The 247,040-nt window shown below is 39.0% G+C and overlaps 8 protein-coding genes and 2 long non-coding RNA genes across 10 annotated transcripts; all 10 read right to left on the reverse strand.

The window, feature by feature from the left end:
- Positions 1-13,791: 13,791 nt before the first annotated feature.
- Positions 13,792-28,030, reverse strand: LOC115821687 (tumor necrosis factor receptor superfamily member 14-like). Its single transcript, XM_030785491.1, has 5 exons — positions 27,886-28,030; positions 16,192-16,317; positions 15,939-16,094; positions 15,684-15,771; positions 13,792-13,846 (listed from the first exon to the last, which is right to left on the reverse strand). The coding sequence occupies exons 1-5, from the start codon at positions 28,028-28,030 to the stop codon at positions 13,792-13,794; spliced, it is 570 nt and encodes a 189-aa protein (XP_030641351.1).
- A 6,707-nt stretch (positions 28,031-34,737) lies between these two features.
- On the reverse strand, positions 34,738-41,646 carry LOC115820029 (tumor necrosis factor receptor superfamily member 14-like). The gene is made up of 8 exons (XM_030783467.1): positions 41,584-41,646; positions 41,063-41,284; positions 39,795-40,015; positions 39,231-39,356; positions 38,978-39,133; positions 38,650-38,737; positions 36,017-36,204; positions 34,738-35,493 (listed from the first exon to the last, which is right to left on the reverse strand). The coding sequence occupies exons 3-8, from the start codon at positions 39,931-39,933 to the stop codon at positions 35,423-35,425; spliced, it is 768 nt and encodes a 255-aa protein (XP_030639327.1). The 5' UTR covers positions 39,934-40,015; positions 41,063-41,284; positions 41,584-41,646; the 3' UTR covers positions 34,738-35,422.
- Positions 41,647-61,427: 19,781 nt separating this feature from the next.
- LOC115821688 (tumor necrosis factor receptor superfamily member 14-like) lies at positions 61,428-65,230 on the reverse strand. The gene is made up of 6 exons (XM_030785492.1): positions 65,104-65,230; positions 64,582-64,707; positions 64,330-64,485; positions 63,973-64,060; positions 63,794-63,861; positions 61,428-61,483 (listed from the first exon to the last, which is right to left on the reverse strand). The coding sequence occupies exons 1-6, from the start codon at positions 65,228-65,230 to the stop codon at positions 61,428-61,430; spliced, it is 621 nt and encodes a 206-aa protein (XP_030641352.1).
- Positions 65,231-69,607: 4,377 nt separating this feature from the next.
- On the reverse strand, positions 69,608-95,855 carry LOC115821689 (tumor necrosis factor receptor superfamily member 14-like). The gene is made up of 6 exons (XM_030785493.1): positions 95,761-95,855; positions 83,273-83,331; positions 79,154-79,279; positions 78,901-79,056; positions 78,544-78,631; positions 69,608-69,656 (listed from the first exon to the last, which is right to left on the reverse strand). The coding sequence occupies exons 1-6, from the start codon at positions 95,853-95,855 to the stop codon at positions 69,608-69,610; spliced, it is 573 nt and encodes a 190-aa protein (XP_030641353.1).
- A 13,689-nt stretch (positions 95,856-109,544) lies between these two features.
- Positions 109,545-111,165, reverse strand: LOC115821690 (tumor necrosis factor receptor superfamily member 14-like). The gene is made up of 6 exons (XM_030785494.1): positions 111,075-111,165; positions 110,737-110,862; positions 110,485-110,640; positions 110,146-110,233; positions 109,964-110,036; positions 109,545-109,559 (listed from the first exon to the last, which is right to left on the reverse strand). Exons 1-6 carry the CDS (start codon positions 111,163-111,165, stop codon positions 109,545-109,547), a joined length of 549 nt encoding a protein of 182 aa, XP_030641354.1.
- An 8,147-nt stretch (positions 111,166-119,312) lies between these two features.
- On the reverse strand, positions 119,313-219,299 carry LOC115821691 (tumor necrosis factor receptor superfamily member 14-like). Its single transcript, XM_030785495.1, has 10 exons — positions 219,206-219,299; positions 217,899-218,024; positions 217,650-217,805; positions 216,175-216,262; positions 121,643-121,833; positions 121,406-121,463; positions 120,928-121,126; positions 120,627-120,730; positions 120,441-120,537; positions 119,313-119,853 (listed from the first exon to the last, which is right to left on the reverse strand). Exons 1-7 carry the CDS (start codon positions 219,297-219,299, stop codon positions 121,114-121,116), a joined length of 726 nt encoding a protein of 241 aa, XP_030641355.1. The 3' UTR covers positions 119,313-119,853; positions 120,441-120,537; positions 120,627-120,730; positions 120,928-121,113.
- Positions 127,553-128,298, reverse strand: LOC115820031 (uncharacterized). The gene is made up of 3 exons (XR_004025563.1): positions 128,217-128,298; positions 127,830-127,965; positions 127,553-127,733 (listed from the first exon to the last, which is right to left on the reverse strand). It is a non-coding gene; the product is annotated as an uncharacterized LOC115820031 (long non-coding RNA).
- On the reverse strand, positions 139,174-139,887 carry LOC115820030 (uncharacterized). Its single transcript, XR_004025562.1, has 3 exons — positions 139,826-139,887; positions 139,479-139,604; positions 139,174-139,382 (listed from the first exon to the last, which is right to left on the reverse strand). It is a non-coding gene; the product is annotated as an uncharacterized LOC115820030 (long non-coding RNA).
- An 11,628-nt stretch (positions 219,300-230,927) lies between the features above and the next one.
- Positions 230,928-233,380, reverse strand: LOC115821692 (tumor necrosis factor receptor superfamily member 14-like). The gene is made up of 6 exons (XM_030785496.1): positions 233,287-233,380; positions 232,952-233,077; positions 232,699-232,854; positions 232,258-232,345; positions 231,436-231,565; positions 230,928-231,041 (listed from the first exon to the last, which is right to left on the reverse strand). The coding sequence occupies exons 1-6, from the start codon at positions 233,378-233,380 to the stop codon at positions 230,928-230,930; spliced, it is 708 nt and encodes a 235-aa protein (XP_030641356.1).
- Positions 233,381-238,437: 5,057 nt separating this feature from the next.
- On the reverse strand, positions 238,438-241,378 carry LOC115821693 (tumor necrosis factor receptor superfamily member 14-like). The gene is made up of 6 exons (XM_030785497.1): positions 241,285-241,378; positions 240,963-241,088; positions 240,710-240,865; positions 239,098-239,185; positions 238,871-239,000; positions 238,438-238,539 (listed from the first exon to the last, which is right to left on the reverse strand). Exons 1-6 carry the CDS (start codon positions 241,376-241,378, stop codon positions 238,438-238,440), a joined length of 696 nt encoding a protein of 231 aa, XP_030641357.1.
- Between the last annotated feature and the right edge of the window lie 5,662 nt (positions 241,379-247,040).

A 247,040-nucleotide genomic window follows, 5' to 3' on the forward strand; every position in this document is an offset into this window, starting at 1 on the left:
AGGGACAGTGCCTGCTAATCGAGTCTACATGTGTTTTGTGGATCTGGAGAAGGCTTATGATCATGTTCCCCGGGGTGTCCTGTGGGGGGTACTGTGGGAGTATGGGGTTCCAGGTTTGCCACTGCGGGCCATTTGGTCCCTGTATAACCACAGTGAGAGCTGTGTCCGCATTCTTGGCACAAAGTCAAACTTGTTCCCAGTGAATGTTGGACTCCATCAGATCTGTACCTTGTCTCCAATCTTGTTCTTGATTTTCATGGACAGGATTTCAAGGTGCAGTCGGGGTGAGGAGGGTGTCCAGTACGGTGGCCTTAGGATTGTGTCTCTGCTCTCTTGGCCTCATCAAACTGTGTGCTCCAGTGCGCATTGGGACAGTTTGCAGCCGAGTGTGAAGCGGTCAGGATGAGGATCAGCACCATGGTCCATGGTCCTATGCCGGAAAAAGGTGGCTTGCTCCCTCCGAGTTGGGACTGAGTTACAGCCTCAAACACTGGATACCAATATTGACCTCCCAGACAAACTGAATGAGTTCTACGGGAGGTTTGAACAGTTTCCAGCCCCATCCCTCCTCCACCCCCTCCATTCTACATTCAGGAGGAGGAGGTGAGGGCCACGTTCAGGAATATGAACAAAAGAAAAGCAGCAGCATCAGGACAGGACAGGATAGGCCCAGCTGTACTCAGCCACTGTGCAGCTCAACCGGCCCCGATATTTACAAATATTTTCAACACCTCCCTCCGCCAGTGTACAGTTCCACGGTGCTTCAAGGACTCAACCATAATCCCTGTGATAACCCACCGCAGCTCAGTCACCATTCTTAAGTATGCAGACGACACAACCATAATTGGATTTGTAACTAACAGCAATGAAGACCGATACCGTGAACAGGTGGCCCAAAGCAGTCACTAGATGCGTTGACAACAACCTCCCAGCTCAACACATCTTAAACACAAGAACTCATCATAGACTGCAGCACATAGTCAATAAATCATTCAAGATTATTGGCACCCCCCTCCAATCAGTTCAATCACTTTATCACAAATGCGCAATCAAAAGAGCACAAAATATAATCTCTGACCCCTCTCACCCTGCTCACCACCTCTTTGAGTTGATGCCCTCTAGGAGACACTAAAGGTCCCTGCCTGCCAAAACATCCTGTTTTGAAAACATTTTTTCCCCACTGTGATAAGAACTCTGAATACTTCTGTCAAACCCTGGCAGAGGACCTCGCACTTAAATCTCCTGAGCCCATCCAGTAAATATTGTCTGTGAATTATTGTGTTGTGACATCTGTAAATTCTCCAGTGGTAGTTTGCAAATATTGCTTGTGAATATTGTCAGTGAATTTTGTCTTGTAGCAGCTGTGAATATTGTCTGCTGTGCTGGTCATTGTTTCTAATGTACATACGTACATATACACACATATATATATATATATATATATATATATTTATATATTTATATACTAAATGAATTGATCATCAGGTTCATCGAAAATAATGCATCTGTGCAATTTTTAAGTTTTCATCATATTAAATACACTTTAAGAGAATTTATAGAGCAACTCAAGGCACAAAAATTAGGACTTTTTTTTTTCTTCTGAGAAGCATTGACCGTTACATAATCTCAGTGCTGTAGGACTCATACTAAAATTACAATGAAAAAAACAGTCTAAATGATGTGCGAGAATACCTTACCGTCTCCTTATGTGGCTTTCCAGGGAGATAATTAGTATGAATAGTCTGCGTGGCAACCGGATATTTTTTTAATGAATGAATGAAGCACTTTATGGCGACCACCTCGGTGACCACTGCAATGGCATTACTTGCTCACATTCACACGGCAACTGTTGGAGATTGAGAGAAAATTCACTCTTACTTTTGTGATAGAAAAACGCGAAGTCTTCTGTATTTTCCTCAGTGTCCGCGGTCTGTGTACAGTTTTCTGTTTCGTTTCTGGGGTTGACTGACTGGTCTTACAAGTGGTAGAGAGGCAGTCACGAAGAGTTGGTAGGCATACAGCTAATGTAGCGGACGCTATACCTAGTCATACATCTAATGCGTGACCTTATTCAGTACCTTCATGTTGGTCAGTTAAGATAAGATAAGATAAGATAATCCTTTATTAGTCCCACTGAGGGGGAACTTTGCATTGTAACAGCAGCAGAGGAGATAGCTCAAGTAGCAAAATATGACAAAGATGAATAAAAAAGTAAAAAATAAGAAAATACAAGTAAATAAAAACAAATAAATAACTAAATAAAAAGCTGCACGTAAGCGTGAGATGAGAGATCTTTTTTTTTATTTTTCAAGTGCAAGACTTTTTTCCACGTCTTGTCCTTTAGCAATAAGGGCTTGTGTGTTAAATATCATTATAAACATGTGCTTGTTTACTGAAAACATGGTGATTATCCGCAGTTGTTTTAGAATAGCTGAACCAAACTCTTGAGGAGTTGTGTGCGACACAGAGTAATTGGTGTATGTCAGCAACTAATGTTTTCACTGAAAAATCGTACATTGTGATGTATGATCATCTATGCCAATAACGTACATCTTCAGAAATAATGTACTCATTTAAAAAAAACCTCAACTTTATCCTTATGAGAACGCTGATACTGTAGGATGTACAACAAATTAGCTTTCATTAAAATGTGTTTAAACAGAAACATTTCAGTAGAATAACACTGAAGACTTTATCCATCCCATAATAATGTGATTTTTAAAAACAACAATAACAACAAGAATAACAACAGAAAAACATGTCTTGTATTACCGCTATATATGGGTTTTAGGATTCCTTTTTTTAATTCAAGGTTAACAGGATAAGGGTTGACCACCAATAGAGGGAAAGCATATAATATAACATTCCATCCTCAATATGTATAATGGTTGTTTTAATTTATACCAGTCTGTCGTTCTGTTTTCATTCACTGTGTTTGGGGAAATCAGCTGGCCGTCAAACCGGTCAGCTGACCCACCTGTCAGCTGACGCGCCAACCCGGGAACTTTTGAAATACTTCTAAAAGGAAACGCGGGTGTGGCAGGAAGAGAGGCGAAAAGAAAGTCAGGGAGTCTGCGGGGGACCTGAACGCTGAGACAAAAAGTGCACTTGAAATAAATGAAACTGAAAAAGTAATTGCGTGAAAGTTTCCTTAAAACTTAGAATCACCGAAGTTTCAGGGCTGAGCGCGGGGTAATGTCTACAGATCCCTGGTCTGCCAAAGCGGTGAGATTGTTCTTTTTTTCTTTTCCTTTTTTGCTGGTCCCATGGTGGATTATCTTTTTTTGCTGTTTGTTGATTTTTTGGGGACTCATTTTGCTGGTGTAAATTTTTCGTTGCCTTTTTCGTATTGCGTTGGATTACTGTTTTTGAATGACTTTCTACACTGGTTGCGCGAGGAGCACGGAGACGAATGGAACTATAAGACTGGCATGTGGTTTGTGTGTGTGTGTGAATGATAGGTGTTGGGTGTATGTTTGTGTTTAATTGTGGGTTCAGGACAATACATTTAAATAACGGCCTCTTCTGCGTTGCCTATTTATTTTATTTAACGAATCGAATTTGCCGCAATTAATAAAAAAGGAAACGTCGGTCTTATCTTAAAAAGAATCAATTTTAACGCGTGTGCTTGTTGGTAATAATCGCTGTTTGATAGCTGATCGTTACAGTCCGTTGAAATCTCTCATTTGATGATACAGGTTTGGCTGCAGTCTCATCTGCTGCTGTTCTCTCGAAATTAATAACGCCTCGACAGACTGAAGGGGATGGAGGGCTAAACAGTGACACCTCTTGGTGTTCAGAGTTTAAAAGGTACATCAACAAACACAGATATTGCAGAGAGGACTCATGCATATGCATGGATAACTGCATGGACATGCAAACCGAAGTTGTTTATGTACAGGTCTCAGTTAGATAATGTACACAGTTATGTTGAACTCAGGCAAGACAGGTTTCCAGAAACACAGGACCAGGTTGAAAAGGTACACTCACATTCAGGCATGGATTGCAAATCACAAGACTAACACTCAGCAATGGACTCAAAAAGTGCAAGACTTTGACAAAGCTAAGGACGAAAAATGGGTTTTTATTTAAAAAAATACAGTTTCATTCAAATAGAGAACAATGCTTCATGAACAAACAGGTGGAACAATTGATTGAATGATTAATTGACTGAGCCAATAAAACAGAACACTGATTAATCAATGAAACCAAGGAAAACAGAATACTAAAATATTACCAGAGCGGAAAGTGGGAATGGAGTCATCATGACAATATAACCATATTAACATGCTATTAATGCAAATTAATGAAACTACAAAGTGCAGAGTAAACAGTACATTTACATGAACAATATGTTTATGTGTTTATTTAGATTGTCAAATTACACAATATTTTTTCAAAGAGAAATAGCATTAAAGTGCTGGCAAAAAAGATAAAAGAACTAGGATTAAGCAAAAGAGAGTAAGAACAAGACAACCTCCTAAAACAAATTAACCATAAAAAAGAATATAGATACTCCAGTTATGAAAATAAAATAAATAGATAAAACAGAGTAAAATAACTGTAAATAAGAATGTACATACAAGAATATCTGTACAGGTTTAGTACTAGTGTATGCTACATATGCTGCATATTGCACAGTCCTGGCAGGACGGCGGGTCCATATTAGGAGGTTGCACTGTCCCGTATAATGTGGGGTGGGTGGAGGGGCTGGTGGTCCTAGTCCTGATGGAACAGAACCTGCAGGTGGATGGAAGTTTGGCTGGGTGTGACGGGTCCTCCGCTGTCCTACTAGCTTCCTGGCTCTGGTAACCTGCAGAACACTCAGAGACACCTGTTCCTGACCTATGAGCCAGCTGGCTGTTCGCACGATGTGTTCCAGTCTGTGTTTGGTGTGGGCAGAGGATGAGGGGTACCACGCAGTGATGGAGGAGGTGAGGACACTCTCAATGGTGGCTCTGTCGAACTGGGCGCGGATTTTCGTAACAGTCTGAGGAAGAACATTCTCGGGTGGGCTCGTTTGATGACCTTAGATGACTGTGTCTCCCATTTAGGGACACTGATGATGGTGGTACCCAGAAAAACAACAGACTCCACCACCTTTACGGCCACGTTGTTGATGAGTAGTGGGGGACGTGAAGGTGGGTGTTTCCAGAAATCCATGACCATCTCCACTGTCTTGTTGACATTGAGCTCCAGGTTGTTATCTGTACACCATGCTGCAGCGGTGATACAGTGTCCCTGTCATTGCGGTCATTGGTGTACAGAGAACAAGACCAAGAACAACAACAACAACAACAAACACAGACATCTATCAAACCAAAACCAATACTGACCTTGAACAGAATGAAAAATATGGGGGGATAGACAATGACACCTCTGGGCGTTCAAAGTTTACGAGGTACATAAACAAACACAGATATCACTGATATTGATTATTAGAGATGACTCTGGTTAACTGCAAATGTGTTGATCAGATGTAAGATTTCTTGGTTTACATATAACATTCTTGAAGTCATGGATATTCTTTTTTCTCTTCCTTTTATGTATCAACAGCAACAAAGAAATGTAATGCCACTGTAATAAGTACAACACCAAACACAACACCAAGTATGATGGGAGTTGTATATAATTGATCACATTCAGCATCTGATGATTGTGTTCCTGCCCTTTTTTTCCATCTTAAAACTCCAAAGGAACTCTCACACCTGTCAGATTAAATAAAATCACATCATTATTGTGTAACATTGAAGAATCTGACTGTAATGGTGTTACAGACAGTGCTAATGTACAGTAAACTCACTGTGTATGTGGCAGACAGGATGAGAATGAACCGTCTGAGTAAGTTTTACCAACACAGTCACCACACACAGTGTCATTATCTGTTGTTCCTACAAAAACAAACAGAAAGATTACAGTCAGTCATTAACAGTGGCCAAATACAGCTGATAGAATTACATGTGTTATACTCTGAAGTTTAGTTCTGCAACAGAAAGGGGGAGGAGTCTTTGCCCTCAGATTAAAATGCTGTAGTTTCGATTGATTTATTTATATGCCCCCCCCCCCCTCTTTCTTTCTTTCTTTCTTTCTTTCTTTCTTTCTTTACTTTTTTACTATTTGTCAAATAGGACATGAATATTTTGCTCAATCCCCAAACATTTTTAGCTGACAGACAGACCATTCTGTTTGATGCATTGTCCAGGGTTACATTTTGAATGTTCAACAGCTGTTCTACAACTGTGTTTGTGTTGGTTGATACAGTAAAATCCTTCACGTGGTTCACAGATGGTGTCTGCAGTCAATGTACACTCTGTCTTTGTTCTTAACCCTTGACCTACAAAGGAAACAGGAATTGTTTAAATATAACAGTGAGCTGGTCTGGCACTTATGTCAGAGAAACTCATATCATGAAATCATAGGACATACTCACTGGAATCACAGACTGTACATGGGAAACAGTGACTTAGTACATTGAGTAAATCAGTGTAAGTAGATGGAGAGCAGGGTACATATGATGTATTTGTGTACTCAGAACAATGTTTGGACACACGATATCCTGGTGGAAAACAAAAATCTATATTATGTCCTCCTTTCATCAGTATCGTTGTAATTCTTTACCAACAATCTTTGTTTTAATAACAAGTCTTATCTGTGAAACTTTAAGTCACATATTTGAAATCGTTTAGTTAGACTGCATTCTGTGATGACTCTTAATTGGATTCCTTGTGATCATGTGAATGAACAGTGATAGTTTGACTCACCAGGACCACACATAGAACATGCACTGATGCAGAGCTGAAAGTTGTGAAATAGAGCCATTGCACACAAAAAATAGATGGGCAATACTAACATAATTATCTTCTTTTTAAGATATTATGTCCCCAAGAACTTAGGCTCTTAATTCTAAAATGAGGCCACAGTTAATGTCTGAAGAATTATCTGAAAGAAAGAGATGAGAATTTTCAAAAATAAATATTATACATTGTCAGGAAAAGTGCAGACCTGAAAAGTATTAACAACAAGGAAAAGACAACAAGTGAGCAGTAAAACCAACAAATCTTAAGATTCCTTGACTTCACAACAGAAACGAATCTGATACTTCTTTTCAATTAAAAAAATCTTACTACTGTAGTACAGAAAAAAGACAAATTCAGGAAATTTTTACACTTGTCTGTTTGGCAGTGAGGTGGAGATAGTTTGTTATTATTGGATGACCTCTGTAACACAACATTCTTGAACTCTGCAATATGTAAGAACTTTGACTTATCAATGACTTCAGTATGCTCACAGTTTGAGGCTGAGATGAACAAATGAATTGTATGGCTGTGACTATTCAACTTAGGCTACACCAGTTTCACATTAAAAATGATTCAGTTGTCGCTTACAGTTTTCAAATCTGCACTATTTGCAGAAATGAAGCAACAACGTCTGTATATCCCGTCTTGTGAAACAGATAAAAATAATATTTGTGAGAGATTATTAAACTCTCTTCACTTTGTTTTGAACAAATAAAAAACAAAACAGAACAAAACACATAGGCTAGTTTCTCTTTACTTTGCCCAAAACGAAACTAAACAAACTTACTGGAGGAGGCTGTCGTGATCCCTAAATCTGCAATACGACAACATGGAATATTTCAGTTGTAGCCTATTCCTGAACACAGTTCAACACATTTAAGGTGCGTGGGATAATTTTGAGAAACACTGTAATGCGTGATGATTTTGGTTCCAACACTCAAGACAGAGCTGGTACTTCCGCATTTATATTAGCTCATTGCTAAGTTTAAAACTATCTGCGACACAGACTTTCGCGCTTTGTTCGACCGCACAAATACACTGTATTCGTCACTCCTTGACGAATAAAACAAAAAACTGGACATGATATGAATGTTTTAATCGAGAACAATTTAGTTTCATTTTTTGTGTAGAACTGCGTCAAACTAACGCATAAAGCCTGTCTGGGTAACAACAAATCGATGGACACGACGGTTTTGTCCTCTGAACAGATATTATTCGTTTATATGTAGTTGATAACAAGAAAAGAAGAGTTCACTGAAAAGTCATATAAATTATCCTTACTTTTGATGTTTTGTAGAGTGCGAGTCCGAGGGAATTTTAAAAGACGACGGCTGCGCAGGGCACATCTGGCGCAACCTCCTGCTAAACTACTGCTGCCGCATCTATAGTTTTGTTGTGAAATCTTTTGGTAATGATGTGGACTCGTGAGTCCACATCGAATGCAATTTGTAAATAGGTGCTAATAGTGGTTTCTTTTGTGTTCTCTTTTCTTAGTCAGCACTCGTAGGGGGTGGGTGCAGTTTCAGTTTGAACCTATTTTCTCCTGTTTATGTTAGTTAGGGAATGAAGTTGATTTGTCTTTATTTTGGTACTCTTTTGGATAGGTTATTCCCTTTAACCTTTAGTTAGATGCGTTGTTTGTTATTTTGGCCTGGCTCACCCCCGAAGTCTTTTGTGTTTTTGTAAATAATTATAGCAATAAAAAGCTGACTACTTTATATCGTGTGTCGGTATTGATGTTTTCGGGTTCACTCGGGTGGCAGGAGAGGGAGGTTTCTCCCACGCATTTATGTTCACCCCCACCCTAGACGGGGTCGTAACAATACTCACGTGAACACTACCACCTTCTTCTACCTCAAGGTAGGACCTGAGTTCCGGGTATGGCTTGGAAAATCCCTCCTTGTTTTCCTTGGTTCATTCAATTGATTATTCGGTCGTTGCGCACAATTGCTTTTGTTAAGCAATACTGGTTTACTACTAGTATAAATACCATTGTGATGTGATGTATGATTATCTATGCCAATAACTTACATCTTCAGAAATAATGTATTCTTATTTAAAAAACCCTCAACTTTATCCTTATGAGAACGCTGACACTGTAGGTTGTACAACAAATTAGCTATCATTAAAATGTGTTTAAACAGAATCATTTCAGTAGAATAACACTGAAGACTTTATCCATTCCATAATAATGTGATTTTTAACAACAATAACAACAGAAAAACATGTCTGTTGAAATCTCTCATTTGATGATACAGGTTTGGCTGCAGTCTCATCTGCTGCTGTTCTCTCGAAATTAATAACGCCTCAACAGACTGAAGGGGATGGAGGGCTAAACAGTGACACCTCTTGGTGTTTAAAGTTTAAGAGGTACATCAACAAACACAGATATTGCCTATGAGAGAGGACTCTGGCTAACTGCATGCATATGCAAAGCAAAGTTGTTTATGTACAGGTCTCAGTTGGATAATGCACACAGTCATGTTGAACTCAGGCAAGACAGGTTTCCAGAAACACAGGAACAGGTTGAAAAGGTACACTCACAAACAGGCATGGATTGCAAATCACAAGACTAACATTCAGCAATGGACTCAAAAAACGCAAGACTTTGCACAAAGCTAAGGAAAAAATTGGATTTTTATTTAAAAAAATACAGATTAATTCAAATAGAAAACAATGCTTCAAGAACAAACAGGTGGAACAAATGATTGAATGATTAATTGACTGAGCCAATAAAACAAGACACCGATTAATTAATGAAAGCAAGGAAAACAGAATACTTAAATACTAGCAGAGCGGAAAGTGAGAATGGAGCCATCATGACAATATAATCATATCAAACATTAACAACAATAGACAAAGGACAGGTCAAACACAAGGGCTTAAATACAGAGGAGAACTAAACAGGGGAAACATGATTGGTTGAAATTAACAAGGGGAAAACGAGGTTAATAAATGGGACAAACAGGATCAGGTGAGGGGCGGAGACAGACACAGAGCAAGAGCACAAGACATATCAAAACAAGAGTCCAACAATGAGGTGCAGGCTGTGACACATATTAACATGCCTAATAATGCAAATTAATGAAACTACAAAGTGCAGAGTAAACAGTACATTTACAAGAACAATATGTTTATGTGCTTATTTAGATTGTCAAATTACACAATGTTTTTTCAAAGAGAAATAGCATTAAAGTGCAAAAAAGATAAAAGAACACTAGGATTACGCAAAAGAGAGTAAGAACAAGAGAACCTCCTAAAACAAAATAACCATAAAAAAAAAAATATATATATATATATATACTCCAGCTATGAAAATAAAATAAATAGATAAAACAGAGTAAAATAACTGTAAATAAGAATGTACATACGAGAATATCTGCACAGGTTTAGTACTAGTGTATGCTACATATGCTGCATATTGCACAGTCCTGGCAGGATGGCGGGTCCATATTAGGAGGTTGCACTGTCCCATACAATGTGGGGTGGGGTGGGGTGGGGGGGGGGGGTGGGCTGGTGGTCCTAGTCCTGATGGAACAGAACCTGCAGGTGGATGGAAGTTTGGCTGGGTGAGCTGGGTGTGACGGGTCCTCCACTGTCCTACTAGCTTCCTGGCTCTGGTAACCTGCAGAACACTCAGAGGCACCTGTTCCTGACCTATGAGCCAGCTGGCTGTTCGCACGATGTGTTCCAGTCTGTGTTTGGTGTGGGCAGGGGATGAGGGGTACCACGCAGTGATGGAGGAGGTGAGGACACTCTCAATGGTGGCTCTGTCGAACTGGGCGCGGATTTTCGTAACAGTCTGAGGAAGAACATTCTCAGGTGGGCTCGTTTGATGACCTTTGATGAGTGCGTCTCCCATTTAGGGACACTGATGATGGTGGTACCCAGAAAAACAACAGACTCCACCACCTTTACGGCCACGTTGTTGATGAGTAGTGGGGGATGTGCAGATGGGTGTTTCCAGAAATCCATGACCATCTCCACTGTCTTGTTGACATTGAGCTCCAGGTTGTTATCTGTACACCATGCTGCAGCGGTGATACAGTGTCCCTGTCATTGCGATCATTGGTGTACAGAGAACAAGACCAAGAACAACAACAACAACAACAACAAACACAGACATCTATCAAACCAAAACCAATACTGACCTTGAACAGAATGAAAAATATGGGGGGATAGACAATGACACCTCTGGGCGTTCAAAGTTTACGAGGTACATAAACAAACACAGATATCACTGATATTGATTATTAGAGATGACTCTGGTTAACTGCAAATGTGTTGATCAGATGTAAGATTTCTTGGTTTACATATAACATTCTTGAAGTCATGGATATTCTTTTTTCTCTTCCTTTTATGTATCAACAGCAACAAAGAAATGTAATGCCACTGTAATAAGTACAACACCAAACACAACACCAAGTATGATGGGAGTTGTATATAATTGATCACATTCAGCATCTGATGATTGTGTTCCTGCCCTTTTTTTCCATCTTAAAACTCCAAAGGAACTCTCACACCTGTCAGATTAAATTAAATGCATCTAATGCATCTAATATAGCGTGAATGGAATACAAAATAAAAGTTGCTGAGCCCATTTATGCAGGATTTAACATTCAATATCCGAGCTGATTAAACCTGTTACACATATACTAGGTCTTCAAAGTGCTGAGAATAACACAACATCAAGTAAAATCAAACCAGTTATACGAGCGGAGTGGGGAAGTTAAATTTCAGTGGTGAGCTACAGACCAACAAGCTCTGCATGCTGTGTGAGATTGCACGTCAGTCTTGTTGCCATTACACCTAACTCAGTGGTTGCCTTCAGTTAAAAACAGGACCCTCAGTCACTTTTTTTTCTGATTATCATTTTAATGATGTCTGCAAGTCCGCCCGTGAAACGTAAGAAGAGGCTGTCGAGATATAGGGCTGAATAGAAGACGAAATATCGGTGGGTCAGCCCTTTCTCTGGCGACGATTAAAAGGCATATTGTACAGCTTTTTCGGTCGCCCATGGAGGGATGTCTGACCTTAAGCACCACGCTGCAGATGCTACCCATGTCCGAGCAGCTAAAGAGCAGACTACACAGAGTGGAATCGCTCGATTCCTTATACCCCAGACATCCCCCGAGGCCGACATCGTATTGTTTAATTAATTGCATATTCCCAAAGAAGAGAGTCACTGAAAGAATTTTGTGAGTTCTGTGACGTAGACTTTCTAGAACTCCTGCAGCATGTCACAACAAGATGGCTCTCCCTCGGGAAGCATCCCTTATTTCCCCATATAGAAGGTGGCAACCCTTGTTATGACAATGGATGCAAATTCCCTTGGGAGGTAGAAGGGTCTGCACGTAATAGTTAGGAACTCAAGGTCTGGGGAGGAGGACTGTTGTACTATAGTGGAGTTGGTATACCAGTGTTATGCCTATGCCATTAGATTTCAAAGACAGTTTAGCTGACCTGTGGGCTCAGTGGATAGTAAAACCTAGGGGTGATACAGCCACATCAGGGTGCGTTGATCCAGCCAGGTCTTGGTAAGACAGATGGCAGAGCATTCCTTGTAATTCCAGTTAGTTTGGATAAAAAGTAGGAGTTTTATTCCGGAGCGATCTAACATTGGAGAGCAGCAAAGCTGGCAAGGTTGGTCAGTAGGGCTACTTTCTGAATCTGTGCCGGTACGTTGTCATCCGGTTTTCCTCGGGAGTATATGCTCAGGTTGCCCAGGTATACCGTTAGTCCGTAATTCATCAGGGCTGGAAGAATGTTGTGAGGTGAATAATCCATATGATTTCTCCCACCTATTTAATAGATCCAGTCTGTTGTATTGATGTATACATGTTAAGCCCCACACAAATGACACCAGTAAAAGTGGGAGACACAGAAACCGAGCTTGTACCTGGACAAGCCTGACGGCTTCTACACTTTACTACACTTCTGATCCTCATTGCACTCTCCATTTGGCTTTTGTCCTTTTGGCAGATTGGATTGTAAACATGGTGACTCTCCTTTCTTCAACAGGCCTGTAGACCGGGACTCCACATCCTCACTGTTTGCCTTCACATCTTCTCCTCCTGCAAAAACTTCAAGAAGATTGTATGAGTCAATTGTTAATGCCACGGCCTTCAAAAAAAAAAAAAAATCGGGAAAAGAAATAGAAACAACAATCAAGCAGGCTTTTGAGAAAACTTTTAATTCTGAACAGTATGTTTAGATATTTGATAAATGCCTGACAGATACGACTAATAAACCAAAACCAATACTGAACTCTGTAAAAAAAAAAAGTGATTCTTATTCAGAGGCTTATGGCAAATATGCTAATCCTACAATTTCTGTTTTTACAAATAACCAACCTGAAGTCAGGGATCTTCTTCTTTTGTACAAAGGATAACAAAGTCCTGATCCCACCGCAATAATTATAACAAATAAAACACCAACGATGATGGGAACTGTATGTAATTCACCACATTCAATATCTGATGAATGAGTTCCTTGCCTTTTTTCCCATCTCACAACTCCAATGGAATTCTCACACCTGTCAGATTAAATAAAATCACATCATCATTTATGTTAACATGTTATATTGTAAAATCTATTTGTAATAGCATTAAAGACAGTGCTAATATACAGTAAACTCACTGTGTATGTGGCAGACAGGATGAGAATGAACCGTCTGAGTAAGTTTCACCAACACAGTCACCACACACAGTGTCTGTATCTGCTGTTCCTACAAAAACAAATAAAGAAATTACAGTTGGTCATCGACAGAGGATGATATCTCAACAATGAACAACAGAGAACAGTTTATTTATACTGTTGGGCTATTTGAGAATTATGACATGTAGGACCACGCTGATGAGTGACCCAAACAGTTTCATTCTATAAACACAGACCTTTTCGTATGATGTATTGTCCAGGTTTACATGCTGAATGTTCAACAGCTGCTCTACAACTGTGTTTGTGTTGGTCAATACAGTAAAATCCTTCACGTGGTTCACAGATGCTGTCTGCAGTAGGTGTGCACTCTGTCTTTGTTCTTAACCCTCGTCCTACAAAGGAAACAGAAACTGTGTAAATGTCACAGTGAACTGGTTCAGCACTTATGTCAGAGAAACTCAATGTGATTAAATCAAAGGACAGACTCACTGGAATCACAGACTGTACATGGGAAACAGTGACTCAGTCCATTGGGTAAATCAGTGAAAGTAGATGGAGAGCAGGGTATACATACTCTAGATGTATACTCAGAACAATGTCTGTGGACACAATATCCTGGAGAAAACAAAATTCAACATTATGTTCTCTTTTCATCAAACAAGACATTATAATTCTTTACCAAACACTGTATTTTGTTTCAGTAACAAGCCTGAGCTGTCATGTATTTGTCTTGGCTTTGCCATAGCATGACTGGCTTCACTATGACATGAAGACTCTTAAACATTTAAAACAGATTTTCCCAATACAATATCAGTATATTTCGAACATTTGATCAATGCACAAAATTGACTAAATGCAAATACTTCTATAAATTACTGTTCCATGTATGAGCCTTTTCTATGAACGTTGTTTTTCACTCTTGGTTAACTGAAGATGGAGTGCTGACACAATCCTTTCAGTTATGTTCATCAGACTTTGATTTGGTACAGTATTCTACGATAGCTTTTAACTGGATCCCTTGTGATGTCTTTGAATGAACAGTAATAGTTTGACTCACCAGGACCACACATAGGACAACATCTTCCATCCACTGCATATTTCGCTTTACCACATGCACTGATGCAGAGATGAAAGTTATGAAATAGAGCCACTGTGCATAAAAAATAGATGTGCACTATTGACATAATTTTTCAGATGCAGGGTCCCCAAGAACTCTGAACAACTTTCTCCTCAAATGAGGTCTCTGGACAACCTCAGTGATTCTCCAGCATCATCATCATTTCTCTTCCTACAAAATCATCAAGAAGAATGAATGCATGAATCAGTATGTTTCCTGGGTGGTCAAACAATTCTTGTAACAACAACAACAACAACAACAACAGCACAACAACAGCAGCAACAACAACAGCAATAATAATAATAATAATAATAATAATGATAATAATAATAATAATAATAATAATAATAATAATAATGATGATAATAATAATAATAATAATAATAATAATAATAATAATAATAATAATAATAAATAATAATGCCTGACACATACAGGCATAAGACCAAAACCAAAACCTAAACCAATACTGAACTTCAATAGAATGAAAAAGATCGAGGACTAGACAGTGCCACAGCTGGGTGTGTAAAGTTCAAGAGATACATCAACAAACACAGATATCATAGATACTGCCTGTCAGAGAGGACTCTGCTTAACTGTAAATATGTTGATCGGGGGGTGTTCCAGCAAGCAGGCTTAGTGAAAACCAGAGTTAGTTAACTCAGAGTAAATAGTGAGACTCCTAATAGAAGAGCGCTCTTCTGTTAGGAGGTTTACTACTTGTTCTGAGTTAAGTCAGAGTTTTCACTAAATCTGCTCTCTGGAATACTCCCCTGATGTACAATTTCTGTATTTTACAAATAACGTACCTGAAGTCTTGGATTTCCTTTTTCTGTACCAACAAGAATAAAGAAGTACTACTCCCACTGGAATAATCACAACAAATAAAGAATGGATAACAAGGATGATGGGAACTGTATATATTCCATCACATTCAATATCTGATGAATGAGTTCCTGGCCTTTTTTCCCATCTCAGGACTCCATTAGAATTCTCACACCTGTCAGATTAAATAAAATCACATCATTATTTGTGTTAAATGGTTAATATGTTACACTGAAATATCTAATTGTAACAGTGTTACAGACAGCGTTAATGTATGGTAATCTCACTTTGTATGTGGTCGACAGGATGAGAATGAACCATCTGAGTAAGTTTCACCAACACAGTCACCACACACAGTGTCTGTATCTGCTGTTCCTACAAAAACAAACAGAACAACTACACTCAAGAGCAGGGGACAATTTCTCAACAGAGAACAACAGAGAACAGTATAGTTATTTTATACTGCTTGGCTACTTTGGAATTATGATATGTAGCGCCATGTTGATGAGATACCAAATCAAGTTTATTCTACAAACACAGACCTTTGTGTACAATGTATTGTCCAGGTTTACACTTTGAATGTTCAACAGCTGCTCTGCAACTGTGTTTGTGTTGGTCAATACCGTAAAATCCTTCACGTGGTTCACAGATGGTGTCTGCAGTCAATGTGCACTCTGTCTTTATTCTTAACCCTCGTCCTACAAAGGAAACAGAAATTGTATAAATATAACAGTGAACTGGTCTAGCACTTATGTCAGGGAAACTCAATGTGATTAAATCAAGAGACACACTCACTGGAATCACAGACTGCACATTGAATACACTTTACTAAACCACTGGGTAGATCACTGAAAGTGGATGGAGCGCAGGGTACACATAGCGTAGTTGGGTACTCAGTACAATGTTTGTACACCCGAAATCCTGAAAGAAAACAAAAACCAATATTACATACTCTTTTCACAAAACACGATGTTATAATTCTTCACCAAATATCTAATGAGCCAGACACACCAAACCAATCATATACTTGGATGGGCTTTCCAATAACATGAAGGGCTTCTAAGACCCAGGGATTCACTATTGCATGAAAACTCTTACGAATTCATAAAAACACTTTTCCCAAAGACAGTATTTCTTTAATATTTGATCAAATGACTGAATGTAAATGTATCTGTCTGTTACTGGGTGACAAACTCTTCCTGTAAATTCTGTTCTTTTCACTCTTGTTTAACTGAAGACAGAGAAAATGACACAATCCTTTCACTTATGTTGATCAGACATCGATTGGGACTCTATTCTATGACAGCTCTTAGTCGAATCCCTTGTGATCATGTGAATGAACAGTGATAGTTTGACTCAATTGTGGAGTGATTGTGGATAAAAAATAGACATTTAATATTAACATGATAATCCTCTTTTTCCAGATCTGATGTCACCAAGACCTCTGATACCCTTCATTCTTAAATGAGGCTGGTTTTAACTTCTGGAAGGAGCATTCACTGAAAGAGAAGAGTTTAGAATTTTCCAAATAACATATTTTGTATTGACAGGGAAAAGAGTGAAACTGAACTGAAAAGTATGAGCACCAAGGAAAATAACAAAAATGGATAGTAAAAGCAACAAATTTCACTATTGCCTGAGAAAAACATTATAAGTGTATTAAAGGAAGAAAAAACAAGTTTTAATGCTACATTAACACAATATCCTTGAAATGTGAAATATGTAAGCTTTGACCTGTCAGTGTACAGAGATCAAGCTTTACTGTATTGCTGCGACTATTTGATTTCGAGTATATGTTCCACGTTCAAAAGTCGCTTTAAATATGCAGCGATTGCAGGAATAAAGTAATAATGTCTGTATATTTTGTCTGGTAAGAGATGTCTTAAAGAACAAATATTTGTGAGGGAGTATATTATTAACCTCCGTTGATTTAAAAAAAAACAACTTTGGGTGTGACTACACAGACTAACGAACCGAAACCAAAACCTTTACAGCAAGATAACATCACGTGATAACTAAAAACTATACTAGGCCTACAACTACCTGTAACACTGCAGATGTATTCGTTAATACAACTAAACATATTTACCGCACATGGGATAGGCTGATTTTGTTAAACATTATAATGTATGATGATTTTGGCCCTAACACAAAAGACGTAGGATTTGTACTTCCTCGGTTGTATTAGCTCATTGTTCAAAACAAAATTAAAAACATTCTCGACACAGACCTTCACACTTTGTTCGACCCTCTGCTAGGATCACTCTTTGATAAATAAAGCAAGAAACTCGACATAATACCTTTCAGTCGAGAACAATTTGGTGTCGAGTTATTGAGTGTCATGTTCCAGGTAAGAGTACTGCGCAAATTACACGACGAAGCCCGTCTGGACATCCACAGATCAAATGACACGACCGTTTGTCCTCCGAAAACCGACATTAGGCTATTCGATTACATATTGTTGATGCCTTAAAAAAGAAATGGTTATAACATTAATGTAACGTATCCTTACCTTCGATGTGTTGTAGATTGCGCTAACGTATATTTTAACGAGGCGTTGCTTTCGATTTGTTATAGATCAACTTTCAGATCTTCGTTAGACACGTAACCACTCTTAAAGTGGTAAGACTTTAAAATATTCCTCCACACCAGGTATGGCTTAGAGGGGTTTAAACTGCTGCAGTAAGATACACCAACACTCTTGTCGCTCCATTTCGAATTGCAAGAACATTTTGTCCACGCAATTTCATAAATCTGCATTTTATATGTTTCTGTCATACGAACATTTTCGTGTCCTACCTGTTCATCTCGTTTAATGATGACGTGTGGTTTGTCCATGGTTATTTTAGTACAAACTAAAATCATGAAGTCTCTTGTTATCTTGACAAAGAATCAGTGTGTATTTTTAATTAATATACTATGTAAATTAAAACTCATATGCTTTTAGGAGCACAGTCTTGTTTCTGTTGATGTTGGATTAGAAACGTTCGTAGGAACAGCAGTTGCAGATGCTATGTGTAGCGACTGCGTTGGTGAAAAATGGTCAAATGGTCACCCACATACATAGTGAGTTTACTATTCTTTGGGTCTAGCTCGTGGGAAATTTGCGAGTACTGATGATTTTCATGATAAGCATGTGTGTCATCATGAAAATAATATGTCGGAGAAATCAGACGTTTTTGAGTTTTCATTTAATTTGTCCGGTTTTCTTAATACAATTGTAGGATACCTCCACTCATAACAAATATACTCCAACTAAGTTATAAGTCAGTTTTTGAGAATGCAAATATAGATCAGATTGCATAGACAGATTGACGACAAGACTTTCTTAGTGAGATCCCCAGGGTTTTTAACGCCCTTCATTCTTATTATGTTCTTCTTCTTATTATTCTTATTATTATATGCAGGCTGGCTTCGCTATAATGGTTACAAGTAAAGTTAAAAAAAAAAGAAAAAGATTGCTGGACTTTTTGCTGAATTTGTTTAATAAGAACCTGTTGCTCTTATGAGTGCAGGCGAAACCAGCATGTTTCCTCTAATGTGATCAACAGACATAAAGATATACAACCGAAAAGTGTGTAGTGAACAGAATAATAAACTGATGTTAAATCATAAATACATTTATTACTTCTTAAAGGAATTAACAATAAGTTTCAAGTTTAAGTTTATTTAGAGCCCAATATCACTGTTTACAGTCTCAAAGGGCTTTACATGCCCACAGGATTACAACAAAACAGAGCAGGGTGGCACCCCCTGACTTGATCCTCATAGCGGGCAAGAAAAAACTCCTCAAAAAACCCAGACGTTAGGGAAAAATAGGAGAAATCTTGAGAAGGACCACAAAGAGAGGAGACCCCTTCTAGGCCAGCCAGGCGTGCAGTAGGTGCCAGCCCAGAGGGCAAATTACAAAACAACACAGTGAAATAAAATGAAAACACAACTAGTAGGTAGTATGAAGAATGACAAGACAGCATGGGGCTCAGTTGGGGTGGACGGCACAGCTGAAGCAGCGCAGGAGGACACGAAGCCGCAGCAGCCATCGGGATGACGGTGAGGAGAGATGACATAGAGGGTGAGGGGGGGGGCACACCTAAGAGAAGTAACCACATTCAAACCAGACACTCATGCTCAAACAGATGAGCCACAGCCATGCAGGAGATAAGGGAGGGAAGGAGAGAATTATTGGAGTAGCGGGACTTAATAGATGAAATAAGAAAAATAATTTTGTAGATAATTTTGTATTGAAAGTTGCAAGAGTAGTAGCTGAGGAGGGCGCAGGAGGAGCAGGGCCACGCGGGGGGAGCAGGGCCAGGGACAGCAGGGCACAAAGTCATTCAGCCGGTCAGGGGAAGGTGCCACATCCAGGAAGGAGGCGCAGACATCGGCCACTCACACAAAGAGGAGAGAGCAGGTTAATGTCAGAAACTGACCAGGTTAAGATAAGAGCAGAGGAGAGGGAGGGGAGAGAGAAGATGAGAGGTATCTAAGCTGGCAGCTACTAAGCTAAACTATGCCAGGAGAGACTACAGCAGAGACTGAGCTTTACCGGAAGATTAGTTTGAGATTATGCTATCATACGACACAGAGAATAAATGAGTCTTAAGTTTGGTTTTAAAGGTAGCAAGAGAGTTTGCCTCTTTAATATCTATAGGTAGGCTGTTCCAGAGAAAGGGTGCGCGGTAGGCAAAGGCGCGATGGCCAGCAGACTTCTTTTTAACTTTTGGAACAACTAATAATTTAGCAGCCTGGAAGCGCAGGGTGCGGGGGGGGGTCGTAGAGTGTAATTAAATCAGAAAGATAGGCCGGTGCAAGCCCATGAAGAATTTTAAATGTTAATAGGAGGACTCTAAAATCAGCCCTCATGTGAATTGGGAGCCAGTGAAGGGAAACCAGGACGGGAGTGATGTGATCGAACTTCCTAGTTCGGGTCAGGATTCTGGCAGCAGCATTCTGGACGAGTTGAAGACTTCTGGTGCTAGAGGCGGGCAAACCAGAGTACAGAACGTTATAGTAGTCGAGGGACACCACAGTTAAGCTCTCGAAACTCAGATGTCACATTATTTTAGTGGACACACTGCTTTCTCTCTGAGAGATAAGATTTTAACCAGGAGAGCGCCAGGCCACGGATGCCAATTTGATTTTCCAGGCGCTTAAACAGTATGGTGTGATCAACTGTGTCGAATGCTGCACTCAGATCGAGAAGAATAAGTATTGAGGTATCACCAGCATCCATGGCTAGTAATACATCATTAGTCACTTTAGTTAATGCGGTTTCTGTGGAATGAAAACGCCTAAAGCCTGACTGAAACACTTCAAAGAGGCTGTTGGAGGACATATATGCGATGAGTTGCGCAGCGACAATTTTTTCGAGTATTTTAGAAAGAAACGGGAGATTAGAGATTGGTCTATAATTATTCAAGCTTTCTGGGTCGACGTTAGGTCTTTTAAGTAGGGGCTAATCACGGCTGTTTTAAAAGCAGAGGGTAGAACGCCCGACTTAATTGACAAATTTAAAAGGTTGAGGATTGTAGGGCCGAGGATCGAGAAAAGTTCTATGTAAAGTTTAGGAGGTAGGGGATCGAGCAGGGAAGAGGCTGGTTTAGCGGAGTGCACCAGTTTGGAGAGCGCGTCTAGGGAGATAGGCTCAAATTGGGTTAAAGTGTGCACATCCTGATTAGGCTCTGGGGCAGCGATGGGGAAAATACTGGCGCATTGATTTTGTTGACTGTTTTGAATATCACAATGGATTAAGTCTATTTTTTGTGAGAAAAAGTTGACAAAGTCGCATGCGGTAATAGAACTGGATCGAGGGGAGTGATTCTGGGTCAATTTTGATACTGTATCAAATAAAAATCTCGGGTTGTTTTTATTGAGATTAATTATTCTTGAGTAATAGGCGGATTTGGCTGTGGAGAGGGCACATTTATAGGCTATCAAGCTATCATGCCAGGCGAGGCGGAAGACCTCCAGTTTAGTGGCACGCCAGTTTCGTTCAAATCTTCTGCCCCCTTGCTTCAATACACATGTATCGTTGTTAAACCAGGGTGTTATATGTTTACGCCTATTTTTTAGCGTTAATGGTGCTACCGTATCTAGAGCATTGCGGAGGGTACAGTTTATACTATCTGTCAGATCGTTCAAAGACCCTTGTTGATCATCGAGAGAGGTAAGGGCAGCAGGAAGTAAGTTAGCGAGTGCGGCAGTGGTGGAAGCATTAATGCGGCGGCAGCGTCGAACCACGGTAGAGACTACAGGGGGAGAGGGGAGCGTGACCTGGAAGGTAACAAGAAAATGGTCAGATAATGCAGTGGAATAGGGAGAAACAACCACGTGAGAGACGGTTAGGCCGAGAGCTAGAATAAGATCTAAGGTGTTGCCATTGGAATGAGTGGGCTCGCAGACGTATTGGTTGAAGCCAAAAGTGTCTAAAATAAATGTAAATGCTTTATTAAGAGAATCAGAGCTGTCATTGATGTGGATATTAAAATCCCCCATTATAAGGATTTTATCCACCGTAGTTATAATGCTAGAGATCAATTCAGCGAAATCATCGAGAAATTGACTATAGGGCCCAGGGGGCCGATAGATCACTACTATGAGGAAGGGTGAGGTAGAGCAGGATTGTTTCAGAGAGAGAAGCTCAAAGGAGGCAAAATTTGGTGCATTAAAGATGCTAGGCGAGAATTCAGTGTTATAAATTAAGGCTACACCCCCACCTTTCTTTGCTGCTCGAGCAGCATGTGAAAAGGAATAATTGGGGGGTGAGGCTTCATTTAAAGAAAAATAAACATCTGGCTTCAACCAAGTTTCACACAAACCCATCATGTCAAGGCTAAGATCAGTAATAAGATCGCTGACCAGCAAGGCCATGTGGGAGAGTGATCTAATATTAATAAAACCAAACTTCAGGTTTATCAGGCTTACAACGATCGAGTCGGAAGAGGGGGTCAGTTGAATTGGAAGTTATTGTGGGAAATAGGCTGTCTAAATCTAGGCCGAAGTGGTCTGCGAGGGCGTGAGAGTACGCTAATAGCAAAAGCCAAATTGCTGCTGACAGAGGGATGACCATTGAGCGAGTTATGTTGAGCAACTAAGGCAGAATGAGGACCAGGCTTACAGCGGGAGCTAGTCTCTGCTGAAGCCCCTCCCCTAAATGAATAACTAGTCAAATTAATCTTTGCCTTATGTTGGAGGAGAGGGGTCATTAATTCATGGAACTAAGCAGCCTCTGAGGGGATTTCATTCGCAGGTTCTGTAATCACCTGCGACCTGGCCCGCTCTAGTGGAAGATGTCATAGCTGACTCAAACATCTATCTATGTTACCTGATAAAACAGCGGCGCCATGCCCATTAGGGTGCAGGCCGTCCGCTTTTAGCAAGCCAGGTCGACCCCAGAAAGAGGGCCAGTTATCTACAAAATCAAATCCCTGATCTAAACAAAACTGCGCCAGCCAGCGATTCAGTTGCAATAATCTACTATATCTTTCATCATTACCCCTAGCTGGTAGAGGGCCAGAGACAATTAATCGATGCCGACACATCTTTCTGGCGAAGTCACAAGTCCTAGCTATGTTGACCTTTGTGACTTCAGATTGCCTCATTCTGATATCGTTGGTGCCGACATGAATAACGATATTGTCATAGCTAGTGTCTATGTGGTGTGCCTTATCGATACGGCTATTCCTGTTTGCCAGCACCCTAAGGTTAGCTTCTATGTCGGGAGCTCTGGCCCCGGAGAGACAGGTAACAGTCGCTGGCGTTGCTAATCTAATCCCTCGGGTCACTGAGTCCCCTGTAACTAAGGTACGGGGCTTGGGGCGGTCGTGGGAGGTAGAGGACCCGGGCCGGCAAGCAGGAGAAACAAGAATAGCAAAGCGATTCACCACCGGCAGCGGCTGTGAGTCGGGCCGTACGGATGACGGCTGGTGTCGGCGTCGGCGAGACCTCCTGCCACTCACGACCGTAACAAACTCCTTTTCTGCCGGCGAAACTGCACTAAAGGGGGAGACTGAGCCGCTAATCGGCTCAGAGGCTAAACTAATGCTATCTGGGGTGCCCGTCGAATCTAAAGTAATAAAACTAGAACTAGAGCTACCTTGCTCTAGCTGACGGACACGTCTCTCTAGGAGAGACAACTTCTCTACGAGAGCGAGGCAGAGAGAGCAAGACATAGTGGCAGATAAACAGAGGTACCGTAAACGTGAACTATCAACACACTATTGCTGTGTAAATAAGGTTAGCAAGAAGGCTAAGCTGGTGTTAGCACGCTAGCAGCCAAACAGTAGAAGCAATGTGTTGATGGGTAACGTTAACGAAGCAGACACAGAGCGAGATTAAAACAAGCACACAAGATTATAAATGCAGCACAACGTGAATGTTAGAGACAGACCGTAGAGCAGTGATGAATAATCAGCACAAACGCGGCAGCAGACTTCCACAGGTACGAACCGGAACCGCAATACATTTTGTCTAAGTGACACAAGATAAAAAGTGAATAAAATCATTTTAATAATCTGAGACAATGTAGCGGTCTTCATTTACTTTTTATTTATATGTTTATGTATGTATTTTGTGAAGAGTAAGATTTTAAGTGGAACATCACGAACATCAGCCCCTTGCAGGAACTCTTCTCATCATAGTTTGTGGATTAAGGAACAAGGCACTTTTTGACTTTTGCCAAAAAAAAGGGAACCTTTTTTTTGCAAGTATGATGACTAAGTCACAGAGTTCATAAATGAATCACATCTTCACCTTTTTTTTTATCTTGTCACAATTTGTTGAAAAAGCTGGATGCATGTGCAGGTTAGTCACAGTTTTATTGAAACAGAACATGGTATACAAGACCTCTTGGAACTTACAGGAGTGAGGATTGAGGCTTAGAGACAGCTGATGTTACGTCCCAGCTCTAGGGGTATTGGGGCGCAACACAAAAGTGACAGAGGCCATATAATTACACAAAAGATATTTACAAATTTATTTGCACCAAAATAAATATATAAAAAAAGAGAGGGGAGAATTGCGTCGGGGGTTGCCAAGGCCAAAATAATAACCAAACGAAAACTAACTATTTTGGAAAAAAAATCTACCTATCCTACCAGAAAAGAAAAGACAAAATAAAGACAAGCACTACACTAACTCCCGATCTAACCAAAAACAGGAGAAAACGATAAGGCAAACAAAAACGGCAGCTCACCCCTACAGCTCCCAGGGCGGAAATAGAACAGATGTTAACCGCGCACACAAAATGACGAACACTCTTATACACAAACTTAAACAGCAGAAACTAACACAACGCCTACAACAACTCACACAATCAACGACCGATTTCTTTTTTAGACAAAGGAGGAACACTTTACAAAAAACCCCCAAAAAACATATAACACCACTAATCACTCAAATACAACAAATCTCTCTCTGTTTGTTTCTCACTCTCCGTTGGTCATTTAAAAGCTTCCCCTGCAGCCTACATCGTTACTCTGATCTCTGATACTCAATTATTTAAAGCAACAATATTTCACTATTACCACAGTCATAATGTAACACATATTTACAACAGTCATACTGTAACACATATTTACCACAGTAATAGTCTAACACATATTTACCACAGTAATACTGTAACACATATTTACCACAATTATACCGTAACACACATTTACCATAGTAATACTGTAATGCACATTTACCACAGTGATATTTAGTGTCACAGCCTGCACCTCATCTTGGACTTTTAGTTTGATATGTCTTTGTGCTCCTGTGTTCTGTGTTTGTCTCCGCCCCTCACCTGTTCCTGTTTGTCTCATTATTAACCTCGTTAATTTGTACCAATCCTGATTTGCCCTGTTTAGTTCTCGCTCTGTATTTAAGCCCTTGTGTTTGCCTTGTCCTTGGTCTATCGTTGTTTGTGTTTTGAACACACTGTTTTGCTGCACTGGGTTGGGCTCCTGTATTTTGATCTTCATTTTGTAAGTAAAGTCCTCCTTTTGTCACCTTCATCATCGTGTCTTGCACTTGGGTCTTGCGCCACTCCACTAGCGTGACTTCTGTCTCCAGGGCAGAGACAACTCTGGCTCTGGACTTGGGGGCGGCGGGGCTCCCTCTCTTGGAAGGTTCTCCAGCCCCTAACCGGGGGTTTGGGGGGGGCTCCCAGCCCTAGGTCCTGGCACCACAAGGACTGTGGTGCTGGGTCTAACCATCTCTGGGGCTGTGTCTGCTCCTGGGTCTCCGGGTTCTGTCTCTGGCCCCCTGTATCCCGAAGAAGCACCTTCAAACAGTGGCTCCGAAGGCGCCATGGAGGTTGCGCTGCCCAGCACCCTAGCTGATGCCCTGCCTGTTCCCAAGGCCGCTTCCCCAGCCCAGGTCAGATCCCTAGCCGACGTCGAGGCTGTTTGGAGGGTGTGCTCTGCTCCTGTTTGGAAAGGCTGTTCCAGCCAACCCCCCCACCTGCTCGGCCGCAGAGGGGACCCGTCTGCAGCAGCACTGGTCATCCCTCTGTGCGTGTCCCTTAAGGGGGGGGGGGCTCTGTCACAGCCTGCCCCTCATTTTAGACTTTTAGTTTGATATGTCTTTGTGCTCCTGTTCTGTCTCTGGCCCTCACCTGTTTGGTACAAATTAACAAGGTTAATAAATGAGACAATCCTGTTTTAGTTCTCACTCTGTATTTAAACCCTTGTGTTTGCCTTGTCCTTTGTCTATTGTTTGTGTTTTGAACACACTGTTGCTGCACTTTCTCTTTTCTCTTTTTTTTTTTTTTTTTGTGTTCCAGTTTGCACGTGTATTTTGATCTTCAGTTTGTAAGTAAAACCTCCTTTTGCACCATCATAGTGTCTTGCACTTGGGTCCTGCACCATTCCACCGGAGTGACAGATTGTGTTACGTGTCATTTCTGTTGAAGGAAGCATGTTCATTTCATGTTTTACTCAATCTGGGTGCCAAAAAAAAATGTTGGGGCTCATGAAGGCATTAAATTTTGCCACTAAAATGACTGATAATTTTTAATATGTTCTCAACAGAGAATTCACCTTACACGTGATTTTGGTTTTTTTTTTTTTTTTTTTTTCGCCCTCAGGATCATTTTACGCCTAAAGGACATTGTGTGTACTGCACCAGAGCATGAAAAGCTACAGCTGACCTTATGAAGACAACTAATACTGTCAACTCAAACTGTGCTAGGCTGCTGATCATTGCACTCTCCATTTGGCCTTTGTCCCATTGGCAGATTGGACTGTAAACACACTGGCTCTACTTTCAAGTCTGATGACTGGGAATCCCACTCCTTACTGTTTATCATAATCTGCTTTTCCAACAAAAACAAAGATTGCATGAATCAATTGAGAACGCCATGACAAACAAATCAAGAACAGAAATGTGAATAACAAATGTTCTGTGGTTTTCAGTAAAACTGAAGTTTGTCATTCGTAAGGTTCTGAATGCTGGACAGTATGTTAAGATATTTGATAAATACCTGAACTTAAACACAAAATGCTGAACTCTGTAAAAAATGTGATTCTTATTCAAAGGCTTATGGTGAATTTTTTTTTTTTTAATCAAATGTATGGTTTCTCTATTTACAAACAACATACCTGAAGTCAATTATTTTCCTTCTCTGTACTAATGATAACGATGCCTTAATCCCGAAAGAATAACTTTGATAAGACTCTGGGCATGATGTTTGTATTTCACCGCAACTAGCATCTGATGTATGAGTTCCTGGCCTTTTTTCCCATCTCACTGCTTCAATGGAACTCTCACACCTGTCAGATTAAATAAAATCATATTGTTTGTGTTAAATGACTAATGTTACATTGAAGAATCTAATTGTAATAGTGTTACAGACAATGCTACAGGTCAGTAAACTCACTGTGTACGTGGCAGACAAGATGAGAATGAACCGTCTGAGTAAGTTTCACCGACACAGTCACCACACACAGTGTCTGTATCTGCTGTTCCTACAAAAACAAAAAAAAATTACAGTCTGTCATTAACAGAGGACAAATACAGCTGATAAAAGTTTGACAGATGTTGATCAAAGTTTAACACCTCTGTTACAAAGAGAGAATGACTGTTTACAAATGAGACCACAGAGGATAATAATAATATTTATTTAGAGCCCAATATCACTATAGTCTCAAAGGGCTTTTATATCATGAATATCTCTGTTACTGAGTGACAAACTCTTCCTGTAAACTCTGTTCTTTTCACTCTTAACTGACTTACTTACTCACTTAATCCTCTTCGTTCCCTGTGGAACATAAGGGTGCGACTATCTGTCTCCACCTAGTCCTATCCTGTGCAGCATGTTGTGCCTCGCCCCAAGTTAAGTTAGCCGTTTTCAGTTCTAAAGCCTTCAACTTGTTTAACTGAAGACAGAGAAACTGACACAATCCTTTCATTTATGTTGATTAGACATCGGTTTGGACTCTATTCTATGAAAGCTCTTAATTGGATCCTATATGATGTGTTTGAATGAACAGCGATAATTTGACTCACCAGGTCCACACATGGGACAGCATTCTCCATTCACTTCATACTCATCTTTACCACACGCAGCGATGCAGAGATGAAAATTATGAAACAGAGTGATTGCGGATAAAAACCCAGAACTGAAGTTGCCAAGGTCTCTGGTGCTCTCCATATCGAAATGAGACTGGTTTTCAAACTCTGGAGGGAGCACTTACTGACAGAAAAGAGTTGAGAATTTTTCCATCAATACAAATCACCAGGGGTGGACAGTAACGAAGTGCATTTACTTGAGTACTGTACTTAAGTACATTTTTCGAGTATCTGTACTTTACTTGAGTGTTATTTTTTTGGAAACTTATGACTTTTACTCCACTACATTTGAAATACAAATATTGTACTTTTCACTCCACTACATTTCTATGAAGGTTCTCGTTACACGTTACTTTAACACTAGAAGCGCCGAGCGCCGGTCATTTGACCGCTGTGACGTCTTACTAGAAGCGCCGTGCTGGTTTGACCCACTTATACCTTGGAGCGCCGAGCAGCGGTCATTTGACCGCAGTGACCCAAAAAAAATTAAATCTTTGCACTTGGTCAAATTTCAGGACCCTCCTTTCATGACTTTTCCTAGATTTGTGCGTTTTATCGCCCAGCATCCTTAAATTTTCAAAATCACCCCGGTACAAGCTAATTTAAAGCTATTTTGCTTCTATTACTGTGAAATTGCCGTCGGCCTCGCGTTCGGCCATGTTGTTTCCTGCCTTTCAAGGCTGCGATTCTCTTTTCTCTCAGCAGATGTCGCAAGAGTTCGCACGTATTAGTTTTCTGTCTTATAGGCTATGGGCTATATATATATATATATATATATATATATATATATATATATATATATATATATATATCAGGGATCAGGTTTTTATATATATGTGTGTGTGTGTGTGTGTGTGTATAGATAGATAGATAGACAGATAGATATATCGAGAGTTATAACAGTTATAAGTTGATATTACATAATGCGCAAAAATGAAGACAATAATTTAATAACTATCAGGCGCATTTTTGTTTCATGTAGGCCTACATATGACTGATAGTTCGTCTGTAGACTATGGTAAGCTTTATTCTCATGTCACGACATTACATTATTTTAGAGCTCCAACAATAATTTACAATATTGAAATGCAAATGTTTTGTAAAGCGGATAAACGTATAATAAACGCATTTTGTTTCACGTACAGGGGCGTAACTAATTATTCTATGACTTAGATAGTTGGCCGGAATTTTGCGAGTGCTAATTCATTCAATATAATAACGCCCTACGCAAGAGACGGCACGGTATGAGTTGAATAAACTGTTGGCAACACTCGGGGTAGAGCGCGAGAGTGCAATATCATGAGAGAAACCCCAGGGCCCACATGTTCTGCCAAGGACAATATTACAAGTACATTGAGCAGTTTACTGTGTTTGACCGGCGCGGCGCTTCTAGTGTTAAATCAACCATCTTTATTTTCCATTGTAGTAGCCACCAATAAAACCGCCAAGTTCAGTTGTTTAAAAAAATGCAGCACGCACTTGACTGACAGCATTGGTGCAGTTTACTGTGATTGGTTTTTCTGCTGTGAGAACACAACATGGCGTATCGCATTTTAGAAAAGAAAATTCGTCTGCTGACGTCAAAGCTATGCGTTAAAAAATCTCAGACATGGACTTAAAGATAAAGTTTCCTCACCAGAGCAGCCATGGCCATATCTTAAGTCCATGTCTGAGATTTTTGAAATCAACTGGTTTCCAAGCTAACTGCTTCCCGTATGCGTTCGCATGCTGTGTTCGCCTAACACGTACAATCATTTGCCACAGTAGATATGAGATGTGTCTTGAAAATTGCGATTTATATGTTTGTGAATGTATGGCGAATCTGGTGACAGAGGCAGACCACAACTTCTACTGTTAACACAGTGTATGAACACATACGGAAACCAGTTGGCTTGAAAACCACTTGGGGCATAACACCGGGTCCTGTGTGAATCCACTGCTGACGCATACTAATAGTTCGATAGCGAAAAATTACAATTTACAATTTAGCATTTGGCAGACGTTTTTATCCAAAGCGACTTAAAATCGGTGCATTAGTCGGATTCCTGCCGAGTTACTGACAAAAATCCTTTCAGAAATATATGTTTAATCTTGTCAGGTAAACACAGTAATATTTGTAAGGTCAGCGGATTCACGTACGACCCGGTCCCAATAAGACGAGGGGGGCGGGAATCAAGCGGTGACGATGGTCATCCCGCTGTTTCACATTTCAGACAATGCTATGTAGTAGAAGTAAAATTAACCAAGCCTACAACATTATGACGTGTTTATCCTTTTAAGGCCAATCTGAGTTAACCTAGTGCCTGTTTAACTGAAGCTATACACTGTCTTTTATAGAGGAGGCATTTGGTTCAACTGTGTTTCTATAGGCTTTGTAGGATATTCCACGAGCTTTTTATTCTACAGGTTCTACAAGCAAGTCAGTGCATTCAGTAGGTTGTTTCAGAGTCATTAGACTCTGTAAATACATTGATGCAACAATACAACAATGCGATGGCATTAAAAAGAAAATTTACTTTTGAATATTTAAGTATTTTTAAAAGCAAGTACTCCAGTACTTTAACTCAGGTAAAAATTGAACTGAACAACTTTTACTTATATTGGAGTAATATTTGACCAGGAGTATCTATACTTTTACTCAAGTAATGGAGTTGTTTACTTTGTCCACCTCTGCAAATCACATATTTTGTATTAACAGGGAAAAGAGTGAAACTGAACTGAAAAGTATAAGCACCAAGGAAAAGAACAAAAATGAAAAGTAAATGCAACAAATTTCATGATCGCTTGAGAAAAACATTATCAGTGTATCAAAGAAAGAAAAAAAACCCCCAAGTTTTAATGCTACATTAACACATCCTTGAAATGTGAGATATGTAAGCTTTGACCCATCTATGGACAGAGGTAAAGGTTTTAAGTGAACAACTTCACTGTGTTGCTGCGACTATTTGAGTTAGAGCATATGTTTCAAGTTCAAAATGCACGAGTCATCACCAAATCGCTTTAAATATGCAAGCTAAGCAGGAATAAAGTAATAATGTCGGTATATCTTGCCTTGTAAGAGATGTCTTACAGAGACATATTTAAGAGAGATTATTAACCTCCTTTCACTTCGTTTGAAAACCAAACCAAACCAAACCATACCCTCAGGCCAATTTCTCCTTATTTGGATTTGGGGCATGACTACGTAGGCTAACATAACAAATCGAACAAACTTTCAAATGTATCCGTTAAAACAACCGAATATATTTACAGTGCATGGGATATTTTGTGAAAATTGTAAAGTATGATGACTTTGACCCCAACTCGGAGGCACTTCCTAGCTGTTATTAGATCATTGTTGAATACAACTGAAAAATATACTCAACAAAGACGCTCGCACTTTGTTCGACCTCTCAAATACACTGTTTCAGAGTCATTCTTTGGTTAATAAAACAGGAAACTCGACCAAATACGCACCATTTAATCGAGAAGAATTTAGTATCACACTCTTGAGTGTTAGCTAATATTCGTTACAAAGGACAACTTCGTCAAACTACAATGAAGACAGTCTGGCAACAACAGATCCATAGACACGACAGTTTATCCTCTGAAATCCGACATTATTCGTTTACACATAGCTGATATATTTTAAAAGAAATTGGTAAAATTTAATATAAGTTATCCATACTTTCGATGGTTTGTAGAGTGCGATGTCGCCTGTTTTTTTCAAGTCTCTGCCTTCGGTTTCGTTTATACTGTACATTGTACATTGTGCATTGCAATTGCAGTCTTTAATGTTAGTCACATGTCTAAAGGGTTAACACTCAGCAGGTCATTCACCCCCAAGTAAGGATGTGGTCACAGGTGACACACGTTAACACTCTGGCCACTCCATTTCGAATTGCAAAAACAGTTTAACAGTGCCCTGAGATGGAAAGGCAACCTGTCAAGGGTGTTTCTCCGCCTTTCGCTGGGATAAGATCCAGCAGAATCTGGCAAAATCATATAGGAAAACCCTCCTGCTGACCTCCATTCCTAAGAAATATACTCAGACTAAATTAATTATGAGTCCGTTTTTGAGAATACAGATACAGTGTCATCAATACAATTTCTGCTCTAGTCACGCGGACTGTCTTCTTCGATGGGATGTCTAGGATTGTACAGAGGACTTCTAAAATAGATGATGTCTAAAATATGACTAAAATAAAGACATATTTGTAGAGTTCTTGAACAGTTCTTAAAGATTCACAATTTTCCTGAGAGCTGCTCAAGGATACGTCTGAGTTTGCGTCTAATTTAATTCTTTTGGATGTGGGAAGAAGATATTACCTGTTATGATCAAGTAGTGAGTCGGTTCAGGAGAAAATGTCATTCCATCTTTCACAACTGAAAAATAGCGCCCAGAATCCTTTACCGTAACATCCCCAAGAATTTCATTGCTGATAATGATGTCCACATTGTTATCTAGTAAATGACAATAAAACATGAAACTTGAAACAGAAATGGACAGAAATGTCTCACCCGAAGCGTCAGGTAATTTTCCAGCAAAGTGTTAGCATGTGATTAAAAATGAAGTGAAGAAATACAATGATGTGATTTTTTCAGATGCACTGTTGGTAACAAGCAACAGCCTGTCCAAAGCCTCTAAAATTCTGTCCACTTTACTGTTCAGGGTCACATTTCCCCTAACTTCTAAAACATGACAGCGTCTCTATTAAACAAACCATATGAAAAGGAGGGTGACTGACAGTGCAGTGTTGGGTGCGCTGCTCTCCGTGTCGCTGTGCCTTTGCGCTGATTTAGATATTGCCATCACGGTGGGGTGTCGGTCAGAACACAATCCAAGCATCCAGTTTGGTTTTTCATATTTATTAAAACACACAACACGACATGAGCACACTTGAACTTGGACAGACAGAGGCTGAGGTTTGGTAAGGTATCGAGAGGGATGTGAGTGTCTTATATGCTGATCTGTGTCCTTAACCCTATTGGTCGTAAGGTCGGAGGGCAGCCTTGTTAGACCGTTCTTCATGATAACGATGACGCCCACAATTTTTGAACTCGATTTGTCGTTGCAGTTAAACAGTTTGGTGGTCAGTTAATTCTGTATGGCACTCCTCTGACAGTCATATTTAAACGTTTATGTTTGAAAGTATTTAAGGATATTTTAAAATTATGATTAAAATCAGTGTCATAAAAGGAAACGACAATAAATAACAATAAAACAACAGTAAAACAACTTTCAGTCAGACTATTTCTACTGTCATGCTTTAATCTGTCGAAACAAACTAGAAATGATTCGTTTCAGTAAGGCGAACAGCGTTTTGAAACAACTACAGCCGACTATACAATATTTGAGCGCATGAGAAATGCGGAAATATATATTATACTCGCAATGACAAGCAGGTTCCGCTCAGGTGAAGTTTCTTGTTCCTAAAGTTTGTAGGCTCTTGAAAAAACAATCATTTCTTAAACGCATCTCCTTATGATTTATCAAAACTGTTCTTAATACGGAACCTGTCTACAACCAGCAACAACTTTTTCCTGTAGGTGGCAACCCTTATGGGAGACCGGTTCCTTGTGTATATTAATATTTCCTTGTAGTGTGTTTTCATGTACTTGATTAAATTAATTTCTGATGGCTCTAATCTTTATACCACTGAACTTAAATCGGTTTGGAACACTAGAATGATTTAATCTGAAGAATGTTCTATTTGTTTTCATATTCTCCCCAAACCCCCACCTCTCTGTCACCTATTAAACATCCCTCCCATTTTGTCTTTTTGGGAAGTATAAGAAAATATCCACATTACCAAAGGAGTCATGATATGCTGAGAGAAACAGATAAACATATACCATTGACTAATGATAAAAGTTAAAAATATCATGGCTCTCTGTGTATGATTATCTGTGCAGTGAACTCAAATCTTCACATGTAATGTGGTCCTATGAAATGAACTGATAAAGTCTGACTGAGACAAACTGCTTACAGAAACACAGAGTACGCAAGCCACTTCTAAAAATGTTCAGGGGTGCAGAAGGATAATACTGAAGCTCATAACAATGTGATTTCTGATAGTGAAAAATAGAGTTTTTAATGATTCTGTGACTGACTGATTTTAAAATGCTTGATGAGACCAGTTTGGCTTTAATTTCACAGCGTTACTTTAACTCACAGTGCTTCCGTAATGAAAAAGATGAACAACAGGTGTGCAACTTTAAAAGGTACTACACACACACGCATGCACACACACACACACACACACACACACACACACAGATAATTGCCATAAATCATATCTCTGTCAAGAATTCATTTAATTTTGGTTAACATTGCAAAAGAAACACAATTAAAAGGTATGTAGCAAACAGAACAAATATGCTCATGTTAAAAATCATTTACAGTCACACAAATAAATTTACAATGATGACAATGTTCTAGTTAATCAATGAATTAATGATATAGTACAGAAGAAACATTAGAAACATCAAACACATCTCAGTCAAGAAAATATAAATGAGTGAACTGAAGTGTTGGTCAGAGAGTCTTTATAACAAGTGGACTTGGAGGAAAGCGTAGCTGCTTCCTCTGCTGTCTTGGGCTCATGCTCTGTCATCCACACTTTCATGTCAGGGCCCACCATTCTCATAAACCGCTCCAGGATGATGGCCTCTGAAACCTGCTGGACTGTGTGTTTCTCTGGTTGGACCCATTTGATAAAGAGTTCCTTGAGTCTCACATACAGGTCACGAGGTGTCTCATCTGGATGGTTCTCGTTTGAGTGGAATCCTTGTCTATAGGTCTCGGCGTTGATTTCATATTTCTTCAAAATGCACTCTTTGACTGTACTGTAGTCAGCCCTGTCCTCATTGGTCCATGGCCACTAGGCGCTTTGGGCTTTCCCTGTAAAGAGGGGTATGAGTCTATAGCCCATGTCACCTCTGGCCGCTGGCATGCTGCTGCCACTCTTTCAAAAGCAGTTAGAAAGTGCTCAGTGTCACTGTGCTTTGTTCATGGGTGAAGTTTGGGCTCTCCAGAGCCTACCCTTGGTCCTCCCTTTGCAGGTGCGTCAGGAGTCCTGGTCTGGGCTCCTCTGTGCCTTCCCAGACAGTAATACACATGTCAGCAACTTGGCCCTGGAGTTGCTGAAATTGGTGTTGCATGCTCCGCCAGCGCTGGTCTTACTGAATCAATCATAAGTGCAGAAACGTCATGGCGAACCATACTCCCTATTTCTCCTGAGATATGTTTTATCTTTTGTTTTTTGAGTATCTGCCACACCAGCTGATCCAGACCAGATATTCCCCTTGTCAGGCAGCACAACTGTTTTTGTTATGTGTCTTTTTTGCATAATACATTTTTTACAGTTTATTTCTCGCAGTCTATTCATAATTATTAGGGAATGTGAAAAATAGTTATGTGTTACACATAAACATGAAGATCTACATCTGACATTATAGAGACAGCTGTTAGACTGCACTGTGCTGCTGATCTTCAGTGTTCTCCCTCTGAATTTGTTGTCAGTAATTCCCCTGCACCACCATCTGTCCTTGTATCTTCTCTTCCTACAAAAACATCAAGAAGATTGGATGAATCAGTATACGTTTCCTGGGCAGCCAAACAATCCCAGTAACAACAACAACAACAACAATAATAATGCCTGACACATACAGGCATAAGACCAAAACCAAAACCCAAACCAATACTGAACTTCAATAGAATGAAAAAGATGAACACCCAGTGCCACAGCTGGGTGTTCAAAGTTGGAGAAATACATCAACAAACACAGATATCATAGATATTGCCTGTCAGAGAGGACTATGGTTGACTGCAAATGTGCTGATTGGGGGGGGGGGGTAATTCCAGAAAGTGTGTTCAGTGAAAACCCAGAGTTAGTTAACTCAGAGTAAATAGTAAGGCTCTTAATAGAAAAGCCCTATGGCTTCATTCTCCTAGTGAAACAAAGTCATAGGGATCTTCTATTAGGAGGTTTACTACTTGCTCTGATTGAACTAACTCAGAGTTTTCACTGAACCTGCTCTCTGCAATACCCCCAATGTACAATTTCTGTATTTACAAATAACATACCTGGAGTCTTGGGTTTCCTTTTTCTGTACCAACAAAAATAAAGAGGTACTAATACCACGGCTGAACCAATTATTAAAAATAAAACAGGAACGATGATGGGAACTACGTGTGTTTCTTCACATTCAGTATCTGATGAATGAGTTCCTGGTCTTTTTACCCTTCTCACAACTCCATCAGAACTCTCACACCTGTCACATTAAAGAAACTCACAAAATTATTTTTGTTAGAGGATTCATATGTTATGCTGAAGAATCTATTCGTAATAGTGTTCCAGACAGTGCTAATGTACAGTAAACTCACTGTGTATGTGACAGACAGGATGTAAATGAACCGTCTGAGTAAGTTTCACCTACACAGTCACCACACACAGTGTCTGTATCTGCTGTTCCTACAAAAACAAAACAGAAAAATTACAGCCTATCACTGACAGACGACGATATCTCAACAACGAACAACAGTGAACAGTTTATTTATACTGTTGGGCTATTTGTGAATTATGATATTTAGGACCACACTGATGAGTGACCCAGACAGTTTCATTCCACAAACACAGACCTTTTTGTTTGATGTATTGTCCAGGGTTACATTTTGAATGTTCAACAGCTGATCTACAACTGTGTTTGTGTTGGTCAATACAGTAAAATCCTTCACGTGGTTCACAGATGCTGTCTGCAGTCAATGTGCACTCTGTCTTTGTTCTTAACCCTTGACCTACAAAGGAAACAGGAATTATATGAATATAAGAGTGAGCTGGTCTGGCACTTATGTCAGAGAAACTCAATGTGATTAAATCAAAGGACATACTCACTGGAATCACAGACTGTACATGGGAAACAGTGATTTAGTCCATTGGGTAAATCAGTGAAAGTGGATGGGGAACAGGGTTTACATGATGTGGATGTATACTCAGTACAATGTCTGTAGACATGATATCCTATAGGAAACAAAAATTAATATTATGTTCTTGTTTCATCACTATTGTTGTAATTCTCTGTCAAAAATCTACTGTTTAATAAATAAGTACTATCTGTGAAAATTTAAGTCATTTATTTGTAACAGTTTGGTTTAAACTGCATTCTGTAATGACTCCTAATTGAATCTCTTGTGATCATTTTAATGAACAGTGATAGACTCACCAGGACCACACATAGGACAACATTCTCCATTCACTTCATATTCAGCTTTACCACATGGATTGGTGCAGAGTTGAAAGTTGTGAAAAAGAACCACTGCCCATAAAAAATAGATGTGAAATTTTAACATAATTATCTTCATTTTCAGATCTCATGCCCCACAGTGCTCTTCGGCTCTTCATTCTCATATGGGTCCGCTCTTTATCTCTGGCGAATTATCTAAAAGGAAAGAGATGAGAATTTTCTTAATGAAATATCATGCTTTGACCGAAAAAGAGTGAATCTGAAAAGTATAAATAACAAGGAAAAGACTACAAGTAAGCAATAAAAGCAAAAAAATTCATGATTCCTTGACTTCACAGCATAAACAAATCTAATACTTTCCCAACAAGAAAAATCTTATCATTGTAGTACAGAAAAAAGACAAGGAAAATTTTACACTCGTCTGTTTGGCAGTGAGGAGGTGATAGTTTGTTATTACTGGATGTGTGCAGTAACACAACATTCTCTAAACCTGAAACATGTAAGAACTTTGACTTATCAATGACTAAAGTTCATGGAAGAAGGCTGAGATGAACAACTTAGTTGTATGACTATTCAGTTTATACAAGTTTCACATTAAAAATGCTTGAGTTGTCACTTAGTGTCACATAAGCCAGTTTCTCTTTACTTTGGCCCTTTTTTTAACTTTCAATTTTGTATGAAATATATTTAAAGTCCCCCATCGAAATTGTTGTTATATTTTAAGGTTATGGGACTTTGCCTTATGTGGGTTGAGGAGTGTGTTACACATAAACATGAAGATCTACTCATTATAAAGACAGCAGTTACACTGCACCATGGTGCTGATCTTCACTGTGTTCTGCACTTTGTGTTTTGGAAAGTTTTCAATTCTGGGAGGCATGCTAAAATCTTTCAGACATAACACAACCAATAAACCAAGACCAACAATGAAACCTAAAAAAAAAAAATTGATTCTTTTTTGAAGACTTATGGTAAATATGCTGATCCCATGATTTCTGTGTTTCAAAATAAGCATCCTGAAGTCATGCTCTTTTTTTGTGTACCAATGAAAAATAAGTCCCAATCCCACCGGAATAATTATAACAAATAAAACACCAAGCACGATGGGAACTGTATGCATTTCATCTTGTTCAATCTGGCAAATGTGCTGATTATTATTTACAAATAACTCACCTGAGGTCAACCTACCTTTTGTTCTGGGAGTAACGATGGTTTTTATCTTCTTTTTATAAATAAAAACACATCCTACTCCCACTGTAACAATTACAACAAATAAAACATCAAGTATGATGGAAACTGTGTGTACTTCTTTACACTCAGTATCTGATGAATGAGTTCCTGGCCGTTTTTCCCATCTCACAACTCCATTGGAGCTCTCACACCTGTCAGATTAAATAAAATCACATCATCATTATGTTACACTGAAGAATCTAATTGTAATAGTTTTACAGGTAGTCCTAAATACAGTAAACTCACTGTGTATGCGGCAGACAAGATGAGAATGAACCGTCTGAGTAAGTTTCACCAACACAGTCACCACACACAGTGTCTGTATCTGCTGTTCCTATATAAACAATTACAGTCTTTCATCAACAGAGGACAAATACAGCTGACAGAACTATATCTGTTAAAGACCGAAGTTTACAGACTCCTCCACAGAAAAAGGGAACGATGCTTTGTTCACATATTAAAATGATGTTTTATTGATTTATTTACATTCTGTTTTCCTTTTTTGACTATTTGTGACATATGACATGAACATTTCATTTGGCCCCTAAAACATGTTTGATTAACATGCACAGACCTTTCTGTACGATGTATTGTCCAGGTTTACACTTTGAGTGTTCAAAAGCTTCTTTACAACTGTGTTTGTGTCGGTCAATACAGTAAAATCCTTCACGTGGTTCACAGATGGTGTCTGCAGTCAATGTGCACTCTGTCTTTGTTCTTAACCCTTGTCCTACAAAGGAAACAGAAATTGTGTAAATATAACAGTGAGCTGGTCTAGCACTTGTGTCAGAGAAACTCAATGTGATTAAATCAAGGGACACACTCACTGGAATCACAGACTGTACATTGAATACACTTTACTAAACCACTGGGTAAATCAGTGAAAGTGGATGGAGTGCAGGGTATACATAACGTAGATGTGTATTCAGTACAATGTTTGTAGACACGAAATCCTGAAAGAAAACAAAAACCAATATTACATACTCTTTTCACCAAACATGATGTTATAATTCTTCACCAAATATCTAACAAGTCGGACACGCCAAACCAGTCATATATTTGGATGCGCTTTCCAATAACATGAAAGGCTTCTCAGATCCAGGGCTTCACTATTGCATGAAAACTCTTACTAATTTATAAAACACTTTTCCCAAGGACAGTCTCAGTATATCTTTAACATTCTATCAAATGGCTAAATGTTTATATATCTCTCTGTTACTGGGTGACAAACTCTTCCTGTAAATTCATATTTTTCACTCTTTTTTGACTGAAGATCTAATAACGACAAAATCCTTTCAGTTGATCCAGTTTTGCTTTAGACAGTATTCTATGACAGCTCTTAATTGGATCCTGTGTGATGTGTTTGAATGAACAGTGATAGTTTGACTCACCAGGACCACACATAGGACAACATTCTCCGTTCACTTCGTATTTAGCTTTACCACATGTACTGATGCAGAGTTGAAAGTTATGAAATAGAGCCAATGTGCATAAAAAATAGATGTGCACTATTAACATAATTATCCTCATTTTCCAGATCTGAAGTCCTGAATATCTCTGATGCTCTCCATATTGAAATGAGGCTGGTTTTCAACTCTGGATGGAGCACTTACTGAGAGAAAAGAGTTGAGAATTTTTTCAAATCACATATTTTGTATTGACAGGGAAAAGAGTGAAACTGAACTGAAATGTATGAGCACCAAGGAAAAGAACAAAAATGGATAACAAAAGCAACAGATTTCACTATTGCCTGAGAAAAACATTATCAGTGTATTAAAGGAAGAAAAAACAAGTTTTAATGCTACATTCACGCAATATCCTTGAAATGTGAAATATGTAAGTTTTGACCTATCTATGTACAGAGATTAAGGTTTACTGTATTACTTTGACTATTTGATTTCGAGTATATGTTCCACATTCAAAATGCATAAGTCACTTTAAATATGCAGGGTTTGCAGGAATAAAGTAATAATGTCTGTATATTTTGTCTGGTAAGAGATGTCTTAAAGAAAAAATATCTGTGAGGGAGTATATTATTAACCTCCATTGACTTACAAAAAATTAACTTTGGGTGTGACTACACAGACTAACGAATCGAAACTAACACATTTACAGCAAGATAACATCACGTGATAACTAAAAACTATACTAGGCCTACAACTACCTGCAACACTGCAGATGTATTCGTTAATACAACTTAACATATTTACCGCACATGGGATAGGCCTATTTTGTAAAACATTATAATGTATGATAATGTATGACAAAAACCAATATTACATACTCTTTTCACCAAACATGATGTTATAATTCTTCACCAAATATCTAACAGGCCTGACACGCCAAACCAATCGTATATTTGGATGGGCTTTCCAATAACATGAAAGGCTTCTCAGATCCAGGGCTTCACTATTTCATGAAAACTCTTACTGACTTATAAAAACACTTTCCCAAAGACAGTCTCAGTAATGTTTAACATTTGATCAAATGACTAAATGTAAATGTATCTCTCTGTTACTGGGTGACAAACTCTTCCTGTAAATTCATATTTTTCACTCTTTTTTGACTGAAGATCGAATAATGACACAATCCTTTCACTTACATTGATCTGGTTTTGGTTTAGACCATATTCTATGACAGCGGTGATAGTTTGACTCACCAGGTCCACACATAGGACAACATTCCCCGTACACTTCGTATTCAGCTTTACCACATGCACCGATGCAGAGATGAAAGTGATGAAACAGAGTGATTGCGGATAAAAAAATAGACGTTTAATATAAACATGATTATCCTCATTTTCCAGAACAGAAGTCGTGAAGATCTCTGATGCTCTCCATTTGGAAATGAGGCTGGTTTTCAACTCTGGAGGGAGCACTTACTGAAAGAAAAGAGTTGAGAATTTTCCAAATCACATACTTTGTGTTGGCAGGGAAAAGAGTGAAACTGAACTGAAAAGTATGAGCACCAAGGAACAGAATAGAAATGAATACACTTCATTTCTTGAGTTTAATATTCGTTACAAAGAACAACTGCGTAAAACTAGACAACGAAGCCAGTCTGACAACAACAGATAAATGGACAAGACAGTTTGTCCTCTGAAAACCGACATTATTCGTTTACATATAGCTGATATCTTTATAAAACACACGGGCACCGTTTAATATAAGTTATCCATACCTTCGATGGTTTGTAGAGTGCCATGTCGTCTGTTTTTTCCAAGTCTCTGCCTTTGGTTTCGGTATACCGTGCATTGTACGTTGTACATTGTACTTGCAGACTTCTGTTAGTCAGATTTCTGTTAATCATTAACACTCAGCAAGTCATTCACGCGCAGGTGACGCATCCGATTCAAGTCTTTCGTGTCCGCCTCTGAGGGTGAGAAGTGCCCAACTACATTGCTACATTGCTTGAGACGTTGCAGGTACTTAATCTGCAGTCACTGTTCCCCAGTGTTTTCGTGGCACTTTGGATTTTTGTTTTTTTAACTTTGCCAGGGACTAACTGCCAAGGTGAACGGACATTTTCCCTTTTGACCAGAATAAAAAAATGAGCTGTGGAGTAGCATGTGCCAGACACGCTCATTGTCACTTATGAGTCAGACCCTGTCAGCTAGATTTTGACGAACTAGTGGATGATTTTGCGAGGAGGAAGGCAAGAGAGTCACCAGTATAGGAAAGCGAGGGTGCCCAGGGGCCTCACGGGACCGTGATCCGGCCCCACTTGTGTGACGGGAGTGCTTTCTCTTTCTATCTCTCTGCGTTGTGTTGTGTACTGATGAATGACGTAACACCACAAGTGGACTGGGTCTAGTGTGCTTATATTGCTGACAACGAAAACATATCATAAACACAGATCAGGCACGGAGTGAACAAGGCACGTCACAGTTCAACACCGCTGCCCTCCACAATAGCGGCCGCTCGCCATTTGGAAATATATATATATATATATGTATATATATATATATATATATATATATATATAATACACATTACAATGAGTAAATCAGTCCATCCATAAACATAACACATAAAACATAAAACTCGTGACATACCTGATAGAGAAAATATATCATAAACACAGATCAAGCCACGGAGCGAGCCAGGTGCATCACAGCTCCTGGCAAACAAACCAGGTAAACCACACTTAAAATGAAAAAAAAAAAAAAGTTGATGCACGTAAAAATGACGCCGATTACTTTAATTTAGTTAACGCATTGGCACTGTAGACTGCATTCTCAGATGCTAGCTAATTAGCCTCCAATTACACCTGCTATATTTCTGGTGTGTAAGTGCGGGAAGCTACCAGTCTACATTCAATATTGAAAGAATTAAAGCGATATGACAAACTGTTGCATACTATGCATAATTCAATAAATACAAGACGCAAGAAGGTGATATTAGAAATATATGTAAAACAAATATTGAATAGAGAGACAGACGAAATAGACATTTCTTTAAATTGGACATAACACACCTTTGCCACCCCAGACCCTGCCATGCCCACCTCTGTTCTTTAGATCCACGGAGGTGTGGGGGGGTAATATGAGCTCACATACAGAGAAATTCGGGGAAACACTCTTAGCCCTGTTACATTTGCACCACCTCTACATCCCCCATTATAATGGAAGGAGGGATTCAGGGATATTTCTGTCTCCCACTGTCCACTTAGTGATGCTAAACTACTAGTGGTTCTGCCCACACCACTCAGCCAAGCTGTCCACATCGCTTCTGTATTCACCTTCCTGTCCCCTGCTACTATAGCCCACAATAACAGAGTCACCTGAGAGGTTCTTCAGGTACCAGAGTTCAGAGCTACACCTGAAGTCTGAGACAGGACAGTCCCCTGTGGTGCCTCCATGCTACTCACCACAGTGTCTGACACACAATTCTGTGATCTAACACTGTGGCCGACCAATCATATAGTGTGTAATCCAGTCCACCAGTGGAGTGTCCTCCAGCATTTCCATAAGCTTACTCTCCAGCAGAGTGGGCTGTATGGTATGGAATGCACAGGAGAAATAGTAATAATAAAAAAGACATGATTCACAGTGCAGTCTGGGTTGTCCAGATGAGTACAGGCACAGTGATGCACAAAAGGCAATGACACCTTCTAATCCTACCTGTGGCCGGTACACAAATTGCAGGGGGCCCGTTTTTTGTTTGTTTGTTTGTTTGTTTTGTTTTGTTTTTTACAGTGAGAAAGTAAGGTAAAAGTGAAAAAAGAGAGAATTTTATCAAGATGTGTGATGATTTACACACACACACACACACACACACACACACACACACACACCAACATGCAGACACACACAAACATGCAGACAAACACATATGATGCTGTGACAATCAACTAAGGAAACCCAAACGCAGAACACAACTCTGGTTAGAATGAAGGAGGGTTTATTGACAGATTGTAGAATGGAGATGGAAACAGGCAGAGGAAATGCAGGTGGCTGGCAAGGATGCAGACGATGAGCGAGGTTGTAGAGTGGCGTGGTGAGCGAGGCGGAGTGAGGGACTAAAGAGACGGAGCTGGAGGTTGACAGGCAGGCGAAGGGCACACTGGACGTGCGGAGTGGCTCGGAGGTAATCCTTTCGAGAGCGAAATGGGCAGATAAACACTGATATACAAACTACAAAACCAATAGAATACAAAGAGAGACCAAGAAGCGAGTTCTACCACACAGGCTGAAACAACGATCTGGCGACGAGTGGATGAAACACCAGGGTTTAAATACTATGATGTGATGAGACTGCTCGCAGGTGTGTAGGCAATCTGGAAGTGAAGAGAGACCACGCCCACAAAACACACACGCACAACAGAGAAGACAAACCAACAGGGGGAGCACAGGGAAAAGGCAACACTAGAAACATAAGGAACAGATCGACAAAATAGCCTTAACCACGACAGATGCAGAATGTGCAAAAAAATATCGCTTTGCAACCATCCTTTATTTCTCTTTGTACTACTGCACATTTAGAATAACACTGATAACAGACTTGGGAAACATGCAAATGAGTATGTCTTCCAACAAACTACCTGGAGAGCAGACTCAAAGGAAGGGCTGTATACACAGAAGCATGTGTCAGGTATTACTTTTTCAGAGCTCTGTGCATTTTAATGCAATAATATAGCAGTATGTTTTCTAGCAGCAGTGCATATTGACTCTGGAAAAGGCGCCGAGGTTTTTGTCCTCTCTTACATATATTTCGTTATTTACGTGTTGGTGCCTTGTTTCTTGCTTTTCTATTGCACTCTGTGTCTGTCAATCACATGGTTCCCCCTCCCCCGTGTGGCCAATTACTGTTTACGTGCCTTTGGTTCAGTGGTACTTACGGAGATTCTGAGTGTTAGCCAGGCAGAAGCAGACTTCGTTTATTTCATAATCCTAGACTAGCTAAAATTTATATCTGTTTTGATTAATTACCTTGTCGTTTGGAGTGCGTGGAATGTTATCTGCAAGTACCTTCGAATGGTGTGTTGTTAGGGAAATACTGTTGGATGTTGCTAACTTGCTAATTACTCCAGTCATTGTATGTTTACTTATTCGTGTGCTAGCGCTAGCATACTAGCATATACGCTGAAATCGCTAATGTTAGAAATTCGTTATAGTCCTTTGAGAGTGCTAGACTAACCCGATAAAGTAACTGTTCGTTCATGGATATATTGGTTACAAGAGCTTTAAGCAGAGGTTATCTATCATTGTTGACACAGTAGTAAAGAATCAGTACACTTCATGCTACTGTACCCAATGTATGTTGCATTTTAACCCAGTGTAAGATTATATTATTAATTCAGTATCTTAGTTATGTCTCTTTTTCTTCTCTTGTATTGTCATTGTATTTGGCTTTGTCAGAAGCCACATCTATAAACAACAATAAGTCAACGGAATGTGTGGTTGGTGTATTGGAATTGATAAGAGGCAGTTCGTAACTTCATCCCTGACCGGATGCCCTGTGGCGAGTCCAAACTTCCCCGAAACTGCAACCTAGCGCGTGAATCAAGTTTTTAGGATTAACTACTTTACACTGACTCTTAACTCAGTAGGTCATCAGTCTGCAGCAATCCTGTCAGGACTTGGTATGTTGCAGGACTAGTCATGTTAGCAGTTAAAGGAACAAAAGACATCAGCAGATCCTGCAACAGCTGGTTCAGCAACTCCATTCTGAACATTTCAGTTCACTGGCATTTGTGCAGCTCAGCAATAAATGAAGCTATATGTTAAACAATATTGCTAACTACAGCAACATGTCTTGTTAGATTAGCATTGACTAGAAAAGTTTTCCTTAATTAGTCTATTCTACTGATCAGACATCTCTGTTTGGCCCCCTGGGGGCACTCCCACTCTAACGGTTTACAATTGATTTCCACTCTGGATGACCCCTAAATAGCAAATGAAGAAACAAACAACAAGAAAATAAAAGTCCTGTATGCATGTGTGATTCAACTGACTGCCACTGTTAGAAGTTAAAGAAAGTAGCACAACCAAAATGATTCCTTTGGGATGCAGAGGTAACAGTGCATTTGCCATTAGATCACTGAATGCAAGGACATTGCACAATAAGGAGGCAGTTGAGACTGCAGTCAGCCGTGAAAGTCTCCTAAAAAATAACCACAGGACTGATGGAGTGTGGGTGAGGTCGTGGGTGTTGTGTTGGGGACAATAACAGAACCTGGAAAATTAAAAAGAGCTGACAGTATGACTTTACCACCAACATATTAGGCAGTCAAACACAAGAAAATCAAACTATAGATTTAAATATTCCAAATCTGCGACTGTGTCGCAGATAAAGACCTTCAGTCACGCAGTGCCATTTACACAATCCGCCACAATGCATTCAGTTGCTTTGAGTCATCTATTTTCGTAGCGCTTGTCTCAACATCTTGACTGCAGTATTACCGGGTGAAAACAAACTCAGAGTGTATTTCAAACAGGCTTTGTTTGAAACAAGCTTTGACGTTTTCAAATGAGAAATACAACATTTTAGAAACCCAAATCAAAACACAAGGCCAGATGCGCACAGACCACTGTAAACACTCCGTTTTTACTTATAGTTAATGTACATTTAGGAATGCTGAATGCAGTCCACTTGAAGAAAAAATGTCCGATTTTGTAGTGGAGTCTCTTAGAATAGACTCACTTTCCGTTTCTAAGTAACAGAAAAGAAGAAATGTTTTTTGTTCCCAACAACAGTAACAGCAGCAATCAGCATACAAGGCCTGCTGAGATAAGACATAAGACAACAGAAGATCAGATGACCAGACTGGAACACAGAAGTATTTCCACACTGTTCCCCACAGTGGTAAAACCAGAATGTAGGCTGATAAAATATTTCAGTGTCATGCTCTGTAAAAGACTGTAGGCGTGTTTAACGTTCGCCCTTAACTTGGGCCAACACATTTCAAACAAACAGTTCTAGAGACACATTCTTACAAAATAAGCATGAAATTAATTATTCTCAGTTGATTAGCAACAACCAGTGTTTCTTACAGTTGCTGAAAAAACATTTTGTTCTCTTTCATGACTTCTTTAGAATGACGTCTTTGACTTGTGTGCAGTAGTTGCTGTCACTAAGAAGGCAGAGTGCAGCACACATAGAAAGATCACAGAACACATGAAGAATACTTTTAGAGCAGCACCATAGAGCAATGCCGCTGCTAAGAATACTGCTGTCATAAGACTTTTTGTGTTTGAGTCAGCAATGTGAAACCCTGAAGAAGTGCTTTCGCTTGGGTCTTACAAGGTCATATGTATAAATGTGTACACTATCGGATTTGAACACCCCTCCCCCCGCCCAGAGAACTGCAGACCATTCTGTGACTGTAGTTCTATTTTCGCTTTTGAGACCACACACAGATGGGTGGAGTGCAGAGCAGATAGGTGATAAACAAAGCAGGTCTGTGCTGTGACATGTTTTGCATACTTCACTCTCAGGGCCCTGCACAGACATTTCGGTGGGCAGGTGCTCAAGTGGAAAAGAAAGGGCTCCCCCCCTTATAATTATTGATAAAGTTATATACAGTAGCACATCTTTTGCTTACTTACATATTTATTTATTTCAATACCCATATACTCATGCAGATGTTTAATACTCGACACATTTCTACAAAATTATCAGTCCACACAGAGAGAATGGTCTTTAACATTCACTATTTCTACATTTATCACAAGGACAGATAACAGCAAAGAAAACAATGCCACATTGTGCATACTTAAGTGGTAAAGACTGCATTACAACACTGCATTATGACTGCATCATAAGAGTCGATAGATTACAACAGCCTCACCACACAACTGTCAGTGGCCCAACTTTAAGTACTCTGTCATATAGCTGCTTTTTATGCAGATAAATCTTAATGGGCTATTTGTTATTTGGCAATGTTTTTAATAAAATTTAATGTAATAAATGATACAGATTACCTCAAGTGTTGTAATGTAGACCTAACTTATATATGGATAGTTCAACTGTAATGCTGACAAAATACTAATATTCAGCTAAAGTAGGTTGGCGGGAGGGGGGGGGGGGGGCAGCCTTAGTCCATCAGAACTGGTGTTTTATTGTCTCTGGTTTAGCAGTCCGGAAACTGTGTAACAGGGGGCAAAATCATTGCAGAGGTTGCAGAGTTAAAATCCCCAGGGAGCTTCTGGATGTAGCATCTGGAGCAAGTGGGTGAATGACCTTTATATTTACTTTAGACAAGATTATTTGAGGACTTTGCCCTAATGCAGATTCCAGTCGTCCTGCCACGACTCTGTTTCTCTCGTGCTGCTTGCAGTGCGGTTCCATTCAGCAGTGTCGCCGTCTTGGGTTCTGATCCGCGCAAAAACCCACTGTGATGCAAGTTCTCTGCCACTAAAGTTGTCAGGTTGCCTTGTGTTGTTTTCCAATTTCTAGCAAGGTCTGGCTGTAGAAGACATGTGCATGGGTGTTTCTGATGCACATTTGTGATGATCGAATTACAAAATTTTGATGAGAAACAATATTTGGAGGCTTTTTTTTCTCTAGTGTTGTAATCTAGCACTGAGCGAACATGCTCCTGCCTTGTGTCACTGTGTATTAGCTAAATTATGTGTCCACTAGTTTACTTCTCAGATGTCTTACCAAAAACAGTGTGCATACTGAAGTGATACTGTCACTGTGTGTCTTACCACTGCTAAATACAGGCATGTCACTGCATTCTGCATAATCTGAAACAATCATATCTGTTGTACCAAGTAAGAACCTACAAAATGACTTTTTGACAAGGTTTTATTACAAAAATAGAGAGCACATATGCACAATGATCACAGAACATAATATGCTGCATTTAAAAATCTTACATTTAAAAATATCACCTGCAAGATGCATTTTACAATTATTGTAGAATTGCATTTGCAATGTATGCTTTTCAAACAAGACTGTAAAAACTCATGTAAATTCCTGTACATTTTACAATAGTTTGCTGGAAATAGTAAAGTAAGATAAAGTAAGTTACAGTAAACATATATATATATATATATATACACATTGAGAAAGTAAGATAAACAATGGAAAAAAGAATTTTATCAAGAAGATGTGTGATGATCTACATTTTTGTAAAAGAAGGAAGTTTCAGTATGGTTCAGTCATTAGTTATTATGGAATAGGGAACCGGAGAATGATACTGCTGAGTACACATGATGTTTGCATTTATGGAAAATTTGCACAGTATGTCGGTGTCCTTCACTGATGTATTTAATTAGTCAGTTGAACAATTCAGCTCATTAATAGACGAATGAGTTTCATAAACTTTTAAGAAGATTTGTTTTCACACAGACACAATAATATACCTAACCACTGTCTTTAGCACATTCCTCTGGTCAAACCACAGCTCTGTTTACCTGTGTATGTACTAACTACCAAAACATCATAGTCATCATGTTCACCTTTGTCCCCTGTTCTCTCTCTTATTCAGTTAATGGAATGTACACTCATTTGACTGCTTTGTTTTCATTGGTCTGGTACAAAGTCTCTCACTGAGCTGTGTACATCCTGTTGAAAATATCTGTTCCTGTTTTTTTGTTTCCCTGTTCCTGATGGTCTGGAAGCTTTCGTGAGGCCTATAAGCCTCCTTATTTTTCATTAGTGACTAAGTTCTTGTTTAGTTTTCTGTAGTTTCACTATTATGTCCCAGATTTGGCCTGATACTGTGAGTAGGATTTTGGATTATGTTTTGGATTATAATAACCTTGACCTGCCCTTGCATCCTACATCTCAGATCATGATCATCAGCCACTGGTATCTGATCATCATCTCATTCTCCACTCGAGCCAGCATTGGAGGAATCCACACAACTCCAATCTTTCCCTAAATCATTCTCTCTTTCTGTATATGTCAGTTTGTCTGTTCAGTGATCTCAACACTTAAAATGAAGTCTGGTATCTCACTAAAGATGAGCAAATGGATCCCAGCTGCCCTCTCCCTGCACAGCAGTTTACATTTAACCATGATTGGAAGCAGCAAATAAATACATTACTAACATATCAGATACACTCTGAACATTGCTGATAGCTACATTATGTTAATCAGAGCTTCCATACTCTCAATCCATCACAACTACAAAAGTCCACGACACTCTGCAATCATTACAATCCAGCTGATTGGACAGATTTGACAACCTAACATTCTACAATTTCTGCAACAAAATCGCACACAAAAAGAACAACTTATAATACTGGAATCACAATGTACTCTGGCATTCCTGCATTTGTAGTTGTTATTTATCTCTTTTGGCACCTTAACAAATGAAGAGCTCTCAAAGAGATGAAAGAATACATGCCTAAGTTGAAACAGTGACTAGAGTTCAACAGCAGTGCACAACATACAAGGCATTTCATCACTGCCAACATGAATCATCAGGCTACTTTTTAGCACCCTAACTTGTTAAAGCTTGGGTTTAAAGGCTATAGCTATGCCATTATTTTGGAGGTTGCATTATCTGCCAAATATAGGCCTAAACCTATATTACACCTCTACTTTTTGGGGCTCAACTTATAAGCCAGCATATACGGTACACTTAGTTGGATTTGGAGTCGGTACAGTTTTACCAATGCCGACTCCAGTAACCCTTCTGACTCCGACTCCACGACTCCGACTCCACAGCACTGGTAATAACTCTCTGAAGAAACAAGAGTAGCTGTGGCATGAAAGCACAGATATTATCCTGTTCTGCTTGTTGTGGGCATGTCAAGCCCTTCAAGACTTTCAACAGTGATACCGGGCTCTAAATAAACTTGAAAATTGTAACTTGATACTTGAAACTATTCATGAGGGCGATGGCATGAGGAAAGAAACTGCTCCAGTATGTGGTAGTTTTGGTATACAGGGTTCTGTAGCGCCTGCTGAAGGGGAGGAGTTGAAGAAGGTTGTGTCCAGGGTACAAGGAATCTGTAATTGTTTTTCCCTGCCTGTTTCCTGGTTCTTGAAAAGTACATTTCCTGGAGAATGGCCAGGGGAACACCAATGATTTTGTTCTGCTGTCCTTACTGTTTGCTGCGGTCCGTTCCTCTCCTGATGATGAAAGAAAACATGCATGTATTGAAACAGTGACTAGAGTTCATCAGCAGTACGTACCAGAGAGTGTATGCTCAACAAAGCAGACAAGATATAAGCCAGTATCAGAATGTAATGGGTGACAGAGCGGCTATAATAAGAACAACAAAGTATGTCTGTATAGTTTCACTTTTCAATGCATCAAAAAAAGAAAGAAACAAACCAGGCCTGTCTGATAACTTATGAACACATCTTGTCAGGATTTAGTCTGTTTTTCTGCTTCTCTTGAAAATAAAATTAGCCTCTTCATCAGCCCACACTTGTCCCCTGCTCATCTCAGTTCAGTCTGTGTGAGTGTGTTGTTTACCCATGTCAGCATCTGCTCTGTACCTTCAAAATCTCACACCTCTCAAAATCTGACATGCACTACGTTCATGCTACAAACAAAAGGTGTCTTGGAGGTGGACCGAAAAGGCCTCAGTTGGTCTGGGAGCATTTATTTGGCGCGCACAAGGTACTGGTTGTCTTGGAACAAACAGATCCGAAAGCGCCCAAAAAAGACCGCGCATGACACCCATAAGGCGGTGGGAGAATGTTTTGCTCATTAACATGTTGTGCAGTAGCTGACAGTGTTAAGACAACTGTTAAATTACATTAAACTCCTGAACTTCAGTGGCCCCTCCCTCTGGCACCTGTCTTCTCATCATATGAGACTGTGGACATGCCGTCTGTACTTCAGTCAATGTGTTTAAAGGCTGTGATTCCAGATTAACACCCTCAGTCCTTTGACTTGGTTGTTCTGCAAAACCATCAACAACATTGCATAAATCAATTAAACACTGCGTAGTCGTCAAAGGATACCAAGAAAAAAAAAGAGAAAGAAAACAACAACAACAAACAAAAACAGAAAACAGGAATGACAAGCAAATAATGTGTACTTTTGAGAGAGTCTATTCTTTTTGTTTAGCAAGTTTTTTAATTCTGGGAGGGTAAGTTAAGGTGTATGATAGATGCCTGATATATACAAAAATAAACCAAATCTAGCATTTAACTCTGTTAAAACATATAATTCTCATTCAAACGCTTATGGAGAATGTGCTAATCAGAGCAGTAGTCCAGAAAGTGGGTTTAGTGAAAACTCAGAGTTAGTTAACTCAGAGCGAGTAGTAAACCTCCTAATAGAAGAGCCCTATGGCCTCATTCTCCTAGCAAAACAAAGCCATAGGGCTCTTATATTAGGAAGTTTTCAACTTATTCTAAGTTAACTAACTCTGAGTTTTCACTAAACCCGCTTTCCGGAATACCCCCCAGATGTGTGATTTCTTTATTTATAAATAACATAAATAACATACCTGGAATCATGGGTTTTCTTTTTTTGCGCCAACAAAAATAAAGTCCTAATCCCAGTGAAATAATTATAACAACTGAAACAACGGAGCTGATAATGATGGGAGCTACACGTCTTTCTTCACATTCAGTATCTGATGAATGTGTCCCTGGTCTTTTTACCCATCTCATGACACCATCAGAACTCTCACACCTGTCAGATTAAATAAAATCACATGATTATCATACTACACTGAAGAATCTATCTGCAATAATTTTATATTATTTTATATTACACTCACTGCGTATGTGGCTGACAGGATGTGAATGAACCATCTGAGTAAGTTTCACCAACACAGTCACCACACTCAGTGTCTGTATCTGCTGTTCCTATAAAAACAAATTCAAAAGTTACAATTTATCATCAACAGAGGACAAATACAGCTGATAGAACTATATCTCATAAACTGCTACAAAAAGGGAAATGAATTTTTGCTCTCAGATTAAAAGGCTGTAGTTTGATTGACAAATAGTCAGAAAAGGAGGGAACATAAATAAAGCAAAGAGGAAAGGAACATTTTATTCAGAACATTTTTAGCCGACAGACCTTTTTGTATGATGTATTGTCCAGGTTTACATGTTGAATGTTCAGTAGCTGCCCTACAACTGTGTTTGTCTTGGTCAATACAGTAAAGTCCTTCACGTGGTTCACAGACAGTGTCCGCAGTGTATGTGCACTCTGTCTTTATTCTTAACCCTTGTTCTGCAAAAGAAACAAGGATTGCGCAAATATAACAGTGAGCGGATCTAGTTAAGTTAAGTTTCAGTGATTGCACACACACACAGTGAACAGTGAACAGTGAATTTGTCCTCTGCATTTAACCCATCCAATACACCAGTAGTGAACACACACCAGATGCAAGAGCATTCCTTGGGGTGCCTTGCTCAAGGGCACACAGCCATGGATGTTGGGCCTGGGGATTGAATTGGCAACCCTCCAGTCACAAGCCTGGTTCTCTAACCTTTAGACCACAGCTACCCAAACACCTAACCCTTATGTCAGAGAAACTCAATGTGATTAAAATAAAGGACACACTCACTGGAATCACAGACTCTACATTGTAAACAGTTACTGAATCCATTGGGTAAATCAGTGAAAGTGGATGGAGAGCAGGGTATACATGATGTAGAAGTATACTCTGAACAATGCCTGTAGACATGATATCCTGAAAGAAAACAAAAATCAATGTTATGTTCTTGTTTCATCAATATTGTTCCAATTCTTTTCCAAAAATCTGTGTTTTAGTAACTATTCCTATCCATGAAAATTGTAGTCATATATTTGTGATACTTTGCTTTATACTGTATTTTGTGACAAATCTTAATTGGATCCTGTGTGTTGTGTTTGAATGAACAGTGATAGTTTGACTCACCAGGTCCACACATAGGGCAACATTCTCCATTCACTTCATATTCAGCTTTACCACATGAACCAAGGCAGAGATGAAAGTTATGAAATAGAGCCATTGTGCATAAAAAATAGATGTGCATTATGATCATGATTATCCACTTTTCAAGATCTGATGTCCTCAATCACTCTTGGGCTCTTCCTTCTCAAATGAGGCCACTCTTAATTTCTGGAGAATTATCTGAAAGAAAAGAGATGAGAATTTTCCAAATGAATTATTATGCACTGGCAGGAAAAGGGTGAACCTGAAAAGTATAAACAACAAGGACAAGATGACAAGTGAACAGTAAAAGCAAACAAATTCCATGATCACTTGACTTCACAGCATACATGAACTTGACATTTCTTTTCCAACAAGAAAAATCTTATCACTGTAGTACAGGAAAAAGACAAATTAAGGAAAATTTTGAGCTTATCTGTTTGGCAGTGAGGTGGAGCTAGTTTGTTATTACTGGATGACTGGAGGAAAACAACATTCTTGAAATCTGAAATATGTAAGGACGTTGACTTATCAATGACTTCAGTATGTTCACAGTAGAAGCCTGAAATCAACAACTGAACTGTTTGGCTGTTACTCACTGCGTGAAAAGTGGTGTATTCGGAAATATCCGGACAAAGTAAACTTCCGCTAAACCTGCTGTTTTCTGGAGGTATTCGGATGCCCGCAGAACTTTGTCCTGCGGACCTGAAAACTCCCGCAAATGTCTGAATACAGCTGTTAGACGGCAGTTTTCGGGCATCCGCATGACCACAGTCGTTAGCTGATGGCTTGGCCTTTCAAATGCTAATAACAGTCAGTGGTCTAGGTGAGACTGGGTATAGAAACCTGCCCCCCTTCCTCACTGTAACTTTCTATCAGTTAGCCTATATGCAATATTTAGGCTATATTTTGATGACCACACAAACTTGTTAGGTGTTGCATGGTGTATAATACAGCAGTGGTAGGCCCATGTAGCCTTTAATGTCATTGCTCTGTCGTGCAGCTAAATCACAACGGACACTTCAGATGGAGCATACAAAAACACACTGAAAACATAATTTAAAAAAAAAAGTCTAAATGAGAGGTTCATTAATTACATATTTGATGGTTATGCAACTGTCCTTTACTTGGGGTCAAAGGTACAGGGTGACCAGATGCAAACAGACCAAATGGGGGACAAGTGGTAAGTTTGTGTGGGACATGTTAATAATGCTGAGAGATGATGTAAAACTTAGATGTAATGTCAGTCTAACTGAATAAGAAACACATGTATACACTTGTATTGATAAACATCCAACATGCATTGGCCATTACAGGCCCATCAAAGGCAACTGTACTTAAGCAAAGCAGCAGGCATCATACAGCTCAAGTCTTTCAAGTTCAACCCCTGACCAAATCCAACTATAAGAATAAATAAGGCTCAAAATAAAATATTACATAAAATAAAACAATTTCAATGCAAATCTTTATATCAAGCCAAAATCTCTACTGGATGAGTAGCATGGTCAGAAGGGATAAAATAACTTTTTCCTTTCTTTTTGACCATGATGTCGGCTGACAGCGTTTACCTTCATATCTGTAAAGTTTTACTAAGTTTGGTTTTTGTGACGTAGCATATAAATTCGTTGGCCCCACAGCTGCACAGTTTGATTGACGGCCGCCACAGCCTCTTGATGACCACCCTCAGTGCTCTCCTCTCAGCCATTTGGTGAAAGCATGGCTTTTAAAAAAACTCGGCTATGTTGCATTTTTACTGCTTTTGACATAGCGCTATTAAATAGATTAGAAATTATGCCGCAACGGCATAAGCGGCTCATGTGCGGGCGGGTAAAATAATGGATCCATATATTTCTATTTCTGACAGTTAAAAACCAAACGACCAGCGAAAATGCGGGACATTTTCTCAGTATGAGGGATGCGGGACAAAGGATACAGGAGTTTTTTTTTTTTTTTTAAAAGAAAGTTTACAGGGCATAGGGGTTTTTGTTGTTGTTCCTCGCTTGTTTGATTGGAATGTTTCTCCTCAGTACGAGGACGCGCCCCGTTTTCAAACCACCCACTTAGAATCTAAGGTTAAGTCCTGTCCAATCAGTTTTCTGTGCGTGCAAGGCGTAGAGTGACAGTAACCAATAGCATTGTGTGCAACTGCAGCGCGAAATTTGCTTTGGGGAAGGGGTTACCTGTACGTAGGAAAAGCAAGTTACTGAAGGATTACAGAAGTTGTACTCCGTATTCTGTCGATAGTGTGCATTTTGAAGATGGCTTGCAAAAGAACACCTGAGTTTTCGAACGGACAGCGGAGTGGAGAGGCTACTCGTGCGCCGGGAATATCCAATTTTTCCAACGCCGAGTCCGAACGAAAACAAACAACTGGTGTCCCCGTTAAATGCATTTTGAAGAAAATGTCTGAACAGCAGTAAACGTTCATGGAGAATGATATTCGGCGGTTGGACAGGATGGAGTCCCATCAAAGAGGCGCAAGAGGAGTCTGCCCAAAAAAAGAAGACGAGCGGGGAATAACTCTGTTTCGGTAAGTTTATTTCTGTAGCCTTCTGGCTTTCGTCTTTGACTGCCGCACATTCTGATACGTTCACATTTCGTTATCTGCTTTATCCCTTAATGTGGTTGAATTTAACTCTTGTACAAATTTTGCTTCTACAGGAAGCGGCGCGGATAATGCATAATGCTGAAAACGGACAAGGTAAGACAACGTGTTTTGTTGGTAGACTATATTGTCGCGATTGTTTCATAGCAGTGCTTGGAATTCTAAACAAACTTTTAATCAATCTTCCTTTCTTCTCCGCTTTTTTTCTCTCTAGCATCCTGCAAGACCTATTGAGACTATTTGAAAGAGTTACCGGGTGAATCCAGAGAACAAAGAGGGGGGCAGGATCGCCACTTGGACGAGGCAAAGGAGGAGAAGAGTAAGTCAAAACATCATTTCCCCAGTAGTTCTTAGACTTTTTCTCCATTTGCTATGTTCAGTGATCTAATTTCTGTTTTCACTGTGTTTTGTATCTGCACAAGGCCAGAGCTAGTGTTCTTTAAACTGAGGAAGAGGCTGCCATATGGAGGACCGCATCAGTAGATATAATTTCTGAAGGGGACGCCGCCATCTTGGATGGAAGGCCAGCGTGGGTCCTCCCGCCTAGCACAGAGTTGTCTGCACTGTGTTGGGTGCTACAGAATAGAGACCACGGAAGCTGGGTTGTTCTTGGGAATGCTCAACATTTAGAGTTTCATTTATGCTCCCAAAAAGCATTTGTATTATATACTATGATATTACAGTATATTCTGTTCTAATGTATTCTATTCTGTTATATATTGTACATTGATATATATAATTGTCAATTTATATGCCTTATAATCTATATTATACTGTATTTTCTTTATTTATAATAAAATTTGTGTAATTCATTTTTGTTTGCCAGACTATCTATACAATCTACCTATGAACATAAAACACCACCACCACCAATAATAATAATAATAGTAATAATAATAATAATAATATAAACCATATGAATTCATGTCTGGGGACCCACAATGGACCAATGGGGAAGGGTTTTAGAGGAGGGGCAAGACATTGCTCCACCAATCCAGAGAAAGACTTTTGACCAATTGCAGGATACCTGGTGGCCCAAGGTGTGAAGTGCAAATGTTCCCTTGCAAGCACCCCCAAGGGATTATTCACCATGGTAACTAAGGGCTCTAGGCAGACCCCCAAACACGGTACATATTCAGGAGTATTCCATGCCGCGTAACAGAGCTGCAAACTGTCGGATACAGCCGGTTATCTGTGGAGTATCCGGGAATATACAGGCATATTCCAGTCCGGATACACCTCTTTTCACGCAGTGTAAGGATTCAACTCAGACCACTTTCACATTAAAAATGCTAAGGTTGTCGCGAAGTGTTTTCAACTATGCACTGCTGAAACGAAGCAACAACACTTACATATCACGGGTTCGTTTAAAAAATCCCCACACTTTACTTTCACTTTACTTAGGCCCTCAATACATAAGTTATTATGACAAAATGAAACTGAACAAACTTACTGGAGGACACTAACATTTAATCCATAAAACTACAATACAAGAACATATAATATTTAAAATGTACTCATTAACACAGATCAACACATTTAAGCTACGTGGCATACTTCGTGAAACACTGTAATGTGATACGATTTTGGCTCCAACACAAAAGAAAGCGCTGGTGCTTTCCGCCATATTTGCCCACTGTTAAATGCAGTTTAAAACTGTTTACGACACAGATCTCTGCACTTTGCTCGACGGCACAGATACACTGTTTTATGATTACCCTTTGGTGAAACAAGAAACTCGAAATGACATGTACGTTTTAATAGAGAATAATTTCGTCTCACTCTTTGCCTTACGTTCGTTAGAGTGGACGACTGCATCGAACTAAACCATAAAGCTTTGCGACAAATCGACGGACACGTTTTGTCCTCTGAAACAGACACGATTCGTTTACATGCTGCTGATAACGCAGATAACAAGAGAAGAAATAGCGACAAAACAATATAAATTATCCTTACCTCATTTGACGTTTTGCGGAGTGCGATGTGATGTTTTCCTTTCTGTTCTTTTGAGAGCGTCGGTTCCTGCTTCTTCTTTTTTTTTTTTTTACGGCCATGTGACCTAGTCTAACTTATCCTGTCACCTGTGTTGATTATTCGCGCTCATTACATTTGCTGAACTCACAGGTTGCCTAGGGTATTTATGCGTCCAGTTCACCTAACCTGGGAGGAAACCGGAGCTCCACACAGAAAGGGTGGAGGAATCGAACTCGAGACCCTCTTGCTGTGAGGCGACAGCACTACCCACTGCTCCACCATGCCGCGACGCAGCGCCCTCCCATTCGCACTCAGCACTTAAGTCTGAGTTATTTTGTGTCCTTCTCTGTTTCTGTTCTCTGTTCCTGTTCTCTGCTCCTGTGTCTCTGTTTCCTGGCCTGTCTTTTGTTAAAGACAATTTGGTCAACTACACATGCACCCAGTCTCTTCAGCCAACTCATCACAACTACGCTAATGTTAGATCATATTTACTATTATCGCAATATAAAGGAATTTACAATAAATTTTGTTTTAATAGCAAGATAAACAATAAATCCTTTTAATCACTCAAGGCGATAAGACACACTGTAGTGTTCAAATACATTTATTTATGTATTCATGTGTGTATGTATTTATATATTGAGAGAAATAGTTTAGTTGGAACATCGCAAACATCGACCACTTACAGGAACTCTCATCTCATCATAGTTTATATGGAACAGGGAATTCAATAATAATACCTTTTGACTTTTACCAAGACAAGAGAAAATGAAACAAACAACCAAAAAAAAAAATCAACTAATTCACAAAGATGCAGTTTCAGGTTTGTGTAGTCGCTCTGTGTCTTTCACAAAAAGGTAAGATGATGGAGTTAAAGAGTTCAACTAATTCATAAATAAAATAGCTCCACATCCTTTAAAAAACAGCTCTTTTTGAAAATATCGAAATAATTTGTTTTGCCAAGAAAGTTCCAGGTTGAAGACGAAACTGTCATGGCCAGAGTTTACACTGATGCATTCTACACTGTAGGAAATAACATTACATGATTAATTATTGTTTATATCCTACCTGCTACACTATCCCAGTATTACTGCTCATGTTCTACTACTGCCATGTAAAAACTGACATATCTCCCATCCCGTGCAGTAAGGTACTCTTTCATTGCTCCTGTGGATACTGTAGTATTAGTAACACTGAGAAATGAGAGCAGTGTGTGATAGAGTGTGTATCGGTGAAACAGTATTGCACATAACACCACTGTAGCTTTTTGTTTTCTAAAGACAGCTGTTAAACAATATTGAACAGTTGGTCTTTACTGTGCTTTTATTTCACTGTACAAAAACGTATGGTATGGTTGCACATGTGAGTGCAGGGTGTGTGAGAGTGTGTATAGGTGAGACAGTATTGTGTATAATATAAATATAGCAGATATTTTAGGCTGTTAAAAATACTGAACAGCTGGTTTTCATAATGTTCCTCCCACTGGCACTTCATTTGAAAACAAAACAAAACAAAAAGAACCTTGGCTAGTTTCTCCTCACTTTGGAGCATGACTAAATAGACTAACAACAAATCGAAACATAACAAACTTTGACAGCAGGATACCACCATGTGATCACTAAAAGTGCAATACAACAACCTGTAATATTGCAAATATATTCCTTAACACAACTGAGCGTATTTGCTGCATATGGGATATTATGTGAAATGTTTTAATGTAATATCTTGAACTCCTAGGGAGTCATCTCATATGTTCTCAGTTCGGAATCTGTCAACAACCACCTCCAATTTCTCCACTAGGGGGCAACATAAACTTCATAATACACTTGGATTCATTCAGAATGTTCAGCTGTTCAAAGTTCAGTTCTGTAAGCAGTTTTGTTCTACACTTTATGGGAGACCAGTCCCTTATGTACATTAATATTTCCTTGTAGTGTTTTTTATGTACTTGATTAAATTACTTTCTGACTGGTTTAAACTTTACACCACTAAATTTAAGCCAATTAGGAATAACCTAATCTGAAGTATTTTACACTCATTTTCATTCTCTCTCTTTCTTGGTCTGTGCTGTCCATCAGTTTTTTCTTTTACGAAAATATAACCAAACACCCATATTACCAAAAGAGAGATGTTAGAAATGGTAGATGTTAGATATTAGGTAGGTTATGTGTCCAGTTTGTTTCTCAGATGTGTTAAAACAGCTTGCATGTCAAAGTGATACTGTGATAGTGTCTTACCACTGGTAAATACAGGCGTGTCACTGCAGTCTGTATAATTCTGAAATAATCATGTCTGTTGTGCAGGGTAAGAAACTACAAAGTCACTACCAGTGCTAACACCGTTTACTGAGTCCAAAGAGAACCATGATAAAACGTAGACATTTGAAGAAACAACAAATGCTGACACCTCTACTAAGGAAGACCACACATCGTTAATATTGACCAGGAATTTGAAGAAACTAGAAACGCTATTCCGTCTGCTGAGGCAGGCGAAGTGTCCATAACACTGGAGAATTGAAAGAAACCAGAAATATTATCATACTCTGACCCAAGCAAGCGGCGCTAGCACCAAAAACTTTTTTTTAATAAAAACAAACTACAAAATTGTCCACACACAATACAATTAACCCCACAAGAACTTAACAGGCTACAACACAGGTGGGAGAAACAGTGTACTAACGCCGTCGTTGCCGTAATCCTTCATGTAGGACAAATCCGATATTCAAATCTGAACTCCGGGAAAAGCCAGAGGATTCAGGATAAAACGTCTACCAGCTCACCAACCAGCGCGCCAACCAAACAGGAAGCCGAAACCCACAGGTGTGTTCAGAATCTGGCGCTGAACTGACCTATAATAACCTATAATAACCTACGATAGGACACCCACGTGGGCACACCAAACAAGGTCCTAGCGTCGTACCGGCTACAACTGTACTCTGTGATTGCTCTTCTTTAGATCCTTTATGATCAATTGAATAAATAGTGATAGTTTGACTCACCAGGTCTACACATAGAACAACATCTTCCAATAACGTCATATTCAGCTTTACCACATTCACAGCTGCAGGGTTTAAAGTTAAGTAACAGAGCGATTGTGCATAAAAACAGATGTGCAATATTAACATAATTATCCTCTTTTTTATCAGAGGCGATGTCCTCACAAGCTCTTAGGCTCCTCATCCTCAAATGAGGCCACAATCTCTTGAGAATTAGCTGAAAGAAAAGAGTTGAGAATTTTCCAAATGAAAAATGTTACATTGGCAGGAAAAGAGTGAATCTGAAAAGCAAGGAAAAGATTAAGTGAAAAGTAAAAGTAACAGATGTATCATGATTTTTTTGGATCTCACAGCCTCAATTAATCTGAGACGTTTTGTCTAGCAAGCAAAATCTGATTATTGTAGTACAGAGAAAAGAAAGAAAGAAAGAAAGAAAGAAAGAAAGAAAGAAAGAAAGAAAAAAACAAGTCAAGAATTTTTTACACTAGTCTGTTTGGCTGTGTGGTGGAGCTGGTTTGTTATTTCTGGTTGGCTGCAGTGATGCAGTATTTTTGAATTCGAATATCTGAAAAGCTTTGACTTATCCATGACTATTCTCTGTTCCGACGTTAAGGCAGACAGAAACCACTGCACTGTACGGTTGTGACTATTCACCTCAGAAGATGTCAGTTCCACATTCAGAATGCGTACGTCACCGCAAATCGTTTCGAACATACAGTGTGAGTGTTGTGACCAAGTCAGCATCTCCTGCCTTGTCAGAGTTACTTTATGAAAGAAAGAAAAAAAAAATAGTCACCCCCCCCCCCAGATGTTATGGGGCTCCTTTCACTTTTAAAGAAAAAAAAGATTGACCAGTTCCTCTTTAGTGTAGGCGTCACTAGCACTGACATTAACTGAAAGCGAACCAAAAACGAAACTCAAAACTAAGATTCGCAAAAGGACACCCGTGACCTCCAGAATCTGTAACATGACAACACATGACATCGTAAATGTATTTGTTAGCACAATTCAACATATTTACACTGTGTGTAAATGCAAAACATTGTAATAATGAAAATGACTTTGGCCTCGACACGAAGAACATACCACTGGTACTTCCTTGTTATTTAGTTCGTACTCGCGCATTGTTCAGTACAATATAAAGCTCTTTGCCCTTTGCCCTTTGATGGATGTCATTTAAGGATCACTCTTTTATAAGTAAAACTCGAAAAGAGTTACATCATAGAAAAAAATATTTAAGAGGTTTTAACAATCTCCTCTTGCTTTGTTGTTAGATACCGTTTCACTTTTGCTTTGATACAGACCCTCTGACCTTCTCCTGTTTACCTCCACTCCTAACTAATACACTCAGACTAAGTCAGGTATGAGCGAGCTTTTGAGAATACAAATACAGTGTCATCGATACAGTTTGTGCTCTGGTCACACAGATTGCCTTGTTTAATGGGCTGTCTCGGGTTATGTTGAGGATTTCTAAAACTGATGATGTCTGAAATATGACTGAAATAAGGACATATTTGGAATCTTCTTTTTAAGACACAGACTCTTCGAGAGCTCTCGACTGTTCATTTTATGATGACATATTTAGTCACTGGAGGATTCCGTGAGATGACACAGTTCAGATTTTTCATGTTAACAGTATTACAGAAACAGTGAACAAAGTTTATACAAATGATATCTGTTGTACGGAGTGAATAAACGGGGAGTGAACTATTTGTTATGATTTTATTACACAAATTTAGAGCATGTGAACAATGATCATAAGGCATAATCTTAAGATAGCCTACTAATTGTAATCTAAATCTTAAATTTACCAGAAATTTGCTACATAGCAGAGTTTGCATTAAAAGCATGTAACCTGCTCACAGGACTGTGAAATGGAGTAGAGCACAATACAGTAACAGTTATAGTAATTTACTGTTCATAAAGTTTTACGATTTGACAAAGATTTTCCATAACTTCTGTAAATTTACAACACCGTACTCGCAACTCTGCTCTCGGTAAATATCTGATAAATTTACAGGTTTTTTTACAGTAATAAGTAAGAGAAAATAAACACTGACTAAAACAATTTAATCATTCAGAAGACAACATGTAACGCGTTTAATTACCTTTAAAGTGTCTCATTTTCGACTCTTTCCTGTCCTAGAGAAATCGATACAGTCCCATCACATGCCATTCACATGAAGAGGGGAATGAGTGAAGAGCAACTGCTTTATTGCCCTAGTTACAAAATCTAGTTACAAACCCCTCAAATAATCAATAATTTAGTAAGGATTTTAATTCTGAGAGGTATGTTCAGATCTTTGATGGACGACTGCTATATACAACTAATAAACAAAAACAAAAACTGAAGTTTGTATAAAAAAAAAAAAAGTTGATCCTATGATCACTGTATTTACAAATTATATACCTGTGTTCATGGAGTTTCTTTTTTTGTACAAATGACAAAAAAGTCCTAATCCCACTGCAATTACTAAAACCCCAGATAAAACACCAAGTATGATGGGAACTGTATGTTTTTCTTCACATTCAGTATCTGATGAATGAGTTCCTGGCCTTTTTACCTGTCTCACAACACCATTGGAACTCTCACACCTGTCAGATTAAATCAAATCACATGATTTTTGTGTTAAATGATTAACATGTTACATTTAATAATCTAATTGTAATAGTGTTATAGATGATGCTAATATACAGTAAACTCACTGTGTATGTGGCCGACAGGATGAGAATGAACCGTCTGAGTAAGTTTCACCAACACAGTCATCACACACAGTGTCTGTATCTGCTGTTCCTACAAAAACAAACAGAAGAACTTACAATCTGTCATTAATAGAGGACAGATAGTTGATAAAAGTTTAACAGATGCTGATCTAAGCTTAACACTTCCATTACTGTGGGAATGACCATTCACAAATAAAACACAGAGTGTATACAGCACTGATCAGCCTGTTACATTGTTTGTTTTTTTGTTTATTTTCTACTTTTTAGCTCTTTGTGAATCATGATATGTTGGACCACATTGGTGAGTGACCAAAACAGGTTTGTTCTACAAACACAGACCTTTCTGTATGATGTATTGTCCAGGTTTACATTTTGAATGTTCAACAGCTGCTCTACAACTGTGTTTGTTTTGGTCAATACAGTAAAATCCTTCACGTGGTTCACAGATGGTGTCTGCAATAGATGTGCACTCTGTCTTTGTTCTTAACCATTGACCTATGGAGGAAACATGAATTGTGTAAATATAACATTGAACTGGTCTAGCACATATGTCAGAGAAACTCATGTGGTTTAATCAAAGGACACACTCACTGGAATCACAGACTGTACATGGGAAACAGTGATTTAGTCCATTGGGTAAATCAGTGAAAGTGGATCGCAAGCAGGGTATACATGATGTAGATGTATACTCAGAACAATGTCTGTACACATGAAAACCTAAAAGAAAACAAAAATTAAATATTACATTCTCTTTTCATCATGCAAAATATTGTAATTCTTTACAAACTATTTGGTTTCATTGACACAACTGGGCTGTCAAACATGACATGAAGACACTTATAAATTAAAAAAGAATTTTTTTTCCCAAGGTAGTACCAGTATATCTCTAACATTTGATAAATTGAATAAATGCAAATATCTATATTAGTTTTTGTTCCACAAATAAACTCTTTAAATGAACCTTGTTTTTCACTCTTGGTTAATTGAAGATGGAGCACTGACACAATCCTCTCAGTTACGTGTGTGTTGAGCAGGTTTTGGTTTGGACTGTATTCTATGACAGCCTTTAATTGAATCCCTTGTGATCATGTAAATGAACAGTGATAGACTCACCAGGTCCACACATAGGACAACATTCTCCATTAAATTCATATTCAGCTTTACCACATGCACTGATGCAGAGATGAAAGTTATGTAATAGAGCCGCTGTGTGTAAAGAAATGATGTGCACTATTGACATAATTATCCTCTTTTTCAGCCACGACGTCTCCAAGTGCCCAAAGGAACTTTCTTCTCAAATGAGGCCACGGTCTCTGGACAGAGCATTCACTGAAGAAGAGCTGAGAATTTTCCAAATAGCATTGTGTGCATTTGCACGGAAAAGAGTAAAGCTGAAAAGTAAAACAAACAAATTTAATGATTGTTTGATTTCACAGCATTATATTAATTTGATACTTCTTTTCCAGCAACAAAAATATTGTCATTGTCCTACAGGATGAAAAAGAAGTTAAGGAGGTTTTAATGCTGTATTAACACAATATTCTTGCAATGTGAAATATGTCAAAGCTTTCACATATCGATGTGCAGAGGTTACGGTTGAAATGAACAGCTTCATTGTATTGCAATTCGACTTAGAATATATCAGTTTGACATTTTTATATGTACAAGCCATTACTAAATCGTTTTAATGACGCAAGGTTTGCAGTGATAAAGTAATAATGTCGGTATGTCCCGTCTTGTAAGAGATGTCATACAGAAAACAAAGATTTGTGAGAGAGTACTAAACTTCTTTCACTGCGTTTGAATAATAAAAAAAGAGTCCAGTTTCTCTTCATTTTGGGGCACGACTACACTTTTACACCAGGATACCATTATCTGATAAGCAAAACTTTGAATACAACAACCTGTAATATTAAAAAATGTTCTCGTTAACGCAATTCAATGTATTTAAGGTACGCAGGATATTTCGGAACGAACGATGATTTTGGACCTGACACTAATGACATGATGCTTGACATTGTACTTGACATTGGTACTTCCTTGTTTGTTTATTTCAGCTCACTGTTAAATACAATCTAAAATTATCCTCGATACAGACCTTCACACTTTTTCGACCAGACGAACGCACTGTATGATAAATAAAATAAGAACCTCAACCTAGCATGTAACTTTCAACCGAAACACTTTAGTTTCATGTTTTTGCTTGTAATCTCAATTAGATGAGATGACCGCGTCAAACAAAACCATAAAAGCAGACTGGTTTGTTCTCTGAGAGCAGACATTATTCGTTTACATATAGTTGATGATTAGAAAAATAGAGATTGCTACAAATCTAAATTATTCTTACCTGTTTTCTTGGGTGAGACGTTTCTATTCCCCAAAGCACTGTTTCTTTTCCTATTTGGGCAGTTAACCACGTTTTGTTACGCAACCATTCGCTCAAGTCCAGTTAAGACATGTATGACCACAAGTGTGGCTTGTAAATACGTTTTTAACCTCTTTAGCTACTCTTGCCATTCAGTTTCATGTTGGAAAAAAATACAATGCAACTGAATAGAGTCGCATTTATCGTGTTTCTTGCATACTCATAGGGGTGTGCGACATGTATCGTTTACTATAATATCTTTTTTATCGCAGTAGTGGACAGTAACTAAGTAGATTTACTTGAGTACTGTACGTAAGTACATTTTTCGAATATCTGTACTTTACTTGAGTGTTTTTTTTCTTGGAAACTTGTGACTTTTTCTCCACTACATTTGAAAGACAAATATTGTACTTTTCACTCCACTACTTTTCTATGAGTGTTCTCGTTGCTCTTTACTTTGAAGCATAGCTTTGAAGCCAGCGGACGAATTTTCTGCCTCCCGTACGCGTCTGCGCGCTGTGTTCACCTACATTCTTTCGTTGGTAGCTGTGATGTAGTGCTCTCCTAGTAGATATGAGATGTGACTTGAAAATCGCAATTAATATGTTTGTGAATGTGTGACGAATCTGGTGACGGAGGCAGACCACAACTGCTACTGTTAACACAGCGCGTGAACACGTACGGAAACCAGTTAGCTTGGAAACCATTTGGGACATAACACCGGGTCTTTTGGGAATCTACTGCTTACGCATACTAAAAGTTGCTAGCGAAAATGCCAAGTTAATGTTACTGACCAAAGGCCTCTCCGAAAATATATGTTTTAATCTTGCCAGATAAACCCAGTACTAATAATAAGGTCACGCAAAAGAAGTGGATTCATGTCGGAGCCGGTCCCAATAAGACGAGTGGAGGGTCGGGGCAGGGAATCAAGCGGTGACGACAGGCATCCAGCTGTTTCACATTTCAGGCAATGCTATATAGAAGAAGTAAAATTAACCTAGCCTACAACATTATGACGTGTTTATACTTTTAAGGCCAATCTGAGTTAATCTACTTAACTGAAGCTATACACTGTCTTTTATAGAGGAGGAATTTGATTCAACTGTGTGTCTCTAAGCTTTGTAGCATATTCCACAAGTTTGGACCCGTATCTGTATCTGCACTGGATCCGTGGTACAATGCTGCTGGGATGCAAGCTGGGGTCTGATCAACCCTGGCTGGGCCGCCTGGGCGAGAGTATCTGATGTTGAAAGACCTGAAACACCCAATGACCCCAGGTTACATCACTGATGATGCGTCCCAGTGCATCTGTAAGATGTATCTTCTATCTTTAAAGCTGGCCTAGCCAGTGACGGCCAGGAACAGACTGGGTGGCAACCAAGAACAGGTTGGTGACGACTGGAGAGGCAGTTGACAGCTCGGAAAGACGGCATCTGGGACAGGAAGGGCTCGCACCGCTGTCTGTGTCTCCCTTGAGGGAGAAACCAAAAAACGCTACAGAAAAGCCCTCTGAAAGATCCCCCCAGGGGAGTCCGAGAAGCAGGGGGGGGGGGGCATAAGAACCCCGACAGGACGGACACAAGGTTATTGACCCACGCAAATGGAAATTCGACGATGAACGCAAGATGCATATGCGGAAAAGTATGCAAGAATCTGTGGGGCCTCAAGGTACATCAAGCCAGGATGGAGCGCAGGGAGCAGGGGGAATGAACTGCAGCACGCAGGATCTGTTCCCGGTAAGACGCAGGAGGAGCCCGGTCAGGAATCATCCCACAGAGCCCAGTCCCTCCAGGCAGTAGAGCTTTCCGATCCCTGCAGAGCAGTCCCACAGAAGCGGATCAAGTGGCCTCCAGCTAACAGCCAGACCACGTGGCTGCAGTTTGATGAAGATGTGAACAAGATCGTTGAAACTACATCCAAGGGGGAGGTGGACCGCCGGCTCGAGGCTCTGGCAGCTAGATCTTTATCGCGATTTGATTGGATGATTCATTAAGATAAGATATTGTTACCCATTGCCACCGTATCGTGTTTACGGAGTGCAGTGATACGTGAAGGGTTGGTGTGACCTTCATGGATGCCCCATTCAATTTCTTTGAAGTATATAGATAAACATGACTCTGGAGGAAAAACTCATAGTACGCTTCCTAGAGGTTTTGCCACGTTCAGAGAGGCAACACCAGGCCGACCTATTCAATGAACCGTAGGGCCACCAAGATACACCAGCTGCGGCAAGAGCTCCGAACCCTAAAATGACAGCACAAGGTGTGGCGAGTGAGGAGGAAAGGCAACCACTTGCTGAACTCTGTGACATCCTAAGGAAGAAGCTCATGACCCTGCGCAGGGCAGAGTGGCACCGGAGGCGGGGGAAGAAAGAGCAAGGAAGCGTGCTGTTTTCATCTCTAACCCTTCTGCCTTCACTAAGACGCCGCTAGTGGACAAGCACAGTTCTTTGTTTTCTTGTGAAGGCTTCAGCTAACGTGACTCTACCTGATGTAAGTTCTTGCATTCTATAAATGTAAGTTATTTTGTATTAGTTATTTCCTGGCCTACCCTGTATTAAATAAAACTCAGTCAACTACACGTGCATTCAGTTTTTTCAACCACTCACTCCTCACTCACTCTCACTCACTCATTATCTAAGCTGCTTATCCTAATTAGGGTTGGGGGGGGCGGGGGGTTGATGGAGCCTGGAATAACACAAAATAAACAATAAATCCTTTTAACTACTAAAAGATGATAAGACAGTGTAGTGTTCAAATACTGTTATTTACTTATTTATATGTTTAAGCATGCTGTATTTGTTTATTAAGATGAATAGTTCAGCTGGAACATCACAAATATCAAGCATTTGCAGGGACTCTCATCTCATCACAAATTAAAGGGAATATGGAATATGATGGTGATACCTTTTGACTTCTGCCAAGATGAGAGAAAACGAAACAAAAAAAATCAGCTACTTCACAGATGACGACCGCACTATTCCAGTATTACTGCTCATATTCTACATTTACCATACTGTAAAAACTGACACATCTCCCATCCTGCTCAGTAAGGTCCCTTCCACACATCTGACAAACCACTTACAATGAATCCTTTCCCTTGATTAAAAACGAACCAATCTACCCCAGTCTCTGTCTATCTGTGCACTAATCTAAATTCATCTATAAGTGCAGACATCAGATGAATGTGTTTCTAAAATGCAGGAGTTTAGCAGGAGCTTCTGCCTGATGTGCGCTGCGCAGGTGTAGTCTTTTAAAAATTCCCTCGCACGTTCTCCAGCCAATCGTGACCCACCAGCAGTCTGCAAGGAAACAATGGGATGGGGCGAGCGAGAGTGAGAGAAACACCCGAGCAGGAACAAAAATACGTCCAAGGGCGTAACAGCTACCTAACTCAGAGTTTTCGCTAAACCCACTTTCTGTAATACCCCACTGGCCACTACTTAAGCCTGGTACGGCAGAGCACGACTATTACTAAATTTTGCGAGTAGGAGTCACAACAAAACAGTAAATAATCATATAACAAAGTGAGAAGTCATTTTGCAGGATGTTTCTCTCATTCACCGAGCAGTGCAGCATATTTAGAAGTGCATTAATGCAGAGATATATTGTTATGTATCGCAATGTAAACTAAATATTATCAGATATTGGGTACTCACTGGGGGCAGCTCAGCACCCTATCTTACTGATACCAGATGTGTAAATAATCCAACATAGTGAAAAAAAAGGCTTTATTAAAAAATGTTTGGAAGAACAAAAAACGTAAATTGTTTAAGGTTTATGATTTGGAGTAGAAATATGCATCTCAGCAAGATCACAGTCAAAAGAAGTTCACATTATATCATGTGGGATTTTTGCTCGAAAAATAAAGAAAGACAGAAAAAATGAACACTGTTACAACAGGCTAAGAAAACATGTGAAGTTCAGTGTGTTCTATGGGGAAAAACACATGTAGAGTGCATCAAGTCACAATTTGTATTTTATTTCCACTAGGCCTTTGAAATGAGTTGTGATTGTGTGACTCAAAAGTTTGAGACAGTACTCACTTCACTTCTGTTCAAACCACAGCATGTACCCACATCTGCAAAGGTACACACACACACACACCCCTCACACACTCAAATACACACACAAATCATAATTCCAGAGAACTCTGAAGTGTCTTACCCGGCATTGAGGAGACCCTCTGTCTCCCCCATTGGTTTTCTGACCTATTATAAAACAGGTAACAACAGTTTTATACAACATGAAAACTTTAGAGGCATTCTGCATCTACTGTATTATAGGCACCTGAATGCAACCATCCATTTTAAACATCAGTCTTTCACACATAATGTCAAGAAATACTCTCTTAAAGCAGACATGTCTCACAGGTTTCCTCCATATCAAAGACAAAACACTGTCCTAAAGATTTGCATAGTTCTGTAGCAGTGTAACACACCTGTGTGCAGGTAACATAGACAATGACCAGTGAGGATGAGGAGGAGAATCACACACACTGTTACTATATCACCAGGAAGCCGGACGCAAGTGCAGAGTTGGTTGAATTTTAATGAAACCAGGCGAGTACACAAATTCCAAAACAGGACGGACAACAAACAGGAAGCAACACAGAACGTATCCAAAACAGTTTCAAGGCGCTCAGAATACACATAGGGTAGACTTCGCAACGAAAGAGAGAAACAGTGACCTTAATAAAGAGGAGGGAATCAGGGAAAACAAAAGTGAACACAGGTGTGGGTGATAAAGGGACAGGCCGATGATTAGTAAACCGGCGACGCCAATTGCTGAATGGCTGGAGTTGGTGTGGGAGGAGACGAGGTCGTTACACACACTGTACTGAGAGTTATAACTCTGTTCAGTGGAGCAGTACACCACTCTGAAATTACATAAAACACATTACAGACTTTATAAATAAACAGGTCATTACTTAAAATGACATTATAAATGACTGAATAAATATCAACATTCCATTCTTAAACCACATGTAGCCCAACAGTGCTAGCATGCTATTTACTGAGGAATGCAGAACCTAATTCTAGTTAATATGATGTTATACAATAGGCCTATGTCTCACGCAGTGAATTTGATTCGTCTGTTTTACTTGTAGCCACTGTATTGACCGTCTAATCGTTATAGACTCGGTAACCATCTCTCCAAGTCCTTCCCTCTTCAGAGGGAAAGGGAATCAGTAGGATTATTCTCTGAAATTTAAAAGTGATAACAACGGAATAAGAAAAATGGAAGTCAGTGCTTTTAAACGCTGCCGACACGTTAAGCATAGGTTGAGATCTTAAGTTTTCATTTACCCATCGCTTGCCGCCATCCACTCAATAATTTGACCCCGTTGCGACCTTCCTAACGATGACCTCCAACTTATATCCGTTACTGGCGCGCTCAGACCGGTCACTAAGCAGCGGAGCTCAGTGGGTGTCATTTGTGACTGTTCGGGTGTCTCGCTAAAGGACTTTCAAACAACAGAACAGATGATCTCTTCTGAAAATACAATACATTGCTATCAATGTAATATTCGGAGGACCTTTTACAGGGAAACCAGTGAACAGTTTGTCGAAAGATGTTTAATGCTTTGGAGCATTCAAAGTCATGGACTTATAATTATGTTCCGTTTTGTTAAACGAGAAATTTTACAATTAAAATGTTCATAAACAACATGAAACACAGTGTAGCCTATACAACTGTATGACTTTATGACTTACAAAATGTACGGTGACATGTTTCTTTTACTTTCCCTGATTTGGCAACCATATTTGACGAATTAATAGCCTACTGCGTATGTGATATACCTCCAACATGCTGTAGGTTTCCTCCGTCTGTTGCTTGTGCTCCTCTTCGGTCCGCAGAAATAGCGCCCCCCGTCGAGCTTGTCCACAGACAACACAGTCAACTGGACCTCGGCATCACTTAAAATTTTGCTAGAAAACCGACAGTAATTTTTTGTTTCCCTGACAGTCTGTGTTGATCACCACATTTCAGTCCGTTTTGTTCGAGTCCGTTTTATTCGAGTCCGTCGCTTAAAGTTAACAAGCCGCCCTTGATTAACATGCAAGAGCAGGCTAATGAGATTTCACAACCCGGTTTGGCCACGATTAGTCTGCTTGCATCTGAAAAAAAGTTGGTAGAAAAGATTTGCATTAATTTATGTAATGTATTTATGCATTTTGCACTTATTTATGTATATACCCTACGATTTAGTCAAACAGAACTTTTGTTTTATGAGCAATATCCATATCCATTCCAAGTTCTTGCTGTGAGGTGACAGCGCTACCCATTGCGCCACCGTGCCGCGCATATTTAAATCAGGTTATACAAAAAGGTAAATGGAGCTCTAAAATGAAAAGGACTTAAGCACGGGGAAGACTGAAAGAGGCAGAATAACAAACCAAGCCATGTCTCTCGCTTAGCTTATGTCTCCTCTGATGTAAGGACTAAATGTCAGTGTTTTGATACAGTTTTGCACTGAGTGTGCATGCGCTACCTGCCCTAGTGCGCTTTTGCGCACGATATCCGTAATGACACTTTCTCACCTGAATGGAACCTGTTTCACCACACCACTCAAATTAACCGATGGTAGCCTCGTATGTTACAAAACGAATCCACAAACAACAACTTTTCTCATGTACTGACGTGGTCGTCGACCCTCTACTCTTACCAAATGGTCTTAACACTTAAACCACAATGTTTTTCCGTCGTTTTTTCTCCCACTTAAAGGGGTGGTGGTGGTGGTAGGGCTCACAAAGTTCATAAAACTTAATTTAGTTAAAAATGAAAATAGAAAAGAGGGAGAGAGAGAGAAAGAGAGAGAGAGGTGAAGAGTACAGTGTGAGGATGTGGACATATATTTCATAATTAATTATATGCCAATATCAAATCAATGTGATGCTTTGAAGGCAAAAATTGCATTGCCAATGGATTAGTTTAGGAAATACAACATTTGCCCTATTTAACGTGACTTTTGGTACAAATCATGCCCACTTCCGGTCAGAACATTTCATTTACCATTAGTCATGATAATGATGATGCTTGTATCTCTGTGTTGGTATTATGATGATGAAGAAGAAAGTAATTGCATTTAACGCGTAAATTTAGTTTTCACAATGGAATGTTTACTTGCCAGTGTTGATTGACCTAAAGCACTTTCATAGCGAAATAATTTTACAACAATATGTCACTTAACAAGAGGAGTTGGCCTTCCTGTGTTGAGCCATGCATCTTTCTAGAGTTTTTTTGGTTTCCCTGATATATAAGTCTGAGCATTCTTCACTGCATTGGACTGCATATACTAGATTGCTTTTCTTGTGTTTGGGTGTGCGGTCTTTTGGATGGACCAGTTTATGCCTTAGTGTGTTGCTGGGTTTGAAAATCACAGAGATGTGGTGCTTGTTGAAGATCCTCCTGAGTTTCTCAGACACTCCAGACACGTGCGGGATGACAACATTGTTACGTTTTGTCCTCTTTTCTTCACTAGCCGCAGTGCTGTTGTTCTTCCTGGATCTTGTGGCTGTGTTCACAAAGGTCCAGTTGGGGTATCCACAGGCTTTAAGTGCATCCCTCAGGTGTTGAATCTGTAGCCAGGCTATAGATTCTCGTATAGATTCTCGCACAAACATAAAACATATTCTGTTGTCTTAAGTCAAAGGTAGTGTCCGTGATTGTAATCCTGCACACTTTTTGTCAAATTCAGCTAATCTCATCATGGCTTTCCACATGACCGATCAGTGTGTGCGTTCAAAAAAAGTGTAACAACCTTGCCTCCTCCCTCGCCAGTCTCAACCATTCCGTGCTCATTCCGTGCTTTAGTAATCACCGGTCTGATCACTCCCCTCCTGCACACCTGCCCTCACTTTAGTTTCCCATTACACATCTCCCTATTTAAACCCTGTCGGATCAGTCAGTGCGAAGTCTACACTATCCCCAGTGTCTCCTTTCGAGGAACATAGAGCAATGCCGCTGCTAAGAATATTACTGTAATAAGACTTTATGTGTTTGAGTCATCAGTGTGAAATCCGTAAGAAGTGCTTTCGCTGGTGTCTTGTAAGGTCATATGTATAAATGTGCGTAACCCACGGTGATGCAAGTTCTCTGCCACTAAAGTTGTCAGGTTGCCTTGTGTTGTCTTGCAATTTCAAGGAAGGTCTGGCTGTGGAACACATGTGCACAGATGTTTCTGATGCACATTTGTGATGAGCTAATTGAGAAATTTTGAGGAGAAACAATATTTGCAGGCATTTTTTTTCTCTAGAGTTGTAATCCAGCACTGAATGAACAGGCTCCTGTCTTGTGTCACTATGTATCAGCTAAATTATGTGTCCACTAGTTTACTTCTCAGATGTCTTACCAAAAACAGTGAGCATATCGAAGTGATACTGTCACTGTGTGTCTTACCACTGCTAAATACAGGCATGTCACTGCATTCTGCATAATTCTGAAACAATCATGTCTGTTGTACCGAGTAAGAACCTACAAAGTGACTTTTCTGACAGGGATTTATTACAAAAATAGAGAGCACATGTGCACAATGATCACAGAACATAATATGTTGCATTTAAAATCTTACATTTAATATCACCTGTAAGAAATTTTACAATTATTGTAGAATTGCATTTGCAATGTATACTTTTCAAATAAGACTGTAAAAACTCATGTAAATTCCTGTACATTTAACTTTGCTGGAAACAGTAAGGTAAGAAAGTAAGGTACAGTAAAATGTATATTTATATACATTGAGAAAGCAAGATAAACAATGGAAAAAAGAATTTCATCAAGAAGATGATGATTTGCATTTTTCTTAAAAGAAGGAAGTTTCAGTCATTAGTTATTATGGAATGGGGAACTGGAGAATGATACTGCTGAGTATATATGATGTTGGAATTTATGAAAAATTTGAACAGTATGTCAGTGTCCTTCAGCGATGTATTTAATTAGTCAATTGAACAATTCTGCTCATTAATAAATGAATGAGTTCATAAACTTTTAAAAAGATTTGTTTTCATACAGACACAATAACATACCTCACCACTGTCTTTAGCACATTCTTCTGGTCAAACCATAACTCTGTTTACCTGTGCATGTACTAACTCATTCATTACCAAAACATCATAGTCATCATGTTCACCTTTGTCTCCTGTTCTCTGTCTAATTCAGTTACTGAGATGTACACTCATTTGACTGTACAAGACTGATGAAAACAAAGCAAAGTCTCTCACTGAGCCGTGTACTTCCTGTTGAAAATCTCTGTTCCTGTTTTGTTTCCCTGTTCCTGTTGGTTCCCTTGTTTCTGTAAGCTTTTGTGAGGCCTATTAGCCGCCTTATTCCTCATTAGTATTGAAGCTCCTGTTTAGTTTTCTGTAGTTTCACTGTCCCAGATTTTGCCTGATACTGTGAGTTGGATTTGGATTTTAATGACCTTGACCTGCCCTTGCATCGTACATCTCACAGCATTTGTGCCACCATTATAAATATTATACAGAAAGTTCTGATTTGAAGAGGAAATCATGATCATCAGCCACTGGTATCTGACCATCATCTCATTCGCCACTTGAGCCAGTTTTGTAGGAATCCATTCAACTCTACTCCTATCATAAATCATTCTCTCTTTACTGTCCATGTCGGTTTGCCTGTTTAGCAATCTCAGCACTTTAAACAAAGCCTTGTATCTAATTAAACATGATCAAGATGAACAAATGGATCCCAGCTGCCCTCTCTCTGCATACCAGTTTAAATTTAGCTATGACTGGAAGAAGCAAATAAATATGTTACTAACATATCAGATCCACTCTGAACATTGCTGATAGCTACATTACCTTAATCAGAGCCTAAACATCCATCACAACTACAAAAGTCCACTACATTCTGCAATCATTACAATTCAACTGATTGGACAGATTTGAAAACCTAACATTCTGCAATTTCTGCAACAAAATCGTGCACAAAAAGAACAACTTATGATATTGGAATCACAATGTACTCTGGCATTCCTGCATTTGTGGTTATTTGTCTCTTTTGGCACCTTAACAAATGAAGAGCTCTCAAAGAGATGAAAAAAATACATGCCTAAGTTGACACAGTGATTGGAGTTTACCAGCGGTACACAACATACAAGGCATTTCATCACTGCCAACGTGAATCATCAGGCTACTTTTTAGCACCCTAACCTGTTACAGTTTGGGTTTAAAGGCTATAGCGATGCCATTATTGGAGGATGCATTATCTGCCAAATATAGGCCTAAACCTATATTACACCTCTACTTTTTGGGGGTCAACTTTTGGTTTACAGAATTCTGGAGGAGTTGAAGAAGGTTGTGTCCAGGGTGCAAGGAATCTGTAGTGGTTTTCCCTGCCTATTTCCTGGTTCTTGAAAAGCACATTTCCTGGAGGGTGGGCAGGGGAACACCAATGCTTTTGTTCTGCTGTCCTTACTGTTCGCTGCAGTCTGTTCCTATTCTGGTGGTCTGTTCCTCTCCTGATGATGAAAGAAAACATGCATGTATTGAAACAGTGACTAGAGTTCATCAGCAGTAAGTACCAGAGATTGTATGCTCAACAAAGCAGACAAGATATAAGCTAGTATCAGAATGTAATGGGTGACAGAGCGGCTATAATAAGAACAACAAAGTATGTCTGTATAGTTTCACTTTTCAATGCATCAAAAAAAGAAACAAACCAGGCCTGTCTGATAACTTATGAACACATCCCATCAGGATTTAGGCTGTTCTTCTGCTGTTACTGAAAATGAAATTAACCTCTTCATCAGTTGTCCTCTACTCATCTCAGTTCAGTTTGCGTGAGTGTTGTTTGCCCATGTCAACATCTGCTCTGTCCCCTCAAAATCTGACACATGTTGATTTGGGTTGGGCTGTAGGACAGAGCCTAGTTAGTCTTTAAATTAGGCTACATTAGAGGTTCTGTTTGGAGAAGTTGTGTGTAAAATCACAACATCTCTTTGAAAGTCTCTCTCTCTCTCTCTCTTTTTCTCTCTCTCTCACTCTCTTTCTCTCTCATGCTGCGTGCAGACTGGTGCAAGGACAACAATCTGTCTCTTGATGTTGAGAGGGCCAAAGAGATGATTGTTACCACAAACAAAACATACCCGAGCTCTCTTGGAGGTGAACCAAAACTGTCTCAGTTGGTCTGGGAGCAGTTATTTGGTATGCACCAGGGCTTGGTTAACTTGGACCATACAGACCAAGTCCCTGAAGGACTGCATGACACCCATAATGCAGGGGGAGAATGTTTTCCTCATTAACATGTTGTGCAACAGCTGACAGTGTTAAGACAACTGTTAAATTACGTTAAACTCCTGAACTTCAGTGGCTTCTCCCTCTGTCACCCATGTTATAGTCATATGAGACTGTGGACATGAATGCTTTACTTCATTCAATATGTTTATAGATGGTGATTCCGGATCATCAGTGTCTGTCTCTGGGCTTGATCCTCCTACAAAATCAGAGAGAGACTGGATGAATCAATTAAACATTGCTTCATTGCTTCGTGGTCAAACAATGCTAAGAAAAAAAAAGAAGAAGAAAAATAAAACAATAACAAACAAACAAATTAAAAATAGGAATGACAAGCAAATAATGTGTACTTTTCAGACAGTTTTTTTTGTCAGTTTTTTAGTTCTGGGGTAAGTTAATGTGTTTGGTTCATGCCTGATGGATACAACTAATAAACCAAAACTAGCACTGAACTCTGTAAAAATATGTGATTCCCACTCAAAAGCTTAAAGCAAATGTGCTGATAAGGTGTATGATTTCTACATTTAGAAATAACATACCTGAAGGCACCGATTTTCTTTTTTTGTACCAACAAAAATATAAAGGTCCTGATCCCACAGCAAAAACAATGATTAAAAATACAAGTGAAACAGGAACGATGATGAGAACTATATATGTTTCTTCACATTCAGTATCTGATGAATCAGTTCCTGGTATTTTTACCCGTCTCATAACATCCATGGAATTCTCACACCTGTCAGATTAAATAAAATCATATAATTATTTGTGTTAAATTATTAATACATTAAATTGAGGAATCTAACTGAAATAGTGTTACAGGCAATGCTAATGTACAGTGAACACAGGATTCTCACATCTGTCAGATGAAATAAAACCACAATATTATCAGGTTACACTGAAGAGTCTATCTGGAATTACTTTACAGGAAACTCACTGTGTATGTGACAGACAGGATGAGAATGAACCGTCTGAGTAAGTTTCACCAACACAGTCACCACACACAGTGTCTGTATCTGCTGTCCCTACAAAAACAAACAGAAAAATTACAATTTGTCATTAACAGAGGACAAATACCACTGACAGAAGTTTAACAGATGTTGATCGAAGTTTAATGCCTCTGTTACAAAGCAGGAATGACTGTTCACAAATTAAAAAGCAGAAGATACATAACACTGATCAGTCTGTTGGATTATTCATCTATTTATTTTATACAGTTTGGCTGTTTGTGAATTATGACATGTAGTGGCATGTTGATGAGTGACCAAAACAAGTTCAGTCTACAGGTACAGACCTTTCTGTTTGATGTATTGTCCAGGTTTACATTTTGAATGTTCAACAACTGCTCTACAACTGTGTTTGTGTTGGTCAATACAGTAAAATCCTTCACGTGGTTCACAGATGGTGTCTGCAGTAGATGTGCACTCTGTCTTTGTTCTTAACCCTTGACCTACAAAAGAAACAGAAATTGTGTAAATATAACAGTGAACTGGTCTGGCTCTTATGTCGGAGAAACTTGATATGATCGAATCAAAACACAAACTCACTGGAATCACAGACAGTACATGGGAAACAGTGTCTTTGTCTATTGGGTAAATCAGTGAAAGTAGATGTAGAGCAGGGTTTACATGACGTAGCTGCATCCTCAGAACAATGTCTGTACACATGATATCCTAAAAGAAGACAAAAATCAATATTATGTTTATTTTCTTTTTTTTTCAAAAACACTGTTGTAATTTTTTCTACCATAAATGATTGCTTTAATAAATAAATCTTATCTGTGAAAATTGAAGTAATATATTTGTAACAGTTTGGTTTAGACTGTATTCAGTGATGACTCTTAATTGAATCCCTTGTGATCATGTGAATGAACAGTGATAGCTTGACTCACCAGGTCCACACATAGGACAACATCTTCCATCCACTTCATATTGAGCCAAACCACATGCACTGATACAGAGATGAAAGTTATTAAATAGAACCACTGCATGTAAAAAATAGATGTGCAATATTAACATAATTATCTTCTTTTTATGATCTGATGTCCCCAAAAACTTTTAGGCTCTTCCTTCTCATATGGGTCTAATCTCTGGAGAATTATCTAAAAGAAAAGAGAGGAGAATTTTCTTAATGAAATGTTATGCTTTGACAGAAAAAGAGTGAATCTGAAAAGTATCATCAACAATGAAAAAGACTACAAGTAAGCAGTAAAAGCAACAAATTTCATGATAGCTTGATCTCACAGCATAGACAAATCTAATACTGCTTTTCCAACAAGAAGAATATTATCACTGTAGTACAGAAAAAAGACAAATTAAGGAAATTAAGGAAACTTGTCAGTTTGGCAGTGAGGTGGAGATAGTTTGTTATTACTGGATGACAGCAGTAACACAACATTCTTGAAACCTGAAATATGTAAGGACTTTGACTTACCACTGACTTCAGTATGTTCATAGTAGAAGACTGAAATCAACAGCTAAACTGTATGGCTTAAGTTGTCCCCAAGTGTTTTCAAATATGCACTGTCTGCAGAAATGAAGCAATAGCGTCTGCATATCACGAGTTAGTTTGAGGAAAAAAAAAAACCCCACACAGGCCAGTTCCCCTTTACTCTGGCCCTCTATAGGCCTACATAATCTACAACGACAAATTGAAACTAAACAAACCTTTACGAGAGGACACTCAGGTGATTCCTAAAACTGCGATGCAACAACATGTAATAGTTCATTCTTTATTCTTTAGCAAGGTTCTACACATTTAAGGTGCGTGGGATTTTTTTATTTGAATCACAACAATATATGATGATTTTGGCTCCAACACAAAAAAACCCAAAAACAAATCGATGGACACGACGGATTGACCTGTGAAACCACAGAGGTCTACATGTAGTTGATAACAAGAAGAAATAGATGGCTTAATAGTAATATAAATTATCCTTACTTTTGATGTTTTGCGGAGTGTGGCGTTTTTCTTTTCTTTCTTTTTTTTATAGTCACGTGATCAGCTGTCACGCATTCCTCCAGCACCAGGTATCGCTACGGGTATGGTGTGGAAGATCCCCCTCTACTGGCTGTATTCTGTTTAGTCACTTGTTTTCCTTGGTTCATTCAGTTCAGTATTCGGCCATTGCGCACTTGTTTTTGTTCATCAGTACGTATTTACTGTCACTATAAATACTCCTGCCATTTCTCTGTCTCCTTGTGAAGTCTTAACCTAACGTGGATCTACCTGGTGTATTGTGGGTGAATCTTCAGCCAAGGCAAGATATAGCCGAGACTCCAAACCACACTGTTCCCTTGTTTCCAAAATAAACAGTTCAAGCGCACAGAATCTGATGCAATATAAGCTTATTGCATGCATTTAAAGCAACATATAACAAACTGAGCTGTTCCCAGGAGCAACTAACAACCCTCTGGATGCATCAAGTTTTATAACAAGTTTCAAATCTCAACCTGCTGGCCACAGCTGCAGATTTTTCATCCATTCAGGTCCACAACATTATTTTCATTGCGCTCTCTTTTTAATTAAAAATGACCCCAGTTTTGTCACCAATATTTACTACTCGACTCTTTTGAATGTTTGCCCGCCTGACACTCAGATGGAGTATCTCCCCTTCTTCCCCAGTTATTTTTCACAAATCTCGTCCTAATTAAAAATGATTAATACACATAAAACTGGCTGCATAATTAAAATGATTTAACTCACAATGATTACACAGAAACATTTTATTTTCTCCAACAGTATGTTCCTGCATCCTTTGAATCTGAGTTCTTTTGTATCCTGCACTGTCCCTGTTCTGTTTTCTTGTGTCTCTGTTTCCTAGACTATTGTTGAATAAAATTTGGTCAAATACTCACTTTCAAAGCCGCCTATCCTAATTAGCCTATCCCAGCGCTCACAGGGTGAAAGACAGGGAAAAACCCTGGTCCACATTTGCCCTCCAGTCATCTGAGTTCAGTTTGTGTCAGGAGGACTTGGGTGAGGAGGTGAATAGAAACAAGACATGCATATGAAAGTGAGATAGGGACATCAATGGTTGGGTTCATACACAGTGGCATTTAGATGTAACATGACTCCTATGAGCATTATAAAAAAGAACATGCACTGATGGGCAAATGATAATTATATATATATATATAAAAAAATACCAAACAGAGGTGGAACAGAACAGAGGGGTACACAGAAAGAAAAAACAAAAGTACATCTGTACTTCTGTGAATCAGTGACAGACTGAGGGCAGTGAAAAGATTGATGGAAGTCATGTATGTTCTTTCAAATCTATGTCACAACTGGGCCTTCAATTGCAGAGCCTAAGGGAAAATGGCCTAACCTGTATATTTCAGAAGAATAGATCTAAAAAGGACTTCCGCACACTGACAGATATTCCAGTTTCGTCTCAATCGGAGCAGTCCTTCCAAGAAAAGGGAAGAACGATTCTCCAGCATTTTCAAGATCAAAACAGGAAATAAAGTTGTCCTCTTCATGGGTTATGATACTGCTGAGGGTCCATGGGTCACTCAGGTCCTCCTGGCATATTTCAAGGAGAGGATTTCCCATCCATTTCCTATCCTGATGCAAGTTATAACATTCATCCTATTGCAGTCACTCAGACGTACACAAACTGTGTTATGAATGTGAAAAACGGCCATATACAGAAATATGATGATCTACAGGTGGCATTAAAAAGACAGCTGCTCCACTATATTGCTGATCTTCAGTGTGTTCTCCCTCTCAGTTTAGTGTTAGTGATTTTCCATTGTCACCATCTGTCCTTTTATCTGCTTTTCCGACAAAAACATCGAGAAGATTGGATGAAACAACATACGATTCCGGTGAGCTAAATAAACAAACACAGATATCGCCTGTCAGGGAGGACAGGCAAACCACAGAAGTGCTGATCAAATGTATGGTTTCTTTATTTACAAATAACAAAACTGAAGTTTTCATTTTCTTTTTTTCCCAGTCTCACATGCTAATCCCACTAAAATAACTACATCTCCACATAAAACACCAAGTACGATGGGAACTGTATACATTTTTATCACATTCAGTATCTGATTGTGTAATTGTAACAGTGAACTGGTCTAGCACTTATGTCAGAGAAATGTCCCAATGTGATCAAATCATAGGACAGACTCACTGGAATCACAGACTGTACATGGGAAACAGTGACTTAGTCTGTTGGGTAAGTCACTGAAAATGGATGGAGAGCAGGGTATACATGATGTAGATGTATACTCAGAACAATACCTGTACACATAACATCCTAAAGGAAAATGTGGTAATTCTTTACCAAACGTTTTGTTTCAGTGACAAGCCTGAGCTGTCATGTGTTCATCGTGGCTTTGCCGCAACATGACTGGCTTCACTATGACATGAAGACTCTTCAAAATTTAAAACAGCTTTTCTCAAGGCAATATCAGGGTATTTCTAGCATTTGATTAATGCATAAAATTGACTAAATACAAATTCTTCTCTTAGTTATTGTTCCACATATGAACTTTTCTATAAACCTTGTTTTTCACTCTTGGTTGGCTGAAGATGGAGTACTGACACAATCCTTTCAGTTATATTCATCAGACTTTTTGTTTGGTACGGTATTCTATGACAGCTCTCAGTTGAATCCTGTGTGTTGTGTTTGAATGAACAGTGATAGTTTGACTCACCAGGACCACACATAGGACAACATTCTCCATTCACTTCATATTCAGCTTTACCACATGCACTGATGCAGAGATGAATATTATGAAATAGTGTGATTGTGGATATAAAATAGCCGTGCAGTATTCACATAATAATCCTCTTTTGAGTTATGATGTCCCCAAGACCTCTGATGCTCTTCATTCTTAAATGAGGCTGGTTTTCATCTCTGGAGGGGGCATTCACTCTGAGAGAACAAATTTTTTTAAATCACATTTTTTTTATTAACAGGGAACAGAGAAAAGCTTCAAAGTATAAACAACAAGGAATAGACAAGGTGTGAAAAATAAACACAACACATTTCATGATTGCTTGACTTCACAGCAGAAGTTAATTTGATACTTCTTTTCCAGCAACAAAAATATTGTCATTGTACCACAGGAAGAAAAATGAGTTAAGGAAGTTTTAATGCTGTATTAACGCAATGTTCCTGAAATGTGAAATATGTAAAAGTTTTGACTTATCCATGTACGAAGGCAAATGTGTAAGTGAACAACTTCATTGCATTTCTGTGACTGTTTGACTTAGAATATATTAGTTTGACATTTAAAATGCACAAATCATCACTAAGGTGTTATAAATATGCAGGGTTTACAGGAATAAAGGAATCATGTTCGTGTATCCCTCCTTGTAAGAGATGTCTTACAGCAAAATATTTGTGAAAGATTATTTATCTCCTTTCACTTCATTTGAAAACAAAACAAAAAGAGCCTGGGCTAGTTTCTCCTCACTTTGGGGCATGACTAAATAGGCTAACAACAAATCGAAACTTAACAAACTTTTACAGCAGGATACCACCATGTGATAACTAAAAGTGCAATACAACAACCTGTAATATTGCAAATATATTCCTTAACACAACTGAGCATATTTGCTGCATATGGGATATTATGTGAAATGTTTTGATACAATATCTTGAACTCCTAAGGAGTCATCTCTTATGTTCTCAGTTCGGAATCTGTCAACAACCACCTCCAATTTCTCCACTAGGGGGCAACATAAACTTCATAATACACTTTGAGTCGTTCGAAATGTTCAGTTATTCAAAGATCAGATCTATAAGAAGTTTTGTTCTACACCTTACAGGAGACAAGTTCCTTGTGTATATTAATATTTCCTTGTAGTACTGTTTATGCATTTGATTAAATTAATTTCTGATTGGTTTAATCTTTACACCACTGAATTTAAGCCAATTAGGAATAACTTAATCTAAAGTATTTTACACTCATTTTCTGCTCTAACATTTATATCAGAGAAACTCAATGTGATTAAATCATAGGACACACTCACTTGTATCACAGACTGTACATGGGAAACAGTGACTTAGCCCATTGGGTAAATCAGTGAAAGTAGATGGAGAACAGGGTGTACATGATGTAGCTGAATACTCAGAACCATGCATGTGGACAAGATAGAATCAGCATTATGTTCTCTTTTCATCAAAGAAAATGTTATAATTCAATAACAAGCCTTAGCTGTGATATATTTGTCTTTGCTGTAACGTGACTGGACTGGCTTCACTATGACATGAAGACTCTTCAAAATTTAAAACAGCTTTTCCCATGGCAATTTCAGTATGTTTCATTTAATTAATGCATAAAATTGACTAAATACAAATTCTTCTCTTAGTTACTGTTCCACAGATGAACTCATTCTATAAACCTTGTTTTTCACTCTTGGTTAACTGAAGATGGAGAGACAGACACAATTCTTTCAGTTATGCTCATCAGACTATGGTTTGGTACGGTATTCTGTGACACCTCTTAATTGGATCCCTTGCGATGTCTTTGAATGAGCAGTAATAGTTTCTGTGATTTAACTGACTGCAATCGTTGGAAGTGTCAGAAAGTACCAAGACCAAAATGATTCCTTTGGGATGCAGAGGTAAAAGTGTATTTGCCATTAGATGACTGAATGTAAGGACACTGGACAATGAGGATGCAGTTGAGACTGCAGTTAGCTGTGAAAGTCTCCTAAAAAATAACCACAGGACTGATGGAGTGTGGGTGAGGTTGTGGGTGTCGTGTTGGGGACAATAACAGAACCTGGAAAATGAAAAAGAGCAGACAGTATGACTTTACCACCGACATATTAGACAGTCAAATGACCCAACACAAAATCAAACTATGGATTTAAATATTCCAAATCTGCACTGCTTTATAAAGTCTTATGAGATAAATAACTATTTATTAAACTGCACTTTGTGATAAGCTGTGTCTGGAATCATATGAAAACAATGCCTGCTGCTGTCAAAGGAACAAGGTGTGTCCTTCAGTCACGCAGTGCCATTTACACAATGTGCCACAATGCATTCAGTTGCTTTGAGTCAACTTCTCTTGCCTCAAAATCTTGTCTGTGGTATTACTGGGTGAAAACAAACTCAGAGTGTATTTTAAACAGGCTTTGTTTGAAACAAGCTTTGACGTTTTCAAATGAGAAATACAACATTTTAGAAACCCAAATCAAAACACAAGGATAGATACACATAGACCACTGTAAACATTCCGTTTTTACATATAGTTAATGTACATTTAGGAATGCTGAATACAGTCCACTTAAAGAAAAAAATGTCCAATTTTGTAGTAGAATCTGATTGAATAGGCTCACATTCCGTTTCTAAGTAACCGAAAACAGGAAGTGTTTTTTGTTCCCAGCAACAGTAACAGCATCAATCAGCATATAAGGCCAGCTGACATATGACATAAGAGAACAGAAGATCAGATGACCAGACTGGACCACAGATGTATTTCCACGCTGTTCTCCACAGTGGTAAAACCAGAATGTAGGCTGATAAAATACTTCAGTGTCATGCTCTGTAAAGGACTGTAGATGTGTTATGCAAGGTTTAACGTCCGCCCTTAACTTGGGCCAACACATTTCAGACAAACAGCTCTAGAGACACATTCTTACAAAATAAGCATGAATTGAATTATTCTCAGTCGATTAGCGATAAACAGTGTTTCTTACAGTCGCTAAAAAAACATTTTGTTCTCTTTCATGACTTCTTTAGGGCGACTTCTCTAACTTGTGTGCAGTAGTTGCTGTCACTAAGAAGGCAGAGTGCAGCACACATAGAAAGATCACAGAACACATAAAGAATACTTTTAGAGCAGCAACATAGAGCAATGCCGCTGCTAAGAATACTGCTGTCATAAGACAGTGTGAAACCCTTAAGAAGTGCTTTCACTGGTGTCTTACAAGGCCATATGTATAAATGTGTGTAACCCAACATGAGTTCTCCACCACTAAAGTTGTCAGGTTGCCTTGCGTCATCCTGCAATTTCTAGCAAGGTCTGGCTGTGGAAGACATGTGATGGGTGTCTCTGATGCAATATTTGGAGGCATTTTTTTTTCTCTAGAGTTGTAATGTAGCACCAAGTGAAAAGGCTCTTGTCTTGTGTCACTATGTATTAGCTTAATTATGTGTCCACTAGTTTACTTCTCAGATGTCTTACCAAAAACAGTGAGCATATCGAAGTGATACTGTCACTGTGTGTCTTACCACTGCTAAATACAGGCATGTCACTGCAGTCTGCATAATTCTTAAACAATCATGTCTGTTGTACCAAGTAAGAACCTACAAAATGACTTTTCTGACAAGGTTTTATTACAAAAACAGAGAGCACATATGCACAGTGATCACAGAACATAATATGTTGCATTTAAAATCTTACATTTAAAAATATCACCTGTAAGATAAATTTTTCAATTATTGTAGAATTGCATTTGCAATGTATGCTTTTCAAACAAGACTGTAAATTACAGTAAAATGTATAATTTTTTTATACATTGGGAAAGTAAGATAAACAATGGAAAAAAGAATTTTATCAAGAAGATGTGTGATGATTTACATTTTTTTTTAAAAAGAAGGAAGTTTCAGTATGGTTCAGTCACTAGTTATTATGGAATAGGGAACCGGAGAATGATACTGCTGAGTATATATGATGTTTGAATTTATGAAAAATTTGTACAGTATGTCAGCGTCCTTCACTGATGTATCAATTAGTCAATTGAACAATTCAGCTCATTAACAAATGAATGAGTTTCATAAACTTTTAAGAAGATTTGTTTTCACACAGACACAATAACATACCTAACTACTGTCTTTAGCACATTCTTCCGGTCAAACCATAACTCTGTTTACCTGTGCATGTACTAACTCATTCATTACCAAAACATCATAGTCATCATGTTCACCTTTGTCCCCTGTTCTCTGTCTAATTCAGTTACTGGGATGTACACTCATTTGACTGCTGTGTTTTCATCAGTCTGGTACAAAGTCTCTCACTGAGCCATGTACTTTCTGTTGAAGATATTTGTTCCTGTTTTGTTTCCCTGTTCCTGTTGGTCTGCTTGTTTCTGTAAGCTTTCGTGAGGCCTATCAGCCACCTTATTCTTCATTAGTATCTAAGTCCCTGTTTAGTTTTCTGTAGTTTCACTATTATGCACCAGATTTGGCCTGATACTGTGAGTTGGATTTTGGATTACGTTTTGGATTATAATAGCCAGGTTCTGCCCTTGCATCCTACATCTCAGAGCATTTGTGACACCATTATGAATATCAAAAAGAAAGTTCTGATTGGAGGGGAAACCATGATCATCAGCCACTGGTATCTGACCATCATCTCATTCTCCACTCGAGCCAGTTTTGTAGGAATCCACGCATCTCTAATCCTATCATAAATCATTCTCTCTTTACTGTAGGTACAATTGCAATCCTAACATAGGGAAACCAAAAGATGTAGGTGTGATTGATCTATTAATCCTGTCTCATAAAATCAGTCTCATATAATTTATTAACCATTAATTTGGGTGTTCAATATTTTATTAATTAACAACTAAGATCAATGGGATAAGCTAGCTGTAACACTGTGCTACAGTCTTAGAGAGTATTGCAGTACTAATGTATTACAATTACACTACCAAACCCATAACACTCATGAACAACCAGGCTGATGAAGGTAATTGGGAGTGCTTTGATGGCAGAGGTTGGCATTCAGTGAATAATGTGGCAGAAACAGACAGGACAACAGTTTATTTCAAAGATACTATTTATTAACATAATCAGTACTACTTGGCAAACTAATACTGATATGGTACAATCAATAATCAGCAGCAAATAGAATGATCAAAGGGTAAATGGTAATGTAACGGTGATGAGTCTATGTACAGGTATTCAGTGTAGGACTGAATGAGTGTTAGACCAGAGATGAGAGAGCGCGTGCGTGTATGTGGGCGTGTGCCCAGCTGCACACTGAAGAGAGAGGGAGGAGTTCTTTGGAGAGAGGCTGTGCGCAGGCGCACAGAAAAGAGGAGGAGGAGCGAGGGAGAGAGGCTGTGCGCAGGCGCAGAGGCAAGAGGTATGCGTGGTATGAGGATTTAGTGTGCAAGCGTGTGTGCTAGACACCAACTAGAGTGGGGGTGGCAACGAGAAGCGCATGTGTGCGAGAGACCAAAGAATGTCTAACTTGAGAGCTAGTCTCAAGTAAGTAGGCCCCAAACTCAACAACTCTACCCAACCCTTAAGTCACGCTGCAATCCCAATGTAGGAGGTGTGCAATCAGGAAAAGGGAGTTAGAGAGAGAGAGAACGCATGCCAGATCTATCCTTCATATCCTTCATTAGTTGTGACCAAAAGAAAATAGCAAACAGCTAAAAACCGCATTGAACCTGAAATACAGTGTGTACATTTAAATCATAAAAGAATTCAAATAACAACACTTCCTTCCTTAACTGCATATAATCTTAATACTAAAGTATGCCCAGATGCCAGCCTTACTTTGAATAGCTTATTGCGTGGCGACCGAAGGTGCGTCTTTGGTGGTCTGATGAGCAGTGCGATTCGCAGGTCCAGGGAGAGGTTCTTTCCCTTGTCACTTGAAGATCTTCGGGGCTCGGTGACTCGTACAATGATCTTGAAGGGTCTTGATTTAGTTAATCGACGTTTAAAGAAATAAAAAGGGATACGGTCGCCTTTTCTTCGGTCGAAAACTGTGTGCGTTACAGTGTAACTAGCCGGATGAAGTTAAAGTCGCAACTGCGCGAGAGAAAGTACATTAGACTTAGGCTGTACAAATATCTCGCTTCGTTGTTTCCTTGTCCTTTTCTTCGGCAGAGAAAAGAGACACCTGCTGCTAGCGAGCTGCTGCTAGAGCGAGCCGCTGCCAGGGAGTTGTAGAATTGAAGAACCGGAAAGAGAGAGAGTTTGGAATTTTCCGCGGTTTTATGGCGAAAATTGCATCATCACTGTATCTGGTATCTGGCTCCATTGCTGTATCCAATACCGTTACAGTGAAATCTGAGAAGATGGGTACGGATTACCCATGCGGTCAAGCAGGGAGTTATGGGTAATATGGTCTACGGGCCTGACAACCCCTACATTACTGTCCATGTCGGTTTGCCTGTTTAGCAATCTCAGCACTTTAAACAAAGCCTTGTATCTAATTAAAGGGTCGCGGGGGGTGCTGGAGCCTATCCCAGTGCTCATAGGGCGAAAGGCAGGGCAGACACATAGACAAACACACTCACACCTAAGGGCAATTTAGTGTCTCCAGTTCACCTAACCTGCATGTCTTTGGACTGTGGGAGGAAACTGGAGCTCCCGGAGGAAACCCACGCAGACACGGGGAGAACATGCAAACTGCACACAGAAAGGACCCTTGCCACCCGGCCGGGAACCGAACCCGAGACCTTCTTGCTTCAAATGAAGAAAAAAAGGAGAAAGAAAAAGAAAACAACAACAACAGCAAACAAAACAGAAAACAGGAATGACAAGCAAATAATTTGTACAGAGTAAAAAACTGTTGTACAGAGTAAGAAACTACAAAATGACTTCTCTGTTAAGGTTTTATTACAAAAATAGAGAGGATATATATATATATATATACATACATACAGTGTTCATAGAACACATGTTACATTTAATAAATAGAACAATTCAACTCATTAAAAAATGAATGAGTTTTATGAATCCTTAAATTTTCTTTAACACAGTCACAGTACACACAGTATACAGGATTCTGTAGTGCCTGCCGAAGGGGAGGAGTTGAAAAAGGTTGTGTCCAGGGTGCAAGGAATCTGTAATGGTTTTTCCCTGCCAGTCTTCTGGTTCTTGAAGAGTACATTTCCTGGAGGGTGGCCAGGGGAACACCAATGAATTTGTTCTGCTGTCCTTACTGTTCGCTGCAGTCTGTTCCTCTCCTGATGATGAAAGAAAACATGCATGAGTTGAAACAGTGACTATAGTTCATCAGCAGTAAGTACCAGAGATTGTATGCTCAACAAAGCAGACAAGATATAAGCTAGTATCAGAATGTAATGGGTGACAGAGCGGCTATAATAAGAACAACAAAGTATGTCTGTATAGTTTCACTTTTCAATGCATAAAAGGAAGAAACAAACCAGGCCTGTCTGATAACTTATGAGCCCATCCCATCAGGATTTAGTCTGGTTTTCTGCTGTTACTGAAAATGAAATTAACCTCTTCATCACTTGTCCTCTACTCATCTTAGTTCAGTTTGCGTGAGTGTTGTTTGGCCATGTCAGCATCTGCTCTGTACCCTCAAAATCTGACACATGTTGATTTGGGTTGGGCTGTAGGACAGAGCCTAGTTAGTCTTTAAATTAGGCTACATTAGAGGTTCTGTTGTGTGTAAAACCACAACATCTCTTTGAAAGCCTCTCTCTCTTTCTCTCTCTCTCATGTTGCGTGCAGACTGGTGCAAGGACAACAATCTGTCTCTTAATGTTGAGAGAACCACAAAGATGATTGTTACCACAAACAAAACCCACCAGAGTTCTCTTGGAGGTGGACTGAAACTGTCTCAGGTGGTCTGAGAGCAGTTATTTGGTGTGCATCAGGGCCTGGTTAACTTCGGTCATACAGACCAAAAGCCTGAAGGACTGCATGACACCCATAAGGCAGGGTGAGAATGTTTTGCTCATTAACATGTTGTTCAGTATTTGACACTGTTAAGACAACTGTTAAATTACATTTAACTCCTGAACTTCAGTGGCTTCTCCCTCCGTCACCTGTCTTGTCATATGAGACTGTGGACATGCCGTCTGTACTTCAGTCAACGTGTTTAAAGATGGTGATTCCACATCATCACTGTCTGTCTCTGGGCTTGATCCTCCTACAAAATCAGAGAGAAGACTGGATGAATCAATTAAACACTGCTTCACTCCTTCGTGGTCAAACTATCCTAAGAAAAAAATAGAACAATAACAAAAAAACCACACAAATTAAAAATAGGAACGACAAGCAAATAATGTGCACTTTTCAGACAGTTTTTTTGTCAGTTTTTTACTTTTGGGGGTAAATTAATGTGTTTGGTTCATGCCTGATGAATGCAACTAGTAAACCAAAACTAGCACTGAACTCTGTACAAATATGTGATACTCAAAGGCTTAAAGTAAATGTGCTGATAAGATGTATAATTTCTTTATTTAAAAAAATAACATACCTGAAAGCACCGATTTTCTTTTTTTGGACCAACAAAAATAAAAAAGTCCTGATCCCACTGCAATAATTATAACTAACAAAACCGGAATGATGATGGGAACTATATGTTTTTCTTCACATTCAGTATCTGATGAATGAGTTCCTGGTCTTTTTTCCCATCTCGCAACTCCATCAGAACTCTTACACCTGTCAGATTAAATAAAATCACATCATTATGTGTGTTTGAAGATTCATGTGTTACACTGAAAAATCCATTTGGAATAGTCTTACAGACAGTGCTAATGTACAATGAACACAGAATTCTCACATCCGTCAGATGAAATAAAACCACAATATTATCATGTTACACTGAAGAATCTATCTGGAATTACTTTGCAGTAAACTCACTGTGTATGTGGCAGACAGGATGAGAATGAACCGTCTGAGTAAGTTTCACCAACACAGTCACCACACACAGTGTCTGTATCTGCTGTTCCTACAAAAACAAACATGAAAATTTGTCATTAACAGAGTAGAAATACCACTGACAGAATTTTAACAGATGTTGATCAAAGTTCAATGCCTCTGTTACAAAGCAGGAATGACTGCCAACAAATTAAAACACAGAAGATACACAACACTGATCGGATTATTCATTTATTTGTTTTATACAGTTTGGCTATTTGTGAATTATGACATGTAGTGGCATGTTGATGAGTGACCAAAACAAGTTCACTCTACAGGTACAGACCATTTTGTTTGATGTATTGTCCAGGTTTACATTTTGAATATTCAGCAGCTGCTCTACAACTGGGTTTGTGTTGGTCAATACAGTAAAATCCTTCACGTGGTTCACAGATGGTGTCTGCAGTGTATGTGCACTCTGTCTTTGTTCTTAACCCTTTTTCTACAAAGGAAACAGGAATTGTGTAAATGTAACAGTGAACTGGTCTGGCACTTATGTCAGAGAAACTCAATATGATTAAATCAAAGGACACACTCACTGGAATCACAGACTGTACATGAGATACAGTGACTTAGCCCATTGGGTGAATCAGTGAAAGTAGATTTAGAGCAGGGTGCACATGACGTGGATGTAGACTCAGAACAATGTCTGTGGACAAGATGTCCTAAAAGAAAACAAAAATCAATATCATGTTCTGTTTTCATCAATATTGTTGTGATTGTCAAAAATCTATTGTTTAATAAATATGTACTATCTGTGAAAATTTAAGCCATATACTTTTAACAGTTTTCTGTAGACTGTATTCTGTGATGAATCTTAACTGAATCTCTTGTGATCACTTGACTGAACAGTGATAGTTTGACTCACCAGGACCACACATAGGACAACATCCTCCATTCACTGCATATTTAGCTTCACCACATGCACTGATGCAGAGTTGAAAGTTGTGAAAAAGTACCATTGCACATGAAAAATAGATGCACAATATTAACATGATTATCTCTCAGATCTGATGTCCCCAAGATCTTGTAGGCCCCTAATTCCCAAATGAGGCCACTCTGAATCTCAAGAATTACCTGAAAGAAAAGAGAGAGGAGAATGTCTCACATGATGTAGTCTATTATGCATTGACAGGGAACGAGTGAACCTAGAAAGTATAAACAAGGACAAGACTACAAGTGAACAGTAAAGACAACAAATTTCATGACTGCTTGACTTCAAAGCATACATGAATTTCACAGTTCTTTTCCAACATGAAAAATTTATCACTATAGTACAGAAAGCAAAACAAATTAAGGAAGTTTTTGCACTAGTCTCTTCAGTAGTGAGATGGAGATAATTTGTTATTACTGGATGACTGCAGTAACACAATATTCTCGAAACCTGAAATATGTAAGAACCTATCAATGACTTCACTATGTTAAAAGTTAAAGGCTGAGATGAACAACTAATTGGAATGGTTGTTACTATTCAACTTAGAATATACCAGTTTCACATTCAAAAGCTGTTGCTTACGTTGTTGCTAAGAGTTTTCAAATATGCACCATTTGCAGCAATGAAGCAACAATGTCTGCACACTGTAAATAAAACCTGAGTCTGCTCTACTAAAAAAAAAAAAAAAAAAAAAAATTGAGGAAACTATTTGCATCAGCTTTATAAGTATTTCTAACTTTTTTTTTTTTGCTTGTGATACTCAAATTCTGTTCAACATTTAACCAAATCAGTAGAGAAACTTGATTAAATCTCTTATCGGTAGCCATATTGGAGTTGAAACCACTTGATTTTCCTACTCCAGATATTTAGTTAAATGTGATTAACTAAATTCTAATCAGCAGTGATGTATTCTATACAAGTTTACTCTAAGCATAGCATTTAAGGTTTAAAAATTATTTATTTAGTTAAAGCCTGCTTAAATAGCTGTTTCAGTTGCATTTAGTACACATTAGCCTACTCAATACATGTACATCATTTATTAAAAAGTACACAGTATGTAATCCACAAATTTTCACTTTGTTCTCTACCCACATTGTTTTACATTAGCAAAAGATGGTGCAACAGAAAACATTCAAACTTCACGGAGTACTTTTTGCTTTCAATAAAGACACTTCATCAACAAAAATCTATATTCTGCCTTGTATATTTTTACAGCAAAGAAACTAAAACAAATGTATTTCGCAAATAATGCTGAAGATTTAAAATAAATTATGCAAATTAGACTAAAGAGGTTGGTTGGTTCAGTGGAAGCAACACACAAATTATTCTGCTGTGAGGGTATTTCATTCTCTGCAGCTTGTAATTTATTTAATGTTAGCCAGCATTAGCTTGCTACCCAAACGTTTAGGTTTATGACAGAGCATAGCATTATTTTAAGAAGCACTAAACTAATATTGCAATGATGGATGAACAGTTAAACCTATGTTCTAACATTAACGTTATATTAAAAAACACGATCACCACACCTGTATCATCTTTACAAGTGGAGTTCAACTACAGGTTACCTATCCAATTGTACTGGCCAGCAAGCATGGCAATATAAAACTTAGCTGTCGCTAAAACGAAGTGTGCAAGGCATATTGATTACAAAACACAGAAACATTGCATTGGATTATGTTCACAGGTAACTACAAACAATAAAACAAAATGGTTTAGCAAACAGTTGCAAAATTTAGGCTATCAGCGAGACAGAAAAGTAGGCTACATGTGCCACCGAATGCACTGATAATTAAACTTCAGTCCTCCTCAAAATGGTGGCTGTTCTGGTGAGTGCTCTGAACTGCACAGTTATGTTTAAGTAAATCTAACATAATGGATAGCAGTGGAAGAATGCAGTAATGTAATTATGTTGAAATTATGCAGTTTCGTTTGTTCAGAAAAACATCATGTACCGTTAACAAATGAAATTCACCCTTACAGTATAATAATGTAAAGTAGAAAACAGATTTTTTGGTCAAATCATGAATTTCATTTGTTCTTTACTGAATTGTTTTTTTTTTTTTATTGACTTTACTAACCCCCTGGATTATTTGTAAATCAGTGGCCCATCTTTTAAGAGTTATCTTACAGAAAAAAACGAATATTTCTGAAAGATTATTAATCTGCTTCACTTCATTTGAAAAAGAAACACACAGGCCAGTATCTCTTTACTTTAGCCTGGACTACATTAGCTATCACGACAAAACTAAACTAAAACTTATTAGGACACCATAATGCGATCCCTAAAACTGCAATAAGACAACATCTAGTAGGCCCATTTCAAGTGTATTCGTTAACAGTTCAACACATTTAAAGTACATGGGATTATGTTGTGAAACATTGTAATATAATTTCGGCTCCAACGCAAAAAGACAGCGCTCGTAGGCCTACTTCCGCATTTATATTAGTTTTAAGCTGCATTAACAGCTAGCTATCGTTGACACAGATCTCCACACTTCGTTCAACCGCACAAATGCAATGTACAATAAATAGCTAAAAAAGGAACTCGACATAATGTATCTTTCAATTGAGAACAATTTAGCTTAATATTTTTGCACATAGGTGTGACTGACTCTGCGTTGTGTATGACACTGGACTCAAACCGGCGACCCTCGGGATGGGAGGCGGGCGTGCTAGCAAGGAGGCTAAAACCCTTAGTCACTAGCATCGGTCGCTAACACGTGTCTTCAGGTGTCGGGGGAGTGAGGTATACTCACTGCGCAGCCCTCTACTCGCTGGCTACCGTTACACTCACCCCCCCTAAACCTCACTCCCGTCTGGGTCACGGCACCAATGTTTTATGATTGATTTATGTATCCTCATTCATTGCACTGAATGTCTGCTGGTAGCACAGTTATAGTCGAGCCAAGTGAAGCACACACAATGCCGAGAACTGTATTGATAGGGAGAATTGTGACGCCATTATGGGGAGATGGCTGGGTCCCAGTAAAGGTCATTAATCCCTCATCCAAGCCAGTTACACTGAGACGCAACTGCAAGCTTGTGGACGTCTATCCCTGTGTTGCTCTAGAAGATTTTGACTCTGACTATTCCTGCCTTACTGAGAGACAAACAGCAGACATTCAGTGCAATGTAGCCAAGACTGACAATCAGTCCATCTGTAGTGGTCTGGAGAGTTTGACTGTAGGCAGTGGCTGTACTCCTTACAGACCTAGTAGTTCTGTATTGCAAGACTTGGGACTGCAGGATATCGACGTTGATTCTAGCCATTTGTCTCCGTATTGGAAAGGAAAATTAGTTGATCTATTAGCCAGATATGAGTCGGTTTTCTCACGTCATAGGCTGGACTGTGGCAAAGCCAAAGACTTCGTACACCGCATTCACCTCAGTGACAAAGCCCTTCAGACTTCCATACCGTAGGCTCTCTCCTTCACATTATGAGAGGCTACGTGAGGCTTTGGATGAAATGGAGGAGCGTGAAATAATCAAAGTCAACGAGTGAATATGCATCTCCCCTTGTTACAGTGTGGAAGAAAAATGGCGACTTGCGGCTGTGATCTGACTTCCGTTGGTTAAATGCACGCACTGTCAAAGATGCACATCCACTCCCTCATCAGGCAGATGCTCTGGCGGCTCTTGGAGGCAATGCGTTTTTTTCTACAATGGACCTGACTTTGGGATATTACAATGTGGAGGTTCATGACCAAGACAGGAGGTTCACTGCATTCACGTCACCTTTTGGACTGTATGAATATAACAGGCTTCCACAAGGATTATGCAACAGTCCCGTGACCTTCATGAGGATGATGATGGCCATCTTCGGAGACCAAAACTTCCTGAGCCTTCTCTGTTATCTCGACGATGTCCTTGTCTTTGCACCTAACGAACAGCTTGGCTTACAGCGGCTTGAGATGGTCTTCGAGAGACTCAAGGCCCACAATTTGAAATTGTCCCAGAAGAAGTGCCATTTCATGAGGTGGTCTGTGAAGTTCCTGGGGCACATTGTGAGTAAAGATGGCGACTCTACAGATCCGGAGAAGGTCCGGGCCATAGTTGACATCACTGAGCAAGATCTCATGGAGCATGGCACAGATGTCCCTTCCCCATCGAAAATCAAATCATTCCTTGGGATGGTAGTCTTCTATCAGCAGTTCATCGAGGGCTGTTCTCCCATCAGTAAACCCCTGTTCAACCTTACTTCAGGCATGAAGAAGTCATGGCACCAATGTAACCGGCTCTGCGTTGTATATGACACTGGACTCGAACCGGCGACCCTCGGGATGGGAGGCGGGCGTGCTAGCAAGGAGGCTAAAACCCTTAGTCACTAGCATCGGTCGCTAGCACGCCTCTTCAGGTGTCGGGGGAGTGAGGTATACTCACCGCGCAGCACTCTACTCGCTGGCTACCGTTACATAGGCCTAATGTTCGTTAGATGAGACTACAGCATAAACTTGACTAAAACATCATTGGGCAACATCAATGGACATTACTCGTTAACATGCAGTTGATAGCTAAAAGATATCGGCACAAATCAATAAAAATTGTGCTTACTTTTGAAGTTGAGTACAATGCTCTTTTCTTTTCAGTGTCGTTTTGATTCTACCTGATATAGGCTAGTCACGTGAACACGCGCCCCTCCTCCGCTAGGTCACTATCGCTATGTCCGAAATCGCTCCCACTCACTACCCCTTACTCACTATAGTGCCCCTTACTCACTATAGTGAGTAGTGAGCGCTTTCAGACACAGCGATAGTGAGTAGGGAGCGATTTCGGACACAGCGTATGCATAACCTGCTAGAGGTAGCACTCTTTTTGGCCACCGTAGTTCATAAGCGCAGTTTCCCCCTTCCCACAGGTGTCTCTGTTCCCAGAATTAACTCGGTGTTTGCAAGGTTTCAAAACCAGGAAGATTCGGCTCATTCGAGAGACGCTCATTTCACATCGTGGACAGTGAACACGGCATTTCAAGTCTTTTCATTGTTTGAATGATGTGTTAACTATCTCTGCTGTTTTTGGTTTTTTTTTTACAAAACACACACAACCCCCCCCCCCCCAAAAAAACAAAACAAAACACACACCAAACAAAAAAACAAAACTATAGATTGCTTTTATAGACCGATGCCGTGTACGAGGGCGACAGGTTAGCGCGTGCCTACTTATGCGCTGGAACGCAGGTGTGATGCGTCGGCCATTAACTCCTGGTAACATTGAGGATATGGCATTGTGAGTCCGTGTGCGGCATGACTGTGGTTATTGTGTTAACGGTGTGTTTATAATTTGCAGGAGTCTGCAATTGCCGTTTTGCCTGAACTTTTGTTTACCTTTTCCCTTTTATTCGTATTTTTCTGTGTTTCTCGTTTAGTTGTTTTTTTTTTTTTTGCTGTTGTGTGGCCACTCGGCGCCTCCGCATGCTTTTTCGCATCCGGTGGATACGACTCTTGTTTCCCTTTGAATTTCTGGAGTATGTGTGTTTTTTTTTGTTAATGTCCAGGTGGTTTGTTGTCGGAGGTTCCGATTGGGCAATGCTTTAGCTGCTGTATTGTCCTCCTGGCTTTAAGCCCCCGGGTACTGGCTCGTCACCTTGTTCAAACATTGGGTGCGTATACTAATCATACCTCCCAATTCTCCCGTTTCTCCCAGCAGGACTCGGTGTAACGGCGCCGGTGTTTGGGTTACTGGATGGTGGTTCCCTTCTCCCACACTGCATGAGGTAAATTAATATTAGCGAGCACCCCCACGTTGTACAATGGCTTGCTCTGTGTGTGTTTGTGATGTAAAATTCTAGATATTGGGACACACTTGGAGAGAGTTTGATGAGCTGGCTTCCACCCCTCCAGGTAGCTGCACTAATCGGCCCGTACTTACAGTTTGGCGCATTGGCTTTGCTTTTTTTTTTTTGACGGCCAGTATCCCTGCCTTGTGATTTTCATTCTTTACCCTGTCCTCGGATAAAGTGTTATATCTACATAGTCTATTTAAGATAACGCTGTGTTATTGAGGACTTATTCCTCTTTAGGACTCATTTAATAAAATTGCCCAGTCGACTGGAATGCACGTCTGTCCTATTCTTATACAGTTTCTGTGCTTTGAGGAACCTGTCAGCTTGAATTGGTTGTTACGAACCTTAAGGTGCAAGTCATTAGATGGCCTCTGCTCTCGTCTCTCCCCAAAATATCCCACATTCTGGCCACGATTAGTCGGAAAAAGACTTAGGAAGCTGGGGTGCTAAAAGACGCTGAATGACAAACCAGGTTTTGTCTCTTATTTAGCTCATGTTTTGTCTACAGATTTTTGCAGAAAAAAAGTATAATAAACAGATCAATACTGTCACGCCCTCGTTCTCACTTTCCCCTCTGACTGTTCTCTGTCAGAGAGAACAGTTTTCTGTTTAGACACTTCCTTGTTTTCTTTGGTTCATTCAGTCATTCCGCACATCTGTTTAAGTAATCAACTGATCAAATGACTGACTATAAGTAAAAGCTACTGTTGTCCTGGCTCTTTACAACACTTAAGTGAGCGTTCTTTTGACCACTCTAATATTATGTATTTCTGTGTATGACAGAGTTAATGATTTCTATGAAGCCTTCGACGACATCGTACAGGTCGGCACAAGGTAACTTCTTCGCAGTTCGCATACGAACGCAGCGAATTCCGATTTACGCTTGTGACATGTAAATGCGGCAAACTACCCGATCGCTTTCATGTAAAGAGTACGTTCGGAATCATCAGTCGGAAAGATTTCATTCCGTATGAAAAGTGTGCATGTAACCGTAGCTAATAGTTCACTCCACTCACTGTTTGCCGTTATTCATATCCTTCGCGGGAGTCGCGTTTGATTCACTTTTTCAGAATAATAACATGGGGGCACAAGCTGCCGTTCGAGAACTCAGTCTAATGTAAATGCTTCATAATGAATTTGCCGTCAACAACCCCAGTTCCAATTTCAAAACATGCTGCAGTCTCCTCTCTCACTCTCACTCTCTCTCTCACACTCACACACACACACACACACACAGCACAAAATACAGCCTACGTACAAGCCACGTTTGTCTCTCTCTCTCACACACACTGCACTGTGCGCGTCATTTGAAACAGACGATATACTCTTCTCTTACTGAATAAATGCAGACAGACCCAAAAATCATCCAATATTTTGCGTAATCATGAAAGCCAAGGCTGGCATCATAAAGTGAATAACACGCATGGCTTACCTTTAAGTTACAGGCGGCGAGCTTACGTCTCAGCAGCAGTCTACAAGTTTCAACAGACTTCAATGCTACGTCTTGCAGCTTTATCCTTTTCCAAAGATATAATAGCGATAGAATACAGCCAATCACAGGCTGGCTGTAGCCTTCCTTTTCGTAATGTCACGCGTACTCTACGCTCATTGGAGTACTGAAGAATCTAATAATAATCGGTGCGTCCAATGAGGAATTTTGGGTCTGACCTCATTCCAGTACTCAGAATCCAAGATAGGGATGGGCGAACAAAGCTTGTGAAACTTTTGAACCTGAGTTCCGGTTGGATGGCTTGCGGAGCAGACTCGCACCTCGTGAGCTCTGCAAACGGAGACCCGATGTAATAGCTACTGAAGATAAAAAAAAAAAAATCCACTTTTACGACATCCCCCACAGAACTTAGCTTAATACATAATAAAAAACAACAGCTTTCAGCACACAAAACCCTCCCGTTCAAACGCACTGAAAACACGGAAGAGCATAGTTATGCTACACCCATGGAAATTTCTAGCTCCAGCAAACGGAATAGAGGTAACGCGACACCATTAAACACTCCATAAAAAGTCCACATGGGGAAGAAAGCAAAAGGTACGTCCTCAGAGGAAGCTACAAACACATAATTGGAAAGTATAACGAAAGCTATCGACTCAGTGGGAAAACGTTTGGACGACTGTGGGTGAAATTCTCAGCCTGGGCCAAATGAGACTGAGTCCCAATGCCACACGATACCTGTTCTGAGACAAAACAATAGGAGTCTAACAATGAGTCAGATGCAGTGTAAGTTTATTGTATAGTTCAAAAGGCATACAACAAACTGAGTCAGGTCCCGGGGAGTGACTGACAAAGCTCTCACAAAGCACCGGCCTTTATACACGTTTTCTCAAAAAAGATACACATTACTTTGTCTCTTTGTATGTGGGACACCTCTGCCAGCCCATCTTCACAGGCCCCTCTCATCGCTGGTTTAGATTACGTCATTATTGTCTAGCCCCTTTACGTTTACCATACGTCGTCACCAATATTTACTGCCCTGCTAAGCGGTGGAGCAAGATATATCACAAATCAGGAATATTTCACCTTCTCCATAGATTATAACTGACCACAACACTCTGGCAGAGGCGCGGTTCTTTTCCAATATATTATGACTGACCTCAACACTCTGGCAGAGGCGCCGACCTTATCTCTCATGCTGTCTTCTATAGGGCCACACAGGCCTTTTCTTTCTGAACAAAGAGAACTTGATGTTTCTTACAATACAAAGGATTGTATAGTTATATAGCTGTTAATATAAACGATTACATTGATTCACCCCTATAATAATGAATACATTATTGTTACATTGTTTATCATGGTTACTACAGTGGTTATCTTAAAGGAGAGTAATATTTTTCCAACACGACCGCATAGAGAAAATGAGCAGTCAGATGAGCACCATAGCACCCTGCTAGGCGCGATAGCTAAAATGGTGCAGTTAAACTTAGAGGAACTAAAAGAATGTAAGATGAAAGTCAAAGTCGGAAACGCCCAGAAAGGAAAACGATGACATGAAGGATCGCATATTGAACCAAGAAAGATACAAAAGAAACTGGTGTCTTCGTATAAAAGGTAAAAAAGAAAAAGTCAACCAATATGTCAGAGCGGAGGTTGTGGAGCTCCTCTGTAAAATCGCACCTGACCTGGCGGCAAAGATGGAAGACACGGTTGATTTTTGTACACAATCCTAAGGGTGATAAAAAAAAAAAACAGGCATGGGCAAATTATAATTCTTTTTGCTAAACGAGTGGCAAGGGATAATACCTGGAAGCGAACGAAAACTTCGCCAGTCTGTAAAAAAGTTGTTCGCTTTGCAGAAGATCTGACGGAAAAGGACTGGCTGTCCAGACAGGCGCTGTGGCCAAAGATCGAGCAGGCAAGAAAAGAAGGCAAGGCAGCGGGCTTTGGGGGACCATACGGCTTCATCGACAGCCAGCGCATCCTCGAAGTGTCTGCGGGTTTGGGCTAAACATTAAACTTGAACTGAGCACACACAGTGGAAAATTTCTAATTATGGGACTTTCTACTCCACTTCCTTAAAACATTTCTTAAAAAGGTTTTCTTATTTCAGTGTTTTCTTATTTCTTTTTATCCAGTTCTCAGTGTTCTTTGTGTGTTCTGTGTTTCAGCTGAGAACTGATTTCTTTCTCTTCTTTTAATACAAGGGGACTCAAAAACTCTAAAAGTAAAGGGCAAAACTATTGGGTGTTTTTTAATAGATTGATAGATATATGGAGATCTTTAAACAGGGACTAGAGGCAGTTTACTTGGTTTAAACCTAAAGGAAAAGCCAAATTGAGGATTGATTACTGGTTAGCATCAAGTTCAGTCTTAAAGCGTGTCACAGAAACCAATATTTCAAATAACCCCTTAAGTGACCACTGTGCAATGAATTTATAACTAACAAAAAATCATAAAGAAATGGGAATAGTTAAAATTCACTATCAGTAAATATTCAATAACCTTTAGCAAAAAATGCGATTTGTAGTCTCATCATAAATGGGAAAGAATCCACAGAATCAAAACACATAACAAAGAAGTTCTGGATTTTTATGGCTACCTGTTTACATCATCATATTCTGTAGAAAATGTTATTTTTTGGAAAAATTCACCATATGATATCTGTAATTGATAAAACTGTCAGGGAGATTTGAGAATTGATAAATTTGATTGCACTGTCAAAAAGATTGCGTCTGACTACTCACCGGATCCTGATGGAATAACAGCTAACTTTTACAAACATGTTTGGGATGAAGTCAGAATATTACTACTCCAGGGGGGTATTTCAGAAAGCGGGTTTAACAAAGTCTGAGTTTAATCCTGAACTCTGAGCTGATGAACCCTGAGATGGGAAACCCTGAGTTTTTGGTTCCAGAAAAGCTGATCTGAGTTAGTCCAGTCAACTCTGAGTATGTTAACACTGAGTTAAGCGCATGCATGACAATTATAAAAAGCCATCATCAATGGAGCGCTGATACTACGATTCACCATGGCAACCGGCGAAAACGAAAGTCGTTTTACTTCACCCCGCTGCAGTTAGAAATTCTTATACGTGTTTATGGCGAGTATGAGCACATTTTCCAAAAAACAAAAGGGGGGGGGGGGGGGGCAACACAATTGGGGAGAATTGACATGGGAGAGAATTGCTGCCCGAGTCAATGCATAAGTTTGAATGCAGTAATCTATTCATTTAGCATTTAACCACACTTTTATGGGTGGAAGTGGTGGAATATAATTGAATAAAATTCTATTTTCTCTTAAGAGCAATCCCACGGGCACAAAGCACACTTGGCAGCCGCTGAAAATGAAATGTAAAAACATAGTTCAAACAGGTGAGGCACATCTTACTTAGGCCTATAGGCTCACGATTGTACCTCATTTTGCTTTTAATCATATTTGACATATTAAACAAAGTAAATATCATTCAATGGCTATTTCAACTTGGAGTAGCTTTAACCCCCAACAGAATACTGTTTTTAGACACACAAATGTCCTCTCACCTAATATCCTGCTTAGCAGATCAACATTTGAGTTCTATTCAGCTAACAAAAAGAGGAGAAGAGGCCCGCAAAACAGACTATCTATCTATCTATCTATCTATCTATCTATCTATCTATCTATCTATCTATCTATCTATCTATCTATCTATCTATCTATCTATATTCCTTTTTTGGGTTTTTAATTTCTCCCAACAGCCATTGATGGTCTCATCAGCCTTGTTGAGCCTCCTGCCACAACAGGTCTCCCTGCAGTTGAAAGTACTCAATACTCCAGAGATTTTGCCAAATATAGTAGTTTAAAGTATACTGAAACAGAATGCTCTTCATCACGGGATGATGATGAAGACACGTTGTCTGCTGCCACAGAGAGGGATTCAGAAAGGCCTACAGAGGTTTCCATCTTAGTATTATGTATGGTAGCTACTGCTATTTCTCTCCCTATTAAAATATTTTTACATTCTTGTGTGGAATTTTGAGTTTAAAATGCACATTGAAGGGATGACACGTTCTTATCCTTTTTAACAGAGCATGACTGGGCATTACCAGGAGGGGAGTCCATCAACCTCCACAGCACAGACTGACACAGTGAGATGTTCAATAAATGCCAGGTTAATTCTGCATGTAGATCTGTAGAATTTAATGTCATCTTTATGTTTTCTCAGTAACAGATAAAGGAATTGTATAAAATGCATTTCCTGAAGAAAATGGCTAAAACTGACTTAGAAATTGTGTACTTGGAGTGACAGATTAGAAAGGCCTATCTTGAAATTGAAGTACTGGAACACCAGTTAGAGGTGGGTGCATGGTCACAGGTGAATTGTTAATTGTTCGAACAATCTAAATATAGTAATTGTTGCATTTGTTGTAAATAAAGAAGACCAAATGAAATGTGACTGATTTTACTGTATTTGACTGCTGGGGGTGGTGGTATCTTAATCTGTGAAATGATTTTGGCAAATTATGTCTCGGACAGCTCCTCCATCCAGGACATCTGCAGGGTGGATGGGACTGTCTTCCTCAGGGTCATTCATTTATGCGGCAGGGTGCTGCTCTCCTCTAATTGTGGCAATATTATTATGGAGAACAACACATGGGAAAATAATGTCACACGCCGTCTCTGGGGTTACCCTGAGTTTACGCAGACACTGGAGCCGGGCTTTGAGCATGCCTATTGTCATCTCAACCCAGGCTCTAGTCCTGCAGTGGGCCACACTGGAACGTTGTTGGGGGCCCAGCTCAGGGTCAGGGTAAGGGCTCAACAGAGAGGGCTGGCGTGGGTACTCTCTGTCACCAAGCAGGTGGCCATCAAACTCTCTTAAAAGAGAGAGACAAGGGAATGATATTTGTGAAAAGCTTTACTTACCATGTGCAAATATGTTGCTCAGGGTACACTAATGATACATTCGTACATCATGCACAGAGCTGGGCCACTGGCTTCAACATTTGTTATAAAGTGCACTGCATCACATATGATCTTGACAGAGCAGAGATTGAGATATATTAGTTGCAGTATATTGTGATGTATAGTCTTTGTTATTGTAAGACAATAGTCAGTGTACCTGCACATTAATTACAATTTACAATTTAGTTATTTGGCAGACGCTTTTTACCAAAGCGACTTACAATCAGTGCATCAGTCAGACTCAGATTTCTAATCCCTTGTGAGCAGAGATCACGATAAGACCGAGCGTAAAATTGCCCCTTCGTATTGCGTCCCTGGAATACTTGACAAACACAGATACAAGACAAAGTTTTTTTTTTTGTTTTTTTTTTAGGAAAGGGAGGTTAGGCATTGGGGGACAGGTGGGTTCTAAAGAGGTGGGTTTTCAGTTTCCTGTGGAAGATGGTAAGAGATTCCGCGGTCTTGACTGCATGGGGGAGGTCGTTCCACCATCTCGGGGTAATGGCGGAGAAGAGGCGTGGTCGGGAGGAGCGGCTGCCGGGTTCCCGAAGTGAGGGGACCGTCAGTTGCCCAGACGTCATGGAGCGGAGGGTCCTAGTTGGGGTGTATGGAGTAATAAGAGCCTGAAGGTATGATGGGGCGGAGCCTCTTGTGGCCTGGTAGGCCAGCACCAGTGTCTTGAACTGGATGCGGGCTGCTACCGGAAGCCAGTGGAGTGCAGTAAGCAGTGGAGTGACATGAGAGTGTTTAGGGAGGTTGAATACCAGGCGTGCAGCGGCGTTCTGCACGAGCTGGAGCGGCCTGATGGCGCAGGCCGGCAAGCCAGCCAGAATCATTAATGCTGTGGAAAGACTTCCTATTCACATAGTCTACTTCATTAACTGAAGGAGCAGTGATAGGGATCTGTGTGCCATCGATGCAGCCCATGACACTGGGAAACGCTGCAACATAAAAACTAACGACTGATCCCAGTCTGAGGTCGCAGCAGAATGTCATGAACACGATATAATTTAAGATATCATTACCTTTAACTGAATGATTCTACATCAGTCACCTGCAATCCTGTGTAATTGCTCTTTGATGGTCCTTAGAGGTCTGACACTAGGAAAATGTGCAGTAGCTGTTTAAGTGCAAGGGACACTTTTTTACATCTCTACAAACAGTTGCTTTCCCGATATACTCGGCGTCGCTAGTGTTATAAAAGAAAATTCCGTCCGGAAAAAAAATGAAGAGCAAAGAATTTGCTCCGATCTGAGGGCAAGAAGTCCACGGTGTCTAATATTAGAGATGTAGGCCGGAGTTGTTCAGATAAATGATAGATTGTGATGAAAAACAGTAACGCTCGATTGCGTAGACATCAGGGAATGATAATACATCTAATCTGGGTCTCAAAAACCTCTCCCGACATAAGGCTATGCAAATTAATTTGTCTTCAACACCGATCAGGTCAGTGACGAAAGGAGACGCCATGTTTGACAGATGCTTCAGGTTCAGCCGGAGGAAGGAGTTAGGGAGAAACTCAGGGTTTGTTAAAGAAAACCTGCCAGCGAGCAGGTTAGGTTCACAGAGTCAGTTACCACGGTAACTGAGCCAGAGTTTGAGTTACCTCGCTTTCTGAAACCCAGAGTTTCCTTCATCTCAGAGTTTTCACTAAACCCGCTTCCTGAAATACACCCCCAGGACAACACACAGGATCAAGTCCCTCTCCAGTTTTACATGCACTGATCCACATTGAAATGAATGAAGCAGCATTATTGTGAAAAAAAAAATTGATCTGTAATCTCTCCATATTCAGACATGTTCTAAAGGTTAGTGAACTGAGCTTGTGACTGAAGGGTTGCTGGTTTGATTCCCAGGGCCTACATCAACAGCTGTGTGCCCTTGAGTAAGGCACTTAACCCCAGTGCTCCCTGGGTGCAAGGAATGCTGTCCACGGCTCCTGCACTACTGGTGTGTTAAATGCAGAGAACAAATTCAGTGTGTGTGTGTAAATTGTGGACATTTATTTATTAATAAATTCCTAATCCCTCATTTTATTATGTCATGATTACTCTCTGGAGGGTATGAAATGTTTTTGGATGAACAGTAAGCAGTATTAAACAGACATGTGTAAGCGACAGTTGTCAGATTTATTCCTCTTTTAGAGAAATCGCTCTGTAACTGGGTCTGTATGACAGATTGTTAATGTTGGATTACTACAGTGTCATAATGTCACTGAAATGTGTGACTTGCATAGTCCTGTGCCAGTATCTGCTTTCTGTAGAGACTGATCAAAGAGTCTGTGTTTTGTTTGTAATGCTCGTGAGACTGTCACATGAAACGACTGTTTCAAATTAGACCAAATAGACTGTTTGGGAACAAGACATTTCCTCATCATTTCATAAATCTTTTTTTCTTTCTGAGGCTAGCAGAAAGTAAAATAGCATGTGTTTCACAACTGTTGCTTGTTTGGATAGAGCAAATTTTATGGAAACATGATAATTGTTTGTTGTGTGTGATGTGTGAGCCTATGACCAAAAGAGCTGGTACAAACATTCAGACATTACACCAGAATCAGAATCACTTTATTTGCCAAATGCACAATGTACACAGGGATTTGACTTGGTGATACAGCTCAGTGAAACAAAAGATATCAGAAGACTAAGATTAAGTAAAAGTGGGAGTAAAAAGAAAACATCCTAAAATAAAATAACCGTAAAAAAGAATATATATATATATATATACACACACAAGAATAACAGAATAAAAGAAAGTAAAATAAAATAAAATACAATAAAATAAAATAACCATAAATAAGAATATATACAAGAATACACGAACATCTGTACAGGTTAAGTACTAACGTACACTACATTTTGTAACATATTGCACTGTCCTGGCAGGATGGTTGGGTCCATAGTAGGGGGTTGCACTGTCCCATACAATGTGTGTGTGAAGTGCGTGTGTTTGTCAGGGGGGAGGGTGGGCATTGGTGACGATGCGTGGTGGGGACTTGGGGGATGATGTTGGAGTTAGGATGAACGGCTGAAGAAAAAGACTGTTCATGTGTCTGGTGATCCTAGTCCTGATGGAAAGAACCTGCATCCGGATGGAAGTTTTCTGATGAGGCAGTGAGCCAGGTGTGATGGGTCCCCCACTATCCTACTAAACCACTAGCCCGCTTCTTGCCTATGGTATTGTGCAGAACACACAGGCACCTGTTCCTGGCCTATGAGCCAGCTGGCTGTTCGCATCATCCATTCTGGTCTGTGTTTGGTGTAGGCAGAGGATGCAGGGTACCACATGTCCTCACCTCCACCTAAGTTCTCTAAAGCTGTTTGGAGAACCAGGGCTTTTGGTTATTGTACCTAATGATGGTTTTGGTTGGGAAGCAAATCTGCTCACAGAAGTTGATATATGAACATACAGTGCAAGCAAATGAGTTGTTGCTGTCCTCAGGGCCTCTCAGAGACTCCCAGTCAGTGGACCCAGTGCAGTCCTGACGCATGTCTGTTGCTTCTGGAGTCCATCTCCTTACTGTGATCTTGGTTCATTGAGTTAAAGTGAAGATACAACCATAAAAGAATGACTCAAGCGCTAGTGTTACCGATGTGCAATTGTGATGAGCTCACTGACCTATTCTGAACAGAAACAATATTTAGCACTGTTTTTTGTTGTAATTTATTAGAAAGGTACCTTACAGCAGTTTGCATAAAAAAACATGCAATTTACAGAGAAGACGCAGTACAATATGCAGTACAATACAGAAAATGCAGTACAATACAGACAGTAACAGTTACAAATGTTCATTGCTCACAATTTTTTACAAAAAACTTTACTGGCATCTGCTGTCAGTAATTTACAGCAGATAAATGTGTCACTAAAGTAACAGATACCCAGTACATACTCCTGATAACCACATCATCTTAATCAGTGCCTCTAAACTCCCAGTCTGTCACAACTTCAACATTCTGCTTTCATGAAGACAATGGTAAACAGTTTTTACTCCAGTGTGATGCAGGCACTCCATGTATCGTCATCTGCTGTGACTACAATTCACATGAAGAAGGGAATGTTTAGGACAGGTTACGATATGCAAATGTGTGGGGGGAGTGTGTTGCACATAAACATGAAGATCTACTCCTGACATTATAAACACAACTACACTGCACTGTGGTGCTGATCTTCACTGTGTCCTCCCTCTGGGATCGCTCTCAATGATTCCACAACATCATCATCTGTCCTCATATCTTCTCTTCCTACAAAAACATCAAGAAGAGAGAAGCCTGCATGAATCAACTGGAAGATTCCTCGGTGGTCAAACAATCCTAAAAATAATGAGAAATAAAACTGAGAAACAAGATTGGTCACCTAATAATCTGCATTTCGTATTTTGTAAAGCTTTTAATTTTAGGAGGTACGTTAAAATCTTTGAGAGATGCCTGATAGGTAGAAATAATAAACCAAAACCAACAATGAAGCCTAAAAAATGTGATTCTTATTCAAAGGCTTATGGTAAATGTGTTGATCATACGATTTCTGTATTTACAAATAACCAACCTGTGTTCATGGATTTTCTTTTTTTGTACCAGCAATAAAGAAGTCCTGCAATTACTAAAACACCAGGCAAAACACTAGATAAAACAATAGGTATAATGGGAACTGTATGTTTTTCTTCGCATTCAGTATCTGATGAATGAGTTCCTGGCCTTACAACACCCTTGGAACTCTCACACCTGTCAGATGAAATAAAATCAGATGATTTTTGTGTTAAATGATTAACATGTTACATTTAATAATCTGATTGTAATAGTGTTAGACAGCGCTAATATACTGTAAACTCACTGTGTATGTGGCAGACAGGATGAGAATGAGCCGTCTGAGTAAGTTTCACCAACACAGTCACCACACACAGTGTCTGTATCTGCTGCTCCTACAAAAACAAATTAAAAAAAGTTACAATTTATCATCAACAGAGGACAAATACAGCTGATAGAACTATATCTGTTAAAGACCGAAGTTTACAGACTCCGATACAAAAATAGGGAATGATGCTTTGTTCACATATTAAAATGATGTTTTATTGATTTATTTACATTCTGTTTTCCTTTTTTGACTATTTGTGAGATATGACATGAACATTTCATTTGGTCCCTAAAACATGTTTGATTAACACACACTGACCTTTTTGTCTGATGTATTGTCCAGGATTACATTTTGAATGTTCAGCAGCTGCTCTACAACTGTGTTTGTGTTGGTCAATACAGTAAAATCCTACACGAGGTTCACAGATGGTGTCCGCAGTCAATGTACACTCTGTCTTTGTTCTTAACCCTTGACCTACAAAGAAAAAAGGAATTGTGTAAATATAACAGTGAACTGGTCTGGAACTTGTATCAGAGAGACTCATGTGGTTAAAATAAAGGACACACTCACTGGAATCACAGACTGTACATGGGAAACAGTAACTTAGTCCATTGGGTAAATCAATGAAAGAGAATGGAGAGCAGGGTATACAGGATGTGGATGTATCCTCAGAGCAATGCCTGTTGACATGATATCCTGTAGGAAAACAAATCAACATTATGCTCTCATTTCATCGATATTGTTGTAATTCTTCACCAAAAAATTTTGTTTTAATAACAAGTCTTATCTGTGAAACTTTAAGTCACATACTTGAAACTTTTTAGATAGACTGCATTCTGTGACGAATCTTAATTGAATCCTTTGTCACCACTTGAAAGAACAGCCACTTGAATGAATGTTTGACTCACCAGGACCACACATAGGACAACATTCTCCATTCACTTCATATTCAGCTTTACCACATGCACTGATGAGTTGAAAGTTGTGAAACAGAACCATTGCACATAAAAAATAGATGTGCAATGTTAACATAATAATCTTCTTTTTAAGATATGATGGCCCCAAGAGCTCTTTGGCTCTTCATTCTCATGTGAGGCCACACTTAATATCTGGAGAATTATCTGAAAGAAAAGAGTTGAGAATTTTCCAAATGAATTATTATGTATTGGCAGGAAAGGAGTGAACCTGAAAAGTCTAAACAAGGAAAAGATGAAGTTAAAGTAAAGTGAAAAGATGTCATGAATGTTTGGAGCTCGCAGCCTAAATAAATTTGATACTTGTTTTCTTGCAAGAAAAAAAAACATGATCATTGCCGTACAGACAGAAAAACAAGCTAAGGGAGATCTGTCTGACTGTGAGGTGGAGCTGGTTTGTTATTTCTGGATGGCTGAAGTGACACAGTATTGTTGAAGTCTAATATGTGAAAAGCTTTGACTGATCTATGACTTCACTATGTTCAGAGGTTAAGGCTGACATAAACAACCACACTGTGAGGTCATTACTATTCAGCTTAAAATATGTCAGTTCCACATTCAGAATCCATACGTGATCTCAAAGCATTTAAAATATACATGCTTTGCAGGAGTGCAGTTACAATGTCTGCATCTGGTCTGTAAATAACATGTCTTTGTCTGTACATGCCTGTAGTACTACAGAGACACCATCGGCGGGAACCAGATTCCTTGTGTGTGTTAACATACTTGGCCAATAAATCTGAGTCTGATTCTGAATTGATGTGGTATCATTTATGTTACAAAAACAAAACAAAACAAAACAAAAAAAGCCATGACAATTTGTGTTGTCGAGCCCCTTTCAAAGAGAAATGGCCGGTCTCTTACATGGGGTGTTTGCACCTGATCTGCCTGTTTGTTCGTCTTTAAAAAGAAATCCTCTATCTCTCCCTTTCTTTTCATGATAGTTTCAATTGACCCTATGCGAAAATAAGACTATGTCTATGGTTACATCTAAGCATCCAATTACGCACATTTTAGTCCAATCTCAATTTTAATTACATATTCCCATTATCATAACTGGATGTTAAGATCAACTAAAAGCCTAAGTTGGTAGTTAGATCATGGCTAGACATACTCCGCAGTAAGTAGCTATAATTTCTATGATAGCAAACAGGTTATTTGCAAATCGTGGTATTCTTTTAAACACTGACAGCTGTACCAGTTACCTCACATTAGCTAAACACTTGTACACTGTAACTCACTACTAGTTTTGGGAAGGTTATTTTTGAAATGTAATAGGTTACAGATTACTAGTTACCCTGTTAAAAATGTCATAAGTTATGTAACTTACGACATTTGATTACTTTTGGATTACTTATCTAATAAATGTTTTAAACTAGGCAATAAAAAAAGAAGTCCTGAAATCATAAATTTTACACCAGGTGGTGTTACCCCCACAACAGTACTCAACACTGATTACTGTCAAACTTTTATCAAAAGTTCTTCAATATAACTTGAATTAAGATTGGAATGTTTTGATTTTAAAACACAACCACCAAAACAAACACGTAGGCCTACTCCATCAAATCAGTCATCATGACAGGCAGTGTTGCTGCGATCTTCTCGCGTTTTTTTTGTTCTTTATTTTAGCAAAGCAAGACACTGATTCAAAAACATGTACTACAATTGTTCCACAAGATCCCTCGAAGGCCTGTTGCAAGTACTACAAAAGATCAGGGATTTGAAAGATCATGCTGCCATGATAACGCTCAAGTTCAAATGTCTACCTAGCGTCATTTACAAAACCGACAGCTTATGGTGAGGGAAGCATGATCAGTGATGACCACAAATGCAGGGAGCTTTGGACTGGACGAGCTATTTGGAGAATTTAAAATGCTCAGGTCTAAATGCGCTGCTGTTATTAAGTCTGTCCTGGCACCCCACTTCTGAGAGGAGTTAAGGGAAAATATTGGGGAATCTTCTTACTCTCTTCACCTGGACGAAACCACCAGTGTGTTTAAGGTCAGACCATTTTCATGTAGGCCCGTCGCTGCTGGTTTAATTGACTGTGGGTGACCAATTGAGACGGGGCTGGGGAAAATTTGGTCTGAATAGATTTGATTACTCTGCACCGTGTATTGACTAATTAGGCTAAACTCGGGGAAAAAAAATTGCGGGTTTCTGTTGCGCAATTTGTGTCAGTCTGTGATGTCATTTTCATTTGGCTATGATTTTTTTAATGCAAGGCCTACTATTAATAATGCAATGTAAAAATGTCGGGGTGGGACAATCCGACACTCGTCCTCACGGTGACACCTACTGGCCACTTTTGCGATCGTCACAAGTCGATAATGCTGTTCTGCGAAACAGCAATTCGGACAAGCGTTGACAAATTCTAAACTGCTTATTGTTCTGGTGGATTATGCCAGGCTATCAATACATGTGATCAATACATATTTCAGAGAAATCACCATACCACAAACAAAGAAACAAGAGCTTTAAGATAGTCAGAGACAGCAAATTGGGACTGTAATGAACAATGCGTTTCAATAAATATTTCTTTTGTTCTATTGTGTTGTGTTTATTACCATCTGTGAGGCTATTTCAGTTGCTTGGTACTTCATTTTCAGGTTTAAAACATGACATTTAGGAAGATAATCTATAGACAAAAAGCTGCTATGTTTACTGGGATATATAACCACATTGGTTTTGTGAGTTTGAGTGTACTTTGAAGATTATGAAGTAGCCTATAGGCCCCTTAGATGTGCTTTCATTGGGGAACATCAGTAGTGGCGGCTGGAGAGCTGGAAACAGAGGAAGCCCAAACCCCACCTTTAAATCTCTCATTAATTTCCACCTGTTCCGGTTAATCCGCTTTGATTAACAATAAAACTATCGATTCGCACAATTAGCAACACCAGTCGCGGAAATCGAGTAAACGATTACCAATGTCATTTCGTAATAGTATTATTTCTCTTTACTGAAGTGTGTAGCATTTATTATAACCACACGTTCTTTTAATTTGTAGCTGATTGAACGTTTCGCTCTCTGTCCGACGTCAGGGAATATCAATATCAAATGCGCTAGTCTGGTTTGCAAGATTCTGGCGTTTAAATGCTCAGAATGGATTGTCTAGAACTTGGGGTTTCCAAATCGAAATGATCCCACACCAGAGATCTTCCGTTGATTTTCCGTCTTAATCTAGCCTATCAAATTGCTATACTTTCTATCGCTATCATTCTCTATATATTGTCACTATGTCTATCCTAACTATTGGTTACTGTCTGTCTCTCACTAGCCTATCAATCAATATGTACCATTCACTAAATCGCACTGTCAATTGCTATATGTCGCTGTCTCTTAAAATATCTCTCCTCTCACAATAACCCTCCAAGTTAAAATATGTTTGCTCGATTTGAAAGCATTTTGGAGTTCGCGGTTCAGACAGATATGTGATCAGGTTTGTTCAAGCACTGTCAATCAAACGTAAGAGCGGCAGGAACGCCACCTGTCGAAAGAGAGAAGGTACCGAACCTTCGCTTAGCCCTTGTCACGTGACAGGGGTGTTTTGAACCACATTTCGGAGCAGTGTTTCGAAACATCTGCGCCTCGAAAGCTCGGCACAACGTGAAAACTTCAGTATCTACCGTCCCATCCCTAACTGTTGCTTGGAAGGGATTGGGACCCTTGCCCAGGCATAGGTGAGTACACGCTTCTATTCCTGACGTCGATGCACCACGCGGGTACTTAACACACGTCAGTGTGTTGCTTCGTCAGTTTTCATCCCTCCGCCAGTTGTGGTAGTTTTTACCTTGTTGAGGGAACGGCGTACTGGTCAGCCTCTCTCCTATATTTTCATTGCTGCACGGACGAAATTTGGTGAGAAGACGCTAGGGCCTACACTGGGGGTTTGGAAACGAGCAATTTGAACTACACCGCCAGGACTGTATAGGGGAACAGGCGACGTGGTGGAACTGACAAAATAAACGGGAAGACACACGTTGTTTTTAAGTACTGTCTTTTATTACTCTTTTTTGACTGAGCCCAATCTACTGGTTGCTAGCCATTGTCTATTCTGATCTTTTAGAGGACGCTGTATTAATTCAGTGTCCACTGTTTCTTTTATTGGACTGGCACCTATTACGAGGACGATTGGGACATTAAAGCTTTTTTAATAACGGTCGGACTCTTAAATTATTTATATTTTTATCAACCGTTTTATGGGCTGAGATTTTATCTGCAATAATGAACTATTCAAAGTTGTCCTGTGGCGCTTCCTTTTCTCAACAACGGAAACATATTTGTTGCTGGTAAACTAAGAACTTCAGACTGTCGTGTGACTGAATGTTATATTCTACATATAAGAATGAATGTATTCGGATGCCCTTTGCAATCCACCAACATTTTGATTAGTAAGTGTAATTTAATTAAATATTTGTTCCTCAGCGACTGCAACGGATTAGAATCAGGCCTCTATTTATTTTGTAATTTAGTTATTTAAGGCCGTTACCTTAACTAGTTATTCCTCATGCCCACGACACTGCAGTGTAGCCTATGAATGGCGTGCATTACTAGCACAGATCATGTAAAGATAATATTAGGCTAAACTGGGAACCAGTCTCCCTCATTTGATTAACTGTCTGTTAAGGAGCTAAACTGCCAATATGCATCTACACAGCGACTAAGCTTTCGTAAAATTGCTCAGGAAACCTAAACCCGATACTAAATCTTACAACTTACTTCAAAATGGTGCTTTCGCCGCAGGTCTGTCAGTTATCTCCCCCGGGAGCTGTGGAAATATTCTCGCGTATTTATTCTCGATTTGAAAAAGGCGCCACCTGATGTCAAAATAAACGCTTCTTTAATAGGTGAAATAGGATATCAATCAGCAACAAACTGCCAGTGATAGCGAATGAAATTTCAGGGTGGCACCCGGAGTGGCCAGTCAGATGTCAGGTTTCACTTTGTGTTCCATACAGATCATTTTTGCTCAACCACACAAGTATGTCAGAAATACATACAACGCTGTCCTATTGTGACGCCTTTTCTGCTAAATAGTAATTTTGTGTTACGATTTCTGCTACTATGGCGATTTTTGGTGCTGTTGTATACATTAGTGAGAGGCGATCAGTTTCGTTTTAAATAATTATACGGTGAATGTGAACGTGTACCTCGTGGTTACAAATATTTTCTTACGCGCGAGCCTTTGCGACTATTTGTCTGTAAGTAACATGATAAGTTGTTACATGGCAATTGTGAATTATACGTAGCACAGACGTGTCGAAACACTGCTCCGAAGTGTGGTTCAAAACGCTCACACTCAGAAAACTCAGCAAAGGAATTTGTTTTATTATGTAATATGAATGTATTGTGTTTATGTTTGTTACGTTCTTGCTTCTTTAATGTCAAGCGACAAAAATTCTAATGAACTAGATTATATTGATTCAAGAAGGATAAGGCAGACGGGTGGAGCTTCCTGGCATGCCTTGGGCGATGGCCTGTTCAGACCCTGTTCGTTATTTTTCAGTTAACGTTTCCCTTTTGTGTCTATTAGAAGTGTATGTGTATTGCCTATCATTTCGTCTTTATGTTGCGTTTATTAATACTTGTGATATTTTTAACCTTGAATGTACCATGTGTACCGTGAATGTGATTCTTTGATGTGAAGTGAACAACCTAGTATCCTAGTAATGACACAGCTTGCACCAAAATGCAAATCAGAATGGAAGAATTAAATAAGCAAACCCAAAACAGAAAATACACTGAATGAATTAGGCCTATACTTATGTGTTGTTTTGCAAGGTTAATTAATCCTTTGAAATCTACGGGTAATTTGAATAAGTACTTATTTGTGCAGTGAACAACAATAAGTCTAATTGTAACAAGTCTCACATTAGTAAAACTAACAAATGTCATAATAATTCCTTCAGTAAGACTGATACATGTAAGACAGACAAACAATGTAGACTATTAATTCATCTGACTAGACTTCAGCCTACTAAAGATAAACATCTCGATTCAATGCAAGGTAATAAATTGAACTTAAATGAAATTGTTAAATTTCATCAACAAATGTATGTTGTGTTCACAGAGCATAATAAAGAGCATAATAAAGACAGACTAGTTTCACTTGATTTGTTTAGATGGAAATGTGTGGCATGATTAAATTGCATTCGTTCAAATTATTTTTTTGAGTACATGTCACGTGACAAGGGCTAAGTGAAGGCTCAGTGCGTATCACCCCTGTTTGGAAACCCTGTTTGGACACGTGGCGTACCTACGTTTGACTGTCAGAGTCAGGACCTCTTACCTTATTGATCCACACTTTCCATAAGCATAATTAGCTACAGTCACTCATTGATGGTGTTCCGCGAAGAAAGTGCATTAAAGGTGCCTACACTTCGTAAGCTACAAATTACCCTCAAACCCACGTGGTTACCTATCCCAGTAAACATAGTAACCTTTTTGTCATTAGATTGTTTTCCTGTCATGTTTTACACATGAAACTGAAATACCAAGCAACTGAAATAGCCTCACAGCTGACCTTTCCAATCATACCCCGTCGAAAACAGAAGATGTTTTTTTTAACCGGTGTGCAAGTAGCTTGGCATTTTTCTTAAGGAGAAGAAGACGAACAACAAAAAAAAAAACTTCTGCATAACTTCTGCAATGTGAATGTGAAGCTGACATGTTCTCAAACAAAGTCACAGCAAAAAGATGTCACAGCATTTGTGAACTTCTGTTCATAGTCAAGTAAAAGTTTTTACATATGCTTTGACATGTCTCTTATTTTAAGGATAGTGTGTTAGTGCTGCAATCCAGCAATAACAGAGCAGCCTCATCTCCAACCATGGAGTGATGGTGTAGGCTATCTTACCACTCACGCTGTTATTATGAACCCCGCTGTAGACTTAACCCTTGTAAGGTACTTTCGTCTGTTGACGTCCACCTCCGTGGTGTTGTTTTATTTTAAGTCGGTCATTTTGAATGCTTTAATTGATTAACAAAACTGAATTGTATGAGGGTGGGGTGGGGTGCTGACGAGGCAAACACGGTCAAAACGGTCATTTCACATGTTAGTCTAACGACCGTGCTGGTTCTTCGCTCGCTGTTATGTAACCCATTTGATCATGAAATTCTAGAAGTAAAGCTAATTGTCGTTGAACAGAGCCCAAGCTCTGTGTAAAAGTTTGGTTTTGAAACGTACTTAATGACAAATTTTTTTTTTTTGTTTGTTTGTTTAGATTATTGTAATTTTCATGGAAAATAACTCGAATGGTTGACTATTTCAGAAATTATTTCATTCACGGGGAATATGTAGAATTCTGTGTATGAACTCTTTATGTTGTTTGACGTTACAGTTACAATTCACGCTATCCGAAGTTAAGGTCTGTTGCCAGTATGGTGGCTTAGTCAGCCCAATATGAATCAGAGACTCGCCAAGCCGCTAATCCTAATTATGGTTGCAGGGCCTGCTGGAAGTTATCCCAGCTTTCACTGGGTGAAAGGCAGGGAAACACCCTGGACAGGTCGAACCAAGTAGGGGCTGCAGGGCGTCCAGATCAAAGTCAGATCAATGTAACTGAGAGAACCGTCATGTCGCCTCTTCATCTTTCACTCCAAAAAAAGTAGGGAGAAATCTGGGTGTCATGATTGATGACCAGCTCTCCTTCTCCAACTATGTTGCATCGTCTCCCGGTTGTGCCGCTTTGCGCTGAGTGTCTCTCTTTCAGTTTTGGTTGACCACATTGCAGAATATTTTTTTTTGTGCCTGTAACATCTCCAACATCAAGTAATCAGCCCACTGTTTCTTTTTCACTGTGTATTAGTTAAAGTCATATGTCCAGTTTGCTTCTCAGGTGTCTTACCAAGAACAGTGTGCATACTAAAGCAATACTGTCATTGTAGTGTCACAACTGGTAAATGCAGGCATTTTGTATGAATTACGTCTGCTGTATGAAGTAAATAATTTGAGACTGACCCATTTGTTATGGTTTTATTACACACGTTGAGAGCATGTGTATGATGATCATAAAGCATAATCTTAAAAATAGCCTAATAAATGTAATATAAGTCTTAAATTTACCCAGAAATGTACTGTATAGCAGAGTTTGCATTAAAACATGCAAATTGCGAACAAGACTGTGAAAATACAGTACAGTACAATACAGTAAAAGTTACAGTAATTTACTGTTCTGAAATTTTACAACTCCTCTAAATTGACAACACTTTACTGGCAACTCTACTGTTACTGTTGAATTTATAGGAATTTTCTTTACAGTGATAAAGAGAAAATAAACATGGAATAAAACAGTTTAATCAGTAAGAAGACAAAATGTAATGCTTTTAATTACCTTTAAAGTGTCTCATTTTCTACTCTTGCCTGTCCTAGAGAAGTGAATTCAGTCCCATCACATGCCATTCACATGAAGAGGGGAATGAGTGAAGGGAAATTGCCCTATTAGTTACAATAGGCAGATTTGCACATCAATTTTAAATGCCTATGGATGTATTAAAAATCCCCCATTGAAATTGTTTGTTGTTATATTTTAAGTTTATGGGACTTTGCCTTATGTGAGTCGAGGAGTGTGTTACACAAACATGAAGATGTACAGTTGACATTATAAACACGGCTGTTACACTGCACTGTAGTGCTGATCTTCACTGTTTTCTCCCTCTGGACTTGGTCTCAGTGATTCTCCTGCATCACCATCTGTCCTCATATCTTCTCTTTCTACAAAAACATCAAGAAGACAGAAGACTGCATGAATCAACTGGAAGCTTCCTGGGCGGTCAAACAATCTTAAAAATAATGAGAAATAAAACTGAGAAACAGGACTGATCACCATATAATGTGAAACTTGTATTTTGTTAAGTTTTTCATTCTGGGAGGTATGTGAAAATCTATGAGAGAGTGATAGATATAACTAATAAACCAAAACCAATACTGAACTCTGTAAAAAAAAAAATGTGATTCTTCTTTAAAGGCAAATACTCTGATCCTATGATTTCTGTATTTACAAATAACCATCCTGTACTTTTAGAATAATCTGTACTTTTTGTTTTGTAAGCTTTGTAGTTCTGGGAGTTAAGATATTTTACAGATGAAACAACAAATAAGCATTAATACTGTTAATACATTAATGCTGTACTCTGCAAAAATATGTGATTGTCATTGAAAGACTTGTGTCAAATTTGCTGATCAAACAATGTCCGCATTTGCAGATAACATACATGAAATCTGTCGTGTATTGTTTTAAATGCATCACAAAGAAACAAAATTCCCACTGTAATAACAACAACACCAACTGAAACACCAACTATGACGGCAACTGTGTTTATTTCTTCACATTCAGTATCTGATGAATGAGTTCCTGGCCTTTTATCCCGTCTCACAACTCCAGTGGAACTCTCACACCTGTCAGATTAAATAAAATCATATGGTTATTATGTTACATTGAAGAATCTGTAGTGTTACAGACACTTTGAAATGTGCAGTAAACTCACTGTATATGTGGGAGACAGGATGAGAATGAGCCATCGGAGTAAGTTTCACTGTCATCACACAGGCATCACACAGTCACCACACACAGTGTCTGTATCTGCTGTTCCTACAAAAAACAAATAAGCAATAATTACAGTCTGTCACTGACAGAGGATGATATCTCAACAAACAACAACAGAGAACAATATACTTATTAATACTTTTTGGCTATTTGTGAATCATGAAATGCAGTATCGTGTTGGTGAGTGACAAGTTTGTTTTTCAGGTATAGACCATTTTGCATGATGTATTGTCCAGGTTTACATTTTGAATGTTCAGCAGCTGCTGCAGATGTGGGGTACCACACACTGATGGAGGAGGTGAGGACACTCTCGGTGGTGGCTCTGTAGAACTGCATGCCGGACCCAGGTTCTGCTCCATTGGGACCAGGAGTACAAGATGATGGTAAACAGGTTTTACTCCAAGGTGATGCAGGCACTCTATGTCTCGTCATCTGCTGTGACTACAATTCACATGAAGAGGGGAACGTTTAGGACAAGTTATGTCAGGCAAATTTGTATATCAATTTTGAGTGCTTACAGCTGTAGTAAAATAAAAAAATCCCTATCGACGATAGTCATGTTTTCAGGTTATGACAATTTGACTCGTGGCTTTTTTTTTTTGGAACACATTAAATTCATAAGTTGAGGAAGTGTGTTACACCTAAACATTAAGATCTACACCTGTCATTATAAAGACAGCAGTTACACTGCACTGTGGTGCTGATCTTCAGTGTTCTCACCCTGGAATTAGTCGAAATGATCCCACAGCACCACCATCTGGCCTCACATATTCTCTTCCTACAAAAACATCAAGAAACAGAAGACTCCATGAATCAACTGGAATAAATAATAAATAAATAAATTATAAATAATGAATAAACCAAAACCAACAATGAAGCCTATAAAATATAATTCTCACTCAAAAGTTTCTGGCAAATATGCTGATCCTACAATATCTGTATTTACAAATAACCAACCTATGTTCAGGGATTTCCTTTTTTTGTACCGACGACAAAGAAGTCCTAATCCTAATCCCACTGCAATAACTAAAACACCAGATATAATGCCAATTATGATGGAAACTGTCTGTTGTTCTTCACATTCAGTATCCGATGAATGAGTTCCTGGTATTTTTACCCATCTCTTGACACCATTGGAACTCTCACACCTGTCAGATTAAATAAAATCACATGATTTTTGTGTTAAATGATTAACATGTTACATTTAATAATCTAATTGTAATAGTGTTATAGATGGTGCTAATATACAGTAAACTCACTGTGTATGTGGTAGACAGGATAAGAATGAACCGTCTGAGTAAGTTTCACCAACACAGTCACCACACACAGTGTCTGTATCTGCTGTTCCTACAAAAACAAATTCAAATGTTACAATTTATCATCAACAGAGGACAAATACAGCTGTTTTATTGATTTATTTACATTCTGTTTTCCTTTTTTGACTATTTGTGAAATATGACATGAACATTTCATTTGGTCCCTAAAACATGTTTGATTAACATGCACTGACCTTTCTGTTTGATGTATTGTCCAGGATTACATTTTAAATGTTCAACAGCTGCTCTACAACTGTGTTTGTGTTGGTCAATACAGTAAAATCCTTCACGTGATTCACAGATGGTGTCTGCAATAAAGGTGCACTCTGTCTTTGTTCTTAACCCTTGACCTACAAAGGAAACAGAAATTGTATAAATATAACAGTGAACTGGTCTAGCACTTATATCAGAGAAACTCAGTGTGATTAAATCAAAGGACACACTCACTGGAATCACAGACTGTACATGGGAAACACTGACTCAGTCCATTGGGTAGATCAGTGAAAGTGGATGGAGTGCAGGGTATACATGATGTAGATGTGAACTCAGCACAACTTTTGTGCACATGAAAACCTGAAAGAAAACAAAAATCAATATTATGTTCTTTTTTCATCAATACTGCTGTAATTCTTTGCCAATAACCTGTGTTTTGATAACACGTCCTGCCTTTTGATCCCTTGTGATCATTTGAATGAACAGTGATAGTTTGACTCACCAGGTCCACACATAGGACAACATTCTCCATTCACTTCATATTCAGCTGTACCACACGGACTGCTGCAGAGCTGAAAGTTATGAAATAGAGTGATTGCACATAAAATACAGATGCACCATACTACCATAATTACTCTCTTTTTAACATCTGATGTCCTCAAGAACTCCTAGGCTCCTTATTCTCAAATGAGACCACTCTTAATTTCAGGAGAATTATCTGAAAGAAAAGAGATGAGAATTTTCCAAATGAAATATTATGCACTGGCAGGAAAAGGAAAAGTACAGACAACAAGGAAAAGACTGCGAGTGAATGTCAATAACGGACAGTTATAAGATTAAACGGATCATGTATAAATGAACGCTTTATTCCAATGTTTGAACTTATGCAATATGAGCTGTCGAGTTTCCCCTGTGTGTTTCTCTTGGTTGCTCGCTCTCTCTCTCTCTCTCTCTCTCGGTTTTTCTCCGCCCCTGTGCCAGCCCAGCTGAAGCCCATTAGTAAGCATCAGCTGTGTGGGACCAAGCTACAAAAACGGTGACGCTCCAAAATACCGCTCTCTTCCACCTGCTGCGAACTCACCGGCACCTTACACCGGCTTTACCCGACGTATGCTATTCTTTCCTAAGGGGACGCACGAACTTCCTGTTATGAGTGGTTCCAAAATTCAAACCGTCGTTGCCCAGCACTTACGAGCACTTTCTTTGTTCTTTCAGTGATTACTGCCGATCGGAGGGAAGTTCTTCAGAAACCGGACGCTGTCTGGCTTCGGCCAGCCGCTCGCAGTTGGGGAACTACGCGCTGACCCGAGAGAGAGCTCTGTTGATGGGGGAGCTTTTGTTTTTGTTTTATAATTTTAGTGAACTGTTTTTGTTTCTTTTAGCTTCTGTGCTGTTTCTGGGTCTTGCCCTGGTTGTCTCAGAAACATTGTAACCTAAACGTGGGGTAAAGAGCAACCATACTGCACCTTATTTATACACCCCCTAATATTTTAGGACATGAACAGTAAGAGCAACGAATTCCACGATTTCTTAACTTCAGAGCATGAATAAATTTTATACGTTTGTAGTGAGGAAAAGCTCATCAGTGTAGCACAGAACGAGAACCAAGGAAGGTTTTATACTAGTCCGTTTGGCGGTGAGGTGGAGCTAGTTTGTTATTATTGGATGACTGCAGTAACACAGTATTTTTTAAATAAATGACAGTTTTCACTGATCTGTGACTTCACTATAACCACAGGTTAAAGCCGAATTGCACTGTATGGTTGTGACAATTCAAATTAGAAAAGTTTCACTAAAAACATAAAATTGCTCAAGCTATCTCTAAGAGGTTTCAAATAGGCACGTTTTGCAGAAATGAATCAGCAATGTCTGCATATCCCGTCTTGTAAGAGTTATCTTACGGAAAAATGAATATTTGTGAGAGATTCAGTCTCTTTTCACTTCGTTTGAAAAGAACAAAAAAGCAAAATAAAAACAAAACAAATAACCCATAGGCCACTTTCTCTTTGCTTTGGCCTGAATACTTATGCAGTAAAAGTTTCGTTTTGTTACGGTAGCTTGTCATTTGATCCCTAAAACTGCAATACAGCAGTATGTAGTATTTCAGATGTATTCGTTAAAGTTCAACACATGTAGGTTACGTGGAATATTTTGTGAGACATTACAGTGTATGGTAATTTTGGCTCCAACCCAAAAGACAGCGCTGGTATTTCCGCTTTTATATTAGCTCAGTGCGATTTAAAACGATCCTCGACAAAGACCTTCGCACTTTGTTCGACTGCCAAGGTACACTGTATTGCGATCACTCTTTGAGAAATAAAACAGAAATTCGATTTGATATGTACGTTTTAATCGAGAACAAATTGGTTTCGTGTTTTGCACAGCCTATAATGTTCGCTAGATAAAACAACTGCGTCACACGAAACCATAAAGCCTGTCTGTGTAACAACAAATCGATGTACACAACGGTTTTGTCCTCTGAAACAGACATTATTTGTTTACATGTAGTTGATATTTGTACTTGAAGGAAAAAATGAATATGAATTATCCTTACTTTCGATTTTGTGGTTTCCGACGGTTTTTTTTTGTTTGTTTTGTTTGTTTTTATCCCCTTTTTTCCCCCCAGAACGATTTCTGTTTTGTTACATAGTCACATGAACATTTCTAAACTGTTACGCCTCCCTCCACCTCCAGGGAAGACACGGCCACAAGGCTATTGTCATATGCTACGTACTAGTACCTGCTGCGCACTCATAATTACGCTCAGTGATGTGGCGTTGCCAAGACAACTGTAAAAGTTCCGTCTGCATGCGTTTATACTTCACAAGTAGTTCAGTTCCATCGAAGTTGAATCAGCCCTTGTGTTGCCTATCCCGAGATTCATTTTGCTAAACATTTCAGTCGGATCAACCAGCTGTATTAATTCACTAAACGTAACAGGTATGGCTTGGAAGAACGGCTCTAACCGCTGTAGCAAGCTACTCCACCATGCTCACCACTTAGTTTCAAGATGCAAAATGTTTGACTATGGAACTGAATTTTATCGCTCCTCTCTCCGCCCAAATATGCCATAATCTGGCCAAGATACAAGTAAAACTCGATTTATGTAATAGAAGAAAACAGCTGGAGCCATTGGAGCCAGTTTGTGGATGTCGGATTGCTGCAGTAGTATAATGACCTTGAAAAGTGAAATAAAGAAACTGACTTGAATATTCCTTGTCAGGTTCTGCTCTCTGTACAGAATGACTAAAATGGCAACAGGCTTTAACAAGATATTTATGATAGCTAAAACTGTAACATGACATCAGGCAATATTAAGTAAACATACACACAATTCGACATATTCCCTGTGCGGAAATATTTAGTCAGTTGAGTGATTTCCAGTGGAGATACCAACAACTCGGAAACAAAAGAGAGCGAGCATCATTGTTTGTCATTAAGTAGTCTACGTTTCAAGCACTTACACAGATCTTGGGCTTTGCTCAAAGTCAATTAGTTTTTCATTTAGGATCTCTTGACGAAAGGAGTTGCATAACAGTGACAACCTAGCACGGTCAATGGACGCCACTTACGAACGCAATTTGTTGGCAATGTTCGTTAAGCGGACTCGTGAAATCATCGTTTCGAATCCGATTGCCAGTTGCATCAAGCAATCCCTTCCTTAACACCCACCGCGCTCTAAAAACGAGCATTATCCGCTGACATGTACATGTATTAAGGGAGTAAAAAATAATTGGTTAATTGAAAGTACGGTCCGTTTTCCAGCCAGTTTAGTCCTCTCGCGGGGTGCCAGTGAACAGGTTGAGCCAACTGAAAGTCCATGTGTGCTTTATGTGCATAGGGTAGCAGTTTGTAGTAGCCAAATCAAAGTCAGATCAATGTAACTGAGAGAATCGTCATGACTCAATCATTAGCTAATCAAGAGTGAACCCCCCCCCCTTTTTTTTACAATATACACCACATCCCTGGGTCCAGTTATCTGCTCACATGGCTTCTCATATCACTGCCACTCATTAATACCCAGCTTTACCTGTTATTTCCAACATGTAATGCTTTTAATTACCTTTAAAGTGTCTCATTTTCTACTCTTGCCTGTCCTAGAGAAGTGAATTCAGTCCCATCACATGCCATTCACATGAAGAAGAGAATGAGTGAGGGGAAATTGCCTTATTAGTTACAATAAGCAAATTTGCACATCAATTTTAAATGCCTATGGATGTATTAACAATCCTTCACTGAAATTGTTTGTTGTTATATTTTAAGGTTATGGGACTGTCACGATTCTCGAAAGGGACAGGATGCCCACGCAGATCAATCTTCCTCTTTATTTAAAGAAACAAGAATCTTACTTACAGTCTCGAGAACAGAACCTTAGCAAAACAAGAACATGACCGTGACCGTGACCGTGACCTGGAGGCAATATCCAAAACAATGCCAACACAAGGAAACAGAGGAAACCAAGGAGTACTTATATCCTAAATGAGATAACTAACTAAACACAGGTGAGAGTAATGAGAACAAGCGACTAAACAGGAACAAACCAAAAACCTGACAGGACAGGGGGGAAACAAGAGAAAACAGAACCCAAACCCAACACTAGAGGGAGAACAGAGGGACCAGGGCGTGACAGGGACTTTGCCTTATGTGAGTCGAGGAGTGTGTTACACATAAACATGAAGATCTACAGTTGACATTGTAAACACTGCTGTTACACTGCACTGTAGTACTGATCTTCACTGTGTTTTCCCTCTGGACTTGGTCTCAGTGATACCCCAGCATCACCTGCTGTCCTCATATCTTCTCTTCCTGCTAAAACATCAAGAAGACAGAAGGCTGCATGAATCAACTGGAAGCTTCCTGGGTGGTCAAACAGTTCCTAAAAATAATGAGAAATAAAACTGAAAAACAGGATTGATCACCAGATAATGTGAAACTTGTATTTTGTTAAGTTTTTCATTCTGGGAGGTATGTGAAAATCTATGAGAGATGGCTGATAGATATAACTAATAAACCAAATCCAATACTGAACTCTGTAAAAAAAAAAAGAAAAATGTGATTCTTATTCAAAGGCTTTATGGCAAATCTGCTGATCCCATCATTTCTGTATTTACAAATAACCATCCTGTACTTTTAGAATAATCTGTACTTTTTGCTTTGTAAGCTTTGTAGTTCAGGGAGTTAAGATATTTTACAGATGCCTGACAGAAACAGCAAATAAGCATTAATACTGTTAATACATTAATACTGTACTCTGCAAAAATATGTGATTGTCATTGAAAGGCTTGTGTCAAATATGTTGATCAAACCATTTCCGCATATGCTGATAACATACCTGAAATCTGTGGTGTATTGTTTCAAACGCATCACAAAGAAATAAAATTCCCGCTGTAGTAATAACAACACCACCAACTGAAACACCAACTATGATGGGAACTGTGTTTATTTCTTCACACTCAGTATCTGATGAATGAGTTCCTGGCCTTTTTTCCCGTCTCACAACTCCCATGGAACTCTCACACCTGTCAGATTAAATAAAATCACATCTTTAATATGGTACATTGAACAACCTGTTTTGAGTAGCGTTACAGACAGTCTGTAATGTACAGTAAACTCACTGTGAATGTGGCTGACCGGACGTGAATGAACAGCTTGAGTAAGTTTCACCAACACAGTACCAGGAGCACCAGACGATGGTAAACAGTTTTTACTCCAATATGATGCAGACACCCCATGTATTGTCATCCGCTGTGACTGCAATTCACATGAAGAAGGGAATGTTTAGGACAAGTTATGTCAGGCAAATTTGTGTATCAACTTTGAGTGCTTACAGCTGTAGTAAAATAAAAAATTCCCTATTGAAATTGATGATAGTCATGTTTTCAGGTTATGACAATTTAACTTGGGGTTTTTTTTTGGAACACAGTAAACTCATAAGGCATAGGAGGAGTGTGTTACACATAAACATGAAGATCTACATCTGTCATTATGAAAACAGTAGTTACACCGCACTGTGCTGCTGATCTTCAGTGTTCTCACTCTGGATTTGATCTCAGTGATCCCATAACATCACCATCTGTCCTCATATCTTCTCTTCCTACAAGAACATCAAGAAAATCAAGACTGCATGAATCAATTGGAATAAATACTAAATAAATAAATTATAAATAATGAATAAACCAACAATGAAGCCTAAAAAATGTAATTCTCACTCAAAAGTTTCTGACAAATATGCTGATCCTACAATATCTGAATTTACAAATAACCAACCTATGTTCAGGGACTTCCTTTTTTTGTACCAAAAACAAAGAAGTCCTAATCCTAATCCCACTGGAATAACTAAAAGCCCAAATAAAGCACCAGGTGTGTTAGTGTTTTCTTTCTGTTTTTCTTCACATTCAGTATCTGATGAATGAGTTCCTGGCCTTTTTACCCATCTCACAACTCCCATGGAACTCTCACATCTGTCAAATGAAATAAAATGATGTAATAAATAAAATGTGAAATGATTAAAACGTTACACTGAAGAATCTAATTGTAACAGTGTTATCGATGGTGCTAATATACAGTAAACTCACTCTGTATGTGGCAGACAGGATGAGAGTGAACCATTTGAGTAAGTTTCACCTACACAGTCACCACACACAGTGTCTGTATCTGCTGTTCCTACAAAAACAAATTCAAAAGTTACAATTTATCATTAACAGAGGACAAATACAGCTGATAGAACTATATCTGTTAAAGACCGAGGTTTACAGACTCCGCTACAAAAATAGGGAATGATGCATTGGGGGAACACACCTGTCCCCCAATGCCTAACCCCCACCCCCCAAAAAAACAAAAAAAACAAAAAACCTTTGTCTTGTATTTGTGTTTGTAAAGTATTCCAGGGGCGCAATGCGAAGGAGCAATTTGACGCTCAGTCTTATTATGATCTCTGTTGAAGGTATTAGAAATCCGACTGATGCACCAATTGTAAGTCGCTTTGGTAAAAAGCGTCTGCCAAATAACTAAATTGTAAATTGTAATTGCTTTGTTCACATATTAAAATGATGTTTTATTGATTTATTTACATTCTGTTTTCCTTTTTTGACTATTTGTGAAATATGACATGAACATTTCATTTGGTCCCTAAAACATGTTTGATTAACACGCACAGACCTTTCTGTTTGATGTATTCTCCAGGGTTACATTTTGAATGTTCAACAGCTGCTCTACAACTGTGTTTGTGTTGGTCAATACAGTAATATCCTTCACGTGGTTCACAGATGGTGTCTGCAGTCAATGTGCACTCTGTCTTTGTTCTTAACCCTTGACCTATGAAGGAAACAGGAATTGTGTAAATGTAACATTGAACTGGTCTAACACTTATATCAGATAAAGTCAATGTGATTAAATCAAAGGACACACTCACTGGAATCACAGACTGTACATGGGAAACAGTGATTTAGTCCACTGGGTAAATCAGTGTAAGTAGATGGAGAACAGGGTACACAGGATGTGGATGTATACTCAGTGCAATGGCTGTGGATATGATATCCTGTAGGAAAACAAATCAACACTATGTTCTTCACCAAAAATCTTTGTTTTAATAACAAGTCTTATGTGTGAAAATTTAAGTTACACATTTGAAATCGTTTATTTAGACTTTGTTCTGTGATGGCTCACAGTTGAATCCTTTGTGACCATTTGAATGAACAGTTATGTTTGACTCACCAGGATTACACATAGGACAACATTCTCCATCCACTTCATATTCAGCTTTACCACACGGACTGCTGCAGAGCTGAAAGTTATCAAATAGAGCCATTGCACATAAAATACAGATGCACCATACTACCATAATTACTCTCTTTTTAACATCTGATGTCCTCAAGAACTCTTAGGCTCCTTATTCTCAAATGAGGCCACTCTTAATTTCAGGAGAACTGTCTGAAAGAAAAGAGATGAGAAATTTCCAAATGAAATATTATGCACTGGCAGGAAAAGGAAAAGTACAGACAACAAGGAAAAGACTGCGAGTAAATGTCAATAACGGACTCTTATTAAACGGATTAAACGGATCATGTATAAATGAACGCTTTATTCCAATGTTTGAACTTATGCAATATGAGCTGTCCAGTTTCCCCTGTGTGTTTCTCTTGGTTGCTCTCTCTCTCTCTCTCTGTCTGTCTCTCTCTCTGTCTGTCTCTCTCTCTCTGTCTGTCTCTCTCTCTCTCCGCCCCTGTGCCAGCCCAGCTATAGCCGATTAGTAAGCATTAGCTGGGTGGGACCAAGCTACAAAAACGGTGACGGTCCAAGACAGCGCTCTCTTCCACCTGCTGCATATCTGCACCTTGCAGATACCGTCGGCTTTACCCGACGTTTGCTATTCTTTCCTGAGGGGACGCACGAACTTCCTGTTATGGGTGGTTCCAAAATCCAAACCGTCGTTGGCCAGCACTTACGCGCGCTTTCTTTGTTCTTTCAGTGATGACTCTGAAAGCGGCACTATCCTGCCGTTCGGAGGGAAGTTCTTCAGAAACAGGACGCTGCCTGGCTTCGGCCAGCCGTCCGCAGCTGGGGAACTACGCGCTCACCCGCTAGAGAGCTCTGTTGATGGGGGAGCCCACATCGACTTCAATCAAAGTCAATATTTATAACACGAAGGAAGTTTTATATTTTTAGTTGGTGGTAAGGAGTGTATTCTTGTTTTTGTCCTCCCCCCCGATTTTACTTGCTTTGTTTTTGTTTTACTATTTGGTGAGCTGTTTTTTTTTTCTTTTAGTTTCTGTGCTGTTTCGGGGTCTTGCACTGGTTGTCTCAGATACATGGGAACCTAAACGTGGGGTAAAGTGCAACCACACAGTACCTTATTTGCACACCCCCTTACTTTTTGGGACATAAACAGTAAGAGCAACGAATTCAACGATTTCTTCACTTCACCGCATGATGGAATTTGACACTTTTCTAGTGAGGAAAAGCTTATCAGTGCAGAACAGAAAGAGAGACAAGGAAGGTTTTATACTGGTCCGTTTGGCGGTGAGGTGGAGCTAGTTTGTTATTATCTGATGACTGCAGTAACACAATATTTTTTAAATAAATGACAGTTTTGACTTATCTACGACTTCACTATAAGCACAGTTTTATGGTTGTGACAATTCAACTTAGAAAATAACAGTTTCACTAAAAAAATAAAAATGCTGACGTTATCTCGAACAGGTTTCAAATATGCACGCTTTGCAGAAATGAAGTAACAATGTCTGCATATCCCGTCTTGTAGGAGTTAACTTACGGAAAAATGAATATTTGTGAGAGATTCAGTCTCCTTTCACTTATTTTGAAAAGAAAAAACAAAACAAAAAACCATCGTCCACTTTCCCTTTGCTTTGGCCCCGAATACATAAACTGCTATAACAAAACGAAACTTTTACTGCATGACAGTATAATCTCATCCCTAAAAATGTAATACAGCAGGGTGTAGTATTTCAAATGTATTCGTTAACACAGTTCAACACATGTAAGTTACGTGGGATATTTTGTGAGATTTTGTAATGTATGGTGATTTTGGATCCAACACATTTCTGCATTTATATTAGCTCACAGCAATTTAAAACCGTCCTCGAAAAAGAGCTTCGCACTTTGTTCGAATGCTTAGATACATTGTATTAGGATCACTCTTTGATAAATAAAACAAGAAACTCGATTTAATGCGTACGTATTATTCAGAACAAATTGGTTTCGTTTTATGCGTAGACTATAATGTTTACTAGATAAGACGACTGCTGACGACTGATGGACACGACAGTTTTCTCCTCGGAACCAGACTTTATTTGTTTACATGTAGTTGATAACAAGAAAAAAAAACAACAAATCGCTAGAAATCAAAAGAAATTATTCTTACTTTTGATGTTTTGTGGAATCCGACGTTTTCTTTTCTTTTCTTTTTTTCTTGTCTGACCTCCACGTAAGACACCGCCATAAGTACTGTAATGTGATGCTATACTGTATGAATGCACTAGTTGTGTTGCGCACTTATAATTAAGCTCTGTGATGTGGCCAGTTGCCAAGACAACTGTAAAGGTTCCGTCTGTATGCGTTTATACTTCTCAACTTGTTCGGTTCCGTCGGAGTTGAATCAGCCGTAATGTTGTCTATCCCGAAGTTGATTTTACTTAACAACTGTCAGTCGCATCAACCCGCTCTGTGAATTCACTTAACATAACAGGTATGGCTTGGAAGAACGGTTCTAACCGCTGTAGCAAGCTACTCCACCATTCTCACCACTTAGTTTCAAGCTGCAAAATGTTTGACTATGCAACTGAATTTTATCCCAAAATCGCTCCTCTCTCCCCCATTCTGACCACGATACAAATAAAACTCGAAAAAGAGTTATGTATTAGAGGAAAACAGCTGGAGCCATTGGAAGCAGTTTGTTGATCTCGGATTGCTGCGGTAGTACAATGACCTTGAAAATAGACCGAATAGAGTCACATTTAACGTGTTCTTACATACGAATATTTTAGCATCTGCTCTTCCCTGTCCCCAAAACACCCCAGGATCTGGCCACGATTATTCGGAAAAAGACTTACTAGCGTGGGATGCTGAAAGAAACTGAATGACATATCAAGTTTTGTCTCAGACATAGCTTATTTTGTCCAGTGTGAGCATCAGATTATTGTAGAAGTCAAAAATGAACAAGTGTGTAATAAACAGATCAATACCGTCAAACCCTGTTCTTCTCTCTTTCTCCTCTACTGACCGTTTTCTGTTAAGTTTTCTGGTTAGTCACTTCCTTGTTTTCTTTGGTTAATTCAGTTGGTAATTCAGTCATTGCACACATCTGCTTAAACTGTCACTCCTGTAACCATTCCTCCCCTTCCAGGCGGGGCGTGGAGACAGACATGTCTCAGAAGAAAAGTTTTGAACCCTGTGTGAAACTACTCCACTACTCTTGCCACTTCGTTTCACGAAGGAAAACGTTTGACAATGCAGTTTAGTAAAATAGCATTTTACGTGTTTCTTATATACAACTATCTCCACATGCTCTCTTCTTCTCTTGTTTATTCAAGACATGTTGGTTACCCAAGGTTATGTCAACGTAAACCAAAATCATGACCTGCCTCGTTATCTTTTAAAACGAAACAATGGGTGTTATTAATAAATATGTCCTGTTGTGTAAAACAGACATGGTTGTATTAGCCTCATTATGTTTCTGTTGATGACAGATTTGAAATTTTCACAAAGTTTTTGTCCAGCCAGCAGATAGAGATAGGCCTACTGTGAGTGGTGACTGTGTTGGTGAATCAAACAGTTCATTCCCATCCCGTTGCATAGAAAACTTCAAAAGACCAAAAACTCATATGGATATCACAAATCATGTCGACAAGGTAACAAAGACCTGACGCAGACACTGCAAGTTTTTTTTTCCAAGATTCAAGAATTTATTTATCATTTGCATAATTGTTTAAGTACAACAGCAGCTGAAATAAATTGCGACAACTCCGACGCCGACAACCGTGCAAATGTAAAAGCTGTAGTGCAGAGGTAAAGCTGTAATACAATTAACTAATAAAACAGTGAAAAAAAAAAAGAAATATAAAGCTACATATAGGGAAGAACGGAGAACCAATATAAAATAATAATATAAGCTAAACAGGGAGGTAAGGGAATAATAATATTACCTATATGCAGTGAAGTGTTAATTGTAAGTGTAACAATATGAGATAGCAATTAGCGAGTGTATAAACAGTGTAAACAGTTTTGTATTGAAGGTGCTAAAAAGACGCACCGTACAAGAGAGAGTGCAGGTATATAGATGCAGTGTGCAAAATAATGTGTGATGGATTATGTTACGTGGGTTTCTAACTGTTTGTGGTCCCTATGACCTGAGGATAGAAGCTTCTTCTCAGCCTCTCAGTTTGTTGTTACTGAAGTAGTTGTGTTCATCTCGTGAGGTTTAGTGTTGTTTTAATACGTTTGCATATCAATTTTTGAGGGCTCACGAAGGCATGAAACATTTCCATCGAAATTAATGTTAATTACGTTGTCAATTTAAGAGAATTGGCCTTAGGTGGCGTTTTTTTCTGGAGCGCATTATATTTAAAGGGCGGGAAAAGAGTGCATAGTACATAAACATGAAAGGCTACAGCCGGCATTTTAAATCCAACTTATTAACCGTGCTACACTGGTCATGTTCAAAGTGCTGTCCCTCGTGAACTGGTCCCACCGGATCGTTAGCGATCTGACTTTACATTTATCAACATGTCTGAAGACTGTGTCTCCACATCACCGATGTCTCTGCAGTACCTGTAAAAAACGTCCAGAAGATTGCACGAGTTATTTAGAGTTTCCGTGGCGATCAAACAGCACAGGAAAAAAATAAAAGTAAAAGTCAGTTTGGCTGTGCTTTTTAGATAATATGTACTTTTTTTTTTGTAATCTTTGCAGTTCTGGGAGGTAAGTTAAGATATTTTATAGATGCCTGACAGACACAACAAATCAGTGAGAATCAATACTGAACTCTGCAAAAGTATGTTATTCTCATTGAAAGACTTGTGTCAAATATGCTAATCATACAAGTTCCGCATGTGGAGATGACGTACCTGAAGTCTGCGGTATATTGTTTTGCACGCATCAAAAAGAAATAAAAACCCAGTTGCAGTAACTACACCACCACAACCAAATAAAACACCAAGTATGATGGGAACTTTATATATTTCACCACATTCAGCATCTGATGAATGAGTTCCTGGTCTTTTTTCCCATCTGATAGCTTCAATAGAACTCTCACACCTGTAAGATTAAATAAAATCACATCATTATTTTGTTACACTGCAGAATCGTATTGTGGTGGTGTTGCAGACGGTGTTAATATACAGTAAACTCACTGTGTATGAGGCAGACAGGATGTGAATGAACCGTCAGAGTAAGTTTCACCAACACAGTCACCACACACAGTGTCTGTATCTGCTGTTCCTATAAAAACAAACAGAAAACTTACAATCTGTTATTAACAGAGGATGATATCTCAACAGAGAACAGTTTATTTACTTATACTGTTTAGCTATTTGTGAATTATGATATGTAGCACCACACTGATGAGTGACCAAAACAAGTTCAATCTACAAACACAGACCTTTTTGTTTGATGTATTGTCCAGGTTTACATGCTGAATGTTTAACAGCTGCTCTACAACTGTGTTTGTGTTGGTCAATACAGTAAAATCCTTCACGTGGTTCACAGATGGTGTCTGCAGTCAATGTGCACTCTGTCTTTGTTCTTAACCCTTGACCTATGGAGGAAACAGGAATTATATAAATATAAGAGTTAGCCAGTCTCACACTTTTATCAGAGAAAGTCAGTGTGACTAAATCAAAGGACAAACTCACTGGTATCACAGACTGTACATGGGAAACAGTGACTTAGTCCATTGGGTGAATCAGTGAAAGTAGACGGAGTGCAGGGTATGCATGTTGTAGACATGTACTCAGTGCAGTGTCTGTAGACACGATATCCTGGTGGAAAACAAAAATCAATATGATGTTTTCTTTTCGTCAATACTGTTGTAATTCTTTACCAAAAACCTCTGTTTTAACAAGAAGTCTCATCCGTGAAAATTTAAGTCACATATTTGTAACAGTTTGGGTTATACTGTATTATATGACAGCTCTGACTGGATCCTGTGTGATGTAACTGAATGAACAGTGATAGTTTGACTCACCAGGATCACACATGGGACAACATCTCCCATCTGCTTCATATTTAACTTCATCACATGCACTGATGCAGAGCTGAAAGTTATTGAATAGAGCCCCTACGCATAAGAGGCAAATGTGTAGAAGAAACATGATTATCTTCTTTTTAAGAACAGATTTCCCCAAGAGCTTGTCGGCCCCTATTTCTCAAATGAGGCCACTCTTAATGTCTGGAAAATTATCTGAAAGAAAAGAGATGAGAATTTTTCAAATGAAATATTACGCATTGGCAGAAAAAGAGTGAACCCGAAAAGAGCAAACAATAAGGAAAAGACTGCAAATGAACAGAAAAAAGCAACACACTTCATGACTGCTTGGATTTGATACTGCTTGTTACTGCTTGAATCGCAGTGTGAATGAATTTGATGCTTTTCTAGGAAGAAAAACATTGTCAGTGCACTATAGGGAGAAAATAAGGTAAGGAAATTTTAAAGCGATATTAACATAATATTCTTGAAACGTGAAATATGTAAAAGCTTTGACTCATCTACAATGATAAAGGTTGAAGTGAACAACTTCACTGCATGCCTATGACTACTCGTCTTTGAATATATGAGCTTCACATTCAAAATGCAGTAGTCGTCACTTAGTCGTTTGAAATAAGCAGGGTTTGAATTAATAAAGTAATTATGTCGGCATGTTCTCTCTTGCAAGACACATCTTACAGAACAATATTCGTGTGAGATTATTAACCCCCATTCACTTAGTTTGAAAAACCAAACCAAAACAAAACAACCTAAGCCAGTTTCTCTTCGTTTTGGGGCGTGACTACATTGGCTGACGTATATCGAAACTAAAGGACAATTTTGTTTACAGAAGGATAAATCATGTGATAGCTAAAACTGTAATTCAACATCCTGTAATATTGCACTCATTAATACAACTTAAAATGTTTACAGCATGTGAGATATTTTGTGAAATACATAATTTCTTGGGTTATTACGTGAAATACATTACGTCATGTATGATGATTCTGGACCCAGCTCAAAAGATATTTGTGTTGGCACTTTCTCCTTTATATTAGATCATTGCTGAAAACAAATGAAAAATACCCGCGTTCGACCGCTCAGATACACTGTTTTAGAATTACTCTTTGGTAAATGAAACAAGAAGCTCTACCAAATATATACCTTATCTTCGAAAACAATCTAGTTTCTTTTTCTTGAGTGTAAAATTTGTTACACAGTTGTTCCTTGAAAGGAGGTCTGCATCAAACTAGCCAGTCTGGTAGCAACAGATCAATGGACACGACAGTTTGTTTTCTGAAAATCGACATTATTCGTTTACATACAGTTGATATCTTAAAAAAAGAAATGGGTACAATTTAACATAAGTTGTCCATACCTTCGATGGTTTGTATAGAGTGCGATATCGTCCGCGTTGTTTGTTTTTCTTTCAAGGCGTTGCTTTCGGTTTCGTTGTGTATAAAACTGCAGAATGAACAGTGATAGTTTGATTGACAAGGACCACACATTGCACAACGTTCTCCATTCACTTCATATTCAGCTTTACCACATGCACTGTGATGGAGAGCTGAGAGTTATGAAATAGAACCATTGTACATAAAAAAGAGCAGTATTAACATAACAGCATAAATTGATTTGATACGATTTCCCAACAAAGAAACACACAAACAAACAAACATTACCGGAGTATTACAGGAGGAAAAATAAGATAAGGAATTTAATGCTATATTAACATAATATCATTGAAATGTCAAATATGTAAAAGCTTTGACCTATGTGTGCGCAAAGGTAAACGTTGAAGAGAACCGTTTCATTGTATTGCTGTGACTATTCGAATAGAATAACTTAGTTTCACATTCAGAACGCACCAGTCATCACTAAGTCACTTGAAATATGCAGGGTTTGCAAAAATGAAGTAATAATGTCGGTATATTCTGTCTTGTAAGACACATCTTACAGAAAAATCTTTGTGAGAGATTATTAACCTCCTCTGACTTAAAGAAAAAAAAAGTCGGCCATTTTCTCTTTACACGGGACGTGACTATACAGCCTAACACATCGAAACTAAACGAAACTAAACAGGATGCCATTATATGATAGCTAAAACGTAATTACGACAACCTGTAACATCGCAAATGTTTTCGTTAAAACAAATGAACACAATTACAGCACCTGAGGTATTTTGTGAAACATTATCCTCGGCACAAGACCGTTTAAGGATCACTCTTTTATAAATAAAACTCAAAAAAGAGTTATATAATAGGAAAAAAAACAGCTGGAGAAATTGGAGCCACTTGGCTGATCTTGGATTGCTGCAGTAGTACAATGACCTTGAAAAGTGACAAAGTCAAACTGAGTTGCATATACCATGGCCGTTTCTGCTCCCTGTACAGTCTGACTAAAAGCCACCCTAAAATGGCAACGGACTTTAACAAGATACTTGTGATAGCTAAAACTGTAACATGACATCAGACAATATAGTGTATTCAAGCACACGATTCGACATATTCCCTGTGAAGAAACAACCTCACACATACACACACACGCTCAGTAGGTTTAATAACAACACGATGAGAGGTGAAGTAGTAGCTTCAGATGTTTTGCATACTCTCTGGCAAGAAACAAAACCAGCATTGACAGTATAGTGACAAAGTTCACAAGTATCCTGTCCAAACTGGCCGAGGCAGGAGATTTCTCAGGAAGAAATCTCCAACATTCCCACTTGGGCACTCTCACGCCCCTAACTTCCCCCAGAGTCAAAGTTTCTGTCTTGAGAGCTTGGTAGATTTTTGTAATGACAGATTTTTAATCTGTTTTTGTAAAATACATACATACGCAGTGTAATCAGCACAAGTTCTGTTTTATGTATACAGATCATTTTGTACGATGAGGGAGATTTGGAGAAGCTTGTCATGAGAGTTGCTCATTCTCGGAGACAACAAACTTCAGATGTGATGAATCATTTACCTTTATTACATGATCATGGGAGAAGCTCACCTCAAGAGATGAAGCACAGTTAAGGAGTGCAGAGCTTTTCATACATTAAGACAACTTTCCAAAGGCATGTGTAGGGGTATGCAAGATAACTTTTCTCATGGAGCACTGAATACTTGGGGTTCACTCCCCCAGGTGTTGCTGACACACAGAGACCTTGTCTTATACATAATGAATGTTCATTGTTCTAACACACAGCTATATTTTGCAGCATACAGTAATTAAACAAGCACAGGTCCCATGTAATATTAATACTTCATCATGACAATACTCATGAGACACATTTTCATTCTAAAAGTTACAGCCATAAAGCAAAGCGATATTTTTCCCACATGAATTATCCAGGATTATTTTGAATATTCAACAGCTGCTCTACAGCTGTGCTTGTGTTGGTCGATGCAGTAATATCCTTTAAGTGGTTCACAGATGGTGTCTGCAGTAGATGTGCACTCTGTCTTTGTTCTTAACCCTTCCACTGCAAAGAAAAAAAAATTGTGTAAATATAACAGTGAGCTGGTCTCGTAATTGTATCGGAGAAACGCAATGTGATTAAATAAAAGGACACACTCACTGGGATCACAGACTGTACATTGGAAACAGCGCATTAGTCCATTGGGTAAATCAGTGAAAGTAGATGGAGAACAGGGTATACATGATGTAGATGTATCATCAGTACAATGTTTGTCCACATGATATCCTGAGCGAAAACAAAAATCAATATTATGTTGTTTTGTTTTTGTTTTTCCAAAAACACTCCTGTTAATTTTTTCTACTATAAACCTGTGCTTTAATAAATAAGTACTATCTGTGAACATTTAAGTCATATATTTGTAACAACTTGGTTTAGACTGGATTCTGTGACAACTCTTGATTGAATCTCCTCTGATCATTTGAATGAACACTGTTAGTTTGACTCACCGGGCTCACACATAGAACAACATTCTCCATCCACTTCATATTCAGCTTTACCACATGCACCAAGACAGAGCTGCAAGTTATGAAATAAGGCCACTGCGCATAAAAGATAGATGTGCATTATGATCATAATTATCCCCTTTTTAAGATCTGATGTCCTCAGGAACTCTTAGGTTCTTCGTTCTCAAATGAGGCCACTCTTAACGTCTGGAGAATTGTCTGAAAGAAAAGAGTTGAGAAATTTCCCAAGTGAAAATTACACACTGGCAGGAAAAGAATGAACCAGAAAAAAAAAAAAAAAACAAGGAAAAGACTACAAGTGAACAGTAGAAGCAACAATTTTTTTGATCGCTTGACTTCACAGCATAAATGAATTTGATGCTTTATTTCCAGCAAGAACAAAGATGATCGCCGTAGTACGAAAGAAAAACAAGTTAATGAAGTTTTTACACTTGTCCGTCTGACTGTGAGGTGGAACTGGTTTGTTATTTCTGGATGGCGGCAGTGACACAGTATTGTTGAAATCGAATTTGTAAAAAATCTTTGACTTATCTATGACTTAACTATATTCAGAGGTTAAAGCTGACATGAACCACTTCACTGTACGGTTGTGACTATTCAGATTAGAATAATGTCCGTTCCGCGTTCAGAACGCATACGTCATCGAAAATCATTTTAAACATACATGCTTTGCAGCTGTGTATGAGGGTAAATTGCCTATGTTGCAAAATGCGAGAGCTTGTAGGCTTGATTTTGAGAACTTGTGAAATACGATGTGAGAACCTGTAGAACAAAAATCTGAACGCGTATGTATACATTTTCACTTGTAGAAAAAAATGCGAACTTGTATGCTGAAATTTTCGCTTATATAGAAATATTCATACACCTGTGTTCTGAATGCGAAGTCACAGAAAAAAAATATTCACAGATGTGTAGACTGATAAATACAGTGTCATCTGCAAACTTGTAACCCAACATTTACTCATATATATATATTTATTTTGAGTCCATTTTCCAGTACAGCCACAAGTCAGTGATTTCAACCACAGCTTGGTGATTACAACCTGTCGAATCGGGCCCTGCAACTTCACATCTGCGTGCCTTGACTTCTGAAACAATTCTTGCAATAAATGCGTTGTAAAAACCAACTTGCACTTGTAGCTCTGAAAGAGAGAATGTAAGTGCACGACCCGTCCCCGGAAGCAGGATCCATTTTGCACATTACGTGGTTAGGGTTAGGGTTGGGGGTGGGGATAGGGTTAGTTGACCTTTACGCAAGCTCGCGTGTGTGCAGAGCTTCTCGGGCAGCCGGGTCGGATAGAGAGAACAGAGCGGGGGAGCAGAGGGCGGGGGGAGAGCCAATCAGAAATCAGAAGACGAAGCGCTCTTTTCACCTCTGCGGTCTTCAGCATCTACGAACTGCAAAGTTAGAGCCGCTATTTCTGATTGGTTCACACTCCGCTCCATACGGTACCTTAGTTACGGGCCCTCTCTCATGACATGAACAGTAAAAGCAGCGAATTCCATGATTTCTTAACTTCACAGCATGAGCGACATTGATAAGATTGTTCTCACTAGAAGAGAAGTATCAGTGCAGTACAGAGAGAGAAACAAGGCGGTTTTTATGTTAGTCCGTTTGGCAGTGAGCTGGAGCTAGTTTGTTATTGGACGACTGCCGTAACACATTTTTTTTAAAATATAGGCTATAACAGTTGTGACTTATCTACGACTTCACTTTATCCATAGGTTAAGGTTGAACTGCACTGTATGGTTGTGACAATTCAACTTAGAAAATACCAGTTTCACATAAAAATGCTCAAGTTATCTCTAAGTGGTCTCAAATATGCACGCTTCGCAGAAATGCAGCAACAATGTCTATATACCCTGTACATCCTGTCTTGTAATAGTTGCCCCCCGCCCACCCCGTTTAGGTTAACGGTATCTCTGAGACAAGAGCAAGACTATGAAGAGATTATTAATCTCCCTTCACTTTATTTACAAAAAAACAAACAAACAAAAAACAAACATACCACTTTCTCTTTACTTTGGCCCTGAATACATAAGCGACAATGGCAAAACGAACCTGAGCAATATTTTACTACAGGATCCTAAGACTAGAATACAACAGCACGTGGAACTTAAAAAGTATTCGTCGGCATAGTTCAACACGTGAAAGATACTGTACGTGGGATATTTTGTGAAACATTGTAATGTATGATGATTTCGGCTCAAACACAAAAGACGGCGCTGGTATTTCCGCATTTATATTAGTCCACTGCAATTTAAAACCATCCTCGACGAAGAGCTTCGCCCTTTGTTCGACTGCACAAACAGAGGATGTATGAGGATCACTGTTTGATAAACTAAACAAGAATCTCGATTTGATATGCAGTCCTACAATTTTAATCGAGAACAATTTGATTCAATTTTTTTTTGTATTTTGCATAGCCTATAATGTTCTCTAGATAAGACGACTGCCTCAAACTAAAGCATAAAGTCTGTCTCGTTAACAACAAATCGATGGATACAACGGTTTTATCCTCTGAACCAGCCTTTCTTTGTTTACATGTAGTTGATAACAAGAAAAAAGAGTTCGCGACAAATCAAGATAAATTATCCTTACTTTTGATGTTTTGTGGAAGCCGATTGTTTTTTTTTCTGTCTTACCTCCAGGTAACACACGGCTACAAGTATTGCAATGTGATGCTATAAGGTATGAATGCACTACTTCCTGCTACGCATTCATAATTAAGCAATGTGGCCAGTTGCCAAGACAACTGTAAAAGTTCCGTCTGTATGCATCGATACTTCTCAGACTGTTCAGTACCGTCGGAGTTGATTGAACCTTGTGTTGTCTATCTCAAAGTTCATTTTGCTTAACAATTATCAGTCGCATCAACCCGCTCTGTGAATTCACTAAACATAACAGATATGACTTGGAAGAACGGTTTTAACTGCTGTGGCAAGCTGCTCCACCATTCTTGCCACTCAGTTTCAAGCTGCAAAATGTTTGACTACACAATTGAATAAAATCGCATTTTGCGTGGTTCTCACATAGGAATATTTCAGCATCCTGTCTCCTCTCCTCTCTCCCCCAAATATCGCACATTCTGGCCACGACTACTCAGAGAAAGACTCACTCACGTGGGATGCTGAAAGAAGCTGAATGACAAAGCAACTCTTATCGCTTATTTGGCTTATGTTTTTTTGTCTAATGTGAGGATCAGATTTCGGCAAAAAAAATAAAGCTAGGAATTGTGTGATAAGCAGAACAATACTGTCACGCACTTGTTCTCACTCTCGCCCTCTACTGGCTGTTTTCTGTTTAGTCACTTCCTTGCGTTCCTTGGTTCATTCCGTTAATTATTCGGTCATTGCCCACGCTTGTTTTGTTCATCAAGCCTGGTTTATTTTTGGTACAGTTACCCCTGCCATTTCGTTGTTTCCTTGTGAAGTGTTAAGCTAATGAGACTCGTATCTGATATGTGTTCCTCCATTACACCGTGTAACAAATTTTTACTTTTTTTTGTTGTTGCGTCGTCAGTGTTACCAGTTGCGTATTCCCAAAAAGTATAGAAAATGGTTATTATTCCGTTGAAACTTTGCTTTTGCGACCTGGACAATGATATCTTGAAATGTATCTATTTCCAGAGGGAAAATGGACAGATTTCCTCAGTTTCATTCACATAGTGTCAGGAAAAAAACATATCAAAATTATACATGTATTTATACTAAAATCATACAAAGGTGACCACAAAAGATTTAGAAGTGAATAGTTTGAGATTTACGATAATACTGTATATCACTCTCACGAATCAGTCCCCAAATATAGCCTCCCATCACATTCTTGTCATGCACTCCCTGGTAGCAGCGTTCAAAGTCCAGTATATCCTGGCTGAAGCCCTGAACCACTGCAGCAAAGCTGTCCAAAGCTGCTTTCTCCTTCTTAGTGGAGCTTCTTGAGGAATTCTTTGCGCTCCAGGATCTTCTTTATCTTTGGTCTGACCAAGACGCCGGCTTTGACCTTTGCCTCAGACAGCTTAGGGAAGAAGTATTGAATGTAACTTGAAGGCTGCAGACTCCTTATCTAGGGCTGTGACAAATTGTTTCATAAGGACCAATTTTACGTGCAGAGGTGGCACTACCACCTTCCAGGGGCCCACCAGTGGCTCCCCCTCGACGTTGTTCCTCCCCGCAGAGAGCCCGTCCAGTGGCCAGTCCCGCTTGTGGTAGTGCACCGCGGTGTCCCTGCCGTCAAAGCCGGTGTCTTGTGTTACACAGTGTTATCTAAGTCTGAATTATTTTGTGTCCTGCTCTGTCCCTGTTCTGTCACAAATACACTAAAGTTAAATCAGATTTACAATCATCACCCTGTAAAGGAATTTACAGCACATTAATTTGAATAACATTAGGCAAACAATAAATCCTTTTTATCTCTCAAAATGACAAGACACAAAGTGGTAGTCAAATGATTTTATTTATGTATTTGTGTGTTTATATATATTGTATTTATTAAGATCAAACGTTTACTTGGGACATCACAAACATCAGCCTCTTACAGGAACTCTGATCTCATCTTAGTTCACAGGGAACAGGGAATGTGAGAATGATAATGGTTGACTTTTCCCGAAAAAGAGGGCAAAAAATTTATGTAGATGATGCTGCAGTTTTCTGTTAAGAAAAGTTCTAAATTGTTGAAGATAATATTACATAATCAAATATTATTTATACCCTAAGTACTATCCCAGTATTACTGCTCATATTCTACTATTACCATACTGTAAAAACTGAGTCATCTCCCATCCTGCCCAGTAAGGTTCCTTTGAAGCACCTGTCAAACCACTTACAATGAATCCTTTCTCCTGACTAAAAATAAACCAGTCCATCCCAGTCTCTGTATGTCTGTGTGCCAATCTAAATTCATCTATAAGTGCAGACATCAGATAAATGTGTTCCCAGAACTTCAGATAGATATGACAGCGTAGCCCTCTTGTGTTTATAATCGTTTAGCGTACATATAAATAAAAGAATTTCATTTAAACGTCCTTGTCTGGGGTTCTGACACACACACCACGCAAACAGCTTCATTACTCTAATCAGTGTCTCTCAACTCTACAATATTAACAATCATGTTCTCTCAACAATATTTCACTATTACCACAGTCATACTGTAACACACATTTACCACAGTAATACTGTAACACACATTTACCACAGTCATACTGTAACACACACACATTTACCACAGTCATACTGTAACACACCTTTACCACAGTCATACTGTAACACACACTTACCACAGTCATACTGTAACACACACTTACCACAGTATTACTGTTACATTCTAGTATCACTATTCTGTTACTTTGCACGGTATTGTGGAGTTTTACGAGGTACTCCTTCATTACTCCTGTGGATACTGCAGTATTAGTAACACTGAGAAGTGAGTGCAGTATGTGAGAGAGTGTGTACAGGTGAAACAGTATTGCACATAACACAACTGTAACTTTCTATTCTTTTTTGGTAAAGACAACCATGGAACAATATTAAACAGTTGGTCTTCACTGTGCTTTTCCTTCACTATACAAAAACTTATAGTATGGTGATCCATGTTGGACGTTATGAAACAGAATTATTGTACAAAAAATATACATTTTGAAGATCACCATATTCAGTTCAAGACACTGGCATAACAATCCTTCATTTTACTATGACACGATTACACTCTGGAGGTTACGAAATGTTTTGGATGAACAATGAACAGCATTAAACGGAAACGTGTCACATTTCTTCCTCTTGAAGCTGCTGATTTTCATCACACTCTCCATTTGACTTTTGTTCCATTGGCGGATTGGATTGTAAGGACACTGCCTCTTTTTCCTTCAACAGGTCTGACGACTCACCGTTTGTTTTCACATTTTCTAAAAAGTACAGAAGATTGCATGAATCAACTGATGATGCCAAGGTGGTCAAACAAATCAGGAACAGAAACGGGAATAACTGTCAAACGTAGTCTGTAGTTTTCTGATAATCTGTGCTTAGTCATTTGTACTGTTCTGAATTCTGAGGAGTGTGTTACGATATTTGATAAATGATGATTGATGTAACTCATAAACCAACACCAATACTGAACTCCATAAAAAATTTTTTTTGATTATAACACAAAGGCTTATGGCAAATATGCTGATCCTACGAATTTTGGATTTACAAATAACCAGTGGAAGATCTTTTTTTGTGCCAATAACAAATAAATCCTCCTCCCACCGTCATTATAACAAACAAAACACCAAGTACAATGGGAACTGTATATATTTTGCTCCCCTCAGTATCTGGTGACTGTGTTCCTGGCGTCTCACAACACCATCGGTGAGATTGGTGTTGGAGTTCTCAGGCCTGTCAGATTAAACAAAATCACATTATTATTTTGGTTCAATGATTAATGTGTTACACTGAAGAATCTAATTGTAATAGTGTCACAGACAATGCTAATGTATGGTAAACTCACTGTGTATGTGGTAGACAGGATGTGAATGAACTGTGTCGCCAACACAGTCACCACACACAGTGTCTGTATCTGCTGTTCCTACAAAAACCAAATAGAAACAATACAATGTGTCAACAATGGAGGACAATTACAGCTGACAGAACTCTGCTAGTTTACTACTGTAAACAACACTGATTGGCTGGATAGTTGTTCGTTTATTTGCTTAATATTTACTTACTTATGTATCCATCATTTTTGACTATTTGTGAAATATGACATGGGCATTTTATTTGGTTCCTAAAACATGCTTAATTAACACACACAGACCTCTCTGTATGATGTATTGTCCAGGTTTACATTTTGAATGTTCAACAGCTGCTCTACAACTGTGTTTGTGTTGGTCAATACAGTCATATCCTTCACGTGGTTCACACATGATACATTCTGGCCATGATAAGTCAGAAAAAGACTTTCTAACGTTGGATGCTCAAAGAAACTGAATGACAAACCAAGTTTTGTCTTTTCTTTACCTTTTTTGTCTAATGTGAGCATCATATTTTGGCCGAAGAAATAAAACTAAGAAGTGAGTAACAAACAGAACAATGCTATCACATCCCGGTTCTCACTTTCCCCGTCTACTGAATGTTTTCTGATCGCTCAATTCCTTGTTTTCATTGGTTCATTCAGATATGAGCTCATTCTTAAGTGCAATTTAATACTATCCTCGACACGGATCTCCGCTCTTCGTAGAACCTCACAAATGCACTGTATGACAGGATATCAAGTTCACCACAATTAAGTGTGGAGTATTAACTGGCCATGGGAAAGATTCCTGCAGAATTATAGCTATCAGTAGCGAATAAAGAAAGTCTATGACTATCAGGTCTAAGCCAAGTGGTGTAGACACTGGTTGAATACAATGCGAATATCTGAATGAAATTTTTTGTGTCCCAGTGATTTTTGCACAAAACATATGAGATAATACCTGAAAAAATTGCTGATGTACTGAATGATGAAGAAAGAGAAATAGGTGGTGGTTTCTGTTTGAACTCAATCTCTGATTAGAGCGCTTTAACATGTTGTGGAAGACAGAGGCAGCCATAATCTCACAAGACCACAAGATCACGAGACAAGCCAAGGGAATCCATAGATAACTCCATCTGATATCAACCAGAAGATTTTCAAATGGTTGAAACCAAACAAATTCCAGAGGAAAAAACATCAGTAAATGACACACCTGCACTTTTGTGAAGGTGCATCAGGATTAGACTGAGGGGAGTGACCAGACTGGTGGAAGTCATGTATGTTCTTTAGCTGTGACATATCTATGTCAAAACTGGGCCTTCTATTGCAGAACCTAAGGGAAAATGGGCTTGCATACTGTTTACATCAGGATAGATTTAAAAAGGACTTCCACACACTGACAGATATTCCAGTTTTGTCTCAACTGGAACTGTCCTTCCAAGAGAAAGGAAAGAAAATTCTCCTGTATTTTAAGAACAAGCTAGCAAACAAAGGACAACCTGTTGTCTCCTCTGCTAATGACACTACTGAGGCTCCACAGGGCATCCAGCTCCTCCTGACATATTTCAAGTACAAGAAAGATTCACCTCCCATCCAAGCTGATGTAAGTTATAGGATGTAGCCTATTGGCATCAATCAGATGCACACAAACAGCATAAAGAACCGTATTCAGAATTTCTACTGTGATTTCATCTAAGTTTCATCTAAGACTTTTGTTTTGTGAGTGTCTGCCAAACAAGCTGATTCAGACAGGACATCTCTTTCCCCTCTCATTAGACAGCACAAGACCGATTGTTTTTTGTTATGTGTCTTTTATTGCATCATACATTCTTTCCCACGATGACAGTTTGTATAAGCCATCTCATAAAGCAGGCATATAATAAAGTAATCACAGAGCTTAATAACACAAATTTAAGTTTACAATCAGTACATCGGTATAAGGGAAAATCATTTCCCTCCATACTTCTGAACATGATGTACAGCTCATTACAGATACAATTTACAATTTGGCATTTTGCAGACCCTTTTAAAGCAAAGCGATTTACAATTAGTACGTCAATGAGGTTTAACGACCTCATAAGCAAAGGATTGCAGTAGGAATCCAAATGAATTATATTCATTACCACACTCCTGTACATCCTGCAATGATAGAGGCAAGGTTAGTACAGAGAGGTTACACAGTTTAGTTCATTCAGCCTGTTTTCTTATAAGTATTAAGGAATGTGAAAAATGGCTATGTTTTACACATAAACATGTAGATCTACATCTGACATTACTATAGTGCTGTTACACTGCACTATATCGCGGATATTTAGGATCCTTATTGCGTTCTCCTTCTGGATTTGGTCTCAGTGACTCCCCAGCACCTCCATCTATCCGCCTCCATCATCAGCAGCTGTTTGTATTTCACATCGTTCAGTATTTGATGAACTTGTTCCTGGCCTTTTTTCCCCATCTCACAACTTCTATGGAGTTCTCTTACCTGTCAGATTCAATAAAATCACATCATTATTTGTGTTAAATGATTAATATGCTACAGTGTAGAATATAATTGTAATAGTGTCACAGACAGTTCTAACGTACAGTGAACTCACTGTGTATGTGGCAGACAGGATGTGAATAAACCGTCTGAGTAAGTGTCACCAACACAGTCACCACACACAGTGTCTCTGTATGCTGTTCCTACAAAAAAGAAATTGAAAAGTTACAGTCTGTCATTAGCACAGGACAAATACAGCTGATGGAACTGTCTGTTAAACCCAAAATGTCTCTGCTACAAAAAGCAAATGATGCTTTGTTCACATATTAAAATGATGTTTTATTAATTTATTTATGTTTTGCTTTCCTTTTTTGGCTATTTGTGAAATTTGACATGGACATTTTATCTGGTTCCTTAAACATGCTTAATTAACAAACACAGACCTCTTTGTATGATGTATTGTCCAGGTTTACATTTTGAATGTTCAACAGCTGCTCTACAACTGTGTTTGTGTTGGTCAATACAGTAATATCCTTCATGTGGTTCACAGATGGTGTCTGCAGTAGATGTACACTCTGTCTTTGTTCTTAACCCTTGACCTACAAAAGAAACGGGAATTGTGTAAATATAACAGTGAACTGGTCTAGCACTTATATCAGAGAAAGTCAGTGAGATTAAATCAAAGGACAGACTCACTGGAGTAACAGACTGTACATGCGAGACAGCGACTTAGTCCATTGGGTAAATCAGTGAAAGTAGATGGAGAACAGGGTATACATGATGTAGATATGTAGTCAGAGCAATGCCTGTAGACATGATGTCCTGAAAGAAAAGAAAAATCAACATCATGTTCTCTTGTCATGAATATTGCTATTCTTTACCAAAAACTTTTAATAACACGTTTTAATAACACGTCCTATCTGAGAAAACTTTAAGTCACTTATTTGAAACTGTTTAGTTAGCCTGCATTCTGTGATGACTCTTAATTAAATCTCTTGTGATCATGTGAACGAACAGTGATAATTAAACTCACCGGGTCCACACATAGGACAACATTCTCCATTAACTTCATATTCAGCTTTACCACATGCACCGATGCAGGGCTGAAAGTTATGAAATAGGGCCATGGCGCATAAAAAATAGATGTGCATTATGATCATAATTATCGTCTTTGAAGATCTGATGTCCTCAAGAACTCTTAGGCTCTTCTTTCTAAACTGAGGCCACTCTTAATTTCTGGAGAATTGTCTGAAAGAAAAGAGGTGAGAATTTTCCAAATGAAATATTATGAACTGACAGGAAAGAAGTGAACCTGAAAAGTATAAACAAGGAAAAGATGAAGTAAAAGTAAAATGAAAAGATGAAATGATTGTTTGGACCTCACAACCTAAATAAATTTGATTTTTTTTTCTAGCAATAAAAAACATGATCACCCTAGTACAGAAAGAAAAAGAAGTTAAGGAAGTTTTTTACATTAGTCTGTTTGGCTGTGAGGTGGAGCTGGTTTGTTATTACTGGTTGGTTGGAGTGACACAGTATTGCTGAAATCTAATATGCGAAAAACTTTGACTTATCTATGACTTCACTATGCTGAGAAGCTGACATGAACTGCTACACTGTATGGTTGTTACTACTCAGTTTAGAACATGTTCGTTTCACATTCAAAATGTATACGTCATCGCAAATCGTTTTAAAATGCTTTGCAGGAGTGCCGATAAAATGTCTGTATCACCCGTCTTGACTAATTTTACAAAAATACCGAATATTTGTGAAATGTTATGGAGCTCCTTACACTTTGTTTGAAAGAAAAAAATGGCCATTTTCTCCTTACTTTCTCCTTATAGATATTCACTACTAAAAGCGAACCAAAAGCGCAATTAAAAACAAAGATTCACATAAGGACCCCTCTGTTCCCTAAAACCGTAATATGACGACATGTGATACTGCAAATGCATTCGTCAGCTCATTTCAACATATTTACACAGTGCGTACATGCAATGGCCCCAGCACAAACAACATACCCCTGGGACCTCCTCGTTGTTTAGTTAATACGCACTCATTGTTCAGTACAATATAAAGTTCGACACAGCCCTTTATCCCTTGGCAGAAGGCCGTTTTGGGTTCACTCTTTTACAAATAAAACTCGAAAAGGGGTTACATCATAGGAAAATATTTCTGAGGTGTTAACAATCTCCGTTCACGTTATTGTTACATACCGTTTCACTCTGTCTTCGATACAGGCCTTTTGGTTTTGCGCGACCGCACAAATAGCCGACGTCGTTTTAGTACCACTCTTCGATTAATAAAACAATTATCTCGACACATTAAGTACTTTTTAATCGAGAACAAATTGGTTCATATGTTGTATGTAACGTTCGTTAAACATGACGACCATTGAGAGCCAGGCTACAAAGCCTGTCTAGTTTTTTGAAAAGTGCTGTATGAGTAAAAGTGAAAGTAACAACCCAAAAGAATCATCTCGATGGGCGCGACGATTTGTACTCTGAAAACAAACATTATTCAAACATATACGTGATGGTCAGAAACTAAGCAATGGTTACAAATGAATACAAAGTATTCTTACTTGCAATGTTTGTAGAAGTCTCTTTCTTCACTTTTTCGAAGCGTTGTAGTCAATTTTTCCACTTAATTTTCCAGACTTTTGTCAGGCAATCTGAACACTCGAGATTACTCACATGACGGTTCTTTCAGTGGGGGCGTGGCCACAAGCGTCAGTCTAGTAGTCCCCCCCACTCATCTTATTTAATGGGGACTCACATGTTGGTTTTCCAAGGTTACTTTGGTAGCCTAAGCGTTATTTCGAGAATGAATTAATGTGTATGAATGAATAAATCCCGTAAAATAAAACACATATAATTTTATGAGTTTGATTTTGTCTCTTTTGTGGGAACATTGTGTTTACTCAAACATTACATTACATTTACATTCCATTTAGTTAGCTGATGCTTTCATCCAAACAGATTTAAAAATGGGGAAACAATTCAAGCTCCAGTATAGTGAGAGACCCATTAGTAAGCACTAAGTATTACATCTATTCAATGGGGTTGAAGTGCAAGCAATAAGTGTGAGTTTTCTTTTACAATGAGAAGCAGGAGATTAGGTAGAGAAGAACACAGTAGGTGTGAGTAAGGCATGTTAAGGTGTTAGAGGCGTTAGTTCTTAGGGGAGGAGGTGCCCTCGGAAGAGGTGAGTCTTCAAGAGGTTCTTAAAGATAGAGAGGGATGCACCTGCTCTGATGGCAGCTGATATCTCGTGCCACTATTGGGGAACTAAAAACGAGAACAGTCTGGACTGAGATTGCCTTCTGTGTAGGGATGGCAATGCCAGACGATGTTCCTTGTAGGAACGCGGCGGGCACAAAGGAGCATAAGCCCATATTAGTGAATTCAGGTAGATGGTACAGACCAAGAAGTCACACGGTTAGCAAGCATTAGTGATCACCAAATTAATACACCACAATTAAAAGAGTTCGTTTTTAACTAAGCATGCAAAATGCCTCGAGACACCGGTGAATTGGCAACATGGCTAACGTGTCCTGAACACATAAACAGACATGGTGACTTCCCTTGTTGGAAAGAGTCTCAAGGGGCACGTCATGACGCAGGCACCCGTAAACCAAGCCCCACGCTACAACTCATTCATTTGATTGGTTAAACAGGTCAAACATCTTGTCACTCATCACACTGCTGAAACAACCCAAAAAATCTGCTCAGGGGTACTCAAATTCATCCTTTACACTTTTCAACATATCAAAAATCCTTTCCCAGTATAAAATCAAAACACCTGTGACTTCATGTACAACAAATCGGAAATGAACCGGATAGCCAAGATGACTGATAAAAACACTCTTTCTGTTGCCAGATGGTGGCGCTATACCAGGGTGTCACTCTGGGCATGTGGATATCATAATAAGCATCATAACCCATAACCTGTGAAGTTTTAGCCGTATCAAGCAGTGCATGGAGAATTTATGACACATTGCTGTCCTGTGTGGCAAGACATATAAATTCATCATTTCACCATTTCAACACCTTGCAGGATGTGAAAAATCCCTTGCCAATTTAAAATCTGCAACATCTTGACATCATACATAATCTGACATGAATCCAATGAACCGTCTAGGAGGAGAATGTCAAAATGTAATGTGTCAAAATGCACAAAATCCAAAATAACTCACTTTCTGTTTGGAATGGCTAATACAAAGAAATTGCAAATTTGTTCGTCTTGGAGAGACCTACATGCCTACAACATTTGGTGCGTGTAGCTGAAACTACATGCCGACATAAGACTCAATGCCATATGGGGGTGCTATGGAGTCCCCGGGCCAAGCCTCCGTCCCTGAGTAACTGTCACAAGCACTGATGTGTGTACCGAATTTCATGAGTTTTCACCCATGGGAACCACCTCAAAAAACGGCCAAGTCTTGAAGAAAAAGAATAATAATAATAATAATAATAATGATAGTAATAATAATAGTGATCCATAGGAAAGCAATAGGGGCCTTGCACCTTCGGTGCATGCGCCCTCCAGTGGACATCAGAGGCGCAGCACCTTCCATGCTTGGGCCCTAACTATCCCAAACTAATGAAGGACCTGATCCAAATGTAGACGTAGCAAAAGCCTGTTTTAGGAGAATTCACCATACTGCCTTCAACAGAATCAAAACAATTGTGCAAAAGTGCCAATTTTTTCAGTTCAATGTAAATTATTAGAAAAAATGGTCACAGTCAAAGGCCTATGAGGGAGTTCAGCCCTATATCAATTAATGCTGGGTCTGGAGTAGAAAGTAAATTTGTATGTACGTGTTATTCAGTTATCAAAAACCTCTCGTCTTATCTCCACAACACTTTCTCATATGAGAACACATCCACATACAGTCAGTTTTTGAAATATTAACACAGAATCACTAAACAAGTTTGTTCTATTTATTTAACCATCCTTTTTGACTATTTGTGAAATATGACATGAATATTTTATTTGGTCCCAAAACCATGTTCAATTAACACAAACAGACCTTTCTGTCTGATGTATTGTCCAGGGTTACATTTTGAATGTTCAACAGCTGCTCTACAACTGTGCTTGTGTTGGTCAATACAGTAATATCCTTCATGTGGTTCACAGATGGTGTCTGCAGTCAATGTGCACTCTGTCTTTGTTTTTAATTGGCGTTTGTGCGCATTCACATAAAAGGTGCGTGTTCGGCAATGCAGGCAGTTTTCACATAATGCCTTGTGCTCCGTATCTTCCCCCTGAAGAATGCACGTTGATGGTGTCAGGATATGAGAAGTTTGAAGAAACGTAAACAGCTAAATCTGACATGGTGGCGTCCCAGGGAAGCAGAGTAAATTTGTAAGAACAGTGTTCTTGTCATATGTTCTCTATTTTGTTTTATGGACTCTTCTTTTATTTATAATATGATTTGAGTTGTAAGGACGCATATAATAGTTTATCAATATATGTGGAAATAATTAGGATAATTCAATTATAGCCTACACATGGACTACATCTCTGAAACTGACCTGTCACTCGCTGTCAATGAAATAAAAGATCTACTCCCTAAAGCACCTAGGCTGTAGGGCTGCCTGTATGAATGTAATGCTATTGTGTTAAGAATTACTTCATTCTAACAGTCATTTCAGCTGCAACCCCAGTAGAAAACACACCTGACAACAAGTCAGGATGAAATATAAAAATATTCTATCAAGTGGTGTGTATTAATTGTTCTTAATTAATTAATTAATACTGAATACAAATGTGGTGTGTAGCCTACACTTATAATAGCATATTCATGTGTTTACAGCAAACAGAAAAAAGGCAGAAATAGATAAAACTGGAGGACAGCCACCTCCTGCTACATTTTCACAGGGACAGAAGTTGGCAATGTAAATCTCCGTGATCGCACACACACACTGTAAACAGTGAGCAGTGAATTTGTCCTCTGCATTTAACCCATCCAACACACCAGTAGTGAACACACACACCAGACGCAGGAGCAGTGGGCAGCATTCCTTGTGCCCGGGGAGCATTAGGGTTAAGTGCCTTGCTCAAGGGAACACAGCCGTGGATGTTGGTCCAGGGAGTCGAACTGGCAACCCTCCGGTCACGAGCCCGGTTGTCTAACATTTACATCATGTCTAATAGAGGAAGGCCCATAATGAAGGGTGTTGAGGGGGCAGTCAGTTCTGACCCTGGTGGCAGCTCAGCGACCACCTTTTAAGTACAGGGTAATATCTTGTCAGTTGTTTTGACTGCCCAGTATAAAATAACTTTATGTAGTTCACATGCCTGTTTTATGTTCAATTTTGTTGGTCATCGACGTTTTAAATGTTAATAATAGTAAACAGGCACAGAGATGGTTTTCAGTGGTAGTCTTCTTTATTGGAGGTCGGTGATAATACAGCTGAAACAGGAGCAGAGAGGAGAGAAGACTCTCCTGCACACTGTGCACAAGTTACCCAGACTGAGCCATGATGTTACTGACTAAAGAAAACAATTTCTCCTGCAAAGATATACCCATGCTCCACAAGGCCTTTGACCTCGCCTGCCATAGATAGCAAATACCTTTAACCCATATCTGAGGGTAGATGAGTGATTTCTGGTCTTTGCTATGTATGAGGGTAAAGAATTTGTGAGGACAAAGACATGAAATTACGTGTGTGTCTATTCTTTTGACCTTAGTACCACAGAGAACATTCTGCTAGGCCCCACGATTACGCCTGACTAAAGCTAAAATGCAAGCAAAACATTCATCAGCCCCTCTGTACATATAATGGGTGGCCAATCCATTATCCATCTACATCCTCAAAGTGAGGAGGTCTAACACTTCAATCCGCGTACCGTGCACTGGGAGTAAGTGTCAATTTCAGAGAGCCACTAAGGGCCTTTTAGCACGCCAGTGTTTTGACTGCTGTTGTCGTGAAGTAGTAACAGTCTTAATACCATGCAACATACAATTAAAAAAACAAAACAAAACAAAAAACCTACATATTACAAACCTAGACATATAGGCACACCTGACACGGACAGTGAATTACTGGAAACAGCGTTGGCATTGTGCAGGTAGGTGAACTGTTTGGCGTGTTAGTAAAATTGATTGTGCAGTTAGTGCACTTGCTGGTACCCTTCTGTCGCACATCACTCCTGACATTCTTCTCCACCCACTCCACCCTGCCTGTTCTCTCTTATTCAGCTTATTTCTACACTCTCCGTGACTTTGTACCATTGACCCCAAATATTTAAACTCATCCACCTTCACCACCTCTGCTCCTTGCATTTTCACTGCTCCACAGTCCTCCTTCTCATTTACACACGCGTATTCCGTCTTGCTCCTGCTGACTTTCACTCCTCTTCTCTCCTGTGCATACCTCCACCTCTTCAGGCTCCTTTCCAACCTGTCCATCGCCATTGCAAACAAGAAAGGGCTCAGAGCCGATCCTCGGTGCAACCCCGCCTCCACCCTGAACCCATCCGTCATTCCTATTGCACACCTCACCACTGTCACACAGTCCTCATACATGTCCTGTACCACACTTACATACTTCTCTGCCACTCCTGACTTCCTCATACAATACCACACCTCCTCTTTCAACAACTTATCATTTAATTTCTATAAATACGCAAAGACACAGTGCAACTCCTTCTGACCTTCTCTACATTTCTCCATCAACATTCTAGAAGCAAACATCGCATCTGTAGCGCTCTTTCCTGACATGAAACCATACTGCTGCTCGCTAATCATCACCCCTCTTCTTAACCTAGCTTCCACCACTCTTTCCCATATAGGAAATATGTGGGAAAGAGTGGTGATATGGGAAAGGACAAGTTATGATGAGCAAATTTGTATGTCAATTTTGAGTGCTTACAATTGTATTAAAAACTTCTCTGTTGAAACTGATGATTGTTACGCATTCAGGCTATGAACATTTGCCTCATGTGCATTTTTTTTTAGAACACATTACAATTATTAGGCATGGGAGGGATGTATTACACATAAACATAAAAAGCTACTCCTGACATTATAAAGACATCTGTTACACTACAGTATACTGCAGTTCTTCACTGTGTTCTCCATCTGGAATTGGTCTCAATGATTCCATAGCATCATCATCTGTCCTCATATCTTCTCGTCCTACAAAAACATCAAGAAGACAGAAGACTTCATGAATCAACTGGAAGCTTCCTGGGTGGTCAAACAGTTCCTAAAAATAATGAGAAATAAAACTGAAAAACAGGATTGATCACCAGATAATCTGCACTTTGTATTTTGTAAAGTTTTTAATTCTGGGAGGTATGTTAAAATCTTTGAGAGATGACTGATAGATACAACTAATAAATCAAAACCAAAAATGAAGCCTAAAAAATATTATTCTTATTCAAAGGCTTATGGCCAACACACTGGTTCTCCAACTTCTGAATTTACAAATAACCAACCTGTAGTCATGGATGACCTTTTTTTGTACCAAACGTAAAGAGGTCCTACTACCACTGAAACAATTATAACAGCAAACAAAACACCAAGGATGATGAAAGCTGTTTGTATCTCTTCACATTCAGTATCTGATGTATGAGTTCTTGGCCTTTTTCCCCATCTGATAACTGCAGTAGAACTCTCACACCTGTCAGTTTAAATAAAATCACATCATTATTCTACACTGAAGATAAGACACATCAGAACAGTGTTACAGACAGTGCGGAGGTACAGTAAACTCACTGTGTATGTGGCCGACAAGATGACAATGAACCATTTGAGTAAGTGTCACCGACACAGTCACCACACACAGTGTCTGCATCTGCTGTTCCTATAAAAACAAACAGAAATATTACAATCTGTCATTAACAGAAGATTATATCTCAACAGTGAACAGTGTATTTAATTTATACTTTTTGGCTATTTGTGAATGATGATATATAGTACCATGTTGGTGAGTGACAAAAAAGTGGTTCATTCCACAAACACAGACCTTTCTGTATGATGTATTGTCCGGGGTTACATTTTGAATGTTCAGAAGCTGCTCTACAACTATGTCTGTGTTGGTCAATACAGTAAAATCCTTCACGTGGTTCACAGATGCTGTCTGCAGTAGGTGTACACTCTGTCTTTGTTCTTAACCCCTGATCTACGCAGGAAACAGGAATTGTATAAATATAACAGTGAACTGGTTTAACACATATGTCAGAGAAACTGAATGTGATTAAATCAAAGAACAAAGAATCATACTTACTGAGGTGACAGATTGTGCATTGTGTACACTGTAGTTGACCATTGGGTAAATCAGTGAAAGTGGATGTAGAGCAGCGTTTACATTCTGTAGTTGTGTCCAAAGAACAATGTCTCACCACATGATGTCCTTAAAGAAAACAAAAATCAACATTACATTCTCTTTTCATCAAACAAAATGTTATAATTCTTCTCAAAGTATTTTATTTCTGTAACAAGCCTGAGCTGTCATGCATGATGTGAAAAAATTTAAAAAAGCTTTTTTCCAAAGCAATCTCCGTATACTTCTAACATTTGATCAAATGACTGAATACAAATACTTCTGTTAGTTACTGTTCCACATGCAAAGTCTTCCTATAAAACTTGTTTTTCAATCTTGGTTAACTAAATATGGAGTACTGACACAATCCTTTTTTTTAGGACTGTATTATGTGATTACTGTGCAATAGTTCGAGCTGTATGAATGCTGGAGTCCAACTGAGTTCACTCCAATCCTCTGTTAGAAGGATGATTAGACGGAGATTGAGGGTTAGTGAAATCCACCCTTTATTATAAAGTCAATCGACAATCGAAGTTGAGTATGATAGGCGTGTGGGTGTGTGGGTGTGGTATCTGTACAAGGAAACACAAAGGAATATAGACATTACAAATTCGGTACACATTTCTAATATGAGCCGCTAGATTGCGTCAAACCGTAACAAATTAACTCTCTGGCTCAGGAACTCAGAGAAATATCAGCATAATTTACTAAATTATAAAGAACGATTATATACAAAGTCAAACATTTACAGGGTAAGAAGAACAACATCGTTCACGGAGTTTGACTTACTTATTCATTATATCGCAATACACATCTTGCCGCGTGATTAACATTCCCATTAATACCTTAAGAAATACTTCGCGGCAGTTCAACCCAAAAACAATATGCAGTACACACAAACAAAATGAACTGCAAGTCTCTTACTTCGCATCCACGCACACGAAGTTGGTAGAGAAATGAACTGCCGAACTACACATCATCGAGAACCACGAAAACCCAAACTTGAAAACAGTGCAAAAACTGGGAGGAGGATTTCGCAATGACGCAACACACGTCATCGCCTCAACTATCCCAATGCACAGGGAGTTTTGCACAATGACTCTTCATTGAATCCCTTGTGATCATGTGAATGAACAGTGATAGTTTGACTCACCAGGTCCACACATGGGACAACATTCTCCATTCACTTCATATTCAGCTTTACCACATGAACCAAGGCAGAGATGAAAGTTGTGAGGTAGAGTGATTGTGGATAAAAAATAGATGTGCAATATTAACATAATAATCCTCTTTTTAAGGAATGATGTCCCCAGGGGCCGCTGGGCTCCTCACTCTCAAATGAGACCACAATCTCTGGAGGGAGCATTGACTGAAAGAGAAGAGTTAAGCATTTTTTCAAATCACATATTTTGTACTGACAGGGAAGAGTAAAGCCAAAAAGTATATAAACAACAAGGAAAAGGCAAGAAGTGAACAGCAAAAGCAACAAATTTCTTTATTGCTTCGACTTCACAGCATAAGTTAATTTGATATTTTTCTTGTAAGAAAAACAATATCAGTGTACTGCAGTAGGAGTTAAGGAAGTTTTAATGCTATATTTCACTACACTATACTACTCATATACTACTATTTTTCAAACATTACATATGTAAAAGCTTTGCACTGTCTATGCGCAAAGGTTAAGGTTGAAATGAACAACTTCAGTGTATTGCCGGAACTATTTAACTCAGAATGTATTAGTTTCACACTCAAAATGCACAAGTCATCACTAATGGGGTATTTCAAGTGCGTGTTTTAGTGAAAACTCAGAGTTAGGTGACTCAGACTAAGTAGTAAACCTCCTAATAGAAGAACTCTAAGGCTTTGTTTTGTTAGGAGAATGACGCATTAGGGCTCCTCTATTAGGAGGTTTACTACTAAACCACGTAATTGAAGTACCCCGTAGGTCGTTTTAAATATGCAGGGTTTGCATTAGTAAAGTAATAACCTCACAGAAAAGATATTTATAAGAGACTATTCTTCTGCTGTCCCATTCGTTTGAAAAAAACAAACAAACAGAAAAACAAACGAACAAACAAATAAAAACCACCTAGGCCGGTTTCTCTTTATTCTGGGGTGGGGCTACATAACAAATCGAAACTACACAAACTTTACAGAATACCATCATATGATAACTAAAATTGTAATACAATAACTCGCAAATGATTCGTTAACACAATGCAACAATTTAAAGTACGTGGGACTGTAATGAACGATGATTTTGGCCCCAACACAAATGACGGATAGTTGATATAGTACATGACATTAGCACTACCTTGTCTGTATTTGCTCATTGTTGAATACAGTCTAAAACTATCCTCGACACAGACTTTCACACTTTGTCGACTGCACAAATGCACTGTATGATAAATAAAATAAGAAAATCGACATTATATGTGCCTTTTAGTCGAGAAAAATTTGGTTTCATATTTTTGTGTGTAATGTTCGTTAGGTAAGACGACTGCGTCAGACTAAACCATGCCTGTCTGGGTAACAACAAATCGATGGCCACAACGGTTTTGGCCCCTGAATCAGACACCGTTTTTTTTACGTGTAGTTGATAACAATAAAAAAGAGATTGCAACAAATCAAATCAATATAAATTACCCGTATTCTGATATTTTGTGGAATCCGATGTTTTTTCTCTAAAGAAAGTTTCAAAGTTTCGGTTTTGGTCATAGTCACGTAACCATGTCTAAGCTGTTATGCCTTTCTCCACTTACAAGTAAGACAATTTCAAACACACAAGCATCGTAATGTAACAATACATCTTTGAAAATACCAGTTTCACATAGAAATGATTCAAATATGCACAAACATCCTGCCTTGTCATGTTTGCTGTTATTACCCCCCCGTCACCACTCTATTTGTTAACGGTATCTCTGAGACAAGAGCAAGACTATGAAGAGGTTATTAATCTCCCTTCACTTTATTTACAAAAACAAACAAACAAAATAAAAACAAACAAACAAACAAAAAACATAGGTCAGTTCCTCTTTACTTTGGCCCTGAGTAGGCCTACATAAGCGACCATTACAAAACGAAACTGAACAAACTTTTACTGCAGGATCATAAAACTGCAATACAACAGCACGTAGCACTTCAAAAGTATTCGTCAACACATGCAAGGTACTGTACTTGGGATATTTTATATTTTGTGAGACATTGTAATGTATGATGATTTCGGCTCCAACACAAAAGACAGCGCTGGTATTTCCGCATTTATGTTAGTCCACTGCGATTTAAAACCATCCTCGACGAAGACCCTCGCACTTTGTTCGACTGCCCAGATACACTGTATTAGGATCACTCTTTGATAAATAAAACAAGAAACTCGATTTAATGTGTACGTTTGATTCGAGAACAAATTGGTTTCGTTTTTTGCATAGCCTATAATGTTCGCTAGTTAAAACAACTGCTGACGACTGACTGACACAAAAGTTTTATCCTCTGAACCAAACTTTATTTGTTTACATATAGCTGATAACAAGAAAAAAGAGATACTTACAAATCAAGATAAATTATCCTTACTTTTGATCATTGTGGAATCCGATGTTTTTTTTGTCTTACCTCCACGTAAGACACCATCACAAGTATTGTAATGTGATGCTATACTGTACGAATGCACTACTTCTGCTGCGCACTCGTAATGCACACTTATAATAATTACGTAATGTTACCAGTTGCCAAGACAACTGTAAAAGTTCCGTCTGTATGCATCGATTCCGTCTGTTCAGTTCCGTCGGCTTTGATTGACCCTTGTGTTGCCTATCCCGAAGTTCATTTTACTTAACAATTATGGACTCGCTCTGCGAATTCACTAAACATAACAGGTTACAGCCTTGGAAGAACGGTTTTAACCGCTGTAGCAAGCTACTCCACCGTTCTTACCACTCAGTTTCAAGCTGCAAAATGTTTGACTACGCAATTGAATAAAATCGCATTTTACGTGTTTCTCACATAGGAATATTTCAGCATCCTGTCTCCTCTCCTCTCTCCCCCAAATATCTCACATTCTGGCCACGATTAGTCAGAGAAAGACTCACTCACGTGGAATGCTGAAAGAAACTGAATGACAAAGCAACTCTTATCGCTTATTTGACTTATGCTTTGTCTAATGTGGGGATCAGATTTTAGCAGAAAAAAAAATAAAACTAGGAATTGTGTGATAAGCAGAACAGTCCTGTCATTCGTTCTCACTCTCGTTGGCTGTCTGTTTTAGTCACTTCCTTGCGTTCCTTGGTTCATTCCGTTAATTATTCGGTCATCGTCCACGCTTGTTTTGTTCATCAAGCCTGGTTTATTTCTGGTATAAATACCCCTGCCATTTCGTTGTTTCCTTGTGAAGTGTTAAGCTAATGAGACTCGTATCTGATATGTGTTCCTCCATTACACCGTGTAACACATTTTTCCTAAAAAGTATAGAAAATGGTTATTATTCCCTTGAAACTTGATATGTATCTTGAAATGTATCTATTTCCAGAGGGAAAATTGGTGGATTTGCTCAGTTTCATTCACATAGTGTCAGTAAAAAAAACATTTCAAAATTATACATGTTGTGTTGGTAACGCTTTAATTTGATGTAAATAATATGTACTTAATAGGTTTGGCCTCCTATGGTTGCAATTTTGTTTGTTAAGCTTGTGGTCATATGACTTCAATTTAATAGTAAACCACTTGACTGTGAGATACAGTCGATTTATTCACCCGGTGGAGTTTTGGCCCGCATATGCTTGTAAGTAGTCATCCTGTGTTGAGAGTTTGACATTTTATGTTTTGAAATGTTTCGTATGTGAATACAACAAGTTGCTGGTTTGTATGGTGGGTTTCGAAGGTTACAAAAGTTGCGTTACTAGGCTAATGATGTTAGCAATTGTGCTACTGTTTATATGGTAGATGGTAGGCTGCGCTGTCAGGCGTAAGATATATTTTGTTTCGCTGAGACAATATACCTTGTCTGCGTTGTTTGTTACCAAGAAAAGAAACTGATTGTATCATTTTCTGTTTATCTCAGTTTTACAAAATTAAAGAGAAAGTTTGAATCCATGTTCTCTGTCTGTCAAGCCGGATATACCGCCAGTTAATCTTACGTCCAGCAAGGACAGAACACATGTATTTATACTAAAGTCACACAAAAGTGACCACAAAAGATTTAGAAGTGAATAATTTGAGATTTACGATAATACTGTAAATCACTCTCACGAATCAGTCCCCAAATGTAGCCTCCCGTCATGTTCTCGTCATGCGCTCCTTCGTAGTGGCGTTCAAAGTCCAGTATATCCTGGCTGAAGCCCTGAACCACTGCAACAAAGCTTTCCAAAGCTGCTTTCCCCTTCTTAGTGGAGCTTCTTGGGGAATTCCTTGTGCTCCAGGATCTTCTTTATCTGTGGTCTGACACTGGCTTTGACCGTTGCCTCAGACAGCTTAGGGAAGAAGTCTGGAATGTAACTTAAAGGCTGCACACTCCTTATCTAGGGCTGTGACAAATTGTTTCATAAGGACCAATTTTACGTACAGAGGTGGCATTAGCACCTTCCAGGGGCCCACCAGTGGCTCCCCCTCGACGTTGTTCCTCCCCGCAGAGAGCCCGTCCAGTGGCCAGTCCCGCCCGTGGTAGTGTGCCGTGGGGTCCCTGCCGTCAAAGCCAGTGTCTTGTGTTACAAAGCCAGTGTCTTGTGTTACAGTGTTATCTAAGTCTGAATTATTTTGTGTCCTGCTCTGTCCCTGTTCTGTGTTCCTGTGTATCTGTGTCCTGTCCCACCTTGTTTTAAATAAAGCTTTGTCAACTGCACATGCATCCAGACTCCTCAACCAACTCATCACAAATGCACTAAAGTTAAATCAGATTTACAATCATCACCCTATAAAGGAATTTACGGCACATTTAATTTGAATAACATTAGGCAAACAATAAATCCTTTTTATCTCTCAAAATGACAAGACACAAAGTGGTAGTCAAATGATTTTATTTATGTATTTGTGTGTTTATATGTTGTATTTATTTATTAAGATCAAACGTTTACTTGGGACATCACAAACATCAGCCTCTTACAGGAACTCTGATCTCATCTTAGTTCACATGGAACAGGGAATGTGATAATGATTGACTTTTCCCGAAAAAGAGGGGAAAAAAATTCATGTAGATGATGTTGCAGTTTTCTGTTAAAAAAAAAGTTCTAAATTGTTGAAAATAATATTACATCATCGAAATATTATTTATATCCTGAGTATTATCCCACTATCACTGCTCATGTTCTACTATTACCATACTGTAAAAACTGAGTCATCTCCCATCCTGCCCAGTAAGGTTCCTTTCGCGCACCTGTCAAACCACTTAAAATGAATCCCTTCTCCTGATCATAAATAAACCAGTCCATCCCAGTCTCTGTATGTCTGTGCGCCAATCTAAATTCATCTATAAGTGCAGACATCAGATCAGTGTGTTCCTAGAACTTCAGATAGATATGACAGCGTCGCCCTCTTGTGTTTATAATCGTTTACTGTACATGTAAACAAAAGAATTTCATTTAAACGTCCTTGTCTGGGGTTCTGACACACGCACCAAGCAAACAGCCTCATTACTCTAATCAGTGTCTCTCAACTCTACAAAAATAACAATCATGTTCTCTCAACAATATTTCACTATTATCACAGTTATACTGTAACACACATTTACCACAGTATCACTGTAACATTCTAGTATCACTATTCTTCTGTTACTTTGCACAGTATTGTGCAGTTTTACAAGGTACTCCTTCATTACTCCCGTGGATACTATAGTATTAGGAACACTGAGAAGTGAGTGCAGTATGTGAGAGATTGTGTACAGGTGAAACAGTATTGCACATGACATAACTGTACAAATGTATTGTGGCACTGATACTGTTTCGCTGTGTAACACTGACCACATACACAGTGACTTTACTGGACGTTTGGTCTGGCTCATGCAATGGTGAAAAATTAGCAAGTGTAGATGATTTTCATGTGTATGTCTGTTACCAAGACAATATGAGAGGGAGAGAGAAAGAGAAAGAGAGAGAGAGAGAGAGACAAACACTCAAAGAGCATGTGAAACATGCAGGGACACATCACAACAGTGATAGTTTGACTCACCAGGACCACACACAGGATCTCCATCAAGCCCCTCTGCAGCTTCACATGAACTGATCCACGTTGGACGTTATGAAGCAGAATTATTGTACAGAAAATATACATTTTTAAGACATTAACATAACAATCCTTCATTTTATTATGACACGATTTCTCTCTGGAGGTTATGAAATGTTTTGGATGAACAATGAACAGCATTTGAACAGAAATGTGTGAGCTGCAACTGTCACATTTCTTCCTCTTGAAACTGCTGATCTTCATCACACTCTCCATTTGACTTTTGTCCCATTGGAGGATTGGATTGTAAGGACACTGCCTCTCCTTCCTTCAACAAGTCTGACGACTGGGGCTCCACGTCTTCACTGTTGGTTTTCACATTTTTTCTTCCAACAAAAGTTTCAGTAAGATTGCATGAATCAACTGATGATGCCAAGGTGGTCAAACAAATCAGGAACAGAAACGGGAATAACAGTCAAATGTAGTCTGTAGTTTTCTGATAATCTGTGCTTAGTCATTTGTACGGTTCTGAATTGTGGGGAGTGTGTTACGATATTTGATAAATGATGATTGATATGACCAATAAACTAACACCAATACTGAACTCCGTAAAAAAAATTTTGATTATAACACAAAGGCTTATGGCAAATATGCTGATCCTATGAATTTTGGATTTACAAATAACCATTGGACGATCTTTTTTTGTGCCAATAACAAATAAGTCCTCCCACTGCCATTATAACAAACAAAACACCAAGTACGATGGGAGCTATATATATTTTGTTCCATTCAGTATCTGGTGACTGTGTTCCTGGCGCTTCTTCCAATCTCACAACACCATCGGTGAGATTGGTGTTGGAGTTCTCAGGCCTGTCAGATTCAATAAAATCACATTATTATTTCGGTTCAATGATTAATGTGTTACACTGAAGAATCTAATTGTAATAGTGTCACAGACAATGCTAATGTATGGTAAACTCACTGTGTATGTGGCCGACAGGATGTGAATGAACCGTCTGAGTAAGTGTCACCAACACAGTCACCACACACAGTGTCTGTATCTGCTGTTCCTACAAAAACAAACAGAAACAATACAATGTGTCAACAATGGAGGACAGTTACAGCTGACAGAGCTCTGCTAGTTTACTTCTTACACTTTGGAAGGGGAGGACTCTTTATTCTCAGATGAAAGCACAGTGTTTATACAACACTGATTGGTTGGTTGGTTGTTTATTTATATGTTTAGTATTAATTTATTATCCACCCTTTTTGACTATTTGTGAAATATGACATAAACAATTTATTTGGTCCCTAAAACACATTTGATTAACATGCACTGACCATTTTGTCTGATGTATTGTCCAGGTTTACATGTTGAATGTTCAACAGCTGCTCTACAACTGTGTTTGTGTTGGTCAATACAGTGAAATCCTTCACGTGATTCACAGATGGTGTCTGTAGTCAGTGTGCACTCTGTCTTTGTTCTTAACCCTTGGCCTATGGAGGAAACAGAATTGTGTAAATATAACAGTGAACTGGTCTAGCACTTATGTCAGAGAGACACATGTGATTAAATCAAAGGACACACTCACTGGAATCACAGACTGTACATGGGAAACAGTGACTCAGTCCATTGGGTAAATCAGTGTAAGTAGATGGAGAGCAGGGTACACATGATGTATTTGTGTACTCAGTACAATGTTTGGACACATGATATCCTGGTGGAAAACAAAAATCAATATTATGTCCTCCTTTCATCAGTATCGTTGTAATTCTTTACCAACAATCTTTGTTGTAATAGCAAATCTTATCTGTGAAACTTTAAGTATTTGAAATTGTTTAGTTAGACTGTATTCTGTGATGACTCTTAATTGGATTCCTTGTGATTATTTGAACGCACAGTGATAGTTTGACTCACCAGGATTACACATAGAACAACATTCTCCATTCACTTCATATTCAGCTTTACCACATGCACCGATGCAGAGCTGAAAGTTATGAAATAGAGCCCCTGCCCATAAGAGGCAGATGTACAGAATAAACATAATTATCTTCTTTTCAAGATCTGAAGTCCCCAAGAGCTTGTAGGCCCCTAATCCTCAAATGAGGCCACTCTTCATTTCAGGAAAATTACCTGAAAGAAAAGAATTGAAAGTTTTCCAAATGAAATATTATGCATTGGCATGAAAAGGGTAAACCTGAAAAGTATAAACAACAAGGAAAAGTGAACAGTAAAAGCAACAAATTTTGTGATTGCTTGACGTCGCAGTGTGAATGAATTTGATACTTCTTTTCAAGCAAGAAAAGCATTACCAGTGCATTACAGGAAGGAAATTAAGATAAGGAAGTTTTAATGCAATATTAACACATTATCCTTGAAATGTGAAATACATGGGAAAGTTTGGACTTATTTCTGTAACGTGGTTAAGATTGAAGTGAACAACTTCATCGTGTTGCTGTGACTATTCGACTTAGAATAGATTAGTTTCACATTCAAAATGCAAAGTTAAGTAATAATGTCTTGTCTTGTAAGAGATGTCTTACAGAAAATCTTTGTGAGAGATTATTAACCTCCCCTAACTTTGTTTAAAAAAAAAGAAAAGTTTAATTGTTTGTTAATCGTTTGCATTGTTTAACACGAATAATCGAAACAGATTTCTACAGCAGGATACTGTAACCAGCAATATTGCAAACGTTATCACAACTGAACGTATTTACAGCACTCGGGATAGTTCGTGAAACATCGTAATGTATTATGTTTTTGGTACTAATACAGAAAACACAGGGCTAGTACTTCCTTGTTTGTGTTGGTTCAATTTTTTTTGTGTGTGTTAGTTCGATGTTGAATATAAACTAAAATGATCCACGACACAGACATTTGCACTTTGTTTGACCGCAAAATTCACACTGTATCAGAATGACTCTTTGACGAATTAGACAAAAACTCAACGTAATACGTACCTTTTAAGCGAGAGCAATTTACGACCGTTTGTTCGCTAAAAAACGACATTATTCGTTTGCATAGTTGCTATCTTAAAAAATGGCTACAGCTTAATATAAATTATCTTTACCTTCGATGTTTTGCAGAATGCGATGTCGTCTGTGTTTTTTTTCCACCCAAAGTATTGCTTTCGGTTTTGCTTCAAATAACATTCCAGAGCTTTGCTTTTCACGTCACAAGACGCAATCACTCCTTGGCTCCTTCATTGCCAGGTAGGGGCGAGGCAACAGGTGTCGCACAACGTAAAAGACTTGCCCCACCCGGTCCCTACGCAATTCTGTAGATCTCAGCGGTTTGACCACACAATAAAAAAGCAAGGATAAACCACATAATTCAGGGGACATAAAACAGGAGAGACTGTCAAAATTAATAAATAAAACAGTTTAGAGTAAAACAATTAAAAGAATAGATTAAATGAAATAAAATAAAGAATTTAAAAAATGAGGAATTGATAAACTGAATAAAAACCATTAAAACCAAAAAAAAAAGAGAAAAACAAAAGAGAAAATTGCTAATAGTACGCTAGACTAAAAAGGTATGTTTTCAGTTGCCGTTTAAAATTGTCCACTGAGTCCGCCTCTCGAATACTTCTTGGTAGGGTGTTCCACAGTTTAGGTGCATAGTGGCTAAAAGCAGCTTCCCCAGTTTTATTTTTGGGGACTTTTGCAACATTTAAAAGACCTGCCATAGAGGACCTAAGGGCTCGTGAAGGAACATAAAACGACAGAGAATCGGTAATGTAAGAAGGTGCTAAACCATTAAGAGCTTTGTATACACGTAGAAGGACTTTAAAATCAATTCTAAAAGATACAGGGAGCCAATGCAGTGCAGCTAAAACAGGAGTAATATGCTCTCTCTTCTTTGTTTTGTTAAAAGTCTAACAGCAGAGTTCTGAATTAGCTGTAGATTCTCAACTGACTTCTTTGGAAGACCAATAAAAAGAGTATTACAGTAGTCCAGTCTACTTGAAATAAAAGCATGAGTGAGCTTCTCAGCATCCTGTTGAGTTAGAAATGGGCGTACTCTGGCAATATTTCTCAGGTGGAAGAAGGCTGCTTTGGTTACCTTGCCAATGTGGAGATTAAAACTTAAATCTGAGTCTAAAATTACACCCAGGCTTGTGACTTCCAGTTTGTTTTGATGGCCTAAGTGTCTTAGTCTGGTAGAAAGTGCGTCTCTTCTGGGTTTGGGGCCAACTAATAGTATTTCAGTCTTGTCTTCATTTAACTTTAAAAAATTATTACTCATCCATTGAGTGATTGCTGACAGGCAGGTGGTCAAGGAGTATAATGCATTTATGTCATTTGGCTCAACGGAAATGTATAGCTGTGTATCATCAGCATAGCTATGGAAGTTAACATTGTGTTCAATGATGATTATACCTAGTGGTAACATATATAATGAAAAAAGAAGGGAACCAAGACAGTGTCCTTGTGCAACACCGGAAGATATGTTATGTTTCTTCGATACACAATCTCCAAGACTAACATAAAATTGTCTCCCTGTAATGTAAGTTCGGGACAGAGTCAAGACAGCAAGTTGACGGTTTACTCTGTCTTACAATCTTACAGAGTTCTGCTTCAGTGATGCTACTAAAGTTCCTCATACTTGCTGGCTTATTACATGGTAGATCATAAGGGTTACTGGAGTTCCTGACAATACCAGCTCTTACAGTTTTTATTTTGTTGCTAAAGAATTGTGCAATTTCCTCACATTTTGATGAAGAGGCTAAGCTAAGAATGTCGGAAGCTGGAGGGGGATTTACCAATTTATCGATAGTTTTGAACAGTACCTTAGAGTTGCCGTGATTCTCTGCAATGATCTTTGAAAAGTGAGTTTTTCTCTCAGTACGGATGGCATTGTTATATGTGGAAATGCGGTCCTTCAGAATGCTATGGTGGATCTCTAATTTCGCTTTTCTCCATGCCCGTTCTGCTGTTCTACAGTCTCTTAAGCTCACGGACAGTGTTATTTAACCACGGCGATATTTTGTTACGTGATCTCTTTTTCATTTTAACTGGTGCAACGCTGTCCAATGCGTTTCTTAAGTTGCTATTCACTGCATCAACCATTTCATTTAATGAACAGTGTGCATTACATTGATCAAAAGAGCTTGCAAATTCAGAAAAATTTCGTTCTGCGGTGGCATCTAAGCACCGTTTTAGAATTATGAATTCTTTTTTGTTATGAGACATATTTAACAGAGCGTCAAAGAGTACACAGTAATGATCAGAGAGAGCAACGTCAGGCACTAAAACATTACTGATGCTTATTCCATGTGATATTACCAAGTCAAGAATATTTCCCTGTCGACGTGTAGCTTCGGTAACATGTGTCAGTCCTAGGCTATCTAAGAGACTCATGAATTCCACAGCCTTCGAGTCAGAACTGTTATTAATGTGAATATTCATATCTCCAATGAGGATTAGTTGGTCATAACTAGTAAGAGCGGTGAACATAAGCTCAAAGAATTCGGGAAGAAATACTGAGGAATGCTTAGGTGGTCTGTATAATGTTAAAATAATCATATTTGATTCAGGTTTGAGAACAACGGCCAGATATTCAAAAGATCAAAATTTACCTAAATCAATTTCAGTTGAACTGAACTGATTTGAGAAAATAACAGCTAAACCACCCCCTCTTTTGTCCTGCCTTACTGACTGAAAGAACTTATAGTTAGGAGGACAAGTTTCAACAAGACTTGCAGCGCAATCATTCCTTAGCCAGGTTTCCACAAGAAACATAAAATGCAGATTCCTCTCAGAGATAAAATCATTCATTAAAAAAACTCTTATTTGTGAGTGATCTTACATTCAAAAGTGCCATGTTGACATTCAAGTCCAACCTCATATGGATCAAGGGTTTTACTACGACATTAGTTAGGTTACCGTGATTGGAACCAGCATTAAGCCTAGGCCTGCGTTTTCTATGCCCAGTAGTAATAGACGGAATGAGAGATAAAGGCAAGACATCTGTGCAGAGAGGTATAGGTATGGCAGAGTTAATAGGGAATATGTGCTTTGACACAGTAGAAACAGTGTTCGCCCAAACTAAGAGCAAGGTGCTAAATGCTGTATTAGAATTGGTAGCATTGAAATTATGTGTTACATGTGATATGAGTTCACAGCTGATTGGCATCGGACTCACCATGCGTCAATTGTTCACAGCCTTGTGTGATTGAAGTGCAAGTTCGATATTATTGGCTAATAATCTTATTGCGGCACGATTTAAATGCCGTCCATCCCATGCAAACAAGTCACGTCTTTTCCAGAAGCTTGCGAAATTATCCGCAAATGGTATATTTAGTGCACTACAGTATCCCTTTAGCCAGACGTGTAGCTGGCGAATGCGGCTGAAGTTCATGTCTCCAAAACAGACTGATGGCACAGGACCAGAGACGATGCATTGTTTCCCGGAGTCAAGTAGTATTTTTATAAGAGTTTTGAAGTCTGCCTCCAGTTTTTCAGTCTGCTGGAGTTTGATGTCATTAGATCCAATATGGGTGATGACTGTAGATGCGGTCGGGTGATCCTTAACTATGGATGGGATGGATGAGTTGATGTGTGAGACTAGCGCTCCCGAATAGCAGAGGGTCTCGGCCGTTGGGACGTTGAGGTGCCGCACCATGGAGGAGCCGATAACGAGAGTTGAGGGAGGGCCTGTGGTGGAGTTGCGGCAAGGCTTCTCTTGGGCGGCGGAGAAGGTGCGGCGAGAATTCTCTTGGCCGATCTGCCTCGGCGGTGCGAACTTCACTGAACATCAATTTATGGGACCACCAACTCTGACTCCAACTCTTCCATTTGCAATTAGACTTATTATTTTCTTATACTGAGTGAAAGCACACAACATATAAGGCATTTCATCTCAGCCAATGTGAATCATCAGGCTACTTTTGAGTGCCCTATCCTGTTACAGTTTGCGTGTAAAGGCTATAGCTATGCCATAAAGATACAGTAAGAAAAACAGCAGTTATGAAACGGGACTATTAGCTGATTTCTGCGGCTTAGTCTAGGTCCAGATTGTAAGTGTACGAGTCCGCAGGTCTAGCCTGGGCCCAAAAGTTGAACGGTATTTTGGGAGTCGACTGATCCAATCAATAAAGGCCTTAAACCACATTACACCACTAATGTTTGGGAGTCGACATATGCCAGGTCGGCTTATACACCAGTATATGTGCTACATTTAGTCAGAGTCATTTTCACCATTTTTGACTCCAGTAACCCAATCATTGCTTCTGACTCTGACTATGACTCCAACACCACAGCACTGGTAATAACTGTCTGGAGAAACAAGAGTAGCTGTGGAATAGCAGATGATACTGGTCAGCTAATTATGAGGGTGAAGGCATGAGGAAGAAACTGCTCCAGTGTCTGGTAGTCTTGGTACACAGGCTTCTGTAGCACCTGCTGGAGGGGAGGAGTTGGAAAAGGTTGTGTCCAGGGTGTGAGAACTCGATTGTCCTGTTTCCTGGTTCCTGAAGGACACATCTTCTGAAGGGTGGGCAGGGGAACACCAATGATTTCTTCTGCTGTCCTTACTGTTCACTGCAGTCAGTTCATATCCTGACTGTCTGCTCCTCTCCTGATGATGAAAGAAAACATGCATGAGTTTAAACAGAGACTAGAGTTTATCAGTGGTATAAGTACCAGAGAGTGTGTGCTCAACAAAGCAGAAGAGCTGTAAGCCAGTACCAGAATGTAATGGGTGATACAGTTTCTATTATCAGCAGAACCAGGTATAGTGTGTCTTTACAGTGCTTGAAAGGAAGTAACAAACCAGGCCTGTCTGATAACTTATGAGCACATCCCATCAGGACTTAATCTGCTCTTCTGCAGTTTTTGAATATAAAATTCGCCTCTTCATCAGTTCATATTTGCCCTCCGGTCATCTCAGCTCAGTTTGCGTGTGTGTTGTTTGCCCATGTCAACATCTGCTCTTGTCTGTACCCTTAAAATCCCATGTCCCTCAACATCTGACATGTACTGCATTCATACTACAATCAAAACACACCAGAGCTCTCTGGGAGGTGGACCAAAACTGTCTCAGGTGGTCTGGGAGCAGTTATTTGGTGCGCACCAGACAGTGGTGTAGCCAGAAATTTGTTTTCGGACGGGCCTTGGCAAACATGAGTGAGCATGACCTTCACTCACGGTCCATCACTAGCCTACACATTCTTTATACCCCACTGCTGAAGTGAATGACAGGTCAGACATCCCCTATTTCAACTGCAGTGTACTCAGTAACCTAGCCTGTCCAATGTTCTGATCTTTGTTTGAACTGAGACAGAGTATGTAGTAAACCACAAAATACTACTGCATTTTTATTCATCAAACACACTTTAACCAGAGGTAGTGTTAAACACATGCCCTGTCACAACAAAGGCACAATATAATGCTGTCAAAACCAAACTTTTTGATGCACTATACCATCAAAAAATCAAAACACAATTTCTTTGTTTCAGTAGTGTTTGTGGCGATAGTTTAGTTATATTATCAACCAAGTTAACAAACAATAACATATTATCTTTTTAATATTAAATGATATAGTTCCATCCTGACTCAGAGGGCCGACGGTGCCTGGCATTAGGTCTCAGTTAACTTGGACCATACAGAACAAGTAGCTGAAGGACTGAAGGACACCCATAAGGCAGGGGGAGGATGTTTTGCTCATAGACATGCTGAACAATAGCTGACACTGTTAAGACACTTGTTATAATTACATTTAACTCCTGATCTTCAGGGGCGTCCTCCTCCGGCTCTTGTCTTATTGCCGTATGAGACTGTGGATGTGAATGCTTTTCTTTATTCAACATGCTGGTAGACTGTGATTCCACATCATCACCGTCTGTCTTTGGACTTGATTCCTCTGCAAAACCATCAACAAGATTGCACAAATCAATTAAACCCTGCTTAGTGGTCAAACGATTCTAAGAAAAAAGAGAAAGAAAAAGAAAACAACAAACAAACAAACAAACAAACAAACACACAAAAAATAGGAATGACAAGCAAATAATGTATACTTTTCAGACAGTTTTTTGTTTCGTAAGTTTTTTTAGTTCTGGGGGGTAAATTAAGGTGTTTGGCTGATGCCTTATGGATACAACTAGTAAACTAAAACTAGCACTGAACTCGGTAAAAATATGTGATTCTCACTCAGAGGCTTAAAGCAAACGTGCTGATAAGATGTATGATTTCTGTATTTAAAAAAAAAAACATACCTGAAGGCACCGATTTTCTTTTTTTGTACCAACAAAAAGAAAAAAGTCCTGATCCCACGAGAATAATTATAACAACTAAAACAATGAAGATGATGGGAACTATATGTGTTTCACCACATTCAGCATCAGATGAATGAGTTCCTGGTCTTTTTACCCATCTCACAAATCCAGTGGAACTCTCACACCTGTCAGATTAAATAAAATCACATGATTTATCAAATGAAAATCACATGATCATTATATTATTTGAAAAATTTTTACAGTAAACTCACTGTGTATGTGTCAGACAGGATGAGAATGAACCGTCTGAGTAAGTTTCACCAACACAGTCACCACACACAGTGTCTGTATCTGCTGTTCCTACAAAAACAAATTCAAAAGTTACAATTTATCATCAACAGAGGACAAATACAGCTGACAGAACTATATCTGTTAAAGACCGAAGTTTACAGACTGCACTACAAAAATAGGGAATGATGCTTTGTTCACATATTAAAATGATGTTTTATTGATTTATTTACATTCTGTTTTCTTTTTTTGACTATTTGTGAAATATGACATGAACATTTCATTTGGTCCCTAAAACATGTTTGATTAACACGCACAGACCTTTTTGTATGATGTATTGTCCAGGTTTACATTTTGAATGTTCAACAGCTGCTCTACAACTGGGTTTGCGTTGGTCAATACAGTAAAATCCTTCACATGGTTCACAGATGGTGTCTGTAGTACATGTGCACTCTGTCTTTGTTCTTAACCCTTGTCCTACAGAGGAAACAGAAATTGTGTAAATATAACAGTGAACTGGTCTGGCACTTATGCCAGAGAAACTCAGTGTGTTTAAATCAAGGGACACACTCACTGGAATCACAGACTGTACATTGTAAACACCGACTCAGTCCATTGGGGGAATCAGTGAAAGCAGATGGAGAACAGTGTTTACATGATGTATTTGTGTCAACAGTACAATGTCTGCCCCCAACAAATCCTAAAGGAAAGCAGAAACCAATATTATGCCCTCGATTAATCAGTATTGTTCTAATTCTTTTCCAAAAACCTGTGTTTTGATAACACGTCCTGTCTTTTGATCCCTTGTGATCATGTGAATGAACAGTGATAGTTTGACTCACCAGGTCCACACATAGGACAACATTCTCCATTCACTTCATATTCAGCTTTACCACATGAACCAAGGCAGAGATGAAAGTTATTAAATAGAGTGATTGCACATAAAATACAGATGCACCATGCTACCATAATTACTCTCTTTTTAACATCTGATGTCCTCAAGAACTCTTAGGCTCCTTATTCTCAAATGAGGCCACTCTTAATTTCTGGAGAATTATCTGAAAGAAAAGAGATGAGAATTTTCCAAATGAAATATTACGCACTGGCAGGAAAAGAGTGAACCTGAAAAGTACAGACAACAAGAAAAATATTGCGAGAGAACGTCAATAACGGACAGTTATACGATTAAGGGGATAATGTATAAATTAAGGTTTTATTCCGATGCTTGAACTTGTTCAACATGGCCTGTCGGGTTTCCTCCTGTGTGTTTCTCTTGGTTGCTCTCTCTCTCTCTGTCTCTCTCTCTCTCTCTCTCTCTCTCCACCCCTGTGCCAGCCCAGCTGAAGCCGATTAGTAAGCATTAGCTGGGTGGGACCAAGCTACAAAAACGGTGACGGTCCAAGATAGCGCTCTCTTCCACCTGCTGCGAACTCAGCGGCACCTTGCATATACCGTCGGCTTTACCCGACGTTTGCTATTCTTTACTGAGGGGACGCACGAAAATGCTGTTGTGTGTGGTTCCAAAATTCAAACCGTCGTTGGCCAGCACTTACGCACACTTGTCAATCGGAGGGGAATTCTTCAGAAACAGGAGGCTGCCTGGCTTCGGCCAGCCGTCCGCAGCTGGGGAACTACGCGCTCACCCGCTAGAGAGCTCTGCTGATGGGGGAGCCCACATCTACTTCAATCAAAAACAATATTTATAACACGAAGGAAATTTTATATTTTTAGTAGGTGGTGAGGAGAGTATTTTTGTTTTTGTTTTTTTCCCAATTTTACTTGCTTTTGTTTTTGTTTTATAATTTTGGTGAACTGTGTTTGTTTCTTTTAGTTTCTGTGCTGTTTCGGGTTCTTGCCCTGGTTGTCTCAGATACGTGGGAACCTAAACTTGGGGTAACGAGCGACCACACAGTACCTTATTTGCACACCCCCTAACATTTTGGGACATGAACAGTAAGAGCAACGAATTCCACGATTTCTTAATTTCACAGCGTGAATGAATTTGATACTTTTCTAGTGAAGAAAAGCTTATCAGTGCAGAACAGAAAGAGAAACAAGGAAGGTTTTATACTAGTCCGTTTGGCGGTGAGGTGGAGCTAGTTTGTTATCATCTGATTACTGCCAAATATTTTTGAAATAAATGACAGTTTTGACTTATCTATGACTTCACCATAACCACAGTTTTATGGTTGTGACAGTTCAACTTAGATTATACCAGTCTCACTAAAAACATAAAAATGCTCAAGTTCTCTCGAAGAGGTTTCAAATAGGCACGCTTTGCAGAAATGAAGCAACAATATCTGCATACCCCGTCTTGTAAGAGCTATCTTACAGGAAAATGAATATTTGTGAGAGATTCAGTCTCCTTTCACTTATTTTGAAAAGAAAAACAAAACAAAAAACCCGTAGTCCACTTTTCCTTTGCTTTGGTCCCGAATACGTAAGCAACCATAACAAAACGAAACTTTTACTGCATGGCAATATAATCTCATCCCTAAAACTGCAATACAGCAGGGTGTTGTATTTCAAATGTATTCGTTAAGACCGTTCAACACATGTAAGTTACGTGGGATATTTTGTGAAACATTGTAATGTATGGTGATTTTGGCTCCAGCACAAAAGACAGCGCTGGCATTTCCGCATTTATGTTAGCTCACAGCAATTTAAAACCATCCTCGAAAAAGAGCTTCGCACTTTGTTCGAATGCTTAGATACATTGTATTAAGATCACTCTTTGAGAAATAAAGCAAGAAACTCGATTTAATGTGTACGTTTTGTTCAGAACAAATTGGTTTCGTTTTATGCGTAGCCTATAATATTCGCTAGATAAGACGACTGATGACGACTAGTGGACACGACGGTTTTCTCCTCAGAACCAGACTTTATTTGTTTACATGTAGTTGATAACAAGAAAAAAAACAGATCGCTAGAAATCAAAAGAAATTATTCTTACTTTTGATGTTTTGTGGAATCCGACTTTTGTTTCTTTTCTTTTTTTCTTGTCTTACCTCCAGGTAAGACACCGCCATAAGTATTGTAACGTGATGCTATACTGTATGAATGCATTAGTTCTGTTGCGCACTTATAATTAAGCTCTGTGATGTGGCCAGTTGCCAAGATAACTGTAAAAGTTCCGTATGTATGCGTTGATACTTCTCAACCTGTTCAGTTCCGTCGGAGTTGTTTCAGCCGTAATGTTGTCTATCCCGAAGTTCATTTTACTTAACAATTATCAGTCGCATCAACCCGCTCTGTGAATTCACTAAACATAACAGGTATGACTTGGAAGAACAGTTTTATCCGCTGTAGCAAGCTGCTCCACCATTCTTACCACTTAGTTTCAAGCTGCAAAATGTTTGACTATGCAACTGAATAACATCCCAAAATCGCTCCTCTCTCCCCAAAATATCCCACATTCTGGCCACGATACAAATAAAACTCGAAAAGGAGTTATGTATTAGAGGAAAATAGCTGGAGCCATTGGAAGCAGTTTGTTGATCTCGGATTGCTGCGGTAGTACAATGACCTTGAAAAGTGTAATAGACCGAATAGAGTCACATTTAACGTGTTCTTACATACGAATATTTTAGCATCTGCTCTTCCCTGTCCCCAAAACACCCCAGGGTCTGGCCACGATTATTCGGAAAAAGACTTACTAGCGTGGGATGCTGAGAGAAACTGAATGACAGCTCAAGTTTTGTCTCAGACGTAGCTTATTTTGTCCAGTGTGAGCATCAGATTATTGTAGAAGTCAAAAATGAACAAGTGTGTAATAAACAGATCAGTACTGTCAAACCCTGTTCTTCTCTCTTTCTCCTCTACTGACCGTTTTCTGTTAAGTTTTCTGGTTAGTCACTTCCTTGTTTTCTTTGGTTAATTCAGTTTGGTAATTCAGTCATTGCACACTTCTGCTTAAACTGTCACTCCTGTAACCATTCTTCCCCTTCCAGGTGGGGCGTGGAGTCAGGCATGGCTCAGAGGAAAAGTTTTGAGCCCTGTGTTATCCTACACTGCTACTCTAGCCACTTCATTTCAAGAAGGAAAAAGTTTGACAATGCAGTTTAGTAAAATAACATTTTACGTGTTTCTCATATACAACTATCTCCACATGCTCTCTTCTTCTCTTGTTTATTCAAGACATGTTGGTTACCCAAGGTTATGTCAACGTAAACCAAAATCATGACCTGTCCCGTTATCTTTTAAAACGAAACAATGGGTGTTATTAATAAATATGTCCTGTCATATAAAACAGACATGGTTGTACTAGCCTCATTATGTCTCTGTTCATGACAGATTTGAAATTTTCACAAAGTTTTTGTCCAGCCAGCAGATAGAGATGTGAGTGGTGACCTACTGTGAGTGGTGACTGTGTTGGTGAAACTTAATCAAACCCGTTCATTCCCATCCCGCTGGCCGCGTACACAGTGAGTTTACTGTAGCCTACTTTTGGTCTGGCTCGTGCACAAGTGAAGAGTTAGTGAGTAAAGAAGATGTTCGTGTGTATTTATGTTCCATTCTTTCATCTCCAGACAGTGTCGTGACTACAGGTCAGAAGGAGGGTTTTAACCGCGGGACTGAGACGCACCAACACTCTTCCCACTCCATTTTGATTTGAAAAAAATCAATTTGACATTGGAATTTAAAAACGGCATTTTATCTGTTTCTGACATACGAATATCTCCGCGTCTTCTCTGTCCAACTTGTTAAACGAGGACACGTTGACTGTCCGAGGATATTTTAGCATAAAACAAAACCACGAAGTCTTCTAGTCAGTCTGAAAATGAATCCATGGATGTAATCAGTGCGTAAATCCTGTAAATTAAAACCCAAATGGTTTTATGATCCTCATTTTGTTTCTTTTGATAATGGATTGGTAATTTTCTTGATGTTTTGTAGGAACAGCGGATACAGATAGTCCATGGTGACTGTGTTAGTGAAACTCAGACAGTTCATTCTTATTCTGTCGGCCACATGTGCAGTGAGTTTATGGCATAGCAGCTCTGGGGTCGTGAACTGGGCAGAAATCTGCACGTTTGGATGATTCACGGTATCTATGTGTGCTAAGTATGCGATCTTCAAGGTAACTACGGTACATCGACTGTGACGCTATATCAGTAGAAATCTGTAGTTATGACACCTAGTCACTGGTGATCGCAATAAATATTAATGTTACATAAACAGATCCTCACAATCTGTGAGTCTTACTGGAGGATGACATTTTTCTGACCACCTGGACAGGGGTCAGCGCGTTCATCTAAATAGCCATATCAGGCATGTCATGTAAAAATAAAGACGCTGCAGTCTCACACTGGACAGTCGGGTTGTGATTTGGGGTCGTCCAGTTTCTGGCCCAGGGGGCGAATTTTGGGGACAAGTGCGGATTCCAGCCTTCTTGCCATCCTTCTGTTTCTCTCGTGCCTGCTAGTGGTACTTTCCCATTCAGACAGCTGTGCCCAGCGATGCTTCGGCCTTGGGTCCTGGACCACACAACAAGCCAGGGTGAGTAAGATTCTGTGCAAGTATGGCAAGCTGTTGGTGTTCCAATTTCTAATGAGGTCTGGTCGCTCTAGTCATGGGCACACACACTTCTGATATGCCTCTGATATGTGATGAGCCAACTGAGAAATTTTAATTTGAGCCCAGGGGCCATCGCAAAGGAAGCCCACATTTTGTTACACCATGCCACTCTGCGGAGCTACAACCAGTAGGAGATGTGTAGAGGGATGAGGGTGGATCCCCCCTGTTAGCAAAACTGCCAAAACTCCCCTTTTTAACTTGCCATCCCCCTATACATTCTATAGAGTAGTTTCAGTGACCATTGGGCCATCCCCCCTGTTAAAGTATAAAAAATTACCTACTGGCTACAGCCATGGAAACAAGTAAGCAGCCTGATCGCTTGGGGGAAAAAGCTGTCTGTGAACCTGCTGGTACGGGTCCGGATGCTCCTGTACCGTTTGCCAGATGGCAGGAGCATGAACAGTCTGTGGCTGGGATGACTGGGGTCAGCGAAGATCCACTGTGCCTTCTTCCTGCAGCGCTGGCTGTAGAGGTCCTGGATGGCTGGCAGCTCAGTCCTGGTGATGCGCTGTGCTGATCTGACCACCCTCTGCAGAGCTTTGTGGTCGAGGGCAGTGCAGTTGCCGCACCAGGCCGTGATGCTGCCAGTCAGGATACTCTCCATGGTACACCTGTAGAAGTTGGTGAGTATCCTGGGGTCCATGCCAAACTTCCTCAGGCGCCGGAGGAAGAAGAGCTGCTGTCTTGCTGCTTTCACAACCACACCTGTATGGTATGACCAGCTCAGATCCCCGCTGATGTTAAAGCCTTGGAATCTGAAGCAGCTGACCCTCTCCACTGCTGTTCCTCTGATGTGCAGGTCTTGGAGCGTCGTGATGAGACTGGATGGCGTTATGGTGTTAAAAGCGACGCTGTAGTCAATGAACAGCATCCCCACATAGGTGTTTTTCTGATCTAAGTGTGAGAGGGTGGTGTGCAGTGTGAATGCTGTTGCATCATCTGTGGACCTGTTTGGCCTGTAGGCAAACTGGAGCCGGTCTAGTGTGGTGGGCAGGGAGGATATAATGTGAGTTTTGACTATACGCTCAAAGAACTCCATAACCATGGCAGTGAGTGCTATTGGGCGGTAGTCATTAACGCAACTCATGCTTGTTCTCTTTGAGACTGGGATGATGGTAGTCTTCTTGAAACATAAGGGGACTACAGAGTGTAGACTCTGGCAGGGAAAGGTTGAAGACTGCCAGTTCGCGTGCACATACTTTGAGAGACCGCCCCGGGATATTGTCAGGGCCAGGAGCTTTATGTGTGTTTACCTTTTTAAAAGATTTACACTTATCTGCCTGAGATACTGGGCAGTTGTCCTGTTCCAACAGTTTGGCATTAACATTAAAACATGTATCATATATGCATCAGTGCCAACATCTCTATGGGCTTCTAGGAGACCAAACAACACCTGTTTCCACGACAAGGCAAACTATTCAACAATGTTCTCAAAAATAAAATCACAGGTTTTCCCAGAAATTTCAAAAGTGTGCAGTGCCAAATAATGCTAGGCTGAAATACTGAATGAGCAAGATACATTTAGCCATGAAAACAGTAGCAAACTGAAAACATCTGATCCACTCTGTGCACTGCCCATAGCTAGATACCTTAATCACCGAGCTCAAATTGACAGTTGAATACTGCCGTTGTGACATGCTATCATTAATAATATGTTATGTAGTTATTTTTCAAATAGATTTTTACAATTCTTAACTGCTGATTTATTTCTGCTGACTAACACAGACACAGGTCTTGTGAGAATAGTTCAGTTGTTCAGTTGGTCAGGACTTTCATTTACTACCCTGTTTCAACTCCTGGAGCTTTTATTTTTACGCTGAGGTGAGCCGATTAGACATTAACCTGCACCCTGTGGAATGCTGAGCGTAAGCCACCAACTGCCCTGAAACTGAAGGGCTAAAAATAAAGCAGGACATAGAAAACTTCAAAAGACCAAAAACTCATTTGGATATCACAAATCATATCGACAAGGTAACAAAGGCCTGACGCAGGCGCTGCAAGTCCCCCCCCCCCCCCCCCAAGATTCAAGAATTTATTCATCACATGCTTAATTGTACAAGTACAACAGCAGTTGAAGTGAATTGCAACAACTCCGACGCCGACAACCGTGCAAATGTAAAAGCTGTAGTGCAGAGGTAAAGCTGTAATACAATTAACTAATAAAACAGTGAAAAAAAAAGAAATATAAAGCTACATACAGGGAAGAACGGAGATCAATATAAAATAATAATATAAGCTAAACAGGGAGGTAAGGGAATAATAATATAACCTATATGCAGTGAAGTGCTAAATTGTAAGTTTAACGATATGAGATAGCAATTAGCGAGTGTATAAACAGTGTAAACAGTTCGTATTGAAGGTGCTAAAAAGATGCACCGTACTAAAGAGAGTGCAGGTGTATAGACAGTGTGTTGTAAGGTGCTGCAAGATGCAGTGTGCAAAATAATGTGTTATGGGTTATGTTACGTGGGTTTCTAAGTGTTTGTGGTCCATAATGACCTGGGGATAGAAGCTCCTTCTCAGCCTCTCAGTTTTGTTAGCTTGAATTACTATAAGTTAATTCACCTACTGAAGCAGTTGTGTTCGTCTCGTGACATACAGTGTTGTTTTAATACGTTTGCATATCAACTTTTGAGGGCTCACGAAAACATAAAACGTTCCCATTGAAATGGATGTTAATTACGTTGTCAATTTATGAGAATTGGCCTTTGGGTGGCGTTTTTTCCTGGAGCGCATTATATTTAAAGGGCGGGAAAAGAGTGCATTGTACATAAACATGAAAGACTACAGCCGGCATTTTAAATCCAACTTATTAACCGTGCTACACTGGTCATGTTCAAAGTGCTGTCCCTCTTGAACTGGTCCCACCGGATCGTTAGCAATCTGACTTTACATTTATCAACATGTCTGAAGACTGCGTCTCCACATCACCGATGTCTCTGCAGTACCTGTAAAAAACGTCCAGAAGATTGCACGAGTTATTTAGAGTTTCCGTGGCGATCAAACAGCAAAGGAAAAAATAGGAGTAAAATTCAGTTTGGCTGTACTTTTTAGATAATATGTACTTTTTGTTTTGTAATCTTTGTAGTTCTGGGAGGTAAGTTAAGATATTTTATAGATGCCAGACAGATACAAAAAATAAGCAACGATAAATACTGAACTCTGCAAAAATATGTGATTCTCATTGTGTCAAATATGCAGATCATACAATTTCTGCATTTGCAGACAACATACCAGACATCTGTAGTATATTGATTTGCATGCATCACAAAGAAATAAAAATCCCACTGCAGTAACTACACCACCAAGTAAAACACCACATATCAGGAGAGCTATCTGTATTTCTTCACATTCACTATCTGATGCATGAGTCCCTGGCCTTTTTACCCATCTCACAACTCCCATGGAACTCCCACACCTGTCAGATGAAATAAAATAACATGATTTTTGTGTGAAATGATTCACATTTTACATTTAATAATCTAATTGTAATAGTGTTATAGATGGTGCTAATATACAGTAAACTCACTGTGTATGTGGCACACAGGATGAGAATGAACCATCTGTGTAAGTTTCACCAACACAGTCACTACACACAATGTCTGTATCTGCTGTTCCTACAAAAACAAATTGAAATATTACAATTTATCATCAACAGAGGACAAATACAGCTGACAGAACTACATCTGTTAAAGACCGAAGTTTACAGACTCCTCCACAAAAATAGGGAATGATGCTTTGTTCACATATTAAAATGATGTTTTATTGATTTATTTACATTCTGTTTTCCTTTTTTGACTATTTGTGAAATATGACATGAACATTTCATTTGGTCCCTAAGACATGTTTGATTAACACGCACAGACCTTTTTGTATGATGTGTTGTCCAGGTTTACATTTTGAATGTTCAACAGCTGCTCTACAACTGTGTTTGTTTTGGTCAATACAGTAAAATCCTTCACGTGGTTCACAGATGGTGTCTGCAGTAGGTGTGCACTCTGTCTTTATTCTTAACCTTTGACCTATGGAGGAAACAGGAATTGTGAAAATATAACAGTGAACTGGTCTAACACTTATATCAGAGAAAGTCAATGTGATTAAATTAAAGGACAGACTCACTGGAATCACAGACTGTACATGGAGTACAGTGACTCAGTCCATTGGGTAAATCAGTGTAAGTAGATGGAGAACAGCGCATACATGATGTATTTGTGTACTCAGTACAATCTCTGCCCACAAGATATCCTAAAGGAAAACGTAAACCAATATTTTTCCCTCGATTCATCAATATTGTTCTAATTCTTTTCCAAAAACCTGTGTTTTGATAATAAGTCCTGTCTATTGATCCCTTGTGATCATTTGAATGAACAGTGATAGTTTGACTCACCAGGTCCACACATAGGACAACATTCTCCATCCACTTCATATTCAGCTGTACCACATGGACTACTGCAGAGTTGAAAGTTATTAAATAGAGTGATTGCACATAAAATGCAGATGCACCATGCTGCCATAATTACTCTCTTTTTAATATCTGATGTCCTCAAGAACTCTTAGGCTCCTTATTCTCAAATGAGACCACTCTTAATTTCTGGAGAACTGTCTGAAAGAGAAGAGATGAGAATTTTCCAAATGAAATATTATGCACTGGCAGGAAAAGGAAAAGTACAGACAACAAGGAAAAGACTGCGAATGAATGTCAGTAACGGACACTTATAAGATTAAACGGATCATGTATAAATGAACGCTTTATTCCAATGTTTGAACTTATGCAATATGAGCTGTCGAGTTTCCCCTGTGTGTTTCTCTTGGTTGCTCTCTCTCTCTCTCTCTGTCTCGCTCTCTCTCTGTCTGTCTGTCTGTCTCTCTCCGCCCCTGTGCCAGCCCAGCTGAAGCCGATTAGTAAGCATTAGCTGTGTGGGACCAAGCTACAAAAACGATGACGGTCCAAGACAGCGCTCTCTCTTCCACCTGCTGCGAACGCAACGGCACCTTGCAGATACCGTCGGTTTTACCCGACGTTTGCTATTCTTTCCTGAGGGGACGCACGAACTTCATGTTATGAGTGGTTCCAAAATTCAAACCGTCGTTGGCCAGCACTTACGCGCGCTTTCTTTGTTCTTTCAGTGATTACTCGGAAAGCGGCACTGTCCTGCCGTTCGGAGGGAAGTTCTTCAGAAACAAGACGCTGCCTGACTTCGGCCAGCCGTCCGCAGAGCTCTGGTTATGGGGGCAGCCCACAACGACTTCAGTCAAAGACAATATTTATGACACGATGGAAATTTTATATTTTTAGTAGGTGGTAAAGATAGTATTTCTGTTTTTTTTCCCGATTTTTTTTGCTTTTGTTTTATAATTTTGGTGAGCTGTTTTTTTCTTTTAGCTTCTGTGGTGTTTCTGGGTCTTGCCCTGGTTGTCTCAGATACATGGTAACCTAAACGTGGGGTAAAGTGCAACCACACTGAACCTTATTTGCACACCACCTAACATTTTAGGACATGAACAGTAAGAGCAACGAATTCTGGAAAATTTGAGTAAAATCTTATCAGTGCAGAACAGAAAGAGAGACAAGGGAGGTTTTATACTAGTCCGTTTGGCGGTGAGTTGGAGGTAGTTTGTTATCACCTGATGACTGCCGTAGCACAATATTTTCGAAATAAATGACAGTTTTGACTTATCTATGACTTCACTATAACCACAGTTTTATGATTGTGACAATTCAACTTAGAAAATACCAGTTTCATTAAAAACATAAAATGCTCAAGTTCTCTCGAACAGGTTTCAAATATGCACGCTTTGCAGAAATGAAGCAACAATGTCTGTATATCCCGTCTTGTAAGAGTTATCTTACGGAAAAATGAATATTTGTGAGAGATTCTGTCTCCTTTCACTTATTTTGAAAAGAAAAAACAAAACAAAAAAGCCCATAGTCCACTTTCTCTTTGCTTTGGTCCCGAATACACAAGCCATCATGACAAAACGAAACTAAACTAAACAAACTTTTACTACAGGACAATATAATCTCATCCCTAACACTGCAATACAGCAGGGTGTAGTATTTCAAATGTATTCATTAAGACAGTTCATCACATGTAAGTTACGTGGGACGTTCTGTGAGACATTGTAATGTATGGTGAATTTGGCTCCAGCACAAAAGACATCGCTGGCATTTCTGCATTTATATTAGCAATTTAATTTCATCCTCGAAAAAGAGCTTCCCACTTTGTTCGACTGCCTAGATACACTGCATTAGGTTCACTCTTTGATAAATAAAACAAGAAACTCGATTTAATGTGTACATTTTATTCGAGATCAAATTGGTTTCGTTTGCATGTTCGCTAGATAAGACGACTGCTGACGACTGATGGACACGACGGTTTTCTCCTCAGAACCAGACTTTATTTGTTTACATGTAGTTGATAACAAGAAGAAGAAGAGATCGCCACAAATCAAAAGAAATTATTCTTACTGTTGATGTTTTGTGGAATCCGATGTTTTTTTTCTTTTCTTTTTTTTCTTGTCTGACCTCCAGGTAAGACACCGCCATAAGTATTGTAACGTGATGCTATACCGTATGAATGCACTAGTTGTGTTGCGCACTTATAATAATTACGTAATGTGGCCAGTTGCCAAGACAACTGTAAAAGTTCCGTCTGTATGCGTTTATACTTCACAAGTAGTTCAGTTCCGGCGGAGTTGATTCAGCCCTTGCGTTCTCTATCCCGAAGTTCATTTTACTTTACAATTATCAGTTACATCAACCCGCTCTATTAATTCACTGAACATAACAGGTAAGGCTTAGAAGAGCGGTTTTGTGTGTTTCTCATATACAAGTATTTCCACATGCTCTCTTCTTTTGTTTATTCAAGACATGTTGGTTACCCAAGGTTATGTCAACGTAAACCAAAATCATGACCTGTCCCGTTATCTTTTAAAACGAAACAATGGGTGTTATTAATAAATATGTCCTGTCATGTAAAACAGACATGGTTGTACTAGCCTCATTATGTCTCTGTTCATGACAGATTTGAAATTTTCACAATGTTTTTGTCCAGCCGGCAGATAGAGATATGCCTACTGTGAGTGGTGACTGTTGGTGAATCAAACCGTTCATTCCCATCCCGTTGGCCGCGTACACAGTGAGTTTACTGTAGCCTACTTTTGGTCTGACTCGTGGACCAGTGAAGAGTTAGTGAGTAAAGAAGATGTTTATGTGTATTTATGCTCCATTCCTTCATCTCCAGACCGTGTCGTGACCACAGGTCAGAAGGAGGGTTTTAACCTCGGCACTGAGACGCACCAACACTCTTCCCACTCCATTTTGAATTGCAAAAAACCAATTTGACATTGGAATTTAAAAATGGCATTTTATCTGTTTCTGACATGCGAAAATCTCCGCGTCTTCTCTGCCCAACTTGTTTAACGAGGACACTTTGATTGTCCGAGGATATTTTTGTATAAAATGGACAGGGAAGACGTAATGTGAGTATTTGACTACGCTCAAAACACTCCATAACCATGGTGGTGAGTGCTATTGGGCGGTCGTCGTTAAGGCAACTCAAGCTTGTTCTCTTCGAGGTGGTCTTCTTGAAACATAAGGGAACCACAGACTGTAGACTGTTGCAGGGAAAGGTTGAAGACGTCTGGTAAGACAACTGCCAGTTCGTGTGCACATGCTTTGCGAGGCTGCCCCGAGATATTGCCAGGGCCAGGAGCTTTACGTGCGTTTACCTTTTTAAAAGATTTACACTTATCTGCCTGAGATACTGGGCAGTTGTCCTGTTCCAACAGTTTGGCATTAACATTAAAAAATGTATCATATATGCATCAGTGCCAACATCTCTATGGGCTTCTAGGAGACCAAACAACACCTGTTTCCACGACAAGGCAAACTATTCAACAATATTCTCAAAAATAAAATCACAGGTTTTCCCAGAAATTTCAAAAGTGTGCAGTGCCAAATAATGCTAGGCTGAAATACTGAATGAGCAAGATACATTTAGCCATGAAAACAGTAGCGAACTGAAAACATCTGATCCACTCTGTGCACTGCCCATAGCTAGATACCTTAATCACTGAGTTTAAATTGACAGTTGAATACTGCTGTTGTGACATGCTATCATTAATAATATGCTATGTAGTTATTTTTGAAACAGATTTTTACAATTCTTAACTGCTATTTAAACAATTCTAGACAGTTTTTCCTTCATTATTTCTGCTGACTAACACAGACACAGGTCCTGTGAGAATAGTTCAGTTGTTTCCGGGTTGCGAGAGGTCAGGACTTTCATTTACTACCCTATTTCAACTCCCGGAGCTTTTATTTTCACGCCGAGGTGAGCCGATTAGACATGGTCCTGCACCCTGTGGAATGCTGAGCGTAAGCCACCAACTGCCCGGAAACTGAAGAAAGGGCTAAAAACAAAGTAGGACATAGAAAAATTGAAAAAAAGACCAAAAACCCATATGGATATCACAGGCCATGTCGACAAGGTAACAAAGACCTGACGCACGCACTGCAAGTTTTTTTTCCCCCAAGATTCAAGAATTTATTCATCAATTGCATAATTGTTCAAGTACAACAGCAGTTGAAGTGAATTGCGACAACTCCGACGCCGACAACCGTGCAAATGTAAAAAGCTGTAGTGCAGAGGTAAAGCTGTAACACAATTAACTAATAAAACAGTGAACAAAATATAAAGATACATACAGGGAAGAACGGAGAATCAATATAAAATAATAATATAAGCTAAACAGGGAGGTAAGGGAATTATAATATAACCTATATGCAGTGAAGTGTTAATTGTAAGTGTAACAATATGAGACAGCAATTAGCGAGTGTATAAACAGTGTAAACAGTTTTGTATTGAAGGTGCTAAAAAGACGCACCGTACAAAAGAGAGTGCAGATATATAGATGCAGTGTGCAAAATAATGTGTGATGGATTATGTTATGTGGGTTTCTAAGTGTTTGTGGTCCCTATGACCTGAGGATAGAAGCTCCTTCTCAGCCTCTCAGTTTGTTGTTACTGAAGTAGTTGTGTTCATCTCGTCAGGTATAGTGTTGTTTTGATACGTTTGCATATCAATTTTTGAGGGCTCACGAAGGCATGAAACATTTCCATCGAAATTAATGTTAATTACGTTGTCAATTTAAGAGAATTGGCCTTAGGTGGCGTTTTTTTCTGGAGCGCATTATATTTAAAGGGCGGGGAAAGAGTGCATTGTACATAAACTTGAAAGGCTACAGCCGGCATTTTAAATCCAACTTATTAACTGTGCTACACTGGTCATGTTCAAAGTGCTGTCCCTCGTGAACTGGTCCCACTGGATCGTTAGCAATCTGACTTTACATTTAACAACATGTCTGAAGACTGTGTCTCCACATCACCGATGTCTCTGCAGTACCTGTAAAAAACGTCCAGAGGATTGCACGAGTTATTTAGAGTTTCCGTGGCGATCAAACAGCACAGGAAAAAAACAGAAGTAAAAGTCAGTTTGGCTGTACTTTTTAGATAATATGTACTTTTTGTTTTGTAAGCTTTGCAGTTCTGGGAGGTAAGTTAAGATATTTTATAGATGCCTGACAGACACAACAAATCAGTGAGAATCAATACTGAACTCTGCAAAAGTATGTTATTCTCATTGAAAGACTTGTGTCAAATATGCTAATCATACAAGTTCCGCATGTGGAGATGACGTACCTGAAGTCTGCGGTATATTGTTTTGCACGCATCAAAAAGAAATAAAAACCCGGTTGCAGTAACTACACCACCACAACCAAATAAAACACCAAGTATGATGGGAACTGTATATATTTCACCACATTCAGCATCTGATGAATGAGTTCCTGGTCTTTTTTCCCATCTGATAGCTTCAATAGAACTCTCACACCTGTAAGATTAAATAAAATCACATCATTATTTTGTTACACTGCAGAATCATATTGTGGTGGTGTTACAGACGGTGCTAATGTACAGTAAACTCACTGTGTATGTGGCAGACAGGATGTGAATGAACCGTCAGAGTAAGTTTCACCAACACAGTCACCACACACAGTGTCTGTATCTGCTGTTCCCATAAAAACAAATAGAAAACTTACAATCTGTCATTAACAGAGGATGATATCTCAACAGGGAAAAGTTTATTTACTTACACTGTTTAGCTATTTGTGAATTATGATATGTAGCACCACACTGATGAGTGACCAAAACAAGTTCAAACTACAAACACAGACCTTTTTGTTTGATGTATTGTCCAGGTTTACATGCTGAATGTTTAACAGCTGCTCTACAACTGTGTTTGTGTTGGTCAATACAGCCATATCCTTCACGTGGTTCACAGATGGTGTCTGCAGTAGGTGTGCACTCTGTCTTTGTTCTTAACCCTTGACCTATGGAGGAAACAGGAATTATATGAATATAAGAGTGAGCCAGTCTCATACTTTTACCAGAGAAAGTCAGTGTGACTAAATCAAAGGACAAACTCACTGGTATCACAGACTGTACATGGGAAACAGTGACTTAGTCCATTGGGTGAATCAGTGAAAGTAGACGGAGTGCAGGGTATGCATGTTGTAGACATGTACTCAGTGCAGTGTCTGTAGACACGATATCCTGGTGGAAAACAAAAATCAATATGATGTTTTCTTTTCGTCAATACTGTTGTAATTCTTTACCAAAAACCTCTGTTTTAACAAGAAGTCTCATCCGTGAAAATTTAAGTCACATATTTGTAACAGTTTGGGTTATACTGTATTATATGACAGCTCTGACTGGATCCTGTGTGATGTAACTGAATGAACAGTGATAGTTTCACTCACCAGGATCACACATGGGACAACATCTTCCATCTGCTTCATATTTAACTTCATCACATGCACTGATGCAGAGCTGAAAGTTATTGAATAGAGCCCCTACGCATAAGAGGCAGATGTGTAGAAGAAACATGATTATCTTCTTTTTAAGAACAGATTTCCCCAAGAGCTTGTCAGCCGTTATTTCTCAAATGAGGCCACTCTCAATGTCTGGAAAATTATCTGAAAGAAAAGAGATGAGAATTTTTCAAATGAAATATTACGCATTGGCAGAAAAAGAGTGAACCCTGAAAAGAGCAAACAATAAGGAAAAGACTGCAAATGAACAGAAAAAAGCAACACACTTCATGACTGCTTGAATTTGATACTGCTTGTTACTGCTTGAATCGCAGTGTGAATGAATTTGATACTTTTCTAGGAAGAAAAACATTGTCAGTGCACTATAGGGAGAAAATAAGGTAAGGAAATTTTAAAGCGATATTAACATAATATTCTTGAAACGTGAAATATGTAAAAGCTTTGACTCATCTACAGTGATAAAGGTTGAAGTGAACAACTTCACTGCATGCCTATGACTACTCGTCTTTGAATATATGAGCTTCACATTCAAAATGCAGTAGTCGTCACTTAGTCGTTTGAAATATGCAGGGTTTGAATTAATAAAGTAATTATGTCGGCATGTTCTCTCTTGCAAGACACATCTTACAGAACAATATTCGTGTGAGATTATTAACCTCCTTTCACTTAGTTTGAAAAACCAAACCAAAACAAAACAACCTAAGCCAGTTTCTCTTCGTTTTGGGGCGTGACTACATTGGCTGACGTATATCGAAACTAAACGACAATTTTGTTTACAGAAGGATAATATCATGTGATAGCTAAAACTGTAATTCAACATCCTGTAATATTGCACTCATTAATACAACTTAAAATGTTTACAGCATGTGAGATATTTTGTGAAATACATCATTTCTTGGGTTATTACGTGAAATACATTACGTCATGTATGATGAATCTGGACCCAGCTCAAAAGATATTTGTGTTGGCACTTTCTCCTTTATATTAGATCATTGCTGAAAACAAATGAAAAATACCCGCTTTTGACCGCTCAGATACACTGTTTTAGAATTACTCTTTGGTAAATGAAACAAGAAGCTCTACCAAATATATACCTTCTCTTCGAAAACAATCTAGTTTCTTTACTTGAGTGTAAAGTTTGTTACACAGTAGTTCCTTGAAAGGACGTCTGCATCAAACTAGCCAGTCTGGCAGCAACAGATCAATGGACACGAAAGTTTGTCCTCTGAAAACCGAAATTATTCGTTTACATACAGTTGATATCTTAAAAAAAGAAATGGGTACAATGTAATATAAGTTGTCCATACCTTCGATGGTTTGTATAGAGTGCGATATCGTCCGCGTTGTTTGTTTTTCTTTCAAGGCGTTGCTTTCGGTTTCGTTGTGTATAAAACTGCAGAATGAACAGTGATAGTTTGATTGACAAGGACCACACATTGCACAACATTCTCCATTCACTTCATATTCAGCTTTACCACATGCACTGTGATGGAGAGCTGAGAGTTATGAAATAGAACCATTGTACATAAAAAAGAGCAGTATTAACATAACAGCATAAATTGATTTGCTACGATTTTCCCAACAAAGAAACACACAAACCAACAAACATTACCGGAATACTACAGGAGGAAAAATAAGATAAGGAATTTAATGCTATATTAACATAATATCGTTGAAATGTCAAATATGTAAAAGCTTTGACCTATGTGTGCGCAAAGGTAAAGGTTGAAGAGAACAGTTTCATTGTATTGCTGTGACTATTCGAACAGAATAACTTAGTTTCACATTCAGAACGCACAAGTCATCACCAAGTCACTTGAAATATGCAGGGTTTGCGGAAATGAAGAAATAATGTCGGTATATTCTGTCTTGCAAGACACATCTTACAGAAAAATCTTTGTGAGAGATTATTAACCTCCTCTGACTTAAAGAAAAAAAAGTCGGCCATTTTCTCTTTACACGGGACGTCACTATACAGCCTAACAAATCGAAACTAAACGAAACTAAACAGGATACCGTTATATGATAGCTAAAACTTTATTTCTACAACCTGTAACATCGCAAATGTGTTCGTTAAAACAAATGAACATATTTACAGCACCTGAGGTATTTTGTGAACCATTATAATAGATGATGATTTTGGTCCTAACACAAACGGCATAAGATAGGTACTTCCTCGTTTGTATTAGCCTATAGTTGAAAACAAATAAAAGCTATCCTCGGCACAAGACCGTTTAAGGACACTTATTTTATAAATAAAACTCAAAAAAGAGTTATATAATAGAAAAAAAAACAGCTGGAGCCATTGGAGCCACTTGGCTGATCTTGGATTGCTGCAGTAGTACAATGACCTTGAAAAGTGACAAAGTCAAACTGAGTTGCATATTCCTTGGCCGTTTCTGCTCCCTGTACAGTCTGACTAAAAGCCACCCTAAAACGGCAACGGACTTTAACAAGATGCTTGTGACAGCTAAAACTGTAACATGACATCAGACAATATAGTGTATTCAAGCACACGATTCGACATATTCCCTGTGAAGAAACAACCTCACAAATACACACACACGCTCAGTAGGTTTAATAACAACACGATGAGAGGTGAAGTAGTAGCTTCAGATGTTTTGCATACTCTCTGGCAAGAAACAAAACCAGCATTGACAGTATAGTGACAAAGTTCACAAGTATCCTGTCCAAACTGGCCGAGGCAGGAGATTTCTCAGGAAGGAATCCCCAACATTCCCACTTGGACACTCTCACACCCCTAACTTCCCCCAGAGTCAAAGTTTCTGTCTTGAGAGCTTGGTAGATTTTTGTAATGACAGATTTTTAATCTGTTTTTGTAAAATACATACATACGCAGTGTAATCAGCACAAGTTCTGTTTTATGTATACAGATCATTTTGTACGATGAGGGAGATTTGGAGAAGCTTGTCATGAGAGTTGCTCATTCTCGGAGACAACAAACTTCAGATGTGATGAATCATTTACCTTTATTACATGATCATGGGAGAAGCTCACCTCAAGAGATGAAGCACAGTTAAGGAGTGTAGAGCTTTTCATACATTAAGACAACTTTCCAAAGGCATGTGTAGGGGTATGCAAGATAACTTTTCTCATGGAGCACTGAATACTTGGGGTTCACTCCCCCAGGTGTTGCTGACACACAGAGACCTTGTCTTATACATAATGAATGTTCATTGTTCTAACACACAGCTATATTTTGCAGCATACAGTAATTAAACAAGCACAGGTCCCATGTAATATTAATACTTCATCATGACAATACTCATGAGACACATTTTCATTCTAAAAGTTACAGCCATAAAGCAAAGCGATATTTTTCCCACATGAATTATCCAGGATTATTTTGAATATTCAACAGCTGCTCTACAGCTGTGCTTGTGTTGGTCGATGCAGTAATATCCTTTAAGTGGTTCACAGATGGTGTCTGCAGTAGATGTGCACTCTGTCTTTGTTCTTAACCCTTCCACTGCAAAGAAAAAAAAATTGTGTAAATATAACAGTGAGCTGGTCTCGTAATTGTATCGGAGAAACTCAATGTGACTAAATCAAAGGACACACTCACTGGTATCACAGACTGTACATGGGAAACAGCGCATTAGTCCATTGGGTAAATCAGTGAAAGTAGATGGAGAACAGGGTATACATGATGTAGATGTATCATCAGTACAATGTTTGTCCACATGATATCCTGAGCGAAAACAAAAATCAATATTATGTTGTTTTGTTTTTGTTTTTCCAAAAACACTCCTGTTAATTTTTTCTACTATAAACCTGTGCTTTAATAAATAAGTACTATCTGTGAACATTTAAGTCATATATTTGTAACAACTTGGTTTAGACTGGATTCTGTGACAACTCTTGATTGAATCTCCTCTGATCATTTGAATGAACACTGTTAGTTTGACTCACCGGGCTCACACATAGAACAACATTCTCCATCCACTTCATATTCAGCTTTACCACATGCACCAAGACAGAGCTGCAAGTTATGAAATAAGGCCACTGCGCATAAAAGATAGATGTGCATTATGATCATAATTATCCCCTTTTTAAGATCTGATGTCCTCAGGAACTCTTAGGTTCTTCGTTCTCAAATGAGGCCACTCTTAACGTCTGGAGAATTGTCTGAAAGAAAAGAGTTGAGAAATTTCCCAAGTGAAAATTACACACTGGCAGGAAAAGAATGAACCAGAAAAAAAAAAAAAACAAGGAAAAGACTACAAGTGAACAGTAGAAGCAACAAATTTTTTGATCGCTTGACTTCACAGCATAAATGAATTTGATGCTTTATTTCCAGCAAGAACAAAGATGATCGCCGTAGTACGAAAGAAAAACAAGTTAATGAAGTTTTTACACTTGTCCGTCTGACTGTGAGGTGGAACTGGTTTGTTATTTCTGGTTGGCGGCAATGACACAGTATTGTTGAAATCGAATTTGTAAAAAAAAAACTTTGACTTATCTATGACTTAACTATATTCAGAGGTTAAAGCTGACATGAACCACTTCACTGTACGGTTGTGACTATTCAGATTAGAATAATGTCCGTTCCGCGTTCAGAACGCATACGTCATCGCAAATCATTTTAAACATACATGCTTTGCGGCTGTGTATGAGGGTAAATTGCCTATGTTGCAAAATGCGAGAGCTTGTAGGCTTGATTTTGAGAACTTGTGAAATACGATGTGAGAACCTGTAGAACAAAAATCTGAACGCGTATGTATACATTTTCACTTGTAGAAAAAAATGCGAACTTGTATGCTGAAATTTTCGCTTATATAGAAATATTCATACACCTGTGTTCTGAATGCGAAGTCACAGAAAAAAAATATTCACAGATGTGTAGACTGATAAATACAGTGTCATCTGCAAACTTATAACCCAACATTTACTCATATATATATATTTATTTTGAGTCCATTTTCCAGTACAGCCACAAGTCAGTGATTTCAACCACAGCTTGGTGATTACAACCTGTCGAATCGGGCCCTGCAACTTCACATCTGCGTGCCTTGACTTCTGAAACAATTCTTGCAATAAATGCGTTGTAAAAACCAACTTGCACTTGTAGCTCTGAAAGAGAGAATGTAAGTGCACGACCCGTCCCCGGAAGCAGGATCCATTTTGCACATTACGTGGTTAGGGTTAGGGTTGGGGGTGGGGATAGGGTTAGTTGACCTTTACGCAAGCTCGCGTGTGTGCAGAGCTTCTCGGGCAGCCGGGTCGGATAGAGAGAACAGAGCGGGGGAGCAGAGGGCGGGGGGAGAGCCAATCAGAAATCAGAAGACGAAGCGCTCTTTTCACCTCTGCGGTCTTCAGCATCTACGAACTGCAAAGTTAGAGCCGCTATTTCTGATTGGTTCACACTCCGCTCCATACGGTACCTTAGTTACGGGCCCTCTCTCATGACATGAACAGTAAAAGCAGCGAATTCCATGATTTCTTAACTTCACAGCATGAGCGACTTTGATAAGATTGTTCTCACTAGAAGAGAAGTATCAGTGCAGTACAGAGAGAGAAACAAGGCGGTTTTTATGTTAGTCCGTTTGGCAGTGAGCTGGAGCTAGTTTGTTATTGGACGACTGCCGTAACACATTTTTTTTAAAATATAGGCTATAACAGTTGTGACTTATCTACGACTTCACTTTATCCATAGGTTAAGGTTGAACTGCACTGTATGGTTGTGACAATTCAACTTAGAAAATACCAGTTTCACATAAAAATGCTCAAGTTATCTCTAAGTGGTCTCAAATATGCACGCTTCGCAGAAATGCAGCAACAATGTCTATATACCCTGTACATCCTGTCTTGTAATAGTTGCCCCCCGCCCACCCCGTTTAGGTTAACGGTATCTCTGAGACAAGAGCAAGACTATGAAGAGATTATTAATCTCCCTTCACTTTATTTACAAAAAAACAAACAAACAAAAAACAAACATACCACTTTCTCTTTACTTTGGCCCTGAATACATAAGCGACAATGGCAAAACGAACCTGAGCAATATTTTACTACAGGATCCTAAGACTAGAATACAACAGCACGTGGAACTTAAAAAGTATTCGTCGGCATAGTTCAACACGTGAAAGATACTGTACGTGGGATATTTTGTGAAACATTGTAATGTATGATGATTTCGGCTCAAACACAAAAGACGGCGCTGGTATTTCCGCATTTATATTAGTCCACTGCAATTTAAAACCATCCTCGACGAAGAGCTTCGCCCTTTGTTCGACTGCACAAACAGAGGATGTATGAGGATCACTGTTTGATAAACTAAACAAGAATCTCGATTTGATATGCAGTCCTACAATTTTAATCGAGAACAATTTGATTCAATTTTTTTTTGTATTTTGCATAGCCTATAATGTTCTCTAGATAAGACGACTGCCTCAAACTAAAGCATAAAGTCTGTCTCGTTAACAACAAATCGATGGATACAACGGTTTTATCCTCTGAACCAGCCTTTCTTTGTTTACATGTAGTTGATAACAAGAAAAAAGAGTTCGCGACAAATCAAGATAAATTATCCTTACTTTTGATGTTTTGTGGAAGCCGATTGTTTTTTTTTCTGTCTTACCTCCAGGTAACACACGGCTACAAGTATTGCAATGTGATGCTATAAGGTATGAATGCACTACTTCCTGCTACGCATTCATAATTAAGCAATGTGGCCAGTTGCCAAGACAACTGTAAAAGTTCCGTCTGTATGCATCGATACTTCTCAGACTGTTCAGTACCGTCGGAGTTGATTGAACCTTGTGTTGTCTATCTCAAAGTTCATTTTGCTTAACAATTATCAGTCGCATCAACCCGCTCTGTGAATTCACTAAACATAACAGGTATGACTTGGAAGAACGGTTTTAACTGCTGTGGCAAGCTGCTCCACCATTCTTACCACTCAGTTTCAAGCTGCAAAATGTTTTACTACGCAACTGAATAAAATCGCATTTTACGTGTTTCTCACATAGGAGTATTTCAGCATCCTGTCTCCTCTCCTCCCTCCCCCAAATATCGCACGTTCTGGCCACGATTAGTCAGAGAAAGACTCACTCACGTGGGATGCTTAAAGAAACTGAATGACAGAGCAACTCTTATCGCTTATTTGTCTTAGGTTTTGTCGAATGTGAGGATCAGATTTTGGCAGAAAAAATAAAACTAGGTATTGTGTGATAAGCAGAACAATACTGTAACGCACTCGTTCTCACTCTCGCCCTCTGCTGGCTGTTTTCTGTTTAGTCACTTCCTTGCGTTCCTTGGTTCATTCCGTTAATTATTCGGTCATCGCCCACGCTTGTTTTGTTCATCAAGCCTGGTTTATTTTTGGCATAATTACCCCTGCCATTTCGTTGTTTCCTTGTGAAGTGTTAAGCTAATGAGACGCGTATCTGATATGTGTTCCTCCATTACACCGTGTAACAAATTTTTGCTTTTTTTGTTCCTGCGTCGGCAGAGTTACCAGTTGCGTATTCCTAAAAAGTAGAGAAAATGGTTATTATTCCGTTGAAACTTTGCTTTTGCGACATGGACAATGATATCTTGAAATGTATCTATTTCCAGAGGGAAAACGGGCAGATTTGCTCAGTTTCAATCACACAGTGTCAGAAAAAAAAACATATCAAAATTATTCATGTATTTATACTAAAGTCATACAAAAGTGACCACAAAAGATTTAGAAGTTTGAGATTTACGACAATACTGTAAATCACTCTCACGAATCAGTCCCCAAATATAGAATCTCATCATGTTCTCGTCATGCGCTCCTTGGTAGCGGCGTTCAAAGTCCAGTATATCCTGGCTGAAGCCCTGAACCACTGCAACAAAGCTTTCCAAAGCTGCTTTCTCCTTCTTAGTGGAGCTTCTTGGGGAATTCCTTGCGCTCCAGGATCTTCTTTATCTGTGGTCCGACCAAGACACCGGCTTTGACCTTTGCCTCAGACAGCTTAGGGAAGAAGTATTGAATGTAACTTGAAGGCTGCAGACTCCTTATCTGGAGCTGTGACAAATTGTTTCATAAGGACCAATTTTACGTGCAGAGGTGGCATTAGCACCTTCCAGGGGCCCACCAGTGGCTCCCACTCGACGTTGTTCCTCCCCACAGAGAACCCGTCCAGTGGCCAGTCCCGCCCGTGGTACTGCGCCGCGGGGTCCCTGCCGTCAAAGCCGGTGCCTTGTGTTACACAGTGTTATCTAAGTCTGAATTGTTTGTGTCCTGCTCTGTCCCTGTTCTGTGCTCCTGTGTCTCTGTGTCCTGGCCTACCTTGTGTTAAATAAAACTTTGTCAACTGCACATGGATCCAGACTCCTCAACCAACTCGTCACAAATACACTAAAGTTAAATCAGATTTACAATCATCACCCTATAAAGGAATTTACAGCACATTTAATTTGAATAACATTAGGCAAACAATAAATCCTTTTTATCTCTCAAAATGACAAAACGCAATGTGGTGGTTAAATGATTTTATTCATGTATTTGTGTGTTTATGTATATTGTATTTATTAAGATCAAACGTTTACTTGGGACATCACAAACATCATCCTCTTACAGGAACTCTGATCTCATCTTAGTTCACAGGGAACAGGGAATGTGATAATGATAATGGCTGACTTTTCCCGAAAAAGAGGGCAAAAAATTCATGTAGAAGATGTTTCAGTTTTCTGTTAAAAAAAGTTGTTGAAAATAATATTACATAATCAAATATTATTTATATCCTGAGTTTTATCCCAGTATTACTGCTCATAATCTACTATTACCATACTGTGAAAACTGACACATCTCCCATCCTGCCCAGTAAGGTTCCTTTCACGCACCTGTCAAACCACTTACAATGAATCCTTTCTCCTGATCATAAATAAACCAGTCCATCCCAGTCTCTTTCTGTCTGTGTGCCAATCTAAATTCGTCTATAAGTGCAGACATCAGATGAATGTGTTTCTAGAACTTCAGATCCACACACAACGACTGTCTCTCTTTCAGTTTCGTTTACCCAGTATGAAGTGTAACAAGCTGTAAAGAAATCATGAATATCATATCCCAGCCCCCATGTGTTTATAATCGTTTAGTGTACATGTAAATAAATGAATTTCATTTAAACGTCCTTGTCTGGGTTTCTGACACACGCACCACAAGCAGCTTCATTACTCTAATCAGTGTCTCTCAACTCTACAACAATAACAATCATGTTCTCTCGACAATATTTCACTATTACCACAGTTATACTGTAACACACACTTACTTCAGTAATAGTGTAACACACATTTACCACAGTCACACTGTAACATTCTAGTATCACTATTCTTCTGTTACTTTGCACGGTATTGTGGAGTTTTACGAGGTACTCCTTCATTATGCCCGTGGATACTGTAGTATTAGTAACACTGAGAAATGAGTGCAGTATGTGAGAGAGTGTGTACAGGTGAAACAGTGTTGCACATAACACAACTGTAGCTTTCTATCCTTTTTTTGTAAAGACAGCTGTTAAACAACATTAAACAGTTGGTCTTCACTGTGCTTTTCCTTCACTATACAAAAACATATAGTATGGTCTGACATGTGAGTGTAGGGTGTGTGAGAGTGTGTATAGGTGAAATAGTATTGCGTATAATATAAATATAGCTGATATTTTAGGCTGTTAAAAAGTATTGAAGCGCTTGTTGTCATAACGTTCCTCCCTGTGTCATATAAAACTGTATTGTGGCAGTGACACTGTTCCGCTGTGGAACACTGACCACATACACAGTCACTGTACTGGACTTTTGGTCTGGCTCATGGAATGATGAAGAAGTGTAGATGATTTTCATGTGTATGTATGTTACCAAGACAATATGAGAGAGAGAGAGAGAGAGAGAGAGAGAGAGAGAGAGAGAGAGGGACAAACACACAAAGAGCACATGAAACACGTTGGACGTTATGAAACAGAATTATTGTGCAAAAAATATACATATTGAAGATCACCATATTCATTTCAAGACACTGAAATAACAATCCTTTGTTTTACTATGACACGATTACACTCTGGAGGTTCTGAAATATTTTGGATGAACAATGAACAGCATTAAACAGAAGTGTGTGAGCTGCAACTGTCACATTTTTCATCTTGAAGCCGCTGATTTTCATCACACTTTCCATTTGACTTTTGTCCCATTGGCAGACTGGATTGTAAGGACGCTGTCTCTCTTTTCTTCAACAGGTCTGACGACTGGGACTCCACGTTCTCACTGTTGGTTTTCACATTTTCTTTTCCTATAAAAGTTTCAGTAAGATTGCGTAAATCAACTGATGATGCCAAGGTGGTCAAACAAATCCGGAACAGAAACGGGAATAACAATGAAACGTAGTCTGTAGTTTTCTGATAATCTGTGCTTAGTCATTTGTACGGTTCTGAATTCTGGGGAGTGTGTCACGATATTTGATAAATGATGATTGATATAACTAATAAACCAACACCAATACTGAACTCTGTAAAAAAAAATTTTTTGTTTACAACACAAAGGCTTATGGCAAATATGCTGATCCTACGAATTTTGGATTTACAAATAACCAACCTGAAGTCATGGATGATCTTTTTTTGTGGCAATAATAAAAAAGTCCTCCTCCCACTATAACAATTATTACAGCACACAAAACACCAAGTACGATGGGAACTGTATGGATTTCGTCCCCTTCAGTATCTGGTGACTGTGTTCCTGGCGTTTCTTCCAGTCTTATAACATCATCAGTGAGATTGGTGTTGGAGTTCTCAGGCCTGTCAGATTCAGTGAAATCACATTATTATTTTGGTTCAATGATTAATGTGTTACATTAAAGAATATGATTGTAATGGTGTTACAGACAGTGCTAATGTATGGTAATCTCACTGTGTACGTGGCCGACAGGATGAGAATGAACCGTCTGAGTAAGTTTCACCAACACAGTCACCACACACAGTGTCTGTATCTGCTGTTCCTACAAAAACCAAATAGAAACAATACAATGTGTCAACAACAGAGGACAAATACAGCTGACAGAACTCTGCTAGTTTGTCTGGAAGGGGAGGACTCTTTATTCTCAGATTAAAGCACAGTGTGTATACAACACTGATTGGTTGTTCATTTATTTGTTTAGTATTAATTTATTATCCATCCTTTTTGACTATTTTTGAAATGTGACATGAACATTTCATTTGGTCCTTAAAACATGTTTGATTAACATGCACTGACCTTTTTGTATGATGTATTGTCCAGGTTTACATTTTGAATGTTCAACAGCTGCTCTACAACTGTGTTTGTGTTGGTCAATACAGTAAAGTCCTTCACGTGGTTCACAGATGGTGTCTGCAGTAGGTGTGCACTCTGTCTTTGTTCTTAACCCTTGACCTATGGAGGAAACAGAATTGTGTAAATATAACAGTGAAGTGGTCTAGCACTTATGTCCGAGAAAGTCAATGTGATTAAATCAAAGGACACACTCACTCGAATCACAGACTGTACATGGGAAACAGTGACCTAGTCCGTTGGGTAAATCAGTGAAAGTGGATGGAGAACAGGGTGCACATGATGTATTTGTGTACTCAGTACAATGTTTGGACACACGATATCCTGGTGGAAAACAAAAATCAATATTATGTCCTCCTTTCATCAGTATCGTTGTAATTCTTTACCAACAATCTTTGTTTTGATAACAAGTCTTATCTGTGAAACTTTAAGTATTTGAAATCGTTTAGTTAGACTGTATTCTGTGATGACTATTAATTGGATCCCTTGTGATTATTTGAACGCACAGTGATAGTTTGACTCACCAGGATTACACATAGAACAACATTCTCCATTCACTTCATATTCAGCTTTACCACATGCACCGATGCAGAGCTGAAAGTTATGAAATAGAGCCCCTGCCCATAAGAGGCAGATGTACAGAATAAACATAATTATCTTCTTTTCAAGATCTGATGTCCCCAAGAGCTTGTAGGCCCCTAATTCTCAAATGAGGCCACTCTTCATTTCTGGAGAATTACCTGAAAGAAAAGAATCGAGAGTTTTCCAAATGAAACGCTAAGCATTGGCATGAAAACGGTGAACCTGAAAAGTATAAACAACAAGGAAAAGTGAACACTAAAGGCAACAAATTTCGTGATTGCTTGACGTCGCAGTGCGAATGAATTTGATACTTCTTTTCAAGCAAGAAAAACATTACCAGTGCATTACAGGAAGAAAATTAAGATAAGGAAGTTTTAATGCAATATTAACACATTATCCTTGAAATGTGAAATGCATGGGAAAGTTTGGACTTATTTCTGTAACGTGGTTAAGATTGAGGTGAACAACTTCATCGTGTTGCTGTGACTATTCATCTTAGAATAGATTAGTTTCACATTCAAAATGCAAAGTTAAGTAACAATGCCTTGTCTTGTAAGAGATGTCTTACAGAAAATCTTTGTGTGAGATTATTAACCTCCTCTCACTTTGTTTAAAAAAAAAAAGAAAAGTTTAATTGTTTGTTAATCGTTTGCATTGTTTAACACGACAAATCGAAACAAATTTCTACAGCAGGATACTGTAACCAGTAATATTGCAAACGTATTGGTTAACACAACTGAACGTATTTACAGCACTCGGGATAGTTCGTGAAACATCGTAATGTATGATGTTTTTGGCGCTAATACATAAAACACAGGACTGATACTTCCTTGTTTGTGTTCGTTCAAATTTTTTTTGTGTGTGTTAGTTCGATGTTGAATATAAATTAAAATGATCCACGACACAGACATTTGCACTTTGTTTGACCGCACAAATACACTGTATCAGGATCACTCTTTGACAAATTAGACAAAAACTCAACATAATGCGTACCTTTTAAGCGAGACCAATTTACTACCGTTTGTCCGCTAAAAAACGAAATTATTCGTTTGCATAGTTGCTATCTTAAAAAATGGCTACAGCTTAATATAAACTATCCTTACCTTCGATGTTTTGCAGAATGCGATGTCGTCTGTGTTTTTTTCCCAGCCAAAGTATTGCTTTCGGTTTTGCTTATAATAAAATTCCAGAGCTTTGCTTTTCACGTCACAAGACGCAATCACTTCTTGACTCCTTCATTGCCAGGGAGGGGCGAGGCAACAGGTGTCGCACAACGTAAAAGACTTGCCCCACCCGGTCCATACGCAATTCTCTAGATCTCAGCGGTTTGACCACACAATAAAAAAGCAAGGATAAACCACATAATTCAGGGGACATAAAACAGGAGAGATTGTCAAAATTAATAAATAAAACAGTTTAGAGTAAAACAATTAAAAGAATAGATTAAATGAAATAAAAAAAAGAATTAAAAAAATGAGGAATTGATAAAATGAATAAAAACCATTAAAACCAAAAAAAAAGAGAAAAACAAAAGAGAAAATTGCTAAAACAAAAGAGAAAATTCCTAATAGTACGCTAGACTAAAAAGGTATGTTTTTAGTTGCCGTTTAAAACTGTCCACTGAGCCTGCCTCTCTAATACTTCTTGGTAGGGTGTTCCACAGTTAAGGTGCATAGTGGCTAAAAGCAACTTCCCCAGTTTTATTTTTGGGGACTTTTGGAATGTTTAAAAGACCTGCCATAGAGGACCTAAGGGATCGTGAAGGAACATAAAACGACAGAGAATCGGTAATGTAAGAGGGTGCTAAACCATTAAGAGCTTTGTACACAAGTAGAAGGACTTTAAAATCAGTTCTAAAAGATACAGGGAACCAGTGCAGTGCAGCTAAAACAGGAGTAATATGCTCTCTCTTCTTTGTTTTTGTTAAAAGTCTAGCAGCAGAGTTCTGAATTAGCTGTAAATTCTCAACTGACTTCTTTGGAAGACCAATAAAAAGAGTATTACAGTAGTCCAGTCTACTTGAAATAAAAGCATGAGTGAGCTTCTCAGCACCCTGTTGAGTTAAAATGGGCGCACTCTGGCAATATTTCTCAGGTGGATGAAGGCTGTTTTGGTTACTTTGCTTATGTGGGGTTTAAAACTTAAATCTGAATCTAAAATTACACCCAGGCTTGTGACTTCCAGTTTGTTTTGATGGCCTAAGTGTCTTAGTCTGGTAGAAAGTGCGTCTCTTCTGGGTCTGGGGCCAACTAATAGTATTTCAGTCTTGTCTTCATTTAACTTTAAAAAATTATTACTCATCCATTGAGTGATTGCTGACAGGCAGGTGGTCAAGGAGTATAATGCATTTATGTCATTTGGCTCAACGGAAATGTATAGTTGTGTATCATCAGCATAGCTATGGAAGTTAACATTGTGTTCTCTGATGATCTTACCTAGTGGTAACATGTATAATGAAAAAAGAAGGGGACCACTACAGCTTCCTTGTGCAACACCAGAAGATATGTTATGTTTCTTTGATACACAATCTCCAAGACTAACATGATTCGCAGTGCAGTTTGGCTTGTCCAGATTAGCATAGATGCACAAAAAAGATGGTATCTTTAATATATAATTTGCAGTGGATCTATTGGTAACTGTTCCTGGAATCCAGTGTTTGTTAGAGCCAGTCTGTCCAGTGACTTATTTACATGGGGGAGGGGGGAGCGATATGGATCTTAAGTACATATAGCAGAAGCAGCGCTTTGTTACACACTATGCATGTAGCGTATGTACTAGGAACATCCCACGGTAACTTGGCGAATGACTTTTGTTTTTACTTTAGACAAGATTATTTGGGGACTTCACCCTAACTTAACCCTGACGCGGATTCTATCCGTTTTGCCACGTCTCTGTATCCTCTCGTGCTGCTTTCGGTGCCTTTTCACTCAGAAAACTCTAGTGGCGCTGACGTGATGCAAGTTCTCCGCCACTGAAGTTGTCTGGTTGCCTTGCGTCGTCCTCCAATTTTTAGCAAGGTCTGGCTGTCGAATACAAGTGTGTGGGGTTTTTTTTTTCTCTGATGCACATCTAATTGCAAAATTTTGACTAGAAATAATACATAGAGGCGGTGTTGAGTGAACAGGCTCCTGACTTGTGTCACTGTATATTAGTTAAGTTATGCGCCCAATTTACTTCCCAGATGTCTTACCAAAAACAGTCTGCATATCGAAGTCATACTGTTATAGTGTCTTACCACTGGTAAATACAGACGTGTCGCTGCAGTCTGCATAATTCTGAAATAATCATGTCAGCAAGAAACTCAAAATTGACTGTTCTGGTGAGGTTTTATAACAAAAATGGGAGAGCACATATGGACAATGATAGCAGAATATAATACATTACATTTAAAAATCTTACATATCGTGTATTCAAAAATAACAGCTGTGAGCAAAATTTTAAAAAAATAAATAAAATATTGCAATATATGAAGACGACTGTAAAAATTCCTTTAAATTTTACAATACTTTGCTTGAAAGTCTGCTAAGGTAAGTTACAGTCATCTTTAATTTTTTTATGGTGAGAAAGTAAGATAAACAGTGTAAGAACACATTTTATCAAGAAGATGTGTGATGATTTACATTTTCTTTTATAGAATGAAGTTTTAGCATGGTTCAGTCATTTGTTATTATGGAAAAGGGAACTGGAGAATGAGTGCAAATGATGTTTCAATTAATGGAAAATTTACACAGCATCTCAGTATCCTTCACTAATGGCTTTAACTGATAAATAATCAGCTCATTAGCAAATGAATGAATTTCATAAACCTTTAAAAATTTTTTTTTTTTTACACATACACAGTAATGCACCTCACCTCTGTCTTCAGCACATTCTTCTGGTCAAACCATAACTCTGTTCACCTGTGCATATACTAACTCATTCATTACTGAAACATCACAATCGTCATGTTCACCTTTGTCCCCTGTTCTTTGTCTCATGAAATCACTGGGACATACATTCCTTTGACTCATTTGTTTTCATCCACCTTGTGCAAATTCCTTCACTGAGCTGCGTACATCCTGTTGAAAATCTCTGTTCCTGTTTAGTTTCCCCTGTTCCTGTTGGTCTCCTTGTGTCTGTAAGCTTTTCCTGACGCCTATCAGCCACCTTCTTCATTGTTAGAATCGAAGTTCCTGTTTAGTTTTCTGTACTTTCACTATTATGTCCCAGATTTTGCCTGATACTGTGAGTAGGATTTTAGATTATGTTTTGGATTGTAATAACCTTGACCTACCCTTGCATCCTACATCTCAGAGCATTTGTGACAGCATTATATATATGTATGTTATAAAGAAGTTCTAATTCGAAGAGGAAATCATGATTATCAGATACCAGATTATCAGTATCTGAGCATCATCTCATTCTCTTCTCTAGTCAGTACTCTACTCTAATCCTAATCTAAAATCATTCTTTCTTTTCTCTCTGTGTCGGTTTGTCTGTTCAGTGATCTCAACACTTAAAATGAAGTCTGGTATCTAATTAAAGATGATCAAATGGATCCCAGCTGGCCTCTCCCTGCACAGCAGTTTACAGGTAGCCATAACTGGAAGCAGCAAATAAATATGTTACTAACATATCAGATCCGCTCTGAACATTGCTGATTCAGATCCTCTCTGAACATTGCTGATTCAGATCCACTCTGAACATTGCTGATAGCTACATTAGCTTAAATAGAGCTGTAACCACCTCGTCTCCTCCCGCACCGACTCCAGCCATTCAGCGATCGGCGTCGCCGGTTTACTAATCATCGGCCCGTCCCTTCATCATCCACGCCTGTGTTCACTTTTGTTTTCCCTGATTTTCCCCTCTTTATTAACGCCTCTGTTTCACCCCTCGGTTGCAAAGTCTACACGTACCCTATGTGTATTCTGAGCGTCTAGAATCTGTTTTGGATACCGTCAGTATTATTCTGTGTTGTAACCTGTTTGTTTTCCGTCTTGTTTGGAATTCGTGTACTCGCTTGTTTTTTCATTAAAATTTCAACCTACTCTGCACTTGCGTCCGGCTACCTGGTGATCTCGTTACAAGAGCCTCCATGTTCTCAATCCACCACAACTACAAAAGTCTACTATAGTCTGCGATCATGAAAATCCAACTGATTGGACAGATTTGATGACCTAAGTATGGGTCATGAAATTCTATGATATCTGCAACAAAATCACACAACTGGAGTTCATCAGCAGTAGGTACCAGAGGGTGCATGCTCAACAAATCAGACGAGGCATAAGACAACAGCAAAATGTAATGGGTGACACAGTTTCTATTATCAGAAGAACCAGGTATGTCTGTATAGTCTGACTTTTCAATGCTTAAAAGGAAGAAACAAACCAGGCCTGTCTGATAACTTATGAGTACATCTCATCAGGATTTAGTCTCTTTTTCTGCTGTTATTAAATATAAAATTCGCCTCTTCATCAGTTCATATTTGCCCTCCAGTCATCTCAGCTCAGTTTGCATGTGTGTTGTTTGTCCATGTCAGCATCTGCTCTGTACCCTCAAAATCTCACATCCCCCAAAATCTGACACGTACTGCATTTGTGCTACAAACAAAACCCACCAGAGCTCTCTTGGAGGTGGACCGAAACGGCCTCAGATGGTCTGGGAGCAGTTATTTGGGGTGCACAAGGGATTGGTTAACTTTAGTCATACAGACCAAATGCCTGAAGGACTGCATGACACTCATAAGGCAGGGGGAGAATGTTTTGCTCATTAACATGATGTGCAGTAGCTGACAGTGTTAAGACAACTGTTAAATGACATTAAACTCCTGAACTTCAGTGGCTTCTCCCTCTGGCCCCCGTCTTCTCATCACACGAGTCTTTACTTCACTCAACATGAGGATGGCATTCCAGATCATCACCATCTGTATTTGAACCTGCTTCTGCAAAATTAAAAATCATCAAGAAGATTGGATGACTCAATTAAACATTCTTCAGTGGTCAAATGACCCTAAGGAACAAAAAAAAAGAGAAAGAAAAAGAAGGCAACAGCAACAAACAAAAACAGAAAATAGGAAAGACAAGCAAATAATCTACACTTTTAAGAGAGTCTATTCATTTTGTTGAGTATGTTTTTTAGCTCTTGGGGGGTAAGTTAACATGACAGATACCTGATACAATGGATACAATTAATAAACCAAAACCAGCACCGAAAATGCATGATTTTCATTCAGTGTCTTATGGTAAATGTGTTGATCAGATGTACGATTTCTGTATTTATAAATAACATACCTGAGGTCACCGATTTTCTTTTTTTGTAGCAACAAAAATAAAAAAGTCCTGGTGCCAGTAGAATAATTATGCTAAATAAAACACTGAGGATGATGGGAACTATATATGTTTCTTCACATTCAGTATCTGATGAACTTGTTCCTGGTCTTTTTTCCCGTCTCACAACTCCAGTGGAATTTTCACACCTGTCGTATTAAAAAAAAATTAAATCATTATTTATGTTAAATAATTAGTATGATAGATTGAAGAATTCAACTGAAATAGTGTTACAGACAATGCTAATGTACAGTGAACACAGTATTCTCACAATTGTCATGTGAAATTAAAACCACAGCATCATCGTGTTACACTGAACAGTCCATCTGGAATTATTCTGCAGTAAACTCACCGCGTATGTGGTCGACAGGATGAGAATGAACCGTCTGAGTAAGTTTCACCAACACAGTCACCACACACAGTGTCTGTATCCACTGTTCCTACAAAAACCAAATAGAAAACTTATAATCTGTCACTGACAGAGGAGAAATACAGCTGACAGAATTACATCTCTCGAACTCCTCCTCTGCGGCAGTAAGCGGGAGGAATCTTTGCTCTCAGATTAAAACACTGTAGTTTTAATTTATTCATGTATATGGTTTTTCCCAGTTTTTGGGACTATTTGAAGTACGACATGAACATTTTATTTAGTCTCCAATACTTTTTTAGCTGACAGACAGACAGACCTTTTTGTTGATACCATTCAGCCTATGAAAACGCATCTACATAGAGTCGGTCTATGAGTTACTGACACAGAGTCACCAAAACAAGTTCATTCTACAAACACAGACCTTTTTGTCTGATGTATTGTCCAGGATTACATTTTGAATGTTCAACAGCTGCTCTACAACTGTGTTTGTGTTGGTCAATACAGTAATATCCTTCACGTGGTTCACAGATGGTGTCTGCAGTCAATGTACACTCTGTCTTTGCTCTTAACCCTTGACCTACAAAGGAAAAAAGAATTGTATAAATATAAAAGCTAGTCTAACACTTATGTCAGAGAAACTCACTGTGATTAAATCAAAGGACACACTTACTGGAATCACAGACTGTACATGAGATACAGTGACTTAGTCCATTGGGTGAATCAGTGAAAGTAGATGGAGAACAGCGCATACATGATGTAGATGTGTCATCAGCACAATGTTTGGACACATGATGTCCTGAGAGAAAACAAAAATCAATATTATGCTTTGTTTTTTTGGGTTTTTTTCAAAAACACTGTTGTAATTTTTTTTCACCAAAAATTTGTTGTTTAATGAATAACTCCTATCTGTGAACATTTAAGCTATGTATTCGTAACAGTTTGCTTTAGACTGTATTCTGTGATGACCCTTAAATGAATCCTGTGATCATGTGAATGAACAGTGATAGTTTGACTCACCAGGACCACACATAGGACAACATTCTCCATTCACTTCATATTCAGCTGTACCACATGCACTGATGCAGAGATGAAAGTTGTGAAAAAGGACCATTGTAAATAAAAACAGATATGAAATTTTAACATAATTATCCTCATTTCCAGATCTGATGTCCCCAAGAACTCTTTGGCTCTTCATTCTCAAATGAGGTCACTCCTAATATCTGGAGAATTATCTGAAAGAAAAGAGTTGAGAAATTTCCAAATGAAAAATTACGCATTGGCTGGAAAAGGGTGAACCTGAAAACTATAAGCCAAAAAAGGGAAAAGACTACAAGTAAGCAGTAAAAGCAATACATTTCATGATCGCTTGACTGAAGGAATGAATGTGGTACTTCTTTTCTAGAAAGAAAAAAACATGATCACTGTAGCAGGCTACAGAGAGAAAAAGAAGTTAAGGAGGTTTTAACAGTCTGTCTGACAGTGAGATGGAACTAGTTTTTTATTATTTCTGATTGACTACAGTGACACAGTATTGTTGAAACATAGTATATGCAAGACATACGCTCTGACCTATCTATGACTTTACTATGTTCAGACGTTAAGACTGACATAAACAACTGCACTGCATGGTTGTTACTATTCAGTTTAGAATCTGTCAGTTCCACCATTCAAAATGCATACGTCATCGCAAATCGGTTTAACAAGCTTTGCAGGAGTGCAGTTACATCGTCTCTATCTCCCGTCTTGTCAGATTAAATTTTACGAAAATACAGAACATTTATTACATCTTATTTAGCTCCACACACTTCGTTTGAACGAACCGCACCCCTGCACCCCCCCCCCCCGCCCCCCCCGCAAAAAAACATTGGCCAGCTTCTCCTTACTATCGTCGTCACTCATACTGACATTCACTTTTAAGAGCGAGCCAAAAGCTAAACTAAAAACAAAGATTCACATTAGGACATCCCTGTTCCCTCAAACCGTAATATGACGACATTTGATATTGTACATGTATTCGTTAACGCAATTCAGCACATTTGCACGGTGTGTAAAAGCAATGACCGCAGAAAAGAACATGCTTATGGAAATTCCTCGTTGTTTACTTTATACTTGCTCATTGTTCGGTGCAGTATAAAGCTCGACACAGGCCTTTAACCTTTGGCAGAAGAACTCTTCGCGTGGGAGCCAAAGCACTTGAGACACGTGCGTAATGATCATATATCTAAATTTTGTTTTTTATATAAACAGTAAAGTTATAAATAATGTACAACTAAGAGGCTTGGGATGCCTTTCTTTACTATCGGATGTATGCGCGTTACATTTTTTAACACTGCCACTTTAAGACAGGTCTGGGTCTCAGGAGGCAATTGAGGGGCTTCTGGGCCGCGGGGCAACACACTTTTCTGACCGTAGTTGTGTGACGTATTAGGAAAAACTTAACTTAAGGTTTCCTCTTGTGGTTTCTGTTTCGGCTTATTTTTTTTTGCGTGTTTAGTATAAAAGAAACTCCTTTATTTTATCCTTTTACTCGGAGTCCTGTGGAAGTCTTTCCGTCTACGAGCGAACACACGCGAGTTAAGCACCTGCTTCAGCTACCACAAAAACACTCAGCCCTCCACACTTTGATTAATAAAACAATTATCCCGACACAAATATGGACCTTCTAATGCAGAACAAATTGTTTCATATGTTATATGTAATGTTCATTAGACGACATGACTATTTAGAGCAAGACTACAAAGCCTTTCTAGCTTGTTGAAAAGTGATGGATAAACAAAAAGTGAAAGTAAAAAAAGAAAAAAAGCATCACCTGGATGGACACGACGGTTTGTACTCCAAAAAAACAGGCTTATTCATTTACATGTACACGATGGCCAGAGATTAAGCGATGGTTATAAATGAATACAGAGTGTTCTTACTTGTAATGTTTGAAGGAGTCTCTTTCTACTCTTTTTTTCAAAACGTGTTCAACACCTTTGTCACTCACTCAGCACGCGGGGCTACTCACATAACCTGTCTTTCAGTGGGGGCATGGCCACGAGCGTCACTCTAGTTCCGACCTTTGCGCCACTCCAACACTCTTTCCACTCCGTCAAAAAGTTTGACGATGAAATTGAATAAAACTGCATGCTACGCGTTTCTAACGTGTGAAAATTTCCCGCGTCCCCTCTTCTCATCTTATTCAACGAGGACCCACATGCTGGTTTTCCAAGGTTATTTTAGTAGCCAAACAGTTATTTCGAGAATGAATCAATGTGTATGAATGAACCCTGCAAAATACAACCCACATAATTTTATGAGTTTTATACTGTCTCCGCTGATGACGAAATTCCCACAATGTTTTTTTTTTTTTTTGTGGTAATAGTAGGTTTACTCAAATGGTTGATGCTTATCTTGTTAGCCACGCACCCAGTGAGTTCACTGTATTGCAGTTGAGACTCATGGTTGTGTGTTAACATCAAGTTTCATACGATATATGACAATATGATATATGATATGTGATCACACGCAAACATATATAGTATATATACGGGTGTCAAGAAAAAAAAAACTTTAAATGGAGTGAAATCTTCTTAACACAGTTGTAGGAACAGCGCCTGCGAAAGCTGTAGGTGAAACCCTTCCTGTTTACCTCTCTACCCCCTCACCCCCACCCACAAATACACCCACACATAAACCATAGGCCGAATCAGTTTACATGCAGTTTACATGAAACACATGCAGTGTCATACACACAAGTTATACACACAAAGTTTCTTGTGTGACGTCTAGGATTGCACTCTGAATGTTCAACAACTTCTGTAATTGCGTTCGCGTTGGTCAAAACAACAATATCCTTCGCGTGGTTCACAGATGGTGTCTGCAGTGGACATGGACGCAGTTAACGTGCCTAAACAGCTGCCTATAGAGGAAATGTAATTGAATTGTGCATATTATACATGATGTAGATGCTGTCTCAAATTAACATGTGTATGTGTGATATCCTGAAAGAACAAACATCATAAGTATGCACTCTTCATCAGATAGTCTTGTACTTACACACCAATACGTGTGCTTAATAACCAACCCAAAATGTGAACATAAAACAACTGTATAATTGACTCTATTTTCCTATAATACTTCAACCAAATTTAAAATATTTAAAGCAAATTTCATGCAGTATTGTGGGGGAAATTCTTCTATATGGAAGAGAGTCGCTAATTTATGAAGAATCAACCAATATGGCTTATGGCTTTGTTTTGCTAGGAGAAATGATGCCATATGGCTTTTCTATTAGACGGTTTACTACTTACTCTGGCTTAATTCAGCCGGGTCAGTCACTAAACCACATATTTGGAATACACCCCAGTTCTGCAGAAAATGCTTATCTTTACACATAGTTTTCGTGTGAAGAAAATTGCTGCCCAAGACAGAGTACTAATACTTAAGGTGGCAGGAAACTTTAGGCATCTCAGAAATTCTACTAACTTGAGTCTACTCATGCCCTGCGATGGACTGGTGACCAGTTCAGGGTGTTTCCCTGCCTTTCGCTGAATGAATGCTGGGATAGCCCCCCCCCCCCCCCCCCCCAATCGCGTGACCCTAATTAGGAAAAGCAGCTTAGAAAATGAATGAATGAACGAATGAGTCTACTCAGCAGTATAATTCATATGATTTATTTATCTCTAACTAATGTGACAAACAAAGAAAAACAAATAGTTAAGCTTAAATGCTACCTGGTTATAATCTCATCCACTTCCAGCACTCCGTGAACTTACATCATACGAACAATCTTTCATTATTTTCAGACTGAACACTTACATTTATACTGAACACCTAAACATGGTGCTGTCCCATCAGACTCAGGTAATTGCCACGAATCATATTTGTATCAACAATTAAGGTCACACGTATAATATTGCAAAATAAATGAAACTTTAGAGTGGACAATAAACAATGCAGTCATACAAAGTCATTCAGTTCTTCAGTGTAGTTATATGATAGACCTTCTGAATGAGAAATATTCTGTCACGTTTTGGACGCTGTCTGGGCTTTTTGAGTTTGGAGGGGTGTGTCCATGTTACAGCTGATCATTATCCCACTTGTCTCACGTCTGAACGTCCAGTTCATACCCACGATACATACACGCTAAAAGTTTGCAAGTCAAACACTTCATTTTTTAACAAATCAGTGCTGGGTTAAAGGTCATCTAATATAATTTGGTTTTGTCTGCACTACCGTCTTTTACGGCAAGTAGAAAAATTGATAAACCTCCTCAAATCATTGGTATATGTACGTTTCGTCACAATGCGAGTCACAAACATGGTAATCATGGGAGTTGCAGATGGGACTAACATTTTAAGTATTCTGGTAAATGGACTGCCAAACACTTCAGATAACCAGTGTTCCCAGTCTAGATTCAAACCAGTGCTCACATGAACTGCTGCACTGTCTATCATCATCAGAGAAAAAATACAACTGACTTTACAAGACACAAGACTGATTGAGATCCTCCTTTTTTGCTCAAAGGTTTCCAAATCAATTTTTTGGAACATGATATGACATGAAAGTGTTTGAATATGTTGAGTAGCAGTCACTTTCAGAACCATGTGTCTTTTGGAAGCTTTATGCACTGACATAGTAAAACATATTATTGAACGAGTTTCGGTTTCAGAAAGAATAGTGACTTAAACATATGAAATAATGACATATTGTATACTTCTGAATGCACTGTGTCATTATGTAATGCACCTTCTGTGTATACACCTTCTACCTCAAGCACTGTTTACATCAGCAGACACTGCGCGGGTTTGTTCCATTGTTACTGTACAGCACTTCAGTTATGCAGGCTTGCCTGGGGGCCTGGTTTTGTTTTGAACTGCCAAAAACCAGACATGACTCATCACAACTCAGATTGGCAGATTGTGCTCCTGCAACAACAACATTGAGAAAACTGCAAAAATCAATTTATGCAGTTTATTTTCGTAAAAAAAAGAAAAAAAAAGAAGCAAGCTGTACTTCAAGTACTTTGTGATCTTTCCAGGGATCTTTTGTTGACCACTTGACATATGCTAATAAAGTAATAAACAAAACACCAACCAAGAGCATTAAAACTTGCTTTTCAATGGTTGGAGGTAAATGTATATTTTCATTGATTATACTTACAAATAACGTACCTGAAGTTGTTCTTTTTTTGTAACAGTGATAAAGAAGTCCTAATCCCACGCCAGTAACTACAACACATGATAAAACACCAAGTATGATGGGAACTGTATGTAATTCATCACATTCAGCGTCTGATGAATGAGTTCCTGGCCTTTTTTCCCATCTCACAACTCCAATGGAACTCTCACACCTGTCAGATCAAATAAAATTACATTGTTATTTTTTTAAATGACGAACATGTTACAACGAAGAATAGTGTCGCAGACAGTGCTAAAGGACAATAAGCTCACTGTGTATGTGGCAGACAGGATGAGAATGAACCGTCTGAGTAAGTGTCACCAACACAGTCACCACACACAGTGTCTCTGTATGCTGTTCCTACAAAAAAGAAATAGAAGAATTGCAGTCTGTCATCAGAGAATGCAACACACAGAACAATCTCTGTTAGACATCTGTTATGACCCAGTTAAAACTAAAGCACGAAAGACGACACAAATTAAAAACCATAAAGCTACTGCTGTAAGAAACCATTTAAATCACGCATCTGCAGCACAAACAGGAGCATAATCATTTACGATTAAGATCCAACAAAACACCAACACTACACATGGGACAGACGTGTGGGGCTGCCTTGTACCAACCAGTTGCAAGGACGGATAAGCAAACTATGGGAAAGCAAGGAGAAAATAAACTACTCTCTGCATTAGTATGTGGAGTAAATGAGAGTAACCTCATCTCTATCCAAAAACAACTACAATTCCTAACTAACCCTAACAAAAGCCTGTAGCTACACCTAACAGTAAACCTAACAAAAAGTAAACAAAACAATAAACGAGGAGCGTTTCCAGCTTTTGAAAAGATCAGAGGCTAAATCTAGGGCCAAGAAAAACCGAAACCTTTCATCTGTGTGCGGGCCCGCGCCCCTTCCAACCTTGTGCACACTGTGCAGCGCTTGATTACTCTCCCCTCTTTCTGGACGCTGCAAGTCAAGATCCGCTCTGTTACACAGTCTGTCTGTTGTTTTGTTATAAACACGTCTTTTTTCAGGGCAAAAATATCCGGGGCTAAGCTTAAAATATTCAGGGCTCCTGTCCAAAATGATCGGACCTAACAACACCACTGCAATAAACCCTAGCAAAAGTGAAGAGGTGTAAGACATTCTCTTCACTAAACGCATATTATTCTAACGTTACATAATTACAAACCTTTGCAACAAATTGTTTCTCTAGAACATCACAGTTACATTTCACATCATCTTAAAACAACAGCAAAAAAACAAACAGCTGAAAATAGAAGAAAAGACACACACAGGAAAACAGAAGAAAAAACACACACGTGAAAATAGAAGTGCATGTCCCATGAAGCCAATCTGTGTGTAAGATCCAGCTTGAATCACAAACCTTATCTAACTACTCTAGGCCCTGATTTAAATGTAGATGTAACAAAAGCCTGTTTCAGAAGAATTCACCACACCGCCTTCAAAGAAATAAAAAGATTGTCTGAAGTGGCAAATTTTTCAGCTCAATGTAAATTATCAGGAAAAAAAAAAGAAGTCACGGTCTCAGGTCAAAGGCCCATGAGGGAGTTCAGCCCTTTGTCAGTTAATGCTGTGTCTGCAGCAGAAAGTAAAATTGTACAGTTATACATTAAGTGTTATTCAGTTATGAAAAACCTCTCTGCTTATGAAAACGAAAATCCACATACAGTCAGTTTATGAAATACTAACACAGAGTCACCAAAACAAGTTCATTCTACAAACACAGACCATTTTGTATGATGTATTGTCCAGGGTTACATTTTGAATGTTCAACAGCTGCTCTACAACTGTGTTTGTGTTGGTCAATACAGTAAAATCCTTCACGTGGTTCACAGATGGTGTCTGCAGTCAATGTACACTCTGTCTTTGTTCTTAACCCTTGACCTACAAAGGAAAAAAGAATTGTATAAATATAAAAGCTAGTCTAACACTTATGTCAGAGAAACTCACTGTGATTAAATCAAAGGACACACTCACTGGAATCACAGACTGTACATGGGAAACACTGACTCAGTCCATTGGGTAAATCAGTGAAAGTGGATGGAGTGCAGGGTTTACATGATGTAGATGTGTACTCAGAACAATGTTTGTACAAATGAAAACCTGAAAGAAAACAAAAATCATAATTATGTTTTTTTCATAGACACTTTTGTAATTCTTTACAAAAAAAATCTGTGTTTTAATAAATAAGTAATATCTGTGAACATTTAAGTAATATATTTTGCAACAGTTTAGTTTACATTTCCAGTAGGGGGCCATTAGGACCCAGAGGAAAAATATGAGGTAACGCTCCCAGCTAGACTAATTAGGCCAATTCTACAAAAAACGGTTTGGAAAACACACGCCTTAGGTTTTCACGTCAATGCTGTGGTTGTTGTGTTTAGGATTGGGATTGCGACTCGGAGTTAAGTGAGTAAGGGTAGTGTTATGTGTGTGTGTGTTTGCACTCTGACCTGTTGTGATGCTTGGCTAACATGCATGTTGGTGTTTCGGTGGAACGCTGGAGGAGAAAGCAAGCAGTGACTCGAGTGGTCAGCACGTTGCTACCTGTGGGTGAGAGTCGCTGGTCCTTTGCTGTATGTGCAGAGTTTTTGTTGGGAATACTTTCCCTTTGTTTTGAGCACTGTGACTGACTGCTGTTTGCTTCATTTTAAGGTCACAGCATCGATTGTTGTCTACTCTAGGTCTTAAATCAGTTAAAGCTAATTGTGCAGGTATCGAAACGCATTGTGTGTACATGTACATCGTAGATGATTGATATTGACTAACGTCTCCCTCTACGTGTCAGAGTCTATCGCTTCTTGTACTTTTCCTCCCAGACAACGTCGCGGGGCGCAGTTGGGGCGCTCTTTTGAGCACCTCACTGATCTGAGTGCAGTGGTTTGCAATACGTTACAAAGTATAGCATGTGATCGTGTGCCGTTGTTGCTCACTCTCTCATCTATCCTCCTTACCCATCACTCCCCTAGTGTGCTGCCTAGTGTCTGTCTGTCCTCTTGTTTTTCCATGCTTGAATGATTTTATTTTTAATAAGGTGTTTTATTGTGAACAGTAACAACAGATTTTTGTTCTATTTAATACGACTGCTCTGTAAAAGCATTTGTACAACTGACCGTCGTGACCGCTGGGTGTCACTTAAACATGAAAATTTAACATTTAAACATTTCTTTAATTGCATGTGTGAGTTTAGTTTTACCTGTGATTGGGTCACAGACTGTACTCTGTGATGACTCTTAATTGAATCACTTGCGAAAATTTGAATACACGATGATAGTTTGACTCACCAGGTCCACACACAGGACAACATTCTCCATCCACTTCATATTCAGCTTTAGCACATGCACTAATGCAGAACTGAAAGTTATTAAATAGAACCATTGTACATAGAAAACATAAACGCAGTATTAAGATATTATCCTCTTTTTCAGATCTGATGCCCCCAAGAACTCTTCGGACATTCATTCTCAAATGAGGCCACTCATAATCCCTGGGGAATTATCTGAAAGAAAAGAGAGGGGAATTTTGCAAATGAGATGTCATGGATTGGCAGGAAAGGAATGAAACTAAAAAGTGTAAACATCAAGGAAAAGACTACAAGTAAAGAGTAAAAGCAATGTAACTGCCTGAATGAATGCATTTGATACTGCTTTTTTTCGCGAGAAAAGTCATTTTCAGTTTCACATACAACATAGACAAATTATCACTAAGTCTTTTTAAATATGCAGGGTTTACAGGAATAAATCTGAAAACAAATGCCCACGCCAGGATACCATCACATGATAGCTAAAAATGTAATGCAACAACCTGTAATATTTCAAATGTGTCCGTTGGAAACTCATTGGTGAATATAAATTAAAAATATATTGGACACAGACGTTCGCAATTCGTTCGACCTCACAAATACACTGTTTTAGGATCATCATTTGACAAATTAAACTAGAAAATCGACACAATACCTACCTTTTAAGCGAGAACAATTATGTTCCATGTTTTTTGTGCGTTAGATAAGACGACTGCCTCACACCAGACGATGAAGCCGGTCTGGCAACAAGAAGTCCGTGGACGAATCTTTCCGTATTCTCTCTGTTCATTTTGTTTAATGATGACATGTGGGTTGTCCAAGGTTATTTTAATACAAAACAAAATTATGCAAAACAAAAATTATGTCTCTTGTTATCTCGGAAATGAATCAGTGTGTGTGTTGTTAATGAAATGGCTCTGTAAAGTAAAACTCAAATGCTCTAATGAGCTTAATTTTGTCTGTGCTGATGACGGGTTTGAAATTTTTGTAATATTTTAGTAGGAGCAGCAGATACAGATACTCCGTGTGGTGACTTACTAAAATGATTACCCACGCACATAGTGAGTTTATTTTAGTTTAAGTCTGGCTTGTGGACTGGTGAGAAATTTGCAAATACTGATGATTTTTACGATAAGCATATGTGTCATCAGATATATGAGACATCAGTTTGTGAGTTTTCAATAAATTTGTGCAATTTTCTTAATACAGTAGTAGGAACAAAACCTGCCAGAATCATACAGGGAAACCCTCCTGCTGACATCCACTCCCCACAAATATACTCTAAGTAGGTCAGTTATGATAAGTAACCATCATTTTTTTTTTTTTTAAATGATGGGGACAATGACATGTTCGATGTGTTCACAACTTTTTTATAGTGGTGGGGACAAACTGGGCCACAACAAAAAGTGGTGGGGACATGTTCCCAGCGTCCGCAATGTAAATGACGCCTGTGAGTACAGATCTAATCACAATATGTTAGCGTTTATTATTTATTACTTAAATACGTATGTATTAAATAATTACATTAAGTTTTTGATAATACAAATATGGTGTCATCAGTGCAATTTGGACTCTAGACAAACAGACGTTGTTTGACGGATTGTCTACGATTGCACAGAGGATGTCTGAAACAGATGAGGTCTAAAATATGACTAAAATAAAGATGTATTTGTAATGTGATTGTTTTCTTTTCAAGGCATAGACTTCTCAAGAGCTCTTAATCCTTCATTTTCTGATGACATATTTAGTGTCTGGTGGACTCCCCAAAATGAAAGAGTTGAGATTTTTCATGTTAAAAGTTTTGCAAGAATGGTGAACAAAGTACAACAGAGACGTACAACCACCTAAACACAACAACTGTCCTTACTGTTTTAGAAAAAAATGTCTTTATAGTTTTATCAGGAACAACCAAAAATGATCCAAGTTAAACTGAAAAGACACTTGATGTGTCATATTTGCTGAAAATAAATGAATAAATAAATAAGATATCAGAGATATCAGAGAAAGAAACAATGAAGCCTACTGGCAAACCAAACCATGAATGCGTTTAAGGATTCTCATCCTTATAGGCCCTTTTTTTAAATTACAGAGTGTTTCTTTGTGTCTGAAACTTCCAGCTTTAATTTCCAATGTTTTCCTAGGTGGTCATTCTGGTCGGAAAGGCCAGAAAGCAAGAATATCTGAATACGAGAGTGTCTGAGAGATTTACAGAAATGAGACCTCACCTTAAGAGTGATGATGATTTAGCTGATGTTTTAAGTTGTTAAAAATATTGAACTGTTGCTTTTCATGACGTTCCTCCTCCGTGGCATATAAAACAGTATTGTGATGCTGACACTGTTTCAGTGTATGTAGTGTATGTTTGGCTGATTCCAGTTCCTGCTCCTATTGCAACAGTTTGTTTAAAACATACAGTCTATCACAGAGGCTGGGTTTTCTTCATCACATTCATCACTCGTGACTCTTTTCCACACCGATGTCTTCTCTATCCATTTCTGCTTTTCCTGTAAATAATGTTAAGAAAAGTGGATGAGTCAGCGGTAACTGACTGGACTGACAAGCAGATGATCTGTGTCTTATTTATAGAATCTGTACTAATGTCTCAGCAGAAAGCACTGTATCATAACACTGACAGCTGAATGAGAGGGAAACACACGTGGCCAGTGAATGACAACGGAGGGTGGGGGCATCGACCTCAGGATTATCACGACCCTGGATGTTTCGCTTCATTTCATTAATTCTGAAGATTTTATTAAGGGCATGAAAAATCCTATGGTTGTGAATTATACTTTGGCGTGACTGAACTGATCCAATGTTGGAGAAATATTACTCTCCTTTAAGATAACCACTGTAGTTACCATGATAAACAATGTAACAATAATGTATTCATTATTATAGGGGTGAATCAATGTAATCGTTTATATTAACAGTTAAAACTATACAATCCTTTGTATTGTAAGAAACGTCAAGTTCTCTTTGTTCAAAAAGAAGAGGCCTGTGTGGCCCTTTAGGGGACAGCATGTGAGATAAGGTCGGCGCCTCTGCCAGAGTGTTGTGCTCAGTCTTAATATATGGAGAGGGTGAAATATTCCAGGTTTGTGATATATCTTACTCCACTACTTAGCAGGGCAGTAAATATTGGTGACGATGTATGCTAAAGGTAAAGGAAATAAACAATAATAAAGTAACGTAAACCAGCGATGAGAGGGGTCTGTGAAGATGGGCTGGCAGAGGCGCCCCACATACAAAGAGACAAGGTAATGTGTATCTTTTTTTTTTTGAGAAAACGTGTATAAAAACCGGTACTTTGTGAGAAGGCGTCAGTCACTCCCCGGGACCTGACTCAGTTTGTTGTATGCCTTTTGAACTATACAATAAACTTACACTGCATCTGACTCAATGTTAGACTCAGTCTCATTTGGCCTTGGCTGAGAATTTCACCCACACCAAGTCCAGTATTACTGATTCTACACAGCTTTCTTTGCACATTTTCTAGAAGTTTATGAATAATTCTGGAGGCCATGGCCAGGTAGTTGATAGGTGTTCGACAGATGCAACATATAAGCCAGTCCTGAATCTTGTAAAGAATAATCCTTGTTCAAAGTCAAGGACCAAATGTGCTGATTTCTTAACATATTTACAAAACCCCACCTGAAGTCAGCCTACCTTTCTGTTTCTGGGGCAAAGATGGAAAACCTTTTTGTCTTCCTTTTATGTATCGCAAAACATGCTAATCCCACTGTAACGATGACTACACCAGATAAAACATCAAGTTCGATGGAAAATTTCTGTGTTTTTTCACATTCAGTATCTGATGAATGAGTTCTTGGCCTTTTTACCCATCTCAAAACACCATCAGAACTCACACCTGTCAGATTAAATGAAATGACATCGTTATTTTTGTTAAACGACTAACATGTTACATTGAGGAATCTTGTCACAGTGCTAATGTACAGTAAACTCACTACTCACTACTCACTACCGTCTGAAGAAGTTTCACCAACACAGTCACCACACACAGTGTCTGTATCTGCTGTTCCTACAAAAACAAACAGAAAAACTACGTCTGTCATCAGAGAACGCAACACAAGGAACAGTATCTGTTAGACATCTGTTATGACCCAGTTAAAACTAAAGCACGAAAGACGACACAAATTAAAAACCATAAAGCTACTGCTGTAAGAAACCATTTAAATGATGCATCTGCAGCACAAACAGGAGCATAATCATTTACGATTAAGATCCGACAAAACACCAACACTAGACATCTGTCTGTCCCAGACGTGTGGGGCTGCCTTGTAACAACCAGTTGCAAGGATGGATAAGCAAACTATGGGAAAACAAAGAGAAAACAATCTAATCTAAGCACTAGTCTGTGGAGTAAATGAGAGTAACCTCATCTCAGTCCTAAAGTTCCTCTAAGCCTAACAAAAGCCTGTACCTACACCTAACAGTAAACCTAACAAAAGCCTTTACCTTGTTGGGTATCAATATTTTTAAAGTGTTGAAAATAATAAACAGGCACGATGATGACTTGAGGTAGCTCTTTTGTCTTTATTGAACAAAAGGTAGAGTATACAGCAAAAGCAGAGAGGAGGCCATCAGAGGTACCAAGACAGAGTCTTGATGGTGGAAGACTAGCCTACAAGGTCTCACACACACACAGATATACCCGTGCAGCCAAGGGCTTTTAACCTTGACGCCCATGGATAATGAGAACTTCCAAACTGTGGGGCAGGTGTGTGAGAGAAGTGAGAGAAGATGAACGCATGTCTGTAACACAAGATGAAAGAATATGTCCACACAGCACTTAACAAGATATATTGTGACGATGTTATACCACTCTAAAAGTCTGGAGATATCCAGTGATGGTACAGAACATTCAGCTGGGGCCCACAACCTACACCCAAGAATAAACCTGACAAAGCCTTTACCTACACCTAACAATAAACCTAACCAAAGCCTTTACCTACAGCTAACAATAAACCTAACCAAAGCCTTTACCTACACCTAACAATAAACCTGCCAAAAGCCTTTACCTACAGCTAACAATAAACCTAACCAAAGCCTTTTCCTACACCTAACAGTAAACCTAATAAAAACCTTTACCTACACCTAACAATAAACCTAACCAAAGCCTTTACCTACACCCAACAATAAACCTAACCAAAGCCTTTACCTACACCCAACAATAAACCTAACAAAACCCTTTACCTACACCTAACAGTAAACCTAATAAAAACCTTTACCTACACCTAACAATAAACCTAACCAAAGCCTTTACCTACACCTAACAGTAAACCTAATAAAAACCTTTACCTACACCTAACAATAAACCTAACCAAAGCCTTTACCTACACCTAACAATAAACCTAACCAAAGCCTTTACCTACACCTAACAATAAACCTAACCAAAGCCTTTACCTACACCTAACAATAAACCTAACCAAAACAGAAAAAGGACTCACCAGCCTGCTCTAGGAGGTCAAAATAAAAACGAAGAAAATCCGTTAAATCCATTAAATCAATTAAATGAGAAGACAATGCTTAAAACACTGAGTGCCAGAAACAAGCCACATCGATGCTAAGATAAGCTCTCTCACTGGCTTGCTCTTTCTCTCTTTCTCCCTCTCTCTCACACACACACACACACACCCATAGACACAGACAAAAGTCTACCATCTCTGTTATAAAGAGGGAATGAGTCTTAACGCTCAGATTAAGCAGTATCTAATCCATAATGATTGGGCTATAGATTTTATTTAACATATGCTTTGGTTATATTGGTATATGGCATGTAATAAGGAGTTCTGAATGTGACTCAAATTTGACTTCTTGAAACATAAAAAAATTGTGTGCCGTCTCAGGTTTTTCAGTAGAGAAAGAGATGCTGAATAGGAACAATACAAGATTGTGTATCCCTCGCCTCTTCTTGGAGTACATGGGTACAAGATGAAGCAAAAGTGAAGAAGTGCACAATTGTAAAGACAGCTGTTAAACAATATTGAACAGTTGGTCTTCACTGTGCTTTTCCTTCACTATACAAAAACATATAGTATGGTCTGACATGTGAGAAGAGTAGGGTGTGTGAGAGAGTGTATAGGTGAAACAGTATTGTGTTTAATATAAATATAACTGATATTTTAGGATGTTAAAAAATACTGAACAGCTGGTTTTCATAACGTTGCTCCCTGTGTCATATAAAACTGTATTGTGGCACTGACACTGTTTCAGTGTGTAACACTGACCACATACACAGTGATTTTACTTTTGGTCTGATTCATGAACTGATGAAAAGTTAGCAAGTATAGATGATTTTTATGTGTATGTGTGTTACCATGACCATGACAGTTTGACTCACCAGGACCACACACAGGATCTCCATCCAACCCTGCTGAAACTTCACCCGCACTTACCCATTTTGAAAGTTATGAAGCAGAACTATTGTACAAAAAATATATATTTGTAATTTCACCATATTCATTTTAAGTGATTGATCCTTTGAGAATTCCTAATCCTGCATTTTATTATGACATGATTACTCTCTGGAGGATATGAAATGCTTTGGATGAACAATGAACAGTATTAAACAGGAATGTGTAAGCAGTCAGATTTTTTTCCCTCTTTTAGATAAATTGCCCTACAACTGGATCTGTATGAGACTGTTAATGCTCTTTTAGAGAAATCGCCCTGTAATTGGGTCTGTATGACAGACTATTAATGGTGGATTGCTCCAGTGTCATTATGTCACTGAAATGTGTGGCTTGCATAGTCCTGGGACAGTTTCTGCTTTCTGTAAGGACTGACCAAAGAGTTTGTATTTTGTTTGTAATGCTTGTGAGACTGTCACATGAAATGATTGTTTCAAACTAGACCAAACAGACTGTAGAGCAAGATATTTCCTCACCATTTCATAAATCATTTTCTTTCCGAGGTTAGCAAAATTAAGTAAAAAAGTAAAGATAGAACCATAAAAGAATGACTCAAGCACTAGTGTTACTGATGTGCATTTGTAATAAGCTCATTGGGAAATCCTGAGCAGAAACAATATTTAGTGCTGTTTTCTGTTGTAATTTGCTGGAGATTTACCTTATAGCACAGTTTGCATTAAAAAAAGTAATTTTCCAACTACCGTAACATTTACAGACATTTACTCTGCATAGATTTTTACAATTTTCCAAAGAACCTACAATAATTCCTGTAAAGTGAGAAAACTTTAGTGGCAACTCTGCTGTCAGTAAATTATTGTTAATTTTATAGGATTTACAGCAAACAAATGTGTTCCTAAAGCAACAGATACACAGTACACACTCCTGATAGCCACATCTTAATCAGTGCCCCTAAACTGCCAGTCTGTCACAACTTCAACATTCTGCTTTCATGAGGACAATGTTAAATAATTTTTACTACAATGTGATGCAGGCACTCCATATATCATCATCTGCTGTGACTAGCATTCACACAAGGAAGGGAATTTTAAGGGCAAGTTACACTAAGCAAATTTGTATGTCAGTTTTCATTGCTTACAACTGTATTAAAAAATTCTCTGTTGAAACTGATGCAGGTTGAAAATAATTGCCTCGTGTATTTTCGGAACACATTATACTCATAAGGCGTAGGAGGAGTGTGTTACACATAAACATGAAGATCTACAGCTGACATTATAAACACTGCTGTTACACTGCACTGTATTGCTGATCTTCACTGTTTTCTCCCTATGGATTTAGTCTCAATGATTCCCCAGCATCATCATCTGTCCTCATATCTTCTCTTCCTAAAAAAACATCAAGAAGACAGAGGACTGCATGAATCAACTGTTAGCTTTCTCAGTGGTCAAACAATCCAAAAAATAATGTCTTTTTTCAAAGCGTTGTGGTCATTTTTTTTTCCACTTAATATTCCAGACCTTTGTCTGAACATGCGAGGTTACTCACACAGCGGTACTTTCAGTGGGGGCGTGGCCACAAGCGTCACTCCTGTAGTCCCCTCCACTAATCTTATTTAATGAGGACCCACATGTTGGTTTTCCAAGGTTACTTTGGTAGCCTAACTGTTAATTCGAGAATGAATCAACGTGTATGAATGAATAAACTGTAAAATAAAACCAGCATAATTTGATTTTGTCTCTGCTGATTACTGATTGGGCGGCACGGCGGCACGGTAGCGCTGTTGCCTCACAGCAAGAAGGTTTCGGGTTCGGTTCCCGGCCGGGTGCTCAGGGTCCTTTCTGTGTGGAGTTTGCATGTTCTCCCTGTGTCTGCGTGGGTTTCCTCCGGTTTCCTCCCACAGTCCAAAGACATGCAGGTTAGGTGAATTGGAGACACTAAATTGCCCTTAGGTATGAATGTGAGTGTGTTTGTCTGTGTGTCTGCCCTGCGATGGACTGGCGACCTGTCCAGGGTGTTTCCCCGCCTTTCGCCCTATGTGCGCTGGGATAGGCTCCAGCACCCCCCGCGACCCTAATCAGGATAAGCGGCTTAGATAATGAGTGAGTGAGTGATTACTGATTTGAAATGCTTTTTTAAACTTGTGGGAACAGCGGGTTTACTCACACATTTCATTACATTTATCTAGCCGACGCGCTTATCCAAAGCAAATTACAGGTCGGGAAAAAGTATTACATCTTTCACAAGGGCCGCAGCCCATCATTAAGGACCGCAGCCACCCAGCACGCAGACTGTTCTCCTTGTTACCGTCTGGCAGACAATACAGGAGCATGGCTGCACGCACCACCAGACTTAAGGACAGTTTTTACCACCAGGCCATCAGGCTTCTCAACTCACATAACTACACACCCCCCATTGCAGACTGGACTACCTGCTTGTTGCACTGTCCTCTGCTCAAGTGCACTGTTACTCACTACTAACTTGCACTGCACTGATTACCTACACGGGTTACTCCCTACTGCACTGTCCGCTGCCTACTGCAGTTTCAATGCACTGCTGCACGTTGATTACTCCATGTCTGATTCACAATGTTTACATGATACTGCACTGACACTACACTGGTACATAAAGCTGTACATCCTCCCATGTGCAATACCGTTGTTCACACTCACCACTTTAAATTTTAATTTTAAGCCTCCTTCTCATGTACATAGTGTATATTTCATATTCTATTTTATTCTCCTACTCGTATTTATTTATTTATTTAATTAATTTTTTTTTAATCCCCTATTTTGCTCTATTCTACTCCTTAGTGTCTACTCTTATTTAAGTAAATCCCTACTGTACTTTTATTCTACGACTAGTGTGGTCTATTGCTGAGTTGACCTGTTTCTCTCATCTCACACGTTTCATTGTACCGTTGACCATGTGTTAACCTACATATGACAAATAAACTCTTAAACTAAACTAAAATAAGTGCAAGTTTTCTTTTAAGACAAAAAGCAGGAGATTAGGTAGAAAAAGGAACTCGTGAATGAACAGTGATAGTTTGATTCACCAGGGCTACACATAGGACAACATTCTCCATCCACTTCATATTCAGCTTTACCACATGCACTGATGCAGAGTTGAAAGTTGTGAAAAAGAGCCACTGTGCCTAAAAAATTGCTGTGCAATGTTAACATAATAATCCTTCTTTAAGATCTCAGGTCTCACAGTGGTCTTAGGCTCTTCCTTCTCATATGGGTCCACTCTTTATCTCTGGAGAATTATCTAAAAGAGAAAAGATTAGAATTTTCCAAGTAAAAAATGATGCATTGGTAGATAAAAGAATGAACCTGAAAAGTATAAATAATAAGGAGATGGCTACAAGTGAACAGTAAAAGCAACAAAGTTCATGACTGCTTGACTGAATGAATGAATTCGATACTTCTTTTCTGGCAAGGAAAATCATTATCAGTTTCACATTCAAAATGCACAAGTCATCACTAAGTTGTTTTAAATATGCAGGGTTTACAGGAATAAATCTATAAACAAACTTTCACTGTAGGATACCACCATGTGATAACTAAAACTACAATATAACAACCTGTAATATTGCAAATGTGCCAACAACTCATGTTTTAGTGTGGAGGCCTAGATGAGACGACTTCGTCAGTCTGGACAGCAAAGCCTGCCTGGACAACCACAGACCAACGGACACGTCGGTTTGTCCGCTTAAAACCCCTATTATTCGTTTACATGTAGTTGATACCGAAAAAAAAGGAAATGACTCCAAATTAATACAAAGCATTCATACCTTAGATGATCTGTAGAGTGCGACATCATCTGTGTTCTTTTTTCAAGGCGTTGCCTTCGGTGGTTTACACATAAAGTTCCACATCTTTGTTAGTTAATCGAGCGCGTCTAGCTTTAACACGAGGCACTCATTCCCTTCACAGGTAGGGGCGTGGCCACGGGTATACTCTTGCACAAAAAGTTTGACAGTGCATTTTGATAATTCTGCATTTTACGTGTTTCTGACATACAAATATTTCCGTGTCCCATCTGTTCATCTTGTTTAATGAGGATATGGTAATACAGTCATAGGAGCAGCACGTGCCAAAATCACACAGGAAAACCCTCCTGCTTATCCCCACTCACGTCAAATATACTCAAAATAAGTCAATTATGAGTCAGCTTTTCTATAATACAAATACAGAGTCATCAGTACAGTTTCTGCATATACATATAAACATATATGTAAGCATAATTGCTGTAGTGTGAACAGAGTATGGTATTTTGCAGCAGAAATACAATACTGGCAGCAAGGTACAGTAAAGTGCATTGTCAGCAGCAGAGGTGGTCAGTGCAATCCTTTGAGAAGGAACGTACAAAAACATGTCTAGTGAGTGTGTATGTGTGTGTGTGTGTGTGTGTGGGCAGGATGTAAGACCAGTCACTGGGAGTTGAGGAGTCTGATGGCTTGAGGGTAGAAACATGTAACACAGTCTGGATGCGAGGGCCCGAACGCCGCGTTACCTTTTTTCCAGACATCAGGAGGGTGAGGAGTTTAGGTGCGGGGCGTGCGGGGTCATTTGCGGACGCAGCTTGTGGCGTGAGTGAATTGCAAGAGTCTTCAGTTGCAGCGGCCGCTCCGGATACAAACGGCGCTAATTTTGTTATTTTTAGCGTTTCATTGTGTATGTTCCTCTACTGGCCCTTGACGTGGTTTCTGTGGAGAGACTTCCTTCTTGTGTGACAATATTACATTTCTTCTTATCCTGCCCATAGAATGGCCAGATGACAATGAACACAATTTACAATTTATAATTTAACATTTGGCAGATGCTTTTAGCCAAAGCGACTTATAATCAGTGCATCGGTCGGATTCCTAATACCTCATAAGCAGACATCGCAATAAGACTGAGCGTCAATTTACTCCTTCGTATTGCGCCCCTGGAATACTTTGACAAACACAGATACAAGACAAAGTTTTTTTTTTTTTTTTTTTAGGAAAGGGAGGTTAGGCATTGGGGGACAGGTGGGTTCTAAAGAGGTGGGTTTTCAGTTTCCTGAGGAAGATGGTAAGAGACTCCGCAGTCTTGACTGCATGGGGGAGGTCGTTCCACCACCTCGGGGCAATGGCGGAGAAGAGGCGAGGTCGGGAGGAGCGGCTGCCGGGTTCCCGGAGTGAGGGGACCGTCAGTTGACCAGAGGTCGTAGAGCGGAGGGTCCTAGTTGGGGTATACAGAGTTATAAGAGACTGAAGGTATGATGGGGTGGAGCCTCTTGTGGCCTGGTAGGCCAGCACCAGTGTCTTGAACTGGATGCGGGCTGCTACCGGAAGCCAGTGGAGCACAGGAAGCAGTGGAGTGACGTCATGCGAGTCTTTACTTCGTTCAACATGAGGATGACGTTCCCGATCATCACCCTCTGATTTTGAATGTGCTTCTGCAAAATCATCAAGAAGCTTGCATGACTCACTTAAACATTCTTCAGTGGTCAAATGACCCCTAGGAAAAAAGAAAGAAAAAGTAAAAAAAAGCAACAGCAACAAACAAAAACAGAAAATAGGAATGACAAAGAAATAATGTGTACTTTTAAGAGAGTCTATTCTTTTTGTTGAGTACGTCTTTTAGCTCTTGGGGTGTAAGTTAACATGATTGACAAATGCCTGATGGATACAATTAATAAACCAAAACCAGCACCGAAAATACGTGATTTTCATTCAGAGTCTTATGGTAAATGTGTTGATCAGATGTAGGATTTCTGTATTTATAAATAACATACCTGAAGTCACTGATTTTCTTTTTTTGTACCAACAAAAATAAAAAAGTCCTGGTGCCAGTAGAATAATTATACTAAATAAAACAGGAACGATGATGGGAACTATATGTGTTTCTTCACATTCAGTATCTGATGAATGAGTTCCTGGTCTTTTTTCCCGTCTCAGAACTCCAGTGGAATTTTCACACCTGTCATATTAAAAAAAACAATCAAATTATTATTGTGTTTAAATGATTGATACGTTAATGTCAGGTAGGACAACAGTGCTGGACACAAGTGCGGAGAACTGAAGGTTTTTAATTATAAATGGAACAAACAGAAAGAGGCACAATTCAAACAGGGTTAACAGGGGACCAAAGAAAGAGCGCAAACGGGTTAACAGGCAAGTAAACTTCGGAACACGAAACACAAGACGGCTCAGTAGACACAGGGAAGGTGTAGACTTCACACTGACTGAGCCGACGGAGGGGTTTAAATAGGGAGATGTATAATCGGGAACTAAAGTGAGGGCAGGTGTGCAGGAGGAGAGTGATCAGACCGGTGATTAGTAAACCAGCTACGCTGAGCGCGGAATGGCTGAAACCGGCGAGGGAGGAGGCAAGGTTGTTACGGTTAAATTGACGAATCTAACTGAAATAGTGTTACAGACAATGTACAGTGAACACAGTATTCTCACACCTGTCAGGTGAAATTAAATCACATAGTTATTTGTGTTAAATGATTAATACATTAAATTGAAGAATCTAACTGAATAGTGTTACAGACAATGCTAATGTACAGTGAACACAGTTTTCTCACACCTGTCAGGTAAAATTAAAACCACAGCATCATCCTGTTAGCACTGAAGAGTCCATCTGGAATTATTCTGCAGTAAACTCACCGCGTATGTGGTCGACAGGACGAGAATGAACCGTCTGAGTAAGTTTCACCAACACAGTCACCACACACAGTGTCTGTATCTGCTGTTCCTACAAAAACCAAACAGAAAACTTACAATCTGTCATTAACAGAAGAGAAATACAGCTGACAGATTTATATCTCTTAAACTCCTCTGCGACAATAAGGGGGAGGAATCTTTGCTCTCAGATTAAAACACTGTAGTTTTAATTCATTTATTCATGTATATGGTTTTTCCCAGTTTTTGGGACTATTTGAAGTACGACATGAATATTTTATTTAGTCCCCAAAACTTTTTTTAGCTGACAAACAGACAGACCTTTTTGTTAATACCATTCAGCCTATGAAAACGCATCTACATAGAGTTGGTTTATGAGTTACTGACACAGAGTCACCAAAGCAAGTTTATTCTACAAACACAGACCATTTTGTATGATGTATTGTCCAGGTTTACATTTTGAATGTTCAACTGCTGCTCTACAGCTTTGTCTGTGTTGGTCAATACAGTAAAATCCTTCACGTGGTTCACAAATGTTGTCCGCAGTCAATGTGCACTCTGTCTTTGTTCTTAACCCTTGACCTATGAAGGAAACAGAAATTTTGTAAATATAACAGTGAACTGGTGTAGCACTTATGTCAGAGAAAGTCAATGTGATTAAGTCAAAGGACACACTCACTGGGATCACAGACTGTACATTGGATACAGCCCATTAGTCCATTGGATGAATCAGTGAAAGTAGATGGAGAACAGGGTATACATGTTGTAGATGTGTACTCAGAACAATGTTTGTACACATGATGTCCTGAGTGAAAGCAAAAATTAATATTATGTTTTTATTTCTTCTCAAAAACACTGTAATTTTTTACCAAAAATTTGTTGTTTTATAAATAACTCCTATCTGTGAAAATTTAAACTATATATTTGTAACACTTTGTTTTAGACTGCATTCTGTGATGACACTTAAATGAATCTTTTGTGATCATGTGAATGAACAGTGATAGTTTGACTCACCAGGTCCACACATAGGACAACATTCTCCATTCACTTCATATTCAGCTTTACCACATGCACTGGTGCAGAGCTGAAAGTTGTGAAATAGAATCATTGTAAATAAAAACAGATATGAAATATTAACATACCGATCCTCATTTTCAGATCTGATGTCCCCAAGAGCTCTTTGGCTCTTCATTCTCCAACGAGGCCACTCTTAATCTCTGGAGAATTATCTGAAAGAAAAGAGTTGAGAAATTTCCAAATGAAAAATTACGCATTGACAGGAAAAGAGTGAATCTGAAAACTATGAGCAAAAAAGGAAAAAACTACAAGTAAGCAGTAAAAGCAGCAAATTTCATGATCGCTTGACTGAAGAAATGAATGTGGTACTTCTTTTCTAGCAAGAAAAAAACATGATCACTGTAGCAGGCTACAGAGAGAGAAACAAGTTAAGGAAGTTTTAACAGTCTGTCTGACAGTGAGGGGAAACTAATTTTTTGTTTCTGATTGGCTACAGTGACACAGTATTGTTGTAACGTAATAGATGTAAGACGTACGCTCTGACCTATCTGTGACTTTACTATGTTCAGACGTTAAGGCAGACATAAACAACTCCACTGCATGATTGTTACTATTCAGTTTAGAATCTGTCAGTTCCACATTCAAAATGCATACGTCATCGCAAATCGGTTTAACATGCTTTGCAGGAGTGCAGTTACATCGTCTCTATCTCCCGTCTTGTCAGATTAAATTTTACGAAAATACAGAACATTTGTGAAATCTTATTTAGCTCCACACACTTCGCTTGAACGAACCGCCCCCCCCCCCCTAAAAACAAAACGAAACTAAAACCAAAGATTCACATTAGGACATCCCTGATCCCCAACACCGTAATATGACGACATATGATACTTTAAATGTATCCGTTAACGCAATTCAGCACAAAGAAAGAACATTGCCACTGGAACTTCCTAGTCGTTTAGTTTATACTTGCTCATTGTTCGGTGCACAGACCTTTACCCTTTGGCAGAAGAACTCTTCGCGTGGGAGCCAAAGCACTTGAGACACGTGCGTGATGATCATATATCTAAATGTTGTTGTTTATAAACAGTAAAAAATGTGTAAGTTATAAATAATGTACAACTAAGAGGCTTGGGATGCCTTTCTTTACTATTGGATGTATGCGCGTTAGATTTTTTTAACACTGCCACTTTGAGACAGGTCTGGGTTTCAGGAGAAGTTGAGCGGCTCCTGGGCCGCGGAGCAACACAGTTTTCTGACCGTAGTTGTGTGACGTATTAGGAAAAACTTAGCTTAAGGTTTCCTCTTGTGTTTTTCGTTTCGGCTTTCTTTAGCATGTTTAGTATAAAATAAACTCCTTTCTTTTATCCTTTTACTCGGAGTCCTGTGGTCTTTCCATCTACGAGCGAACACACGCGAGTTAAGCACCTGCTTCAGATACCACAAAAACACTCAGCCCTCCACACTTTGATTAATAAAACAGTTTTCCCGACACAATAAGGACCTTCTAATGGAGAACAAATTGTTTCATATGTTATATGTAATGTTCATTAGACGACATGACTATTTAGAACTACACTACAAAGCCGGTCTAGCTTTTTGAGAAGTGATGTAGGCTATAAGTAAAAAGTGATAGTAAAAAAAGAGAAAAGCATCACCTGGATGGACACGTGGACACAACGGTTTGTACTCCAAAAAACACACTTAGTCATTTACATGTACATGATGGCCAGAGATTAAGCGATGGTTAAAAATGAATACAGGGTGTTCTTACCTGTAATGTTTGAAGCAGTCTCTTTCTACTCTTTTTTCAAAACGTGTTCAACACCTTTGTCACTCACTCAGCACGCGAGGCTACTCCTCCTTTCTTTCAGTGGGGGCATGGCCACGAGGGTCACGCTAGTTTCCACTCTTGCGCTACTCCATCACTCTTTCCTCTCCGTCAAAAAAGTTTGACGATGAAATTGAATAGAACTGCATGCGACGCGTTTCTAACGTGTGAACATTTCCAGCGTCCTCTCTTCTCATCTTATTCAACGAGGACCCACATGTTGGTTTTCCAAGGTTATGTTAGTAGCCAAACAGTTATTTCGAGAATGAATCAATGTGTATGAATGAACCCTGCAAAATACAACCCATAACTTCATGAGCTTTATACTGTCTTCGCTGATGACGAAATTCCCAAAATGTTTTTTTTTTTTTGTGGTAATAGTAGGTTTACTCAAACGGTTGATGCCACGCACCCAGCGAGTTCACTGTATTGCAAGTGAGGCTCATGGCTGTGTGTTAACATCGAGTTCATATGATATATGATAATATGATATATGATATGTGATCACACGCAAACATATATAGGATATATACGGGTGTCAAGCAAAAAAAAAAAAAAAAAAACTTTAAATGGAGTGAGATTTTCTTAGCATATTTGTAGGAGCTGCGCCTGCCAAAACTGCACGTGAAACCCTTCCTGTTTACCTCTCTACCCCCTCACCCCTATCCACAAATACACCCACACATAAACCATAGGCCGAATCAGTTTACATGCAGTTTACATGAAACACACGCAATGTCATCAACACAAGTTATACACACAAAGTTTCTTGTGTGACGTCTAGGATTGCACTCTAAATGTTCAACAGCTTCTGCAATTGCGTTCGCGTTGGTCGAAACAACAATAGCATTCATGTGGTTCACAGATGGCGTCTGCAGTGGACATGGACATAGTTAACGTGCCTAAACAGCTGCCTATAGAGGAAACGTAATTGAATTGTGCATAGTATACATGATGTAGATGCTGTCTCAAATTAACATATGTGTGTGTGATATCCTGAAAGAACAAACGTCATAATCATGCACTCTTCATCAGATAGTCTTGTACTTACACACCAATACGTGTGTTTAATAACCAACCCAAAATGTGAACATAAAACAACTGGATAATTGACTCTATTTTCCTATAATACTTAAACCAAATCTAAAATATTTAAAGCAAATTTCATGCAGTATTATGGGGGAAATTCTTCTATATGGACGAGAGTTGCTGAGTTTCTGAAGAATCAACCGATATAGATATTAAGGATCAAATTTTATTTTGTGATCATGGGAGAAGCACACCTCAGAGGCGACGTGCAGTTCTCACTGAGGTTAAGGAGTGCAGAGCTTTTAATACAGTGACACAAACTCCCAAAGACATGTTTGGGGGTATACAAGATAACCTTTCACATGGGGTCACACGATACTTGGTGTTCGCTCCCCGAGTGGTACAGACATACAGTTCACTCTGAGGCCTTGTCTTCTGCATGATAAATGCTCATTGTTCCAACACACAGATACATTTTGCAGCATATAGCAATATAGCAAGCACTGGTCCCTAAATTATTAATACTTCATCATGACAATAATTCATGAGGCACAGTTTCCTTCTAAAAGTTACAATCATAATGCAAAGCGATATTTCTCCTGCATTATGTACGTAACACTCAGCCAAACGGTTAAATACAAAAATGTCTCTTGGTTACTGCATCACTCTTTGTGTGAATTCTGTGAATATTGTATCATTCTTGTTTAGCTGATGAGGGAGTCATGACAATGCTCTCAGTTTTACATTGATCTGGACTGCCTGCTGTGATAGCTCTTACTCAGTTCCCTTGGTATAATTCAAATGCACAGGACAGCATTCTCCATTAACCTCCTCCTATGCAGTTTCACATGCGCTGATGCAGAGTTGAAAGTTAGGAATAAAGTGGAATTGTTGCACATAAAAACATTTGCAAACATTTGCCTTTTAAAACATAGCCCATGAGAGTTGAAAGAGCTGAGAATTTTTCATATCAGCTGTTTTGCATGAACAGCAAACAGAACCACTGTCAGACCTCCATTTTAGGGAAATGACCTTGCACTGGAGTCTGTGTGACTCACTTGGAGTCACTGGTGCCAGTTTGTTAATGCTGGATTGCTGCAACGGTACAATGTCCTTCAAAACGGACATAGACAAACTGACTTGAATATTCCTGTGTAGTTTCTGCTTTCTGTACAGTCTGACTAAGCCACCATAGGGTGGCAACAGGATTCTAACAAGATACTCGTGACAGGGAACATAAATATGAATAAACAGAAAAAGGGTTTATTTATAGGACAACACGACAAAAATAAATTTAAGAAATAACAACTGGATTTATTCATTAAATTTAAAAGGAACACGGGAAACATAAACCATGAAAAACTTCGGGAGGGAGAAAAAGCCAAAATCATAAACAAATGAAATCTAGATATGGAGAGTGGAATCTGACCCTCCCTAACGGCAAAAAGAAAACACAATCAGCAACGGAAACTAAGCTCCCTCCCTGACCAACCAAAAACAGGAGAAAACCGTTTCAAACAAAATGGCACCCAGCCCCCGCACAAAGATTCCCAAACTATTTATTTTATTTCTACGCATAATACAGGAAAAAGAAAAAAAAAGAAGCACAAACCAAACAAAAGGCAAATAAAAAGGAGAGAGAGAGAGAGAGAGAGAGAGAGAGAGAGAGAGAGAGAGAGAGAGAGAGAGAGAGAGAGAACACAGCACCACAACTCCCAGACAATACTAAAAGGACGATACATCCATAGATGTGTAACATCAGCAACTAACAAAACAAACACACAAACAATAAATAAATAAGTCTTAGGATGTAACACATACATGGTAATTATGGGAGTCGCAACTGGCACTAGTGATTGGATATTCTGCTTAACGGACTTCCAAACACTTCATACAACCAGTGTTCCCGGTCTAGATTCAAACCAGTGTTCCCATGAACTGCTGCTCTGTCTGTCATCAGAGAAACAAAACAGCTGATAGCACCGTGACTTTACACAACACATACCAACACTCATATAGATCCTCCTTTTTGGTTCACGGGTTTTTAAATCCGTTTTTGGAATATGACACGAGATCTTTACATGTGTTATGTAGCAGTCAATTTCAGAACCTGGACATGGTAAAATACATTTCTTAAGAAGTTTAGGTTTCAAAAAATATAGTCACTTATTATGAAATAATTATGTATTACATACATGAAATGCATTATGTAACACACCCTCTGCCTCTAATACTGTTTACATCAGTAAACACTGTCTGGGCTCGTTCCATTGTCATTGTACAGAACTTCAGTTATGACCGGCAGGCTGGTCTGGAGGCCTGGTCTTGTCTCGAATCGTCTCAGACCATGGATGTTGACTCCTCACAAGTCGGATTAGCAGTCTGTGCTCCTGTGACGACAGTGAGAAAACGGCCTAAATCTGCTGTAGCGTTGGTCGTTTTGTTTTTACACAAGAAGGATAAGGCAAGCAGCGCTTCAAGTGCTTTGTGTATGTGATCTTTCTATGTTTTTTTCTTAACTGCAAATCTTTTGTTAGCCGATTAACGCCTGCTGATTAAGTAATAAACAAAACATCAACCCACAGCATTAAAACATATGCTGTCCTCTTCAGTGGTTGGGGGGGGGGGGGGTAAATGTACATTTTCATTTATTATACTTACAAATAACTTACCTGAAGTCCCTCTTTTTTTATAACAATGATAAAGAAGTCCTAATCCCACGCCAATAACTAAAACCCCAGATATAACACCAAGTACGATAGGAACTGTATGTTTTTCTTCACATTCGGTGTCTGATGAATGAGTCCCTGGCCTTTTTACCCATCTCACGACACCATTGGAACTCTCACACCTATCAGATTAAATGAAATGACATCGTGATTTTTGTTAAATGACTAACATGTTACATTAAAGAATCTTGTCACACTGCTAATGTACAGTAAACTCACTGAGTATGTGGGAGACAGGATGTGAATGAGCCATCTGAGTAAGTTTCACCAACACAGTCACCACACACAGTGTCTGTATCTGCTGTTCCTACAAAAACCAACAGAAAAATTACAATCTGTCATCAGAGAACGCAACGCAAGGAACAATATCCGTTAGACATCTGTTATGACCCAGTTAAAACGAAAGCACGAAAGACGACACAAATTAAAAACCATAAAGCTACTGCTGTAAGAAACCATTTAAATGATGCATCTGCAGCACAAACAGGAGCATAATCATTTCCGATTAAGATCCAACAAAACACCAACACTAGACATGGGACAGACGTGTGGGGCTGCCTTGTACCAACAAGCTGCAAGGACGAATTAACAAACTATGGCAAAGCAAAGAGAAAATAAACTAATCTAAGCATCAGTCTGTGGAGTAAATGAAAGTAACTTCACCTCTGTCCAAACACAGCTTAAGTTTCTGACTAAACCTAACAAAAGCCTATACCTGCGCCTCCCCCCCAGGCAAGTGTACTGTCTCTGTTATAAAGAGGGAATGAGTGTCTGCACTCAGATTAAAACAGTATTTAACCCATAATGATTGGCCTATTGATTTTTTTGTGACATATTCTTCGGTATTAGTGTTATATGACATGCAATAAGGATTTGTTTTGAATGTGACTCAGACTTGACTTGTGGAAACATAGACATTGGACGCATCCAATCTGACTCTGACTGATGCACTGATTGTAAGTCGCTTTGGTAAAAAGCGTCTGCCAAATAACTAAATTGCATCCCAGGCTTTAGAGTAGAGAAAGAGATGCTGACCGATACAAGATACACTAAATTGAACTAATCGAGACCCTGATCCATATATAGATATAGCAAAATCCTGTTTCAGAAGAATTCAACAGAACAACCTTCAGCAGAATCAAAAAGGTTCTCTTAAGTCGCAAATTTTTCAGTTCAACACAACTTATCTGAAGAACAGTCACAGTGTTAGATCAGAGGCCTATGAGGCAGTTTTGTCCTATGTCAGTTAATGCTGGGTCTGATGTAGAGAGTGAAATTAAATATGAGTGGGTAACGCTTTATTTTACAGTCTGTTAATTAACTAAGAAATGAGATGGTAATAAAAATACAGTTATTAGGAAATTGCCAAAAAACTGGACAGGAAGTACTACATAATTTTTTGTTGAGTACACAGAAATCTACTAGGAAACTAGATGGCAACAAAATATAGTTATTCGGAAAGTACCTATTATGTAAGAACTAAGTTATTATCTAGGATGTACACTGCAACCTACTAGGACACTAGATCATTAGCGGTAGGAGTAGGGTCAGAGTTAGGGTTAGGGTTAAGGGTCTTGACATCTAGCTTCCTAGTAGGTTTCCATGTACTCACCAGAAAATGACTTAGTACTTCCTACCCTGATAACTGGATTTTATTTCCATCTCATATCCTAGTTAATGCCTGGTAATTAACAGACTGTAAAATAATAAGTCTATAAGTCTTACTTAGTAATCAAAAACCTCCTGGCTTATGAACACAAATCCACATACAGTCAGTTTATGATTTACTAAGAAAGAGTCACCAAAACAAGCTTGTTCTATAAACACAGACCTTTTTGTATGATGTATTGTCCAGGTTTACATGTTGAATGTTCAACACCTGCTCTGCAGCCGTGTTTGTGTAGGTCAATACAGTAATGTCCTTCACGTGGTTCACAGATGGTGTCTGCAGTAGATGTGCACTCTGTCTTTGTTCTTAACCCTTGACCTACAAGAGAAACAGAAATTGTGTAAATATAACAGTGAACTGGTCTAGCACTAATGTAAGAGAAACTCAATGTGATTAAGTCAAAGGACACACTCACTGGAATCACAGACTGTACATTGTAAGCATTGAAGCAGCGCATTGGGTAGATCAGTGAAAGTAGATGGAGAACAGGGTTTACATGATGTAGATGTATACTCAGAACACCGTTTGTACACATGGAAACCTGAAAGAAACCAAAAATCAAAATTCCATTCTTTTTTCATCAAAACTATTGTAATTCCTTATCAAAAACCTATGCTTTAATTAATGAATCCATTTTGTGAGAATTGTAGTCACATATTTGTAACACTTTGCTTTAGACTGCATTCTGTGACGACTCCCTAGTGATCCTTTGAATGAACAGTGATAGTTTGACTCACCAGGGCTACACATAGGACAACATTCTCCATCCACTTCATATTCAGCTTTACCACATGCACTGATGCAGAGTTGAAAGTTGTGAAAAAGAACCATTGCGCATAAGAAATAGATGTGCAATGTTAACATAATAATCCTTCTTTAAGATCTCAGGTCTCACAGTGCTCTTTAGCTCTTCATATGTCCCCAAAAAGGTTTAGGCTCTTCATTCTCATATGGGTCCACTCTTTATCTCTGGAGAATTATCTACAAGTAAAGAGATTAGAATTTTCTAAGTAAAAAATGATGCATTGGCATATAAAAGAATGAACCTGAAAAGTATAAAAAATAAGGAAACGGCTACAAGTGAACAGTAAAAGCAACAAAGTTCATGACTGAATTAATGAATTCGATACTTCTTCTCTGGCAAGGAAAATCATTATCAGTTTCACATTCAAGATGCACAAGTCATCACTAAGTTGTTTTAAATATGCAGGGCTTACAGGAATAAATCTATAAACAAACTTTCACAGTGGGATACCACCACGTGATAACTAAAAGTGTAATATAACAACGTGTAATATTGCAAATGTGTCCGTTGAAAACAACTCAAGACATTTGCAGCATATGGAATGCATTGTGAAGCATTGTAATGTATGATGATTTTGGCCTTAGAAAAAAAGACGTAGCATAGGTTCTGCCTCGTTTGTATTAGCCCATTGTTGAAAAAGTTAAAAATGTTACCCGACACAGATGTTCGTACTTTGTTCGACCGAACAAATACACTTTTTAGGATCACTCTTTGACAAATAAAACAAGAAAATCGACATTATACGTGGCTTTTAAGCGAAGCAATTAAGTTTCATGATTTTTTGTGTGGAGGCCTGATGTTAGATGGGACGATGAGACGACGAGACGACTTCGTCACTCTGGAGAACAAAGCCTGCCTAGGCAACCACAGAACAACGGACACGTCGGTTTGTCCACTGAAAACCCCTATTATTCGTTTACATGAAGTTGATACCTAAAAAAAGGAAATGACTCCAAATTAATACAAAGCATTCATACCGTCGATGGTCTGTAGAGTGCGATATCATCTTTTTTTCTTTTTTTCAAGGCGTTGCCTTCGGTTTTTTACAAATAAAATTCCAGATCTTTGTTAGTTAATCGACCGCGTGTAGCTTTAACCACCCATTCGTTTCACAGGTAGGGGCGTGGCCACGGATACGGCACAGAAGAAGTGTTTTAACCGCTGCAGTAAGATAAACCAACACTCTTGCCACTCCATTTCGAATTGCGCAAACAGTTTGACAGTGCATTTTGATAATTCTGCATTTTACGTGTTTCTGACATACAAATTTTTCCGTGTCCTTTCTGTTCATCTTGTTTAATGAGGATATGTTAATACAGTCATAGGAGCAGTACGTGCCGAAATCACACAGGAAACCCCTCCTGCTTACCTCCACTCCTTTCAAATATACTCAAAATAAGTCAGTTATTTTGAAATGAGATGGTAATAAAAATAAAGTTATTAGGAAAGTGCCAAAAAACTGAACAGGAAGTACTAAATAATTTTCTGCTGAGTACATAGACCCCTACGAGGAAACTAGATGGCGACAAAATATAGTTATTCGGAAAGTACCTATTATGTAAGAATTACGTTATTATCATACAGTTAGGACTGCGGAATCCCTTACCATCTTCCGCAAGAAACTGAAAACCCACCTCTTTAGAACCCACCTGTCCCCTAATGCCTAACCTCCCTTACAAAAAAACAAACAAAAAAAAAAACCCTTGTCTTGCATCTATTATCTATGTTTGTCAAAGTATTCCAGGGGCGCAATACGAAGGGGTAAATCGACGCTCAGTCTTATTGTGATGTCTGCTTATGAGGTATTAGGAATCCGACTGATGCACTGATTGTAAGTCGCTTTGGCTGAAAGCGTCTGCCAGATGCTAAATTGTAATCTAGGTAGTACACTGCAACCTACTAGGACACTAGATGATTAGCGGTAGGTGTAGGGTCAGAGTTAGGGTCAGAGTTAGGGTTAGGGTTAAGGGTCTTGACATCTAGCTTCCTAGTAGGTTTCCATGTACTCACCAGAAAATTACTTAGTACTTCCTACCCTGATAACTGGATTTTAGTTCTATCTCATATCCTAGTTAATGCCTGGTAATTAACAGACTGTAAAATAAAGTGTCACCCATAAGTCTTATTTAGTAATCAAAAACCTCCTGGCTTATGAACACACATCCACATACAGTCAGTTTATGAAACACTAACAAAGAGTCACCAAAACAAACTTGTTCTATAAACACAGACCTTTTTGTATGATGTATTGTCCAGGTTTACATGTTGAATGTTCAACAGCCGCTCTGCAGCTGTGTTTGTGTAGGTCAATACAGTAATGTCCTTCACGTGGTTCACAGATGGTGTCTGCAGTCAATGTGAACTCTGTCTTTGTTCTTAACCCTTGACCTAAAGGAAACAGGAATTATGTAAAAATAACAGTGAAGTGCTCTAGCATCTATGTCAGAGAAACTCAGTGTGATCAAGTCAAAGGACACACTCACTGGAATCACAGACTCTACACAGGTTACAGCGACATAGTATATTGGGTAGATTGGTGAAAGTGGATGGAGTGCAGGGTATACATGATGTATTTGCAGACTCAGAGCAATGCCTGTACACATAGTGTCCTAAAGGAAAACAAATCAATATTATGTTCTTGTTTCATCAGTATGGTTTTAATTCTTTACCAAAAATCTGTTGTTTAATAAATAATTCCTATATGTGAAAATTTAAGTCATATATTTGTAACAGTTTGATTTAGACTGTATTCTGTGACAACCCTTAATTGAATCTCTTGTGATCATGTGAATGAACAGTGATAGTTTGACTCACCAGGTCCACACATAGGACAACATTCTCCATTCACTTCATATTCAGCTTTACCACATGCACTGATGCAGAGTTGAAAGTTGTGAAAAAGAACCATTGCACATAAAAATAGATGTGCAATATTAACATAATAATCCTTCTTTAAGATCTCAGGTCTCACAGTGCTCTTTAGCTCTTCATATGTCCCCAAAAAGGTTTAGGCTCTTCATTCTCATATGGGTCCACTCTTTATCTCTGGAGAATTATCTACAAGTAAAGAGATTAGAATTTTCCAAGTAAAAAAATGATGCATTGGCATATAAAAGAATGAACCTGAAAAGTATAAACAATAAAGAAACTGCTACAAGTGAACAGTAAAAGCAACAAAGTTCATGATTGCTTGAATGAATGAATGAATTCGATACTTCTTCTCTGGCAAGGAAAATCATTATCAGTTTCAAATTCAAAATGCACAAGTCATCACTAAGTTGTTTTAAATATGCAGGGTTTACAGGAATAAATCTATAAACAAATTTCACAGCAGGATACCACCATGTGATAACTAAAAGTGTAATATAACAACCTGTAATATTGCAAATGTGTCCGTTGAAAACAACTCAAGACATTTGCCGCACATGGGATATTTTTTGAAGCACTGTAATGTATGATGATTTTAGTCCTAGAAAAAAAAGGCGTAGTGTAGGTTCTGCCTCGTTTGTGTTAGGTCATGGCTGAAAACAAGTTAAAATGTTCCTCGATACAGAAGTGCGCACTCACTCTTTGACAGATTAAACAAGAAAGTCGACATAATACGTAGCGAAGCAATCAAGTTTCATGTTTTAGTGTGGAGGCCTAGCTGAGACGACTTCGTCAATCTGGACTACGAAGCCTGCCTGGACAACCACAGATCAACGGACACGACCGTTTGTCCGCTCAAAACTCCTATTATTCGTTTACATGTAGTTGATACCTAAAAAAAGGAAATGACTCCAAATTAATACAAAGCATTCATACCTTCGATGGTCTGTGGAGTGCGATATCATCTGTTTTCTTTTTTTCAAGGCGTTGCCCTCGGTTCTTTACACATACAATACCAGATCTTTACTAGTTAATCGGACGCGTCTAGCTTCAACACGAAACCATTCCTTCACTCTCAGGTAGGGGCGTGGCCACAGGTATAGCTCAGAGGAAGGTTTTAACCGCTGCAGTAAGATAAACCAACACTCTTGCCTCTCCATTTCGAATTGCACAAACAGTTTGACAGTGCATTTTGATAATTCTGCATTTTACGTGTTTCTGACATGCAAATATTTCCGTGTGCCATCTGTTCACCTTGTTTAATGAGGGCATATTAATGCAGTCATAGGAGCAGAACCGGCCAAAATCACACAGGAAAACCCTCCTGCTTACCTCCACTCCCGTCAAATATACTGAATTTAAGTCAGTTATGAGTCAGTTTTTCTATAATACAAATACAGAGTCATCAGTACAGTTTCTGCTCTGGACACAAAGACCTTAGGTCTGTAGTTTAATCGGAAACAAGCGAAAAGGATCCAAGTTAAATATGTGCCATATTTTAAACACGTGGACAACCCCCCCAAGAAAAAAACAAACAAACAAAAAACCCTGGAGAAATATTTGCAGATTATTTCAGAGAGTTTGAACTCAGAGGCTCAGCTTCCTCTAAAAACTCTGTTTTAGTGTTTCATTAGACGTTAGATGTAGTCTCTATTGTCATTTCAGCTATATACAGCTCATACACAATGTTCCTCCTGGACCGAGGTGCTACATAGAACCATATGAGACGGCACAGAACTAACTGAGACAGAAGAGAGAAGAACACAGGCCTACACAGACCACACGAAAGTGCACGAGTCCAAACATGTACAGGCAGACAGTACAAAAAGACAGTGTAAGGTTTCTGAGGTAGGAGTGTTACATTTACAGACATCTGCTGTAGTGTAAGGACACAGAAATGTAGGAAAGCAAACATGTGTACACATAAACATACAAATATAAACATATATGTAAGCACAATTGCTGTAGTGCGAACAGAGTATGGTATTTTGCAGCAGAAGTACAATACTGGCAGCAAGGTGCAGTAAAGTGCAGTGTCAGCTGCAGTATAAGCAGCAGAGGTGGTCCATGCAGTCCTTTGAGAAGGAACATACAAAAACATGTCTACTGAGTGGGAACTTGGTATCAGTGTGTGTGTGTGTGTGTGTGGGGGGGGGGGGGCCCGAATGCCGTGTTACCTTTTTTCCAGACGTCAGGAGGGTGAGGAGTTTAGGTGCGGGGCGCGCGGGGTCATTTGCGGACGCAGCATGTGGCGTGAGTGAGTTGCAAGAGTCTTCGGTCGCAGTGGCGCGGTAGAACAGTCCGCTCCGGATACAAACGTTGCATTTTTGTTGTTTTTAGCGTTTCATTGTGTATGCTCCTCTACCGGCCCTTTGATGAGGTTTCTGCGGAGAGACTTCCTTCTTTTGTTACAATATTACATTTCTTCTTATCCTGCCCGTAGAATGGCCAGATAACAATGAGCACAAACACACAAACTCATCTGAGATACACAGGTGTGACACCATCAAGTTTCACTCGTTTGTGAATGTCTCAGACATGTTTTTGATTCAGATAATCTTGCTTTCTGGCCTCTCTGAGCAGAGTGAAAGCCTTAACTGGCAACCTGGAAAAACGTTGGAAATTAACGTCGGGAGTTGCAGACAGAAAGACACATTTTTTTGTGTGTAATTTTGTGGAAGGGATTTATAAGGCTTAGGATCTTTAAAGTCTTTGATGGTTTGGTTTTGCCAGTAGGCTTCATTGTTTCTTTCTCTGATATACTTTCTATGTCATCAGTACTGTGGTAAGACAGATTTGCATAACAAGCTCCGATCATAT

This window comes from Chanos chanos, chromosome 9 (genome assembly GCF_902362185.1).
Source record: "Chanos chanos chromosome 9, fChaCha1.1, whole genome shotgun sequence".
NCBI classification, from domain to species: domain Eukaryota; kingdom Metazoa; phylum Chordata; class Actinopteri; order Gonorynchiformes; family Chanidae; genus Chanos; species Chanos chanos.

What these genes read in the sequence shown, in the direction of transcription:
- LOC115821687 (XM_030785491.1), bottom strand. Translation starts at nt 28,030, where the DNA reads ATGGAGAGCACCAGAGACCTTGGCAACTTCAGTTCTGGGTTTTTATCC. An exon ending in ATGTGCAGTCTGTGATTCCA is followed by an intron (nt 16,095 to 16,191) that starts GTGAGTGTGTCT and finishes TTTCCTTTGTAG; the next exon opens with GACGAGGGTTAAGAATAAAG. An exon ending in TCCTGTCGACCACATACAAA is followed by an intron (nt 13,847 to 15,683) that starts GTGAGATTACCA and finishes TTTCCTTTGTAG; the next exon opens with GACGAGGGTTAAGAACAAAG.
- LOC115820029 (XM_030783467.1), bottom strand. Translation starts at nt 39,933, where the DNA reads ATGAGGATAATTATGTTAATAGTGCACATCTATTTTTTATGCACATTG. An exon ending in TTGTCCTATGTGTGGTCCTG is followed by an intron (nt 39,357 to 39,794) that starts GTGAGTCAAACT and finishes GTTTTCTTTCAG; the next exon opens with GATTTCGTGTCTACAAACAT. An exon ending in ATGTACAGTCTGTGATTCCA is followed by an intron (nt 39,134 to 39,230) that starts GTGAGTGTGTCC and finishes TTTCCTTTGTAG; the next exon opens with GACAAGGGTTAAGAACAAAG.
- LOC115821688 (XM_030785492.1), bottom strand. Translation starts at nt 65,230, where the DNA reads ATGTCAATAGTGCACATCATTTCTTTACACACAGCGGCTCTATTACAT. An exon ending in TTGTCCTATGTGTGGACCTG is followed by an intron (nt 64,708 to 65,103) that starts GTGAGTCTATCA and finishes GTTTTCTTTTAG; the next exon opens with GTTTTCATGTGTACAGACAT. An exon ending in TCCTGTCGGCCACATACACA is followed by an intron (nt 63,862 to 63,972) that starts GTGAGTTTACTG and finishes TTAATCTGACAG; the next exon opens with GTGTGAGAGTTCCAATGGTG.
- LOC115821689 (XM_030785493.1), bottom strand. Translation starts at nt 95,855, where the DNA reads ATGCTAGTGACTAAGGGTTTTAGCCTCCTTGCTAGCACGCCCGCCTCC. An exon ending in TTGTCCTATGTGTGGTCCTG is followed by an intron (nt 79,280 to 83,272) that starts GTGAGTCAAACT and finishes GTCTTCTTTTAG; the next exon opens with GATATCATGTGTACAGACAT. An exon ending in ATGTACTGTCTGTGATTCCA is followed by an intron (nt 79,057 to 79,153) that starts GTGAGTTTGTGT and finishes TTTCTTTTGTAG; the next exon opens with GTCAAGGGTTAAGAACAAAG.
- LOC115821690 (XM_030785494.1), bottom strand. Translation starts at nt 111,165, where the DNA reads ATGGTTCTGTTTCACAACTTTCAACTCATCAGTGCATGTGGTAAAGCT. An exon ending in ATGTACAGTCTGTGATTCCA is followed by an intron (nt 110,641 to 110,736) that starts GTGAGTGTGTCC and finishes TTTTCTTTGTAG; the next exon opens with GTCAAGGGTTAAGAACAAAG. An exon ending in TCCTGTCTGCCACATACACA is followed by an intron (nt 110,037 to 110,145) that starts GTGAGTTTACAG and finishes TTCATCTGACAG; the next exon opens with GTGTGAGAGTTCCAAGGGTG.
- LOC115821691 (XM_030785495.1), bottom strand. Translation starts at nt 219,299, where the DNA reads ATGGTTCTATTTAATAACTTTCAGTTCTGCATTAGTGCATGTGCTAAA. An exon ending in ATGTACAGTCTGTGATTCCA is followed by an intron (nt 217,806 to 217,898) that starts GTGAGTGTGTCC and finishes TTTCCTTTGTAG; the next exon opens with GTCAAGGGTTAAGAACAAAG. An exon ending in AAGGAAATCCCTGAACATAG is followed by an intron (nt 121,464 to 121,642) that starts GTTGGTTATTTG and finishes ATGTTTTTGTAG; the next exon opens with GAAGAGAATATGTGAGGCCA.
- LOC115821692 (XM_030785496.1), bottom strand. Translation starts at nt 233,380, where the DNA reads ATGATTCTATTTCACAACTTTCAGCTCTGCACCAGTGCATGTGGTAAA. An exon ending in TTGTCCTATGTGTGGACCTG is followed by an intron (nt 233,078 to 233,286) that starts GTGAGTCAAACT and finishes GCTTTCACTCAG; the next exon opens with GACATCATGTGTACAAACAT. An exon ending in TTAGTATAATTATTCTACTG is followed by an intron (nt 231,042 to 231,435) that starts GCACCAGGACTT and finishes ATGATTTTGCAG; the next exon opens with AAGCACATTCAAAATCAGAG.
- LOC115821693 (XM_030785497.1), bottom strand. Translation starts at nt 241,378, where the DNA reads ATGGTTCTTTTTCACAACTTTCAACTCTGCATCAGTGCATGTGGTAAA. An exon ending in ACAATACATCATACAAAAAG is followed by an intron (nt 239,186 to 240,709) that starts GTCTGTGTTTAT and finishes TGGTTTTTGTAG; the next exon opens with GAACAGCAGATACAGACACT. An exon ending in TCCTGTCTCCCACATACTCA is followed by an intron (nt 239,001 to 239,097) that starts GTGAGTTTACTG and finishes TTAATCTGATAG; the next exon opens with GTGTGAGAGTTCCAATGGTG.